This window comes from Rhodnius prolixus, unplaced genomic scaffold (assembly GCF_049639745.1).
Source record: "Rhodnius prolixus isolate KJV_2025 unplaced genomic scaffold, Rpr scaffold_13, whole genome shotgun sequence".
Lineage (NCBI taxonomy): Eukaryota > Metazoa > Arthropoda > Insecta > Hemiptera > Reduviidae > Rhodnius > Rhodnius prolixus.
The window spans coordinates 689,597-934,110 of record NW_027411583.1 but is presented as its reverse complement, the minus strand read 5'-3'; the positions used below and the strand labels follow the sequence as shown (position 1 = coordinate 934,110).

Sequence of the window (244,514 nt, the reverse complement as noted above, 5' to 3'; positions counted from 1 at the left end):
ACTCAATTTGGCAAGGTAACCATTTTGGTCTTACGTTCCGGCGGCTGCCTCTATTCAAAATACGAGGTAAAAACAATGACAGCAACACAAACTAAAATAACAGATTAGACATAATAATAACAGCAGTTTTCCAAACCCTGTAATTAATGTTTCTGAAAAATGCTTAAAATAAAAGCACTCGGCTGACCAATATGTTTCAATTTCGTTTTTGCAATTATCAGAGTTATCTGATAACAGTCCAATGTAAGGATGAAAATGCTTGTATAAACTCCAAATTTTTTAAAAACTATCCACATATTCACAAAAAGTTCTCTAAATGGCCACTGTGGTTAAATTATTGTCAAATTATTCAATTTAGTATCAACAAATGGGATCAGCAAAATATATAAATTCGATTTTATAAAAAGAAATATCCAATAAACCCCAAAACTTAAGCGCAATAGCCCATGAAGGACAGCAATGTTTTTTTTGGAGAACGTGTGGTTTGTTAATTCCCAGGGCAATTTAGAACTGGCCTTCGGAACCAGAAGCTGCCTCCAATATACATGAATATATTTATGTTTTGAAATTTTCAAGGTACATAGATTTTTCACTGTTAACGCCAAAAAGCTCATAAATAGAGCTCAAAACTTGGACAACCTTCCTTTATTTAATCACCTTCTATTTCTTTATTTTTTTAAATAGAGGTGAGTACAAAAATATCAGATTTACTTCTAAAAATGTATTTATTTACTTTTTTAAAGGTCTTTTCATTTGATGTCGCCTAACGGAGTAAAATACTTCAGGCATTTACCGCAAAATTCGTAATAAGTGTTATCACATAAAACCTCCAAGAGATGAAATTGTACAGGTATGCAGTATTGTTAAAAAAAAAAAATTCTAGAAGTTTTTGCGTTCGGATGACACTGAAAAAATCTGTCAAAGCGTTTTGGCCATATTAAAACTGTCCGGTAGGACAGTTGTATAAGGGTTGACCATCAAAAACTGCACGAAAAAGCGTAACGTTGAAAAATTATACTAACGAGTCAATTTTAATATAGGTACTAGGAGATTTTTTTTGAGAAAGTATTATGGCTTTAAGATAAAAGAATTGAAAAAAGAGTCTTGAAGGAGCAAAGTAGTAAAATTTTGATTGGCAATTAGCAATTAGTACTTGACAAGAAGTAAAGTGAAAGAACCACACAAAAAAAAGACACTGCTCATTGAGATGGAGATTATGGACACCCCAAGAACTATTTCAACTACTCTGCAAAATGCGTTAAGTGAGTAGGTCTGAATTGCATTGTGAAGTCTAGCTATTTGAGAGCTAGCACATTATTAAAGATAACTCAGCTAACTACAAAGGCTTAGATCAACATTCTCAACCACCGTCCTTATGAAACAGCAAGCCACTATTCCGCACTAGGTCTAGCATTGTTGAGTCTCGTTCGCACCAATTCTTCTTTTCTCAACCTACATATCCTCATCATACCTACATCCTCTCTCTACCATTATCCTCTGACATCACATCCCTTGTCACATCTTTTCTCATACTGCTTTAAAGCCCTATATTACCATTCTATCCAACTTAATTACTGCTGCTTCATAAAAAATTACAATGGACTTATCACAGTTCCCATCCAAATTTTCTTGTGAAATGCTAATGGTTAGTAAATAATATAGTAAAGTTCTGCACACTCCATTCCTAAAAATCTTTCCAGAAAACTGATTCGCCAATGGACGAGAAATCTATATCTACTTATGGAATTAAAGTGCAAACTGTGCCTCGTAAATTATGTACATATTCTGTCTTTCTTCACAAAGCAAATTCCCTATTTTAACTTTGAAATTATTTTCATTTCTTCAATCTCTTCTCGAAAATATCTCTAAATCTCTCATTCACAATCTAAAACGTGCAAACATCTCTATTTCATTTCTTAATAACTAGAAAATACCTTGGAAGGTCGTCAGTGCACAGCTGTTTAACTCTTATTCAATACAGGTTCAACAGATTAACTTGAGGTGCACATAATATAATATTAATACGTGTAATATCTGCGAAACACATATGTGTGGGACAAATATCACTATAATTTTTTTTAAAGCAAATTAGTACGTCTTTATTACAACTTGAAGTTTATCTCCCGTAAACCTACAAATAGAACAATTTGGACAAAATAATTATTTAAATATTTCTAAATGTAACCAGAAAAAATAGTTTTCAACTGTAATAATGGACTATTTTTTATTTTTCATCTAGAAAAAATGACTTCCGATGACTAATACCATCCTAAGTCATGACTCATACAAAAATAACTAGAGAAAAGACTACCTACTTATTCTAGTCACTAATATTTTACGTTTCAAACAAAAGATATTTATGTTGGCTTCTTTTCTGAATAATAGTATTCACTTTTGAAAGATTTTTAGCTCGTATGGACAGGAATTCGGTTTCAAAATAGGCCTGAGAAAAGGAAACCCTAAATCTCCTCTTTAATATGGCACTGGAATGGACCTTAAGAGCCAATAAACCAATCCTGAAGTCAGTATTTTCAATAGAATGACTCAGATCATTTGGTATGTGCTGAGGATATTTTTATTTCAGCTTAGGGTGAAGCAGCATTATCGGAGAGCAGACGTGATAGAGAAAAATGAAGATATTGCAGAGATTTCGACCGGCAATAGATACGCTTTCGCATTAGTTAAGAATGCTAGTGAAAGTGAAAAAGGACAATCCCGTAGAAAATGAGGATTTTTATACATCTAGCGGGAAAAAATTCTGATGGAGAGAAAGGAAAAATAAGTAGCTTGAAAGTTATTTGGTTCAGCGAGGTAAATTCGTCACGTTCATCAAGAAAGTACTGCTAAGGTTGATGTGGGCCAATAGAGAAAATGGTTAAAAAAAGGAAGAAGAAAGAGAGTTCTGGCAAGAAATCATTGACAAGGTCCACGACAAGTAAAGCATTATACTGCAGATTGATAGATTAAAAAGACGAAGTAAAAACTCTTTGATACAACGAGCAGTACAAATAAAACAACAGTTGACATCTTGGAATTATGGACTGTTTGCACCATCTAGCGGCAAAATTAAAAAACAAAAAGGGAACTATGAAGAGCATTTTTCTGTATTTTCTCCTGTTTTGACAATGAAGTATTATTTTTTAGGACATAAACACCATTACAGAGAACTTTTAACAAGTTGGTTAATTCAAGAAAAAAAAATCACACCCTTGGACTAAAATACTAAGGAAAGCCTACTACAAAAGTATTTCCCAGACTTTGTAATTTATGATAATTTGCATTAAACAAATAAATAAAATGCTTACTTTTGATCAGCCTTACCCCTATGCTCTTCTCAAATTACCACTGCTTGAAGCTGTGTTCACCATACCCAGTATTTTTTTTCATTTCATCCAACTGAAATTATCAAAAGAATGTTAACTGAGTTCAGTTCAACGAAAAATCAATGTTTCCCAAAAAATTATTTCAACACAAATCAACAGGTTCAACATAATATAGTTGTATCCACAATGCTTTGTACTATGAATGATTGATTCGTCAAAAAATTGCATTGGATCTGTCTCAGATTTTCATCCATCTTCAAGGATTGTTTTATCATTATAGCAAATTCTGCTACTTCATCAGATAAACCAATCTGAAGATGGAATATAATAAGAAACCGGCCACTCAGAAAGAAAACAAGAAGCTGTGACGGACTAAATCGTTAATGTAAGCATTAATCTTTGTAAATAGTTGGTCTTGTCAGGTGAAAGTGTATCCAAATTTATTAAAATTAATAAAGTGACATGTAAGGTTACAAAATTAATATTTCAATAACAATTACATTTATTGATTCTATTATAAATTTGTTATCTTTATCTAAAAATGAAAAATTACTATCTGATTTGAAAATATGTTCTTATTGAATTCTTTTTCTATTCTGTTTGCAAAAGAGATAAAGAATAAGTTAACATTATATATATTGCAGAATATACGCACCACCACATTTTGAAGTACATTTTTTACTTGTTAAAGCCCAATGTCCCAAATCCAGCATAACTTTAAGTTACATTTACTATACACCTAAACGGAATTAAGAAACACTGGAGAGGGTAATCTCTAGTGATTTGATTTGTCATATTATTTACTTTCATAACTACACACTTTTATTTTGGATACAAAACAATAACTGATCAAACCAATTCTAAGGCTGCATTCTCAAAGCACCATCTAACCTAATAACTTCTCCATTTAGCAAAGGATTTTCAATAATTGATTGAGCTAACATTGCAAACTCATCAGGATGACCTAAACGCTGAGGATGAGGAATTGATTTGCTCAGAAACTGCTTTACTTTTTCTGGTAGTGAAGAAAGAAGAGGAGTGTCAAAAAGTCCAGGTGCGATAGTGCAAACTCTTATTCCTTGAGATGCTAGATCTCTAGCAATGGGTAGTGTCATTCCTACGATGGCACCTTTGCTAGCAGAGTACGCAGCCTGTCCCATTTGACCATCATAAGCAGCAATACTAGCAGTATTAATGACAACACCTCTTGTCCCATTTTCATTAGGTTGATTCTGCCCAATTAATCCAACACTGAGTCTAATTACATTAAATGTTCCAACAGCGTTCACCATTACTACTTTCGTAAAATCTTCTAATTTATGAGGAACGTTCTTGTTAAAATTATACGTTTTATAAGCAACACCTACCCCAGCACAATTAACAACATGATCTAACTTTCCAAATTTATCTTTGGCTACAGAAATTGCACTTGCAACATCTTTTTCTGAAGTAACATCTGTAGCAGCAAATTCTACTGAACTGCCAATACTCTTGGCTACTTCTGCACCACTGGACGACGGTAAATCACAAAGAACTACCTTTCCTCCTTGCTGAATAAACCTTTCAACACAAGCTTTTCCTAATCCAGAAGCTCCTCCGGTCACTAAAGAAACAGTGTTTTTTAGCATATTGTTATTGCTACAAACAAAAATAATTGTAATCTTGAAATAATGTGAAAAATAAGCAGTTAACAGCTAAGTAACATAAGTTACTGCAAAATATGGTTCAGGGCAGCAAAGTATATATTACTAATCTTGATGTAACAAAATAATTTACTTCGGCTATTGAACACTTCCAATTGCCTTAAACTAAGTTTAACCTAAACACTAATAAACAGGCCTTAAAAACACCCACTAGATCTAATTTTTCAATTAACCTCGTGACAACCGTTCGCCCTTTACGCACGTTCCAACTTGGCAGTCAGTGATCACTTGTAAACAAATGGAAGCCTTCTTCTCATTACAAATACCATGCAATTATTGTTGAATTGAAAAAATTCTAATTTTACTAATACTAAATTTTAAGGTTTATTTCTGTAAAGACGAATTCAGCGTATAATAATTTCATTTATTTCTTTGACTTAATTATTTGGTACAAATCATTTTACCAAACAAGATTTCCTTTTTTAAATTTGCATTCTATTAAAAAAAGTTTTGATTTTCGATGATTTTAAAAATATACCTTCATTCACTTATTTTGAGAAGATAATTTAAAATAAAATTTTAAGTCAAAATTTTTCTGAAATGATTTTTTCTCAGAAATTTGTTATTAAAAAGTTGGAAAGTAGAAAAATAATTGTTCATAAAACCGAAAAATATAAACACATTTCCGTAACGCTAAAGGGAGCAGCCATTTTGAAAACTTGTGACCAAAGCTTGGTAGGTAGGCGTTAGTACACTTCGTACCTCATAACTTTGTAGCCGGCTGTTGGTGTGCTTAAGGAATTTTAATATAGTCACAGTAAAAAGTAAGTTTATTTTTGTATTTTTAAAGTTTTAATTCAAAATCATTCACGCATAAATTTTAAAGTAACGAGTTGACTTACATTTGTTAAATATGCGTTTGTTGCTTTTTAGAGGATTGCCAAATATAACCTTTGTGTTTGTTACTACGCCTTACATATTTGCATCCAGACCTATTACTTCAGTTTATTATTTATTGTTATTTTTGTGTAGTGGAAAGTAATATCAGATTTACGATGGAAAGAGGAGGCGGCGGATTTCGAGGAAGAGGTGGTCCTGGTAGAGGTGGCCCTCCAAGGGGTCGAGGTTTTGTCACAGATCGTGGAGGAAGGTATTTACAGAGAAATGAATACTTAATAAACTTAGCCTAAAATTATTTCACTAAGAGTTTCTTTGTTCCTTACTCGTTAATATTGCGTAAGGCTTCATGTGTTTTCTTCTATTTGACACTCAACATTTACGATTCTGTTATTTCGTGCAGAGAATTATTTTTCTGTAAACCGTCATATTATAAATAATCTTCACTAAGTTATCTGGTTATAGGATACGAAGCATTTAATGCTTGGAACTAATAAATATTTTTTTTAATTTTCAATGTGTGCAGTTTCAGTTGTTTTTATCAATCGTAATGTTTAAACATATAAGCAGTTCTAAATAACAACAAGCATTTTAATCCTTAACTTTTAGAAAGTCCAGTTACTTAATAGCACTCTGTACGTCATCTTGCATGCTAATTTGAGCGTGCTTGGGGGGTCATTGCTTTAGGGCAAGCGTCCTACGTTTTTACGACTTAATTTTTCAATTTTGTTTTCTTACATTTTTGTTAAACTGTTTGCTCATTAATACAAAGTAATTTTGCACTTTGAATCTTTTTTTCTACTGGCTTTTTTTACAATTTTAAGAAAACTATAATTTTATATTATGTTGTTTGAACATGTAAAAGAAGTTAAATAAGGTTTTGGGAAATTGATAGCGACTAATTTATTCTACTTTACTTTTAATTTTATAATTTTATTCGTTCCTGAAGATTAGTTTCAATGGTTTACATTTTTTTTCGACTAAAAGTCCCGAAACATTGGTTTTAAAATGATAGGTGAGATTTTAAGTAATATGGGCAATGTTAATAAAAAATTGGTTTAAACTCCTAGAATTTTTTTTAGTAGTTATTTTTAAGAGAATCACTTCTAGGCCCTATCCCTCCTTTGCAATTATAGAAAAATTTAGAATTTATATTAAATTCGATTCTTTTGGATGTGATTAGCGAAACTTACGCGGTGAGAAGAGGAGCACGTAGGGAGACGCGATTCATGCTGTGAATTACGTCTGTAGTTTTAAACTCTTGAAAATTTAGCAATCGGTGCGAAATCCGTACTAACATCAGAGATCTTTTTTATTTTCTTTTGACTAATTAGTTTGTGATTTTTGATGGGACTGCAAGAACTCAAATATTAACAAGGGTCATCTGGTTATTCTTAACGTATAACACTATTCTATATTACTGACGTGGCGTGACGGTTAATAATTTTATATTTGATATGATATAATTACCTTAACAAATTCTAAAAAGCTCTAAAGTAATTGTTTCTATTTTACCCGAAGCTAGTGTTTTTATTGGCTCACGCCGACCATTTGTAACCTCTTTTTTCGTTTATTATTTGTGGCTGTTATGACTTTTTTTTCTTACAATTTTCTTAATAATGACCTTATTGTGTTTCTTAAAGTCACAGAATGTTATTTTTGGAGTACTGTTATACAATTCTTTTCTGGAAATATACAAGAAAGGTACGCAGTGATGGAACGCATTTTTACTTAATATTCGTCAAGTAAAGTTTAACCAATTTATTAAAACAAAGTTTGGTTAAACACTTCGTGGTACATTAAAATGCTCCTGGGCGCTTATGATTTCAGATGTTAACGCATCATAAACTAAAAAAAAAAGTTATATTTAATTAGTAGGTTTTTAAAATTTAACAGTTTATTTCAAGGTTTAAAATGATTGTGCGAAATATTATTTTAAGGTCAAATTACGACATTTTCCCTCCGGATGTCCAATATTTATTATGATTTTTTTTTCTTGTGAAAATTAAGGGTACTCAAACGTTTATTGATAGTTCTACTCTTTGAAAATTTGACATTTAGAACTGTATGAATGTAGCTATAAGAGAAAATTGTGTAATGTTTATACCAGATTTTAAAAAATGTTTGAATTAGAAATTAGTAACTTTTTCTTAAACAATTACATTGTAATAAAGGTGAGAAGAGCACCTAAGAGTCTGCTATGATGAGAATTATTTTAGGGCTCCCTCTTTTGAAGTACCATGCAATGGTCGATATGAAATCACCGTCCTACGTCTGATGTGGACTCGAATTTTCTTAACATAATTAAATATGTACTCTCTGGAATCTGTAAGAAACAAAAGATGATATATCAGATATTAAATAAAATATTTTTTAAACGTTTAATGAAAACTGGTATTAACACTAATGCAAATGTTCTCTTACAGAAACATTACAATATTCTGAACAAATTTTGTTATAACATTAAATTTTACTGAAGTTTAGTTGTTCTTGTCTGATGAACTGGTATACTTGCCTCAATTATTCAGATTGAAAACGGAATGGTGCCTTGTACTTTCTGTCATAAGCGTGGCCATCGACAAAATCTGGAGTACTGGTTTAATTTTAAAATTACTCTCCCTGAACTATAAGCAGTAACTAATTTATTGGAAAAATAAGTAATTCGATTCTTTTTTAACAGATTTTTCTTCTGATTACATTGCGTTGATGTTACATGTTTTAGAGAATGATACTGAAAATGAGAAAAAAAATCATTTAAAATGAAAAGCCTGAATGCATAACCAAAAAATCCATAATAAATTTAAAAAAATGTTAGTCCTTTTTAAGAAAATAGCTACAATGTGTACGGTTGAACGACCTCGGCGAAAATTATATTTTTATCAGAAAGATAAAAAAAAAGCTTCTTGTAAATTTTCTACTCCTTTTCGCTTTTGAGTAATTCTATTCATGAGGCTTCCAAAATGAAAGGACTAAAAAGAGCCTGTTGTCCAAGAATCCTTAAAATTTGCCTACTTTAAGGAATGCGGTAGCAAAAAATAGTTTTTTAAGAGACTTCCCATCAAACATTTTGTTTGTTAAAGTCGGAATTTCATCTACGTATTAATTTTTTATTAGTATTAAAATGTAGTAATGCGTAAAATTCTCGGAAATAGCACTATAAAGAAAATTTTTACTACAGCAGAAGTTCAATTTGCTGCTTTGACTTAAAATTTTGGACTGGTTGATAAATTACTGTTTTTTTACTGGTTTTACTGATTATCATTTTTTGCATAAACTTGTGTCATTTTCGCCAATTGAAATCATTTTAATACTTAGGTTACAGTTAATGTTCCAAGTCTGTATAACTTATTCTTTTAGTGGTGGTGCATTTGATTTTTGAAACGTAGCTTATTGTGGTTAGAAAAAGGAATTTTTTTTTGAAGTGTAAAAAAACGCTTTGATCCTTGCAAAAGCGTTGTGAATTTTCATTTTCTGTGAAGTTTAAGTTAATTTATTAAATTTTAATTTCCGAATACAGAAGAAAGAGGTACATAATATTAGAATTTCATCTTCTGATGTTAACATCATGTCGTTGATGTGAGAGACCAGTAGAGGAGAGTCTACTGTTGATCCTTAACTGACTAAAACGAAAGATCAGAAAATAGCCAAATGTAGAAAATAATTCAGACCCACCTCGCACGACTAGGCAGCGGATAGTTATGGCAACGGTTATGACAAAAGAATCTGGTTATCTGAAAGATTTTTTTTTTTCAAAAGTACAAGGAAACGCCTTGAGAGTGTGAGAAAGAAAAGTATTGAGGAAGGTATATATGGTCCTGTTAACGAGGGAGGATCCGCACCAACTTAGTACTGCTTACCCTTTATGGAGAAGCCGACATCGTTCAATGTATCAAAAAAGAAAGATTGAGTTGGTTAGGACATGTGGAGAGGATGGTGGATAACCGCATCCCTAACGCCTTTTATATGGAAAGCCCGGAGGCGTCAGAATAATCATGTCGTTGATGTGAGAGACCAGTAGAGGAGAGTCTACTGTTGATCCTTAACTGACTAAAACGAAAGATCAGAAAATAGCCAAATGTAGAAAATAATTCAGACCCACCTCGCACGACTAGGCAGCGGATAGTTATGGCAACGGTTATGACAAAAGAATCTGGTTATCTAAAAGATTTTTTTTTTTCAAAAGTACAAGGAAACGCCTTGAGAGTGTGAGAAAGAAAAGTATTGAGGAAGGTATATATGGTCCTGTTAACGAGGGAGGATCCGCACCAACTTAGTACTGCTTACCCTTTATGGAGAAGCCGACATCGTTCAATGTATCAAAAAAGAAAGATTGAGTTGGTTAGGACATGTGGAGAGGATGGTGGATAACCGCATCCCTAACGCCTTTTATATGGAAGGCCCGGAGGCGTCAGAATAAGAGGTAGGCCAAGTAAGAGATGGCTTGATGACGTCGAAGGGGATTTGAGGAAAATGGGTGTGCGAAGGTGGCGACTGAAGGGCTCTTGATAGACCTCAGTGGAAAGCCTTGTTTGAGGAGGCCCTGATCCGTTTAGGACTGTAGCGCCGAAGTGGAAGGAAGGACAAGGAGAGGACAACCGTAAGAACTGAAATTCCTTTCAGGGTACTTTTTTTTTAAACATCTCTGGACTAAATAGCCTGTACAATTTAGATCCACAACAGCTACATTGCTTTCTATGGATAATCTGTTTTATAGAGACATGGTTTACAGGTTAAAAATCTGTTGCATGTTATTAACTACAAATTCGTAGGAATATTACGAACCTTCTTGACATTGGTTGGGAATAGAGCTAGTTGGTTCTGAAATTTGAAATTTGCTGTAGCTGTTGCAAACCGGTGGAATGGAAAAAATCGTGAAATGTTTTTCACCAGATTTTAAAAATATTTAAAGTAGAATTGTTTTCATATTACCCAAGCAATTATGTGGGTAATAAAGATATTAATTACCATGATGATTCATATCTTTTTTCTTTTTTTAATGAAATATAATGTTGCTGCGTATTTTATATATAAAGCCAATAGCTAAGATTCCGCAGTGATGAGAATTAATTTTGGGCTCCCTCTTTTGATGCACTATACAATGGTGTATCTGAAATCAACGTGTCCTTTGTCTGAAGTGGAATTTAAACTATTAGCCAAATTTATTATTTATTAGCAAAATTTATAAGTTTAAAAAAATAAATCTGGTGTGATTCTTTAGTCAGTAATATGCCGGAGGATTTTTGAGAGGATGCAACAGCAGTTAAAGGGTTTGGTTCCACATAGCTCAGCTCCAAAATTCTAGAACTTATAATGCTATATATTGCTTGTTTTTTAAAGATGATTGTTGATCTGCAAATATAGAAATAGGGTCAGACTGGATTAGAATCTTCAGGTAGAAGCTATAAAACAAATTCCATTGTTATTTGTAGTTGTCCTCTCAATTGTTAGCGCTTGTTTTTGACATTTATGTTTCGGAGATCGTAAAATGTAAGTGTGCGGGATGATGATCAACGGTTTACTAGTGGATAATTTATATCAAGCTAAGCTGTTCCTCACCAGCTATTTCCTTTCTGGTCCTGAGAGTAGATAATCGGTGTACTGGAGATATCATTGTTGATTGACTGGATTAAATGTAGGAATAAATCCATGGAAGAAATGGCTAGCCTATTTCACTCTCAAGTGATGGGGTTATCTTTTTTAAATTTAGTTTTTATATATATACTATGTGACCATTGATAGTGTTACAACTATGTATAGCCAATCAAAAAATGGTTATTTAACATTTACCTTCAGGTACACTCATTCTTGAAAACTTCATTAAGAAACATCTGTTGTTAAATCAATGTTAGTATTTTGTGAAGTGTTTAAGTTGATAAATATCATTCATAAAAATATCTAGTATTTGGTTGGCACTGGTTATGGCTACTCAAATACTATCCAACATTATTTTATGGTATCCAATCCCGTTGTACATCGTTATAGAGAACGCTGATCTTGTATCTGAACTCTGTTATTTCTGAACTCTTCCTGTAGTTTGAATTAAGGTTGAAATACTGCTTCAATTTTAATCAACTCCTTCGACGTACCTGGAGTTGATATTACTACCCGAATTGGTATTTGATGGTTCTGTGTGACACAAAATTATCCAAAAATATTTATAGCATAATTTTTTTTAACTTAATGTGCACTAATTTACATAATATTTGAGTAAAAAAAAATTGATATGTTCAGGAGATTTGAGTAAAAGTGAACCTTAAAATTATATATTTATTGATCTCATGCACTCAGAACTGATTTCATTATTTAATACATTCAATTTTAGTATTTTACTGTTTGCATAATTCAGCAAATTTTGTTTTCAGGGGTCGCGGTGCCGGCAGAGGTCGTGGAGCCGGTCGTGGTGGCGCTGAAGGAATAATAAGAGGAGGTTTTAGAGGTAACCACATTCTTTATCTAATAGATTCATTATTATCATTTGTAAACATTAATTTGCCAATAATTTGAAGGAGGAAGAGGTGGTGATAGAGGTGGCAGAGGAATGACTAGAGGCTTGGGGCGTGGAAGAGGTGTCGGTGTTGGAAGAGGCGGTATGCCAGGTGTACCAAATAAAAGACCTGGGCCACCACCACAAGTGATTAATAAAAGAACTAGATTCGATCAGGCCACGTATTCTGAAGCAAATGGATATTCGGCGTAAGTTATTTTAATTCTATGTAAAATATCTTACTTATTATTCTTATAACTAGTAACTTATAAAAGTGATATTCATTATTTCTAGACCTTACCCTTCATACGATAGCCACCCTCCAGAAGCTACTTACACCGATGTTGGAGGTGCTGCAACAGGAGCTTATGGGTGAGTATAAATTGTTTTATTTATGTTAAAATTAGCCTAGAATTTTTTTAAAAATAAAAAATAAGCTTTACTAAACTTAAATCTAAAATCAAGTATATCCAAGAAAAGACTGGTATCTGTGGAAATTAAGTTTCTTTATGAGAGTATAATTTAACAAACAAGTTTCAAAATGAAATATTTCTTATTGTGCAAAGTTCAGTACAGCATTGCGCTGAAAATGAATGAATATAAGAAAATATACTGCATTTTTGTAAAAAAAAAAAAACACATTTCAGGGGTTTTATGCCTAATAGTTAATACATTAGAAAGAAACATAAAAAGAAAGACAAGAATCAATTGCAAAACAAAGTACTTTCTGAACTGAACAAACTTAAAGCTCAAAAAAAAAAAATAAATAAATAAATAATGATAATAATAAAAATTAAAAAAATTATAAACGTTATAGAGTAGAACATAGTAAACTCACTATATAAATTATCTAAATTTTTGTCCAATGCTCTTTTACGATAGACAGGAATGTTTTGAGAAATGGATTTGCTTAAGTAATTATGAGACAAGGGATCAAAAATTGGATTTTAGATAATCGGCACTTTCGGAACAAGCAACAAGTGGATAATTTCAGGAAAAAGTCGATGAGCATTTTCTGAACTAGGCGTTATTTGTTATTCAATGGGCCTTCCACAAATCTCCCGACCTTTGCTACCCAAACCCTGTTAGAATGCTCAAAAGTTGGCCAGCATTTTTTCTAACAATCAGCAAGACCAGAAAAAGTAAAAGAGAATATTAAGGTTTAAAAACCAGAAGGCTCTGAACTTCTTTTACAATCATCCTATACGAGGGTTGTTTGAAAAGTCCGTGCAAAGTCAGAGAGATAGCACCACTGGCGCGTATCGAGGTTATGTTTAGTTAGTAGCATCTCTTGGAAGAACACACACCAAGTTTCAGCCAGATCGGTCTATTTCTTTGTGTTTGGCATTCGTTTGAATCGAGGAAGTCGAGTGACTTTCAAAAAATGGACGAAAAAGAATTTCGTGTGTTGATTAAACACTACTTTATGAAAGGCAAAACGCCTGAGGAGACTAAAGAGAAGCGTGATAAACATTATGGTGACTCTGCACCTTCGATTAGAACAGTTTATAAGTGGTTTCAAAATTTTCGGAGTGGCCATATGGGCACAAGTGACGCTGAACGTTCTGGACGCCCTGTTGAGGTTACTACTCCAGAAATCATTGATAAAATCCATGATATGGTGATGGATGACAGAAGAGTGAAGGTGCGTGGGATTGCTAGTGGGCATCTCGAATGAACGGGTAAATAATATTTTGCATCAACATTTGGACATGACAAAGCTATCCGGGTGCCGCGATTGCTCACGCTTGACCAAAAACGAAATAGTGTGAAGTGTTGCAAGGACGGTTTGCAGCTGTTCCAGAAGAATCCGCAGGACTTTAAGCGTCGTTTCGTCACTGTGGATGAAACATGGATACATCACTACACTCCTGAGACCAAAGAACAATCTAAACAATGGGTTACCAAGGGGGAATCTGCGCGAAAAAAGGCGAAGACCGTTCCTTCGGCCGGAAAGATTATGGCGACTGTCTTTTGGGATTCACAAGGAATAATCCTCATCGACTATCTGGAAAAGGGTAAAACCATTACAGGTGCATATTATTCAACGTTATTGGACCGTTTGAAAACCGAGCTGCAAGAAAAACGCCCACGATTGACCCACAAAAAAGTCCTTTTCCATCACGACAACGCACCAGCTCACACCTCAGCAGTTGTGGTCGCAAAATTAATGGAAATAGGGTTCCAACTCGTTTCACATCCCCCCTATTCTCCAGACTTGGCTCCCTCGGACTACTATTTGTTCCCCAATATGAAGAAATGGCTGGCGGGAAAAAGATTTTATTCAAACGAGGAGGTGATTGCAGAAACGAATGGCTATTTTTCAGACTTGGACAAATCCTATTATTCGGAAGGGATCAACAAACTAGAGCAGCGTTGGACGAAGTTTATAAGCCTAAAAGGAGACTATGTTGAAAAATAAAAAAGGTTTACCCCAAAAAATTAAGTAGTTTTTATTTTTGCACGGACTTTTCAAACGACCCTTGTAGTGTTGCTTCCACCGGCTATGGTTTTTTGGTCCATTCGTGAAGCGAATTGATTCATTAGCGAGAATAGAATTGATGACTTTCCTAAAGTTGCGACTTGTTGTAAATGATTTGATTCTAATCAAAGGTATAATATCATCGAGGAAATTACAAACTGACAGAAAGGTTGATTATTATTTGCACAATAATAATTTTTTAAAAAAGAGAGGTACGTATTGTTGCACTTTTTTGACAGTATCACAGTTTTGCCACAATTGCAGCTAACAGTGCTGTTGTATTGTCTTCCCAAACTGTGTATATAAAATTCTATTTTAATGTGTAACTGAAATTTGTAACAACATTACTATAGAGACATGCAAATTTATATTGGTAGAAAATTATTATTTTCATATCGGTTATAAAGGTAGTATAACACATTCACACAAAAAAATAAAAATAAATATACGCAAAAATATGTGTAAAATGTACATTCACTTACACACAATGCAAAAAGTAGTTTTCAATTTCTCATTTTTATGTTCATAATTTTTTAAAACTGAAGAAAATTTTATTTCACAAAATTTAAATGCTTTCTTTTTAAGAGGAATATAGTAAGAACTGATACTTAGATATGCCGGTGTGCAAAATGTTGGGAAAAGATCGTTGTTAGAGAAATTATTTGGAATTCATTTACTTCAATCAAATCAGCATTTTTCGACGTCGTTTCATAGAAGATTTGCAGGAAAGATATTAAAGAGATGGAATATTAAGGATAAAAATATAATCACAATCGCTTGGGATCGTTAGTTCTAGAATATTTTTTTGAAAGAAGTAATTTCATATTGATTTAAACAGTTTTTCTCAACTTTTAGAAGAAAGCGTGTATTCGATAAGATGTGCCAATGTTAATGAGATCAGAGAATTTCTTAAAAAAAGAAAAGAAAAATCTCAAAATTTTAGTGCTCTAAAAGTTATTAGCCTTTATCAGAAACTACCTGTAGAACAATGAATTTGTTATATAAAGTTACAGTGAAGGAGGAAATGGAACCTACGCAGACACTTACAGCACAGGAGCTTATGGAAGTCAATACAGTCAGGGAGGTGATAGTTATGGAAATACAGGATATGGTACTGCGCCGGCGACGGTTGAATATACTGCACAAGCCCCATATACACAAGATAGATACAGTACAACTTACCAAGAACAGTATTCAAAGCCAAGACATTATGAAACAGGTTAGAAAAAAGCTTTATTGAAGTTGAAAACTCAAATCCAAGTTTATGTTTAAGTGATCTAAACAATAAGTTCTCATTTATGAACTGCAAAAAATTTAAGTGTGCTGCATTTGAAAGATAAGTTAAAATTTAAAAATAATGTAAACTCATAATAGCTATTAATAATCCGTATATTGATTATCTGAGACGCCATCTTGTTCGTGCAGTGTTTATTTGTCGAACCTAGAATCGTTGACTTACAATGGGTTTTAAATAACAGAAAATGATTACCTGTCTTCATTTTAATAGGTTGAATAAATTAATAGGTTTTTGTTTTTTTAAAAGTACAGGTTTTAAATTCGCATATTTTAATTTTTATTTAATTTCAGCTGGATATGCTGGGGGATACAGCTCTTCTGGTGGCTATGGAACTGCAGGAGGTGGATACGGCGACAGAGGTTATTCAACAACGTCTGGTGGCTATGGTAAATAGTTTTTTTTACTTCACTATTTATTATAGACATCATAATCATAGTATCTGAAATTTTCGTAACATAATAAGTTAAATATATTTATTTATTTTTATGTTGTTCCTACATTTAGATTGGCTTTATTTGTTCTGTTAGTAAGATATTTATCTTATACTATATTAAAATGGGTGAACATTTGTGACGATGTTAAACTACACACCGATTTGTAGCTTTGTTCTTTTAAACGCGAATGATGTTAATGTTTGTTTCGTTTTGATACGCATTCCGTTACTTTTTACATTGATTAGCATTTTGTAGTAAGTGATAAAAAAAAAGAAAAAGAATTTTGCTTCGATTTTGGGATAAAACGGAGGACTGTAACAGAATTTTACCTTTATTTTTAAAAGAGAGGTAATGGTAATGTCAATGCAAAAATCATTAGGCGTTTGAATTGTAATAATTTCTCTGATAAAAATATTAAAATGAATAAAGTTCTGTATCTATCTAGTATAGGACAGATACATTTATTGAGGAATAAATTAAGTAATATACTCACAGCTAAGATCTATGCCTCCTGAAAGGGGAAAATGTAAGATTTCTAATTATATTTTGAATATTTAAAAAAAAAAAAGATGAAAGTGTAAGTATTGTAAAAACAACTTAATTGCATTTTCAAGTAACTTGGTCTAAGGTTTACCTTTTTTTATGTTTCCTAATAAAAGCTATTAAGTCTTACACTATATATACACATATAGTCAATTAATTTGGAAATATGTGAAACATTAAAAACCAATGAATGTTGGGGAATGGGAAATTCGATAAAAAACAATAAAAACTGATGTATATAATATATTTACTAAGCTTTCATCCCATCATCCGTACGATAATGCACTTCAATATCAAATGAAAAAATAAAAACAAAATCAATAAATACATAATAGAATACAAATGAGTCGCTTTTTTGTTAGTATAAAATGAGTATGTAAGAAATATCTGTGTAAAGATGAAATTATAGAATATAAATAAAAAAATATAAGTAAATTTTTTTACAATCGCGAATTTTGTAGCTAGAATCAAAACAGGAAACATCTATATTCCGATTATTATCAAAGAATGGATCCAAATAATGAAATAATAGATTTTTATGAATCAATCACTATTGTCTACAACAGGAACTTACTGAAGTTGTTTTACGTTAGTTAGAGTTAAAATATTTTAAATAGTTCGTGAAACAGTGGCGTGGCTGACGTTTTTATAAGGGAGGCATGACATAAACTCTCATATTTACTCTCGAATATCTGGGTATCTTATTGTCAGATATCTTCACAAACTTATCTACTATAACGAGAAGCATTTATAACAGTGGATGATTTGTCCAGATCAGTCCTCGGTTCATATTCATCTAGCCCCCATCATCAATTTTATGAAGTATCTGCTTAAAGTTCAATGAGAAAAATTAGATTTCTTATTTAATAAGTGTAATTTCTATTTTCGTTTTTCCTTTGTATTTTCCGTTAACTTGATACTTCACGAGCCTCAAAAGTTGAGATACAAAGTGCGACTTAAACAAGGATTTAGCAAAATCCTCAATGCCTAAGTGGGATTGTTGAGAAGGTTTATTCAAGACCAAAGATTTGTTTACAAAAAATTAATATCTTCGTTTGATTTAACACTTCCAAACGATGGGAATACAATCTCTACTCTCAGCCTTGAAACTTCCATTATGTAAGCATCTTTAAACTGGATCCAATCGCACCAGTTGAAAAGGATAAATAACCTGGTCCAGTGAAACAGACATGCCCGCAATACCACTGCAAGGCCTTTAGGCAAAAATCTAACTGCATCCTAAGAGATTTTGGTATGCTATTGTAGAATGTTGCAAAGTGAAGTTAAAATATTGCTTATTTTGAATTATTGTTCATTTAACAAAAATAAGATTTTGATAAGAACGTCACGCCTCTGTATTACATACTTTTTTCTATTAGATTTTATGTAGCCGTCTACTTTTGGTAGAACTAGTTAGTTGAGAAATTTTTTTTATCACGTTTAGAAATAAGTAAAGTAAATTAATTTTTGGATTCTGGAAACAACTAAATAATTTTGCAATAATCTTTTGATCGCAAAATGTTCTTCTTTTCCCATATCTCTTTTAAGCGAAGTTTCTCTGTTATGAAGTGAGAATATTATAATACAAGATTGTAAATTAACAATAATTAATAATAAATTGTAATTATTAGTTAAAATCATTATGTTTTAACTCTTCAAAAATATAAAAGTTCAGCTATCAATCGCGACTGCACAGTCCAAATAGAGATCTAAAGTTTTATCACTTTTCTGATATTGGTAACCGTCTGAGAAGTAATCTTGAAATAATATTTTTATTAAATTAAAGTTACTTAAAAAAGGCAGAAAGAAAAAAAACCAATCGTAAGAATAATGCAGCATTTCTTTACTACCAAAAACTATTTTAAATTATAAATTGTAAAGTTAACAATTCTACTAGTGCCACACTAGTTTGTAATAGCTCAATAGCTATCAGAATAACAAATTAGAAACTGATGAGCTTTTATGAGTTAAGAAAATAAGCCTATGGTTTTTTAGACATTTCTTTGAAGTTATTGATACTTTTATAAAGATTATTTAAGTGCTTTCAAGGTAACACATTTATGAATTTAATTTTTACGTTATGTTGTGCTTCTTTTTTATTTATATCCAAATTGTGCCTTTAAAGCCCGATCTGTATTATCAGGAGTTAACCCAAAGAAATATGGTCACAAAGCAAGCGATACTGCGTTTTTTTTTAAGAGAGAGAAATTATAGTTTTTAGGCCTATAGAAAGGTATTAGCTTGTTGGTAAAAATTCATTAATTTAGAAAGTTGAGATAAATAATTTTCTAATAACGAAAGGATGGGCTTCCTTTACCACTGCATTGAATAACCTAACTCAAAAAATAAATATGTTGAAGGTTAAAATTATTGAATTGTATTAATGTTTTACGTATTTTGTTTTGGATGGTGGCAGAAAAAGAGAAAAATAAACAGAATAATGTTCGAGGAAAGTTAATTTTTGATTTAACGGCCACAATGAACATCTTAGGGATAGTTAATTTTGGTTTTAATGGCCACTAAGATTTAACTTAATGTTTCCAAGTTTGTGCTATAAGTAAAGTCATATTGTTAACAAAAACAAAAGCGTGGAAAATTTATAAGAATAATGGAAGTATATTAATAAAATGAAATCGAAAATGAAGACCCTTACATATGAAAAAAATATGCCCTTAGAATGATGACTACTGTTGTTAAGTCGAAGAATTCATTAATCTTTCTTTCTTTAAACACATTTTCAAGGAATATATACAAAAAAACTTGGCATTACGAAAACAAAAATTCAGTTGAAAAACATTTTTAATAGAAATGACGAAAAATTAATTTGTAATTGTTATTGATGTTATAAGCAATTTTATTTACTATTTAACTACAATCTTACTACATAAAGAAATCAAAAACTATTTTTGTGCTATTTCAGCTCCATATTAAGAACAATTGGCACCTTGCTGTCTTATTTGGGGTAAGTTATGTTGTTTATAAACTTGTCGATTAACTTGTATTGATGAGTTGTAAGGATATACTTATAATATGAAAATGAAAACACGTAATAAAATAATTTATACATTTATGTATGAAAAAGCATTTGAAACAATGCAATGTATAACTTAATGCATTTATCTTCTAAAATTATGTATAATACAGCATATATTGATTTATTATACGAATCGTAAATCATTCAAAGTTAGATTTGTTTATTTGTTGGTGGAGAAAGCAAAGGAATAATGTTAGCAAGCATTAGCTGGAGTAAATACAGAAATTAGATTTGTAATATATCCATAATTGTAAATGAAAATTTAGGAAGATATTCAGCTTCTTTAGATTGTCCATATTTTTAGTATTTCATTCTCAAGGAACATAACTGGAGGCAAACTGTCCTTAAATATCTATATGAAATCACAAAAGTAATTGATATTGTGTTATTATTATATAAGAATTCTTTTTTATATTTCAACATCGAAATAATAGTTTAGATGTTATTGAATTTAGTTATAAAAGAAAAACAATTTTCCAAATTAACGATGTGCGAATAAAAATATTGAGAAAGTATCGAATTGCTCAAGTAGTGTAATAGAAAGTCAAAAGAATGTTCATTTACAAGGAACAGCTCATACAGATCATTATTAACGAGAAAAATTGTGAAAATACCTAATTCTTTTTTAATTTTGAACATTGCTGAAGCATAAAATGTCCATGTTGGATAGAAATAATTTTATTATAATGTTTATTATTCAAGATTTTGTCCCTAAAATGAAAATGGCATAGAGTTAGCCTCCTTATTTTATTAATGATATCCATTTTTACCATAATATTTGTGGTTGTTTTCAACTTAAATTACCTGTTTAGCTGACTTTTGGCATTTTTGATCTCATAATTTATGCTGGAAGTATAATTGATAATTTATTCGTTCTCTAGATTGAAATGGATTTGATGGAAGTTCAATATAAAAATAATATGTGAACTGTTTTTCAGATCATGGTATGCGATGTAAATAATTAATCTTCGGAAGCATGAAAGTAATTTGCATATAGTTAGCGTATTTAACAAACACTTTTCAGCTCCTACTTTGATGAATTGGTTATGTACGATCTATTTCCCTTCAAATCAAACGCTTCTGAGGGATTTTTTTATTTTAATCTGTCAGCAATCTTTTTTTAAAAAAAAGAAAAGAAAGTTGAGTTAAGGTAAAGATCGCAATTTTCCAAAATTAGGCCGTCCGGAAATGAGGTAATGAACGATTATTACCGAGAAGACATATTACAACTCGGCTCTCATTTTTCTGATAGACTTGGGATCCACTTACGAAGCAAAAATACCTACTACATATCTGTCAGCAATCGTGTAGTTGTAACAGACTAGCAACACTATTATTTACCCATCATAAAAGCTTAATAACCAACTCGTGCACAAAAGAAATACTCTAACAGATTTACCTATTTAAATTCACGTCTAATTGCACCAAATAATCAGCTAATCTTAGTGTTTTATTTTTGTTCTGGTGAGCCGAGTGCTTTCTTTGCGTTCTTCACCTTCGATAGTACATCAATTGATGACCTTTATCGTTTGATATGCTCACAATACATTAAGATCCCTAGTGCTAGTACATTTACTAGAAGTATGTCTAATGAATATACAAAACAACTGTTATAAAATGTAATTTTTCTGTTAGTTCGGTAGAGGCGTACTGCCTATGTGAATGTATCGCTATCATCACACGTAATGTGATCTATAAGGTCATTATTCTGTAGGCGAGGTGTTGCTTTAAACCATCTAAGTTTGGCGCTTTTTTTTACAATTTTTTAAATGAGTTATCTCAGAATTTCACGGTTACTAATGGTCGAATTGGCCTACGGCGAGTCATAATTGAATTCTGGCATAATTTTGCACTTAAGTACTTTCACACAATAAATTGCACTTCTTTTTTTGCAATTTTACAAACCCACTGTAGTTATTATTTACATGCAATAATTTTTTATTTAATAGTATACTTATATTTGTTCATATTTACCTCGTACTAATTGTATTTTTGTTTTTAATAATGTTTGCTAGAACCAACCTCGTCAGGATATGGTGTTCCACCTCCTTCTATACCTGCAGTTCGCCCACGAGGTAAGTGTTAATGATTTCTAGTTTCCCAATTTTTGTGAAATAATTTTTTTTTAAGTGCTAACACTTTTTGCCTTTCTTTAAAAAAAAATAGGTTTAAATTTTAAATCATAAGTTTGTGGGGAAGTAAATAAATATCCCTTTTTTATTAATGAACAAAGAAATAATGTACAAAAGTAATAACATTTTAGTAGAAAATCATTATATTTAGGGAGTAAGTAGAAGTGATGATTTTCTGTAATCGAGTAAATTAATAGAAGGATGGCAATCAAATGAAAAATACGAAAATAATATCAAGAATTAAAGAAGGATTTTGGTTTTAGGATAATGATAATATCGATTGCTATTGATTAAATTTAATAATAGAAGTAAACTATTTAGGTAAGAGTAGATTATAAACATACTATTATAAATTGGTAGAAACAGTATAATTATAGAAAAAGTAAAATATGCTCTCTTATTAAACATAAATACTAATACAGTTTTTAATAACAAAAAAAACTGATGAAAACCTGTTAATTATATCATCCACAAATAAAATGGCAGCAAACAATAAATGCAGAGGTTTTATTATAAAAAGAAACATTAAAAATTAATGAAACAAGACAGGAATCAATAGAAAAGATAAGTCAGTCATTAAAAGGGGCCAAATATATAAGTTCAGTAAAAAAGCAAAAATATCAAAAATAAAAATATTTATATACTATAAATCAAAAAATTTAAGAAATTAATCAATAACATTTTAAAATATACATATAATGTAATAAGGTGATTCGAGATTTTTTTTCAAAAGTTTTTATAATTAAAAGAAATTATACCATGAAGGCAAATAGATGTTAACCTGTTTGTGCAAAATATAAAATATAATAATAATAAAAACAAAAAACAGGTATTTTGGGTATATGAATGCCAATATAAAGTTATTGGCAGTATAATAAAATTAAAGTTTCATTAACCATATTGCAGGTTCTTCCACTGGTTATGGACATAGCAGGGAATATTCTAGCCAACCTCGATCAAGATATTAAAAAAAATATTAATACAGATTTAAAAAACTATATTATCAATTACAAGTCATAAAAACTATAGCCCATACGTTGGTGGGGTACACCTCTTCTTTTCCTTGACTTTTTCTTTTTTTTTAGATTAGGAATTTTTGATCTAATTTTAATTAATTTTTTTAATGTACCTTTATTTTTTTAAATTATTTCTTTTTTGTTTAATGCAATTAATTTATATTAAAAAAATAATGTACATTTAGGGGAATTTATAATTTTCTGAAAGGAATTCCTCGGTTTAAGTTGTGTTAACTTTTCTTTTTTATTTAATTAATTACCCAAACAATTAATGGGAAAACTTTGTGTAATTTTATCGTATTTAAAAAAAAAACGCACGTCAAAAATTATTTAAATGTATAAATAAAAGTTAATTAGTACAATTTTTGACTTGGATAGGTATGTGTTTATAGTAGATGTGTGTAATTCTGTGGTACAAATAATACTATAATTCTCTTACCACATTATAGAAGAATACTCAGATGCTTCTTCAATTTCTTGTTTTTTCCTTCTTGGGATTATAATAATAATTGTAAATGAACTTGCTTTTCTTTTATATAATTTAGACGAAACCCTCCTGTAATATGAGTTTTATTAATAAACAACAATTTTTGTATCCTGCAATATTGATGATGTTTTTTAAACAAAAATCCAAATTATCAAACAAATATCCCATTAAACATTTAATTTATTAAATATGCATTGTCGTTGGTTGTTGAAATATTGCAATTTATTATCTAAATTTTTCAAACTTTATAAAAAATAATAGGTTCTCTAAAACTACGCTGTTCAATACGTGTAAATATTAATAAGGTTAAGTTACTTACCGATATTATTCAAGATAGTAAAATTTTGTCTAAAGAGTCGAATTTTTCTAGTTAGATCATAATGTTTATTCGGGTCCGATCTTTCTTTAGAACTATTAGCCTGGAACCGAAGCTTTGTATTTTGAATTTACATTCTTATCTTGAGATTTGAGATTTCACATTTAAAATCAGCTATACAGTTTTTCGAGCTTGTAGTTAGCCTTGACTGGTGTTAAAAAGTTTTATTATTGAAAAGTGGATTGAGATGAGGTATTCCAAATTAGTCGAAATATATTTCGAAAAACAATTTTTGTTTTTTTTCAAATATATTTTTTATAGACTTTTAGGAACAGAACAAATGACAGGAAGGAAATAGAGAAGAAAATTTTAAACGATGGATTGTTATTTGAATTGCAAAGAAATTTCTTCTTGCTAGCATTTCAAGAGAATTTTTTAATAGAGGATACGTAGTTGGGAAAATTTCTTTTATCAAGAAGAAAAAAAACTTTTATTACATTGGGTAGGCCTGCGTAATAAAACTTGTTTCATAATATTTTAAAAGGGCTTGAAATTAATAATGGAATGTTACAGGCAAGTTAGCCAGAAGAACCGAAGTATCCAAAGTAAAGTGGAATTTTGATTAAAGAGTGGAGTCAGTTGTGTGCTAATTGTATACCATTGTTAGTTTATTTTACTAATGTAAAGTTTGTAAATTAAAAAAAAAAGTCACTAAAAAATACAAATTATGCTCATCCCTTTCCCTTCAACATATTTTAAAAATAATGTGTTACAGCTTATAATTTAATAAAAAATACAAAATTATTGTTTTAAAGCAGTCGATTTGCTACTTGATATATCCGATTTAAAAATGAGGCACTGACCTCAACAATTAGTTCTGCTTTATTTGAGGATAATTTTGAAAAATCAGATGCATTCTTGCTTTCGTATATGTTGCATCATCTATTTTTCATTAAATACATTGAGAGGCAATCTCATCACACGATGATCGTTCCATCGATAAACCTCGCAGACGCTGGCAACAGTCATGTATTTAAAATTTTTGTATTTTTATGTGAAGGGAAATTGTGACATAACCACGCGATATATTAAAAAACCAATTCATTTTCGATGAAATGTGGACGAAATAATAGTCTAAAGAATAAATTAAAATTAGATGTTATTGATTTCAACATGAGATTTGATTCAAAAAATTATTAAATAAATAAATATAATCAAGTAAGTTTTAAGAGAAAATTATCTAATTATAAAAGAAACAATATGTTACAAAAGGAAAAGTCAGTAAAATTACATTCTACAATTCTTTTCAATTATTCATGACTATTAAAAAAGGTAGCACTGGTCAATCTTTAGCTTACTTCGTTAACAAAGATTTGTAAATTGTTGGCCAGCTATGGATTTTGGTTTTAACATAACTTGTTCTAAAAATGAAAAAGTTGTGTGAACGCTACTTTTTGAAAAACAAAATCAGATCGCTTTGATCAAGGCATTTTTTCCTGTATAAAAGCTAAATAGATTGCTTAAACTTGTATTCAGTGATATTTTTAATTTTTTTTTAAGTAGTGGTATAATTTCTCCTGTTTTTAGCCATTTAGCGAAGATAACTCTTCAAAAGGTATCAATATAATTGCTTGGAGTTATCAACTTTTTTGACCAATTAATATTCAATTATTTAGGTAAGCAAAGAACTTTTTAAAAGTTTTTCACATAGTTAATTCGTACATCAAAATAATTACCTCTGCAAAAAAAAAGTGAGCTTATTCTAAGAGATATGTAACAATATTGCATTAAGGATGGTTAAAAACTTTTTTGTTATTGAAAGAACATTGTATACAGCCAATCATTGTATAACCGTTTAATATAATTTAGAGTGCTATCCCCTATACCTAATTGTTACAAATTATGTAGTCAATATAGTGGAAATAGCAAGTGTTCAAAAGCTCAAAAGGTTAAAAGTGTAAAGTAAAGCTGAAATTATTTAAAAAAATATGCTGCCATAGAAATTAGAAAGTAAGTGGGCGCATCTTATAAAAGAGAAAGTTTCCATTATTATGTTGCATAAATAACAAATGAACATTAAAAAGCACAAAAAAAATATGGGTAATTTAAGAAAAACAGAAAAAGAATGACAAAAAAGTCAAGATTTGCTCGAAATAACTATTTCATTGGTTGTTGGGCACTTTAGTTTCAGGCAATGTAATTAAATTATATAAATCGTTTTAATAATGGTAAGAGAGGGAAGGTGTTAGCACAGTGGCTTGTGTTCTAAATCCTCACTTGGAGAGCCAGGCTCGAATCAAGCTGCTTCTATCGATTATTGATTTTCTCTTTCTAGGAGCCTCTTACTGTCTGGTGATAGAAATAAGAGAAAAACTTTGCGCAGGCAGGCCGAGCGCAAAAAAAAAAAAATCCTAAGAAGCTCCTGCAGCACATATTGGTTCTCGAAACGCACAGAAATTTAGAAATAGGTTTCAAAAAGACTTTCTCTGGCCCATAAACCTTCATTAGTACTTAAAGCCTGACGATTTACCAACAATTTTAAATACATATATACTGTAACTTTGTAAAATTTCACAAAAAAGCCTTGTTTGAAAATATTTAATTATTACTTTAAATTTAAATTTAGTTTCAGTCAAAACAAAAGGGACTTTATAAAGCCTTAATTTCAAAATTGAAAATAAGTGGAAGTTTCATCTGTAGGAAAAACCAAGGGCGGAGGTTTTATAGCCTTATTCTAATCAAGAAACTTCCTAATCGTTCGGTGCGGAAAGAGCTTAAATTACAAAATTAATTTGAGAAAAGAAAAGTGAATAAAAGAGTACTTCGCATATTAGGCATAAGATTGGCACACGCCTGAAAAGCACCTTCTTTTTATTTGAAAAAATTATACTATGTACTAGGTATGTACTATGGTTTATTAAGTAACTATTTCGAAAGAAGTTCATCTCACTTTCAGATGTTGGGTTAGACTGTAAGCAAATCGATTGTCGAATTGCTGAAGCATAATACTAACTGATCAATCCCTATAAGACCTATATTTTTCAAAAAAAATCTTCTTCAAATGTGCTCCTAGAAATAATAAGAACCTAGAAAAGTTATCATAAAGACGAAAATATCAGCTCAAAATAATAAGGAAAATAATACAAAATTACTAGATTTAATTAGAGGCGTAATAATGACATTCAATTTTTGAATTTGTGTTTGAACTTAAAATTGGGAATTGAACGTTCAATTTTCTAGAGCCAATGATTCAGGGTAGCTTAGAAAATCATAAAAATGTGAGGCTCTTCACATCATTCAAAATTGGAACACGTGATACACTAAGGCAATTAGTAAAACCTGAGGAACAAACCCAAAAGTTGAGATATTGCTACATCCTATCTTATTTTTTATAATAAGAAACTACAGAAATTAATCCCAAAATTAATTATTTCTAAAATAAAGTGATATTGTCTCAATCCTTTTTGTGAATTGATTTAAAAATCTTAGGATTTTAAATGTTCTTATCTTAGCCAGCAGCATGTAATAATAACAATTAGGTTTGTTCAATCAACTACAAGTTTTTACAAATAATACGAAATATTGCCAAGTAATCTATGTAGTTTATATAGTTATTAGAAATGAGTAATTTAGTGAAGAAGTAATAAGCACAGACACAGCGCTAAGATGTTTATTAACAGTTCTGTGATCACTTCTTTGGGTTTCAGTTTTATTTAATTTGTTAAGGTATGGAACGTACAAGTATACTTCCCACTTCCGCAAGGATATCAATAATTCCAGTTGATTGCAATCTGCATTTAAAAAATAAAAATTTCTTTAGAATTTATAATCCGTGAGCGACTGTTTAGATAACTGTTTAAGGTTATGTTGCCGACAGTTTCAAATTAACATTTTCATTTGTTTTCCTGTTGCAGATGGGTCAATTGTATTTCAGTTGATTAAGGCATCTTAAAGCGTTCTTAAAATAACTTACGTAAGTGCCGTGAGTATCCATTTGTATTCCATTAAGTGAGTATCTAAGGTGTAATATAGATTTTAAAGTGATTTTTTGTTTAAGGCACATAATCATCTGAAATCACTGGCGCACAGAACTTTTTAGTGCACAGACGGCCACTGGACTGTGTTCTCTCCGTCACCGAACAGTGAACTGAAAGAAGCTCCTAGGAAGAGAAAATCTAAGGCAACTGGATTTGAACCCGAGATTCCCACACGGGATTATGTATTGGTTTATTCATTATAAATGATCATAACTCATATGTTCAGGATGTTACTTAAAGTAATGAAGTTGATATTGATATTTCAATGGTCTAAACTCTGCCATATTTTTTATTTATGCTCAAAATATTTAAGGTAAGCTACTTTTTGCTCATTAGCGTTTTATAAACCCATTTATTACATAGTTTTTTGGTCTGAAATTTATTTTTATTAATGAAATAATTTATTTATTTATCGTAGCATGTTATTTCTTATCTTTCTTGTAAATATATATATCTTTATGTTTATATACAATACATATATATATATATTGATATATAATTTTATATATATGTATATAATATTTATATTGATATATAATTATGTATATTTAATATAATTTTATTAATAATTCATGTAATTAATGTTATATAATATATTTTTTTAAATATAATATATAATACATACATGATTTGGTGAGGCAGAAGGCGGTACAGTACTGCCTGACTTCACGCTTCCCTTATTAGTGACGTAGTAAAATTTATGTCCTGGCAATTATACTCTAGAAAACTACTTGTGATTATTTTCAAACTTGGAACTGTAGAATAAGGCTAGTTTTTTTTTAGCCTTGGTCAGTTTTACTGAATTATGTTTTTTTCCATGATTTCGAAATGTTTGTAAGAGTCCAGTAAAATTAAAAGTAGTTAATATTCAGAAAACAATAGTTGAACTACCTTTCCGAGTATCAAGGCCTAATGAAAATGTAACTGACCATGTAACTTTTAAAAGTATAAACTTAAAGGAATCTGTAAAATAAATTCGCCGTTTCATGCACAGGTAGAAATGGGCCTCTCATTTTTTGTAACTTATTTCGGATTTATTAATGCTCTAATTTATAAAATTGTATTTTTTTGGCCTGAAGTGAGAAATACTTAGTTATTTTCATTGAAGTACCTAAAAGGCAGACAGATCACTTTGGTTAATAATAAGTCTCCGCCAAGAGGTCACCATGAATGCAATGCTAGATAATTTCAGGTAAGCTTGATTTCTGTGTATAATAATTTATTGTTGTATAAAGAACATTCCTAAATTTATGAGAAAAAATAAATGAATGATTCGTGTATTTATATTTCCTCCTTTATATAACCCTACTGCGTGTATACTATGTACTGATTTCTCCAAATCCTTTATCAATGCATATTTGGTACAGTAAAAGCTCTAATATCCGGCACCCTCAGGGTCGGCATGTTGCCGGATATCGAAAATCTCCGGATAATAGAACGATAATTTCGGCGCACGTAAATTAGATGTAAAATATGATTCTTTAACATTTCTCAGTGAAATACAGAACTGTACATGGCTTTTATTTTCTAATAAAGTAGGCCCTACCATATTGTTAGATACAGTACTACATTAAAATTGAGTGTACAAGAAATTAATATAAATTAATTAAATATAACAGTACATTAAGAGTTACGTTTTAATGATTTTTAAAATAATCGCGGATATCTGACTGTTTGATACGCGATGATCGTTTTTCAACAAATTTTGAATGAAGCATATGCAGTTGCAAAACTTCCTGAGCCGAGTAACATTTCTCACCTTCAACAAACGTTAGCAGCGTTGTAAAAGCATCTGCAGCACTACTCCATGAAACGTTTAATTTAAAAGCCATTTCAACACATTTTTTTTGTGAGTACGTAGCTAGTTGAAAATTTGCCGGTTAATAGAACGTTCCGGATGTTGGAATGCCGGATAAAAGAGCTTTTACTGTACAATTTATAGACATAAGTGGTGTTCAAAATTATTGATTTTACCCATCATATTGTCTTTATGTCTTTTACATTTTGTTTAATTAGATAAATTATTATTCATTCTAATCAAGGAGAGAAAATTTATTTTGTGGACTACTGAATTCTTTCCGGGAAGATTTAAATCTAAATCTTAATATTAAAATATTTTTTCATACATATCTCAAAATATGTAATCGATTCCAAAAAAAATTAACAGAACTCTTTCTTTTTAATTCTGACACCTTTTAGATTTTCATTTTTATTCGGATATTGGTTTAGCTGATTTCTCAGAACAGAATTAGACTTCCACTTAGAAGAAAGATTCTTTTAACGTTTACTATTAAGGATTGTATCTGCTTGAGTGTGTAGCAAAGTGGGCCTACATAGAGTGTAAAAGGAAGCTATTACAAGTGAAAGTGGTATTTCGCAGCACAAACCTGATGAACGTTGACATACGTCTCTGGAAATGAATGAAAATAAAAAAACAATCGCAAGGTGTATATCTATAAAATTTAATGTAGTGTAGGGTTTTTGCTCAATTATTTTTCTGTATACTCACTGTTCTCGTATATTTAAGGCGCATTTATCAATAAAAACAATAGAGCGTATTGAATATTGAAAATTTGCTTTCAATACAAAGTTAATACAATTAGCCATTCCAAACTATTCTAACCAAGGACTGAGGTGCAAAACTTACTAATGCAATATTTGGGACCAAAAATGAAGGAAAGAACCGAAGAAAGGAATAAAGGTATTCAAAATAGCTAGGAACAAATATAAAATTCCACTGTAATTTATTAAAATAGCTGGAAGAATGTGAAACGTGAATTTGTCAGAGGCTCAACGGAGGCAGCAAAGGAAAAACCATGGGTTGTAACTCTGTAGTTCATATGATTTGAGGATATTGTAGCTGAAACAGTAACCTGATGGAAGCTGGATGGTGAAAGATCTCCAGTTCAAATCTTTGGCTCTTTGACTTTTGTTTGTTAGGAAAAAAATGGTAATATTAAACTATAAGCTTCCTCTGACTCTTCCGCAAACAATTTGGAGGTGATCGTTAAGCCCCGCCTGAGAAAAGAAGGCTACTACCTACTTGATCAAATTGTAGAATAGTGGAAGTCAATTTTTCATTACATAAATTCCTTAAAACTCTAGCTAAAGAAATTTTTAGTTTTTTAAGTCTATAATAAAAGACAATTCCAAATCTTTTTGAACAAAAAGTTTTGGTAATTATCGTCGGTGTAAATTACGAATAGCACCCAGTACTTTTCCGTTTTTATGAATATTAATTTTTTTGTTACTTTTTTTTTTTAGTTTAGTTTTAGAGAAATGCAACCGTAGGCATCTTTCTAAAGTACCATCGCTGTGAAAAGTACAGAATTAACATTGTTTTTATCTAAATGATAGAAATTCGAGAATTCCCATTTTACGAAAACCAGTCATAGAAAGAGCGACTTCACAGATCTCTTAGTTTTTTAAATTTTATCGAACGATTTTTATTATACTTAATTATAAGTCACTGTGTTTGAAATATTTATTCAGGAAGCAATTACTTTGTTTTTTGAGGTGTGTACTCAGTCTGGTTTTTAACTTTAAAGTTGAAGAAAAGTACGCTAGATTAGAGCAATCTTATGCACTACTGAAAGCTGTTCGCTACACTTCAATGTTTGGCGGCGGCAAATAGTATTAGTAACATTAAGAGTCGCAATTAAACATAAAATGCGAACAATATTAGACCAGGAATTTTTAAAATTGGCAAAGATCGGACCACATATGGAGAAATAAAAGTAAAGTAATCGCCTATTGTCGGGGCTTAACGTCCAACTACCAATTAGGTGTCATGGACCGGGGGCGGAAGCACATACTTTACAATAAACAATTTTTTCTAACAAAAAGTAGTCATACGCAGCATTCGCACTATGGATTCTCCGACTTACAAAGCCACGCTGTTGACCACCATAAGTTCGATGTGGGATCCAATACGTTCGCGTACACCTTTATATTTAAGTCCTAATGGACGGAAACTGAAACTCTGGTATTCATTTGTACTTTTATTGAAGCAAAAACTACATAATATGGAGGACAACAACGGTCGGCTTCAATATATATTGCTAATTATTTTAAAAAAAATATCTCGTGTAGGGAGAATTCAGTACACAGTTTTGGACGGTTAGAATGCTTGCATGCTTAATGAGAAAAAATGCAAGATGATTGTAATGTTCTTCTGTTAAGGTTATACAGACATATTCGTAAGAAGTTAAGTAAGCTTGCCAGAAATGGGTATCTTTTATTTTTAGTCAGCAAACGAAAAAAAACACTGATGAAGCCTTTTTCAACAGATCAACGATTTTGATCTAAAAAAGTTGTTATTTTGGTGGAAATAAAATCCACTCTCTAATTCCTGGCTGGTAAAAAACTAAGGAGGATGTACCCTCCATAGTAACTTCCAAGATTCTGAGATTTTCAGACATCCTCTGATCTTGAATACTCATCTGGTACCTGTTGAGAGAATTATACACCTGTTTTGGTTTAAGTGAAGTGGACTCAAACTAAACATTTTATATATTTATCCAATGCCCTTCTTAAGCTAATGATCCATTCGTCTACACGCCAGCCAGTAGACTGAACACATAGCTCAGTCCCAAACAGACTTTCAAGTTTTCTACGAATATGTCAGCCTCTCACAAAAGGGGTAGATAGGGGAATGCAGATTCCTATGGGGAAGATGCTCTTTAGCAGGTAATCCTGGCCAGTTGCCATTCTTAAGAAAGCCACGGCCACCCTTCTTATCAGCTTTGGAGGGATTACCTTATCTGTCGTCTTAAGTAGTCACATTACCTATTTTTCCTAGAGCCACACATACTATCTAACATGTTCGTCGCTAAGTTTATGGCACTGCGTATCAAAGTGATTGCCAGCAACAGTTTTTTGCTTAAAGTTTTACCATTTATGGCTGCGTTTTACTTTTAAGGAGATGATTCTTTGTCGATGTTGGCTCGAACCATTTATCAAATTTTTGTTGACCATTTTTCCTTTTATTGCTTTTTTTTGTTTGAACGATTTAAAGAACTTTAATAAAATAATTTTTATAGGTGACCAGTTTGGAAAATGAAGGTAAAATAAAACACCTTAAGAAGTGTACGAAGGAATTTTTAACGAGAACTGGGGATGTTCAAGTAAGTTGTTTGTATTTACGCTATACACTTCATTAAGCTTGAATTTAGATGTTATTTGATGTGTCGTGAAGCATGGGTATCAGCGTAAGCAAAGCTTTGGTCATGCATACTCTAATGTAGCATGCCTCCGATATAAAGCTCTGTGATGTTCTTTTTTTAAATAATTTTTTTAAGTAATTTGTTTTTATAATAAAATAAGGATAACCAGCTTTTCCCTTATCATACACCTACACTTCTTATTCAGTGAAGCTGATTAAAAGATATTTAATTATTAGAAAAAGATGACCTTTTCTCAGCAGATTAAATAGAATTGTTAAAACGCCCAGCACGCGTCTATATTTACTTGCTTTTTTGTACTCCCTTTTCCTGCTTTGAGAAAAACTCCCATCACCGAAAATATATTTTGTGTGCTTCTGCGTTAGAAAAAATTTTAGTCTGAAACTTACAACATCCTATTACTACCGTTAATACAATTCTAAAGGACAAACATAACTTCAATTAGTTAATTTTTTTTCCGATTTAGCCAGAACTCCACAGTATTATAACCAGTTAACTCAGTATAATCTTAGTGTTTTTTTTGGATGATGCAATAAAAAGATTTTTTTTGTTTATAAAATCATTGAAGCTTATTCTATTCGTGAAAATATAATAAAATAGTGAAGAAACTGTGAAGTTCTGGGAGAATGTTACTGACAGTAAGTGTTTTCTGCGATTTAATTGTTCGTTTAAACTTTAGTGTTCACTTAATAGACAAGTACAAACTTACAGATACGAGTACGTACCTACAGATATCGCATTTCCCAAAATCTTTTTTTTTGATCTTAAATAAACTTCAGATGTTTTTCTTTTTCTTGTAAAACTCAAATAGGAATATTGTACTCAATTGCAATACTTCCTTCTGGAGTAATTAGAAGAAATAAAACAAATTAAGTAGTTTAATTCCAAGTAACCGATTTTGTAACTGTGATCTTTAAGGGTCGACATCCTAGAGGTGCTTAATAAAGTACACCATTCAAATTTGTTTGTGATTGAAGCTACAAAACTTTATGTTATTCATAGAGAATGAGAGCTTCAAAAAAATTAAAAGGGGTACTCAAATTATTTGCACTAAAAACTCAATTTTGAAAATACAATTAGTGTGCTTCAAGGAAACAGTTTCATTGACTATTTTATTTAAAGGTAAAAGATCGTTACCAAGTATTTATGAGATATTTCCATCAATGGGAATGCACAAAACAAATAATTGCAAAAAATATTATTTATTAAACGATAGTGAATTACTTTTGCTTCATTACATCTTTTGTTACTCCCGATCGCTGCAGCACTTTTGTCAGATTGAAATTAGCAGGTGCCTTCCTGAAGAATCTTAAGATAATCAAGTGTCTTTGAAAGAAATTTATTTTATTGTTTAAAAATCTGAAAAAAAAAATTGAGTTAGAAAACGAAATTGTGATGGCAGAATGGTTGATGTGTGCGCAGGCGTATTATTTTGCTCCAACAGAGGTCGTAGTTAGGATCAACGGCCACCCTGTCGCCTTTGTTGTGCCATCGCGAGTTCTGCATCTTTATTATCGTTAACTGATTGCAGGTAGCTATCCTGCATATTTGGTAATATTTGTAATAAAAAAGAATGAGTTTAATTTAATTAATAATAAAATTTAGAATAGTGTAATTTAACCTGTAGTGGTTTTTGTTTTTTTATTATAATTTAAAAATTGAAGAAATTTTTAAAACTGTATACTGGAAGAGACAGGTGTGTATGGCTGGTGCCTCATTGAGATAGAGCCTGGATCAATAAGAAGCTGGGTGACGTCAGCTGCTGCCGGCACCCTTATTGGGCGCCCACATTATTTCCCCTACACCCTGGGGTGAATGAGTAATTTTCGATGGGACGGTGTGGTGTTGTCGGCGGTATGTCGGGGTGGTGGACGAAGAAATGTTGTCCAATTGCTGCTGTATACCGCTGTCGTACTCCATCAACTAGTATACTCGGCGGTAGTCCTAAACAGTGAACTATTGTTGTCGCGATCATGTAACATTGGGCCGGCCCTAGAGCATGTGGTCATCGGCCCATACTATTATTGCCAGGCATGTTGCTAACACTTCGACAACAGCCACTCGACTCCTGTAAGAGTATGGCCGAGGGCCCGGATCTATCCCACCTCACCCCAGAGGAGAGGCATATCATTGAATCGGTCATAATGAGGCACCAGCAGGAAGAAATGAGAGAACATGAGATCATGAGGTAAGCTGAGATATCATAACTATTTTTCTTTTTTTTTTTCTTTTTTTTTATAAAATAGTTTTAAATAAGCTATTTCACCATGGATACGTACGCACATCTTTTTTTTTAACAACATACTTTTTTTACAGATATTGTAGGCCCAGGTATTTAGATATTTTTATTTTTTATTTTTAGTTGTTTTGGGGGTGGGGGAGGAAGGACAAATCAAATTTAATGCAGTTGAATTAATAATGTAGATGTGTCAGTTTTACATTCATCCATACACATGTACATCTACTCACACAAACACATCATATTATATATATATAATAATCTGCAACATTACGCATACACCCTAAATATTGTCGCTGTATACCACTCCCGTCAGTACAATCGTTACTGAAACCTGGTATCTATATTCTATTTATAGCTGACCTGAGCCCACAGTACGCTCGTTCGATAATAAAACTGATATTAAATGCACTAATTAATTATAATCTCTCTTTCATTGTTTATTAAATCAGATTTTATAAAAAAACATATATATATTTAACTAAAAAATTCACTTATTCCAGAGCTTTATTTTTTGCTTTGGGGAAACATTTAACTAGCACAGAGTTGAAGCATCCTTGTTTAATAATTCTTACCAGATTAATAGTTATTTACAATTTTTAATCCGATAAAAGTTTATAGAACTCTTATTAATGTAATTGACGTTCATTTATTTATTTTGTGTTTTAAATGAATATTATTTTTTAACGTAAACTAATTTCTTCATAGAAACTTGGAAATTTCGTTTAATAGATTAAAATCAAATAAATAGGTGACACAGTTGCTTACAATTAAATTTATTTATTTAATCAACCAATTTTTTTAGGTAAAATTTTAATTAAACTGCCTTCTGAATTTTTTTTTTTTTTCATTTTTATAGTAAACATAAGTAAAACACACTATGTTTTTCAAGGTCCTGTAATCGATTGCCCCTGTTTTTATCGAGCGTTTTTTCCTACTCTTTTTTGTTTTATTAAGTATAATTACTTACTCAATTTATTTTTCTATAAAATTTATTGACTAAAAATTTGCCCAAAATTTAAATAAAAAACATGTTTAATAAATATTAGTGGTGGTGGAAGTAATAATAACAGTATCCTAAGTTTTAAAGCTACAAAAAGATTTGACCTAATTCTAGTTGGATTTTGAAATGCTTTTAAGTGCGTGTACTAAATACAAAAATATGAGATCTGCATTCTGCAATATGTTCTTTGCTTGCAGTGATAATAAGGTTGCATTTTTTTTTTGTGTCTTAAAATTTAAATATTGAAATACTTTAATCGAAAAACTTTAAACGATTTCATAATTTGTGTCGAAAATAAGAAAAAAAAAGGCAGAAATTACTGAACAAAAAACTGATAAAAACGAATGTATCCCATTCATTACACATACAATATTAGGAAATATGCTTTATCCTTGCCTTTAGCTAGGTGAATATGTTGGTTGCCACAGAATTGTGCCAAATGTCTAGACAACTTTTCTTTTCTTTTTTCTGCTTTTATAGACAAATATTACAGAACAAGTTTTTGCTTTACATCAACTTACTTTTTCTCATTTACTAGTTATTATCAGTTAAAGTAGTCACATTTTAGCTTGAAGGTTATCTTGGGCTGAAGGGGTAGGGTGACTAAATTGTGTTAAAGCTTAAGTTCTGTATTTAGTATTCATTTGTTGAGCTGTAACTTAATTGCAAACTGTACAAATACTTAGTTAATTATTGTTTATTGCAACTTATGAGTTTAATTTTGCTCATTAATGTTTAAGTAAACCTTCAAAGTGATACTTATTTGACTCACTCTGCACACACCTCGTAATGTGAATTACGTTAATTATATTTGTATTAATATTGTGGTTCTCAGTTTGATTCCGGTCTAGGCCTTAGATTTTATTTAATGGTTAATTTAAGACATTTATAGTAAAGTATGTTTTTGCTTGTCGCTTGCGTCAACGACATTGGTTGTAATGCCTGTATGAAGAGAATAGGCATTTCTCTACTTCTTTTTTTTTATAGAATATTTCCATATGTTTGAATGTCCTGTGTCAAAAATATGTAGGTTAACGTATGCTTTAATACGTTAGTAAAAATTTCTCTTAAATAAATATTGTATGAACAGTATTGAATAATATATTTTACTTAACTCTGTTAATAATTTTTACGGTCTAGTGAGATTTGCGGTCATTCAGATTTATTTTTTTTTTTTTTTTCAAACCGTAAATATCCGTTTCGAGATCTTCTAAGTCGAAAAACATGGATTCTACAAATTAATTTCTCTTTCTCTCTGTAAATCAGACAGAAACGCTAAAAAATCGAATTTGATAGTTCGAATCATTAAATGAACTTTACTCAACGGAAGGAAATCTATATAAAAATTAAATCGTGCGGTAAATTTATAGTTTTGGTTTTGTAATTAGAAGTTCTATACACTACTATTAGATAGAAATTTCCAGCTATTGCAAAAATTTATTGAGGCTGGCAAGTTTCATATATGAGAAATCAATAATTATTTTACGTTTTAAAGTTTGTTTTTCTTCTCGCTTATATTCTGCCATCATGGGGTAACATGGCGGAAGGTTTATAAATTTATTCTGTCGCCCTTAAATACTTCAGTTCATTCTGTATTTTCATCTTTCATCTTCAGAAATTGGTTTCAAGATTGAAAGAAGAATTGAATTGAATGTTTTGATTGATTAAAGATTGAGAACTGTTTTGAACTCTGCCTTCACTTCATTTAAATGATCCCTTATCATGAATCTGCCTATTTAAAATCTTCTCACAAATATTTGTGTTTTGATCTACAAAGGTATAGTTCAAACCTCGGTGGTTTTCTAAGTATGAATATTGTACGTACGTTGGCCGTTTTGGCGCATGAGAAAAGTGATAGGTTGATGTCGATCACAATTGCAATATGAGCTGTACGCCATCTGAGTTACATACTTTACTCACTTACTCAAGGGCTATAACGGTCCACGAAGGACCCGAGCCTCAGCCACTACAGCTCTCCACCTCTCTCTATCTCTTGCCGACGTTCTCCATCTCTGCTGGACCAAGGGCTTCCAAATCTTCCTGCACGTTGGTCAACCATCCTAGTCGAGGCCTATCCTTCGGCCTTTTTCCACCAGGGTGTCCATATTGAGAGCTTTCCTGGGACCTCTCGTCTCCTCCATTCGGTGCAAATGTTCCAGCCATCATAGTTTACCAGACTTTATAGTGGCTACTATATCAGGCTCACCGAACAGTTCAACGACTTCTCGATTCGTCCTGATTCTATAGCCATCCTGCGTCCTTACAGGTCAGAAAATCCTTCTTAATACTTTTCTTTCCCAACTGCACAACCTTTGTTCGTCCGCTTTGGTTAATACCCATGCTTCCGAGCCGTAGGTAACGATTGGACGCAGGATAGTCTGGTATATTCTTAACTTTAAGGCTCAGGACAAGCATTTCCTTTTGAAAACTGGCTGCAGCGCCCAGAGACATCTGTTACCGGCTGCGATTCTCTCACAAATATCCTCCCTAACACTATTATTAGAGGTTAAAACTGCTCCCAAGTATTTAAATTCTTTAACCCCTTCAGAAGAGTATTGCCCCACCCGGAATATTCCGGAATATTCTTATTCTCCTCGTATTGACCATATACTTAGTTTTTTCGCTATTAACCTCTAAACCGAATTCCTTAGTAGCCACATCCAGCTGCAGAAAAGCTAATTTTAGCTCCTGCGGCGACCTTGCCAGTATTGTCACATCATCGGCATAAGCTACTATTTGCACCATTCTATTATAAAGATTGCCACTCAAATTGATTGACCACCTCCTCACAGTAGCTTCTAACACACATACTTTATTACTATTGCAAAGAATCAAAGCTGAAATTATTAAATAATGTTAAATCAGTCGCTAATTAATTATTAGAGAAAAGAGTATGATGAAGGGAATCTATTAATTTTTTAAATTACGACTCTTATTTTATTTCATCTAATACAGCAAGTGTCCATTTTAGAATCCATCTGCACACCAGTTTGAAAATTCTTTAAAAGAATGTTAGTCGATTTAAATCGTATCGATATCAATGAAAAGACTATCTTAGAGAATCTGATTTCACAGTTTTATGGAAATCGATGAAAATTATCGCTCACCATTTAATTGGTATTTCTATCTAAAAAAGAAAACAATTGTTAATAAAAGAAAATAGAGCTATTGGTGCTTTAAAAAAAAAAATCATGTCCTTATCAGTTGAAAAATGATGAATTTATTGTGAATTCGACCATCGATACTAATTTCCGTTTTATGTCACAGTTGAAATTTTGCTGGTAAACAATATCTCCGTTATTGTACCATCGAAAAAATTAATCTTGTCTCTCAAATTTGACTAGCTAGATTTTAAAATTGTTCTACGGGTAGGTTATTATAATGTGAAGAATTCCTGTTTGTCCGCAAGGAGTATTGTGAAATTGGTAGTCCTAATTACGACCTCTTTTTTATTTTATTATAAATAATTTTCTTTCTTTTAGTACGAGGGTCGTTTGAAAAGTCCGTGCAAAGTCAGAGAGATAGCACTACTGGCGCGTATCGAGGTTATGTTTAGTTAGTAGCATCTCTTGGAAGAACACACACCGAGTTTCAGCCAGATCGGTCTATTTCTTTGTGTTTGGCATTCGTTTGAATCGAGGAAGTCGAGTGATTTTCAAAAAATGGACGAAAAAGAATTTCGTGTGTTGATTAAACACTACTTTATGAAAGGCAAAACGCCTGAGGAGACTAAAGAGAAGCTTGATAAACATTATGGTGACTCTGCACCTTCGATTAGAACAGTTTATAAGTGGTTTCAAAATTTTCGGAGTGGCCATATGGGCACAAGTGACGCTGAACGTTCTGGACGCCCTGTTGAGGTTACTACTCCAGAAATCATTGATAAAATCCATGATATGGTGATGGATGACAGAAGAGTGAAGGTGCGTGGGATTGCTAGTGCTGTGGGCATCTCGAATGAACGGGTAAATAATATTTTGCATCAACATTTGGACATGACAAAGCTATCCGGGTGCCGCTATTGCTCACGCTTGACCAAAAACGAAATCGTGTGAAGTGTTGCAAGGACGGTTTGCAGCTGTTCCAGAAGAATCCGCAGGACTTTAAGCGTCGTTTCGTCACTGTGGATGAAACATGGATACACAGTGACACTCCTGAGACCAAAGAACAATCTAAACAATGGGTTACCAAGGGGGGAATCTGCGCCAAAAAAGGCGAAGACCGTTCCTTCGGCCGGAAAGATTATGGCGACTGTCTTTTGGGATTCGCAAGGAATAATCCTCATCGACTATCTGGAAAAGGGTAAAACTATTACAGGTGCATATTATTCATCGTTATTGGACCGTTTGAAAACCGAGCTGCAAAAAAAACGCCCACGATTGGCCCACAAAAAAGTCCTTTTCCATCACGACAACGCACCAGCTCACACCTCAGCAGTTGTGGTCGCAAAATTAATGGAAATAGGGTTCCAACTCGTTTCACATCCCCCCTATTCTCCAGACTTGGCTCCCTCGGACTACTATTTGTTCCCCAATATGAAGAAATGGCTGGCGGGAAAAAGATTTTATTCAAACGAGGAGGTGATTGCAGAAACGAATAGCTATTTTTCAGACTTGGACAAATCCTATTATTCGGAAGGGATCAACAAACTAGAGCAGCGTTGGACGAAGTGTATAAGCCTAAAAGGAGACTATGTTGAAAAATAAAAAAGGTTTACCCCCAAAAATTAAGTAGTTTTTATTTTTGCACGGACTTTTCAAACGACCCTCGTACATATCTAAGAATATCTAATCAGGTACTGTTTGTTCTTCAGGAAGAGCCTACTTTTTTACTTCTTATAATCAAATAAGAGATATATTTCATTTTTATTCTTACGCAAATGAAAATTAACGACAAAGTATGAGTTACTGAACGTATGCTTTTCTATTTTATTCAGATGTACCTTTCTCAAATAATGATTTTATAGATTAAATATTTTCATAATATTTATTTATTTATTTTTCAACTTACTAACTTCCTATCCTCTCACGTTAAAGATATCCTTCTAAGTATGTTTTATTTATTTGTGAGGCGTTATTAGCATTTCTGATTCAGTGAATATAATATTAAAGCCACTGGTAGACCTAACCTTATTTTGAAGAATTTTCTTTTTTCTTTTAGTTTGAACTTTGAGAAGCGCTACATTTGTAAGCCTTATGAATACTCACCCATATTATTAAAAATAATAGTAATATAAGAGGGAAGGGACTAGCTATGCGGTTAAGGTATTGGATTCTCACGCGGAGGTCACAGGTTCGAATCCAGCTGCTGACCCTTTTAAGTTTTCTCTTCCTAAGAGATTCTTACAGCTCACTGTCCGTTGGTGGACAGTGTTGTCTATAACGAGAGAACATTGTCTAGAGGCCGGTAGTGCTCTGAAAAAAAACTCTGGGCCCCCAATAACCTCAGATGTTGTTACGCGCCTTAAATCATTTCAAAAAAATAATAATAATAATAAGTTCCATTAATAAAAATAGTAATATTAAAAAAAAATTGATATTTTGTTATAAAATAACCGCATATATTGTTAATTACCTACCCTTTGCCCCTACTACGTATTTAATTGTCAACCCCCACCATAATTTTTTTCTTTCTTTTATGCATTTATAAGGATTCCTGTATAAATCTGCACTCAATGTTCAGCATAAATGATTTGTCATTTATTTCAACTGGACTTGTGGGGTTGTAAAGTTTAGTGGGACTAGCAGTAAAATATTTAATTTTTTAATTAATGTGTTACAGAATTTTAGACGAATAATACAATTTACTCAGTTGGAATTTCATTTTAGTTTTTGATGTTCTGTTACACAGCCGTAAGTAACGTTTCTTCCTCTTTTAATTAATTTTAATTTTTTTTTTTGTTTTGTCTTTACGTTTAATGAACCTATTTAAGAATTTAATTGAAATTTTCATGTTTTTTCTAAAAAGTAGAATTATCTATTTAAAATCACTCTAAATTTTTAACTATTTGAGTCATTCGCTTGTACCAATTCATTTTAAATTCATCTTTCAAATTTCTGTTATCTATTTTCATTAAATGCAGACATAATTCATTTGGAATTTTTCTGAATGCACTTAGTTTTATAGAAAGAAATACATTTTATCGATATTTTCTGACGTCATAATGGAAAAGTAAGATTCCATACTTTTGAAAGGTTTCTAATACAGGTAGAACTGGTTAGACTTGTTCATTATTGTTATTATTTGAAAGATTATTCTATGAAAATGTTTTTATTTTTGAACAATGAAGTTTTAATTTGGTTAACTAGCGTCAAAAAGTAAGGTTACTTATTCTATTAAATAAGATAATTATATCAACATTTTGCTTACTATATAAAAGGAATTATTGCGATCTCTCACAATTTTTATCTTACATACCCGTTTTTTGGATTTCCGAAATCCAGAAATGTGGTTTCTATAAATTGATCTTTCTCCGTGTATGTGCCGGTGTATATATGTGTTAAGCATAACTCAGAAATCGAAAAAATTGTTTGTAAGTTCTAATATGATATCTGGCTCATGTGCCTACCGTAGGACACAAACAAAAGGCTTTCAGACCAAATTAGTCTAAATAAATGCTGTTTAACTAACTGAATGGATTTTCCATTTTTCTTTTTGCTATTTTCTGGAAAAAGGCTTGAAAATTGGTATTAATTATTGTGCAATAATATAGTTTTTTGACTTTGTCTGAAACATTTTTCTTAAAAAAATCGATTTTGGGCTATTTTGGTTGTACAATTAAAGTTCCACTTCAGTTTAACATATGGATTTACAAATTATGAGTTAATTATATGAGTTAAGTCGGTAACAAAAGTTTAGAATTTGAATTTAAATTAGCTTAAGAATAGTTCCACGTAGCTGAACATATACAGGGTGTTCAGCATAAGACTACGGTAACTTCGGGAGGCGATTCTGGGCATCATTTGGAACAAAAAATTCCATATAAACTATGGCTCGATTCGGCTCCGTTTTGTAGATATTTTAATTTTATGTTTTTTCTAGGTGTTACTACTTTTTAGCAAAATGTGGTCTATATTTCTCAAACTATTAAAGCTACAGTTATTTTAATAAGCTCATTAGAAAGAAGGTTGAATTTCCTTTTAAATAAGCTAATTTGTATTACAAAAAAATAATATTAAGTTTTTTACTTTGTAGCCCAAACATAGGAAATAGCAAGTTTCTAATTTTTTCCAAAAACTTTGACTTCATTTTTCTCAAAAACTTTTTATATGAAAAAACCGAGCACTATTCAGGAAAAACATCTACATACGATCACCTTTCGAACGGTATACAGTAATTGGTGTTATGTTAAAAATTGATGCAGAACTCTGTGATTAATTGCAAAAAAGTAGGCCTCAAAACAACGTCGGCATCATGAAAGGAATTCACCTACCATAAGAATATAACTGATCAGAATCATCAAATCCAGTACGATTTTTTGCAAACGTGTAATTTAATAATTAATTTATTTAAGAACTATATTCAAATAAAACTTACATTAAAAATAATAAAATAAAATAAGAAGAAGAAAAATGAATATGATGTTAAATGAGTGTTAGGTACCAATTTCAAAAGAAAGGATTTTCGTTTAACGAGTTTAGATCTGTGTGTTATTCTTTAGTTAATTAAAGAAATATGCCTAATAATGTGAATAAATCATCATTTTGAACTATTCAATAAACTTTTGGAATTAACAGGTTGTGAAGAGCTAATGAATAAGCCGAACACAGGAGATTGTGGAGAGCTAATGAATACGAGTATTCATTCGTAAGCCAAGAACTTATTACTCGCTCTTATCCCCAAATTAAATAGTAGTGGATGGAATACTTCACGGGACCGCCAGTACACCTCCACGATCGTCTTAGCGTTCGGAACACGCTATCTGGAAAACATCTAGAATACGCCTGCCTAGCTTCTCCACTATTTCCATCTACGAAACCGTAGATGTATAACATATCGCGATATTCAATATTCGAATTCCTTGGCATAATGATAGCAAAATGACAACTAAATATCTAATGAAAATGTAGACTTTAAACTATCTTTTCTTCTTGTTGTATTTATTCGTTTTTATAAGCCGTATTAGGATAAAACATGTCAGTTTTTAACTTGGAGATTAGAGCGACAATTAAGTTCTCGGCTTATTCATTAGCTCTTCACAACCTGTTAATTCCAAAAGTTTATTGAGTAGTTCAAAATGATGATTTATTCACATTATTTGGCATATTTCTTTAATTAACTACAGAATAACACACAGATCTAAACTCGTTAAACGAAAATCCTTTTTTTCGAAATTGGTACCTAACACTCATTTAACATCATATTCATTTTTCTTCTTCTTATTTTATTTTATTATTTTTAATGTAAGTTTTATATATTTGAATATAGTTCTTAAATAAATTAATTATTAAATTACACGTTTGCAAAAAATCGTACTGGATTTGATGATTCTGATCAGTTATATTCTTATGGTAGGTGAATTCCTTTCATAATGCCGACGTTGTTTTGAGGCCTACTTTTTTGCAATTAATCACAGATTTCTGCATCAATTTTTAACATAACACCAATTACTGTATACCGTTCGAAAGGTGATCGTATGTAGATGTTTTTCCTGAATAGTGCTCGGTTTTTTCATATAAAAAGTTTTTGAGAAAAATGAAGTCTAAAGTTTTTGGAAAAAATTAGAAACTAGCTATTTCTTATGTTTGGGCCACAAAGTAAAATACTTAATATTATTATTTTGGAATACAAATTAGCTTATTTAAAAGGAAATTTAACCTTCTTTCTAATGAGCTTATTAAAATAGCTGTAGCTTTAATAGTTTGAGAAATATAGGCAACTTTTTGCTAAAAAGTAGTAACACCTTGAAAAAACATATAATTAAAAATATCTACAAAACGAAAGCCGAATCGAGCCATAGTTTATATGGAATTTTTTGTTGCAAATGATGCCCAGAATCGCCTCCCGAAGTTACCGTAGTCTTATGCTGAACACCCTGCATATTTTAAGCAATTTTTTCCAAATTTTTAAGTACGAATTATAAGGTTACAAAAAATTTATTAGTTAACTGGAGTAAGATATGAGTGGTTATAACAGATTTTATATTTTATTTTTTTAATGATTTAAGGCGCGCCAACATCTGAGGTTATTGGCGCCCGGAGCTTTTTTTTTTCAGTACGCTGCCGGCGTTCAAGTGTTCTCTCTCGTTACAGACAACACTGTAAGATTAAGATTTTATTAAAATTATTTATAGCTCAATGTCCGTGTACACGAACATCTAAGACTGTGATAAATTAAAGTTGAAAAATACATACATATATGAATTTTTTATGGATATTTTTATTTATTTTCTTTTTATTTTAGATTTTCACAAAAAATAACTTCAACGATTTCCTTTAAAATTTTATGATATCTGAGTAATTGGTTAATGTGCAGACAAGACCATAAAGACGATAAATAAATAAGTAAGTGAATAATATATGAGTACACAATGTACTCATGTTGGTCTACAAAATGTATTCCAAACATATTTCCAGAACACTTCAATTAAGGGCACTTCTGGTGGGAATGAGTGACTAGGCCTTCTAAATAACCATTTCTCTTTAAATTGTACGGCCCTTTATCTCGTATATATGTATTATAAAAGAAGGATAAATTTGTTGCTAAATTCCGAGTTTTTTTGTTGTTTTTTTTAAAAACATACCACTCACAACAGGATGTACAACTTTATTGAAACGATTTTTCACTTTTTAGTTGTTTGTTTGTTACCTCTTTCGATTAACGTCAAAACTTTATTTTATTTATTTGTTTGTACAAAGAAAGGATAAAAAAAAAGGCTCGTCAATAATATTACTTTATGTAATTGCATCAGTAATTTTTATTTAAATAACGTTTCTGGCAAAGTCTGTGGAAGGTTTTAGGGTGCTAGGTTATCATTTCGATCTATTATAAGTTTTATCATGGTGGCGAAATGGTGGTTATAATCTCTTTCTTTTTTGTTTTTAGTTTCACGAAAACTCCTTTGACAATAAGGTTAAAATCCGTGGACTGCCTTCTCTCAATAATCAATTGAAAAACATTATCTAAAATTATCTTATGTTTTTCCAAGTTTTATCGAAATGAATTAGCGAAGAAATCCTTATCTTCAGATGCATTTTCATTGTGGGCGACCATGAGTTGTTCTTTTGGTTTTGTTGGCTTCAATCTTCCGTTCATGTGAACAAAAAAAAAAAAAAAAAAGAGCGTCGCAGTTTTTGGGCCCAAATTCGTTCATTAATGTAAGTGAAACATTAAAATAAAAATAAATTTAAGATTTGATTTTTACTTTAGATGTCATTCGTGCTACGCAAGTAAATTTATTAGTGCTATACATTTTTATGCATAATTATGGATTATTTCAATTTTGAATAACTTATTTATGATGCATACTATCTTTTTAGCTCACTTTTTGCAAACCATCTCGTAATATAAAAAACTTTTAATTATATTTATCGTCAAATAACTTCTACACACGTCCTCCCTTTACAGAATGTTGTACTTACCACGGACACCTTGGAAATCGGTGCACAGACCTTCCAAGGGGTTCGTGAAAGGTTAAGAACCCTATGATCTAGATAATGTTAGTGATAAATATTTTTTTTGAAAATTCAAAGTCGTAAGTTAGTTACTCGAGAATTGAAGTAAGAAAAAAAGACATTGGAATATTCTCACCAAATTATTTTAACCACCAATTTAAATGCTGTTTGAGAAAGCAAAATATCAGATTTTCGATTTATTGAAATGAACTTGTTTGGTGTTATTTTAATTTTTTTTTTTAATGATTGTTTTTATAAATGATCAGGAAAGTTGAATCAGGTTTTTTTTTTATTTCCATCATTTTAAAATTTGCATGTCAGTTTCGTTTGAGCTAACATGTAATATTTGAGGCAGGTTTTCTTTATGTATTGATATTTTTTGTTTTTGTTTTGTTCTCTTGACATCTATATAGTTTGCATGTTCTCTATATAATATATATTTATATACAAAAAAATTAACATCACGCTCTTATTTTATAAAATTTATTTTTGATACTAATAATGTTATATTATTATTTATTAAAACATTATAATACTCATTATTTTTCTGTTATTTTAGTAGAAGTGTTGCAGTTTCCAAATCTATATAAATACATTTCCGTTTAATAGGAAGGGGTGGGCCCTTCTTCAGGGTTATACAAGGAAGGGCAAAAGAAGAAAAAGAGGATACTTTAGAAGTTTGTGAGAATTAGGGTATAAAACAGGGTTTGTATGCTCTTTAGTTAGGAGTTAGATGTTGTTTTCCTCTCCCTTTTTGCCTCTTTCTCTCTTTTGCTTCCACTACAGCAATCCCGGATGCCGGCCTCGATCGAACGTTTGTTGTACGACCAGAAAGGCTTGGTAAAGGGGTGGGTACTACTGCTTCCGGAGTTAGAAAGAGATGGCGTCTAGCACGCGATCGTTTTTAGAATAGTTGTTATAAAGTGTTATATATATATATATTGGGAGAGAAAAGGCTGAATTGAAATGGATTATATATACTTTACTGCAGGTTAGTCTTTAAAGATTGCGGTTTAATTAGAAATTACTCAGATTTTTTTTTCCGGTTTTGAGTATTTAATGAAATAAATTGACATTTTTTTCCTTATGTATTGTAATTTTACAACTGCCACTTAGCAAAAAGTAAGTGTGATTGCGTCATCCCAATACTTGACCCTAGCATGGAGTCGGCTAAATCAAGATACCTTATTCTATCTTGCGATCCGGTGATCGCTTAGGCCCATTGATGCTTCATCCTACGGGGAGGCAAAAATAGTTTGGAACAGGTAGTTTCTGTGTGGGTTAAATTGTTGGGAAAGTTTGAAATGAAATTTTGGTGTATGTAGCATAATTTGATGATTCTTATGTTACTTAAACTGTTTTCCCATAATGCATTGCTGCTACAACAAAACGTTTGTATGCAGAACAGGAGTTTTAGTATATAGCTCGTTGATTACTACCTCTAGCCGACCGACTTCATTAGAGAAAGGAGATTGGATAGGTTAAAATGAAATATTAGCTGGACTCGTTTTATAAATAATAAATAATTTATCTTTGGTGTAAAGCTATTTCCCAAATTTATTTCACAAAAAATGTATTAATTAAAGTAAAGAGACGTATTGTACAATTAAAATAACAGTTAATCATATAAATAATTAAACAAAGACCCTCATTAGTGATTATTAACGATTCTTTCTGTCTTTAGAGATTAGACATGTACTGTTAGTTTTGACTTTAAACTGAACAAATGAAAGACCTTTTCTAAATTATTGTAATGAAGAAATAAATTATTTGAGTAAAATAACTTGCTGCTTTATGACGACTATTCCAAACGGGCAATTCTTTTACTTCCACTTCTTATTGTCCAATTTTGATACCTTTCTGTGGGGTAACACCGAAGGTTTTGTAAAGCTATGGGAAACTGAAATTCTGCCCATTTTGTATTGGCTACGTTTTTTTTTAGCTATAATTTTTATCTTATTAAATCCCTTAAACAAAGAAGACAGATCTGTTTAAAAATACTTGGATAAAATGTTACAATGAAATTTTATGCTGCTAAACTTCTTTTCTTTTTTTTTTTACTCCGGTTAGTATGCGTATGTAATAATTATATTTCATTTAGACAACACTGCTGCCAACTGCATGTAACATAATTTGCAATGTTGGCTCCATTTATGTAGTACATGAAACCTTGATAGTTGTTCTTGGGCTAGTAATAAATAATATGTTAAAATTATGTGGACAAGAATCTTGAACGTTTTTACTGAACTGCTAATACATTTTGCAAACTTTTTTTTCTATTTTGCCAAATACGATTCTGGTGACCTAGTTGGCAGCATTTTTTCGCCAAAATAAAAAAAAAAATCGCTCATTCTTCACCATTCACAGTATGCGATATAGTAAATGTTGATTTTTTTAGTGTAGTGATTCCTAGTTTGAATCGTAAGAGATATTGTGCTTATTGGTGCCTTATTAAATTGAATTAGAGGAAATAGTGCAATCCTTGAAATTGATTTTTCATTAGAATTTAATGTTTTAAATAATAAAATTCAAGATTTTACTCGTCACACGTTTGTCCATTATGCAGCACTTCGTACAGTCCATCTACACAATCCTGTGTACTGTGATTTGCTTCTTATACCACAGAAGATTTATTTGAACCTTGGTAGGCTGGTTTAAAATTGCTCATTTTAAATTTCGTTGATTTACAATACCCGCATTATATCTGTTGAGTTATTTATAATGTCACTTAACATTTACAGTTTCGTCCTTAATTATTTCGACAACATTATTTTCGTTGATAGCGTCTAAACCTTCTCCGAAGATGGTAAGTGCAAGTGCAACGATTTCTGATGATAACGTGGATGAGTTTTCGGTTACATTCCTATTGATAATACATTTAAGCTTTCCAGCATGAATTCAAAGTGTGTTGTTTTATTTGAGCAACTGCTGCAGTAGCGTGGTGAGCATGAAATTGTCTGATGCAATATTTATAATCTAACCGGTCTCGGCAATGCACAAACAAGGCTTCAAGTTAATGGCTTTATTAACTGAGACTCGTTGTGCCAACGGGAGTCACGACTTTGTCCCCTTTTGTCTCAGTGCACTTTCGACTTCTAAGTAGTGTTCTTTCTTTAAAGAGTACACTGGTCATCACCTGTTGAGTAGGGTTGTAAGAGGATCGTAGCCAGAGACGATCTAAGACCCAGCAGCTGGACTTTCTAGTAATCTAGTATTTTCCGTGTCCTTAACCATTTTCTTAGTTAACTTATTGAGACGATTTCCTCTAGGTTGAAATCCAGCCGTTGGTTGGCCCTTGTATTTTTTTCTTCTTAGGAGCTTCTTCTTTGTCCGATGGTGGAGCTTAGATATTGTCGCACCATCTTAGCTTATTCATGAATAAATAAATAATTATTTCTTTATTATAACGGATATCGTCCTGTGAGCTGGACTTTGAGATAGTTGTTCGCTATTTCCTGTTTTTTTTTCTCCATATCTATGTGAATGTTGATTGTTGGGTTGTTCCTGTAATGAAATTAAACTTATTTTTAATCAAACTCTATTTTTACTTTTTAACATAAAATTTGCCATATTTGTATTAGTTTGCCCCTTTTAAAAAATGAAAAGGTTTTCTCCTAGCTAAAAACTATTTTTAACTTGCTCCCATCAACTCATTATGAGACAAAGTACTGCAATGGAGCAGATTTCCAATTTGGTCTCTTCATCTGAAGTTTCTGTTTCGTACTGTCCTGGTTACTAAAAAGTGGTATAGATGTTTGCTAGTAAAGTAGGCTAGATTTGCAAGGTAAGATTTCACACGAGTTCAGTTAAGTTGATAATAGCTACAATACCGAGAACGTGGTCATGGAAGAAGGAAGGGCGCTGGCGTGACGGAAGTGGTCTTTAGAAGAAGAAGAAAGAGGGTTGACGATCTTACTGCCAACGTGCCATGTTGGTTGGTAACTGCAATTACAAAATCTAAGATGGTGCGGAGGCGGTCGCCAACTCTACCCCCTCCCCTGGGGCTGCCTTTAGAAAGACTGTGGATGATGTTGAAGACAAGGGTCGCCGCCTCCAATACACACTCCTGCCATACAATCTACTCTAACTATGCTATTTATATTCATATCAACCTTCGTCTTCGCATCCTCCACAGTGTGGTCTTCTTTTTTTTTTTTGTAGTTTTGGAGGCGGTTGTCTCATAAAAATGCTTTCCATCTTTCCTGTACTCATTTTGTCTCTCTTGCTCTCTCCAGTACAGTCCATTCTCTTCTACCTCCATAACTGTCCCATCTTTTCCTTTCGAGTAATTTAGCCTAATTAAAATTCTAAAAAACTTTCTGTTATTGACCATAACTGTACATTTCTCCTGTGACAGGGCAATTTAATTCATCTTAGATTTGATTTTGATTGTCTTGCGTTCCATTCTGGTGTAGGCAGGAAGGTTACGTCCACACTTCTCACCAAGAGTAATTTACTTTTTCCTATTGGTTGTGTCTTTTCCTAGATGTTAAAGGTCATAAGAAATTTTGGTTAGACAGTTTATTTTTTACTTTTTCAGATTTATCCTCCCTTGAGAAGAAAGATTGTTGCTCGGGTGTCTTTCTCGATGTGAAGCAAGCCTTCGATCGGGTGTGGCTCCTGGGCTTGCTCTGGAAACTCAAAGGCATTCTTCCGTTCACTCACTTCCTCATCTTGAAGTCCTATTTGTGTGATCGTTATTTTCAAATTCAAATCGGTACATCGTATTCAGCTAAACATTGTATTGAAGCGGGTGTTCCTCAAGGAAGCATCTTAGGACCTATCCTAATATACACTACAGACGTACCGATCCATCCTGAAACTGTCCTCCTAATTATGCAGATGATACCGCTATACTTTCTCCCCACATTGATCCGGTAACTTCACACAGAAACCTTAAAACTCATCTCTTTTCTCTTGAGGAATGGTTTAAAAAATGGAAAATCAAGTTAAATAAAACAAAATCTCAAAATATTACTTTTACTCTCCGCCGCATCACTCTTCCTCCGATCTTCTATTACTCAATTCCAATTCCTCCTGCCAATGTTGTCCGTTATCTTGGGCTGTATTTAGACAAAAGACTGACTTGGAACCCGCACACATGACTTAAACGAACTGAAGTTAACAGGCGTTATCGACTGCTTAAAAGACTCAAGACCAACGTTCAAAACTTTCACTTAATAACAAACGACTGATTTACAATTCTGTACAGAAACCCTCCTGGACGTACTGTATTGAACTATGGGGTTTAACGCTCCAATCTTCAACGAATTCAAACTCTTCAATCTAAAATTCTCCGCACTATCGTTAACGCTCCATTTTACGTTTCAAAACTAACCATCCTCACAGATTTGGAAATTCCGTTTGTAGGTCAGGTTGCACGAACTCTATAGAACTTGCACTCTCATTCCAATCCTCTTGTCCACCATTTATCATCTCATCACCATCCAGATCATCCTCCCAGACGATTAAAACGCAAGTGGCCTCGCGATTTTCTCTCTTCTGAAGAGAGTAGCTAATCCTGGAGACGTCTTAGGGAGTGTTATCACTGGATAACTTCCCTAGATATTTAATGATTTTGATATTGGTTATACAATAAACCAGAAGTCTTTAACCCTAGGGTTTCCTGGAAAGTTGACAGAGGTTCCGCAAGTGATCACTATTTGCTAAGCCAAAACGCACGTAAAATGAAAATCATCTATACAAGGAACTTTTCATGTAGGAACGGGGTAGTGGACTGTCTCATTAAAATATTAGATTAATTCAATATTTAATTGTAAAAATTACAATATTAATATAATAAATTGGATATAACAAGGCAGTTGAGTGTGAAAAATAAATATAAAAAAGCTTTGATAAACTAACGATAATAATTGCGTTTATTTAAGTAGTAATCAATAAATATTTACAAATACATCTGTTATTACTAGGGAACGGATTCGTATGTATTTACATATTTTTTTCTAGGCAATTTACAGACGTTTTTCAACTAGAAGTATTCATACTGCACTTTTTAAGCCGTTTGAGTCTATTTTTATTTCACATATTTCCACATATTTGGATGTTATCGCATATTTATACATATTTGATTAAAATAAATAAATATTTCTACATATTTAATCAAAATATGTACATATTTTTTCATATTTTTCATTTTGGGCATATTTTCATAATTGGGAGGTGGTTGACAGGAACTGTGAACCACAGACTGTAGGGCTGTGAATCACAGTGGGTACAATGGTTATTGTAATTTACACAGAATGCTGCTAAACAGTGGCGGGCACTTGTTAGTTCTTTGAAGTTGTCTGACGTTGTCTGTTCTTTCAGCTCGTTCGTTGAAGTGTCCAATTCATTTCGTTCGGTCACTTAGTGTATTCTTTTTTGGGTGAAATGCCACGAACATCGGCCTCAAACAAACAACTGGTTGCTAAATATCTTCGCGAGTTTCCAGCAGAACTTTTTCGAAGTGATGGAGACATTTTGTACTGCACAGCTTGTGACAAGCGCGTTTCTTGCTCTCAACGTTTCCAAGTCACCCAACATATTGCCACCGGATCGCACATAGAGAATAAAAACAGAAAGAAAGAGAGGACGTCCTATCAAGCCTTCCTTACATCTCCATCATCAAATAAGTCTACTCTGAGTACAGATCTGTGTCGGGCTTTGGTTAGAGCAGATATCCCTTTCCACAAACTTATTTATAATTGTAAAAATGTTCTTTTCTTGTATAAATAATTATAACTTGCCCCACCCAAAAAAAATCCATTTTCATAAAAAAAAATGTCCATTTTACTTAAATATTCCAGAAAATATTTTAAGAAAATCACATATTTTCCACATAATTGACGAAAATAAATGTATATTTTAATTAAATATTTGGCATTTTTAAATACATAAAAATCCGTTCCTTACTTATAACCCTGGGGTGATGGCTATGGAAATACTATAAATATTAACAATGGCCACGCATGGACTTTGGCCAAAACTCCAGCCAATGACATTCCTTCTGTGCTGTAGACAGTTATAAATTATTACTGGATCCTTCTTAGACTCCGTAGATGGCCTATTTGTAACCAGTCATCATTACTTTTTATCACCGCGTCAAACGAACTTTTAATAAGGTGGTCGTTGGTGGGAAGTGAAACATATAATCCGTTCCCTAAAATCAATGTCCGCGGTCGCTATGTTGAGTGACCCGTTAGACGGAGGTTCTTTTATATAGAAAGTGAATAGGAGTAAAACGGGGAAATCCAAAAACTGTCCGTAAATGGAGGTGGTCGCTAGTGAGAGTGTCCTTTATGGTAGGTTCGACTGTATATGTTTATATTTGGCATAAAACATTATTCTGTAATTATTGAAATCAATTTCGTTCGTTCCAAGTTTATTTAATTTTTCCTTTCTTGGACTAATTTTAGGAAGATTTTTTGGTCCAAAGTTTGAGGAACCTTGTTTTAGGCACACGCTCGCTCGGAGCAGAGCACTTAGGGTGGTGTCTTTTCCTTAATCAAACGAAACCTGCAGTGACCATCTTGGATCAGTTAGACACAGGCAGGCTCGTAAGATTTCTGAGTTTTCTGCAAGAAGACCCATCTATAACTGTTAAGTGCCACCTGTCTCTTGATTAAGCAAATCTTTGTCCTCAATTTTGGCGAGAGTTCTTGAATGAACTATTTCGCTTGTCTTTCGCCAATAGTTAATCGCCGTCACTCCGTTATACGCTTTACTGTAACTTAACACGGAATTCCTTAAAAACGGAAGTACTATTTTATTCAAGCAGGTGTAGTAACTTTTTTTTTGAAACATTTTTTCCCAGGAAAATTTAATTAAGGGCACTTCTGGGAGTTGGGAATGGGTACACTTCTCTCTAAAGTGCTATTTCAGTAAAGTGCCCTGATTCTTATAGCTTATTCAGGTAGATTAAATGGATCGCTTAAAACTGTGGGTTGGATGGAAAATTCCGAAACATAAGTTTTTTTTTAAATAAGTAGGTTTATCAACTTTTGAGATTTTTTTTTTTGAAAAATGCTTCCTACCATTTTAAGTTTGTAATTAAATTTATATTTAAGGAGTAAAGAAGAATCTACTATTCCTAAGTAATTATTGTAAAATATCTAATTGTTGCTACCTTTTTAGAAATACTTAACTGGAAACCCCACACATAATTTAAAAAAAAACTGAAATCAACAGGGGGTTGACCGGTTGAGGAAATACTGCTAGAAAAATGATTCAGTCACTTGCCGAACGGCTAACTACTTGTATACAATACCATCTGAAACCCTATCTGGATGGACGGATTGAAATTAAACTATGAGGTTGATCCGAACGTTCCAATCTCCAGAGATTACAATCCCTACAATCAAAAATCCACCTCAATCAATCCTTAATGCTCTCCTCTATATATCTGAATTTAAAAATCCACATAGACCCCTGAAATTATTTTCATCAATCGTGTTGCTCTAGATTCTGCTTTAAATTCTATCATTCCCCATTAATTCCATTCTCATCGTTTAGAACGCCATCTCTCATCTCGTATCATTCCACATATCATTTCCCAAGCATTTTAAATGCCAATTTGGCTAGGCTATTTCCACACAACAATTGGAAGTCTTACCAATTTGGGTAGCCATTCGTTGTGTGCATGCGAACGAGTGTCTGCATGTTTTAAGTATTACGGGTGATTAGTGTTAATAACAGAATAGAAAAACAAAGGGGACAAAAAAGTGTCTGTGAGGTCAGACCAGCAATCATTACTTTAATTTTTTGAATTCCACTTAGAAACTCTCTGTCACCTTTACCTCTATCTGAGATCCACTTCAAAATCCCACTCTCAGGTTTAGTAAGTGAAGGCACAGAAAAGAAAGAAGAAGCCTTCATTAGGCGCTCACCATTAAATTGAGCAGCTTCAAATGGATGGAGCTCTTGGCGTGAGAGGGAGAGAAGATACAAGCTGACAAGATTCTCTCCAAACGTCTGCGCAAGACCCTGGCTGAGAAAAACGCGTAGAACTGGAAGGCCGGCCTGGGATAGCAACTGCAGGCTGGAGTTAGACCTAAATCTTGAGAACATCCTCAGAATTCTTAGCGCCTGATCTAAACATCTCATCACACCTCAAATAATCGTGAGAGTGTTTCGTTCTACGATGGGATGGAAGCTAACATCACTACTGCCATTGTACATTACCTTCCTAAATAATTATATTTCTAATTATTTTAATAAAACGGGTAACTTAAAAACAAAACTCAATTAACAAACCAAAAAGTAAAGATAAGCAGCCAAGATGTGCCTAATAATATTTAGTGAGACATTAGCGGGCGATGCAGGGCATTGGAGTGGCGATCGATACTGGCAGACCATCCTGATTCTGTGACAACAGTTTACCAACCAGATATACTCTGGGTCTATGTTCATACCGCCTCTCGTGGAACTCTAATCGGCTGTCTACTTGGCGGCCACCCACCCAATAAAACACCCACAGAGGTTTTTTTAAAAAAAAATTATTACATAATTTTTGTAGCCTTGTGGTTGGTTATTAAAATAGCAGACAATGCCCACACATTGATACTTTTATAAGCGAGTATAGATTCAAAAGCGAACACCACGTTTGGTTTCTATATTCTGTACTCACACATGGATGTCAACCTTGCGTTTACATTTGTTACCGTCAGTAATAACAAGTTTGGCATTTTGTCTAATGCCTAGTTATTTTTATTTTTTAAAGTCAACAACTTCTTAATTACTAGTTGATGATTGCTTAAAAGGACGTCATCCATTAGGAAGGCAGGCAAATGGTGTCCATTGGCCCTCGTTCGTCTCTTATCGCGTAAAACGGGGCGGGGTATCGGCCAGATGAAACAAATTATCTAGAAGGAGAATGCTACATAATTACGGAGTTATCGCATACTAGTTGAATACCAGTAGGAGGAACTTGGAAGGAATCAAGTCAGTCGATCTAGGCTCTCAGAACTTTGTATGAACCTGGTGGGTTCATTTACCACCAGTTCGGACTGGTAACCTCAGGAATGGAACCCAGATATCCATAATAAGCGCAACAGTCTTCTACAAAGTAACGAGTAATTTCCATTGGGCACAGATTGGTGACTTAAGATAAGACCGCAGTCGAATCGTTGATACGCCATAGCAGCTAAGTCTTTACTTAAAACCTGGACTAGACTGGCACAGATTCTAGACTTGCTAATATAAAGCAGAACCATCTCAGTCAGGCCTGCCTTCAGTCGATATAAGATCTCGCTATCTCTTCTGGTGAAGTAAAATCCACTGAACAACACAATTTCCGTTCTATAATTTCGGGAGAATAAAACTATTAACGGGTTGAGGAGTTACTCAAGGTAATAGGATACTTCCGAAGTATTTATCGCTTCTAAGGATATGAGAGCAGTTTGTCAAGTAATAATTGGGAATTGGCTGGGTCTAAAAAGACCTCTGAGCGTTGAAAGGCATCACGGCAAAAATGCTGGTTACTTCGTACATTATTTGGTTCAAAATTAAACAAAATGTAGGCAATATTTAGGCTATTTTCATAATGCCTAGATTGCTTTCAGAATGTCAGGAAGAGAAAAGCTACTTTGTAAAACATTTTAGCCTGCAGTGTTTAAATTCTAAATTATTTCTTTTAAGCATTCAACTGTAAGTACCAATTAAATTTAATGTTGCTTGGATAGAGCTTACTCATTACAATCAGTCTCTTTATGCAGATCTTTACGTAGTTATCATTTAAGTTCTGTCACATGATAATTCTATTAAATTGACCTTATCTTTTATTGATAATGATGTAGCTTTCCCTACATTTTCTTTATAGAAGGGGTTCGAAATCCAATCATTATTTGTGTTTTCGGGTTTTGGAAAATACTCCATGAAAGACAATTTTAATCCTGATAAATGAGCTATTATATTTTCTCGTATAACTTGAGACAGACTAACCTTATTACTGTACATATTAACAACTCTACTGTATAATATTAATTAAAATAATTTTATGAATATTTCATTTTTAGGAATTATAGGAAAAAACGTTTCTATGATTAAAACTGTCCGGTAGGACAGTTGTATAAGGGTTGATCGTCAAGAAGTGTCCGAAAAAGCGTAACGTTGAAAAACATATTTTTATGATTTTATTTTATTTTTTTATTTATTTTGTATTCCGCCATTATTGATTATATTTTGGGTACTACCAACCAGCAACTCGCGTACCACAGTTCGGGAAACGCTGTTATAATCTCTTCTATTCGGGACATTTGTCAAGGCTTCTTCTAGTGAGTCCGGAATACTGTTACGCTGTCTACATTGATCATATTCTGAACACTCCACAAGTACATATTGTTCAGTCAAGGGTTCATTACATGAACTGTATGTAGGAGGGTTCTTCTAACTCTTGAGGTAACCGAGGTTTAATCGGATGTGGCCGATTCTCAGGCAGGTAACTAATACCTCTTCCCTGCGGTTATCCCGCGATGAAGGGTCCCAAGCTTTGAAAACTGTTTTAATCTTCCTAAGCTTATTGTACGTCACTAAGGACCACTCATTCTGCCAGGATTCATAATTGTATCTTTTAATTTGTTTTACCACGTCTGTTGGCAAGGTCTTTTCCATGGTTACCGTCATATGAGCGACCTCTATGGCTGCTAGGACAGCATTGGAAATACTTTACTATCTGTATAAAATTATCTAAAATAAGAATGTGTTTTCATTTTTTGTACCACTTTCAATTGTATTGTATTTTATGCTGTCACCAATGTTTTCGCATTATTCTATTTTCAAATTCTTCATTTATCAAATAAATTATAGATTGTTATAATATTTGTTTGTCGACACATATGTTAAGTATGTTGAACAGAAGGAGAGAAACTACTATGGATGGGATGTTAATCTCGTGATCATTGTGTCGATTCAGTCGGCGATTTGCCAGTAGAAACGAGAGTCTGTATAAATGAAAGATCAAGTAAAGAATGGAAATTGAGATGAATGGAAATCAGGGTTTTATCGGCATTATTTAGTGTGTTTTTGTTTCCACAAAATGGGAAATCTAGGTCATTTTGATGATTTACGGAATTACAAAAATCTGTTAACTATTGAAGAAGCAATTTGTGGCAATATTATCGCTGAATAGCATTATTTTATTGTATATATGTATATATTTTAAATATTAGAAATATTGTCTTCACTCACGACACAATGATCATTTTTATAAATAATTTTTCCGAAGTAAACTGAATTCAACACGTGTAATTCAAGAAAATTCAATACTGGATGAGCACACCGAATCCAACAGATACCTAGTATTGAAAGCAATAAACGCATTTCAAGTTTATTGATATAATAAACGAAGTCAATTCCAAGTAATGAATACATCTTATATTATATTCTGGGTGGCAGCGTACTGTAGTAAATATATTTACTTTAACTAAGGAAATAAGAGTAAATATCAATATTGTATCAATGAAGTTATCTACCTTATTTTCGATAATAAAGTTGTCGATGGAGTAAAAAAAAAAAGCTTTCTTCCTGAACTCCATATTTACGGGAGAGCAAAGTAAGGGTATCCCTCACTCAGGCTCCCTGGGACAACCAAATGCTGAAGTGGTACGCTCTGTAAAATAAGATTACTTAGCCTATACAGGTTCCATTGCCAATCATATTGGATATGTAATATAATTTGACCGCACTCTCTATTAGTGGACACCATCTCGCCTTTTCTATTGCCATCATACTCAATTATCATTTAATAACGTAATATAAAGTGGGATAATTTAGTTATCAAGAACTTTATTGGTGAAGGCAAATAATTCTGTAGAGTATCTAATAGCAACAACAAATATGGACACTGGTAGCCGTATCATTTCTAAAAATGGACTAAACTTTTATGTTATTTTAATTACTGTCATGAAATTCCGAATTACAAGGAATTAAAGAGGTGGTTATAGTTTTTTTTCAGTGCTCTATCGGCCTCTGGACAGTGTTCTCTCGTTAAAGACAACACTGTCCATTTCCGGATAGTGAACTGTAAGAAGCTCTCGTAGGAAGAGAAAATCTCAAGGGCCAACAGCTGGATTCGAACCTGGCGATCTTAGCTTTCGAAACCAGTATGCATTGTCCACTGAGAAAATCCTTTCCCCAGCATAATATTATTAATAATTTTTTCACAAAATTCGGGGTAGGGAGAATCAGTTGTTTTTTTTTTTTTTTTTTTTTAGAACTAATTCCCCGGTTTAACACTAAACCTACCGACATTTTTTACATTTTAAACAGCATTTTTTTAGTCCTCTTGCGTTTGCAGTATCTTAGTATTTGACTATTTTCCGACCACTTGTTCGTGTAGTTATATTTTTCATGCTTTTGCAATGGTAATATATTACCAATTTTGCCTTGAAATTTCACTTTCGGTAGTTTTTTTAATGCAAAATCCATGCATTTACTCCTGCTAAGTCTAGGATATTGAACACTATTTGTTGAGGCCATCTCCAAGATTTTCCACGGTTATATTTCTTCCAAAAACTGGATACATTTCTGCTAATTTCAGAACGACCAACTCCCCAAGCTGAACTGAAGGTTCTCTGCTTTCAAGTTTTCCCAAATATGGAAAGCCGTGTACTATATAGAACACTAGCGAGACTTGATACCAAATTTGTCCTGTTTATTTGGCATCTACTGAGTTTGAATCTACATCTTGACTTTGTTGGGAAAAAATGTCCTTGGAAGAGATATATTCTCTTGGTTATAACAGTTTTGACTGTTTTCTAAGAATTTGTTCCAAAATTTGGAATTCTAAGCAAATTTATCGGTTTGTAAGCGAGGATTTCTTTATATAGGACATTCTCGAATCGAATAAACCTCATAAATTTCCGTCTATACATTTCTGCTCATAGTGTTTGAGAAGAATGCTGGTTCCTATTTTTTGTTCCATAGAATAGGGCAATATCGTACATTTTTTGCTTCATATGCACCACATGCAAACAATAATCCGATAAATGCATTATCAAATTGAGTTTTCGAGAGAATTCTGTTACAAAAATAAATAAATAAAATGAAAATATTCAGCCGGTCAAATGACCGGTCGCGGTAGTTAAGGCGGACTACATATTTTTCTCAAAAATCAAATATTAGGAAAAGAAGTGAATATTAAAAAAACAATTGTATACACATTTTAGGAAAAGTCGTGAAGTTTAATGGCGGTATGATAACGTTGTAATTAGAAAATTTAAACCAAATTTAAAAAACGGTCAATTGACCGGTCGTGGTAGGTTTAGTGTTAAGAAAATATAATCATGTAAAATTTTGTTGTAAGTAAATGTTCTGTAGATTACGCCTAGACTTTCTCAATCATTGACATATTATGTTTTAGCACATTCAAATAACATTTAATTGAAATACAATTTGTGCGTAGTACAATAATTTAATACAAAAATTATTTTTACAGGAGAAAACAAGACGAGGTGGAGGTCCTAGAAGAAACAATCAGACAAAGGAATGAACAACATAAGAAAGCCGGCGTAGAACTGGAAGCCACTTGTCATATTTGCCTCAAGACCAAGTTTGCTGACGGGGTGGGACACGTTTGTAACTATTGTAGCATAAGATGTTGTGCTCGATGTGGTGGCAAGGTCACACTCAGATCCAATAAGGTAAATCTAAAGTTTTTCATTCAAAATTTTGAATGAAAATAAATTTGTTGGAATTGAACAGATTTTTCCTAATCTTGGTTATCTGTTTTTTATCTTGTATTCTTTTTTTCGGCAACGCACTGATGCTGTAATTCGTAATTCCATAAAAGAAAGTTTATTAAGTGTGAACGATTCATCAGCGTAATTGCAATTTTTTTGTATTGTTCATTGATTTTGGTGACTGATTCATTTAACCAGAAGTAAGTAAAGAATAATGCCAATTACAGTCATTGCTTTTTTATTTTTGCCGTTCTTCGACCTAGGGGTTAGGTCATCTTCAGGTCTCATTGGCAATATAATATTTTTACATCGTTTTTTTGCCTTGTAAAGTTAGTGTATCTTCTGATCTGTCTGCTTATAGAAAAATATTTGTACGGAGCGAATCATCAACATTATTTTTGTCGGTCGTAAACCATCTAAAAGAAGATCTATCACTTTTAGGATGTCATGCTATCCTTCAAGGTCTTGTAAAACATTGAAGCTTACAATCTTTTAGTAAACGTCCCAAATTTGTAGAAAACTTTGATAATTTTTAAGTGAATTTCATGCAATGTTCACGCCCGATTATACAGGGTGAACCAGTAAGTATTGTCCATAGGCCTACTGTGTGTAGTACATCTAAAGTGGAGTTCAATGACGTATTGGCCAACTTCATATTTTTCACTTGAGTGACGCCACTTTAAATTTTTTTCTAAAATCATTACTTTTTTCCAATAAAAATGTCATTACTCAGAAAGTTTTAGTCCGAATTCGATTCTGATGGCACGGATAGAAAGACAGATAAATTTTCTAAAAATTGATACCATTTCGAAGCATAAGTTATTCTCCAAACAGCCTCAATCTTCCTCCGAATGCTGGAAAAATAAAAGTAATCGAAATTTTTAAGAAAACTCATTAGGCCCTTATGTGATCATTATCAGACCTAGGTACTGGCACTTTTTATAAAAGTTTCCTTGTTTAATGGGCTTTCAAACGGTATATCATTTTCCAGGATGCCTTGTATCTTCGTATGAGAAATTACGTTTGTTTTGCAAGAAAACGTGTTCACGAGCACTCAACAGAGTTAGTTATCAAGTTGTTTAATTCATTAAAAACTCTTTTAGATGGACCAGTAGCCAATTTTTAAATTAGATTGTCTTAAAATAAGGAAGTCAAAGGTTACAAATTGCACTTAACAAAAAATATTTTTTATAGACATTAATTTACTTTGAAAAAAGGATGTTAATTTTCGATATGGTTTTCACTTTTTAAAAAAATCCGTTTTGAGGTCTAGGGTGTCCGTAAACTAATGGCTACACTTTTTACGATGAAGTAATGAGTTATTAAGAAATAATATTCTTGTGAATATTCAGTGTTCCTTCAATGGTAGAAAATATTGTCCACGCTTTACTAAAGGTCGATGACAAGAGTAAGTCTATCCGAACAACTAATCGTATTGTAATTGAAAATCTATACGATTCAATTACATCTCCTATTAAGACTAATTACCATGTTATATTACCATTTACGCAGTAATTTCTCAACCAATAAGATTGGTTGCTTTGTTAATTATTAAAAATGATGGAAAACAAATTTAGCTCTCAATCCATCCCTGTTTTGATAATCAATTTTCTCTATACTTCGCAATTTTCATTCTCTAAACGCCCCCTACTTCTGAGTAGATTCCGACGCTGCGTAATAGCCTGTACGCTGTACTATCACAAGATAAGTAGTCTAAAACGTCATTAGTTAAGTTTTTAATTTTATTTATTTAAAATTGTATATTGATACATTTTTGAACGATATTTAATTTAATAATGAAAATAAAATAAGATGTCTGACGTGAAACACTTTACATAATGTAAGTCCTGCAATTTTGTGAGGAAAATCACAAAAATTTATTCTGTAAACTGGCATTTCTGTTCAACCAATTTCCTTTGTTCGAATTTGTAATTTTTACAAATACAGTCGAACCTGTATGACGGACACTGGCGGAGGAAAGCAAAGTGGCCGCTATTTGGAGGTGGTTGTTAGTAGGAGGTTGGCGAGGTTACATAATGAAAAAATATGTTTTTTTTTCCAAACATCTATTTAAAAATTGTTTATTAATAAAAAAATTAAAACGTACATAAATGCATAATTATTTAGCTATATGATATGCATCAAATTTTTCTTAATTATCCAAAAAAATTGTCAAAGAATTACATATTATTGACTTAATTAATCATTTTTATAATAATCATCACATTTATTCATAACAATAATAATTTATGGTAAAATTATCATCATACTATCATCTATTATTAGAAAAATAGAACAAACCTTTCGGCAAGTTGACGATGGCTCGATTTGGTTTTTGCAAAATCTTCTAACACATTTATTTTCTCTTCTAGAGTTAACCACTTTCGTTTGAGAGACATATCGGTAAAAAATATTGTTCGTCCAAAGTAATATTGAAAAATGATTAAAATGGTACAAGATGTATGGAGCTTATATAGGAAACTTTAGGAAAAACTATGAAAAAAAAGAAAAACTCGAGAGGGGATAATTATTTTGATCACCGCGCGTCAAACGAACTTTTAAGAATAAAGTGGTCGTTGGTGGGAGGTGAAACATTTAATCTGTTCCCCAAAATCAATGTCCGCGGTCGCTATGTAGATTGTCCGTTAGATGGAGGTTCTTTTATATAGAAAGTGTATAGTGGTAAAACGGGGAAATCCAAAAACTGTCCGTAAATGGAGGTGGTCGCTAGTGAGAGTGTCCTTTATGGGAGGCTAGACTGTATATTAATTCCTATTAATTGTATCACAGGTGATGAGGAGGCTTCTTATCGTTACACTTAAGTTAGCACTATAGAGCTTAACCAACCTCTTTCTCACAGAATGACATTGATAAAGAGTTGCTGATTCCCCTTCTCGCCCTAGTGGTGTGTACTCATAATAGTCCATTTCTTAATAACTACATTTTCTTATTTTGAGAACCTCAAAATGGAAATCCCTGGGCTAAATCCAAAGATTCGTTAGATAAAAACTATTTTTTTTTTTTTATGATTTAAGGCGCGTCAACATCTAAGGTTATTGGCGCCCGGAGCTTTTTTCAGTGCACTGCCGGCCTCCGGGCAGTGTTCTCTCGTTACAGGCAACACTGTCCATCACCGGACAGTGAGCTGTAAGAAGCTCCTAGGAAGAGAAAATCTAAGGGTCAGCAGCAGGATTCGAACACGGGACCTCCGCGTGGGAGTCCAGTATGCAACCTCATAGCTAATCCTTTCCCTCTATAAAAACTATTATTTTCATTTTTCTTCACGATAAGTAAACATTTTTTTTTTTTTGCCATTCCATCGATTTTGTTTTATTGATCTACCAGCTGATGATAGTATGGGCTTTTTCGTGACACGGAAAAATCGTGATAATGTAATATTTTATTATATATTAGGGTATGGTAAAAGTTACTGGTTTTAGTGAATCCGAGATATTGAAAGTTTACGTGCAACAACACGCACTTTGATGACAAATAAAAGTCATTTCAGTTTCATCAATTTCGTGCATCATTCAACACTTTATTAGTACAATGTTTTGTAAAGCTAAATGGAATTCTTTGTAAGAAAGTGATGCATATTTTGCATATTTAAGTGGACAGTTAACCCCGTGACAAGTTTAATCGAAATCATTGGTATGATTATAGTTAGAAGAAATTGAAAGTAAAGTGCAATTCCTTGTCAGTAAAGTGCACTGAAAGTAAAGTGCAATTCCTTGTCAGTAAAGTGCACTTGATTGAGAGATGTTGCTAACTTTCAGGTGTTTTGAAATGGAGATTATAGCTAAACTTTACATTGATTGATTACAGCGGTATTGTGCTTTCCTGAGATGTGATAATTTGGCTCATGTTTAAGTAGTCATAAAGTTAAGACCTTAAGTAGAGTTTAAAAATAGATACATAAGGCGGTGGAAAATGACTTTTTTCAAATAAAGGTTTAAGCAGATTTATAACCTTCTTCTGGGACGCTACGAATGAGAGAACATCTACAAGATGAAGAACTGGCAAATTAAAATTTTCAATCTTTACAGCAGAATTGCATCCGAACACTAAATGTATGCGGCAATCAATAAATTGCATTTATTTTTCTTTTTTATCGAGTCTACTGGAATCCATAAAAAAATAGAAGAAATAAAAGATTAAAATCCTGCTAAGAAAATAAGCTCAGTGTGAACAGACAGACTTAGTGGAAACATTTTTAAAATTTCTCATTACTTATAACCATGATGGCTATGGAAATACTATAAATATTAACAATGGCCACGCATGGACTTTGGCCAAAACTCCAGCCAATGACATTCCTTCTGTGCTGCAGACAGTTATAAATTATTACTGGATCCTTCTTAGACTCCGTAGATGGCCTATTTGTAACCAGTCATACATTTTTATAAACATATCTACGCAATATTATCTAATGGTTGGATTGTCTTGCGACTACTTTGTTAAACTGTTAAAAATCAAATATGGGGACATCATTACCATTAATTTTCTACCAATTTTTCCTATATTTTTTTCTCTTTCTCTGATCAACTTTTCAACGCTAGATGACGCATCAAGACATTAAAATGATTTTAATATCATGCTAATGGAGTGTTAGGCGCCACGTTAGCCATACGGTTAGAATGAGTATTTTAGTTCAAGTTTTAATCTAGATCTTGTATTTTATAGTGTTCGCTAGTTGCCTCCGTCCACGTCATCAAATCTGCAGCTCACCTAAAAGTATAGACACTACTTTTCTTTCCTTTAATCGGCACTTAACAAGATATCCTGTCGAAGGATCTGATTTCTTTACATGCGCAAATACTACAGAAAAATTTAAGCTTTAAAGTAAACCGAGAGTTCTAATTTGATTGCACTCTACAAGCTTTTGTAAATTAAATGCCAAAATAATAACTGAAAATATATAAAAGAAAATAAAAAATATATAACTGATGTAAAATTGGGAGATAAAATAATAGCAATAACTTTAACTTCTATAAAACAGGATCTACCAAGAATATCATGACTTAAAGGCACCTCTAAACAAAAGCTTCGTAAAGACTAGTATGTTGAGAGATAATCAGATAGTTTGTGGATTATATTTACCGTAGTGTCGGTATGGGATCGTCTTCAGTTAATGCAGACTGTAATGAAGAGGAATATTTCAGGCATATAGTTGAGGATTCGTCCAGAGTTCTGGAAAAGGACAGAGAGGAAATATTTGGCGATTTGTACACAGTACTTGCAAGTTCCCTTTCGGAAAGAGGATATAGTAGTCTCCTCGAATATTTGAGATCTCAGAACTTAAGTAGCACTAATCAATTTAAAAGCTAAGTTTTATGCTCATAAAAAAAACGTATTCATTGTAGTCGTAAAAGTTAATGACAAATATTAATTGGCTGTACAGTGAAATCACATACCAAAATTAAATAAATTAAAATTGTATTATTTTGTTTAATAGGGAGAAAAAAACAAGCCGTACTAAAATCTTCTAGGCCTAGAGAGACATTCAATATGCCAGTGGGATAGTCTACCAAAAGTAGCTGCTACCTTGATCTACCAGTATATAGGCAGACCTTAGGCTGCTGGTTATTGGTTAGAAGAAATTTGGTGCGGATAGCCTACGGGCATCCCAATAGCAAAGCTGGGCTTCAATGATCTAAGCAGTTGATGGGACAAAGTAATAATATTAATAATAATAGTACGGTAATTACTAGGCTCCATAATTCTCTAAAGCATGCTTAAACTTCTAGCATATAAGGCAGCCATGATCATGAAATATGCTAATCATGTTATGCTAATCCTAATTGGGAAATGACCAGAGTGCGGAAAATATTGAAAGAAAATTCAGGTCTTTGTCATGTGTGGAAATTATTTTAAGAATCTGTGCGAACTCGGAACTACTGCTGCCTCTATTAAAGAAAAAGAAAGACTTAAGTAGCTTAAGGCATGTATTTAAAATGGAGAAGGAAATACTGCTGAAGTAATTATTGGAAGGCACTTCTGGAGGGTCACCGGCTGAGAAGAGTTAAGGAAAATGAAAGTGCGGAGATGGGCAGTTTATAAAGAATGGAGAAATCTGCCAGTCGAGCCTCAACTCCTTTTAGCAACACTCAGTAAGGGAGAGAGAATACTTCGTTTTGGTTTTGTCTAAGGAGAACTTAAACCCGACTGTAAGTGAAGTAAGTAAAGTAATCGCCTATTTTTTCAGGCGGGGCTTAACGTCCAACTACCAATTAGGTGTCGTGGACGGAGGCGACTAGCAAACATATTTTACTGTAAATTTCTTTTATTAACCATTAAATAAAATCCAAGGCCTAAGACCGGGAATCGAATCCAGTACCACAATACATATTAGCGTCGCAGGTCTCGAATCTAACCCGCTCGGCTACCGTGGCGCCAAGTGGAAAAGTGTAAAACCTTGGCAAGAACGTAGGGGTTAGAAATTGTCAAATAAATAATAAAGTAGAAAAAAAAAAAAGAAAAATTTAATGACGAAGAATTTGTATTCAAGATGTTGTTTATTGCCTCCTATACTGAGGAACTTTTGACATTACGTCAGCCACGTGATGGCCATATGTTCAACATGATTATACTCATTTACTTTCTCTGTGGTGCCCGAGTTTTCCTTCTTTTTTTTATTTCTATATCAGGACGACCTATTTTAGAAGTTTTCTTTGTAAAGCTGGCAAAAAAAGGGCATCATATATCTTCAGGTTTGCCTACTTCCTACTAGATCTTCTGTCCACCTACTGTACCACTTCTTTTGACCAATACTTAAGATTGCATATAAACTTCTGGTGTAAACCGACGCACAACTTTTTCTTACTTAACTATTAAAATTATCTGCTAATATTGTATTTTTTTTAGGCGCCACGGTAGCCGAGCGGTTTAGAGGCGAGACCTGCAAAGCTATTTGTGTATTGTGGTAATGGGTTCGATTCCCGGTCTTAGGCCTTGGATTTTATTTAAAGGTTAAGAAAAGAAATTTACAGTATAGTGTGTTTGCTAGTCGCCTCTGTTCACACGACACCTAATTGGTAGTTGGACGTTAAGCTCCTCCTGAAAAAATAGGCAATTACTTTACTTTATGGTATTTTACGGGAATTTTTAGTGCAGTTATTATGTATTGACAAGTATTAAGTGGCAGTTAAGTTGCTCAAACCAACTTTACTGCGTGGCCGTCGTATGCAGTTATGTATGTTTCAAGTTCAATTGAACGTATCGGCAATTGTTAATATCGGAAAACTGCGATTGTACAGTTGCATTTCTAGTAGACAGATATTTCTTCCCATTAGGTTAGAACGTGTGCACCTAAATTTATTGCGGAGTGTGAAATCCCGTATAATATGCTCAAATGAACTTTAGAGGAGAACTTTTGACTTTTCCAAATACTCTAAAAAAAACCCATATATATTTTGTATACAAAGATTATATTGGGGTCAATGGATTCATGAAACGCAAGTTGGATAAAATTATTTAACACTAAATGACCTGGTCAGTGAAGTTGGCTGATTTTTCCAGAAGCTTATTGTCAGGTTCAGTGACTAAACTTTTAAACAAACATAGAATTTGGTGAAGATACTGCCTTTTTTGTCTTTGTTTTTAAGTTATGCTGATCTCATAAATCTGAATGGCTTACGCATATACGAGGTGTGGCTATTAAATAACGAGACTGATGCTGCTACAGAAGAACTATGCATGCGCCAAATCCTAACGACCGACAGTTGTGTTGCGTAAAGCCTTCTCTTTCGATTGCAGCATCTCACGTGTTTGTAGAGAAATCTGTCTGACCGGAACTGTCGTTTGGGTAAGAGGTGTTAGTTTCGTTTTGCCGAAAACATGATACTATACTTGTATAGTAGAGCAACGAATTGTCGTGAAATTTCACAGGAAACTTGGTAAAAACGGCTACTGAAACTTATCTTTTATTAAAAGAAGTTTATGGCGATGAATGTTAATCATGTGCGCGAGTTTTTGATTGGTTCAAACCGTTTCCAAGATGGCCGAGAAGATGTCGGAGATGATGACCGCCCGGGTCGTCCTTTCCCATCCAAAACGGATGAAAATATCGATTATAATTAATCAACATTACTACCGTGAGGTGCTTGCTCAACTCCGTGAAAGAGTAAGGAAAAAACGACCCGATTTGTGGAAGAACAAGTCATGGGTTCTCCATCAAGACAACGCGCCGGCTCACATTGCATTGTCTGTCAAGACGTTTCTAGCCAAGTACAACATCCCAGTTTTAGGCCATCCGCCTTATTCGCCTGACCTGGCCCCATATGACTTATCTGTTCCCTAAAGTCAAATCTACATTAAAAGGAACACAATTTCAGTCGGTTGAAGCTGTGTAAGAAAAAGCGGCACGCGTTATGCAGGAGCTCACAGAAAAAGACTTCCAGCACTGTTTCTGAACAATGGTAAATTCGCATGGAGCGTTATAGGGATAGGGGAAGGGGTGTATATTGAAGGTGTTAATAACTAAATATGTATAAATTTAAAATAAAATTTTTTACAGCAATAGTCTCGTTATTTAATTGCCACACCTCGTATTGTTCTAATGATGTCAACAATTAAAAGATCCGTAAAAAAATACTATTTTTACGGATCTTCTCCGATACTTTAATATTAATAGTAATTGAATAACATGTTTAACCTTGGGATTGATTCATTTTGAGAAAATTTGGGCACATTCAAGTGCACTTACAGAGCAGAACCTTCACTCTGTGTTTCTTCCCCTTAAGAAAGTTTGGCTACTTCCACCAGACCAAAACTTCTGGCGAACTTCTACACATATCTTTCGACGCATCTGCGCTAATTAACAACATGGCAATCAAGGAACTGTAATGTGAATTAATAAACAGTTTATTAACAAGCTTTGTCAATTGACATAGGAGTGTGTTGGTCATGAAGCAAGAGCACTACAACCACTTTTAAGAGCTAGTTGAGGAGACAAATTTTTGTGTGAATGGGACAAGTAGTTATTTATTGTTTCTTTGTTCCTTGAGCCAGTACAAGAACATTTTTAGAAATTTGAGTGAACAAAATATCTCAGAAAGTAATGAATAAGCCAAGCAAACTCGATTAAAATTTTAAACTTCCACTATTTTTGGATACCACCATCGAAGTACTCGACCTTGTCGAATAAAACGCATCATTTAGAAGTGTTCATTTTACTTAATGATTTCTAATGAATTTTCTATTCCATTTCCTTAAACTTCTAATTGTAATATAGAAAATTCTATTTCAGGGTACTTCTGGGAGCCTTGGTAGAGGTTATTACAAAAACAAAAATCGAAATCAACTTAGAATTCGACAAACTTTACATGTCTGCGTTTTGCTTATTATTTTTAGCATCTTGGAACTCTTTTTGTTCCGGTGATAATTCTTATCTAAACTTTCCAAAATCATATATTACTTACTTACTAGGAACATTTGTCTTTTAAAACTTCTCTTAAAGTAAATAAAGTGAGTACATAAAATAGATTGAACGTAATATTTTACGCACACGGTAACTCGCCTATTTTTTTTACTGCAATATTGTGATAAAGTAAGGTCTTTGACCTGTACACAGTGAAACGTCAATAGAACTTACGCCGTCAATGTATTGAGAACTTGACAACCTTCGTTCGTCATTGTAGCTTTATTTAGTGCCAATATATATATATTCGTAATAGGAGATATTGTTTTTGACGGTTAATTATTATTTTTTTTATTTATTGGCTTTAGTTATTGATTATCTCCTGGTAACGAACTATTCTCTTAAAAACTATTCTTAAAACTTTAAGTTCATTTATTAAGACCATTGCTCCCCCCCTAAATTACAAAATATTTCATTCATTTTTTCCCCCTCACATTCTACAATGCTTCGGGAATTATTGGAAGAGATGTAGGGCTTGCCTTAGTGGATGTAGAATAATAGAGAAGTTTAATTAGCTGCTAGTTTTTTTTGCAAGTAAACCTAGTTATCGATTCAGGAGGCATCTGAAGAAGCTCAGAAAAGATTATTATGTCTTGGTAGTTGCTAGGTGTTGGATGTATCCTCTTCTAGAACGCTTATAAATTCTCAGTCTTCTCAGATATCTGTAATTAAAGTGGGGAGGTTATAGTAGGGTTTTACCTATCCAAGTTATTTATTCATTTTTATTGGCCAATGCATATTTGGGGGAGGAGGAAATTTAACTTTTTTCTTTAAAATTGCTGAAAATTCTTACCTCATTTTTTTCAAACTTGAAATCTGTAACATTGCATTTGATGATTATAAAGTAACGCCTATTTTTTTTTTCAGGCGGTCCTTAACGTCTAACTACCGATTAGGTGTCGTGGACGTAAACTTAACGCGAAAATTTCCTTATAGCAAGATGTGCTTCAGTCCGTTGTGTTTATATCTTTGCTTCAGCTTTATGTCCTTGTTATATTCCACGATTTTGGCAATCTGACTGAGTACACTGCTCGAACAAGACTTGAATAAACCTTTTAGTTCAGTGATACAATTGTGGTAGACACCGTACTAGCAACATCAAGCACAGCGTGCATTTGGGCAATCCAGTGTCCAGCTGGGAAAAGGACACGGTTAACCGCAAACATTTACCCTTTGCAATTTTTGGTAATTGGTAGTGCAAGTGTTGAGACTATACAGGAGCTGCATATAATAGTATGTACCGGCGTACATATTGCGTATTATATTAGTTATAATTATTGAGACTGTAAACTGAGTATTATTATAACCTTGACATAACTTAGATTAGGCCTATCAATTTTTAGTTGACACTAAGTATACATTATGGACTGTGGTGCAGTGGACGCGTCATTTCATTGTATCATTGTATTGTCATGAACATGCATAAATTGAAATCTACTCTCTTTTTACTTACAAATTTTAAGTGTCAAAGAATTTATGGTAATTGCGGTTGTGTAAGGGTTCGCACTAGATTTTTAAGTAAAATTTTACATATTTTCCAAAATACTGATTCTCTTTTCTTTTAATCTTACATGAATGAACAAATCCTAAATTAGCGATTCATTTTAATCGCTAAAAACATAGAAATATTTGTAAAACAGATGAACAATAGGGAGGAATACATTTATATATGTATGTATATATATAAGTAGAACTTATGGAGCAATTGGAATCATTAACTAACCCCACCCAAGGAATAGGGAGTGTATCGATCAATAAAGGTGGACGTCATATCGAAGTGACGTCATACAGACCCTGTCCCTTCACTACTTCTTCCATATCAAGCCTTATTCACAATTCTATCTTTCCCTTTTGCACTTGTTACACCTAATCATTATACTGAATTTACAACTTTCATTATTATTTTTATTATTACAAGCTTCCTAAATTAGTAGTAATCACAATTTTACCAAAAATGCTATGTTGCTACTATAGTATATATATAGATGTTTATATTTTGAGTTTTTTTATGAATCATTATTACGTCAGTTGTTCATTCATTCATAAAATTTTTGTTTTGTTTTGTTTTTTGAAAAGGTTATAATAATGTGTATTTATTTTGAACTGGTCAACAGTGAAATCATTCTGAATTACTTCTCAATTCTCAGAAATACATAGGTGGTGCATTGCTGGTTGCATAATATTACATTCAAACGTTTGACTTGCTATGCCCTAAAGATAGCTCAACAAATTGTGTAATCAATGTTCATAAGTAATAATTAATTTAAGGGACTTAAAAGCAGTACTTCATTAAAATCACTGGTTATAATCTTTGTTTTCAACCTCGGCCAGCAGCTGTATTTTATAGAACCGGGTCCTTCATAATTTACGTCAGCGATAACATATTGTTGAACATATAATAATGGGCATAACAACCTAATGCAACCTAATTTCTATAAATAAGCCTCTGACGTCATTACTCTAAAAGGGACAAAGCCTGCCAGATTTGGGATTATTTATTAGGCGATGTATGTATGCACTTGGGTATGGTGCTTATTCCTATTAGAGTTTACAATTCCTAGAGATTGCATGGAATGGGCTATGGCGTCACTGTTTGAACATTTATGACGCGACAAACGGATAGAGAAGCTGAATCTGAAATTAAGGAATTTCATGAACAGATGAAAAGTTCTGTTACTAAATTGTTTTCTTGTTAGCCGTCTCAAAGTACTGTCTCCATTTTTTGAATTATCCGCTGAAACAAAACAAAAAAACTGTTGAGGCTTTTAAACGATGTCAGTATCCAACAATATATATAATTGAATCATAGTTCGAAGGAGCGACGCCAGATTGCAGGCTAGAAGGGCTCCTAAAAATTTATATAGAGTCCAAAGTAAAATAACACTTGTCAGTTTGTGAGGAAATGGTTGATAATTATTGAGAAGGTCTTGGGAGATCATAGAATATTATCGAGCTTGTTTGAATAAAGTGATTATAGTTTTCAAAACAACATTTCTTTGTTTACTATTATCAGCCATTGTGTGTAACCAGTTATCTACCACAGTTTTTCGTAAAATGTAATCCTTCAGTTAGATTAAAAGAACTATTCGACAAAATAGTTACGAAGCCTCGTTTTAGACCCATTGGGTTCTCTACAATCACATTTCAATTCAATCACTCAACCGTAGTTGGGTGTAACAATCTTCTGAGATTTGATATTTTAACTGTTCTAAATTGTTTACATACACTTGAAGATTGAATAAGCGGGCCAAGTTTTGCATAAAGCTTGAAGAATAGGATCTCGCAACTAGAGAAGCGGTGTAATGATTTTACTATGGCCTTCTGCAATGAAGATTTAATGTAACTTGGTTCCTTTAGCAACTCAACGAAGCACCGTTTCACACTTGTAGCCCAATCAGTAGTCATAACTTCTTGCCTGAATGGGAACGTGTTTTACTCCCGAAAATGAATGTATGGTTTGGTATACAAAAACAGAAGTTTATCAATAATTTTAATATGTTGCAATTCCTCTCTATTTCTATGCTAATTGTTGACTGTAAATTTTTGTTTTTTTAAATTTATTAGTAATTTACAATCTGTATACATGTATAGAATGAGTAAATGTGATAAGTATGATGAACTGGTGAGGGAGGAGAGCAGGAGGAGAGAAACTACCCAGGGGTAGCAATCTCTATAGGAGAATAATGACGTTTAGGTCTTCAGATTGCAAGGAAGTCGCAGGGCCACTGGCGATTCAGTCGGCGAGGAGTATTAGGGATGTCAGAGGAAGCGAGAGACAGTACAAGAGGATTAGAACTAGTCGAGAGAGTAGTATGGAACTTTTGGTATTTCGTCTTGGCGAGTCTGAAGGGAATGTTGAGGTCGCTGTGAAGAGTGAGGTTAGTCACCGTAGAAAACTGTGGCCACTCAGTGATGTAACATTTATGACGGTAAATAACTTAATAAAAACAAAAAGTTGAGTTGACCTTACAGAGCTTTAAGCTCAGTCTCTACTGAAAGGTTTTTATTGAGATCCATTAATGCTGCCAGGTATCCAGGTAAAAATAAACCATTCGGAACGTTAGAAACCACGAATCTATGCGATTGCTGAAATAATAAGCCTAGCTACCTTTAAAAGAACGAATCGAGCTAAAAATGGCTCAGAACCTTCATGGTTCAAGCTTCATCCAGCTTTCACTCACATAAGAATTGTACATACCCTAACAACAAAGTGTGTTTAAATTGAAAATTAAGTGAATTACCCACCCTGTAAAGTAGCATGTACAATATTGCCAAAACCACATGTGCGTAAAAGTACTTTAGCACTATTCATGCAGCTGTGCTAATTGTACCACTTTTTTTTTCTCCCTCTTTTGGGAGAAAAATGTGTATTTCCTTCGTATTAAATTTCGTCAAATTCGAAATTGTAAGATTACACTTAATTCTAGTTTATATTGTTTATGTGGTAACAAATAGATCAAAACATTTGATACTCCTAAGTATTTTAATGACTAAAATGGCATATTTATAAGTGGATATAAAACTATTAAATAGAGTAATAATTCAATTTAAACAAAACAAAATATTCACAATTTATGGTGCATTAAAGCATAATGCAGACTTTACCAGTTTGAGACATCCCTCCAAGTCACTCTGGACTTATGCCAGCCAGCTCTTGCTCTCCACACTTACATTTTTTTAATGTTTATTTTTTTTTCAATTTTTAGTTTTTAAGGCGCTTCAACATCTGAGGTTATTTGGGCGCCCGGGGCTTTTTTTTTTTTTTTTTTTTTTAGTGCACTGCGGATTTCGGACAATGATCTCTCATTACAGACAACAGTGTCCATCACAGAACAGTGAGCTCCCTTGGAAGGAAAAAAAATAATTATGGGCTAACAGCTGGATTTCAACCCATGATCTCCACGTTGGAACGCAATATTCGCTAACCAATCCAGCTAATTCCTTCCTTTTTAGTGTCTATTTTATTTTATAAATTGTTATGATGCACCAAAAGAGTTAGTATTAGAAACTCAAGGTTTGCCTTTTTTGCTTTCGCCATACAGCCAGCATCGTCTAGGTGCTTATCACTAGAATATCACTCACTCTCCATTCTTACCTATAAATACATTCGCTTCACACATTCATCCCTCTACTATATACAACTATTTACATAAACTACAGCTAATGGATGGATCAGTACTCAATATTCCTGCCATCCTTATAGCTTAACCTAAATTAAAATCACGTAATCCTTCTCTAATCATTTTCTTCCATTCAGTCTAATCGGCTATAACTTTTAAATAAACTCATATTTTTTTGCTAGCTCTGCTATAGATTTAAGCACATAGATGTTGGCGGAGAATATTATGTCTTCGTAGCGAAGGGGTACCCCACTTTGCTCTTCACCTTACCTCTTCTTGATCTCCAACTACTATCAAGTTCGTACTGGAAGAACTTGAAGTCTCTTTAAACAGACTTCCGAACTTTAAGTTCTGAGAAATCTCAAACCTTAAAAAACAAAAAATTCTTGCTTTAAATAAAAGTGTATAGCATTTATTTGGGGAGAAATAGTGTGCGAAGATTAATGAAGTCTTGGATCCGTTTTGAGTAAATCTTGAATAATTAAAAAAAATATGGTTAGTACAGTTAGCACTTCCATTGTCTGATACCTCACCAGGAGAAGCAATAGTAGAATCTATAGAAAAACAGAATTGTTAAACAAATGAGGTCATCAGCTAGCGCTCTCAATTTCCACGCGGTCATCACGGGCTCGAATCCAGCTGCCAGCCCTTAGTATTCGCTTTCTAGAAGCTTCTTACCGCTTACTGTCCAGTGGTGGACATTGTTTTCTGTAAAGAGAGATTATTGAAGGAGGCCAGCAGTGCACTCGAAGAATCTTCGGGAAACAATGACTTCAGATGTTGATGTGCCTTAAATTTAAAAGAAAACGTAAGCACCACTTTATAAAATCGAATTTTCAGTTCTTTTTTTTTGTACTTTTCTCAAAAAAAGGCTTCAACAATTTTTTTTTAAAAACTTATTCATTGTTTTATAATGTAAGATACTTTTAATATTTATAGGTCACATACGTTTATTAACACTAAGTAATTACGTTTGAATCGCGGCCTGAAGCGATGCATAATATAGCGATTCATTCCGCTCCTTCAAATCTATTTCAGTACCTCACACTCTCGGTTATTGTTTCAGTATGAAACTGGTAAAGTATGACAAACCCTCTCCCCCAAAAAAAACCATTACATAACAAAACTCTAGAGGTTGCATTCAATTCAAATCTGATAAGAACTTCAAATAGTAAAAGATTCATTTGACAGTTGCAATTCAGTTTGAACAATAGCTTAGAAAACCATTCATATCTGCTCCAGAGCACACAGCTAGCATTCATTAGCTTCCGCGCCTTGCTAGTGTATGGATGGAAACTGCTCTCCGAGTTTATTTATTTTATTTTGTTCTGCACATCCTGTATTTCTGTGCAAATATGGAGGTGATTACTGTTATTAAAGGTAGATATTTTCATTGTGTTTTGATAAAAATAATAATAATAATAATCAAACTTTGTATGTGTCTACATATTTTCACCATTTCCCTCTAATTGCATAAAAACGTATTTACTTTTCTAACTTATGGTTGCATTGTTTTTTAATTATTATATATTGTTATAATAACAATATATAATAATGGATAGCCTGCACGATAAGTTGCAACAAATTGAAATAAACATGACTATGAACATGTCCTTCCTTTCTGAAAGTTTCTGAGTGTGGAAGTCATTTTTTGGATTGTAATACTAATTGAGAGATAGGTTATTATTTTTTTAGCATTTGAATGGATTTTTTTTTTTTGTTTTTAAGCGTTCTCAAAATTTTTCTAAGAAATTTTACGTGGAGGAATTTTAGGAGTATTCTTCCCTTTACTAATGTGTCATTCCAGTATACACCTATCCTCCGATTTACATGGAAGATAGGTTCCAGAGAAAACCGTGTAAATCGAAATCGATGTTTTTTAAACGTAAAACCGTGTAAATCGAAAATAAATTAAATGTGCATAATTCAGTTATTTATTTCAAAGTAAAATAAAACTAAATACATCTTGAAAAACATAAAAATAATAATAGTGTATATAATTCATTTTACGTGTAGAAACAAGAAATATATGTAAATTAAAAAATTGAACTGCTATCACTTTCATAGACTCTTCGTTTTTTCTTTCTGTTTACTATGACGTCACTTTCATCACTCGATAGTATTTGGTGCAATTCACTTTCGTTGTTAGATGAATAAGAAGCAATTTCAGATCGCTGAATCTTCGTAATGAAATCCGTAATTAACAATTGTGTTGGGTTTTTGATCAAATCCTTATAGACCTCCTCATATTGAGTTAAGCATTTATTAATATTTCGCTGAAATAGGAGAGCTCGTTCAACATTATTACTACCAATGTAAACAAATCGAACGGAATTAAAAAATGTGTGGAATTTTTTTTTTTTAATTTCATATTTTAAAAAACGTGTAAAAGTGAAATCGTGTAAATCGAGTACCGTGTAAGTCGGGGGATAGGCGATCTATCTGTTTTTAACAATCTGAACCTTTCAAGTTTCTGAAAACAACGTATTTAGGATGTCCTAGCCAAATCTGAGATATGCCTTACTGTTTAAAATACAGGGGGAAAAAGGCCCTCACGAACTATATTTAATTGGAGGATAAAAAAAATTTGTTCATAATAAGGCGTGAGTGTAAAATTTTACGAAGTAATAAACATGCGTATATGGAATGGAACAAAAAAATAACTTACATTACAGATAAAAAAAGACTGAACGTCCGATAAAGCTCCCAGTGTAATGGTGACCAAAATATTTAAAAAAATTCCAGGACCATTGAAAAATTTATAAAAAAATATGTATTTTAAGAATCTCTTAAAAACCTTTTTATTAAAAAATATTTTATAAAATAGTAGATAAATGGTGTGTCATCAATCTATTTCAACCCCTGACTGGATTTGTTGTTTATTGTACTAGTAATGTTTTAATAGTTTATAACAACATATTATTGCCATTTTCAGTATAATTTTTTATTATTTTTTACCCAGCTTTCGACCTAGGGACTAGTTCATTTTCGGGGCTTATGATTAATAATAATATTATTATTACTTTACATCTTTAGCATCAAAGATTGGGGCGTCTTGTTCAGACTGTTTAGGTACCACGAAACTAATAACTTAAATAGTCAGGACAGAAGACAAGATAGTTGACTGTAGAGGTTACAGACCTTTCTTTCTGGGAAGGGGAATTAGAATATAAGGTCTAAAAATAAAAATTATTATGTCGATAAATTAATAGAATATTTTTTTTTTTTTTTGCACAGGTAATCTGGGTATGCATTTTGTGCCGTAAAAAGCAAGAACTTTTGAGCAAGACTGGTCAATGGATCAACAAAGGAATGAATCATGGCGGCGATGCAGTTATGAGGCGGATAGAAGCGGACATGCAGTCGGGCACGCTTATGGATAAAAGGCCGAAACTAGAGCGTGCACATAGTGCTGCCGAAAAGGAGAACCAGCCGTTGGTGAGATCTGGTAGTGTCCTGAGGCGGCAGTATTCCCAACAAGAACAGGCGGCCCGTGAAGAAGAGATGCGTTATTATAGAAGCGAACTAGAAGGTTTAATGCGGTCCCAGCCACAATATCCGCCCTCAGTTGTACAACCGTCAGACTATAGGAACGATTCGTTCAGTTCTGAGCAGTCGTCTTCCATGGACTGTGGAGGTGGTCCGCCAGCGCCGTCTCAACCTAGAGGAGCGCTGGTCCCGGCCACCGCTACTAAGAAACACAAACGTAGTGGTTCTACTAAGAAATTTAGCGATCCAATACCTAGGCATCAACAACAAATACAGCAGCAGAGATCATTTTCAAGTTCTGAGGAAGAATTAAGATCTACGCCAGAGTGTACAAGTTGTGAAGAACATGAAAATGAAAAAGGTGAGTGGTTCTTTTCCAATTTTATTTTTCTTAATTTATTTTCTTCCTAATTGCACTTGTTCTTCTTTTGATCTTTTAATTAAAAGAAAATAAAATAAAAAAGTTTAATGAACCTCAAAAAAAAAATATATGTGTAAAGGTTACTTATGAAGTATTTGAATGCTCTGTTGGTATCTGGGGAAATGATTAAAGAGAGAAAGAAGTTTTGTTTTATAATGCATTCTCTCCACGTACAGGTGACAGGTCTACTGGTTACCAGAGACTCGATAAGCAGGCCATCTTAGATGAAAAAATTAAAAAGTTTCTGGCGGTGAGCCCTAAAAATACCAAATTCCAAAATATGTTCTCTCTTCTTATTTATTTTTTATTTTTCAGTGTTACTTCGGGTGTTGCAGCTTGGTTTTGTGTGCATGACCTTTCCAGATGCGTCATTTAATCATTTTAATTAATTCAAAATCTTTTTATATGTGTTGTTAACATGATTCATATTTATTATTATTGTTTTTTATTGGTTTTGTTTCTGATTTCTTTGTATATAGTGAACTTTTGTTTTTTGTTTTTAACATCTTCTTTAATAATGGATCTATCCAGATTTTTTGTGATGTGATTGAAAGTATTATCTATTTCTTATAATCCTCTGTAGTTGGAAAAACTATTCCTTTTAAGTAAGTTAGAATTTACAAATTATTTAGAAGGTAGTGGAATTAAATTTAAGCAACTTTTTTTCTTTAAGAAAATACTTTGTTTTGCTCCAATTTTGTTAATTTATTTCTTAAATTAAACTAGATGAAATATAAATTCTGCTGAGCGGAATAATAGTATCCTTCAAACATTTTTATAAATTTATTTTATTTAATTGCAAGTTTAGATTCTTTATTTAATTTCAAAGTAGAAATAATATTAGTCCTCAATTCTAAAACAAAAAATAAATTTAAGTAACACAAAATTTGTTCCTATGGTCTTATGATCATGCAGAAAAATATTCTTTATCACATGGTATTTTGGTTTGGAAGGTTATTTTCATCAGTCATGAACCAATTAGTAATTATTCGCTAGCTTTACGTTTAACATAAATAACATAAAATAAAATTAATAACATTAAAAAAGAAAAAACAAAAACAGTGCGCGGATATCTCGATTCAGATCCTGCTAGAATTTTCTTTTTATAATAATCTACTTTTCCCGTGTTGACGGCATCGAAAGAACACTGTTCTGAGCTTTCTCAACACTTAGCCGTTCTCTGAAAAGTGAGTAGCATAGATAATACGAAGTCAGCTCTGTTTGAATTCTAATCCGGAGTCTGGAGGCAGACAGTGTACTTAGGGATGCTGTTAGTACAGAGAAACTGATAATATCCCATCAATTTCATGATTATATTTAGTCCGACAAAGATCAAATGCTTGATTTCTATCGTTCTGACTGGAAATTTGATTCTCTACTAATGAATCACTCACTAATAAGAGTGTGAAGCACGAATCTCATTCACTTTTCTCACTTTTAGTGTAATTTAGTCTCTGTTTTGTAGAAATATTTTGTTATTTTATTAAATATTTAAAATAAAACTTGAAAATAAAATAAAATTCAATAAAAAGTAAAATAAATTTATGGAAAATCTTTGAATGCTGCGATAACGTTAGCTGAACATTTCATAATTAATAGGTTCAAACATACTGAGTTCTTTTCTTAACAAGACCAGCAAATATTTTTGTTATCAAGATTGGCAATGAAAAATTATGGGTCAATTATTCATTATTATTATTTTTTTTTGTTTGTTTGTGAGTATTGTTTGCTTAAGTGACTGCTAGAAACAGAAAAAATACTTTTTTCATGGATGGTCTAGGAAGCGACTGAATATGATTGGGCATGATGTGGAAAAAATTTTTGAGAAATTCAGATGTGGAAAACAACAGCACAGAATCTGCTCAAACCTTATTATGATTTCGTTTTTCATTTATTTTATTTTTTTTTAACTGTTTTCACTTTTAAATTTTTTTTTGTTTTTTTTAATTTCAAATTTTGTCCTCTTTGAATCTCTTTCTCTTTCCATATCTTCACACTGGAATCTATTTTGATTTCTCTGTATGTTGTGTGTTGTGTTGTTGTAATGTAGTGTGTTGTATAGTTGTTGTTGGTTGTTGTTGTTACAACTTGGCAGTGGTGCCCGAGAGGCGAGAGGGTCCAGTTGTCTCACTTATCGACCGGCGACGCAAGAAGACAGTCAGATTTGATGGACACGGCACTAAGGACTCTGGCATTGATACATCCAGTACATTCACTTCATCTGAAGACTCTAATTCCGCTCCAAAGGTAAACAACAATATTCATCAACGCCATAAAAGAACAAAAAAAAAAACGAAACAAAACAAGCACTAAAAGCTAGCGGCTAGAATTTAGTTAGCAATTATTGAATAATCATTATTTTTCTTTTTTTTGAAAATTAAACAAAAATCAGAAGAGAAAGAAAAAAATAAGAAAGTTGTAAAATAGAGCTGAAAAAGTGAGAACAGAACTTGGATTTAGCCTAGGGACAACACCATTTAGATTCACACGTAGTTTGCACACATCTCGATTTACACTGTTCTGATAGAATATAAAGGGTGGCCGGTTTTTACTTAGCTGATTTGGATTTGGAAATTCAAATTTGATTTCCCTTTAATCCAAAAAAAAAAAAAAAAGAGGTCAATTTACTTCTTGGTACTGTGGGGGAATAGCGCTGTTTCGATCATAAACTGTCCCGAGAGATTTTTGATCGTTGCATTAAAAAATGTTTTTCCGTAAAACTGCATTTAAGCTCAGATACCACCGTATCCTTGGAGCGCTCCCAGTAATAATGATAATAATACAGTAGTCGATTCTGGCCCTGTCGACTGGATGAGAGGCTCTTTTAGGCATAGAATCGAAATGACAGGATGCTGGTATAGTAGAGCGGTATAGAATTAACGCTGCTCTTTATTCTTTAAACCTCTTTATTCTGCTTAATGTTTATTTGGTAAAGATTTCAGCAGCCACAAGAGGCTTATTGTGCCGTTTTTGGTTCTAGTAGACGAAATCTCCCCTACTAAAGAGGTTGAGGACTTTCCCTACCAGTACCTTTTGCGCTACTATCTCCTTTGGTCTCAAGGTACCAAAGATATCATAGCGCAGTCTCTCGATTGCAACGCCGTTAAAAGAGGTCGAGAGGTCGTTTCTTCCTCTTCCTGGCACAATCTGCACAACGGTTCCGAGTTCCTATCTTGTGCAGGTGCTTTCTGAACCTTTCGTGCCCTGTGAATAGGCCTGCAATCAGAGAGATCTGATTTCTGCCCAAGCTCAGAGTCGCATTGGTTCTTTGTTTGCCCAACAAGAGCATAACCCTTTTGCTGTGTTTGACCCCAGGAAGTATCACCCAGTACTTTTCATGTTCTCTCTAGATCCAATCTCTGAGAGCCTCACGAACTGCACCCCCTAGTGATCCCCAGGACTTGTACTGGGCCAATGAAAGGAGTAGTGGCTCCATTCCTGGCCAACTGATCAGCTATTTCATTCCCCTTAATCCCCACATGGCCCGGCACCCACTCCAATCGGACTTTATTGTGCCGAGGCAGTTGATCTAGGGCCTTTTTACATTCCCAGACCAGGGAAGAGGTAGTTCTGAAGGAAGAGAGGGCCTTCAGTGCCGCTTGACTGTCTTAGTAAGATTAAGGCGCCACGGTAGCCGAGCGGTTAGAGGCGAGACCTGCGAAGCTAATATGTATTGTGGTACTGGGTTCGATTCCCGGTCTTTAGGCCTTGGATTTTATTTAATGGTTAATAAAAAGAAATTTACAGTAAAGTATGTTTGCTAGTCGCCTCCGTCCACGACACCTAATTGGTAGTTGGACGTTAAGCCCCGCCTGAAAAAATAGGCGATTACTTTTTTAGTAAGATTAATACATCAGCAGTCTGCTACCTGGTAGTTGGAAGTTTCTGAAGTGATCTCTGTGAAGGACTGCAATCAGGTCTTAAACGAATTGTAATCAGTCATCGCAGACAAATAGCTAAATATGATGGTTATCCTTTATTTAATTGTTTTGAACAGTTTACAATCTTGAATCGAGATTTTGTGGCTATAGAATTTGTTTTAAGTATTCAACCTTTTTTCTTTTTTCAAATCCCAAGGTGTTTTTTTATTTTTATTAATTTTATTAGGATAATTATTTTGAATTCCAGTTGAACACAATTCCCTCCACTGTCTGTAGTTCAATGGCTTTTTATGGCTTCTACCCACTAACTTCATCTTATTGAGTGTAAAAATACAAACAGAAAAAAAATAAATCACTAAACATAGACCGTAGATATTTATGAATAAATTTTGTTAATAAGGCTGTTGTGACGTATAATTTATTTTGGCTATATAATCATCTAATAATTGATTTTATCTGTTTATTTATTTATTTTTTATTTTTGCCGTTACATACAAATTCAATGAGAAATAAGCCTAAATTACTTTATTTTTTTGTAATAAAAATAAATTACGTGCCCTCCAAAAAAATTACACGGGTTAAAGTTTCAGGTTTCACACTTTATTTACATTAACCAAAATGCTGAATGATTTCAATTGGAGTAAAGATCTTATCAGTTAAAGTTCATGTTAAAGAACCCAGTGATTAGCGTAAGTATTATTGGATTCCCAGGTAGAGATCCCCAGTTCGAATCTTGTTGCAGGAGCTAGCAGTTTCTCTTCTTGTGAGCTTCTTACAGCTTACTTACTGTATAGTGATGAACTGTGTTTGTAAAAGAATGAATAAAAAAGTTCCGGTTGTCAATGACAAGATGTTGATGCGTCTTAAATTAAACAAAAAAAATTTCAGTTATGATATATTTTTATTATGCCGAGCTTTCAACCTAGGGACTAGGTCATCTTCAGGGCTAATTTACAATAATTATCTTTATTATTAATTAATTTAGTAATTATATTTTACATATTAAAGGGTTGGTATGTCTTCTATCTTGTCTGCTCTTGAGCTATTACATGGAATATTACATTGTCAATTAGCCCTGAAGATGACCTAGTCCCTAGGTCAAAAGCTCGTCATAATAAAAATATATCAACTGAAACTGACAGTTATTTCATCCTATGAATCAGTCACCAAAAAATAATGTAATGAACAGTGATACACAATTTAAGTTTTTGTGAAGGTAAAATAGTTATTTGTTTAGAAATTTATGAGAAAGTAGGGCATAAAACTTCAAAATGTGACAGCGTTACCCAAAATTAAATAACTTTAAAAGGGGTAGAAGCTGAGTATCTTCTTTCTAGGAATCGTATCTCGTTTAGATAGAGTTCCGTAATTGAAGAACGACATCCAGCATCATTGCATCCAGTCAAGACAAGTCAAAAGTATCCATGCGAACAGTTTACCATCGTATAATATCTGGTGATATCAATGACACGACTTCATAGGACAGCCAGGCTGCAGTAGTGGAAAGAAAGAAATGTTCTGGGATCACCAATGGCACCATCTTAAAATGTTATATGTAGGAAGGTATAATTTTGAATGTGCTGCCAGAGATCATTTTAAGTTATCCACTTGTAACGGTTGGAAATGCCATAATTGTTGGGTTGAGGTCACCTATATTCTTTATCCAAGGCAGATCAATCCTCATCGGTACAAAAAAACAAAGATTATTGAATGATAATCTAGTGTCATCCATCTCCCAACGTGACAAGATTTTGTAATTTCTTGGTACAACAAGGGTATTTCGAAATTTTGTTTTACCCTGCTTGTTTGCCCTATTTAATTAATTTAAATTTCAAGCTTCGTTTTCATCTTCAGATTAGTAGAGATACCGCCAGAGGTTATAACCCGTTTTCCGTCATGTTTAGAGAATGAATGTATTGTTAACCAAGTTGATGTGATACGGTATTAATCTTTTTTAATTGTAGCCATCACTCCTCGTTGAAATTATTTACTACTTTGGTTAATGTAAGAAAATGGTAAAAAGTTTTAAGCCTGCGCCTCCTTTTGAGGAATGCATTTTTTTTATTTTGTGTACGTAAGTTTATATATTATTGCGAATCTCATTTATAGCCAATTGAAGAGGTAATTTTCCTCAATGGAATTGATTTAATATGTAAGTACGTATGGTGCTTTCTAACTGGGAAATCCTAATTAAATTAAAAAAAAAAATCATTTATTTATGATGATTTTAGTTCATTTTCTTTATGGAATAAAAAGAAAATATAAATTTTATACTTATTTTTACTATTTCTGTGTTGTGCATTTTCAATGTGAATGCTTTAATACAAAAACAAAATATGTATAAGTATACTAAATAATTTTGGCATGTGCATGAGCAAAATTTTTGTTTATTAAATTGTGTAAATGTAGTTTTTTAATGTTCTGTTTTGTTTTTTGTTTTTTTTAATTTGCCATAAATATGCACTTTATTGCTAGCATATTTTTTTTATTGTTATTGTTCTTTAAATTTAGTTTTAGATAGTTTAAGAGTTTAATATGATTCAATTTTAAGATGATTACAGGATTAATTCATTATTTGAAGAATCTATTTTTAAATGTTACTTTTCCACACTACTCTACAACGTGTATTAATTAATTTTTTTTTTACTTCTAAAGTTTCTTAGTGAAAAAAAGAAATATTTTTTTTTCAGCCCATAAAGATAATACAATCTTTTGGATTGGTGAGTTATTTTGGATTGTGTTTTTCTTTAATTTTGTGTAATTCCCTTTAATTTTGAGACTACAGTAATTCCATATTACGGAAATCATTTTTTTAATCTGTAACTAATTTCTTCAATTAATTTTACCCATTGTTTGTTTCAAGTTTTGCTATCATTGAGGTGTAGATGACAATTGGAGAGGTAGCATATCGTGAAACAGTTATTTCAACAGTGCATATTGTGGAAACATAATGTTTATCTTCGATTCAAATACTTACTTGGAGTAAAAATTGTATAGGGCTTTATTTGACTTGCTTATGAAAATTCATTCATAAATTTATTAATGAATCCTAGGCAGTTAAATTGATAAAACATAAAATATTCTTTTGGTAACCAAAAGTTGAGTTTTTATAGTCAAAGTAGAGACTTAAATAATTCTTTAAATAAATAGCTCAGAATGTAAAAAATCTGTTACTTTATTTAACTAGAGGATTCCGGCCCCTTTATTTAAAGATATTTACAAGGAGAGTGGCGAAACAAAGTGACGAAAGTTGTTATTTTTTTTAATTTTAACCAAAATAATTACTGATTTCTATCCCAACTAATCGTGGAGCAATATTATTTATTTTATAATAAAACGCTACCATTCATGTGTCACGTGATCCCAATCTTATTTTCATATAGTTATGATATGGGACAAATGTCAGGTGGAATAATTGATTATTAAATTTGAAGGCTTCCTATACTATTGCTCTGTATAATTTTCTACCGAATTTCGAACACGTGTTTTTTAGCGCAGAAGTAAAACTATTGTAAAAATGGTAACAGAAAAAAAAATAACCTCAAAAGAAAAAGGAAATGAATAACATTTCGATGGAAGCAATTTTTCAACAAGAAAAAGCCCTATGCGGTTAGCGTATTGGATTCCCTCGGGTTAGAAACCGGTTGCTAACCCTTATATTTTCTAGGAGCTTCTTGCAGCTCACTGTCCGGTGTTGGACAGTGTTGTCTGTAACGAGAACAATGTCCGGAGGCCGGCAGTTCTCTGAAAAACAACCTCAGATGTTGATGCGCCTTAAATAATAAATAAATAATAAAAAGCCTGTTAACCTAGTTAAAACAACCTCGCTATACTGTTGGTAATTGTTACAAGTTATAAGCCGCAATATAAATTTTTAAAAGGTAACAAATAAATAAATAAATAAAAATATTGAGCGTAAAAGTTAAGTCATTAATGAAAGATATGTTCCAATTCAATAAGTGGAATCTTTTTGTTTTTATTAATTTTCTTTATTTCATTTGACGTCTAAAAAAAAAAGGAAGAAGTTTATTTGCACGAAGTTTCGCAAAAGCAGTTCTTTTTTTTAAAGTTTTGCTCACATCAATTGGCTGAAAGGAACTTTTTTATTATTTTCTGCAATTTTCTCTAAATCGTATGCAATTTTTTTTCATTAAATTTTGAAATCTATTGCACTTGCAAATCTTTCTTTATGTAGGCAAGAGTATACTTCCTCTTTGCAGAAATAAAGGTTCTATCGATTTAGAGTAACCAACGATAGTGACCCCAGTAACGTGAACACAATTGGGGAAACTACAATTATTATTATTGGACCTGCTTGCGTGTGGCACAAAAAAAGGCGTCAGTAACCCGCAGAAAAGAAACCTCGCCTTTAGGCCATATTGTTTAGTGCATGAGCGCTGTTTTTTTTAAAATTCCTCTTCAAGAACTTGCCTTATTCGAAAATTTCCTTGACCTACTTCACACATTTCCTGCATTGATTTAAAGTTCAGGTTTACAAATTTTTGATACTTCATTTTCCTGATTAAATGTAATATTGATTCTATCGCCCAGACAACATTAAACGAAAAACTACCAAAATATAAGTAAGTTATTGTAATTATTCAAAATAGATTTAGTCTGAAAGTGGATTAAAATACGGTTTGTTTTTTTTTTATCTAGACGCTTACATCTGAATAATTAATTTGCCAAGAGCCTGCATAGAAAAAATTAAAAAAATAATGTGTGAATACTATACCCTGTTCTTGTGGTTCTAACTTACAAAATTGCTTTGAACCCAGATCAACTATTTTGTTGATCAGACCAAACTCGAATGTCCGAGGATTTGGCGTGATTGTTCATTCCTCGTATCACCTAGTACTATAAGAAAAAGTAATAATCTGGTATAACTCTTCAAAATTGCTTCGGTGTCACTGAATTATGGTAAAATCTACTATCATAGCTTTGGTTTGCAATTCTTTTCACGGACATTATTTTTAAGGATGTCCTGGAAAGCCTAAACTTCCTTCCTTCAAAACTTCTTTGGTTATAATGAATCTATGATGATGTACTTGTTATTACCAACAAACACAGTATACTTAAACCTAACTCGTTCACTTATTTTTCTTACAATTGCAATTTAAACCCAAGTTGAAATCATCACCTAAGTATATTGACCAGGAATTAGATTCTAAAACAGTTGCGCTAGGTTGTCATCTATGCCTCAATGTCGGCTGAACTTTCAAAATCTTTTTTTTGGGATATACATATATCCAATATTATAACCTGAATTGACCATTGATTAAAATAGCAATTGCCTTAATAAATTTACACACACACTAGTCATAAACATTAACAAATTTGCCAAAATAAAAGTCCTTAATTTTTGATATCCCTCCCCTATTAAAGCACCTAAGAGTTGTAGAGTAGTTTTACTAAATGTAGTTGTATTAAAATCAGATAATTTTTATATTTAAACCTTAAAACCCATTATCAGCGATATTGATCTTCTGGTTAAAATATGACAGTTAACCTTTTAAATGTGTTTGAAGTATTTAATTCAAAGGTTGTTTCATTTAACTGTATATTCTTTAATATAATAATAATAATTTTAAAAAATCAACCGTTCTTATTTATTAATTTCTGGAAAATAAGATATTCGTAAGTATACGCAGTGGCGGCTTGCTAGGAGGAGAAGTGCATTTGTGCCTTTTCATTTATATTTTCTTAACTTAAATATTAGTCCGAATCAATTAATCGGTCTGTAATGGATTACCAAAATATAATGGGATACTATTATGCAGTACTTCGCGGAAATATAATGAATACAATTATCCTGTTACTGATTCATTGCATTTCTGTAGAAAATGAAACAAGGAAACCCAAGTGAAGAGTACGGAATGGATTCAGTTAGCTCTGCCTTCCTTTAGCATCGTTGCCCTACTGACCTTGTCATCATTCGCCTGGCTTAACATTTGTTTGACCCCTGGAGTTTGTGATCTGAGTAAAGTGGTTTAGACGTTGTCGTCTTGCTTCATTTGAATTCCCTCGTTCCTATTTTCACAGATTTCATAATTGAGTTTATTTTAAACAGCTTGTTAACTATTTTATTTTATTTTTAACAAATCCTTCAACAAGGGCTTCGATTGAAAGATGATTTACACTTTCTAAGCGGATATATTTAAGAAATTCTATATTCCTAGACAGATTGCCATCTTTAGCCAATATTTCTATTAAAAAAGAAATAGTTTTAACCTTTTTTTGGAAATTTTCTCAATAAATTTGCAGGTTTCAAACAAATTTATTTGGTGTACAAGAAATAAATAAATGTTTTGGAAATGTTCGAAAATTGTTTTATGTAATTTTTTACTTTTCTTAAAAATTATCTTCACATCTCTGTTCATCTTTTCCTATTTTTAACGAGTCGCCCCTCCATATATACCGTTAAGTCCAGAGGTATAACATATATAAATAAAACTTTAAAAAATATTTTTTTAATAAGGTGATAATGGGTTTTAACTGTTTTATAAATTAATAAATCAGGTTAATATTTTTTATTATTGGTGAATGAAATGTTTAAAGGACCTTCTCTCTCCTGAAAGGAAAATAATAAAATAAAAGTAACATTTAAAGCGGCAGAGAATAAAAAAATTTGAATTTTTACTCTCTACATTCTGGACAAATAATCAAAATCAAAATAATAATGATATTAATATTATTTGAAGAGAAAAAATTGTATTTCTACTTATTCACAGAGAGACTTCTAAATGAAATTTGTACTTAGATTACCGTGCGACCTACATTGATTTTAATTACTCAAAAAGATTAAAATAAAATTAGAAAAGAACTCAAAGAATCAAAAACCCAGCAAAAAAAACAACACATTTTTCATTACTGTGGTTATCAAGGCTCTGATAATTCGTTTTAAAAAGGAGACGTGCAACTAGAAGTCAAGTTTACAAAGCTAAGTTATACTCTTGTTTTGACACATGAACTTATTCATTCACCAGAGAACAATAAAATATTGCGACTGTAGCTTAAGGAATTGGGCAAAGCTTATCTTCATTATCAATAAAAGAAAGAGTTTCATCAATTGATATTTCCGGCAACATACAAGTATCCATCACTGCCCGTGATCGACCTCCATTTTGCGAGTACTTGCAGAAGATTACGTTATATTTTCACCTCAGACTGTTTAGAAATATGCGAGTATTTTGACAAAAGGAAGAGAAATTCGCTGTTATCAAAAGTATAATTATGCCGTTAATAGAAGCCAGTATTAAGAAAGAAGTTAGGGAAGGGATTAGCTATGAGGTTAGCATACTGGACTCCCACGCGGAGGTCCCGGGTTCGAATCCAGCAGCTGACCCTTAGATTTTCTCTTCCTAGGAGCTTCTTACAGCTCACTGTCCGGTGATGGACAGTGTTGTCTGTAACGAGAGAACACTGTCCGGAGGCCGGCAGTGCACTGGAAAAAGCTCCGGGCGCTAATGACCTCAGCTGTTGATGCGCCAAAAAAAAAAAAAAGAAAAAAAAAGAAAGAAGTTTTAGAATTATTAACAACTTCGGACAAATTTACTGTTATTTTTCTAAAAAAATATTAATTAATAAAGAGAATTTCAATAGAAAAAGAAATCAAATCTAGCATAAATGATCAAAAGTAACTATGAATTAATAGTATAATGTCAATAATGGGGCTAAGGAGGACCTGCTCGACGGATTTTCTCCGTAGATACTTGCTATATAGAACCCAATAAACAAACTCGCATTCCTTTTAACTAATAGCAAGTTAAATATCGTTATGAAATGAAAATAAATAAGTAAAAAGTTGTCATAAAAAAATTAAAATGAGAATATTGCTGAAAGTAAATAAGCGACGTCAATTAAATTTAGCTTTGATTGTAATATTATGAGCTTCATTTATGGGAGAATTGAAAACAAGAATCACCTTGAATAGATTTTTTTTTTATTTTAGTTGACTTTGTCTAACGTATCTAAAGTTCACTTAGTTGGCTAATTTTTCTCACTAATTAAATGTATATTTAGTTTTTAAATTAATGTTTTTTTTTATGAGAAAAAGTTTATTAACATAGTTTTTTTTTATTTTTCAGCATCCACTATCCTGGCAAGTTAGCAAAGATGGTACAAATATGATTGGCCATATGATATTGAAGAAAACAATAAGAGAAGGTGTAGGACCAACTTCAAGCGCGGCCATTCTAGGATTAAAAGTAGTAGGTGGAAAACTATTGGAAACTGGCGGAAGAGGAGCTTTAATTGAGAAAGTAAAAAAAGGAAGTACAGCAGATATCGAAGGCCAACTTAGGCCTGGTATGGTCCTTTAGTTTTTTATTTTTTAATAGACTTATCCTTTATACTTCCCTTCAATCCTGGAAACCTTTGGGGATCTATGTTAAATACCAAAGAAGATAGGGTTACCAATCTCTGGTACCAAAATTCATCTACCTCCATGCTCCTCTGGGAGAATGTAAATATTTACATGGTGATTAATGTAAAAATAAGGAGAGGTTTTTTTTTTTTATAGTGTTCATTAGCGCAGTCTGGTGGGTGTGTGGCAACATTAATGTTTTTGGGAAAATGTTAATATTAAAGTTCATTATTTTGAGTGGCTGATGCATTAATCTAGAAGGAAGAAAGAATAATGCCAATTTCATTCATTATTTTTTTTATTCATGGTGGGAGAATTAATGCCAAGCTTTCGACCTAGGGACCAGGTTATCTTCAGGTATGTGGAACATATTTAACAGTAGAGTTATAATAATCGTGTTATAAAGAAATTGTATTAAGTTATGTAGTTTACAAAAATTATTTACTTTATTACAATATATTTTATACTTAAATAATATTTATGATATACAAATGTAAAAACAATAATAGTTTTCCTAATCTTATAAGTAACAAGTATAAAAACATTAAACATAACTGCTACTAATAGAATAAATTACTACTACACTATCAAAAACATACAATCAGTTACTGAAAATTCACATTAACTTCAAACACCAGAATCAAAATTCATCAACTCACTGAATAGATGTTCAACTCCGTCCCATCCTATCCTGCTTAAATTCTCCCACTATCAATCTATCCAAATTCCTTATGCAGCTACCTAACACCATTACGGAACCATCAATATAACATCAGGAACTCATTGGACTTTAAAGATTTGAAAGATCAAGCTACTGAACCTTCTGGCCTACAAACTGATTTCACTTGACATAATCTCCCTTTTTACGAACAAACCAACTTCTAAAGCAATAGAAATTATCCTCAATAAATGTGACTCTCACGTCATATAAACCACAAAAATGGATAAACAAACTTTTAAGACATCCTACAATTTTGCATTAACACATCGTATTTCTCTTACAGAACAAATTGTATAAATATGTAGATAAAAAGGACTGGCGATGGAAAACCCTTGTTGGGAAATGCCGTTCATTGCCGACATCGTCTTAGACGATCTTTTTAACGAACTTACAACCAATCCACACATTTCTTCCCCAAAAAATACGTAGATGACATAATATTATGCAGCAATACCACAAAAACACAAGAAATACATCTTTAATACAGAAAAAAAACTGTGTAAACATTTCATTTCACTAAATCTAAAACTCACATCCACCCACTTACATAGCACAGAAAATAATCACACTTTAGATTTCCCATATACAAAGATACTAAAATCAGAGACAAACACACATAAAAAATAAAGTACTAGAAATTATTTACTTATCAAAGACTAAAAATAGGCTAAATTTCAAAACTGACAGTTGGCAACATTGGTCACTTCTTCACAAACCTTATATATAAAACCGATCATTTCATTTGATGAGCAGACATGGTAGAAGTTGCACTAAGTACATAACAATGTAAAAATATTATATGGTCAATAAGGTAAATAATTTTTTTTAAGCTACATAACTTTATACAAATTAATTATAACACAATCACCATAACTCTACTGTAAAATATGTTCCACAGCCCTGAAGGTGAGTTAGTCTCTAGATCGAAAGCTCGGCAAAATAAATAAAAAATAATGACTGAAATTGCCAGTATTCTTTCTTCCTTCTGGGTTAATAGCAAAGTAAAAGCCTCTTGTTTGGTACCTAGACATTAAATCCACCTCCAAAAAATAGGCGTTAAGTTTTATTCATTGATAAAGAAATCGTTAGGTATATATGTATGTATTATTAGGATATATACATATATATATGTTGCATACAGTATTAAGAAAATTGGTTATATTGGAAAACTAAATTAATTAAGTTTCTCGTTAGTTTAATAGTCAATAATTTTTTTTTAGATCCCATCGGGTTCATTCTATTTCTACTATTTTTCTCTAGGAAAGAGAAATAAGTGATTACTATTAGTATTATATTATTCAAGTTAAACAACAATTATCTCCTGATTAGATCCTTGTCGGTCAAAAGGTCGATAAACTTACAGAGATTGCCTGAAAACCATCTAAAAAAGAACTCGTTAAAATTTTTAAAAAGTATTTGCCAAGATTTTTGTTTTCATTTTACATAACTGGGAAGGTTGTTAGATATTCTTTGATTTGAAATTCTTTCTCCCTTTATTATCGGATGCACCTTTTTGGTTTAGTTAACGCATTCACCATAATAATAGGTCAAATTCCATAAACGTCTTCCTAGCCCAGCAAGTCTTATTTATCAACCTATAAATACATTTATATAAACTGTAATATGTATATATGTATCAACTTGTTCAGGAAAGAATTACTATTAACAGTCACTTTACTGAAACATATTGAGTAATTCAGTAAGTGGTAATGTATAGCTGGTTTGTTTATCTAGCGTCTCTTCACAAAAACATCAATTTTAATATTAAAAAATGTAACTAGTGCCTCTGCTTACATAAGAAGTGTTTTCCAGAATTGAAGCAATATGTGTATTAATAATTCCCATTAACTTTAACTCAGATTCAGATTCTCATTCACTTGAATTTTAGAATAGAACTGTTTCAAAAAATGGCCCTTTTATTGACGTATTCTTCGCAAATTCGTTTTTTGGATTTTGTAATTATGGTTCATAAAAATGTAGATTAAATACATTTTCTTGAATTTTAAAACATTTTCCTATAAAAAAAACTTAACTCGACTATATTTTTATCTTAAAGGAAATTCAAGTTCAGTGAAATGTGATTCAAGAACGAGTTCGTCTTGATATTTCCGTCATACGTATTTTGAGAATTTACATGAAAATAATGGTAGTATATGTTTTATTAAATTGAAAATTTCTTTTTTAATACAATTTTAGGTGATGAAGTCCTAGAATGGAATGGAAGGTCATTAAAAGGGAAGAGTTTCCAAGAAGTATACGATATAATTGCCGAAAGTAAACAAGAACCTCAGGTGGAACTGATAGTATCTCGGGCGCTTGGACTGAGACATACTCGGCTTCCTTACACTCCTTCCACTCAGCCTCATAAAGGTAAGTTTCCCTTTTCCCATAGGACTGTCTCTCTCACTCACTCACACGCCATTCTCTCTTTGCTCTCGATATGGTTTCCAATTTGATCCTTTCTTAAACTCTGTGAACAGTAAAAATAAAACTACATCTTTGAAAATTCCTTGAAAGAATCTACTGTTCACAAGTACATTTATGTTACATCATTCTTCTTTTTAAGTGTGGTATTTTCTTTCTTTGTTTTTTACTCAGTAGATAGTGAAATTTTGTACTTGTTTTGGAATAAATAAACATATGAATATTTGGCTGTAAATTATTGTATTTTTGATTGCAGCATAATTCTTGTTAAGGTTTTTTGTAATGAAACAGTCGATTGTATTACCATTTCATTTTGTTCACATATTTATTTCGCGTAGTTACAACTATTCTAAATTGCTGATTCTCCTTTATTATTTCACATACATCTCTGAACAGTGTCATTGCTGCCATAATTGAAATTATTCACTTTGTTATCATTCATCCCCTTTATATTTCTTTACTTCTATTTCACATTTAATAGCTTGAAACATTCTTGAAATGAAAATGTTTTGTTTCTGGAACTTTAGAAAAGTTATGTCTTTTTTTTTATAGTTTCCCATATTTCCATTTTTGCTCAGTGTTAAGATACTCTTAAGTTACGTTACTGTTAAGATATTGTTAACACTGTTAAGATTAGAAATATTCATCTTTTAAATGCAACCCGAAATATGCAGTTTAGGAAACACATGTTACTCGTCTTAGTGAACATGGGACTTTAATAGCCTTTTGAAACAATTGGATAAAAATGATCAGAAAAAAATTAAAACCAAGTGAAATTCTTGCGTTTAAGTAAGTGATAACCACTATGTTAGAACTTAAGCGTCAAACAGCAATATAGTGAGCACAAGTTAAATACAAAATATTTTATAATATTAACAAGAGAAAAATACTCAATTAAAGAAGAGGAAGTTTTCTTTTGGACTGCTGAACATACCTAATAGCTTTCCTTACATGTCTCGAAGACAGTTTCATTAAATTAGATGAAAACAAAACATGGTAACGTTAACAATTTAATTATTGAAAACATTTCCTATTTTCTTTAACAAATCCCAAAATTGGTGACCTCACTGCATTACGTATGGCGAATAACTCGTTAATGAACTGCTCCCATAATCTTAGATTGGTTTATGTCTTTGCCGACCTCGACAGTTGTTGAGATCATCTCCAACCCCCAGATTATGTAACGCAAAATCTCAACAGCCAAACTCTTCTCTGAATATCTTGGAGAGGCAGTTAAAAATTTGAGCAATAAATGCCGAGCGTTTTTCTTTCTATTATCACCCATTGTTTTGTACTTTAGTTAAAAACCGCACTGTGGAATCAATGATGGTTGCCTAGTGTCGTTTATAAATGCTACTATATCCAGAATCAACATCGTTTACTGTTTACACTTTTCCTCGAGCACTAACTGATGAGGACCTCGAGGGATTTTGTGATAATATGCTTTATTCTATACAATGCTTTCTAGTTGCAAGGAGCACATTAGTTTGACATTTCTCGAACACTTTCGCTGGCCTTTAGTTCTCTCGGCCGAGGCTTCCAGTATTTCTTCAAGAATTATTGCCTAATCCGGGACACTCATCAGTAGAGCATAGTTAGTTAATTAATTTTAAAGCCCTCTCAGCTTCTGAAAGCATTGGCTTGTCACATTTATAGTGTGATTAAAATGTAATAATAATATTTAAGAATAATTTTATATCAATCAAGTGTTGATCGTGTAATTTATTGTAAAAGAGAAGATTTAATTTTTTAAAAAAGATGTATTATGTATAATTCATTGCAATTTTTATTATTAGGAAGTATTGCAATCGTATCAAATGGACAAAAATTAAATTTTCACCAGAACACATGTTTTGAGCAGAAAACTGTTTGTGCTTGTAAACATGCGTGTTAGTTTGAACCAAATACTTCAAAACTTGGTTTTATGGAAGCTCAAAAACTCTGTTTTGGTAATAATGACGCATCTATTACAATGGTTTTGGCTGAAACCAGATGATCAGTAAACTTCATTTTTACTAGAACTGTGGAATTCAAAGTGTGAGGAAAATCTGTTTACATAAAGTGCTATCTTAAGAATATAATTGCTTCGAAAACGTACTACCACTTAGATAACCCCCTCCTTGAACGTAATTTTTTACAATTTCTATTTCTGGAAGTAGATGATAAGAACATAGAATATGTTGTAGCTTTTATGACTCTTCTCGATATGAGTCAAAATTACGAAATTTGTATACTATAGTAAAATTAAATTTAATTCATGCTGTTGAGAATTAAATTTTCTACAGTAAACTTCCTATGGATATGAATCTTATTGACTTGTACTTTACAAAATAATTTAGAAAGTAATTATTAAAAATATATTTTTGACTGCTTTTATAATATCATTTATACATATTCCATTATTACAATTTTATACTGTTGCAGGTATTGCTAACTGTAAAGGATCGAAAATAAGTCACATTTCCTTGTTCTTCGAATTCCAAAGACCCTATTTCATTGATTTTTTATTTTAAATATATAAGTAATCCCTTTATTTCATTTACTGTCTACTTAAATTGGTAAATTATTGTACCAAAAATAGAGAATTGTTAGCAGAGTTGTTTTAGTTGCTTACTAGTTGCAAATTAGTGGAATATTTTAATAAATATTTGAAAAAGGCCTTTAATGTTTAGGTGTGATTCGTTGCTTTAGTCATATCAACAGAGCATATTTATTACTTCATATGTTTCCATAATTAACCATAATATGGTTTTGGCTTTCTATTAACATCTAATTGTGGTATTTATTGTTTTTCTTTCCAGTACTGGAAAAAAATATGTGTTACATAAATAATATATATGATCATTTCATTAAATCAGTTATTACTAAAGAGTTATTGGGAAAAAATAGAGATGTCATTAAGCAAAGCATTATATAGTAAGTGTATGTGACATACCATTCCGAAAAATCCATTTTTGTGTTAATGGACATCTCTTTTCATTCAAAACTATTTCATTTAAAGTTGCATGTTACAGGAAAGAATTTTTTTTTTTTAATTTTGTGCAGATATATATGAGATGAGAAAGGAAAAACCAAGTGTGCTGGTAACTTCACCCGGGTCACCCGATCTCCATGGACCTCACAATCCTAGAATAAGAGGCCATCGTGTAGCCTCTTTAGCGAATGCCAATGTTGGAGGCCGTATTCAGGTGAACTATTACTCTTTTTTCTTTTCGAATATTTAATGAGATCAATGGCAGCCCAACAATGTTATTCAATACTCATGATTGGAGAGGGTCCTATATGTTCCCGTACCCCCTTATGTGCTTCAATACGTCTTTCAATGGACGATAGTTATGAGAAATAAGTGTTCAAATGATGCAGACCGTTATATAATACTCAGGATTGGTTAATGAATTGTCCATAGCGGTGATGGGATTCTTCCTCGGTTTATGAATTAGTTATTTAAAGCATCCAAGATGTTAGGCTTAAAGGTTAGGAAATCCTCTTTTTCTCCTTTTATTAAATATTGCTCTGAAAAAAGGACTATTTCAGAGGGGGTCATTTTGACCGAGTCGTTTTAGCATTTGACTTGCGCAAACGATATTATTGTATCAGAGCGGACGAAGAAATTGCCAAAATACTAGCAAACATGGATTTAATGTCCGTGAATCTCGGAATAAATATGTATTATAATACATATAGTATATACATATACATATAATACTATAGTAAAAAAAAGTATAGCAAGCTTTACTGCTGTTATACAAAATGTAATGTTGAAACTAGCTGTGAGGATGTAGATCAGTGGTTCTTAACCTTTTAATAGACGCAGAACACAATTATATGTATATATTTTTCTCGCGGAACACTAACATTAAATAATTTGAAATTCGGTATTTAGCAAGAACATAAAATTAAATTCAAATTAAAAAAAAAATACAATTTTTTGTTTTCGTATCTTTCCTAAGTTTCTAAATTTCAATACATTTAAAATTGAAATTTCGCGGAACACTTGGACTATATTCGCGGAACACCGGTTAAGAACCACTGCTTTATATCTTCTAAAATTATAGATCTGTGCACAAAATAACTATAGTTTATAATTGAGAAAAACAAAGTGTACAAGAGAACAGAATTTCATACGAATACATGGTTCACAGTGGGAGATATAGAACGGCCATAATTTTACAGAATTTCATGACCCAAAACATTTTCAACCCTTTATATCTTCTACATTTATAGATCTGTGCACAAAATAACTATAGTTTATAATTGAGAAAAACAAAGTGTACAAGAGAACAAAATTTCATACGAATACGTGGTCCACAGTGGGTGATATAGAACGGCCATAATTTTACAGAATTTCATGACCCAAAAAATTTTCAACCCTTTATATCTTCTACATTTATAGATCTTTGCACAAAATAACTATAGCTTATTATTGAGAAAAACAAAGTGTGTAAGAGAACAAAATTCCATACCAATACGTGGTCCACAGTGGGTGATATAGAACGGCCATAATTTTACAGAATTTCATGACCCAAAAAATTTTCAACCCTTTATATCTTCTACATTTATAGATCTGAGCACAAAATAATTATAGCTTATAATTGAGAAAAACAAAGTGTACAAGAAAACCAAATTTCATACGAATACGTGGTTCACAGTGGGAGATATAGAACGTCCATAATTTTACAGAATTTCATGACCCAAAAAATTTTCAACCCTTTATATCTTCTACATTTATAGATCTGGGCACAAAATAACGATAGCTTATAATTGAGAAAAACAAAGTGTATAAGAGAACAAAATTCCATACCAATACGTGGTTCACAGTGGGAGATATAGAACAGCCATAATTTTACAGAATTTCATGACCCAAAACATTTTCAACCCTTTATATCTTCTACATTTATAGATCTGTGCACAAAATAACTATAGCTTATAATTGAGAAAAACAAAGTGTACAAGAAAACAAAATTTCATACGAATACGTGGTTCACAATGGGAGATATAGAACGGCCATAATTTTACAGAATTTCATGACCCAAAAAATTTTCAATCCTTTATATCTTCTACATTTATAGATCTGTGCACAAAATAACTATAGCTTATAATTGAGAAAAACAAAGTGTACAAGAGAACAAAATTTCATACGAATACATGGTTCACAGTGGGAGATATAGAACGGCCATAATTTTACAGAATTTCATGACCCAAAACATTTTCAACCCTTTATATCTTCTACATTTATAGATCTGTGCACAAAATAACTATAGTTTATAATTGAGAAAAACAAAGTGTACAAGAGAACAAAATTTCATACGAATACGTGGTCCACAGTGGGTGATATAGAACGGCCATAATTTTACAGAATTTCATGACCCAAAAAATTTTCAACCCTTTATATCTTCTACATTTATAGATCTTTGCACAAAATAACTATAGCTTATAATTGAGAAAAACAAAGTGTATAAGAGAACAAAATTCCATACCAATACGTGGTCCACAGTGGGTGATATAGAACGGCCATAATTTTACAGAATTTCATGACCCAAAATTTTTTCAACCCTTTATATCTTCTACATTTATAGATCTGAGCACAAAATAATTATAGCTTATAATTGAGAAAAACAAAGTGTACAAGAAAACCAAATTTCATACGAATACGTGGTTCACAGTGGGAGATATAGAACGTCCATAATTTTACAGAATTTCATGACCCAAAAAATTTTCAACTTTTTATATCTTCTACATTTATAGATCTGGGCACAAAATAACGATAGCTTATAATTGAGAAAAACAAAGTGTACAAGAGAACAAAATTTTATACGAATACGTGGTTCAAAGTGGGAGATATAGAACGGCCATAATTTTACAGAATTTCATGACCCAAAAAATTTTCAACCCTTTATATCTTCTACATTTATAGATCTGTGCACAAAATAACTATAGTTTATAATTGAGAAAAACAAAGTGTATAAGAGAACAAAATTCCATACCAATACGTGGTTCACAGTGGGAGATACAGAACGGCCATAATTTTACAGAATTTCATGACCCAAAACATTTTCAACCCTTTATATCTTCTACATTTATAGATCTGTGCACAAAATAACTATAGCTTATAATTGAGAAAAACAAAGTGTACAAGAGAACAAAATTTTATACGAATACGTGGTTCAAAGTGGGAGATATAGAACGGCCATAATTTTACAGAATTTCATGACCCAAAAAATTTTCAACCCTTTATATCTTCTACATTTATAGATCTGTGCACAAAATAACTATAGTTTATAATTGAGAAAAACAAAGTGTATAAGAGAACAAAATTCCATACCAATACGTGGTTCACAGTGGGAGATATAGAACGGCCATAATTTTACAGAATTTCATGACCCAAAAAATTTTCAACCCTTTATATCTTCTACATTTATAGATCTTTGCACAAAATAACTATAGCTTATAATTGAGAAAAACAAAGTGTATAAGAGAACAAAATTCCATACCAATACGTGGTCCACAGTGGGTGATATAGAACGGCCATAATTTTACAGAATTTCATGACCCAAAATTTTTTCAACCCTTTATATCTTCTACATTTATAGATCTGAGCACAAAATAATTATAGCTTATAATTGAGAAAAACAAAGTGTACAAGAAAACCAAATTTCATACGAATACGTGGTTCACAGTGGGAGATATAGAACGTCCATAATTTTACAGAATTTCATGACCCAAAAAATTTTCAACCCTTTATATCTTCTACATTTATAGATCTGAGCACAAAATAATTATAGCTTATAATTGAGAAAAACAAAGTGTACAAGAAAACCAAATTTCATACGAATACGTGGTTCACAGTGGGAGATATAGAACGTCCATAATTTTACAGAATTTCATGACCCAAAACATTTTCAACCCTTTATATCTTCTACATTTATAGATCTGTGCACAAAATAACTATAGTTTATAATTGAGAAAAACAAAGTGTATAAGAGAACAAAATTCCATACCAATACGTGGTTCACAGTGGTAGATATAGAACGGCCATAATTTTACAGAATTTCATGACCCAAAAAATTTTCAACCCTTTATATCTTCTACATTTATAGATCTGTGCACAAAATAACTATAGTTTATAATTGAGAAAAACAAAGTGTATAAGAGAACAAAATTCCATACCAATACGTGGTTCACAGTGGTAGATATAGAACGGCCATAATTTTACAGAATTTCATGACCCAAAAAATTTTCAACCCTTTATATCTTCTACATTTATAGATCTGTGCACAAAATAACTATAGCTTATAATTGAGAAAAACAAAGTGTACAAGAGAACAAAATTTTATACGAATACGTGGTTCAAAGTGGGAGATATAAAACGGCCATAATTTTACAGAATTTCATGACCCAAAAAATTTTCAACCCTTTATATCTTCTACATTTATAGATCTGTGCACAAAATAACTATAGTTTATAATTGAGAAAAACAAAGTGTATAAGAGAACAAAATTCCATACCAATACGTGGTTCACAGTGGGAGATATAGAACGGCCATAATTTTACAGAATTTCATGACCCAAAAAATTTTCAACCCTTTATATCTTCTACATTTATAGATCTGTGCACAAAATAACTATAGCTTATAATTGAGAAAAACAAAGTGTACAAGAGAACAAAATTTTATACGAATACGTGGTTCAAAGTGGGAGATATAGAACGGCCATAATTTTACAGAATTTCATGACCCAAAAAATTTTCAACCCTTTATATCTTCTACATTTATAGATCTGTGCACAAAATAACTATAGCTTATAATTGAGAAAAACAAAGTGTACAAGAAAACAAAATTTTATACGAATACGTGGTTCAAAGTGGGAGATGTAGAACGGCCATAATTTTACAGAATTTCATGACCCAAAAAATTTTCAACTCTTTATATCTTCTACATTTATAGATCTGTGCACAAAATAACTATAGCTTATAATTGAGAAAAACAAAGTGTATAAGAGAACAAAATTCCATACCAATACGTGGTTCACAGTGGGAGATACAGAACGGCCATAATTTTACAGAATTTCATGACCCACAAAATTTTCAACCCTTTATATCTTCTACATTTATAGATCTGTGCACAAAATAACTATAGCTTATAATTGAGAAAAACAAAGTGTATAAGAGAACAAAATTCCATACCAATACGAGGTCCACAGTGGGTGATATAGAACGGCCATAATTTTACAGAATTTCATGACCCAAAAAATTTGCAACCCTTTATATCTTCTACATTTATAGATCTGTGCACAAAATAACTATAGCTTATAATTGAGAAAAACAAAGTGTACAAGAGAACAAAATTTTATACGAATACGTGGTTCAAAGTGGGAGATATAGAACGGCCATAATTTTACAGAATTTCATGACCCAAAAAATTTTCAACCCTTTATATCTTCTACATTTATAGATCTGTGCACAAAATAACTATAGTTTATAATTGAGAAAAACAAAGTGTATAAGAGAACAAAATTCCATACCAATACGTGGTTCACAGTGGGAGATACAGAACGGCCATAATTTTACAGAATTTCATGACCCAAAACATTTTCAACCCTTTATATCTTCTACATTTATAGATCTGTGCACAAAATAACTATAGCTTATAATTGAGAAAAACAAAGTGTACAAGAGAACAAAATTTTATACGAATACGTGGTTCAAAGTGGGAGATATAGAACGGCCATAATTTTACAGAATTTCATGACCCAAAAAATTTTCAACCCTTTATATCTTCTACATTTATAGATCTGTGCACAAAATAACTATAGTTTATAATTGAGAAAAACAAAGTGTATAAGAGAACAAAATTCCATACCAATACGTGGTTCACAGTGGGAGATATAGAACGGCCATAATTTTACAGAATTTCATGACCCAAAAAATTTTCAACCCTTTATATCTTCTACATTTATAGATCTGTGCACAAAATAACTATAGCTTATAATTGAGAAAAACAAAGTGTACAAGAGAACAAAATTTTATACGAATACGTGGTTCAAAGTGGGAGATATAGAACGGCCATAATTTTACAGAATTTCATGACCCAAAAAATTTTCAACCCTTTATATCTTCTACATTTATAGATCTGTGCACAAAATAACTATAGCTTATAATTGAGAAAAACAAAGTGTATAAGAGAACAAAATTCCATACCAATACGTGGTTCACAGTGGGAGATACAGAACGGCCATAATTTTACAGAATTTCATGACCCAAAACATTTTCAACCCTTTATATCTTCTACATTTATAGATCTGTGCACAAAATAACTATAGCTTATAATTGAGAAAAACAAAGTGTACAACAGAACAAAATTTCATATTAATACGTGGTTAACAGTGGGAACGATTGAAAAATGAAATCCATTTAGAAGTTGAACGAATTTTGTCGAGAGTAGGCCTGATAAGAAATGTTAAACTTGGGAAATTAAGATGGCTGTTTACCTAGTTTGCCGACGGAAAGAATTCCATTTTGTCAAAAAAAAAAAAAAAAATAATAATAATGTTGTTTAATAATAAAAAAAGTTCCATTTTGTTTATAATTTTTATTCTACTTGTTTCTTTTTTTTGCAGGTTAAACTTTGGTTTGATTCTGGAGCACTTCAACTAGTTGTTACCCTAGTATGTGCGGCTGGCCTGATGCCTCGTAGCAATGGACAACCAAGAAATCCTTACGCGAAACTTTTTCTGTTACCCGATCGAAGGTTAGTACAATTTTTGATATAATTTAAGAGTTAATCCAATATAATTCATTGTATTAAATAAATATCAGTTTAAAAATATGGAATTATGGTTTTTGAACAAAATGGAGAGAGAATGCTATTGTAAAGTTAAAATTAAACGATTTCTCATATACAATTTTATTTTATTGTAAAATAAATAGCTATTTTTTTGTTTATTTATCTTTTAGTGAAAAGTCGAAAAGGCGCACTAAAACTTTAGGTAACACAAATGATCCTAAATGGAACCAAAGTTTTGTATATACTTCAGTACGAAGAGCTGATTTAAAATTAAGAGTAGTCGAAATTACTGTTTGGGATTATGTGAGATATGGTGCTAATGATTTTTTAGGCGAGGTAATAAAAAGTTATTTTTTTTTAAATGTATATTTATTAATTGTATCCATCTGTAGAAGTATTATTGTTTTGCTTGTATTGTATTTTAGGTACTTATAGAATTAAGTGTAGCGCTGTTAGATAATGAACCAGAATGGTTTCACCTCAGCGCTCATGATGAGGTGTTAGTACCGCATGTAAGTGTTTTTATTTTCTTTCTTTTATTTTTTTTTAATAACTATCATTATTACTATTATTTGACGTGTTTTTCCTTAACTATTTTGACATTTATTAAATATATTAAAAATATTTTGCAGAGTATGGAGATAGAACGAGATTTGGATCTAGCGTTGACACCAACAGATCATTTATCTCCAAGTACAACTTCACGTCTTTCAGATTCTGATCCAAGCGATCTCGATGATTCTAGAGAACGTAGGGTGGCAGATGGTGCTTCCATATCTTCTGTGGGGAGCTCGAATAGGTATTGTATATTTTAGTTTTTTTTTTTTATACGTTTCATTTTAAAACTCAGGAAGATAATGTTGAGTATTACTTCGCTATTAAAACTTATTATAACCGAAAGTTACATTTTTAGCCCTCCCCCAGATATAGAAATGAGTGAGAAAAGGAAATCAAGAAGAGATATGTCACCCCAAGGAAGGAAAGGCATGGTGATGTCGTTTAGAGATCCAATTACTGATACTCATAGAAAGGTTTGTGCAATGTTGATACAATTCTTATTTATTCATTAATATTAATCTTCAAAGGGGATGCACATTTCTAATGTTACACAAGTCCCCAAAGCGTCTACAAGAATGGAGTACTGTGCATGCGTTGCTAAGATGGGATCCTAAAGCAATACGAAGACCTAATCCGCGTTCCTCTCAACTTCTTTCTATGCGCTTCAACCCAGTGATTTGGGACGTGGCCTTCTTAAGAAGTTCCGCTAGTCTTGCCTGCCTATCTAGTTGTGGACTCGATGGTTAACATCCTAGTTGAGCTACATCTTCTCACCTTCACAACCTAGGTCTCTAGAATCACGTCCATTTTTAGATCATTCTCATTCTACTTAAATTAATCCGTGTTTACTATTAGAGGTTTTGTCTGTGCATATAACTCCCTTTTGTTTCTACGCCGCCAGGTCTTGCTTTCAATTACTGGGTCGTACATATTACATGGCTGCATTCTTTCGATCACCAGCAGTACCAATTGGCAATGACTATACCATCCGCGTTTCCCAAAAGCGGCACGGATTTTATGGTAGATAGTTCTTCAGTTCTGAAATTGTTACTCTGACTATTTGTTCGTGTTCAAGATTAAAAACATCACCACCATTTCCCCACAAAAGGAATAAATTCACTTTTAATAGGCATTAGTATTATAAATAAACAATCTTTAATGTCTAATTTCAGGCTGGAATAAATCAAAGATCTCATTCTGCAGCGCCAACTGATTCGCCTAGTATACACTGCAGGTCAAGATCAAAAAGTCCTCATAGAAGCCTTTCACCTCCTGAATACAGGTAAAACTTGAGAACAGTTTTAGCTAACAATAATAACGTAAAAATTGTGAGGAATCATTATCCTAAGCTAGAATTCTGTAAGGGAGATTTATAATTTCCTTTATATTTTGTTTCTTGTACTGTTATAATGTTAATGAAATCTTATTATTAGATATACATAAAGCATTTGAACTAATCCCAAAATCAATTAATCGATCAAAGAAGGGCATTGCTGATGGTTTTTAGGATTTTTGTTTTTGTTTTTTGAAGTGAATTGGTTACTTTATTTTCACTCCCCAGGACGGGAAATAGTACAATCAAGCAGGGCTTCAGTATTGTCCGGAAATACCTGTTTTATGACCTCGTAGTATCAAAATGTGTGTTAGAAGTATTCGCTATCTTGTATGTTGACGCTTCATAGTTCAGACCGAAGGCGAAACTTATCTAATAATATCCGCTTAACTCCTGCGTGCTGTATCTCTTTCGACAACAGTATCCCGAATTACATGTTGCTGTTGGACGGTGCTATTCCTCGTTGCCGTCGTCTAACTCAGTAGGAGTGGGTAATATCTTTCCCAATATAATCGTTTGAATAGGCTAAATTCACACATGGCTATAACGCATCAGAACAAATTGGAGATTGATAAAAGCCCTTCCTGCTAGCACATAGTTTGAGGTCATCCATTTTGAGGAAATGCGATAGTCTGTTCCTATAAACCTCTTGTAGCTCCTCCATAAGTAGCCGTAGAAGGAGTATTTCAGCAATAGGAAGAAGAGATTAATCGCCAAAGAAATCAGGCTTAGAGAATCTCTCTATGAGGGATCTCATATAATGTGGATGACCACTATTCGAATGACCGTTCTTTCCTACTTTACAAATACGTAGGTCTTCCATCCACACATAATTCGTAATATTCGCCGAGTGACACCAATATTCTCAGCATCTCTGTAAGCTACGAATTTGTAATCGAATCAGAAGCCTTTTTAAAATGGATGTACGCTAAGTATAATTGCTCTTCTTCTTCTTCTTATTTACTGTTCCATTTGACGGAATCGACTTGTAGTTCCTTGCAGCCATACGATCTTCTGGTGCTTCTTTATTACTATTATTATTATTTTATTATTAATGTCATTAATTAATGCCCTTTCAATTTTAATTTTGTTTCTTATTGTTTTAAAGGATTCCAAGCGGGATCGTATTGCCGTCTCATGCTTACGTGCCAAGGTTCGCCTCTCGATCGGCGACCGCAACGCCCATTACTTCACCAAAAAAGAGACAATTACCTCAAATTCCTCATAGTTTCCATCATGTGTTTCGAGAAAGAATGGCACATGTAAGTAATAGCAAAATTGAAATTATATATTAGTATTGATTTTTTTGGGGGGTAATTTCAAGTTGAGAAGCATCAAATGTATTCCCTTCCCTCTCTGACATCCTTTAGGAAAACTTCTAATAATTTTTAAAGTTAATCAAATTCTCATTAATGATCCAATCCATTCCGAAGATTATGAAACATTTTCTAGCTTTCATTCAATTAATAAATTGTTTGATCTTCCTTCACAATTAATAGTTTTAAAAAATTCCTTTAAATCTGTATCTACTTTGATTCAGAAAAGATATTTGAAGAACTTAAGTTCAAGTATGAAAAATATTAAACCAAAATATTTAAAACAAATCCAAAATATACAAAAATTTAATTCCAATTTTATCAATTTGTACAATTTGGATGGGAATTGTGATAATTCACAAAATATTAGTAAGGCAATACGTTTAATAAATTGCTTAGACATGGATCCATTCTACGGTCTAATTTTCTTCTTTTTTTTTAATTTAAGGTGGTGATCGAATAAGAGACAGTACTAAAAAATTATTATGTTTTAATGACATTTATTCGAAAAAATTCTACAGTTCTTAAAGTAATCCATCATTTAAATAATCATCACATTCCTACATTTTTCTTCTTTACAGGAATTCGATGAACGAACACAGCATATAAAAAGTAGAATGCGGCATCCTCAGCAAAGAGGTTAGTAAATTATTTATTATATTCTTTTAATATTTTCTTTTATTAATGTTATGTCGGAACTAATAATCATGGCATATTTGCTCATTATTGTGTTCATGTTATATTATTTTCATGTACATTTCAAACTACTTCTGAACTATTCATTTCTCTCTCTCTCTCATTAAAATAACCATTGCCTTTCTTATATATATATATATATATATATATATTAGAATATATATATATATATATATATATATATATATATATATATATATATATATATATATATAATGAAATTATTTCCCCTTTTATGGTTTTTACGAATTTGTTTAAATGTAACTATAAATGTTTTATTAGGTTGGAACCGTCATCATATAACTGGTCTATCAGATAGTGATTTAACTCAAAATGAACGACGTCATATGTCACCGCCTGATAAAGAACCAGGGGATCCTTGTGACAGCGATATGGAAAGTGTGGCCAGCGTAACAAGTAGCGCATTTTCCACACAAAGTGAAAGACCTAGAGGATCTAAAGGTTTCAGGTATTGCTCATTATTTTTTATTAATGTTTTATCGTCAAATCTATGGTTATACTGTCCAAATAAACAAACTTGAATTCTTCTGCTAGTAGATTTATTCGAGATAATAAGGGGAATTCACAGATTACTAGAAGCTCTGGTTTGTTAGTTGTTGTTTTTTTTGTCGTATGTTTTTGAAAAAGCTAACAAGTGGTTCAGAAAACGGGATATATTGCCATTAGTGATCCAGAAATTTTGCAGTGGTATCGAAAAATCTGAATTTGATAGAAGGCACTTTGAATTTCATTGCAAGGCAAGCATTTCAGTATTCTAGGCTGTAAAATCCTTTAAAGACACCGAAATTTAAAATAAAAATAAGCGGGATTACTTTCTTGTGCTGGTGTTTTGGAAGTTTCAATAATAAATTGTATTTTAATAAGGTTTTTTTTTCCACAAAATTAGTAAAAACTGTTTCTAAAATCTAAATCTCCTATCTAATTATTTTTCTCGAACTTCTGTGTTGAAAAACAAAAGGAAAATTAAGTACTCCACCTCACTTTTGGTCCTCATTTGATATGCAAAGTAAATAGTTTTTATTTATTTTATTGAGCTGCATTCTCCATTTCTAATCTAGGGTTAACTCGTGAGTTTCTTTTTCAACGGAGTTGCACCTATCGTCGATTATTGCTGAATAAAGGTTCAAATTAAAATATTTTTAGTGATTTAAACTTTTTGCCCATATTGTAATTAGTGAATTTAGTTATCAAATGATTTTTTTAATTTTTTTTTTTATCAGTTTAATCGTCTTCTTGTTTTGTTCTTCTTTTTTTTCACGATGCTCTATTTTTGTTCAGCGAGTACGGAGCCCAAGCAGTACCTCTAGATGTAGGAGAACCAGAACCGCAAAGAGCTCCATTTTCTAGAAGTTTGTCCAATGCTGATGTTCCTGCCGAAGAACGCGCTGGTGAGCATGATTACAAACTTTACTATGAATCTTGAATTGATCACGTCTTGTTTGCTTTTTATTCTATTAAAATATTTCATCTGTTACAAAAATATATATCTGGTAATTACAAACTAAGTTACTTCAAAATTTTTTTTTTTTCTCTCTTTGTTTTACTTTAAAGCGAGATTACTGTACTATTTACATTTGAAAATTACTTGATTTACTTCATGTAACTTTTGTAATATTGTTAAAGATGGAAGCCTCAGCGATACAGCTCTAGGACGACAACTAGTAAGTGGTTCTAGAAGAAAAAACCCATCGGGTAGTGGTGTTTCACCTTCTTCTAAGTCTTCTGCAGGACTTGGTAAGAAGAGTAGTTCTACCTCACAACTTTCAGCTACTGGTATGTGAAAAATTTTCTGCCTGTCCTTCCATAAATATTTTTAAAATGCCAAGTGGTTTTCAAAATTTAAAAAGAAAATATAAAATAAAATATAAAAATTAATAAAAATAAATTACGTAAATTTTTATCAAAATTTTAATCTTTAATGCGGTGCATATTGTTTCTTCTGAGAGATTAATATTTTTCAATACACATTAAATGAAAGTTTTTCATAACGCAACTGTAGTACAGTAATTTACAAATTGTTTTAGTGGTCAGTAGTTATTGATACTTACTTTCTTTTTTTTTTATTATATTAGTAATTTCTTTTTTTTTTCAAGATTTAACTAAATTAAACAAAATAAAATAATAGGCACTTTATTAAAGAACCTTGCCGCAGGTCGGAAACGTAGGTTAGGTTTCGGAACTAAGGGTAAATCATCATTCACTGTCCACCGAAGTGAAGAAGTGCTTCCAGATGACATCAGACATCTTGTGAAACAAGGCTCTTCAGTTTCAAGTGACGGGGAGGGTTCTCAGGATGGAGACAGGTGGATTATCATAAAACATCTGCAGCCTTAGCGCCTCTTTCCATATTTAAAATTCTTTCCTTTAGCCTTTTATTTCCTAGAAGCAAATTAATTAAAAATCCATATTTGGATCCATCAAATTTTCTCTCAATTAGTTGCATTAATTTTTTAAAATAAGTTTCAAATTCATTTTTAACTTTTCCATATTATGCTACTATAAAAAATGAAAATAAAAAGTATATCATTCAATAATGGATAATATTAAATAATCCCGGTAGGTGTTTGTACTTTTTAACAAAGCTAAAAATCATTAGTTTTCTAAATATTAATTAGTAATCAACTTAAAATTTAAGCATTAGTCTTTGAATCTTGAACTTGTTTAAAGATGCGTTATTGACATGATAATTGGATGTAACTTTCATAAAGGGATAGCTCTTTCACTAAATGCCTTCATTTAGCTTTCTCAAATAATAATAATAATATCCAGAATTCATTTTACGTGAGTTTAAATTAAAATTAATAACCAGAATCGTTTGAACAATTTTACACGTTATTAAGCATCATTAAACAAAATTTTATTGAAAACTTAAACATCTTCCGAAAACATACCATTATTGGTCAGAATTTTTAAATTCGATGGATCCCATAAGTTAATCCTTAATCCTATTCTTTTCATCACATTATTATCTCCTTGCTTTTATAGGATGAGAGAGTGAACACCAATTCTAGAATGGACAGATAGATTTTTAATATGATTATTTATTTATTTGTTACCACTTTAAAAACATATTTCCCCTCTTAGCCAGTTGAATAGTTATTTAAATTTTTCGTTAAATATTTTTAATAAATAAATAAAATAAAAGCAAAAAGTAAATAGTCTGGTGTAAGCAAATAAAATAATTGCAATCTAGTTTGAAGTAGTTTTGGCTTATTGCTTTATAATATGAATTTCGCTTAGTTTTAATGAACCGCTGCTATTGCATATAACGTTCTTGTAGTATTAATATATAAATAATATATAAAAAACATTAGGATTTCTATATATAGTAAAACTCTAGCCTGATGTGAAGGTAAAATGTAAAGGTGAAATCCAAAAATTTATACCTTGAATATGAACTTCTTTTAAAGATGCGTAATAATATTTGTTGACATTACAAAACATTATTTTTGTCTGATTAATTTTTTTTTAACAACTTTTAATATTGACGAAGTTAACCGGATAATGTATCTCTCAGAAGAATTATTTCCTATATATGAAATCTCCGAAACAGCACAAAATTTCCTCTCAAATGTTAAGAAAATATTTACATAATTGAAACATCTTTTTTCATTTACTTCACCCATTTCATCTTATTTTCTAATCAATTAATATTTTTATTTCTTTTCAACGATTTTCAGTAGAAGATTGTATGACTTAGTGGGAATAAATCAATACTGCAGCAAGTGTCTACAAAATTGAAATAATAGGGGTCATTTATTAAATTTCTATATTATTTTTTTCTGAATATCATTTTATCTTTTATCGCGTGTATTTTGGTACTTTTCGCCCTTCAGGCACTTTAGGCTGTTACATCCTAAGTTTTTAATAGATCTGAATTAAAAATGAAAAAGCATAGGAAACGAAGTTTTATTTATGAAGAACAGATATTTACTAAAATATCTGGTGGAAGCATATGGTTACTCCAAACATCATGAGTACCGATTTGATCGTTACATCATTTGGTATTCTGAAATTTTCATAGTATTCATATTTAAGAAACAAATTGTATGAATAAGTTAGGAACCTAATTACGGGTATTTTGTGCTCGAAGTTATACAAAACTAGCGTCGTTGCGTGTAGCATAAGAGCCAACAGCTTTTCCATCTTGATAGTGCAACATCTTATAATCGATGGCCTAGCTCGTGAGCAAAGTTGCGATATGCAAAGCAAACCTTAGCTTCCACAATTGTTTTTAAAAACAACAGTGACAGGTGTCACTATTTAAGGTCGAGTATTTGATTTTATTGGATTTCTAAATGTTAAAAATAAGTAATCTCAAGTCAAATCAACAATGGCTATACATTATAAACATAACGCACACACATACAAAAAAAAAATATTTAAATATTAATCTATATCAAAATTCTGATATATCTATAAAAATGTTGTTAAAAGATTATTTATTGTTGGACCACTTGGTTGTGCTGAATGTTGCAATTGCTCTCTACATATTTGTGTTTTATAAAAATTGTTTCGATGTTGTTTTTGTCTCTTATATAATTTTTTTTTTTTAATTTTATTGCAATTGTACAGAAAAACAATTAAATAATGAAAGGAAAAAATCAATTATTTCATAATGGAAAGAGAATAATATTTAGTGTGAATGTATTCATAGTTGTTATGCAATTACGTTTGTCACTTTAGTTAATCTCACTATGAATACAATGCTTGTGGCATGCTTGTTTAATTTATCATCATCATTATTATTATTCTTAACTAGAATTTTAAATAGCGCTTTTTTATTATAGTTTTACAATTGTTTTCCATTAGAATTAAAATAAGGTGTTACATTAGATTTATGAATTAAGAAAACAGTTTATTACTAAAAGAAAAATTGTATTAAATAGATGGTTCTAATTAATTGTATTATGCATAATATTATTTATTTTTGCACTGTTGAAAGCTTTATAGTTTTCACGAACGTTTATCCAAAATTATTTATCCAAATTGCATTTATTTATTTAAATCAAATACTTTAAATATAGGTGCATTGCGTTATAATAATACAAATAGGATTAGATATCTCTTAATACAAACTTTCACTTTTTTTTTTGTGAGGTCTGTTTTGTTGAAATATTTGGAAATAAGGGAACATCGTGGCGCTTTGCAAAAGATAAGGATGAATATATTACAGAAGATTGTACTGCAAAAAGGGTACTTTAATTGGCATGGGTTAAATTTAAATAGTCTTTTTGCGTTTTCACTCTAGTATAATTTTAAACATTCTCGGTCTTGATACATACATTCCTTGGTACTTCAGTGATTTACTTGCTTTTCGAATACTTTTCTTTATACTGGTTTTATATCGTTGAAGTGTATAAGCTTGAAAATAGCACCTTTCTCAAATGCTTCGTTTTTTTTGTTTTGGATCGCCAACGGAAATTCATGGTTAGGTTCATGAAGGTTATACCCTTTCATTAACAACAATGAAGAAATAGGTGGCTGAATTTAAATGTGATACATTTGTGTCCTTTCTTAAAGGACATCATATAAAGGGCGGCCCATAATTTCACGGATAAAAGCATGGAGAAATAGTACAATGTGGTATTGGGCAATCGACTATTGAAGTTGTATGAGATAGGTGTCACCGCATGTGAGGATGAGAAAGAGAATTATGCATTTTAAATCAAAAATTAAATAGGAGAAATCATTTTGCTAGATGTTAAATGCTTCGAAAACGAATTTATCATCAATGTATGGACCGTTTTTAATAAAATTGTGATAATTTTTTTCCGTTGATATCCGGGACTATTTTCTGTAAGGAACCGGTTCTTTATTATGAATACTTTTAATTGTTGGACCTGAATCCTGAAGTGGGTTGAATTGGCATTGGTTGTGATTTCTCTTTCATACTATAAAGAAGTAAAGATTCTCTATCTTTATCTATCAAGTTCGTGTAATGATTTTTTACCAATTTTTTTTTTTTTTCATTTACATTGTTTTGGATAAACTATACAATTGCACTTTTTTAGTTCTTTTTTCTTTTATTTATTTTTTAAACAATTTTTACGAGGGAAATTACACTTTTTAAGGGAATAAAAAAATTACATTACATGAATAATAAATCACTTAGGCAGTAATGGCATGAAAAATGCTTTGATGTTATCTCTAATTTGTTTTATTTAATGAAATAGTTTTTTTAAATATTCAGCTATGTTTATCTATCGAATTTTGTGTTTAAATTGTTGATCCTTTAAAAAGAAAAAAAACAAAGAATAAGTTTTTTAGTTTTACTTGCATATTTTGATTTATAAGGCACAGAGTCATTTCGATGATAGATGTTATACAGTGATTAAAAAAAAAAAATTAATCAGAAAAAATTTTAAAAAATATATCAAATAATAATTTGACAATAATGTAGATTTATAAAAAAACGGGTAAAATACTTTTGGTAGTTTTTTTGGGGGTTAGAGTAGTAGTGGTAGTTAGTAGTGTCTGTTGGTGCAGAGGTACACGGGAGACGAGCAGGCTCAGGCATTATTGGTTTCCAGCGCTCACAAGAAGTGCCCAGCCCTAGACATGGCAGTGTACACAGCATTTCTAGTTCAGAAGCTTCTTCGTAAGTAGTTTGCTTCCGGCTTTTTTGTTTTATATATATATATATTTAAATTTTGTGTTTTTAAAATTATTTTATGAAGTTATAAGATTGTCCTCGACTGTTATTGTCTTAATGGCTACAGTATTTTTTTTTTTTTAAAGTTTTTGTAACTAATTACAACTTGTCGGACAATTTTACTTGCATGTTATTTAAATGTTTGCATGTAATTTTTACTTGTTCAACAAAATTCACAACATAAACGCTTTATTAGTTTTTTTTTTTTTTGCTCTTTCCAATACTATATGGCAAAATTAACATATCAGTTTTTATTTCTTAAATTTTCATTAATGACTGCCCCAAACTATTTTTAAAAAAATCCTTTTTTGTAGATGTATTTCATATTAATGTAGTCTAAGAAGCGGTAAAATACGGACCTAAAGCCTTATGTCTGTTTATCTTATAAATCCGTGTACTGTGAATAGTTTCTGCTTAATAAACAATATCTTAATGAACTGTTTCAAATTTAAAAAAAAAAACTGCTCACAATGTCCTTAGAATCGACCCTTGAAAGTTCTAAAATAAATCGAATCCAGGACCTTTCTTGTTAGTGCTCGGCTGTCGTGGCGCTTTCGTCGTAATGTTTTACTAGTTATATTTAACTAAATAAATTTCAATGATATTGGTTTGAAAATTTTTCACAAAGATTAGTTAGCCCCCTATTGAAAGTCAACTATCGTTGATTAAAGCTCCTTAAGTCGTCGTTTCTCTTGCATGAAAACGTGTTGAAACAAATTGGCCAAATGTTATGATAATTTTGACCATTATCTAAGATAAAGTGCTTTTATCTACTTTATTATAATTTTATTTTTCTTTAAGTACATACAAATGCTTATCTATCTTCAAAGCTTTTTATACTAGTAATGCCTGCTTTAAATGCCAGCACTTTCTATCTGCTTTCTTAGCTTTATTTAAAAAATAAATGTTAATTAAATCAATCTTTTAATAACATTTCGTATACAATTATTTAAATTATTTCTATAGTTTTAAATGAATAATAACATTACTAAATTTTGATATAAAAGCGCTTTTATTGTTTTTATTTCTATCGTTGGAATTAGGATTATTTTTATTTATGATTGTGTGTTTTTTGATATTCTAAAAATAAATAAATGAATCCAAAAAAAAAAAAAAGAATTGGAAGTTTTTTCCTAAATAACATTTTTAAGTTATTATCGAAGTATAATCTTGTGTTATCTAATTCTTGTAAACATTAACGTCTAGGGTAAACGTTTTTTAATTATTTTAGAATTTGGACAGGCATTTCTCTTGTAACGAACAACAGACTACCTAATCCTGCTGTTTACATTAATTAACATACCATTTATAATTATTTACACTCATATTATTTTCAATTATCACTCACAGAAAACTTTTAATTTTATTATCAAATTATATTCACTATTTTTTTTGCACATTTAAATTCTATTATTTTGTATGTCTACTTGATAAAAAATATGTACAATGGCATTCTAATTGGTTTTCACTCTTCTCCTTTTCCTCTAATTATAAGCATTTATATTTTAAATTAATTTAAATGCATAATTTTAGCACATATAAGTTTCTCTATCATAAGTTTATATTATACAAATATCTCTTATCGATTCTTTATGAATTGAAAAATGTAATATTGTTTTTTTAGTAATTGAATCTATTTCTTCGTAATATAGATTTCAAAAAAATATCCATTATTTCTATCAATTTCTTTTCTAGATAATCTGATGTTATTATGCTATTCAATTATGCATTTAGAATAGTGATTAGTCATATAGAATTACGTAATATAATTATATTTTAATTTCCTATCTCGTCACATTAATATTTTATATCAGGCAATGTGTTCGCGTTTTCGTTATTTACAGCAGATTGGGTGACTTAATCCGCTGCTATCTCTTATAAAAATCGCCATTAAATTTGGTTTGATACTGAGGAATGGGGCTTATTACTTTTTACTTATTTTTTTAACCTTACCTTTTAACCTTAGTTTTATAATTCGGAAATTGATTTATAAGTAAGAATTTGTAGTAACAAATTTTGATTAATGTTAAAAACAATTTTTCTCGTTGATGAAATAATGAAACTTTGTTTTATTATGATTCAGTTTTATTTTGTCTAAGAAAAACCTAACCATCATCTTTAGATCCAGATAAGTTGCTTGTTTTTTTTCAATTAAGTGGTTTTTGTCAGGCTCTGATGTTCTCACCATAGTGTGACGAAAGTTATTAGTGCTAGGATATTCGTTCTATAGCCTTATATTCTAATTATTGGGTTTCATTAAATCGTAGGGTTTATGAAATAATGAAATTACTCCTTTCTTGTTATGATAAATTTTATTTATATTTGATTTATAATTATTAAAAGACATTGTCTAATGTTTTTATTGTAATTATTCCAATCAATAACACGATTTTGTTTTTATTTTCTCTTCCTCCTTCGTAACAAAAGTACTGCGTCTCGGTTTTTACAACTTAATTTGTTTGGGTATGTTGTCACTATAGTTCAAAATCGGGAAATCTTGGAACTTTTAAATTTGATGTCTGCTATAGGTGTACAAGGTGGTTTAGGAACAATAAGTTTCGGATAAAACGGAGATGCCACTTAAATAATTAGATCTTGAGCAACATCTCTTTACTGAAAAAGGATTAGTTTTTTATTTCACAAATTTTAAGGTTAAAAAAGAGTTAATTACATATAAAGTGCAGTAAGTAAAGTAAGAGAAAGTTGGAAGAGAATTCGCTCCAAATTTTATGTTTAAATCACAAAAACATGCTGCCTGACATAAAAAGTAGCTATGATTAGCAATGACTTCTTTAATATAAGTTGGACATTTTTAATCAATTTTAATTATTCTTTTTTCCCAGTAAAAAAAGCATCGAATAATATTTTTCTAAAACTTTTGAAAAAAAAAATGTTATTCGAATAAAACATAGTAAAAAGCTTGCATCATTTTTAATTTTTGTACCTTTTATATGTAAATGAGAATTAGCAAATGAAAAAAAAATCCTTTAAAGTAATATTTGTGTTTACCAGTTAAATATTTCAAAAGTATTTAGTCAAAAACCCCAAATTGGACTCGTCATCATTAACCCAACTTTCCCTGTAGTGTTTATTCTGTTAACAATTTTCTTTTCTTGTTTTGTTTTTTCTTCAAAAACGTTTTTATTCAAATGAGAGAATATAAATTTTTAGTGTCTTTTATTTTATCCGTATTACTATGTACGTTTATTGTATCCCCGAACGGTTTCAGACTTCTATCATTAGTGGTAATCAGTTTGCTGACGGTCTTGTTAATGAAACCTAGTAATTGATTAAGGGTCCTTTACTTTTAGTGTACGATAATGTTTAGAATTGTGCATATACTAAATTTATAATTAAACTTAAATAATTATTTAGTGTCATTAATTTTTATTTAATAATATTTACAAAATGTTATACGATTAATTAACATTTGGAATAACCCACATACACATCATGTAACCTCCCTCGCACAGTCAGCCGGTGTAGTGCGAGATGGTAACGTAAGGTCGTACTATCTACACAGCAAACAGATTAATCCATCTCTGAATAATGGAGGAAAGTCTGAACCTGTTTAGGATACATTAAAATGCGTGCTACGACAGATAAATTCAAAGATACTATCTATCACTGCGGGCCTAACCACATTTTCAAAAAATTAAAGTATTTCTACTTTTTTTCATTATGAGTATTTAAAAAAAATATATATTTTTTTTTAATGTTTGAAAATGAAACTTTGTAGTCTTCCTTGACGGAGTTTCTTTAGTATATGCCCGTCCGAATAACCTAAGACAATTTTTTATTCATAACTAGCTTATGATTATTTAAGTGGAACTTTAATTAGGTAATAACGTATAAGAGTTAAATTCGAAATTAGCTGAGCTGGGAAAATTGAAGTAGCACTGAAGTTATAACAACTGTGTTAAATGGTTTTATGTGAATTAGGTAATTACCATTTATGTAAAATCAATCAATCTCTATTTTCAGAACCTAATTTTTATTGGCATTCAAAGCTAAAGGACGTAACATTTTTGCAAATAATGAATTTCTCAGCGAAATAAACTGAGTCAAAGGCTTTTGCGAAACCTGTGGACTTCTATTTCTGGTCGCTACTTTAAGTTAACTGCTGAGCCAATGCCTCTTTCATTTTTGAATCACTTAAAGCAAATCTTGTTTGAAATGCGCTTGACGAGACTTTGTGACAACATATTCGTAGCCTTCTCTTTGTTTATATAACAAGGTTTGGATCCTTGTTTACCATCTTTCTGAAACTTCCTACTGATATTGTCCAGGTGTACCTAGCTTAGGTACATCATTAACACAGGTTTTGATATTGCGTCTATAATACTAGTACAATGCCTGCCGTTAGCTCATAATGACGTCGGCTGAGTTAAAAGTGCTAAAAAAAAGTTCTTATAAACAATGATATAGTTGGTATTGGTACTTCATTTTTATCGGAAAATTACTATGTGCGCTTTTCCCATACTGCTTTTACCAATCCCCTATGCAGGAACTTGAAAGGACTAAGGGGATAATTCACTCGTGCAGGCGAGTGTCCTCTTCTTTTTTTCATCACTTTCAGTGATATTTTAAATAATTGTTATTTATTTTTTCTTATTATTATTACTTTTATTTAAGGTAATTATTAACCTTCAGTTGGTAATCACGATATTTATTAGCATACGTTTGAAATTACATCTTATTTTCTTTCTTCATCTCTTATTAATGTGTTCTTAGTTGGGCACCTTCGTTGAAAGGTTCGGATGGGGGCCAATTGAGTGATTTCATAGATGGACTAGGTCCTGGCCAGTTAGTGGGAAGGCAAGTTTTAGGAGCTCCTTCTTTAGGTGATATTCAACTTTCAATGTGCTACCAAAAAGGCTACCTGGAAGTAGAAGTCATTAGAGCCAGGGGACTGCAAGCTAAACCAAATTGTAAAGTACTACCAGGTAAGCGTATTATTATTATTATTGCATTTCCTTATTTTTTTTTTCAAAACAAATTCGCAAAATCTTTTTAGTTTATGATATCGGCTAAAATTTTCTATTTGTTAACAGTTCACTTTTATCTTAAAATTTATCAGTGAGACTGAAACAGAAATGTAGCAGATTCCTTAAAAAATATTTTTTACCCCATTTGCAACGAGCCTAAATTAGAGTATAATTCCCTATATTTGATGATTAATTATATTATATGCGTAAACAAAACATTGTTTTATACATTTCATTTACATATTTTACTATTAAGTGTCATCAATGTTGTTTTCAGCTCCCTATGTAAAAGTTTACCTAGTAAATGGTAAGAAGTGCCTTGCCAAAGCAAAGACATCAACTGCCCGACGTACCTTGGATCCACTATATCAACAACAATTAACATTTAGAGGCCCCTTCAATAATTGCATACTGCAAGTGAGTATTTTTTATTTTTTTTATGTATGGATTTACAATATTCTGGTAATATTTTATCCCTTAATACATCTCCGAATTTAGGTTAGTGTTATTATTATGTGTATATTAAGTGGCATATGTTGCCCAGGTCTGATAATCGATCTTCTTTCGATTATCATTTAAAGAGCTTTGCTTCCTTAGGCCCTACTCTTGTGTGGACCTAATGTTCATAAACAATATTATCTTATCAATATTGAAACTACTCTTCGCAAGAAATGAAGTACTAAATACATTTAAATTACTGATAATATTTATTAAATCATTCTTCCTGATACAAGCTTTATGGTCAGAAATAATGTTGATTTAAACAAGACTTTATTAGCTCCTGAAACACAGTTTTGTGAGATGTGCTATTTCGTACAAAGAAACGTTTAAAGAAGCATTTAAGTAGAAATTTGTATGAAGAAATTTCTAAAAGTCAAGTTACGCAGTTCAGGTACTTCTCGTAATAAGGATAAGAATAAGGAAAGATGTAATTTTTAAGGTGACTAAAGTTTAAAGGAATCGAGCCCTTGCATATCTTGGGAAGAAGAGAATTTTAGGAAAGTTAGAAGACATTAAGACAGTTAGTTAGATCGGGTTATCCGTGATAGTGTTTGTCAATCACAAGATTTTGAATCACTGCCTCAAACCATAGTATAACATATATACTGTTTGGGTTGAGTAAAAAAATTATTATCAATCCATATGTATACTTTTTTAAACGAAATGCTTCTGGCTTTCTCCTGCCTATCAGCAGTCTAAAAATAGAAATTTAATTTGTATTCATTTTTGTAATTATTATGCTGGAGGTTATAGTATTCGTACTGGCACTCCATTGTACATATGTATGTATTTATTTTCTTCTAATAAATAAAAATCTTTCATTCAATTCAATTCAATTATTTGTATTATCATACATAATTGGTTATCCCCCTTATTATACATATGTATTATGTGACTGATGTTGAAAAAGGAGACATACATAACACAATGTTTACTTAAAATTTAGAAAGAATTAGATAAGCATTTTGCCTCTTTGCCCAAGAATTGTAATTTTCAAAATACATTTTTTCTAAATCTTCTTTTTATTATTATTATTGTTATTTAAGAATTTAAGATTGGAAGTTTCGTCCCAAAAAAGTGTATGATTGAGACTGAGTAAGCTTTCTATTCAACCTTAGTTTTGGAGTCAGTCTGTTGAACCTAAACTGGAAGAGAACAAAACTTATAATTGATTAACATTAAAATTACCTAATAGTTTATTCTTAATGTTTTAAAGTTTTTTTTTTTTTAATTTAAATAAGAAATTAAATTTAAATATAATGAATGTTTTAGGTAACTGTTTGGGGTGATTATGGAAGGATAGAAGGGAAAAAAGTATTTATGGGTGTTGCTCAGATAATGTTAGACGATTTGAATTTACAAGACATTGCTATTGGTTGGTACAAACTATTTGGTACATCGTCATTGGTATGTATATTTTTAAAATATTTTTATTTTTATTTTAGAAATTTATATTTATTTTAATTGACAGAGGCAGGTGGGCAGAAAATACTCATAAATTAAAAAATAAATAGATAAATGGCAAATTAACTGATAAAAATCTAGTGTGAAACATTCACTTTCTATTATAAAATTGAATGGAATATAGAATGAATTAAAATTGATTAATTTTTGTAAGAGAGTAAACAAGACATTTCCAATTATTTTTCACATAGTTGTTTCAATTTTATTAGCTCAGAAATAACAAAACAGTGACAAAAAGGGTGAGTGAGTGTTCTGTTTTTATTATTATAAGAAAATATGTATTTTGCCTTCGTTTCGACGGTAAACTAACAAACACTTAAAATAATATTCAAATGAGAGAAAATATGTAAACATTTTTCAACTTATAACTTAGATGGATTTTTAGAACTTCATAATAATTTTATTTTAAATTCGACATAAATATATTTAAAATTTATTCTTCGAGAAATATTTTACTTTTCACGTAAATTTTTTGTTAACTTTAAAAACGTTTTCTGACCCTGTAAACTTGCTGCGAATGGCTCACTAGTACCAAATTTTAGCCTCCTTCTTTATTTTTGCTTTTTATAATTATGTAATGTTTGTTTTATTGTATTAATGTTTTATATAAGCTATATTTTTTCAAAATGTACTTAATTGATTTTGATTTACAGTGAGTTGAACTAAGGAGAAGCTACAACTTCATTGGAATGTTTTATATATATATATATTAATTATATATATACAATGAACTAATAAAAATAATTGACGGGAGAATGAAAACAAAGAAATAGTGCTGTGCTACATAAAAAAAAATATATATATTATACACATATAAACTATATTTAATAAGTGGGTACATTAAAATGAATTTTTGATGCTTAAAGAGCATCCCCATAAATAAATGAACTTTTATTTAAAAAAAAAAAAATTGTACCGCTTCTTCATGATAAAAATAGTTTTTAAAAATAATAAAATACTTAATCAACACTTGATACAAAATGCGTCCACCCTTTTCATTAAAAATAAAACGAAAGTAATTACAAAATATAGTTCCAATTTGTTTTTGTTATTGGTGAATGTAATTGTAATTAAAACTTATTATCAATATGCTTAATTTCGATTTTATTACATTATTTTTTGTAATAAATGAAAACATTCACCAGACGAGTGGCAGTTTGAGATTGAAAAAAAAAAAGGAATAGAAACGTGATTTAATATTTTTATTAATACGTGACTCTGATGTATGTGATTTACTTCATAACTTTAATAAAAACAATAATATTACGCTGAATGTTAAAAGTATAAAAAAAGTTCTACTTTAAAAAAAAATGTAAATATTAAAATAATGTGATATATAATAACAAGTTCTTAATATATTTTTTATTAATATTTAATTTTTGTATTGCTAAAAGTAATACAAGAATGTTAAAGTCCTACTTTTTACTTTGCAATGTTCAAATAAGTTCAGAATTTTTAAACTAAATATAATTGATTAGATTTTTCGATCAGAGAATTCCTTTCTAATTAGATATAACAAAACGAATAAATTAAGTAATCACATGCAATAAGAGTTACTGAAAGTTCAATGATGCAAGTTTTTGATTCTAGTTCAATTTTAGATCAATCTGGGGGGGGGGGTTACCTAATTTTTGGAAGTTGGAACTGAAGCCCCGCCTGAAAGAATAGGCTATATTCCTTTATTAATCTGAGGGGAGTTTGATTAAAAAAGGGGGGGGATTGTACCATTGAACATCAGTTGTTATTTAAAAATAATTGTTAGTTAAGGTTAGAGAATTTTCCAAATTTTTTTAAACATTAATCTTACGCATTAGTTGTAAACGTTTTAAAAATTTTCATTATCATTTCATTAAAATCATGACTAATTATCAACTGTTTCTTATTTTAAGATTCTCTTTAATCTTTCTAATAATTTAAGTCGGTGATGGATAAAAAAAAAAACAAAAAACAGCCTACTGGAGTCCGACTTTTGACTCCTTCAAAAATCTTTCACTGCATTGAATCACTCATACAGTAAGTAGCGATTAAAAATTGAAAATAATTTTACAAATTTTAGGCACTTTATAATAATTGTTTTATTATGAACCATAATATTTTAAATCAATTCATACATTTTAATTATTTTATTATGACGTCTTTAGGTTAAATAGTTTGAATTTTAGATGTCGTATTATTTTTATTTTTTTTAAAATAATCGTTTATTTATAAATATTTAAAATATTTCTTTGGTAAGGCAATGATTGCTATTCTTATAAGAAGAACCTTTGTTCAGCCTTTGCTATACGTTAAAATTGTAAACGGTCACCACAGAATAAATCGTGTTTACTAATTCGGATTGAGATAAGCAAATAAAGGTTTTTTGGGGTCTAAAATATTTGGAACATATTTGCGTTGTTAAGTTTTAATTATTTGTATTTTCGTTTATTAAGTTTATGATTTATATTTTTCTATTTACTATAAAATAACTGATATCGTTCACTTTTACGCCGTCCGGTGTTAATCATATTATATATTTTATTAAAACAGAAATAAAAAACAATGAATACAAATAATATATCTGTGTTTTAAAAAATCTTTTTTAAAATAAACTTCCCTCAGATAGAAGTTTATATTTGTAGTATTGTTTTTTGTGTAACATATTTATTTTCTTGAGACAATTAATTTAAAAAAAAAAAAAAAAAAAATGGTTTAAAGTGTTAAATCGTGGATGCGCGCAGTTTTTATGTTAACTTTTTACGTTATTATTATTTAATTACTTATTGTTCTATATATAGCGTGGATTGCCGGCAATTTGCGCGCAGCATGTTATTGTGTGTTTGTAAATATTATACATATATATACAGATATAAATATTATTGTACAGATTATTGTCTTTTTTTCATATAAAATCTATGTATATTTCCCAGAGTACCTCTTGTTTGCTCTATGTGACATGGACATGACCAAATATTAAAATTGGGAAATTTGAAAATAAATAAACAGCCTTTTATATCAAATAACATTAAATATACAAAAAAAAAGTTTAGCTTAAACAAATAAGATTTTATGGAATAAATATTTATATATATATATATATATATCTCAATGATATATATGATATCCAGATAAAAAGGAAAGAGATAGTTTTTAAGATAAGTAGATTTTTTAAACTTTTTTATATTTCCCAAACTAAAAAATAAAAATAAATTAAAAAAGCTTCTTCCCTCCCCATCCCAAAATTAATAAATTTTAATTATAAAGGTATGCGTGCCCATATTTTAAAAGCTTAGGTGCTTCGAGAAAAACAAAAAAAAAAAACCTACAGTTAATTATTTCAAATATTTTGATTTTTAAATATTTCTAGCTCATAAAAATTGAAAATATATATATATATATATAGTAACATCTGAAATAAATGTATTAAAAAAACTAATAAATTATTTCTTGAGATGACAATATAAGAATTTTTGGCAAAAATTATAAATAGATTTAATTGAATGAAAAAATTGAAACGTATTTGTTTTATTTTTTTGAGCGTTTAGTAATAACCATAGCAAATTTATTACCAAATAATAAAGAGATTTTTAAATCTAAAAAAACAATAATAATTATACTTTAAGACAACTTATTACTTATAAAAGAAAATGAAAGGAATGGAACTGAATTTATTGCTTTTATAATTTTGTATGAACAAATATTGCATTGGACATTAGCAAGTCGTCAGATACGAAACGTATATTAAAAAATTAATAATAATAAAGTACTATGTGGACATATTAATATAATACATTTCTCTGCGATTGATTCAATGCTGCCTCTATAAAAAAGTTATAAACGGAAATGTTTGAAAAATAATATTAAAAAAGAACACAAATATTGAACGAAATTTTAATGCTGGTTATTTGATTAAGAATTTAACAAAGTTTATTATTATTATATTTTTGAAAAATATGTTTTTTAAAATTTGTTGATCTTGCTTTATGTTTTATAACATCGTTTATAAAAACATCATTCATATTAGTTTTAGGCAATTATATTTGTAGAACTGTAATTCATATAAATCCTGAATATTACTTTCTTCGAAAACAATAATAATAATAATGATGGGCATTGTTATAGTTCGCGTGTTTATTGAATCCACTTTTTGTAAATATACGAATAGCACCATCCACTAGTTTTGAAACACTATTTGATTTTTAAGCGTCGCTTAATACCAAACAACAAAGCCTAGTAGACATTTGGTGGTTTTCTTCTTGCTTGAAGCAGGTGATATGATAGACAATACTTGTGAGGTGGACGGGCTTCTGAATTCTCGCATGCCGTTTCGCTACATCTCTCTGTCCTTATCTCTGCGCTACATTTAGTTTTTAGTTTTCAATTTTGTGTTAATATATTTTTTCGTTTCGTTCAAATTTGTTCTCTTAAAGACATTAGTGCAATATGGAAGGAAATCTATATAAATTAATCGGTCTTATAGAAATTTATGAACAATATGAAAAAGTGGAATCCAAAATTCCTGAACATGAAATAATTAAAATTCAAATTCCCAGAAGTTCTTCCTTGTTAAACTTTTATGTACACTAACAGATTGAAAGTTTCTTTGCTAATAGGTTCGTTACACTTAGCTCTTCTCTACTAGTGTAACACCATTGAGGTAATTTTTATTATTATTATTATTTTCAAGAAATAATTATGAATCAACAAATAAGTCCCTAAGGTATGATTAAATGAAATTGTCTGTCACGCCCAATCCAACACAGTATCGTATAATCTATTCGAACATGCAATGCATTTCGATATAAGTCAAATTTGAAAATCAAACTGCAAGTTATTGCTTCATACCGTATCAGTGAATGAGAAACAACAGTGATACATGCCCATCAGGTTTGTAGATCACAAAGAAGAATATTAGGGAATGACGGATAAAAACCGTGCGGGAAATATTTTAAAACTGGTCCTTATTGTTTGTGCAATGTTCTTTGCAAAGTAGGTTTAGAATTATGAAGTAGTCAGAAATTATGTAATCATTTTTCTTAAAATGGAAACAAACAAGCAGTATAGTAAATTTGGTGAGAATTGATTTAAAAAAAAAAATTGCGATTTAAGATTTAAACGTTTTTAGTTGAAATGACTGAGAATAATGCATTGTTAAGGAATTCTAGTCTTAAAGTTCACATCCTAAATTGCAATTTATGCCTCCGAAACTTTAAAGATCTACTTTAAACCATTCCATAATAGTTTGCGTTCCCCTTTTCCAAAAAATATAGATTACGATTCTACAAATTTAATTTCTATCAATATTTTTTAAATAATTTCATTAATAAAAAATTTTAAAATAAGTATTCAAATTATTTTTTACCAATGAAAAAAAAGAAAATCTAATCAGAAGCTAAGTTCAATACACATATCTTTCCATTGTGATAAGTTACTGTGTGTATAACAATTAGAAGTACTATATTTTGAGTTTAGCGTTCTTTTAAATAACTAAAAATACTTCATTTAAAATAAGAGTTTGAATTGGTTATTTTAATTCAAAATTTGTATATAATAAACCAGATTACAAGCACCAAAATAAAGTATGTATATCTGTTTTAAAATTATTTTTCAACCCAGAAAATTGTGTAATTTATTGTTAGCAATTAATTTTTGTCACTGATTTTTTAATGTATATAATTTCAGATCGTAATTTGATGACTAAAGTATTTGACACAGGATTTGGTTGAATTTTAATAATTTATTTTGAATTAATGCTCGTATTCTTAAAGTGAATTTTAAAGTTTAAAGGAAATAGAATGATTTTCATTTATTTTAGTATTGATGTTATTCCAATCTGTAAAGTAAATGTACCTATATTTTCTGGTTTCAAGTACTTATCATGGGCAACGCTATTTGAGCGATTTGTTCTACTTCATGTTAAAGATGATCGCTAATATTATTAATGCAAAATAAATGCACAAGAAATTAAAGCAAGGATAAAATGGACTAACTTGTTTATTAAATAAAATAAAAATTTACAGGTATACATCTGGGTAACGACAGGCTAGTTTAAAGTGGTTTGAGTGAGGGGTTCTGGAGTCATAGTTGGTTTGATGCGTCTTTAGAATCTAGCCAACAGTAACCATTGTAGGCTTTCTGAAGAAGAAATGCCACTTCATTTCCTTGAGAATGCTTAGCAAGATTCTTCTAACTGAGCGAGCGCTTTAAGAGGGCCCCTCTGAGATTACGGTGACTGCACTGGACTCATTTGCTTACCTTGAGCCGTTGAGTATTGATGGTTAATCGGATATTCATAACTATGTAGTGGTCGCAAATATTCTAATCTATTACTTAACATTTGAGCTTAATAACAGATTTGAAGGTGGCCACTACTTTTAAAGTTTCTTCAAGTTCTGCGAAAACTAAATTCCTCATAGTACACCGTTCCTACTTTGATTCTTGATAAAAATAAAGGGCTGTCATTGAACTGCTCCTTGAATAGAAGCGGAGGTTTTCTCCCGTGTCTAGCATTTAGAGATGCCCAGAATATTTTATATATTCAGCACTTTCTCCACAATACTGACCCTCATATTTTCTATTCCTATATTTATCTTGTCGCCGAACTTCTCAATACAAGTAGAGAAGTATCGAGGGGTATAAATAAAGTAACCTTGCAGTTTTACTATTATTATTACCATTTTATTTATTTCAGCTCTAAAATGTACAAACTTTACAGAAACATCTTGAAGCATTAATTGTTTAATTAATGATAATAATAAATTAAATTTTTTAAATTATTGGAATGATTTCAACCAGTGGACAAATACTAAGAGAGAAGTCATCTTAATTTTTATGTATTTTACGAGTACACTCACTGAATAAGTACTACCTTCTAAAATAACACGACAAAAATGCTGTTATGATTATTAATTTCAATTTTAAAAAATAATTGAAAAAGAAAAATTAGCTTTTCATTTACATTAGAAGTAATATTAGAAAAATGAGCAAAGTCCACATATCTTCAGGATTATGCCACTTAAAATTGAAAAAAAAATAAATAAATAAAAAACTATCGTATGAATGCAAATTTTCAACTTAATTAAGTTGAATAAAATAAATCATTTCACTGTATGAAGTGAATGTACAAAAATTATGATGTTTCAGATTGTGATATTATAGGTAAAATTTCTTGATTTTTTTTTTTTAATTGAAGTTTTTATTTATAATGTATTATCTATAATGAGTATTTTTGTTTGGACTTTTTCAATTCAAGACTAAATGTTAAAAATAAAAAATAAAAAAATTTAAAGGTGTTTTGTATTGAATGTATTTCTATTGAATGTTATTATTATGCTCAAAATGTGTCTAAGCAAAAGTACTCAACATTTATGTATTTTTTAAATTTTTTTTCTACTTGTATTATTTTATTTATGGGATGATCAAAATAAATGACCGTTCTGCAAGCAATTTACTCTTTATTTAATTAATATTTTAAACATAAAGTTAATAAAAGAAAATCTTTTTTGTAGCCACTCTCATTACAAATCTCCTTCCTGCAATTAAAAGTCGAAGTAATATACTATGTCCAATGAACTACATTGTTCTTAAATAATTTCCTAACCATATCGTTTTTTAATGTGGAAAATTATAATTTAATTCTTAAAGGTTTTTTCGGGAATTATCTTTGTTACTAGATTAACGAAATATGGCAAAAGTAAATAAAAGTAATGAAACAATAAGTAAAAGACATTGTATAAGACGAAGTAGGTAGTCGAAGAGCAATAAGAATTCTAAATTTCAGCCGGATGAGGGAGAAGCGCAAAAGCATAAGGAACTGTTAATTGTCTGATCAGCCGCTATATTTATAATTGGACACTTTCCTTTTCAGTCTGTCAAACCTCGTTAGAGTCATCACTTTCGGGTTATACAAAGATTTAATATTTCCTGAGCGACCTGACGATGGTGGGATGGATTTTATCGTTGGATTTACAAGACTGCAATATTATTAGGAACCGTCTCTTTATACGGGTATAACATCTAGGAAACAATCTTGGAAGTAGTGTGTTCCAGAAATAAAGCTATTCTCTTAATGTATCACTGCACAGCGCCTCCAACAAATGATAGAGATGCTATTGAAAGTAAACCTAAGATTAGGGGCATACAGGTTAGCAGCGCTTATAACTAGATAGAGACTTTTTCCATGTTCATATCTCTTAAAAATCAGGACTCAAGAGAGTTCTTAGTGTGCTACATACAATTCACCAGTTAGGCTTGCGGAAATGAAATCTTGTTTATTGATGTATTTTCTTACTAAACAACACTCGACTCAAGCGTTTCAGTTTCATTATCAGAACAGAAGTTACATCAAGCCGCATCTTGGACTTTTGAGGTTGTTTGGCCAGTGCTAGTCTAACGGATAGATCGTTAAGCGTTCCTATGATTTCTCCGCAACTAGTTGTAGTTATCGCTAGAACCTACCAAATCGAGAATTTCCAAACCAACATCGTGATAACCCTAGATTCCAGTAGTTCATAAAAAAGATTTCAATAAAAGATTTTTCAATTTCTCTCCTTAAAGAAACCAATTCTTCTATTTTCATTAATTAAAATATATCATACATCAGAAATGATCAGGTAGAAAAGCTAGTTAGTAATAAATTATAAAAAATACTCTTCCTCATTCCAATAAGAGGAAATTAAAAATGACATTCAATTACTGAAAAAAGAGTGTGGCAAAAGGAGAGAACGGTCATTTTGCTTGTTTAGTTTTTTATTTTCTTTCTTTAAGACACCTCATTGTGAGAATTCAGAAAATAATAACTTATTTAACCATTACAGCAGTTATTTTACTAATAAATAAGTTAAAAAAATTAATAAATAAAAATTATATCATTCAACATAAGAGCTTTAATATTTGCTAATAATATAAATAAGAAAAATAAATGTATATACATATAAAGAAAAATTAAAAAAAAATCTTTTCCTTGTAGGATTATTGGCCTTTTATTTAAAAATAAAATAACATCATAAAGAAAGAAAAAAAAACATGGTTTGTATATGTTAAATCATATCTGCTTCGCATAAGAAATAGCTGTAAATATTAAAAAATAAAATTAAATAACATTTGTACGAGTTACTATCTAGTAGTTTATATGTAAATATAACAGTTATTTGAAAAATTATTTACTAAGTGTTAATGTTATGACCTTATATTTAATAATAACATTAAATAGATTGCTAATTGAATAAAACTAATAATAAACATTAACAAGAAAGAAAAATCTAACAATAGGACCAATGCAAATTGCCTAATAGGAGCTCATCAAAAAACAAAACAAAAAATCATTATGAGTCCATTTATTTATACAAATAAATAAATAAAATAATAATAATAATAATAATGATTTTACAATATTTTTATGTAGATAAATTTATTTATTGTTGGAAAATTCTTTGCAGAAGCCTAAATAAAACTTAATACCTAAAATTCAAATTCATTATATCTAGTTTTTGTTTTATTTCTAATTTATTTATTTTTTCAGTGATGCACAACCAATGCAATTTTCAATGTCTTTTTTTATTTTGGGGCATAGAAATGAATGAATATAAGTTGTATCTTGTAAATTTTGTGAAGACATATTTATTTAAAGTATATTTATAACACGTCTAAAAAACTGTGTGGTTTAGCTATTTTGACTTTTTCGTATGCATACATGGTAGAGACATACTTCCTGATATGAAAGGTAGACTACATTCCAATGGAGTTATCCATACTCCAGGGGCATTTAAGGATATACTGCAAAAAGTATGAAGGCGTGAGTTTCTCTAGTCCAAAATACCGAAATCTGAGCCGTTCAAGTTCTTCGCACTGACAATACAGTATCAATTACTTTTCTTTCTGGCAAACCTGTACATGCTATCCATTTTCAATCTTTGCTATGCATGTGTGTTTTTTAATCTACAATGTCCGGCTTTGTTGAAGTAATATAGTTGTAAATCTATATGAGAAGTTAATAATAAACTTTTCCAACCGCCTCTTTCCTAGAGTTTCCACCATCACAAAAAGGGTACAGGTTCTGTGAAAGATCTACATGAGCTTTCTTAGGACAAGTGATCTGCCGTCTCAGAACTTCTACACGCCGAATGTGAAAAATATCTTATTTCGGCTTCCAATCATTTCGGGATCTCCAACTAGTTTGAAGCTAGCCTTGGCCAGACTTCATAGTAGATGCCTGGAAGCGTGCCTGATTTTTCGAGATCATTACAACTCTGGAATCAACTATCTCTAATGTTATGATCAAGCCGCGTAAATTCATCAATTGTTCCGCTAGGAAGAGTATGGTTAGTCTATCTAGGTTAAATATTGGTAAGAGATACAAACCCTCACTCATCCTTCTTTTCTCACAAAAGGGATGAAACAAAAAAAAATCTTGTGGAAAGTTATTTACGACTTTTTCATGAAGTAGTTCCTGAATTTCTATCGTAATTGAACCCTCCGTTTAAATTTGCAATGTATTAATAATTGATAATGCCCGCATCTGTCAGAATATTGAATAAAGTAAAAAGAAAAAATTATATAACTATAGATTTACGTATAAAGAAAAATCATTGGAACTGTTTTCAATAAAATGGCGAACTGAGCAATCAAAATTTTCCTCTGTCTGATTTCTAGTTGTGCAATGATTCCGCAATCGTTTTGAAAGTAAATTTGACCGCATGGTCTCGGTGTTACGATTGTTTAACCTTGAATTATGACATACACCCCAGAAAAATTTTAAAAAAATGTTTATCTGAGAGGTCAAGAAAATTAATTCCGAGTTGGAGCACTTAATTCCAAATAATTCTTTGGTCTTAATTTTGAACACGTTTAAGGTAATCCACTAAATTCAATTCTTAGTTTCATATTTTGAGACTTTTATTGATCAGTTTTTTCCCCCACTACATATTAGCTGAAAATTTTTATCAGAGTAATTATTTAAGTCAAATCATTTATTGACTTTATTAGGCATACAAAATTTCATAACTTAATTGATTCAGACAAAATCACATCTGCTAATCTGCATTAAACTTGTTTAAACATTTTATGGAAATTCTGATGTACTTTTATTTTTTGATGCTAAGCTTTAAATTAAAAATTTTTTGAATGCAATCAACGGCGTTATTAACGTCTAAAGCACGAAATTATACATGAATTAGAGTTCGTTTTGTTTTTAAACATGCTCAATATGAGGCTATGAAAATTTAAAAACGTTCTTCACGTTGTGCATCACTGCAATCGGACAAAAGAAATGATATTACAGGTTTTCTGTCTAATCATTTATTTTATTTTTGTCTATACTTACTTCAATTCTTCATTTGATTAATTTAAATTCTCTGTCGATAGTATCAATTGCCCTCAGTTTAATCAAATGTTCAATATGCTTATATATATTTCAGAAGAAAAGATATCAATCAATTGTACAAAAAACATTTCGGGTAAATCACCAGCGCTCAAATTACTAGTTTCAAACTATTCTGAATATCGGTAACATACAATGTGAATCAAATTACATATTCGTAAAATGTGTCCTGACTCTGACAGTCCGCTCTTGAAGATCTATTTTTTTGTGGAACTTAGAGGGAATAAAGTAAAAAAAGAAGTTAAGACGGTCTTTAATAAAGTTGTTAATATTTAATTAAATATTACTCTTTCAAGATTTTACAGCTCTGAAATAAAGTGCATTTAAAGTCTGGCTTTCCATCTACTTTGTTTTTCATTATTTTAGCCACAAAATGAACTTTATATTTGTCATTAACACAACTTGACTCTTAATATAATACATATTAAACTTAAATATATATATTGTATATATATTTTTGGTAATGAGGACTGAACAGATATTAGATTTAATTATAAGGGTTGAAGGGCTAAATATAATAAAATAAAAATTTACTGGCGAAGAGTTTAATGTCTAGAATTAACACTAACTTCTTAGGAACGAGCGTAAATTACAATAACTAAATATTAACTATTTCTAATTGAATAGGTTAAACTGAGTGAAGAGTAGAGTAACGTCTTGAAGATAGAGGGAGAATTAATCCTCAGCATATGAAAGCAAGAACTGAGTGCGCTGGCTCTATGCTGTAGATATCTAAATACGTTTGAGTGTTTCAATGCGACTGAGTGTTGAATGCGATTTGACGTCGAGCGGTTGTCGGGCGACATTATATAATATATACTCTGTTTGGGCTGCTTCTATTGTTCTGGCTTTGAACTAGTAACTTCAAGTCACAAAAAATTAAGTATGAAACTTTATAATCATATCTGTAACAATTCAAACTCAATAAGTATTTATTTTATCAATTTCTTGGTTTTTGTATATAATGATTTAATATTTCAACTGGCTTCAATTTTTGTATTAAAACTCGTTAAATTTCATGTAATCTATTTAAAGTCTTCTTTTTAAGATTTTATTTATTTACGCAATAGCTAAATTATCAGAATAACATATTCATAAATCTTTATTGAACAATAGTTTTCTCAGTACAAATGAAACAGTATATTTCTACGTTTTCTGTTTAAATTTGCGCGCCCCCTTATAAAATATAACTTTAAACTTTACAATTAAAACATTACAGCTATAATAAACATACAGAACCCTTAAAAATGTACTAGGTTTCATTAATTTTATTTAATTATCTTTAAAAATATTTTAAGATTTATTAACATTTTGAATAACAAACACTATGTAACCTCCATCACTCAGTCCAGTTCAGACCCCCAGTACATACTAAACTGCAATCGCAGAACTTACCATTCGTGCATTGCATAATCCATGTAGGTAATACAAATTAGAACAATTCTTATATAATTAAGCACCAAAGTGTTAGTAAATGATTACCTTTTAGATTACATTTCAACAAATTTAAAGTGATAATTTCATCATGTACTAAGAAAAATGAACTTAGAATTGTTAAACACGGTTAGTATATTAGCTTATAATTTGATTATGAAGCAGTTCTTGATTGTGAACGTTGGTGCACGTTCGAATTCGCATAAAGAAGAAATCAATTATTTTTAAAACCTAAAAAAATTCAATATCCAATTAAGATTTTGTATATAATTAATGACCAAGTTAATTTTATTATTCTAAACTCAATCCCAACCTTCAAGGGATTGCCTTTTTGACTAACTTACAAAATTATATTGTACTACTGAAGGAAACTTTTTACTTTTTCGTACAATTTCCACTCGCTATGCACTTATGGGAATAATGTAGGCACTGAATGAAAAACATTCATTTTATTATTAAAATATGAATTAGTCACCAAAAATTCATTTTATTAGTTTCCGCCACAGTTACTTCAATTATTTTCATTTTTGTTCCTGCAAACATTTTGAGTTGACAAGTTTAAAAATTTGAAAGTATTCATACACGATAAATAAGTTATTTCTTTCTTAAAATTAATTTAGACAGTTTTCCATAGATCCAAACAGTTAAAACTCCTTTACAAGTTTAAAATCTGGTGGGACATTACATTCGTCAGTCTTCTTTTGCTGCATTATAATTACATAAAATATTCAACCATCTTAAAACTTAGAACTTTTACTAAACTTAAGTTGGCGTTTAAAATAATTATAAATATAGGCATTAGAATATTACAAGGTTGGTTTATTAATATAAATTATATATTTAGTCAATCATAAACATAAACAGGTGATTTTAGGTTGCCTGATTTTCTTAAGGCTTCCAAATTTATTTCTGGAAGGTTTGGTTGTATACAGAATCTAAAAACCTAGTTCTGTAAGGTATATCGTGAAAACCGAAGTAAACCTTGTCCTATGTTATTATGTTTTAGACAACCACTTTTCAATAATTGTTTTATAGGTTTCAGCATTATATGAATGATAAAACAGGTCACAAATTCGATTTAAAAGTTATTATGTGATCTAAAATGAAATTGATTGAAGGAATTTACTTCGTAAATGATTTACGATATGTTTCTGGAAGAATTGACAATCTCTATTTAAACAAGAACTACCTTGAAAATGATATATTCTTCGTTTCATTGGTATATATCCTTTAAATTCATACAAAAAGTTTGATTATGATGAACAGAATCTATTAATACATCAAAAGAAATTAAATGAAGGTATGTACCGGACATTGATTTTTTGAAGGTGAACTGGTTGATTGAAGATTTCTATAATTTTTTTTTTTTAATTCTAACTTAATTGTGTAAATTTGCTATCTAACGTACGTTTTAACGATGCACCATTAAATCCTACTAAAATTGCAACCCAAATCACTTTTGGTTTGATGGATACGAAGGTTGTTTGGTTTGTTTTATGATTCTCGAAAACGACTTCACCAATTTGATTGAATCTTTGTACAATTACTGAACATACAATAGGCAAAAAAAGTATTTGCACACCCTGTTATTTTAAGGTTTCATATAAAAAAAATTCACTTTTTTACCCAAATTACGTTTATTTAACTTCTTAAATCAAACACTATAAGATGATAAATATAAATATGCAAAAGAGTCAAATAAATTAAGTATAAACCACATAATGTTATTTTATACTGCAAAAAAAGTATTTGCACAGCTGTAATTTGGGATCTCTTGACATGTAAATAAAACAAATGCCCTAACAAAAGAGGATTAACGTCACCTTTGGTACTGTATAGACAGTATAGACTCTCTTTACTAGATTCATTAGTTTTTATTGTGTTTTCAACTAGTGCATTGAGATGGCTCCAAAATCTAGAAAAATTCCTGTGAGTGTGAGACAGGAAGTGCTTATATTACATCGTGCTGGAAACAGTAATAGAGAAATCGGAAATAAAGTAAATTTATCGTTTTCAACAGTGAGGTATATCATTGAAAGAGGAACAACAGAAAATAAGCAGCGAACAGGTCGACCAAGAGCCTTAAATGAACGGGAGAGGAGGAAGGTCGTCAAAGACGCGCTGAGGAAACCAACTCACAGCGCTCAAAAACTTGCGCATGACCTGGCGTCTTGTACAGGAAAGACGGTTACACCTCAAACAATAAGAAACTTCGTTCACAATAAAGGTATACGAGGCAGGCGACCCTTAAAAAAGCCATATATTAGTGAGGTTAATAGGAAAAAACATCTTGAGTTCGCCAAAGAATTTGTTAAAAAACCTATAGAATCTTAAAACCAATAGAATTTTTTTCTGATGGAAGCAAGATTGAGGTTTTTAAACCACAAAATATAATAACAATCTGGAGAAGAAATAATACTGGTTTGAATACAAAAAATATATTAAAAACTGTTAAGCATGGAGGAGGAAATATCTTGGTTTGGGGCAGTATGGCTTACTCTGGGGTGGGTAATTTAGAAGTTATTGAGGGCATAATGACAGCTCGGTCTTAGGTGGAGGTGTTGCGAGGCAACTTGAAGGCAAGTGCTGTAAAATTAGGTTTGGAGAACGATTTTCATTTCCAGCAGGATAACCATCCAGAACATACGGCCAACATTACAAAAGAATGGCTCCTTTATAATGCCCCAAGAAGATTACTGAACCCACCTCAATCACCAGACCTGAACCCAATTGAAAATCTGTGGCATATTCTGGACAGGAAAGTCCGCCAGACCTCTATTACAAGTAAGGAGCACTTAAGACAGGTGTTAGTTGATTCCTGGAACAATTTATCAGATGAGGTGACAAGAAATTTAGTTGAATCAATGCCAAGGCGTTACAAGCCGTAATTGAAGCTAAAGGGATGCACACTAAATATTAAGGACAAAGTTATGGTTGGTTATGGGTCAACCAAATTAGTTTTTGCAATGTTTAACTAGGTGTGCAAATACTTTTTTTGCAGTATAAAATAACATTATGTTCTTTATACTTAATTTATTTGACTCTTTTGCATATTTATATTTATCATCTTATAGTGCTTGATTTAAGAAGTTAAATAAACGTAATTTGGGTAAAAAAGCGAATTTTTTTTTATATGAAAACTTAAAATAACAGGGTGTGCAAATACTTTTTTTGCCTATTGTATATTCTATTATTTTTATTAAAAACCATTTTCTGAGATATGATTTTAAAGAGGTTTTTGGAGTGGATGTTCAACTTCAGGACCTTCACTCTTATCTGACTCATAGAACTGCTAGTTAAAGATTTTCTAAATATTTTTTTTGAAACGTCTTGTCTTAATTGCGTAAATTTGCTATCTAACGTACGTTTTAACAATGCGCCATTAAGTACCTACTAAAATTTCAACCCTGATCTCTTTTGGTTGATGGATGCCAAAGTTATTTGGTTTGTCTAATGGTTTCAAAGAAAACGACTACAGCAATTTACTTTAAACTTTGTGCATTACTGAAGATATCATATTCAATTTTTTTATAGAAAACTATTATCTGGGATTCGGTTTCAAAGAGGTTTTTTGAGAGGAAGTCCAACTCAGCACCTTCACCCTTAGCTACTTATCCTATTCTCTTTAACTTATATTGCGGTTCAACCACGGAGTAAATATTAAAGATAGTTTATTACTCAACCCAAATTTCAATTTCAAATGAAATCTATCAAGTCAATTTTCAAGAATCTTCAAAATGAAGTCGAACGTAATAGCTTTTTATTTTCGTCTTTAAAATTTAAATTACTTTTAAAAACTCAATTCCAAAAATTAATTAGACGAAAACCAGTCTAATTAAAGTATAAAATAACAAAAAAATTGATAATTAGTTGGAACTATTTTATGGTTCCATCCGCATTTGACGTCACAAAGTAGTTCCCAATAAATTAATTAAATAAATTAAAAAATATTCTAAGTTTAAACGTTTTTTTTGCCATAATTTCATGAAATTCAATATAAGTTGATAGCAAAATTTTTAATATAGCAGCACATATGTAGCACCTCATATACGTAACGGTCATTTTTTCAAGTTTTACTCGTGAACTCAGCCAGGTAACATCGTAGCTGCAAAGTAAGTTCATTTTCTTAATTAAAACTGAAAATATTCCATCAAATTTTTATTACTATTGATATAATAATACTAAAGCAATAAGGTTACATAAAAATTTGTTATTTTACAATTTTTTTTTATTAAAATAAAAAAAAAAAGCTGACTGCTTAACAACCAACTTGGTCCAACAGGCATGCATTTTAATTTTTTGGAATTCATTAGTTTTTTGCAATCTTTTAACTTCTTTTAAATTGTTTTCATTAATATTTTTAGGATAATTTGGTTTTTATAATAAAAATTAGATAGATTTATGTTTTTTTTAACCTACATATAAAATAATATTTTGCTCACTTATTTAATACAATGTATAATAAAAAATCTAATGTAACTTAAATTGAACCAAATTTAACTAAAGTTGACCCAAATTTATAACTGAAATCGACGCAAATTTCAGCCATCAATTAATTTTTAGTCACGGTTTTTTTAAACTTTCAATCTTTTAAACTGCTACTTTATTGATATTTTAGTACAATTTGTATTTTTATAAATTATAAACAAAAAATTGATACAGATTAAGAAATTTTGAAAATAATAGCATTTTCAATAATTTTATTCTTTAGAATTCATTAAAGTGGCCTTAAATTGAACACGGGAGATTTATTTAAGTTAAAGGTGGCCCTAAAATTTAATTTAATTGAAAACATTTTGGAAGTAGATTATCTGAATACTCTGAGTAAATTTATAGATAATTTTTTTTTTTAATAATTTAAATGATTAAAATGAGCTTTAGCATATTAGGTATTTACTAAATTTGAGGTAGGTATTAATATGATTTTAGAATGAGTTCGTGATAAATTAGACTACTTTTCGTTTGCTAATTAGAAAATACTTTAACTTTATGTATAGTTGTTAAGTATCCTCAATCCTTCAAACTAATTTTTACTAATATTTGAGTTTTCTGATTGTTACAGGTACCAAGTTCGGAAGTGCTAAAATCCCTAGGAGTGATTGTTCACTATTTTTTCAACCCTTTAGACCAACCAAAGTTCAGAGCTTCCTTTTTAGTTTAGCTTTTGTTGTTAATAACAAAAACAACACTCTTACTCTGACACCATATCAGATAACAACATTCACACTATGTTACAACATGTCTCATAACTACATTCTAGGATAAAATCACTTTACACCTAAACATTTGATTTTTTAGCATTTGAATAATCAAAAAGTGTTGTATAATGATTGTAGAATAATACCATTTTTTATTACTAAACTGTGGTACAGTTGGTTTGAAACAGATATATTTTTGTTGGTATCAAGAGGAAGAATTCGTCAGATACAATGACGTATTTGATGAGGTAATATAGTGCCCAAGCAAGACATTATTCCGATAATAAAGCAACAACAGCACCAAAGAAAATGACAATTTAGATCTAATTACAAATGTTAAAAATTGCTTTAAATATTCACAAAAAAAGGAAAAATAGAAAATTATTAACGTAATTTTACATAATGATATCGCTTTTTAAATTGCGCATCAACTACTTTAGCAAATTTAGTGCTCAAATCGATATAAGTAGAGTTTAGGTGTTAGTTATTCAATTTTCAGCTTGAAATTAGAATCGAGCTGCTGGCTTTGGTATTACTGAAACATTTTATCACAAAGTTGCGATAAAATAATACTTTAAAAGTTTTTCTCTTTATTCTGTTATGGAGAAGGTATGGTTTAATTATTTACCCAACTCAGTTTCAAAAGTTTGGGTTCAACAGAAGGTAAGCTGACTTGAATTCTACGGGTGGATTTAGGCTTTTTGTAATATTTAATGAGGCTTACAACTTAGTTACGGCTCTTTAAAGGCGTCATCCTCAAGGAGACAGATGCATCTGAGGTGTCATAACTAAGTTGTCGGACTAAACATATGTTATACTAATTATGTTAATCTGAGATATCTGAGCGAATTATGAAAATATTAAACGATCAATAAAAAAAACATTTGGAAACTCTTCCAAAAGCAATTTGGTGGATATTGGAATTCATTTTGAAGGCCCCACTTCTTCCGAAGCCACTCAAGAGGAAGTCAACAGATAGTAGACTACTCAACTAGACCTAACGATTCAACGATTTCCTGTTCTCCAAAGACGGAAACCAAAAACGAATTGTAAACCATCAGAGCTAGTTCTTATTTTGCTTCTACATACCGACACTAGGCTTTACAGTCATCAATCACCCCTTCATCAAGACTCTTGGCTGAAATTTTCCTGGTTTAGTGCGGGCTACCAACTCTACCTCTACAACTCTTTTCCACGAAAGAAATATTTTTTTACCTCCAGTTGCGACTATACTTCGCACCCACTCAATCCATTCATAACTACCTACACCAACCACTTCACTGTCAAGCATTTCTGCGTTGGATCTGAGGGCTCTTATTTATTTCTAAAGAAAGAACAGTTCTACAATTAGCCTCTACTCATAAACAGCATCCGCAACATGATATAAACCAATCTGAAGTCTACTTCTACCATCAGATCAGAGATAATTTTGACATCGCTATCTCAGCTACCAATTTCCTCCTCTACCACTCCAAGGAACCATGGAATCAAAGGAATCATGGTACCTACTTTCTCCTTGTCTGGAGACTCTCATCACTGGTCAGGGATAATTTAAATTTGATGTTTTACATCAATCTCCATTACTAGTAAAATTTCGATTTTTCTTCAATAATTTGGGATCGTTTAACATGTTCTATGTTTCCGGACCTCACCTTCAAAACAATGCTTTTATTGTGTTATGTGATTTGTTTCAAAATTAATGCTTTACTTAAGGATCTGAAATTCAGTGTTTTTTTTTTTTAAATCAAAATTATCTAGGGCAACACTCGATTACCCTGAACATTAGTCGGCTTGAACTGCAGATAAGGTGCTCTTCCCCCATTAACCCCAATCATAGTGCAGTTTGTTATAAGTGGTAAATTGTGAAAATGTAAATGATTATTCCAATACTCACGCTCATGCGGGGGACAGTTTTTAGCTTAAAAGGAATGCAATGTAGATACTAGAATTTGAGCATTTTCAAATTTTCCTTTGAGCAGAACATAAAATGAACTTCAACAAGAAATATAATGGTTGTATAGGAATCAAAATGGTTAAGCTTATATAAAACTAAATCTCCAAACCTTGTACTCATAGACTTATTATGTACACAATATGTAAAAAACCAATAACGTTCAACTTGTTAGTTAACGCTAACTTGTCAGTTGGGATCATTGTTAGTATCTGGATCAGGTAGCTTGTTTTGAATGGCTTGTTCTAAGTGAATCTGTTAAAATTTCTAAGTCCTGAGTAGGCCTTACCATACATAAAATGTAGGATGTGATCTTTTTCAGCATTAAGCCAAACTTATGATTGCTTTCAGAGTAAAAGACAACTTTAAAACTTCTATTTTAAATACAAAACTCTACAGCATATTTTATTTCTATTTGTTATCTTAAATTGGAGAAAGAAGTCTTTAATTTCATTTTTCATTTACCAATCTAATAAAGGTTCATTGACTTATGGGAACTAATAGAACGGTATTTTAGCCGTTTCTTATCCCACATTCTTGAGCAGGAACCAAGGTATGTAAAAGATTAGCTTAATTTCAAACCCAGTTCTATGATATTGACCCAGCTAGAGGTCCGACTTCTTTTAAGCAGCTCAATTGAGCAAGTTTGATTCCATCTCGCATCATTTGACTTTAGAGCTTTGTATCCATTGCTTTCTAAACGTAACAAATACAATACGAGTAAATTACAATCTATTTCTATAATATCGAAGTAAATTATTGCCTGTAATTTAATCTGATAAATATAAGAAAATAATTTTAAGATGATAAGAAGTGTAGTTCCTTATAGAAGTAATATACAATATTCCAGAATTGTTAGATAAAACAAAATATGATAACACCCCTTGTAGCACACCAGTTGAAACGAATATCTAGATCGTTTTTGGTGATCACTGCGGCAGAAAGGTGCTCAGATAATTTCAGAAATTTTATGTTTTACACTCTCCATCAAACAAACATAGTCAGGCTGAGGATACCAAATCTCTTCCATAAATTCGAAAACATGATTTCATTTTTTACTTTTCGGTGAAAATTGAATTGAATAAGCAAAATTGTGGCGACCACATAGATATTACTTTTAATATGTATTATGTGTTGCTAACATATTGCCTAAAAAGGTTGTAAATACATTTTTCTTAAACTACTCCAAAACAACAATCGTCTTCATTTCATAGTCCATGCTAAGAAATTCCAATATCATTTTTTAAAGCTGCTAACAAAACAACAGACCTGTATTGAGGTAACTGCAGAAGTTGGACTGCAGCCAGCCTGAGTCACTCCATTACAGAGTCTTCAAGTTTGTTAGAAGTAAAATAAATGGAAGTTGGATTATTAGCTAAAAGGCAGAAATAGAAATTGTTTGTTGTTAGGACTTTAGAAAAAGATATGTACTACCTTTGATTCGATTCGATGTCTAAGAAATAATATTTGTAATCGTATTTGTTGATTTAGTGGAAGATTGTGAATCCGAAGTCCAGAACAAATTGATCCAGTTTGGTGGTGAGGGTAAAATATAATTGAAAATATCAATGCTTTTGTTTTTTGCTGTCAGTGTTCTCCGAAAACTATGTGATCGTCGGAAAACTTGATTTTGACTTAAAGCTTCTTTTATCTATCCGGGAATTTAACAGAATCAATTGAACTTCCCCAAAATAGATGAGTATTTATTCGTTTGATTTTGTTACTATGGTAGTGGGGTACTAATTAAGCTTTATTGAGAAATATGATGAGAGATGAATCATCTTGCTCCAATGCTGTCTAACAATGAGAAATTGGACCTATGCAGACTCTATTTAAGAAATGAAGTAAACTGAGTTTCTTAATTGAGAAATCTTTTGTTTAACTTAGGTTTCTCTCAAAGGTGGGCTAATAATGAAGAATTAACGGTAATGATGAGTTTACAAAGGAAGTCTTTTAAACTTATCATGATCTGATTTACTGCTTTATAAGTTTTTATAAGACTCTGAGAACCCTGTTTCAGATTGAAAATAAAAGATAATGAAAATAAGAAGTCTCTCTAAAACCGGGTCTTCAGGGAAAACGGCGGTTTCCTGACGAATAGTTTATATCGGTTTCGATATCGCCGCGTCGCTTCAAATAATTTCGAACACGATTACCGTCGGTTTTTATTGTATATCAAACTCAAACGCGACGATCGTATATTGCGAGAAAAAGTAAAGGCTGCCTGCAACAAAACCGTTTTTCGCCGTTCTGCGATCTTCCGTTCTGTATTCCTCATAAGTTCGTGATATAGACCCGGCGTGAGAAGGCATATAGGGAAAAATGCTGTCAAGTTTTTATTTTAGAGAATTGGTACTGCTTCAGTCGGATTGTGATTATCGATTTTAGTTTTAATCAGTAAAAAAAAGATCACTCCTAATATTTTTATGTTAGATGGATCCCGTTTATTCAGTCTGTAGAGATTTCTACAGATTCAATTTGAAAGCCTTCATGAGCATACTCGCAAGACTAGCTGCTCCAGAAATTTGCAATACTTAATTTTTGTTTTTTCCTGAAGTGTACATAATCTAATAATATGTTCTTTGGTTTGGAATTTGAGTTTATATAGTCTTTTTACCCTTATAGTTTCTGTATTGCGTGTATTTATTGTGAAAGTTCTATGCAAAGAAAGCTTTGTTTTTACCTGAGCTTTGAACAATAATAGAACATGTTAATCAGCTCCGGATTATTGAATAAAAATACTTAACAGAGATTTATGCATAATAATGGGAGAGATATGCATACTTCATTAATGGATAGCTAAATTCAGATGAAGTTTAAAACAGAATAAAGATTAACTAGAATACTTGGATAGGCATAGCGAAAGTGTGAGGAACTAGATTAGAGGTATAGATGATGGATAGATGATCTGGATTATAGGGATTGATGTCCTGGGTTTGGGGAATAAATGATGAATAGATGTACTGGATTAGAAGGATAAATGATGGGCAGATGAAGTGGATTGATAAGGGATTGGCGATGGATAGATGACTTGGATTAGTTGAATACATTAGATGACTAGTTTCTTTATAGTGTAGATTAACAGTTCGCTCTTATATCTAGTTTAATGAATGTCATGTGTATATTGTATGTTTACAATCAGCCTATTTCCATTCCTTTATGAATTGAAATCAATTTGTCTGATCTTGAGCTAAACTCTAGAAGAATTTGAATTCTAAATAGCTCATCCATACTTTCTGCACTAGAATACTGAGCAACTTCTTTTTATTGTTCTATTTTACTTCATTTTGTGATAGCCTTGGTGATTTATTATCAAATTGCTTTTAGTAGCTCTTCTTATTTCAAACTAAGACTGAATAGGTGTAAATTAAACCAATTTATGTTCGAACTGATCCCTAAATTTTTCTACTACTTATGTGGAGTCGACCTGTCACTGGCCTGAAGTCTTGTGACCTGGAATATTACCAGGGCTGCCAATGAGTGCTACTTAAAACTTTTTAGAGGTTCACAGGCTCTTTCACTTAAATAAACTATAATTGTAAGAATTGTAAATAAAAAATAATTATTCTTCATTTATCTGAGTAGCGACCCCACGACTTCCTTAGCTCAGAAGAACGTGCACACTGCTGCATAACAGTAGAGCTTCACACATACAGACATAACACAAACCACTTCCTCACAGCATTGGGGAGCATTTCATTAACCTTTTGTGTTTCCAGGTCGTGAGCGTTAAAGTTCCGGGAGTGATTGTTCGGAAATGTTTTAAATATTTTTTCCCCAATTGGTAAGTTTTCTAAATTCCATCATTCCCTAAATGTTTTGCGACGTAGTTAACGCTTACCTCCACTCATATGTGGAGCAGAAGCAGAAGCACCTATCCACCCTGATATTGCAAGATATTGGTTGTTGTTTCCCCTTTGTATAAAATTCCCAAACGCGACTTATCTCTTATTCCGCCATTCATGCCAAAAATACCCCTCAATAATTTTGCGTTTAACCTCGGTTAATCGTATTCCTTAATCGCTAGTTTTCACCCTGACCTTTCGCAAGTAATGCATGTCACAATGTTGACATCTGCTACCCTGCAATATACAGGGTCAAAACTGGCTGGAATACGGTTAGGCAAGAATGGTATATTTTTTGTGGGGGGCAGAAACCTGAGCTCTACCTCCTCGTGGTGCCTCCCGGTAAACTGCGCTTATGAGCAGGCTAACAGAGCCAGTACCCAATACAACCATTGCAGCCATTGGATCTAGAAACAGTCCAATGGTTTGTGATGCACTGATTGGTTGATACCTATAACTTTTTACGATCCCCTCAATCTGCAATGGTTTAGCTACGTTTAGACATATTACCAAAATAATCCCCTAAAATGTTTATGAAGTCCATTAAACCATTTTTGTCTGTCTTTAATAGTTTAAATTCTTTTCTTTTTGTTTTTTATCGTCCTGACAAAGATAGAATACTGTTCTCGAAAAGTAATTGTTAATGATTTAATTGAGACATAGTTTTTAACCTGAGAATTTTGGAGATCCCCATTTGTGAACACCACATTTAAAGCTATATTAGTTTAAAGTTAATAAATATAAGTAACTTATTATCCTAAATTAATAATAAGTGAGAGAAAAAAACTAACTTTTTCTCTGTCAGATATCAGCCACTTCCACTTAATTCCTGTAATGTTAGTAAAGATTTCCTATTTTTTCCATTCATTCTTCACTTCTGTATTCAAAACGAGGCGACCAACAGTGTACAATCTAGCCTCGTCTTGAAAATTGAATGTACGGTGATGAAAATAAGGAAATTCCTGTAATATAAATGGAGATCTAGTATTTTTCCATTCATTCTTACCTAATTTTTCCAAATCCAGTTGACCAAGAACGTACAATCCAGTCTCGTCTTTAAAATAGATTGTAAGATAATGAAATTAAGGAAATTTCTTTAGAGTAAGTGAAGATTTTCTATTTTTTCCATTCATACTTCACTTCTATTTCCTAAACGAGGCTACCAACCGTGTACAATCTAGCCTCGTCTTTAAAATAGATTGTAAGAGGATGAAAATAAGGAAATTCCTTTAATGTAAGTGAAGATTTTCTATTTTTTCCATTCATTCTTCAATTCTGTTCTCAAACCGAGGCGACCAACATTGTACAATCTAGCCTCGTCTTGAAAAAAGAATCTAGGGTGATGAAAATAAGGAAATTCCTTAAAAGTAAGTGGAGATCTAGTAATTTTCCATTTATCCTAATTTTCTTTTTCCAAAACCAGGCGCCCAAGAACGTACAATGTAGCCTCCTCATAACAAAGAGTTTAAGATGAAGAAAATAAGAAAATTCCTTTCCTGTAAGTAAAGATTTTCTATTTTTTCCATTCAATTTTCACAAATATTTCTAAAACTAGGCGACCAACAGTGTACAATTTTGTCTCGTCTTGAAAATAGAATGTAAGGTGATGATAATAAGGAAATTCCTGTAATGTAAGTGAAGATTTTCTATTTTTTTTTAATCATTCTTCTCTTCTGTTTTCAAAACGAGGCTACGAACAGTGTACAATCTAGCCTCATGTTGAAAATAGAATGTAAGGTGATGAAAATAAGGAAATTCCTGTAATGTAAGTGAAGATTTCCTATTTTTTCTACTCATTCTTCACTTCTGTTTCAAAAACGAGGCGACCAACCGTGTACAATCTAGACACGTCTTTAAAATAGATTCTAAGAGGATGAAAATAAGGAAGTTCCTTTAATATAAGTGAAGATTTTCTATTTTTGCCATTCATTCTTCACTTCTGTTTCAAAAACGAGGCGACCAACCGTGTACAATCAAGCCTCGTCTGGAAAATAGATTGTATGGTGATGAAAATAAGGAAATTCCTTTAATGTAAGTTAAGACTTTCTATTATTGCCATTCATTATTCACATCTGTTTCCTATACGAGGCGACCAACAGTGTGCAATCTAGCCTCGTCTTTAAAATAGTTTGTAATATGATGAAAATAAGGAAATTCCTTTAATGTAAATGGAGATCTAGTATTTTTCCATTTATTCTTCTTTTTCCAAAACAAGGTGACCAAGAACGTACAATCTAGCCTCGTTTTTAAAATAGAATGTAAGATGATGAATATAAGGAAATTCCTGAAATGTAAGTGAAGATTTTCTATTTTTTCCATTCATTCTTCAATTCTGTTCTCAAACCTAGGCGACCAAGATTGTATAATCTAGGCTCGTCTTGAAAATAGAATCTAGGGTGATGAAAATAAGGAAATTCCTTTAATGTAAGTGAAGATTTTCTATTTTTTCCATTCATTCTTCACTTTTGTTTCAAAAACGAGGCGACCAAGAACGTACAATCTAGCCTCGTTTATAAAATAGAATGTAAGATGATGAAAATAAGGAAATTCCTGTAATGTAAGTGAAAATTTTCTATTTTTTCTATTCATTCTTCACTTCTCTTTTCAAAACGAGGCGACGAACAGTGTACAATCTAGCCTCGGCTTCAAAATAGAATGTAAGGTGATGAAAATAAGGAACTTCCTGTAATATAAATGGAGATCTAGTATTTTTCCATTTATTCTTACTTTCTTTTTCCAGAACAAGGTGTCCAAGAACGTACAATCTAGCGTCGTTTTTAAAATAGAATGTAAGATGATGAAAATAAGGAAATTCCTTTAATCTAAGTGGAGAATTAGTATTTTTCAATTTATTCTTCACTTCTGTTTTCAAAACGAGGCGACCAACAGTGTACAATGTAGCCTCGGCTTGAAATTAGAATGTGAGATTATGAAAATAAAGAAATTCCTTAAATGTAAGTGGTGATCTAGTATTTTTCTATTTATTCTTATTTTCTTTTTCCAAAACCAGGCGACCAGGACGTACAATGTAGCCTCCTCCTGAACAAATGGTTTAAGATGTAGAAAATAAGAAATTCCTGTAATGTAAGTGAACATTTTCTATTTTTTTTCCATTAATTTTTCACATCTGTTTCCAATACGAGGCGACCAACAGTGTATAATCTTGCCGCGTCTTTAAAATAGAATTTAAGCTGATAAAAATAAGGAATTTCCCTAAATGTAAGTGAAGATTTACTATTTTTCCATTCTTTCATAACTTCTTTTTCATAAATATGTGACCAAGAGTTAGGTATCTGTTATTTCACCCTTAAAATAGAATATATGATGAAGAAAATAATGAATTTGCTTTAATCTAAGTGGAGATCTAGTATTTTTCAATTTATTCTTCACTTCTGTTTTCAAAACGTGGCGACCAACAGTGTACAATCTAGCCATGTCTTCAAAATAAAATCTGTGATGAAGAAATAAGGAATTTCCCGAAATGTAAGTGAAGATTTACTATTTTTTCATTCTTTCATAACTTCTTTTTCATAAATATGTGACCAAGAGTTAGGTATCTGTTAATTCACCCTTAAAATAGAATATATGATGAAGAAAATAATGAATTTGCTTTAATCTAAGTGGAGATTTAGTATTTTTCTATTTATTTTCACATCCGTTTCCAAAACGAGGCGAACAACAGTGTACAATCTAGCTTCGTCTTGAAAATAGAATGTAAGGTGATGAAGATAAGGAAATTCCTGTAATGTAAGTGAAGATTTTCTATTTTTCCATTTATTTTTCACATCGGTTTCCAAAACGGGGCGATCAACAGTGTACAATCTAGCGTCGTCTTTAACATAGAATCTGAGATAAAGAAAATAAGTTATTTCCAGAAATGTAATTGAAGATTCACTATTTTTCCATTCATCTGAAAATCTACTTCCAAACCTAGGCGACCAAGAACGTTCTATGTAGCCTCGTACTTAAAATTGAATTTAAGATAAGGAAATAAGGAATTTCTTGAAATATAAGTGAAGATTTAGTATTTCTCCATTCTTTCTAAACTTCATTTTCGAAAACAAGACGACCAAGAACGTACTTTGTAGCCTCTTCCTTAATATAGAATGTAAGATGAAGAAAATGAGGAATTTCCTGTAATATTAGTGGAGATTTTCTATTTTTTCGATAATTTCTTAATTGGTTTTCACAATGTGGCGAACAACGGTGTTGTTACTTGCCTCGTTATTATAATAGAATTTAAGTTGAAGAAAATAATGATTTTCCTGTAACGTAAGTGAAGATTTTTTATTATTTCTATTCTTAAAGAACTTCTGCATCCAAAACGAACCGTCCAAGGGTGTATTATCTTGCCGTTGCTTTAAAATGGAACATATGATAAAGAAAATAAGGAAATTCCACTGTTGTTAGTGAAGATTTTCTATTTTTTCTATTCTTAAGGAACTTCCGTTTCCAAACCGAGCCGACCAAGAGGGTGGTTTCTACCCTCGTCCTTAAAATTGAATGCCAATGAAGAAAAGAAGGAATTTTCTGAAATGTAAGTGAAGATTTTTTAATTTTTCCATTCTTTCTGAAGTTTTGTTTGCTAAATATGTGACCAAGAGTTAAGTCTCTAATTTCGCCCTCAAAATAGAATGTGATATTCAGAAAGAAAGGAATTATTGTAAAATTAGCATCATTAGTTTTTTTTTTTTTTTTTTTTTTTTCAGTAGTTTTTACTTTTAATGTTGGGATAATTTGGTTTGCTTTTTTTTCGGAACCTTAAATTCAATTCTTGTAGACGAATGGTGTTTTTTCTATATTGGCCTTGAAATTAGAAAGTTTTATCTTTGTATATTTTTGATGGTTTTTTTGCTTTTTTGATAAAAGTTTTATGGTTTTACCATTTTATAGTTTTTGTTATAAATTTAAATTAAAAAAAAGTGAAGTTGGAGTCAATAAATTGTTGGGCAAAAAGTGTAACAGTATAGGAGGTTTATCAGTGTTTGAAATATTTTTTTGTTAAGTCTTGAATAATTTTGCTGTGTCACTGGAAATGATGCTTGATGATGATCTAAAGATATGTTTGAATGAGATAGCTGATTGGAGAAAAGTAAGTTTATCTCAATTTCAGTGTATGAAAAAAGTCAATGTTCATGTCAAAATTATATTTTTTTTTTCAGTCTTATACTCGAAAATGGAATGAAATTAAAGAATTAACAGCGGTTATAGGAATGCTAAAAAATGAACTTAGGATTTCTCAAGAGAACGAGAAAAGAATTCAATCTCTCTTAAATAGCAAACAAGAACATATAATTCATTTAGAAAAAATATTGTCTAGATTTTCCGAGGAACGAGGTAGGACGTTAAATTTAATTTTAAATTTATTTTAAAGTAATGATAAAAAAAAAGCAATGCTGTGTGTTTCCATTACATTGCATGACTAACTGTGAATTGAATTGTGACTGTGATTAACGTACTAACTTCATTCGTTTAAGGAAGCGCCGGAATTGGAAAACGGAGATAGGCTCTATTTCTGATAGAATCTCTCTGCTCGTTTATTACCCTAAGAATATTTTGTTTACTAATTACTTCTTGTTTTATTCTCTCTGAGAGCATAATACATTACGCCTGTTCGGGTTTCCCAGTTGTTCAAATATTTATTATCCTCTCTTTGTTGCACTTCTAATATCTGTTTAGTTTTAATGCCTTCAACTATTTCCTACTGATGATAATGTTGAGTTCTTATGCTATCCTAATATTTGGTTCTCACCAATAGCCAGCGTTAAAAAAATAGCTCACAGTGCAAAGTTCAATGGTCCTAATTGAGCTTAAAGCCGCTTGCAGGCTTTCCTTCGCACTCTCGCAATAGTAAAATGGTGGCTCTTTCTCATTAAAAACTTGCGAAGACCACAACAAACCAGATCTAGCAGAATTCTTGGTTAAAGCCCAGTATGGGCTTTTGATGCATTTGTGCTGTTGTCAAAGTTTTTATTCGAATTCAATGTTAGACTCCTATTAGAAATCTATTTTCTGTTATTATTATTTAAGTGTTTAGTAATTATATTTTTTCAGAGAAGAATATGAAACTAAATCAAGAAAATGTGACGTTAAAAGAAGAAGTTGAAAGAAACGTAAAAGTAATGACCTTTATCTTAAATAATAAAAATAAAAAATCTCGTTTAATTTTAAGTAATAATGAAAAGTTATAACTCTCTCCATGTTTAAATTCGGTCCTAATTACTGTAATTTGGTGTCACCAAAAAGTAGCTGAAACTAGTTATTAGAATTATGTTTTTGTGATGCCTAAGTTTGGGCCGATCTGGGGAAAGAACTTGGGCGGCTATTGAGCATCCCGCTCAGCTCAGCCTTGAGCAATCTCTGACCGACTTAACGGCTATTTGGGAAATAATTTCTTATTTCTAACGGCCCTAGAAACTTTTGAACTGGAGAGATAGTTACTAATGGCCAGCATGCCTCAAGCAAATTCTACAAGTCTTTGCTGTACAATGGATATGTCTTATACAAGAACTCGCCGGCAAGTGGCCTGTACTGAGCCGAAAGTCCATGCCTTTGGTAGCGGAAAGTGGTGGGGACCTTTTATTGCACATTATTCTAGTACTGGATGGGTAGGGATAGGGAGTGACTCTTAGATCTGTCTGATTACACATGCAAAGAGACTATACCAGAACTTTGCCAGCCACCTTAAGACCAAGACTTTAATATAAAAAATAAAGACTGGTGGGGAAAATGATAGATCTTATAAAAAAGCAGCTGATCTTCTACTAGACCTTGATGGAGTCATCCCAAAAACTGCATTTAGCTTAGCTACCTGAGAACAGATCCGAATGTGATGGTCAGAAATAATTTCTAATTATTTAGAAATTTAATCTTATTTTTTTCAGAAATATAATGAAGAACAAGAGAAGTGGGATCGTATAAAACGGGATTTAATGGAAAATTATGAAAATGAATTAAAATCTACTAAGGAAGCAGCTAAAGAAGAAGGTTTGAAAAATTGTTTAATCGTAGAATTGTACATTCATTTTTCCCCCTCTACTCAGTTGCAAAAAAAAAAAACTCGCTTTTTAGTCGTTGATTTTGTCCGCCTTAGTCACATGTTAGTATCCCTGACTAGTTTCAGATTCTCAAATTCTTTACATCAAAATGATTAATCTATTCTAATAATGGATAAAAGTCCGAACCCGGTCTGGGGTACATTTAACATACGTCCAGTAAACGACGGACAAAATCAAATATATTATCAAGCGGATCAAATCTTATTTTGTTTAGTAATCTTAAGAAAGTTTTTTATTTCCATTTCTACTGTAAATAACAAAGAATCATTTGAAAAATAGAACGAAGTAAAGAAAATTCTAATTTATTTCCAAGTTAGAATTTTAAAATGATCAGAAGAAGGATCGATATCATTTAAGAACACAAAGAAAAAATTCAGAAATGGAAAGGATAAATAAAGAACATCTTATAAAAACTAAAATGACATAAAAAATAAAATAATATTTTAAAAATTGAGAAAACCATTTTTGAAACGTTTGTATTTTGTGTATGCTTGATATTATTTTGAATTCCCAGTATTTCTTATACATTTCTTTTTATTTTTTAGTATTCTACCTCAGAACAGACATTGCTAAATTGAACGAAACAAATGCAAATACTATAGAATGCTTAAAAAATGAACTTCAAAAGAAGGAAGAAGATTGTAAACATACTATTTCACAAACAATATCAACTGTAAGTCACTAAATGGTTAATTTTTTTTACTTTTAACTGTAAGTCTGAGTCCTGCTAAGAATTTTCTTAAAAGTAAAAACATTGTAAATAATTTTTTACACATGTTTCACCATGAATAAAACTTTTATCTCTAGTTCCAGGGAGCGCTGCATTCGTTTTCCAGATTTTTTTTTTTTTAAACTCCAAATCCACTTTTATATATGATATTTTGGCACCAGGTAGTTCAAACTATACAACTCATCTCTTGCGTTGAATATCGCTCTAATTTCATCCGCACTAAACTTATTATTTACATAAGACTGACTGTATCTGATGGTCTAGCGGTTTATGTATGGTATGGAACACCATATTTAGAGGCTAATTTTGCAAACGCACTATACTCAACCTTTTTTTCATATTCTAAGACCTGAAGCATCTGCCGTTTTAGTGCATCCTAGTCTAGAGAATTAAGTATAACACCATTTTTCTCCGTAAGTTGAGTCCAAGTCCTAAACCAACCTACTGAAGCCTTACTCATCGATCGTAAAACTTTATTTGTTATTGTTCCTGTAAAGAGTTTTAAATATATACTGAAAGTATAATCCTATGCGTGCAATCGTAGAGTATATAAGTAAATTGGCCGTGTACCTGTTCCCAAATGAAGCATATAATTGAGAGTATGTTTTGGAAAACCGATTAATCTTTTAATGGCATAACAAAATAGGATTTCAACTTCTTTGAATTCTTGATTGCCACATATTTGCGCACCATAACTCAGTATGGATTTCGGGACAGCTTCAAAAATCACACCAAACTTTCCTTCACAAATTATACCTTACTCCATGTCCCAGAAGAATCTTTTATTGAGATCCACAAAATGAGAGTGCTTAATGTAGACCTTAGATTAATTATGTAATTCCAATATCCTTCCTATTGTTTTCCATAAACATCTTTTGGAAAAGAATTTAACTTCCACATAAAAAGATTTCATCTATTTATTTATAGTTCGTATTATTATTAAAGTTTTTTAATATCTTTACCATTTTGTTCGTTTTTGTTTTTGACATTAATTATGTAACTGTGTAGTATGAAGAAAAACTGAGTAAAATGAATGGAGATTTGGCCAGTGCTCAAACAGAAATAAAGTTACTAAGAGAAAGATGCGCAGCAAATATGAATCTTTTTAATAATGTGAGTTTTTTAAAATAATTTGTTTTGATATTGTTTTTTGTATGAAGCGCTCAAAATCTTTTAAAAACCATTTTTGTATAGATGGAAATCGGAAAATTTGTCGTGGAACCACATGAAGGCCGTAATATTTGTAGTAAACCAAGATTTGAGCCATTACCTATAGTAACCAGACATTCTCATATTGTAAGAGATCGTTCTTATTCACCGATCAAAACACATTCAAGTGTACAGCAAGAACAGCAAGTGAATAATAAAACAAAACTTACCACTGTCAAAAAAAGAAAACTATATAATCATAATGATGTGTTATTATAGTCTTTATTTCTTTATAATTTTATATTTTATTATAAAGATACATTTTCTATATAAACATAACTAAATTGTTAATACTGATCTTACATTTATCACTTTGAAAACTTTACTTACTCACTGGATTTTATGAAGTAACAATTGGTATTATGAAGATCTTTTAGCAGGAAGTATTATGTTATATTTACTCTAATTGAAAGTAATAAAATGAACTCATTATTATGAGAATAAACTTGTCTAAATGTGGGCAAATGTGCTCATCATTGGAAAGTATTTTGTGTTTTCTTACAATTAGGTACAGACTCCTTCTATTTTTGTCTTTTTATCGAAAGCTATTATTTCTTCATTGCACTCTAATTCTTGTATCGATGAAATTAATCAAGGCTTTACGGATTGAACCATCAGATTTTTATTTTAGAGATTGTTCGATTGGTAAAAATAATAAACTCTGTTTTAAGCCAACTCATCGTACCTTTCACTTCCAGCGAATTCTATTGTGAGTTGGAATTGATTTTTAAAATACAAATCACTTCCTCTAAAACCATTCGCAGCGTTTCCACTTCTGTTTTTACGTTCTAGGTTTTACATTTATTTTTTTCGATCAAATGTCTATGCTCCAGCCGCATTCTGAAATCATTTAAACATACTAATTGCTAAATAGTCACGTTGGTTTGATATAAATAGCTTAAAGCGGAATGAAACAGATCGCACATTTGGAAGAACATTTTTTATTTTAGGGTGCTACTTACTCTTCACCTGATTAATAGACTTTTTTGGCAAGCTCTTGTTATATTAAGGGACTACGATTCTTTATTCATAACATATTTTGACCGTTTTTACTACAATTTTAATGAAATGTAATTTAATTTCAGAAAATAAACACCGTAAGTTAAGTAATGCCTGTTCTTTCTAGCGGTCCCCACCCCAACCAGCTACCATCACGTCTCATTGTTTGATGATTGAAAGTCCTAGAAAAGGTTTAAAGGAAAAAATAAACCTTTTTTTCTGGCAACATTCGTATATAGTTAGTTTTTAGGAAGTATTGATCCATTCTGTGCAATCTAATCATAGTTCTAATAGCTACGAGTTTTGGGAACAAGGAACAGAAAGGTCTTCAGAATGTTTTGAAGGAGTGGCTTTAGTTTATTCTGTCGATTAGTTGGAAAATATAATTATTGGATTTAGATTGTTCAAATTCAAGCAAAAGTTAGCGATGTCGAGGAAGAATTGGAATGAGCGTTCATTGTATGTATTACCTTTACTAGCCTTTAAATTAAATTATTTCCTAACGGTAGAGATATGAAAGTAATTTACTTTCATTATATTTTAATTAATTTTACAGTAAAAAGCAATTTTTGCTAACTTCTTTTGAGGAAACCGTCGATATGAGGTTAATTTAATATCGATACGAATATGTAGAAGGTTATAGTGGTTAAAGGCGGTAACAGTATTTCGTTTAGATTAAGTAATTTTAGCTACTTGTTGCTGTGTTATAGTGAATTCTATTGAAAATCAAATTCAATATGGAACAAAGTGCATTTAGAATACTGGTGAATGGAGCACTTTTGCCTCAGTTTCAGGGTAAAACTGTTACTATTTATGGTGAAGTAAAAAGTGTAAGTAACGACTTTTTATTTAAGTGGAAACTGTCAAATCTTTTCAGAAATTTAATTTAATTACTATAAATGAATCTACCGACAGTGCTATGACTTAACTGTATCAATTAAGTTTGTATTGCTTCTTAGTCTAACAATTTATAAATTAGATTTAGTAATTGAGCAAAATCGGGTGATTTCCATCGCAGAAGTAGGTTGTAATAACTAAAACAGTTTTGGCTTTTTTCACGAAATGAGTTATCGTTGAATATTATAATTTCTTTTATTCTTGGTTGAAATTATCGCGCTTAAAAGTAGGTATTAACTCCATTCCCTTGCTGAAAGCCCAGCATAGAACACTGCTGACGCACTATATGCCCATAATGGGAGACAGCTCTTCCGATAATTCAGGTATATAGAAGATTTACTGGTGATGTTTTCTGTACTTATGGTAGACTTCGAAAGTGTCAAGACTTACATTGACTAAAATCGAGTTTAAATTTTTAATTTATTTATTGAATTTAATTGAAAGTATTTCTTAGCTAAAGTGGCATGATTCTCTGACATCACAAGGCTATCCTTGTCCAATTAGAGTAGCAACCTAGGAATCATGCTTTATCTTTATTTAAAGAGGTAAATTCGATTTTCGGTAGCTTGTTTTATGGTCCACATTAAAATTATTTCTTTTTGTAGAAGCCTTGCATTAATCTTTGTAGACACTCTCGTAGGTACAACCTGCTAATGTTCTCTTACTTTATTTTTATTTATTTTTTAAAATGAGTTTATATTTTCCAGACAAACCCAAAAGGTGATTCATTCGAAATAAAATCAACAGATAATCAGGTGATTACAATTTCAATGAGGAGCCCACTCACAGTTCCAGTTGCCGGCCTTGTTGAAGTGCATGGTATTGTAAAAGATAGAAGTACCTTAATATGTGATTATTATATGGAATTTCCAAAAGAGATAGCAGAAACTTATGGTAAATTTTGATGTATTTATTTATTCAAGTTATTAGTTTATAAAAAAAGTCTTAAACGTTTGCATTTTTATGTTATATATTTTCAGAAGCAGATTTAACAAATGAAGTTGTAAAAGTAATACATTCCGTTCCAAATGTATGGGCAAATTCTTTATAATTGTACTTTTTAGAAATTTTATTTTTACAAAGAATTTTGTCATTCATTCATTTATCTTATATTAAGTGCTAATTGTGTCCTAAATTTTTACTTGACATTTAATTATAGTGCTTGCTTTAGATTAGTTCAACCGATTGATTATCTTCATTCCTTAACATCTTCTTTAGTTATATATCACTATAATTTTTGTACGTAAAATACATTATTGAAGCGAATGTGATATATCAAATTTTACCTTACCTTCATTATTAATGATTTAATTACTAACTTTTTAATAGTTTCAATAGGTCAGTACTTTAACGTGGAGAAAGTGCAGCAGAAGTTATAAGGCCCTATTTAATAAGAAAGTGGCAGCAGAGTTATAAGGCCCTGTGTAGATAGCTGTTAACATTGTGACTCGTTACAGCAATCATAACAGGTCACAGCTGACAAATATGTGTGTATTTAGGAATTCCTTAAAGAGGAAAATTAATGTTTTTTTCTTAAACAGGTCAGAACCTGAAGAAATATCTAGTATTTTCCTGATAAGCCTTGCTTTTATCCTAACTCACTAGAAAAGTGTAAAATTATGATTTTTTTTATTCCACTTTTCCATTTATTTTACATTGATCTGTAAAACACTTTGAAATAATGAATATTCTAGGATCGCTGTAACAGTAATGAGCAGTAGTGCCAGTGTGGAAATTTAATGTCGTAATCCTATTTAAAATTTTACTATTTAATCATCTTGATCTTACATTAATTCAACTTCATCCAAGGACTTTTGTTGGTATCTTTATCTTATTCTCAGATACCTTAGAATCCACAATGCAGTAATGCCCTGCAATAAATACGTCTGTATTATGCAGTAAACCTTTGTTCCTAAAAAGTGGACTGTCTACTATTAAATTAAGAGATCGTTTCTCTTCATATTTGCAGTTATTCGTTTCATAATCTGTTAGATTTCTTCATGTTTTTCGTGTAAATAAAAATAGCCTTTATTAATTCCATAAATAAATAAATTTTTCGTGAAATTTCATTGTTAATAAATAATGAATAATAATATTAAAATAGAGAAAAAAAAGATTTACAATTCACATTGTTAAATTAATAATAAATGCTAATAAAACAAATTTATAAATGATAAATGCTTGATTTTGGAATTAGGCCCATTTCTGGACAAAGGCCTCTCTTAATGTCACGCATTATTCTCTATGCTTTGATTTTCTACTAAAGTTAATGCCCGCTATTCCATTCAGTTCATCGCACCTCCTACGAAACTGTCTCCTTCTTCTTTTTTTCCTGACGAAAGGGCACCATTCCACGCAGGTTCGTGTCCACCTTTCATCTTCAAATCCCTCAGATGACCAGCCACTAATTCCATTTCATTTTTTAGCTTACATCACCACATCTTGAGACAAATCTTCCTTCTAATCACCTTAGCTCGGACTCCTAACTCTCTTTTTCATTATAAGGATGCTCCTCTCCATAGCACGTTGTGTACAACGTAAACACCATGTCTGAGCGCCATATAGGAGACGATCTTCTGCAAGCAAATAAAACTCTAGATCCCCATCAATAATTCCGCGGTTGTCACGATAGTGTCGCCATCTACATTCATGAAAATAGGAGTAGTTAGTAACAGCTGTGAGAACTAGTCAGTTCATGGTTGGCGCCTATCAAAACAACTCGTGGTTCAAGTTATTATAATTAATACAGTTAATAAAAGTTAATTAAACTAAAATAAAAAGTCTTAAAAGTTATTTAATAAAACTCAACAGCGGTCTAATCAATAACAGTCCAATGGTTTATGATGCACTGTGCGGAGTTGATACCTACAACTAGGTAGGATACCCTCAATCTGCAGGGGGTTTAGCTGCGTTTAGGCAGTTTGTCAAAATCATCCCTGAAAATTTGTATAACATCTGTAAAAACATTTTTTGTCTCTCCTTGATAGCAATTAGGATAAAGATATATGTATTCTTTTATTCTATATTAATATCTTTTATTTTCTCTTACATAATAAGAAAGGTGTTTAGATCATGCAAAAATTAAAGATTAGCATAGCTGAGGAACAACATTAGATTTGTTGACAACCTTGTACTCCACATCTTCAACTTCTTATAAAAATACAAGTTTTTAGTGATTTACTTATGGAAATTTTAGTTACGTTACCTGTAAATAGTGAAATATCAATACATCTTATGGAGATTTATTAAGAATTTTCCTCGTTTGTTGGACCAATATTGTTGTCCCATAATGATTAAAGTACTTTCATAAGACTGGTTGGTTCTATTAAACATAGCTTGTGAAGAGAGTGGAATTTATAAGTATATTATTTTGATATTTGCTCTAATTAAATCAAAGAATAAATCAGAAATTGAAGTCCTTATATTTAAATTAAAGAAATTGGGCAACCTTATTAGAAATTCTATACTACATTCTGTTAAAATTAGGAATAGCCAATTCTATCTAGCGGCAGTAGCTTGAACTAGAAAGATTACATAGGAACTAGTTCCAGTGATTACAGCTAGGTAGCATAAACATGTACTTTGACACTATTAAAATAAACATTCAATAACCTCCTAACCAAACAACTGTCCGGTAAGGCATTGGGGTAGAAAGGTTATACGGTTTTGTCCAAATATTCTCTTTATTATGTAGCAACAGTAATAATTTGCTTTATTTATTAAATGTACTTCACCTACGTTGATAAACATTTTGTGATAGTATTAACTTGATGCTGCTGTAACTAAGTGAGTGAGAACTTTACATAGCTTAGAAAACTGGATTGCATTATCTATTATGTGAAAACTTCCTAGGAAATTGAAGAACTTGTTTTTGCATCATTACTACGCTAAGGACTTCTTGCAGGTAAGCAACATTTTTTGTGTATACTTTGATTTTTAATTACGAGTTGATATGATCAGAAATGTTTATGAAATTGACATGTTTCCAAGACAGTTGATACTAGATGCATTCTAAGTGTACGCATGTAATTTTAAAAAGTTGATTTTAGTCTTCATTCTTTTGTTTCTTAAAAATGTTTCCACGGTCATGAGTAGGTAGATTTAGTTCGTAATATGTTAATAATTTTTGGTCGTATTTATTACTGTAAAAGTAAATTGCTAATTAAGATTACGTATTTGGGAATTATGAACTTCCACTTAAATATTCACATTTCTCTCATTTAAAGGGGAGAATAATCTCCATGAAATTTAAATTAATAATTTAAAGCTTAATAAAGTCCTAGAATTATGGACCTTGGATTTTGCAAGGTTCGCACCAGTAGTTTTAATTCTAATTTATTGAAAATTGATTTTTATCTAAATATTTGTAATTACAATGAAAACAATTGTGTAAATAATAGTTTATACAATTTTCATTTTTGTTCTCAGAGTTCTTTCGACATTCTAATGGTAATTCTGAACTAGTTCAATCCAAAAAAATGACTGGGTTAATGACATTGTTGACATTTTTTGCTGTGTACCTAACACATTTTAACTCCTACAGCAACAGTAAGTACTTGTTTTCAGCTTACAGCATGTTGTTTCTCAGTTAAGATATTATGTCGTATTATCTAAAGATGAAAAAGTATACAGTCATAGATAAGATACCTAGTAAGTGCAATGATTTGCCAAAATTCAAACTATCCAGAAGGTACATGAACTTAGATTTACGTTTTTTTAAAAAAAATTGCTTGTGCTTACACTTTTAATGATTCTCTATCATTTTAAAACTTTTTAGTGATTAAATTGGTTTGAAGTGAATTATTAAGTCATAAGCTTTAGTGCTGTACAGATTGCAGATTCAAATTATTTAATTACATAATTTGATTGGTCTTTTTACTTCTTCAAAACTGAACTTTTTGCAACAATTAAGTTAAGTATCTCAAATAGGCAGCTGGGGCGTGTTGTCTTCCGCTATTATAATAATAAATCTTTATTTATAATTACATAAATTTGACAAAAATTTAAGTGTGTATAATTTGATAAATAAGTTGGTATAATGAATGTACACAAAGTCACTATGTTGGTTTTGCAACTGTTAGAGACTAGGTAAATGAACTCATGCTTATATTCAAAATAAATAAAAATAAAACCAACAGATAAAATAAGTAAATTGCACCAATAAAAAATGAAAACAAAAATAAACCAACTTATGGGGATAAAAACTAAATTTATACACACTTTAATAAAAAAAAAGAAGAGATAAAATCAAAATTTCTTCTACTTAGTTTTATTCAATAGGTGTAAACTGGTGTCTCAAAATTAAATATGGCATCTATATAATACTCATATTTCTGCGTAAATATGCAGATTTACAATAATGAACAAGTGCCATCAGCAAACGACCATCTCTACGGTGGAGAGATAAGTTCTTTTAAAGCATTTATATCTTAGATCACCATACGCTGACCATTCAATAAAAAAGTGATGCAAATCTTCCACAACCTCCATATTACACATAAGACACACATCTAGTTAATCTTTAAATGGACAGTTGCTTAATTTTAATGCACCATTTTTTACTTTAATAATCCATCTTAGATGGTCTAAGGACATATTACTGGTCAGGTAATGAACATCATCCAAATTGAATTCAAGCACTCTATAATGACTGTAATATTCACTATTAATTACATCGTCAACGAACTTGTTTTTGAACCATGTCTCTAAACATATTCGAATATTCTGGAATGTACCATCCCACTCAACAACATTACTAAGTGACAGAACAGTTTCCATATTTAGATTGTTCATTACTTTTTCAATATGGTTAAATCCGCTATTATAACCTATTTCATTATTTTTAAGGATCCTTCTATACTTCCAGCAAGTACGACCTTATTTACGAGATAATTCGCATCCATTCTGTTTTGATAATAAACTAAACTACGTTCTCTAACTTTCGAACTGTTCATCAAGTATTCTTATCTATTATTTACAACGTTCAGAGTGTAGTATTACTCTCATTCATATAAATTTTCATCTTTGTAGCTGAAAAAAAGTTTTAATTTTTTTGAAAGAAGGTTTTAATTTGATTAAATTCTGTTATATTTTCCAATCACAGAACTATTTCTATTCTGTATAAAAAAATTAGAACATTAGTATGCATGTTTGTTGTTGTTCAATCAGAGTAATCTTTTTGATAAATAATAAGTAGGTTTTTTGAAAATATATTTCATTTTCTTTGAAAGAAAGGGTTAGGTTGTTTAAAAAATGATTTAAACTTTCATATCAATGCTTTAGTTTTATTGCAGTCACATTTATTTAATTTTGTGAATACATAATCAATTATTATAAATGTTTTTTTATTCCTAGGTTCTTAATTCAAGCTAAACTCAGTAAAAACTGATTACTTTAAGTACATAAATATTGTTGATAGTGCATAATGTTGATTTTCTGATTAAATACCTCTGATGCTGGAGTACTGCCTGCAAAACTGTCCACCAATAGAAGCCCTAGTGAATTAGACGTAAATCATCTATCCAAGGAAATTTTTGTGAAGAATCAATTAATAAAACAAGTATTATGTTAACTACATATATGTAATATGCACTTTAATTTCACAATGTAATGTTAGAATTTTTACTTCAAAGAACAATTGCATGTTTTAATTAAAATGTTTAATTTGTTTGCTGTATAAAAAAAATTATAAATTTAGAAAAAGAATCATTATTTATTCTCCTTTTCATCTCAGAAAAAAAAGGAAAAGTTCAAAAAACTTCGATAGCGAACAGACAACAGGATGAAAGAAATAATTTCCATAAATCAAAATAAACGGTTAAAGATGTTTTATTAACATGTTTGTACAGATTTATTGTTAAAAAGGTTTTAATTAAAAAACAAAACAAAAACAAAAAGGAAAACCTGAAAAAAGATAAGAAACATCTGCGAGATTGGAAGGAATAAAAAAGAAAACCTTAAAAAGGTTAAAAAACCATTGGAAAAAGTGGAAATAGTCTCTTAATTTCACTGTAATGCTGCTGTTTCTGAATTTGATAGTTAATATTGAAGGCAATCCTAGATTGTATATGTTGGGTCGAACTTGGTTCTTTTCAAAAATCAAGAAGTAAAAACCATTTGAAAAGTTAGTGCCACCAGGTAGCTGTGAAACAAGATTTCTCTTCAGTACGACTTGAGTGTTTTAGGGGAGAAGATTGCACTGTCGCTCGTCACTTGAAACATCTACGCAAGTCTCACTTCATCTAATATGAAAGAGGTATGATAACAAATGTCTGTCTAGTCAAAAGTCACTGTCATAAAGAAACATGAAAGTTCTTCTATTAGAATTATAAAAAACATATACGAAACATCAAATACTAAATACTATGACGTATGTCTGTCTACTCAAAAGTAAGAGACTTTAGGATTATTCTAAAACCAATCCAAACATCAAATATAGGTATCATGACATATATGCCTGTCGAATTATAAAGCCCCAACATCCTACCCTGCGAAAATCATCTACCTATATATTCTGGCAGTACTACTGCACACTCGACAAGCAGGATGCAATTTATGCATTTTTCTCAGCATAAAACAATTTATTTTAGCTTACTTCCGGTATCATTAATTAACTCATACTTTATACCATTTAACTGTAATATTTTCCTAATTAAAGAAAGCTCGAGCTACATAATAATTAATAAAAACAATAGAATTAAAAACGAATGAACTGCAGTTTGTACTGTCCTCCTAGGTAGCATAAGAATCACTATTTTAACGATTAAAGATTCTCTTTCAAGACTGGAGGCCTTTTTTAACTATTTTTTTTTGTTTCCATTTTTCGTGTTTTTTTTTATTATTTTTAATTTCTTATTATTTAAGAGATTAAAGGGAAAAATAAATACAATACTATTAATTAACTACTTTTTTTTATTATTTAAAAATAATCTATAAACTTTTTTACAATAAGTTTAATAAATTCTTTACAGAGTTTGGGAAAACTTCAATCGACTGGTACTCTCCAAGTTTATTTACATGAAGAAAAGTGATAAGAAAATGTAATTACACTAGAAAATTAATAATGAAAGATTTATTAAATCTAATGTTTAGAATCTATGCTAAGAATTTCTAAAGTAAGTACATAAACATCACAAATATTAACTAAGATTTTCATTATTAATATTTCTACATGAATGTCACAATAAAATTGTTTTAAAATAAATCCAGTGCCGTCTCTCTGATGCCTCCATTCGTAATTTTATTATAAAGTCATTACTTCCTGTAGAGGTTTTCTCTATTGTAGACTGTAGAGGTGAATAATCGTAGGTTTGGTAGCTTGTTCAAGGTCTTACACTTGTAACGTTAAAACTGACTCACTCGTATCTGAAAATGATAGAAATAATTCATTTTAACTTGCTTTATAAATATTAATAAACATCTTGATTATATTATTACTTATCCAATCAACAGATGGTTGTTTTTAGCCAAATTAAAAAACATAAAACTTTACTTAATGCTTTAAAAAATATGCTTTCATTTCTCAAGTATCTATTGAAAATTAGGAACCATCCGAATTCATTTTTCAAATCTAACAATTTCATTTAGGGCCTATGACTCTATACTGTAGTAGTAAATGCATGTATTTTATCTAATAAAACATTCATTTTTATTGGAAACGTTTAGAGAGTTGATTTTTTAGGTATAACTCATACATAGAATTAAATAAATCTATATTTCTTCAAAATTCGTGGTTAGTTTTTAAATTTTGCTACCTTCTAGAACTTACTATAAGAAGAATTTTGGTAAACCATACAATTTGTTAATATTTTTGAATTTTTATTTAGAAATGCCTGTAATTCAATGTTTCAAGAATATTAGCTTTTTTGCTATTATTACAAATATAATTCACAAATTTATCTTTGCTTTTAAGCTTAGTTTGATCTTATTTGTTGGTAAACTTTATTTGTTGGCTAATCTGGGTAAGAAGATTGTACAGAAATTGAACGGTAATAATAAACTATCATCTTTATTACAACAACGTTTTACAAGTATGATAAAATTTAACAAATTTACAAAGATTTCTATAGAAATTACATAGAATAACTTTTTTTGATAATAAACTGCTGTACGTTCACATAGATGATGGCAAATCACATAAATGATGGCATTTTGAACGGAATGCGATCCCAGATTCAAATAATTTTTACGAATTTTAATCTTCAGGATTCTAAGTGGTATATTATTGTTAAAATACATTAATTTGATCTGAAATTGCTATTTTGATAAATATTGATCAACCAGACAAGTAAATATTGCATGTACATATATGTGGTTGAGTATTGATTAGTTTTGGAGCTGTCTTGGTGAACTGAGCATCACATAAACAGAAACTAAATTTTATTTTTTAGACCAACAGAAAGAAATTGATTGAGAACACTTACGGGAAAAAGGAAGATTGGGTAAAGGCTGATTTAAGTTCTTTAAAAAGCGGCTCACAGGTAAAAGTTTCCGCCTATACTTAACTATTATTCTTAAATATGATGTAAAATTCAATTATAATGCGTAAATGAACAGTTAATGCAAGCTCAAATTTCAATATGAATGAATATTGACTTATCTAGGGTTTCCACTCTAAGGGTTACATATGAAACAATTTCAACACAAGATTAAGCTCTTACCACTAATGAAGAATTACAGGCAATGAAGTTTTTGCAAAAATATTAACTTAAAAAAGAAAATTATCGCTTAGGTTCGTGGAAATTTGCCACGTACAAGAATAGGTAATAGGTTAAGTACTTTTTACGGATTTTCTTAAAAACAGTTTCAAAGATTTTGTTTAAACTTTGTGTACTTTTTATTTAAGCCGTATTACATAAATTTTACTGAAAACCGTTCTCTGAAAACTTATTTTGAGACCACTTTCTCAGTACAACTTCAGCCCTAGGTCACACTCGTAAACTAGCATTTAAATAAAATTTTTAGTTTTGCCCTTAACTTATTATTAAACTATACCTATTATTTAATAAAAGTTCTAAATTTGAAGAAAATCTATCGAGCAGTTTTCAAAAATTAGCCAAAGAAGGTCAGAAGTATAGGTGCTCATTTTTGCTTTAAAAAACTATTTCTAATGGAAAATAAAGTTTTAACTACTTAATTCAACTTGATAATTTAATATTCTTTCATTTTTTAAAAGAAAAAAATTAGTATTATTAATTTTTAAATGGAACTACTTTTTGAATTCTTCCGCAAAACCATGTGCTTTTGAGTGACGTCATAAAGTAGTCCCAAATTATTTATTTAAAAAAAACCTTTAAAACTATTAATAGTGTGGGAAAATCATTTTTTTTATCTAAATTAACTTGTTATTAATCCATTTTAAACAGATTTATGCTTAAATTTGATTTTATAAAAAATCAAAGTTCAAATATGGCGACTAACGGATTTTTGCAGTCAGTTGCCATTGGGCTCCCGACCAGTCAACATCTATGCCGTTCACGTAAGTAAGATTTTATTATTTATTTAATTAAATTCAATCAAATTTTTATTAAAATTAATAAAGTGCTACAACTATCTTAAATTTACAGAGTATTAGATATTTTTTTACTAAAAAATTAAAAGAATTGAATTAGCACGTGGTCGACCAATGAATCTTACATGCCTGGACAAGCAATAATTCTTATTTCTTTAATTATTTTCCTATTTCACTTAATTAATTTTTACATTTTAACATGAAATTAATTTTTATTATTATTTTAAATATTATTTTTACTAAGAAATTGAAAAAATTGAATTAGCATGCATGTGGTCGACCAACGAATCTTGCATGCCTGGACAAGCAATGATTCTTATTGCTTTAATTATTTTTCTATTTCACTTTATTAATTTTTACATTTTGACTTGTAATTAATATTTATTCTAATTTTAAATTTTGTTATTTATTTTTTTGTTGTAACTTAACTCTTGAAATAGCTTTAGACCTTGGGTCGTTTCTTAAAAACTTCACTAAAACATACAATGCACCGAATTGTGAAGCAAGTCACCCTGAACGTGCGACTGTCTTTACCCACCTTGAACTGAATACGCAGTGGTTAACTAAATTTTGGAAAAAAACAAGTAAATAATAATATTTATTGTTTTATTCAATAAGAACTGCAAATTAAATTTTTTTAATAGAAATTCAAATAGTTTAAAATAAAATTGAAATAAATTAAGGATTCAAATGAAACATGCTACAATCTACAATTGATTGGATTTTGGAATTATATTAAAGCGCAAAATAAGAAAGGCAACCTTCACTTTGGAGTTAAGCACTGAATAAAAAGAAAGATAAATAGAAAGAAAGAAAACACTAAGCGAATTTATAAGATTCTTATGGCTAGTCAATTACATCATAAAAAAACAATTGTAAGCTATGGAAAGATCCATCAATTTCTATTTAAAACAATTGGAGGACTTTCGTTTCCCTAAAAAGATTTCTTATATTCTTAAATATAATATACTAGACTGAAGGAAATTAAAATATTATTCAAGGTTTATGAGAAATTTTATTATAATAATTCTTCCATTACACTTCGATTCAGAAAATCATAAAACGTTCTCAATTATTTAAAACAATATCTAGATTTTAAGTTTGTACAATGCATTAATAAGGAAAGATAATCATTAACCTTATAGTTATAGTTAATCGGTAGGTAATTTTTGGGGAGCGAAATCTGATCTCTACCTCCTCGAGGTGCTCCCTGGGCAACTACTCCCGGGAGTAGGCTAACAGAGACAGTACACTTTTTAAAGCTCAAATGTAGCTTCAATTACCATTTACTTTTACAAATTATCTAGTATAATCTTTCGCTTCAATGTTAATTATAATTCCACTTATTTTACATGTTCATATTTAATTAATATGGTGTAACTAATAGCATGATAATAGGGCATGAAAAAAGATAATCATTTCTCTAATTGCATGTTCACTACTCACCTAAATGAATACTTGGAATTATAATTATTTAAAACATTTTAGTGGCCACTAACAATGTTTTTACTCGGTTTTTTAAGACTAAATGTGAATCAAATATACCGACCAATTAATTATTGAGTTAGATTTATCTCAGATACACATCCTGCACAACACTTCGTGACAAAAAACACTGGCTCCGATTTTATACATTACACGTTTCATGTATTAAAATCTTTTGTTTCTTGGTTGATTTGTTTCATTTCAGACTGGGGTTTCAGTTCCTAATCGTCTTCTTGTTCTTTCTTAAATTTCGTTTCATTGTTGGTTTTGCAGACTCTGTTTTCTTCAAGTCTGTATCTTTTTGTAAGCCCAATTACCCACCAGTCCAAATCAGAAGAAACTATATCTTAGGAATTTCAATGAATAACTAAAATATCTAGTTTGTAAGTTAGGTTAGGCTTAGTTGTAATTTGGGCAAGTGTGCCTCTGCCTTATATGAAGAAACCATATCTAAGGAATTTCAAAGCATGGCTAAAGTATCTAGTATGTAAGTTAGGTTAAGCTTCGTTTTAAGTTTGGCAAGTAGTCCCCTGCCATATAAGAAGAAACCATATATAAGGAATTTCAAAGGATGGCTAAAATATCTAGTTTGTAAGTTAGGTTAAGCTTAGTTGTAAGATAGGCAAGTGTGCCCCTGCCATATAAGAAGAAACCATAACTTAGGAATTTCAATGGATGGCTAAAATATCTAGTTTGTAAGTTAGGTTAAGCTTAGTTGTAAGTTGGGCATGTGTGCCCCTGCCATATAAGATGAAACTATATCTCAGGAATTTCAATGGATGGCTAAAATATCTAGGTTGTAAGTTAGGTTAAGCTTAGTTGTAAGTTGGGCATGTGTGCCCCTGCCATATAAGATGAAACTATATCTTAGGAATTTTAATGGATGGCTAAAATATCTAGGTTGTAAGTTAGGTTAAGCATAGTTGCAAGTTGGGCAAGTGTGCCCCTGCCATATAAGAAGAAACCATGTCTAAGAAATTTCAAAGGATGGCTAAAGTATCTAGTATGTAAGTTAGGTTAAGCTTAGTTGTAAGTTTGGCAAGTGGGCCCCTGCCATATAAGAAGAAACCATATATAAGGAATTCCAAAGGATGGCTAAAGTATCTAGTATGTAAGTTAGGTTAAGCTTAGTTGTAAGTTGGGCGTGTGTGCTCCCGCCATATAAGTAAAAATCATATATAAGGAATTTCAAAGGATGGCTAAAATATCTAGTTTGTAAGTTAGGTTAAGCTTAGTTGTAAGATGGGCATGTGTGCCCCTGCCATATAAGATGAAACTATATCTTAGGAATTTTAATGGATGGCTAAAATATCTAGGTTGTAAGTTAGGTTAAGCATAGTTGCAAGTTGGGCAAGTGTGCCCTTGCCATATAAGAAGAAACCATGTCTAAGAAATTTCAAAGGATGGCTAAAGTATCTAGTATGTAAGTTAGGTTAAGCTTAGTTGTAAGTTTGGCAAGTGGGCCCCTGCCATATAAGAAGAAACCATATATAAGGAATTCCAAAGGATAGCTAAAGTATCTAGTTTGAAAGTTAGGTTAAGCTTAGTTGTAAGTTGGGCGTGTGTGCTCCCGCCATATAAAAAAAAAACATATCTTAGGAATTTCAATGGATGGCTAAAATATCTAGTTTGTAAATTAGGTTAAGCTTAGTTGTAAGTTGGGCATGTGTGCCCCTGCCATATATGAAGAAACCATATCTTAGGAATTTCAATGGATGGCTAAAATATCTAGGTTGTAAGTTAGGTTAACCGTAGTTGTAAGTTGGGCAAGTGTGCCCCTGCCATATAAGAAGAAACCATATCAAAGGAATTTCAAAGGATGGCTAAAGTATCTATTTTGTAAGTTAGGTTAAGCTTAGTTGTAAGTTGGGCAAGTGTGCCCCTGCCATATAAGAAGAAACCATGTCTTAGGAATATCAATGGATGGCTAAAATATCTAGTTTGTAAGTTAGGTTAAGCTTAGTTGTAATTTGGGCAAGGGTGCCTCTACCTTATATGAAGAAACTATATCATAGGAATTTCAATGGATGGCTAAAATATCTAGGTTGTAAGTTAGGTTAAGCATAGTTGTAAGTTGGGCAAGTGTGCCCCTGCCATATAAGAAGAAACCATGTCTAACAAATTTCAAATGATGGCTACAGTATCTAGTATGTAAGTAAGGTTAAGCTTAGTTGTAAGTTGGGCAAGTGTGCCTCTGCCATATATGAAGAAACCATATCTAAGGAATTTCAAAGGATGGCTAAAGTATCTAGTATGTAAGTTAGGTTAAGCTTAGTTGTAAGTTGGGCAAGTGGGCCCCTGCCATATAAGTAAAAATCATATATAAGGAATTTCAAAGGATGGCTAAAATATCTAGTTTGTAAGTTAGGTTAAGCTTAGTTGTAAGATGGGCAAGTGTGCCTCTGCCATATAAGAAGAAACCATATCTTAGGAATCTCACTGGATGGCTTAAATATCTAGTTTGTAAGTTTGGTCAACCTTAGTTGTAAGTTGGGCATGTGTGCCCCTGCCATTTAAGAACAAACCATATCTTAGGAATTTCAATGGATGGCTGAAATATCTAATTTGTAAGTTTGGTTAAGCTTAGTTGTAAGTTGGGCTAGGGTGCCCCTGCCATATAGCAAGAAACCATATCTTAGGAATTTCAAAGGGTGGCTAAAGTGTCTAGTTTTTAAGTTAGGTTAAGCTTGGTTGTAAGTTGGGCAAGTGGGCCCCTCCCATATAAGAAGAAACCATATATAAGGAATTTCAAAGGATGGCTAAAGTATCTAGTATGTAAGTTAGGTTAAGCTTAGTTGTAAGTTGGGCAAGTGGGCCCCTGCCATATAAGAAGAAACCATATATAAGGAATTTCAAAAAATGGCTAAAGTATCTAGTTTGTAAGTTAGGTTAAGCTTAGTTGTAAGTTGGTAAGTGAGCCTCTGCCATATAAGATGAAACTATCTTAGAAATTTCAATGGATGGCTAAAATATCTAGTTTGTAAGTTAGGTTAAGCTTAGTTGTAAGTTCGGCAAGTGTGCCCCTGCCATATAAGAAGAAACAATATCTTAGGAATTTCAATGGATGGCTAAAATATCTAGTTTGTAAGTTAGGTTAAGCTTAGTTGTAAGTTGGGCAAGTGTGCCCCTGCCATATGAGAAGAAACCATATCTTAGGAATTTCAATGGATGGCTAAAATATCTAGTTTGTAAGTTAGGTTAAGCTTAGTTGTAATTTGGGCAAGGGTGCCTCTACCTTATTTGAAGAAACTATATCATAGGAATTTCAATGGATGGCTAAAATATCTAGTTTGTAAGTTAGGTTAAGCTTAGTTGTAATTTGGGCAAGGGTGCCTCTACCTTATATGAAGAAACTATATCATAGGAATTTCAATGGATGGCTAAAATATCTAGGTTGTAAGTTAGTTTAAACATAGTTGTAAGTTGGGCAAGTGTGCCCCTGCCATATAAGAAGAAACCATGTCTAACAAATTTCAAATGATGGCTACAGTATCTAGTTTGTAAGTTAAGTTAAGCTTAGTTGTAAGTTGGGCAAGTGTGCCTCTGCCATATATGAAGAAACCATATCTAAGAAATTTCAAAGGATGGCTTAGTTGTAAGTTGGGCGTGTGTGCCCCTGCCATATAAGAAGAAACCATATCTTAGGAATTTCAATGGATGGCTAAAATATCTAGTTTGAAAGTTAGGTTAAGCTTAGTTGTAAGTTGGTAAGTGTGCCTCTGCCATATATGATGAAACTATCTTAGAAATTTCAATGGATGGCTAAAATATCTAGTATGTAAGTTAGGTTAATCTTAGTTGTAAGTTGGGCTAGGGTGCCCCTGCCATATAGCAAGAAACCATATCTTAGGAATTTTAAAGGGTGGCTAATGTATCTAGTTTTTAAGTTAGGTTAAGCTTGGTTGTAAGTTGGGCAAGTGGGCCCCTCCCATATAAGAAGAAACCATATATAAGGAATTTCAAAGAATGGCTAAAGTATCTAGTATGTAAGTTAGGTTAAGCTTAGTTGTAAGTTGGTAAGTGTGCCTCTGCCATATATGATGAAACTATCCTAGAAATTTCAATGGATGGCTAAAATATCTAGTTTGTAAGTTAGGTTAAGCTTAGTTGTAAGTTGGGCAAGTGTGCCCCTGCCATATGAGAAGAAACCATATCTTAGGAATTTCAATGGATGGCTAAAATATCTAGTTTGTAAGTTAGGTCAACCTTAGTTGTAAGTTGGGCGTGTGTGCCTCTGCCTTATATGAAGAAACCATATCTAAGGAATTTCAAAGGATGGCTAAAATATCTAGTTTGTAAGTTAGGTTAAGCTTAGTTGTAAGTTGGGCGTGTGTGCCCCTGCCATATAAGAAGAAACCATATCTTAGGAATTTCAATGGATGGCTAAAATATCTAGTTTGAAAGTTAGGTTAAGCTTAGTTGTAAGTTGGTAAGTGTGCCTCTGCCATATATGATGAAACTATCTTAGAAATTTCAATGGATGGCTAAAATATCTAGTTTGTAAGTTAGGTTAAGCTTAGTTGTAAGTTGGGCAAGTGTGCCCCTGCCATATAAGAAGAAACCATTATAGGAATTTCAATGGATGGCTAAAATATCTAGTTTGTAAGTTAGGTCAACCTTAGTTGTAAGTTGGGCAAGTGTGCCCCTGCGATATAAGAAGAAACCATATCTAAGGAATTTCAAAGGATGACTAAAATATCTAGTTTGTAAGTTAGGTTAAGCTTAGTTGTAAGTTGGGCAAGTGTGCCCCTGCCATATAAGAAGAAACCATATCTAAGGAATTTCAAAGGATGGCTAAAGTATCTAGTATGTAAGTTAGGTTAAGCTTAGTTGTAAGTTGGGCAAGTGGGCCCTTGCCATATAGCAAGAAACCATATCTTAGGAATTTCAAAGGGTGGCTAAAGTATCTAGTTTTTAAGTTAGGTTAAGCTTGGTTGTAAGTTTGGCAAGTGGGCCCCTCCCATATAAGAAGAAACCATATATAAGGAATTTCAAAGGATGGCTAAAGTATCTAGTATGTAAGTTAGGTTAAGCTTAGTTGTAAGTTGGGCAAGTGGGCCCCTGCCATATAAGAAGAAACCATATATAAGGAATTTCAAAAGATGGCTAAAGTATCTAGTTTGTAAGTTAGGTTAAGCTTAGTTGTAAGTTGGTAAGTGTGCCTCTGCCATATATGATGAATCTATCTTAGAAATTTCAATGGATGGCTAAAATATCTAGTTTGTAAGTTAGGTTAAGCTTAGTTGTAAGTTCGGCAAGTGTGCCCCTGCCATATAAGAAGAAACCATATCTTAGGAATTTCAATGGATGGCTAAAATATCTAGTTTGTAAGTTAGGTTAAGCTTAGTTGTAAGTTGGGTATGTGTGCCCATTCCATATAAGAAGAAACCATATCTTAGGAATTTCAATGGATGGCTAAAGTAACTAGTTTGTAAGTTAGGTTAAGCTTAGTTGTAAGTTGGGCAAGTGTGCCCCTGCCATATAAGAAGAAACCATATCTAAGGAATTTCAAAGGATGACTAAAATATCTAGTTTGTAAGTTAGGTTAAGCTTAGATGTAAGTTGGGCAAGTGTGCCCCTGCCATATAAGAAGAAACCATATCTAAGGAATTTCAAAGGATGGCTAAAGTATCTAGTATGTAAGTTAGGTTAAGCTTAGTTGTAAGTTGGGCAAGTGTGCCCCTGCCATATAAGAAGAAACCATGTCTTAGGAATTTCAATTGATGGCTGAAATATCTAGATTGTAAGTTAGGTTAAGCTTAGTTTTAATTTGGGCAAGTGTGCCTCTGCCTTATATGAAGAAACCATATCTAAAGAATTTCAAAGGATGGCTAATGTATATAGTATGTAAGTTAGGTTAAGCTTAGTTTTAAGTTTGGCAAGTGGGCCCCTGCCATATCAGAAGAAACCATATATAAGCAATTTGAAGGATGGCTAAAATATCTAGTTTGTAAGTTAGGTTAAGCTTAGTTGTAAGATGGGTAAGTGTGCCCCTGCCATATAAGAAGAAACCATATCTTAGGAATTTCAATGGATGGCTAAAGTATCTAGTTTGTAAGTTAGGTTAAGCTTAGTTGTAAGTTTGGCAAGTGTGCCTCTGCCAAGTATGAAGAAACTATCTTAGGAATTTCAATGGATGGCTAAAATATCTAGTTTGTAAGTTAGGTTAAGCTTAGTTGTAAAATGGACAAGTGGGCCCCTGCCATATAAGAAGAAACCATATATAAGGAATTTCAAAGGATGGCTAAAATATCTAATATGTAAGTTAGGTTAAGCTTAGTTGTATGTTGGGCTAGGGTGCCCCTGCCATATAGCAAAAAACCATATCTTAGGAATTTCAAAGGGTGGCTAAAGTATCTAGTATGTAAGTTAGGTTAAGCTTAGTAGTAAGTTGGGCAAGTGTGCCTCTGCCATATAAGAAGAAACCATATCTTAAGAATTTCAATGGATGGCTAAAATATCTAGTTTGTAAGTTAGGTTAAGCTTAGTTGTAAGTTGGGCATGTGTGCCCCTGCCATATAAGAAGAAACCTTATCTTAGGAATTTCAATGGATGGCTAAAATATCTAGTTTCTAAGTTAGGTTAAGCTTAGTTGTAAGTTGGGTATGTGTGCCCTTTCCATATAAAAAGAACCCATATCTTAGGAATTTCAATGGATGGCTAATGTATCTAGTTTGTAAGTTAGGTTATGCTTAGTTGTAAGTGGGGAAGTGTGCCCCTGCCATATAAGAAGAAACCATATCAAAGGAATTTCAATGGATGCCGGATGGAATTAGTTTAGAAGGTAGCTTAAAAGAAGGTTGTATTTAGGTAAAAGAGTGACATTGATTATAAGAAGAAAACGGTTGAACAGGTTGAAAGCGTACGCTGGTTTTTGAGAAACTTTTCGGGATCGTTTCATTTCAAATTCGTCTAAGGGTAGGAGATCTTTTTTAATTATTATTGATAGCATTCTCAAAGCAGTCTTATTGTTTCTACATTATTTGCTTTGCAGTCAGTCGGAAATTTTTAGGACTTTTATTTTTAATAATTGATTCACTTACTTTTACAAATTTTGATTGTAATTTTAATAATAATTATAATTCCACTTATTTTACATTTCCATATTTAATTTATATGGTGTAACTAATAGCATGATAATAGTGCATGAAAAAACTAAATCATTTCACTAATTGCATGTTCACTACTCACCTATACGAATACTTGGAATTATAATTATTTAAAACATTTTAGTGGCCACTAACAGTGTTTTTACTCGGTTTTTTAAGAGCAACTGTGAATCAATTTACACAGACTAATTAATTATTTTAGTAGATTTATTTTAGATACACATTCTGCACAACACTTCGTGCCAAAAAAAAACACTAGCTCCGATTTTACCCATCACACGTTTCAGTTTTTTTTTAATTTGTTATTTCTTGGTAGATTTGTTTAGTTTCAGGCTGGGGCTTTTGTTGTTAATAATTGTCTTCTTCTTGTTTGTTGAATTTCGTTTTCTTTGTTGGTTTTGCAGTCTTAGTTTTCTTTAAGTCTGTATCTTTTTATGATGCCAATTACCCACCAGTCCAAAAACCCCTTTCTTTCCGAACGCATTTCTAATTATCCCCTTATTTCCCTAATTTCCCCATCCAATATATAACCTAGAAATCTAGGTTTACGCCATTCTAGTCACTGGTCTATGCAGACAGATCTCCCTGTATATCCCTCAATCACTAATCGATTTATTTACCCTATTCCCTTTTCCTCCAATCTTTTCCCAAACCATTTTTAGAAGCTCCATAGTATGGAGTTCTCCTTGATCCCATGCCGGTTTTAAAGACCAACTAGAATGCGGATGTGGGTAGAAAGGCGTTCTTTGGGGAGCGAAAACTGATCTCTACCTCCTCGAGGTGCTCCCTGGGCAACTACTCCCGGGAGTAGGCTAACAGAGACAGTACATTTTTTAAAGCTCAATATGTAGCTTCAATTTAAATTTTTTCCAAATTTAATTAAACTTTAAATTAAATTAAATTAAACTTGTAGACAATTTTTTACTCCACTTCTTTAACTTCTTATAAAAATAGTAAGTTTTTATTGATTTACTTATGTAAATTTTAGTTACGTCAATTGAAAATAGTGAAATATCAATAAATCTTAAGGAGATTTATTAAGAATTTTCGTCGTTTATTGTACCAAAATTATCGTTCCATAATTATTAAAATACTTTCATAAGATTGGTTGGTTCTATTATACTTGTGAAGGGAGCGAAATTTATAAATATATTACTTTGGTATTAGCTCTATTTAAATCAAAGACTAAATCAGAAATTGAAGTCCTTATTTTCGAATAAAAGAAATTGGGCAACCTTATTAGAAATTCTATACATTCTGTTCTTAAGTTAAAATTAGGAATGGAAAGAAAATTGACGTATTAAGATCATTTCAGTGCTTTCTAGCGACAATTGATTGAACTAATAAGATGTAATCCCATATTAATTAGTTTCAAGTATCATCGTTAGGTAGCATGAACATGGACTTTTACACTATTAAAATAAACATTAAATAACCTCCTGACCAAACAACTGTCCGGAAAGACAGTAGTGTAAAAAGGTAATACGATTTTGTCCAAATATTCTCTTTATTATGTAGCAACAGTAATAATTTGCTTTATTTATTAAATGTTCTTCATCCATGATGATAAGTTAGTATTTTAAAAAGAAGTTTTCCTCTAACATTTCCTGTATACCTCATAATTTGATGTTGTTTTACTTAGGATTGATAGTTTTAAGTTGATGCTGCTGTAACTAAGTGAGTGAGAACTTTACATACCTTAGAAAACTGATTGTATTATCTATTTGCATTAAGCGATAACTTCCTAGGAAATTAAAAAACTTTTTTTTTTGCTTCATTACTGCGTTAATGACTTCTTGCAGGTAAGCAATATTTTTTGTGTATACTTTTATTTTGAATTACGAGTTGATGTGATTAGAAGTGTTTATGAAATTTACATGTTTCCAAGACCGTTGATAGTAGATGCATTTTAAGTGTAAGCGTGTAATTTTAAAAAGTTGATTTTACTCTTCATTTTTTTGTTTCATAAAAATGTTTTAACGGTCATAAGTAGGTAGATTTAGTTCGCAACATGGTAATACTTTATTACTGTAAAAATAAATTGCAAATTACGATTATTTATTTGGGAATTATGAACTTCCACGTAAATATTCACATTTCTCTCATTTAAAGGGGAGAGTAATCTCCACGAAATTTAAATTAATAATGTAAAGTTAAATAACGTCCTATAATTATGGACCTTGGATTTTGCAATTCAAAAGTAAAAATCATTGGAAAAAGTAGAACTCGTCTTCTAATTTCACACGAAAACTCCTGTTTCGTATTAGATATTTATTTAGGCTGATGTTACAATGTACACTTAGGTACGATCTTTTTAAAAGTAAAAAGTAAAAGCCTAATTTCGCCTGAATACTGCTGTTTCTGTATTTAATTGTTAATAATAAGGTCAATGCTAGATATGTTGAGTCGATCTATTTTGAAAAGTAAGAAGTAAAATCCATTAGAAAACGTTGAATTTATTTATTTATTTCACATGAATTTTGAATTTATTTCACTGTTTCTGCATTAGATAATTAATATTAAAGACTATGCTGGATTGTACAAGTTGGACGTTCTATTTTGAAATTCAAGTAAAAACCATTGGAAAAGGAAATCGTCTTCTAATTTCACTCGAAAACTCCTGTTTCGTATTTGATAGTTAATATTAAAGCAGATGTATGAATGTAAATGTAGGTTCGATCTTTTTTTAACAAGAAAGCGTAAAAACCATTGGAAAAAGTTGATGTTCTTGCCTAATTTCCCTGAATACTGCTGTTTCTGTATTTGATTGTTAATAATAAAGTCATTTCAAGTTGGTAAATTTTGGATTGTTGTGTTTTGAAAAACAAGAGATAAAAACCATTGGAAAAAGTGGAAATAGTCTCTTAATTTCGTTGTAATGCTGCTGTTTCTGCATTTGATAGTTAATTGTACTTGATTGTATTGGATATAGAAGAAACTTTCTCCAGGAAGACTGCTGATCCACTTTTTTCAATGGTTTTTCTTTCTTGTTTCCCAAAATTGATTGATCTAGCTTACATAATCTACCCTTGGTATTAAAATTAACTTTTAAATACGGAAACATAAGTATTCTAGTGAAATTATGAGTAATGAGTAATGTACCTTTTCTAATCATTTTTACTTAAGGTTTTTACAATAGATCGACCTAGCTTACACAATTTAGCCCTGGTCTTAATAATTACTATCAAATACAGAAACCGGTGAAAAATACAGTTCCTGAGTAATTAGGAGAAAAATTAATCATATTACTCATTTCACATTTTTTGACATATTCATCCATATTTTATTTAACAATAATTATTTCGCAGTGAGAATGTCATATTTTAAATTTCGTTCCCCCTCCTCCGCATAAAATACATTTCTAACTTTTCAGTACTAAAATATTACTTGTCCAGAACTGAAACACAAAAAAACATTTAACGAGTACTAAATTTCAATTATTTTAATTAATAAATTTTACAAATGTTTGACAATTCGTTAATATTTTGGATAACACCACGTAACCTCTCTTACAATGTCTGAGCAGTAAGTGTAGTGCGGCATGAGAGCATAATTGGAGTGGAATTGCTTACCCTAAGCTGGTTATTCTACTTCTGAGATGGTTGAAAATTACAAATAGTATTGTATACTGCGGACGTAACCTGATCCTCATCAGATTAGTAAATTCTTAAGCCTTTACAAAGACCTGTAAATGGTAAAGTTCGAGAAGTGTTAGTTCTATATCGAAGTGAACTAACCAAAGTCACAAGACAAGATTCCAAGACGAGGAAGGTGAGTACGATAAGCTTAATTTGCTTGTAGAACGAGTTAGACCTGAACATAATTAACAAAAACTTACAGTTTAAAATGTTAAGTATAAGGGTTGATTAAACGCCAAAAGGTACACAAATCAGCTAGTACCCAATATTTCATTCATGCTTAGTTGATATAATTTAAGTAATTTTGCTGCATTAACTTTTCCTTCACATTTTTTAGAATTATTAGATGTCACAGACCCTTATGCTGGCCATTTTCATCTATAAAATATTTGTTTTTATACCATATGAGGTGGTGTGGAAGGATTCTCGCCTTAATTAACCGGAAAGATTAAGATTTCAGTTCCAGTGAAGTAATGACTATGCCAGACATTGAATGTATACTCAGGGTAGCCCAAAGTTTGAAGTTACATCTGAAAAATGGAGGGATAAATAAGAAATTCTCTTCTAGTCTTGAACAATAGAATGAGAAAGGTAGCAAAATAATAAAGAAAAACATTTTTCCATAATTTATGCAATCGTAACTTCCTTAGTTATCAATAGTATGAAGCAGAAACCTTAATCATTCCAGTCAAACTAGGCCAGAATTACCTATTTTTCCATTAATTTTACAATCGTAACTTCGAATTTGGGCTACCCTGTATTTACATTCCACCTCTGTCGTTCTAGATCAATCGAATAAATGAAATGTAGTATATAAAGTTTCTGTTTTATAAAAACTGAATTGTTTCTTTTACAGACAGAAATGTATTAGAAATATGCAAACAGAAAGCCATTCACAAAGCTTGAATATATCAGCATATTGCATGTTCTATGCTGATTAAAAGTTTTCCTTTAAAGATTTTACTAATTTTCGCATTTTTTTAATGATTAGAATCGCATATTCATTCATATTTTGCTTAACAATAATTATTTCGCAGTGAAAATGCAACAATGCCCGTGTTTTAAACTTAAATTCTCGCGCCTCCCTCGTATAAAATACACTTCCAACTTTTCAGTTATAAAATATTACTCGCACAGAATTTAAAAAGAAAAACATTTTCATTTAACATGTACTAGATTTAAATTATTTTAATTCATAATTTTTACAAATGTTTGATAATTCGTTAATATTTTGGATAACACCACGTAACCTCCCTTACTTAGTCTGCTCAGTTAGTAAGTGCAGTGCGGTATGAATACACAAATCTGGTTATTCTACCTTTGAGATGGTTGAAAGACCGAAACTGGTAAGGGGTTTAATAAAAATACGTCCTACTACGGACGAAATTACAAATATTACGCACTGCGGACGTAACCTCATTTTCATAAGACTAATAAATTCTTGAGCCATTACGAAGACCCATAAAAAGTAAGGTTCGAGAAGTGTTAGTTCAATTTCTAAGTGAAGTGACGAAAACCGCAAGTCAAGATTCTAAGTACGATAAGCTTAATTTAATAAGAGTTAGATCTGTACATGAAATAGACTACTACCTTAACAGTATAACTGAGGTATAGATATAGATTTAATAAAAAGGGGGAACCTTTGATATTAAGTAACCTTACTTTCGTGGGTGATGAAAATCAATAATGGAAAATTCAAATTTTGATATTTAGTTTAATGGCTCCTTTTGGCGAAAATCTGTCAATCTAACTACAAATTTACTGAATCTGATTTTTCGTATTTTCTCTTGATCTACCTACTTGGTAATGGTTTTTGACTATTTCGTAACAAGAATGAAGAGGGTAGTAGTGCCTACAAGCAGGAGTAGAATGAGAAGTACTTGCTGGAGCAAGTGTTGTGTGAACCAAGACCTTTCCTTTTGTATCGTCTTCATAAGGTACATATTTTGCTTATCTTTGTCACTTGACCCTTTAAATTTTCACTTTTACTTTAATATCCACCAAGCTCTCGTTACAATTCAATTACTTTTTCTTGCCTATAATAATTACAAGGTGTTTCGATCAAGTAGAATGTTATTCAGTTTTCAACGGATATATTTGTTTTCGATAAATGTTTTTACGAATCGTCAAGTTTCGTGGGTGATGAAAATCAATAATGGAAAATTCAAATTTTGATATTTAGTTTAATGGCTCCTTTTGGCGAAAATCTGTCAATCTTACTACAAATTTTCTGAATCTGATTTTTCGTATTTTCTCTTGAATAGCATTTACGATTTCCTATAAACAACATACTTTCATTGTTATCATGATCAGAGCGTGTATTGAAACATTTCCAATCGTCAGTGAATCCAGACTCCCTAATCTAATACCTTTAGGATAATAGTAAATGCTCTTCCCATTGATCTTGCCAATCTTAATGACCTCAAAATCTTTTATCATCTATCTAGCGAAATCCTTTCATTGCAAGATTATTATGTGCATATCATTGTTTTAGTTTAATTACAGTCACATTTATTTAATTTTATGAATATTCATTTTGCTTGAAAAACTTAATAAACTAATGATTTAAATTTATAGCAGACTGTAACTTGATTTAAACAAGTTTAGCACAACAGTTAAATTGCAAAGTAGGAGTAATTCATGTTAAAATACTTATAATACTTAACATGTATAATATTGAAGAATTACCTTATTGTTATGTTTAAGGAAACGTTTTGTATTTAAAAAATATTTCAATAGTGCATGGACTAAACTAAGTTATGAAAGTTACGAGTATTTTTGATGTTTGATTAAGTTTTTAGATTGTGTAGGCTTTTAATCGATCTTGTAGGTTACACTAAATTCTTTTTAGTTTTATTTCCGCTTAAAGTTCAATGAACATTATTTACATATGTGAGATACCTTAGTTAATGGGGCAACTTATTCGGTGTAGCGGTACCCTTAGTGTCAAATTTCTACCTATTTTCATCATTTCATTTCTACCTATCTATTCTCAGACAGCAATGTTTTTTAATATTTTAAGCGGTTATTTGCAAATTTTATTTCTATAATAAGAAAATTGTCAGTGTTGTAGTCAAGTTTAGAGTTTGGTAAAACGTAATCGCGATTCACCACTAACTTAGTGAAAAACAGATAAAAGATTTAGGTTTTTTAAATTATTTGAATTACACTAAATTTTGTGTTCAAATTCGTATTACTCCTACTTATGTTTAATGTAATATTTTTTTCAGTTCAGCCAGTGCTAAGATCAATGGGCTTTCTGTCAACTTGCAGCCCCGTTAAGCTCACCTTTTACCTGAGATGAACTTCTGTACTTCCAGCAGCACGACCATTATTAATATGAAGTTATTCGCATCCAGGTAAGCCTTATCTTAGGGCGATGCAACAAGAACTAAAACTTTTTTTCATACAAATTATTCTTTTTTTTTGTATCTGAAAGAAGTTTTAATTTTTGTTGATTGTAGGTAGCAGTAATTTAATTGAAAAATTGAACATCAAACTTGCATGTGAATTCTGCATCATTTTCCTGTCACATAGAACTATTTTTAGTCGAGCTTATAATTCAACACATTTTCATAAAAATAATTTCATAATAATAATGCTAGTAGATTATGTGTGTTATTATACTTTTCCTAGCAAATTAATTTTTTGGTAAGGAATAAGTGAGTTTTTTAGAAATATTTTTCATTATCATTGAATGAAAAGGTTTAGGTTTAAAAAAAAAAATTCTATGGTTCAATTACAGTCTTATTTATTTAATCTTTATAATATACATAAATTATTGTTATAGATGTTTTTCTTAATGCTAGGTAAAACTCACTAAACATTTTAATTATTTAATTTACAATAATGATTTTCAGAATCAATACTGGTGATACCCAGAGTACTGCCTGCAAAACTGTCATCCATGGAAGCCCAAGTGAAAAAGACGTAAAAGATCAATCCAATGTGAATATATCAACAATCATTGGATAGGAATCTATAAATAAATGTAAGTAGTAATTATGAGTAATAATATGCATGATTTGATCAAAATTAAAAATTGCATGTTAAAATTTTTTTTTATAAAAAGTCTTTAAAAAAATGATTTTATTTATTGTTCCATTTAATGTGTTAATTAATATGTAAAAGTAAAAATAAAACGAAAATAATTTATTAAAATATCAGAATGATGTAGAAAATACGAAAAAATAAAAAGGATAACCTAAAAAGAAGGTTACAGAGTCTAGAGAGTGGTAGAAGTAAAAAAAGAAAACCTTGAGGGAAGGTTAAAAGTGGCCGGCAGAGTCGTGAGAGTGTGCAAGAGCAACAGACCAGCTGGAGCGATCTAGGAGGCTACCGATCAGGTGAGTTGAATTGCCGCCATCTTGCTCTAGGGGCCTTTATAACTAAGTTCGCTGGAAGGGCGGGGCAGGGTGGGGAGAACCGTCGAAGCGACAACATCTCCCCACCATGATTCTTTAGAGAGAGAGGTGACAAATGTTAGGCTAGACTAGACTAGATAAGGTATGTTTGGAGCGACAGAGCGATCTACCCCCCTGCATTACTCAAGTCGTACTGACGAGAATTTGTGCTGTTGCCGTATATATAGGGAAGGTTACAGCACTGCTACCTGGTGGCTATTTCTGGAACTATTTTCTCACCTACCTGATAAGTGGCGCCCACTGACGGATTTTTTTGGAACTAAATTTTTTTACCTTAATTTCTTTACTACTTTAAGTTTCTCTGTTACTATTAAACGTTTTTTAGCAATTTTTTTTGTACTTTATTGATTTATATGTATATCTTTCGTATAATACAATGTAAAATATGAAATCTAACATATGTAAAAACAAAATATCTTATGAAAATAAATAATTTTATTTTTTTCAAATTAAAGGTTTTTATTTATTCTCCTACTAAATACTTTTTATTTTCACTTTAGGTCAAAAAATCATTTATTAAATAAGATAGTGATAGAAACATGCAATTTTTTAAGTAATTGATTCAGAAGAAAAGTTGATTGTACTTACTCATTTGATCGATGTTTCCTCAACGTCTTTTTCATTTCCCTCTTTGCCTATATAATAGAGGGATATGTAAGGGTGGGGAGAAGCTTTGTCGGGAACACATCGCTCTATCAACCCCTAGGTCATATTTAGAGGAAGGTTACAGCACTGCTACCTGGTGGCAAACATTACTTTTCTATTACATTCCTTTGTGATTTTCTTAAATTTTATACATTTTTTTCCATGCTAGACTTTTGTACTATATTTTTAAATATATAAGGAAATAAATAAAGAATTGTTTTATCTGGAATTTCCCCCCCCCCCTGTTTACATGCTTAAGCAATAATAAATAATGGTTAAGAACCTTTGTCGGGAACACATCGCTCTACCCCCCCCCCCCCAGGTCATTTATAGTGGAAGGTTACCCTAGGTCACTTTTAAATAAAATTTTAATAGCATAATCTGATAATTTATCAAATACCTATGGGGAAAAAATTGTATTAAACATTTTATTTTTCTGTGAAATAATAAATAATTAGACTGCAAAGGAAGGGGAGCAAGATGAAGAGTAAAAAGTAGGAGCTAAAAGGGATTTATCATTTATACTTTATATTGCATTGGAAATATTGAGTAGAGAAAACCAGTAACTTGGAGATGTTCGAGCCATGCACATGCAATTTTATGTAATATTAAGAACTTACTTGTTTTTTCGACCAATTTTGCACTTGAAGTTTCCTTATTTTTGTGGAATATTAGCTTCATTATTCTCTCTCAGATAGTGTCTTTGGAAGTTACAACTGCGTACTATTTAACCTGATGTTGGTTACTACTTATTTTACTGTGACTCCAGTTTACCTCTCTAACCTACAGAAAAGTTTTCTAAAAGCAATAACATCTCCCTAACCATTCTTTGGAAGAGTGGTGATGAGTGTTAGACTAGAATAGATAACACATTCGTTACCTTAATATCTTTTCTATTTTAAGTTTCTCTGTTAGGTTTAAACGTTTTTTAGCAATTCTTTCTATATTTTTTTTTATTTTTTATATTTTTTTAATAATGTAATATATGAAGTCTAAGTAAAAACAAAATAGGTAAGCAAATAAACTTTTCTTTTCAAATTAAAGGTTTTTATTTATTCTCCTACCAAACATTACTTTTTATTTTCACTTTAAGTCAAAAAAACATTTAATAAGATTGTGATACAAACATGCAATATACCTAAATAATACATTTATTAAGTAATTGATTCATAAGAAAAAATACATACATACTCATTTGATCAATGTTTTCTCAACGTCTTTTTTATTTCCACTTCAGTTGATGGACGGTTTTGCAGGCACTACTCCCAGTATTGGCTGCTTTCAATCTGAAAATCATTATTCAATGAAATTAACAGTTTATAGAGTTACTCTTGAATTAAAAAACATTTTATTCAATAACACTAAAAATTAATATGAAATCATTAGTTTGAGATAAACATGTATCTTTCAAAAGAGAAATAAATAAAATATGAATGCTGAAATTATAGTTTAAATCTTTTAAACGGATCAATAATTTAGAACGTATTATCGTATCGTATCGTACTAACGTATCATTGTAAAACATTAAACTATTTTAACATGAATTAATCCTACGTTGCAATTTAACTGTTGTGCTAAACTTGTTTTAGTCAAGTTACAGTCTGCTATAAATTTAAATAATTAGTTTATTAAGTTTGTCAAGCAAAATGAAATATTCATAGAATTCAATAAATGTGACTGTAATTAAACTAAAACAATGATATGCATTAAATAATTTTACAATGAAAGGATTTCACTAGATAAGATGATAAAAGATTTTGAGGCCATTATGAATGGTAAGATCAATGTGAACCGAAGAGCATTTACTATTTTAAGATTTTTGATTGGGGAGACTGAATTCGTTGACAATTGGAAAGGTAGTAAGTACCCCACGATTTCAGTCAAAGTACTGATTGCTCCATACCAGCTGCTATAGCTGTCTTTTATTAATTGCAGAGAGTTTTTGGTTTTTATCAATTTTTCGAGATAAATACTTCAATACATGCTCAAAAATAACATTCATAACTTACTTTAGTCTATGCACTAATGAGCTACACTAACGAATTCTGTTGAGAGCATTCACGAATTCCCGTCACAACATACGTATTAAAATTTTCATTATAAGTAGTCAATTTCATGTACAGATCTAACTCCTTATTAAATTAAGCTTATCGTACTCATCTTCCTCGACTAAGCATCTTGACTTGTGGTTTTCGTCACTTCACTTAGATATTGAACTAACACTTCTCGAACCTTACTTTTTATGGGTCTTCGTAATGGCTCAAGAATTTATTAGTCTTATGAAAATGAGGTTACGTCCGCAGAGCGTAATATTAGTAATTTCGTCCGTAGCAGGACGTATTTTTATTAAACCCCTTACCAGTTTCGGTCTTTCAACCATCTCAAAGGTAGAATAACCAGATTTGGGTAGCGATTTCGACTCCAATAACGCTCTCATCCACTGCACTTACTAAATACTAATACTAACTGAGCAGGCTAAGTAAGGGAGGTTACGTGGTGTTATCCAAAATATTAACGAATTATCAAACATTTGTAAAAATTATGAATTAAAATAATTTAAATCTAGTACATGTTAAATGGAAATGTTTTTCTTTTTAAATTCTGTGCGAGTAAAATTTTAGAACTTAGAAGTTGAAAATGTATTTTATACGGGGGAGGCGCGAGAATTTAAGTTTAAAACACGGACATTTTTTGCATTTTCACTGCGAAATAATTATTGTTAAGTAAAAAATGAACGAATATGCGATTCTAATCATTTAAAAAATGTGTAAATTAGTAAAATCTTTGAAGGGAAACTTTTAATCGAACATGCAATATGCTGATATATTTAAGCTTTGTGAATGGCTTTCTGTTTGCATATTTCTAATACATTTCTATATGCAACAGAAACACTTCAGTTTTTACAAAACAGAAACATTATATAATTGAATTAATTGAGAATGAACTATTCTACATTAAAATAATCAATTCAATTCAATTTATTATTTGTTATAGGGGTAGACCCCATACACAGGAGCATGGTTGTGATGGTGTTACAGATTAATAACATAGAAACATAAACAAACCAAAAATTAATAATTACAAATACAGATTAAATGAAAATTAAAATAATCAATGCATTACAGGACATACAACTGGCCCAGATTGTATTTCTCCAAAGGAGCTTTCTTAGTCTTATACATACTACATTTTATTTATTCGGTTGATCTAGAAATTTTTTTGATAAGTAATCTGCAATATGTCTGCAATGTTCTCCTTCATACTTTTAATAACTAAGAAAGAGGAGTATTGTTCATTCACGCCGCAAAGGAGCGTAAGGTGCAGATAGTTTTAGAGGAATAAGAGAGTAAAATTGCATGTCTGGAATTTAGCTTCAAATTCACTTATCTTTTATACGAAGTTGGAGTAAGAGCTAGTTTTATACAGGTTAGTAACATAATGTAAGAGGAGTAAGAATTTTAAACAAATTAGGTTAGTTATCTATTAAAACTGCATTTCACAACACCTGAACTTTTTCGATGGATGTAAACTGATATGATGGCCTTTAAATGTGCTTAAAACTATACCTACTTCTATAGCTAATTCGTTAAAACTATACCTACTTCTATAACTAATTCTTAAAACTATACCTATTTCTATAACTAGTTCTTAAAAATATGCCTACTACTATAAATAATTCCTAAAACTATACCTACTTCTATAACTAATTCTTAAAACTATATCTAATTTTATAGCTAATACTTAATTCTATCGCTACTCTAAAACTAATGCTAGACTACAACTAAAAATGTAACTAAAACTAGTGCCATCTATCAGTTTTTATTGTCACTTATATTATAGTCAGTTTCAATTCTTACTTCCTAATACAAAAGGGAAAGATTCACTAAGAAAAGTAAAATCAAGTATTAACTTGTAACTTTACGAAATTCCAACGTGTGTCAATAATGATGAGTTTCAGGAGGAATAAATGCCTAAATAATTAACAGTCTGTGCCATGAGACAAATAATAAAATACATAAATTCTAATGATAAATATAGAGAGTCAATACTAATAAGAACAGAGTTTACAAATCTGCTTCCCAAAATATTTAATGATGAGCAGCAGTGATTATAATTCAATTGCGATTAATAATCGACTGGGTATGGAACACTAGGAAAGAATTGTTTTTATAAAGTCCATGTGAATCATTTTTTGGAGTATCAATTCAACTTATAGCACTCAAAGCAAATGAGAGATTATACAAACTACAATAGATCCAATAAACATTTTCGTAAAAAAAAAAATAAAATAAGATTTTACAACAACGAAAGGACCAATTTCAACAAATGCCAAATTGATTAGAACAAATTCTTTTCTCCATTGTACGTTAAGCCATCTACCATTACATCCAAAATATTTCTAGGACTTCCAATCCATTCCTTCATCCATATCCACTTTGCTCGACCATAACGTCATCCCAGACTCATTAAAACTAATTCTTAAAACTAAGTTCTTTTTTACCTGGATGAGAATGTTAAAAACATATGTTCCATATGTAAAAATATTGTAGAGTTAGATTCCTTTTTCTATTTATCCATCTCATGTGTGACATCAAAGTTGATACATGTGCGAATCATATAACTTCGTATTATATTACACCGTTTTCACATCACAGCTTCTGGTTTATACTTACTTAAGAGTTAGTAAACTAACTAAACTACGTTTGAAAGATTTTTTGGTGTTCACATCGTCTCACGAAGATTATAACTATCTTATAAAACTAAGTAACTAAATTACGTTTGAAAACATATTGGTTTCCACATCACTGCATCAGAATTATAACTATTATTTAAATCTAACGAACTTAATTACTGAACGATGTTTGGTTTCCTCATCACAGCATTAGCGCTTGCGTTTTCTTAAAACTAGCTTATAACTAACTAGCGATTAAATTATGGGTTTTTTCCACATCTCAGCTTAAGTCTAGCGTTTCTTATAACTAACTTATTAATAATAAGCATTGAAGTGGTATTTGGTTTCCTTATCGCAGCATGGAATTAGCGTTTCTTTAACTTATCTTATAACTAATTAACAACTAAACAATAATATGTCCCCAGAATAATTTAAGCTTTTTTCTAAAATTAACTTATGTCAACAAAATTTTTTTGTTTTCACATCACTTCATCACACTTACAGCTACAAATTTACAAAATTAATTAATTTAAAACTATGACTTCCACATCACTGTGTGTCAGGATTTGGCTCACTTCTATAGCTTCTTATTTATTTATTTCGTATTAACCATTTTTGGCTTCCATATCACAGCTGCTTTGCCCTTCGTCATAGAACTTGTCATATGTCATACTGGTGCTTAATATCAAGAGGATTAGAGAGAAAAATAGAAAGAGATATCTTTTTTTTTAATACAATGTACAAACTTAAAGTCTCTTAAAACAAACTTAACTAAACGAAGTTCGTTTTCCTCAACACAGCTTGGGAATTGCGTTACTTAAAACTAACTTATAACTAAGTAGCATTTAAATTTTTTGGTTTCCACATCAAAGCTTGATTCTAAATCTTCATTATCATTGACATTCTTCATTATCCTTGATCTTATTAATTATCTTAACTATACTTAAAACTAATTGTTTGGAACATGAATAGTTTAATTTGTTAGTAAGCTATAATGTTGTTTCAGTGTAACGTCACTAAATAAACTACACTTTAACTAACAAAAGGCCTTCTTTAATTGCATTCAGGTCAGAATGTTTATTCTTTCATGAAGTATCGCTATGTATACATTTTTCTGTTTATCACTTTTACTTGTTTTTGTAAATAAACCATTATTGATTTAAAAAGGACCCTGATTCCTAGATTAGTACAGAAATTGTATATTTAGCTGGCAATGAATTTTTCGATAGTTAATTAAAGTTTTGATCATAAAAGGAAAAAGGCAAATTTAAGCGAAAAGAAGATATCAATACAGAAAAAAATTAAACACGCTTGCTGTAGAAATAACTTCACGAAATATAATTAGTTTTATTTCAAGTTCGAACTGGAGCATTTCAGGTATATTTTTTTTAGCTATTTTTCATATATATCTCGAAACTTTCGCGAAACTGCACCAGATAACACTGTCATATTCTACAACTCTTTTAAAACTGTCTCAATTTTTAATTTGTAATCATTTCGCTTATCGTTTATGAATATATTTCTGTTTTTAAAGTTTAATTAAATTTGGAAAAAATGTAAATTGAAGCTTCATTTGAGCTTTAAAAAATGTACTGTCTCTGTTAGCCTACTCCCGGGAGTAGTTGCCCGGGGAGCACCTCGAGGAGGTAGAGATCAGTTTTCGCTCCCCAAAGAACGCCTTTCTACCCACATCCGCATTCTAGTTGGTCTTTAAAACCGGCATGGGATCAAGGAGAACTCCATACTATGGAGCTTCTAAAAATGGTTTGGGAAAAGATTGGAGGAAAAGGGAATAGGGTAAATAAATCGATTAGTGATTGAGGGATATACAGGGAGATCTGTCTGCATAGACCAGTGACTAGAATGGCGTAAACCTAGATTTCTAGGTTATATATTGGATGGGGAAATTAGGGAAATAAGGGGATAATTAGAAATGCGTTCGGAAAGAAAGGGGTTTTTGGACTGGTGGGTAATTGGCATCATAAAAAGATACAGACTTGAAGAAAACCAAGACTGCAAAACCAACAAAGAAAACGAAATTCAACAAACAAGAAGAAGACAATTATTAACAACAAAAGCCCCAGCCTGAAACTAAACAAATCTACCAAGAAATAACAAATTAAAAAAAACTGAAACGTGTGATGGGTAAAATCGGAGCTAGTGTTTTTTTTTGGCACGAAGTGTTGTGCAGAATGTGTATCTAAAATAAATCTACTAAAATAATTAATTAGTCTGTGTAAATTGATTCACAGTTGCTCTTAAAAAACCGAGTAAAAACACTGTTAGTGGCCACTAAAATGTTTTAAATAATTATAATTCCAAGTATTCGTATAGGTGAGTAGTGAACATGCAATTAGTGAAATGATTTAGTTTTTTCATGCACTATTATCATGCTATTAGTTACACCATATAAATTAAATATGAAAATGTAAAATAAGTGGAATTATAATTATTATTAAAATTACAATCGAAATTTGTAAGAGTAAGTGAATCAATTATTAAAAATAAAAGTCCTAAAAATTTCCGACTGACTGCAAAGCAAATAATGTAGAAACAATAAGACTGCTTTGAGAAAGCTATCAATAATAATTAAAAAAGATCTCCTACCCTTAGACGAATTTGAAATGAAACGATCCCGAAAATTTTCTCAAAAACCAGCGTACGCTTTCAACCTGTTCAACCGTTTTCTTCTTATAATCAATGTCACTCTTTTACCTAAATACAACCTTCTTTTCAGCTACCTTCTAAACTAATTCCATCCGGCATCCATTAAAATTCCTAAGATATGGTTTCTTCTTATATGGCAGGGGCACACATGCCCAACTTACAACTAAGGTAGACCTAACTTACAAAATAGATACTTTAGCCATCCTTTGAAATTCCTAAAATATGGTTTCTTCTTATATGGCAGGGGCACACTTGCCCAACTTACAACTAAGGTAGACCTAACTTACAAAATAGATACTTTAGCCATCCTTTGAAATTCCTAAAATATGGTTTCTTCTTATATGGCAGGGGCCCACTTGCCAAACTTAAAACTAAGCTTAACCTAACTTACATAATAGATACTTTAGCCATCCTTTGAAATTCCTCAGATATGGTTTCTTCATATAAGGCAGAGGCACACCTGCCCAACTTACAACTAAGCTTAACCTAACTTACAAACTAGATATTTTAGCCATTCTTTGAAATTCCTTAGATATGGTTTCTTCTTATATGGAATGGGCACACATACCCAACTTACAACTAAGCTTAACCTAACTTACAAACTAGATATTTTAGCCATCAATTGAAATTCCTAAGATATGGTTTCTTCTTATATGGCAGGGGCACACTTGCCAAACTTACAACTAAGCTTAACCTAACTTACAAACTAGATACTTTAGCCATCCATTGAAATTCCTAAGATATGGTTTCTTCTTATATGGCAGGGGCACACTTGCCCATCTTACAACTAAGCTTAACCTACCTTACAAACTAGATATTTTAGCCATCCTTTCAAATTCCTTATATATGGTTTCTTCTTATATGGCAGGGGCACACTTGCCCAACTTACAACTAAGCTTAACCTAACTTACAAAATAGATATTTTAGCCATCCTTTCAAATTCCTAAGATATGGTTTCTTCTTATATGGCAGGGGCCCACTTGCCAAACTTAAAACTAAGCTTAACCTAACTTACATAATAGATACTTTAGCAATCCTTTGAAATTCCTTAGATATGGTTTCTTCATATAAGGCAGAAGCACACTTGCCCAAATTACAACTATGCTTAACCTAATTTACAACCTAGATATTTTAGCCATCCATTGAAATTCCTAAGATATGGTTTCTTCTTATATGGCAGGGGCACACTTGCCCTACTTACAACTACGCTTAACCTAACTTACAAAATAGATACATTAGCCATCCTTTGAAATTCCTTAGATATGGTTTCTTCTTATATGGCAGGGGCACACTTGCCCAACTTACAACTAAGCTTAACCTAACTTACAAAATAGATATTTTAGTCATCCTTTGAAATTCCTTAGATATGGTTTCTTCTTATAAGGCAGGGGCACACATACCCAACTTACAACTAAGCTTAACCTAACTTACAAACTAGATATTTTAGCCATCCATTGAAATTCCTAAGATATGGTTTCTTCCTATATGGCAAGGGAACACATCCCAACTTACAACTAAGGTAGACCTAACTTACAAACTAGATATTTTAGCCATCCATTGAAATTCCTAAGATATGGTTTCTTCTTATATGGCAGGGGCACACTTGCCCAACTTACAACTAAGCTTAACCTAACTTACAAACTAGATATTTTAGCCATCCTTTGAAATTCCTTATATATGGTTTCTTCTTATATGGCAGGGGCACACTTGCCCAACTTACAACTAAGCTTAACCTAACTTACAAACTAGACACTTTAGCCATCCTTTGAAATTCCTTATATATGGTTTCTTCTTATATAGCATGGCCCACTTTCCCAACTTACAATTAAGCTTAACCTAACTTACAAACTAGATATTTTAGTCATCCTTGGAAATTCCTAAGATATGGTTTTTTGCTATATGGCAGGGGCACCCTAGCCCAACTTACATTTAAGCTTAACCTAACTTACAAACTAGATATTTTAGCCATCCTTTGAAATTCCTTATATATGGTTTCTTCTTATATGGCAGGGGCACACTTGCCCAACTTACAACTAAGCTTAACCTAACTTACAAAATAGATATTTTAGTCATCCTTTGAAATTCCTTAGATATGGTTTCTTCTAAGGCAGGGGCACACATACCCAACTTACAACTAAGCTTAACCTAACTTACAAACTAGATATTTTAGCCATCCATTGAAATTCCTAAGATATAGTTTCTTCTTATATGGCAGGGGCACACATGCCCAACTTACAAGTAAGGTAGACCTAACTTACAAACTAGATATTTTAGCCATCCATTGAAATTCCTAAGATATGGTTTCTTCTTATATGGCAGGGGCACACTTGCCCATCTTACAACTAAGCTTAACCTAACTTACAAACTAGATATTTTAGCCATCCATTGAAATTCCTAAGATATGGTTTCTTCTTATATGGCAGAGGCACACTTGCCCAACTTACAACTAAGCTTAACCTAACTTACAAACTAGATATTTTAGCAATCCATTGAAATTTTTAAGATAGTTTCATCATATATGGCAGGGGCCCACTTGCCCAACATACAACTAAGCTTAACCTAACTTACATACTAGATACTTTAGCCATCCTTTGAAATTCCTTAGATATGGTTTCTTCATATATGGCAGAGGCACTCTTGCCCTACATACAAACTATGCTTAACCAAATTTTGAAACTAGATACTTCAGCCATCCTTTGAAATTCCTAAGATATGGTTTCTTCTTATATGGCAAAGGCACACTTGCCCAACTTACATGTAAGCTTAACCTAACTTACAAACTAGATATTTTAGCCATCGGTTGAAATTCCTGAGATATGGTTTCTTCTTATATGGCAAAGGCACACTTGCCCAACTTACATGTAAGCTTAACCTAACTTACAAACTAGATATTTTAGCCATCGATTGAAATTCCTGAGATATGGTTTCTTCTTATATGGCAGGGGCCCACTTGTCCAACTTACAACTAAGCTTAACCTAACTTACATACTAGATACCTTAGCCATTCTTTGAAATTCCTTAGATATGGTTTCTTCATATATGGCAGAGGCACTCTTGCCCTACATACAAACTATGCTTAACCAAATTTTCAAACTAGATACTTCAGCCATCCTTTGAAATTCCTGAGATATGGTTTCTTCTTATATGGCAGGGGCACACATGCCCAACTTACAACTAAGGTAGACCTAACTTACAAACTAGATATTTTAGCCATCCATTAAAATTCCTAAGATATGGTTTCTTCTTATATGGCAGGGGCACACTTGCCCATATTACAACTAAGCTTAACCTAACTTACAAACTAGATATTTTAGCCATCCATTGAAATTCCTAAGACATGGTTTCTTCTTATATGGCAGGGGCACACTTGCCTAACTTACAACTAAGCTTAACCTAACTTACAAAATAGATACTTTAGCCATCCTTTGAAATTCCTTAGATATGGTTTCTTCTTATATGGCAGGGGCACACTTGCCCAACTTACAACTAAGTTTAACCTAACTTACAAACTAGATATTTTAGTCATCCTTTGAAAATCCTTAGATATGGTTTCTTCTTATATGGCAGGGGCACACTTGCCCAACTTACAATTAAGCTTAACCTAACTTGCCAACTAGATACTTTAGCCATCCATTGAAATTCCTGAGATATGGTTTCTTCTTATATGGCAGGGGCACACATGCCCAACTTACAACTAAGGTAGACCTAACTTACAAACTAGATATTTTAGCCATCCATTAAAATTCCTAAGATATGGTTTCTTCTTATATGGCAGGGGCACACTTGCCCATCTTACAACTAAGCTTAACCTAACTTACAAACTAGATATTTTAGCCATCCATTGAAATTCCTAAGATATGGTTTCTTCTTATATGGCAGAGGCACACTTGCCCAACTTACAACTAAGCTTAACCTAACTTACAAACTAGATATTTTAGCAATCCATTGAAATTTTTAAGATAGTTTCATCATATATGGCAGGGGCCCACTTGCCCAACATACAACTAAGCTTAACCTAACTTACATACTAGATACTTTAGCCATCCTTTGAAATTCCTTAGATATGGTTTCTTCATATATGGCAGAGGCACTCTTGCCCTACATACAAACTATGCTTAACCAAATTTTGAAACTAGATACTTCAGCCATCCTTTGAAATTCCTAAGATATGGTTTCTTCTTATATGGCAAAGGCACACTTGCCCAACTTACATGTAAGCTTAACCTAACTTACAAACTAGATATTTTAGCCATCGGTTGAAATTCCTGAGATATGGTTTCTTCTTATATGGCAAAGGCACACTTGCCCAACTTACATGTAAGCTTAACCTAACTTACAAACTAGATATTTTAGCCATCGATTGAAATTCCTGAGATATGGTTTCTTCTTATATGGCAGGGGCCCACTTGTCCAACTTACAACTAAGCTTAACCTAACTTACATACTAGATACCTTAGCCATTCTTTGAAATTCCTTAGATATGGTTTCTTCATATATGGCAGAGGCACTCTTGCCCTACATACAAACTATGCTTAACCAAATTTTCAAACTAGATACTTCAGCCATCCTTTGAAATTCCTGAGATATGGTTTCTTCTTATATGGCAGGGGCACACATGCCCAACTTACAACTAAGGTAAACCTAACTTACAAACTAGATATTTTAGCCATCCATTAAAATTCCTAAGATATGGTTTCTTCTTATATGGCAGGGGCACACTTGCCCATATTACAACTAAGCTTAACCTAACTTACAAACTAGATATTTTAGCCATCCATTGAAATTCCTAAGACATGGTTTCTTCTTATATGGCAGGGGCACACTTGCCTAACTTACAACTAAGCTTAACCTAACTTACAAATAGATACTTTAGCCATCCTTTGAAATTCCTTAGATATGGTTTCTTCTTATATGGCAGGGGCACACTTGCCCAACTTACAACTAAGTTTAACCTAACTTACAAACTAGATATTTTAGTCATCCTTTGAAAATCCTTAGATATGGTTTCTTCTTATATGGCAGGGGCACACTTGCCCAACTTACAATTAAGCTTAACCTAACTTGCCAACTAGATACTTTAGCCATCCATTGAAATTCCTGAGATATGGTTTCTTCTTATATGGCAGGGGCACACATGCCCAACTTACAACTAAGGTAGACCTAACTTACAAACTAGATATTTTAGCCATCCATTAAAATTCCTAAGATATGGTTTCTTCTTATATGGCAGGGGCACACTTGCCCATCTTACAACTAAGCTTAACCTAACTTACAAACTAGATATTTTAGCCATCCATTGAAATTCCTAAGACATGGTTTCTTCTTATATGGCAGGGGCACACTTGCCTAACTTACAACTAAGCTTAACCTAACTTACAAAATAGATACTTTAGCCATCCTTTGAAATTCCTTAGATATGGTTTCTTCTTATATGGCAGGGGCACACTTGCCCAACTTACAACTAAGTTTAACCTAACTTACAAACTAGATATTTTAGTCATCCTTTGAAAATCCTTAGATATGGTTTCTTCTTATATGGCAGGGGCACACTTGCCCAACTTACAATTAAGCTTAACCTAACTTGCAAACTAGATACTTTAGCCATCCATTGAAATTCCTAAGACATGGTATCTTCTTATATGGCAGGGTCACACTTGCCCAACTTACAACTAAGCTTAACCTAACTTACAAACTAGATATTTTAGCCATCCATTGAAATTCCTAAGATATGGTTTCTTCTTATATGGCGGGGGCATACTTGCCCAACTTACAACTAAGCTTAACCTAACTTACAAACTAGATATTTTAGCCATCCTTTCAAATTCCTTATATATGGTTTCTTCTTATATGGCAGGGGACCGCTTGCCAAACTTAAAACGAAGCTTAACCTAACTTACATACTAGATACTTTAGCCATGCTTTGAAATTCCTTAGATATGGTTTCTTCATATAAGGCAGAGGCACACTTGCCCAAATTACAACTAAGCCTAACCTAACTTACAAACTAGATATTTTAGTCATTCATTGAAATTCCTAAGATATAGTTTCTTCTGATCGGACTGGTGGGTAATTGGGCTTACAAAAAGATACAGACTTGAAGAAAACAGAGGCTGCAAAACCAACAAAGAAACGAAATTTAAGAAAGAACAAGAAGACGATTAGGAACTGAAACTTCAGTCTGAAATGAAACAAATCAACCAAGAAACAAAAGATTTTAAAACATGAAACGTGTAATGTATAAAATCGGAGCCAGTGTTTTTTGTCACGAAGTGTTGTGCAGGATGTGTATCTGAGATAAATCTAACTCAATAATTAATTGGTCGGTATATTTGATTCACATTTAGTCTTAAAAAACCGAGTAAAAACATTGTTAGTGGCCACTAAAATGTTTTAAATAATTATAATTCCAAGTATTCATTTAGGTGAGTAGTGAACATGCAATTAGAGAAATGATTATCTTTTTTCATGCCCTATTATCATGCTATTAGTTACACCATATTAATTAAATATGAACATGGAAAATAAGTGGAATTATAATTAACATTGAAGCGAAAGATTATACTAGATAATTTGTAAAAGTAAATGGTAATTGAAGCTACATTTGAGCTTTAAAAAGTGTACTGTCTCTGTTAGCCTACTCCCGGGAGTAGTTGCCCAGGGAGCACCTCGAGGAGGTAGAGATCAGATTTCGCTCCCCAAAAATTACCTACCGATTAACTATAACTATAAGGTTAATGATTATCTGTTTTTATTATTGCATTGTACAAACTTAAAATCTAGATATTGTTTTAAATAATTGAGAACGTTTTATGATTTTCTGTATCGAAGTGTAATGGAAGAATTATTATAATAAAATTTCTCATAAACCTTGAATAATATTTTAATTTCCTTCAGTCTAGTATATTATATTTAAAAATATAAGAAATCTTTTTAGGGAAACGAAAGTCCTCCAATTGTTTTAAATAGAAATTGATGGATCTTTCCATAGCTTACAATTGTTTTTTTATGATGTAATTGGCTAGCCATAAGAATCTTATAAATTCGCTTAGTGTTTTCTTTCTTTCTATTTATCTTTCTTTTTATTCAGTGCTTAACTCCAAAGTGAAGGTTGCCTTTCTTATTTTGCGCTTTAATATTATTCCAAAATCCAATCAATTGTAGATTGTAGCATGTTTCATTTGAATCCTTAATTTATTTCAATTTTATTTTAAACTATTTAAATTTCTATTAAAAAAATTTAATTTGCAGTTCTTATTGAATAAAATAATAAATATTATTACTTACTTGTTTTTTTCCAAAATTTAGTTACCCACTGCGTATTCAGTTCAAGGTGGGTAAAGACAGTCGCACGTTCAGGGTGACTTGCTCAACAATTCGGAGTATTGTATGTTTTAGTGAAGTTGTTAAGAAACGTCCCAAGGTCTAAAGCTATTTCAAGAGTGAAGTTACAACAAAAAAATAAATAACTAAATTTAAAATTAGAATAAATATTAATTACAAGTCAAAATGTAAAAATTAATAAAGTGAAATAGAAAAATAATTAAAGCAATAAGAATCATTGCTTGTCCAGGCATGCAAGATTCGTTGGTCGACCACATGCATGCTAATTCAATTTTTTCAATTTCTTAGTAAAAATAATATTTAAAATAATAATAAAAATTAATTTCATGTTAAAATGTAAAAATTAATTAAGTGAAATAGGAAAATAATTAAAGAAATAAGAATTATTGCTTGTCCAGGCATGTAAGATTCATTGGTCGACCACGTGCTAATTCAATTGTTTTAATTTTTTAGTAAAAAAATATCTAATACTCCGTAAATTTAAGATAGTTGTAGCACTTTATTAATTTTAATAAAAATTTGATTGAATTTAATTAAATAAATAATAAAATCTTACTTACGTGAACGGCATAGATGTTGACTGGTCGGGAGCCCAATGGCAACTGACTGCAAAAATCCGTTAGTCGCCATATTTGAACTTTGATTTTTTATAAAATCAAATTTAAGCATAAATCTGTTTAAAATGGATTAATAACAAGTTAATTTAGATAAAAAAAATGATTTTCCCACACTATTAATAGTTTTAAAGGTTTTTTTTAAATAAATAATTTGGGACTACTTTATGACGTCACTCAAAAGCACATGGTTTTGCGGAAGAATTCAAAAAGTAGTTCCATTTAAAAATTAATAATACTAATTTTTTTCTTTTAAAAAATGAAAGAATATTAAATTATCAAGTTGAATTAAATAGTTAAAACTTTATTTTCCATTAGAAATAGTTTTTTAAAGCAAAAATGAGCACCTGTACTTCTGACCTTCTTTGGCTAATTCTTGAAAATCTGCTCGATAGATTTTCTTCAAATTTGGAACTTTTATTAAAAAATAGGTGAAGTTTAATAATAAGTTAAGGGTAAAACTCAAAATTTTATTTAAATGCTAGTTTACGAGTGTGACCTAGGGCTGAAGTTGTACTGAGAAAGTGGTCTCAAAATAAGTTTTCAGAGAACGGTTTTCAGTAAAATTTATGTAATACGGCTTAAATAAAAAGTACACAAAGTTTAAACAAAATCTTTGAAACTGTTTTTAAGAAAATCCGTAAAAAGTACTTAACCTATTACCTATTCTTGTACGAGGCAAATTTCCACGAACCTACGCGATAATTTTCTTTTTTAAGTTAATATTTTTGCAAAAACTTCATTGCCTGTAATTCTTCATTAGTGGTAAGAGCTTAATCTTGTGTTGAAATTGTTTCATATGTAACCCTTAGAGTGGAAACCCTAGATAAGTCAATATTCATTCATATTGAAATTTGAGCTTGCATTAACTGTTCATTTACGCATTATAATTGAATTTTACATCATATTTAAGAATAATAGTTAAGTATAGGCGGAAACTTTTACTTGTGAGCCGCTTTTTAAAGAACTTAAATCAGCCTTTACCCAATCTTCCTTTTTCCCGTAAGTGTTCTCAATCAATTTCTTTCTGTTGGTCTAAAAAATAAAATTTAGTTTCTGTTTATGTGATGTGGCTGCTTTAAACAAGTAATATTATACTTAAGGGCAGTTTAGACTCCAGATGTGATGCTCAGTTCACCAAGACAGCTCCAAAACTAATCAATACTCAACCACATATATGTACATGCAATATTTACTTGTCTGGATGATCAATATTTATCAAAATAGCAATTTCAGATTAAATTAATGTATTTTAACAATAATATACCATTTAGAATCCTGAAGATTAAAATTCGTAAAAATTATTTGAATCTGGGATCGCATTCCGTTCAAAATGCCATCATTTATGTGATTTGCCATCATCTATGTGAACGTACAGCAGTTTATTATCAAAAAAAGTTATTCTATGTAATTTCTATAGAAATTTTTGTAAATTTGTTAAATTTTATCATACTTGTAAAACGTTGTAAAAAAGATGATAGTTTATTGTTACCGTTCAATTTCTGTATAATCTTACCCAGATTAGCCAACAAATAAAGTTTACCAACAAATAAGATCAAACTAAGCTTAAAAGCAAGGATAAATTTGTGAATTATATTTGTAATAATAGCAAAAAAGCTAATATTCTTGAAACATTGAATTACAGGCATTTCTAAATAAAAATTCAAAAATATTAACAAATTGTATGGTTTACCAAAATTCTTCTTATAGTAAGTTCTAGAAGGTAGCAAAATTTAAAAACTAACCACGAATTTTGAAGAAATATAGATTTATTTAATTCTATGTATGAGTTTTACCTAAAAAATCAACTCTCTAAACGTTTCCAATAAAAATGAATGTTTTATTAGATAAAATACATGCATTTACTACTACAGTATAGAGTCATAGGCCCTAAATGAAATTGTTAGATTTGAAAAATGAATTCGGATGGTTCCTAATTTTCAATAGATACTTGAGAAATGAAAGCATATTTTTTAAAGCATTAAGTAAAGTTTTATGTTTTTTAATTTGGCTAAAAACAACCATCTGTTGACTGGATAAGTAATAATATAATCAAAATGTTTATTAATATTTATAAAGCAAGTTAAAATGAATTATTTCTATCATTTTCAGATACGAGTGAGTCAGTTTTAACGTTACAAGTGTAAGACCTTGAACAAGCAACCAAACCTAAATAAAAGTGTTATTCTACGATTATTCACCTCTACAGTCTACAATAGAGAAAACCTCTACAGGAAGTAATGACTTTATAATAAAATTACGAATTGAGGCATCAGAGAGACGGCACTGGATTTATTTTAAAACAATTTTATTATGACATTCATGTAGAAATATTAATAATGAAAATCTTAGTTAAGATTTGTGATGTTTATGTACTTACTTTAGAAATTCTTAGCATAGATTCTAAACATTAGATTTAATAAATCTTTCATTAATTTTCTAGTGTAATTACATTTTCTTATCACTTTTCTTCATGTAAATAAACGCGGAGAGTACCAGTCGATTGAAGTTTTCCCAAACTCTGTAAAGAATTTATTAAACTTATTGTAAAAAAGTTTATAGATTATTTTTTAATAATAAAAAAAAATAGTTAATTAATAGTATTGTATTTATTTTTCCTTTTAATCTCTTAAATAATAAGAAATTAAAAATAATAAAAAAAAACTCGAAAAATGGAAACATAAAAAAAAATAGTTAAAAAAGGCCTCCAGTCTTGAAAGAGAATCTTTAATCGTTAAAATAGTGATTCTTATGCTACGTAGGAGGACAGTACAAACTGCAGTTCATTCGTTTTTAATTCTATTGTTTTTATTAATTATTATGTAGCTCGAGCTTTCTTTAATTAGGAAAATATTACAGTTAAATGGTATAAAGTATGTATTAATTAATGATACCGGAAGTAAGCTAAAATAAATTGCTTTATGCTGAGAAAAATGCATAAATTGCATCCTGCTTGTCAAGTGTGCAGTAGTACTGCCAGAGTATATAGGTAGGTGATTTATAATTATAGGTGGGGCTTTATAATTCCATTTTTAATTCCTATTTATCAATAGACAGGTTGACATATGTCATGATACCTATATTTGATGTTTGGATTGGTTTTAGAATAATCTTAAAGACTCTTATTTTTGAGTAGACAGATACACGTCATTGTATTTCGTATATGATGTTAAGTATATTTTTTTTATAATTCTAATAGAAGAACTTTCATGTTTCTTTATGACAGTGATTTTTTGACTAGACAGACATTTGTTATCATACCTCTTTCATATTAGATGAAGTGAGACTTGCGTAGATGTTTCAAGTGACGAGCGACAGAGCGTTCTACTCCCACAAAACACTCATGTCGTACTAAAGAGAAATCTTGTTTCACAGCTGTATATAGTGTTAGTGCTACCTGGTGGGAAATATGTAAACTAAAATGTGTATACAAAGTTGACAAGTCCAGTAAGTGCTGCTACCTTGTGGCCATTTTTTAAACTAATTTTCTTTATTACTTTTTCAAATGGTTTTTACTTCTTGATTTTTGAAAAGAACCAAGTTTGACCCAACATATACAATCTAGGATTGCCTTCAATATTAACTATCAAATTCAGAAACAGCAGCATTACAGTGAAATTAAGAGACTATTTCCACTTTTTCCAATGGTTTTTTAACCTTTTTAAGGTTTTCTTTTTTATTCCTTCCAATCTCGCAGATGTTTCTTATCTTTTTTCAGGTTTTCCTTTTTATTTATTTTTATTTTTTTAATTAAAACCTTTTTAACAATAAATCTGTACAAACATGTTAATAAAACATCTTTAACCGTTTATTTTTATTTATGGAAATTATTTCTTTCATCCTGTTGTCTGTTCGCTATCGAAGTTTTTTGAACTTTTCCTTTTTTTTCTGAAATGAAAAGGAGAATAAATAAAGATTTTTTTTCTAAATTTATAATTTTTTTTATACAGCAAACAAATTAAACATTTTAATTAAAACATGCAATTGTTCTTTGAAGTAAAAATTCTAACATTACATTGTGAAATTAAATTGCATATTACATATATGTAGTTAACATAATACTTGTTTTATTAATTGATTCTTCACAAAAATTTCCTTGGATAGATTATTTACGTCTAATTCACTTGGGCTTCTATTGGTGGACAGTTTTGCAGGCAGTACTCCAGCATCAGAGGTATTTAATCAGAAAATCAACATTATGCACTATCAACAATATTTATGTACTTAAAGTAATCAGTTTTTACTGAGTTTAGCTTGAATTAAGAACCTAGGAATAAAAAAACATTTATAATAATTGATTATGTATTCATAAAATTAAATAAATGTGACTGCAATAAAACTAAAGCATTGATATGAAAGTTTAAATCATTTTTTAAAAAACCTAATCCTTTCTTTCAAAAAAAATGAAATATATTTTCAAAAAACCTACTTATTATTTATCAAAAAGATTACTCTGATTGAACAACAACAAACATGCATACTAATGTTCTAATTTTTTTATACAGAATAGAAATAGTTCTGTGATTGGAAAATATAACAGAATTTAATCAAATTAAAACCTTCTTTCAAAAAAATTAAAACTTTTTTTCAGCTACAAAGATGAAAATTTATATGAATGAGAGTAATACTACACTCTGAACGTTGTAAATAATAGATAAGAATACTTGATGAACAGTTCGAAAGTTAGAGAACGTAGTTTAGTTTATTATCAAAACAGAATGGATGCGAATTATCTCGTAAATAAGGTCGTACTTGCTGGAAGTATAGAAGGATCCTTAAAAATAATGAAATAGGTTATAATAGCGGATTTAACCATATTGAAAAAGTAATGAACAATCTAAATATGGAAACTGTTCTGTCACTTAGTAATGTTGTTGAGTGGGATGGTACATTCCAGAATATTCGAATATGTTTAGAGACATGGTTCAAAAACAAGTTCGTTGACGATGTAATTAATAGTGAATATTACAGTCATTATAGAGTGCTTGAATTCAATTTGGATGATGTTCATTACCTGACCAGTAATATGTCCTTAGACCATCTAAGATGGATTATTAAAGTAAAAAATGGTGCATTAAAATTAAGCAACTGTCCATTTAAAGATTAACTAGATGTGTGTCTTATGTGTAATATGGAGGTTGTGGAAGATTTGCATCACTTTTTTATTGAATGGTCAGCGTATGGTGATCTAAGATATAAATGCTTTAAAAGAACTTATCTCTCCACCGTAGAGATGGTCGTTTGCTGATGGCACTTGTTCATTATTGTAAATCTGCATATTTACGCAGAAATATGAGTATTATATAGATGCCATATTTAATTGAGAAACAACATGCTGTAAGCTGAAAACATGTACTTACTGTTGCTGTAGGAGTTAAAATGTGTTAGGTACACAGCAAAAAATGTCATCAATGTCATTAACCCAGTCATTTTTTTGGATTGAACTAGTTCAGAATTACCATTAGAATGTCGAAAGAACTCTGAGAACAAAAATAAAAATTGTATAAACTATTATTTACACCATTGTTTTAATTGTAATTTACAAATATTTAGATAAAAATCAATTTTCAATAAATTAGAATTAAAACTACTGGTGCGAAACTTGCAAAATCCAAGGTCCATAATTCTAAGACTTTATTAAGCTTTAAATTATTAATTTAAATTCCATGGAGATTATTCTCCCCTTTAAACGAGAGAAATGTGAATATTTAAGTGGAAGTTCATAATTCCCAAATACGTAATCTTAATTAGCAATTTACTTTTATAGTAATAAATACGACCAAAAATTATTAACATATTACGAACTAAATCTACCTACTCATGACCGTGGAAACATTTTTAAGAAACAAAAGAATGAAGACTAAAATCAACTTTTTAAATTACATGCGTACACTAGAATGCATCTAGTATCAACTGTCTTGGAAACATGTCAATTTCATAAACATTTCTGATCATATCAACTCGTAATTAAAAATCAAAGTATACACAAAAAATGTTGCTTACCTGCAAGAAGTCCTTAGCGTAGTAATGATTCAAAAACAAGTTCTTCAATTTCCTAGGAAGTTTTCACATAATAGATAATGCAATCCAGTTTTCTAAGCTATGTAATGTTCTCACTCACTTAGTTATAGCAGCATCAAGTTAATACTATCACAAAATGTTTATCAACGTAGGTGAAGTACATTTAATAAATAAAGCAAATTATTACTGTTGCTACATAATTAAGAGAATATTTGGACGAAACCATATAACCTTTCTACCCCAATGCCTTACCGGACAGTTGTTTGGTTAGGAGGTTATTGAATGTTTATTTTAATAGTGTCAAAGTACATGTTTATGCTACCTAGCGGTAATCACTAAAACTAGTTATTATGTAATTACATTTTTCTAGTTTAAGCTACTGCCGCTAGATAGAATTGGCGTGCCCTTAGTATGTATTTTTTTTTCTATTCCTAATTTTAAGGTAAGAACAGAATGTAGTATAGAATTTCTAATAAGGTTGCCCAATTTCCTTAATTTAAATATAAGGACTTCAATTTCTGATTTATTCTTTGATTTAATTAGAGCAAATATCAAAATAATATACCTATAAATTCCACTCTCTTCACAAGCTATGTTTAATAGAACCAATCAATCTTATGAAAGTCCTTTAATCATTATGGGACAATAATATTGGTACAACAAACGAGGAAAATTCTTAATAAATCTCCATAAGATGTATTGATATTTCACTATTTACAAGTAACGTAACTAAGATTTCCATAAGTAAATCACTAAAAACTTATATTTTTATAAGAAGTTGAAGATGTGTAGTACAAGGTTGTCAACAAATCTAATGTTGTTCCTCAGCTATGCTAATCTTTAATTTTTGCATGATCTAAACACCTTCCTTATTATGTAAGAGAAAATAAAAGATATTAATAGAGAATAAAAGAATAAATATATCTTTATCCTAATTGCTATCAAGGAGAGACAAAAAATGTTTTTACAGATGTTATACAAATTTTCAGGGATGATTTTGACAAACTGCCTAAACGCAGCTAAACCCCCTGCAGATTGAGGGTATCCTACCCAGTTGTAGGTATCAACTCCTCACAGTGCATCATAAACCATTGGACTGTTATTGATTAGACCGCGAAATTATTGATGGGGATCTAGAGTTTTATTTGCTTGCAGAGGATCGTCTCCTATATGGCGCTCAGACATGGTGTTTACGTTGTACACAACGTGCTATGGAGAGGAGCATCCTTATAATGAAAAAGAGAGTTAGGAGTCCGAGCTAAGGTGATTAGAAGGAAGATTTGTCTCAAGATGTGGTGATGTAAGCTAAAAAATGAAATGGAATTAGTGGCTGTATAAAATAAGAACTAGCTCTGATGGTTTACAATTCGTTTTTGGTTTCGGTCTTTGGAGAACAGGAAATCGTTGAATCGTTAGGTCTAGTTGAGTAGTCTACTATCTGTTGACTTCCTCTTGAGTGGGTTCGGAAGGAGAAGTGGGGCCTTCAAAATGAATTCCAATATCCACCAAATTGCTTTTGGAAGAGTTTCCAAATGTTTTTTTTATTGATCGTTTAATATTTTCATAATTCGCTCAGATATCTCAGATTAACATAATTAGTATAACATATGTTTAGTCCGACAACTTAGTTATGACACCTCAGATGCATCTGTCTCCTTGAGGATGACGCCTTTAAAGAGCCGTAACTAAGTTGTAAGCCTCATTAAATATTACAAAAAGCCTAAATCCACCCGTAGAATTCAAGTCAGCTTACCTTCTGTTGAACCCAAACTTTTGAAACTGAGTTGGGTAAATAATTAAACCATACCTTCTCCATAACAGAATAAAGAGAAAAACTTTTAAAGTATTATTTTATCGCAACTTTGTGATAAAATGTTTCAGTAATACCAAAGCCAGCAGCTCGATTCTAATTTCAAGCTGAAAATTGAATAACTAACACCTAAACTCTACTTATATCGATTTGAGCACTAAATTTGCTAAAGTAGTTGATGCGCAATTTAAAAAGCGATATCATTATGTAAAATTACGTTAATAATTTTCTATTTTTCCTTTTTTTGTGAATATTTAAAGCAATTTTTAACATTTGTAATTAGATCTAAATTGTCATTTTCTTTGGTGCTGTTGTTGCTTTATTATCGGAATAATGTCTTGCTTGGGCACTATATTACCTCATCAAATACGTCATTGTATCTGACGAATTCTTCCTCTTGATACCAACAAAAATATATCTGTTTCAAACCAACTGTTTAGGTGTAAAGTGATTTTATCCTAGAATGTAGTTATGAGACATGTTGTAACATAGTGTGAATGTTGTTATCTGATATGGTGTCAGAGTAAGAGTGTTGTTTTTGTTATTAACAACAAAAGCTAAACTAAAAAGGAAGCTCTGAACTTTGGTTGGTCTAAAGGGTTGAAAAAATAGTGAACAATCACTCCTAGGGATTTTAGCACTTCCGAACTTGGTATCTGTAACAATCAGAAAACTCAAATATTAGTAAAAATTAGTTTAAGGATTGAGGATACTTAACAACTATACATAAAGTTAAAGTATTTTCCAATTAGCAAACGAAAAGTAGTCTAATTTATCACGAACTCATTCTAAAATCACATTAATACCTATCTCAAATTTAGTAAATACCTAATATGCTAAAGCTCATTTTAATCATTTAAATTATTAAAAAAAAAAAAAAAGTATATAAATTTACTCAGAGTATTCAGATAATCTACTTCCAAACTGTGTTCAATTAAATTAAATTTTAGGGCCACCTTTAACTTAAATAAATCTCCCGTGTTTTATTATAAAAACCAAACTATCCTAAAAATATTAATGAAAACAATTTAAAAGAAGTTAAAAGATTGATAATTAACAAAAAACTAATGAATTCCAAAAAATTAAATTGCATGCCGGTTGGAACAAGTTGGTTAAGCAGTCAGCTTTTTTTTTTATTTTAATAAAAAAAAAATTGTAAAATAATAAATTTTTATGTAACCTTATTGCTTTAGTATTATTATATCAATAGTAATAAAAATTTGATGGAATATTTTCAGTTTTAATTAAGAAAATGAACTTACTTTGCAGCTACGATGTTACCTGGCTGAGTAAAACTGGAAAAAATGACCGTTACGTACATGAGGTGCTTCATATGTGCTGCTACATTAAAAATTTTGCAATCAACTTATATTGAATTTCATGAACTTATGGCAAAAAAAAAAAACGTTTTTGTAAACTTAGAATATTTTTTAATTTATTGGGAACTACTTTGTGACGTCACATGCGGACGGTGACCATACGATACTTTTGATAATAAATTACTAATTATCAATTTTGTTTGTTATATTTTACTTTAATTAGACTAGTTTTAGTCTAATTAATTTTTGGAATCAAGTTTTTAAAAGTAATTCAAATTTTAAAGACGAAAATAAAAAGCTACATATTACGTACGACTTCATTTTGGTGATTCTTGAAAATTGACTCGATAGATTTCATTTGAAATTGAAATTTTGGTTGAGTAATAAACTATCTTTAATATTTACTCCGTGGTTGAATCGCAATATAAGTTAATGAGAATAGGATAAGTAGCTAAGGGTGAAGGTGCTGAGTTGGACTTCCTCTCAAAAAACCTCTTTGGAACCGTATCCCAGATAATAGTTTTCAATAAAAAATAATAGAATGTGAAATATTCAGTAATTGTACAAAGTTTAACGTAAATTGCTGTAGTCGCTTTCTTTGAAACCATAAAACAAACCAGACTATTTTGGCATCCATCAACCAAAAGAGATCAGGGTTGAAATTTTAGTAGGTATTGAATGGTGCATTGTTAAAACGTACGTTAGATAACAAAACGCAATTAAGACAAGGCGTTTAAAAAAAAAATGTTTAGAAAATCTTTAACCAGCAGTTCTATAAATTTAATTCAATTTTATTGTTAAAGATTTTTTTTTAAGATTTAAAAAGCGGGAAAAGTGGTTTCTCTGACGAATAAAACTGGAACTAATTTTTTATTTCATGCTTTCTAATTTCTTCGGTTTTTTGTTATAAACTTTTTTTGAATTTTTATAATCAATAAATGTATAAAAGTAAAGTAATCGCCTATTTTTTCAGGCGGGGCTTAACGTCCAACTACCATTTACTAGGTGTCGTGGACGGAGGCGAATAGCAAACGTACTTTACTATTTCTCATTTAACCATTAAATAAAATCCAAGGCCTAAAGTCCGGGAATCGAACCCAGTACCACAATGCATATTAGCTTTGCAGGTCTCGCCTCTTAACCCGCTCGGCTACCGTGGCGCCTTCAATAAATGTATACAATAGTAGAATATGATTTATGTAAAAAAATAGGTGTGCCAATAGTGTTTTTTTCTACTTCTAAATAGAACATTTTTTTTTATACAATAGTAAAAAATTCGCATAATTATTTAGTGATATTTGTGATATAAATATGCATATTACAACTAAGTAATACACTTTTTAGTAATTGATTTATGACAGAAGTTATTTGTACATTTTCACTGGATGTTTTCTCAACGTCTTTTTCATTTTATCTTCATTTGATGGACAGTATTGCAGGTAGTGCTCCCAGTATTGGCTGTTTTCAATCTGGAAATCATCATAATTCAGTTAATCAAGTTAAGAATAAATAAACGTTCCATTCAAGATACTACCAATAAAAATCAAGTGTTTTGATTAGATGTAACAAATAATTGATTAGGCTACCTGATGGACAGCTCCACTAGTTAGCATGGTAGGTACATAGATTTCCTTATTTGTTTATTGAATAGAATGTAGAAATAGATTCGAATCACCTCAACTTTTGTATGACGTACAGATGGCCATGATTGGTACTGCGAGCTAGAGCATGGCGACACGACCCTAAGGACAAAGGCACTGGATAAAGAAAACAAAATATACATTAATAACACTTGGAGCTTACAACTTAATATTAGTTTTTACTAATATTTTAATACTTTTAATGAAATTTTGATATTAAAAACGATGCGGCTTGCCTCTTAACAGTCCAATTTAACAGAACACATTTCAATATATATTTCAATTCAATGTTTAAAAATTGTTAAATAACAGCCCTGTTTATAAGAACATACTAAAAGAACCGAATCGAGTGACACCTTCTCATTCATGAATATCGGTTTACGCGTTTACAAAAAAGTTAACTAGAAGAATCATTTTGCAACTACTTTTCTGAAAACCTATGTAGTTGTACAAGTTTAGACTTGCAAACGAGGATATGCCCTGTATTTTACAGAAAGTTTGCGAATTTTATCTTTTATAGAATAAAAATGGCCAAAGTTGGGTATTTTTAAACAATATGCTACGCTTTTTCTTGCACTTTCTGGTGATCAACCCTTTCACTATTGTCTTTCCAATGTCTTAATATAACGCACATCAACCCAGAATAAAGTAATAAATGTACTTTCGTTAGTAATAAATGAACTTACTTTAATTTCTATAAGACAGTTCCTTCAATTGTTCAGAATAAATTAAATCTTTTTCTTCTGAACTAAAAGAAAAAATAAATACAATAGAAAATTAATTTTTAAGTGTAAGTTAAGTGACTTAATTTTTGGACTAATTACTCTTGTTTACTTAATAACAAAAATATCATTTTAAATCTGTTTTGTTTTAGCATTCACATTATCTTATTTAGCCAAAATACCTCTTTAAATTGGATGGATAATTTAACATTTTTTATTCCATCGTATTGTGTAATTAATCTATTAAAAGTGTACTTACTGATTAAATTAACTTTCAGTTTGAAGCAATATCATTTTTCTCCCATTTTCCTTTGTTCGCAGTTTGAAAACTATGTATATGTTACGTATGGAATACCACATGTCCAATTACAAGACGTCTACATCTGAACAAGTAAAACCTAAACTTTAAATGTACAAATTAAACTGATAATTTTCTTCCCAAATTCAAACTCAACCTCCGATCTATTTGCATTAACTGTTCACTAATATCAGGTCTTTATTACAACGATAATATACATCAGCCAGTAATCGCACTTTTAGGGTATTTAATTGAATTGCTTAATTCAAAACTGTAAAAAAAAACACAAGTACACTTACTACGAGCTAAACGTTCGCATGCCCAAGATTTTTAACTAGTAGGTTTCATAGAACGATAGAACTACTAACTCAGCTCCTTCCATCTGTTTACATTTACATTATTGCCAACACAAACAAAAGAAAAAGTTTATCAACAAAATCTAATTCTCCAATATTATTATTATTTTATATCATTTACATTTTCTTTCATTATTATAGTTATATTTATTATTATATGTTTATCCACTCTGGCACCGACCCTCTTATCACCAGGGGTTATAATGAATACACCAAAAAAATAACTCCCAACTTTCAATCACATTAACAAAATATAATGTTCGAAATCAGTAGGCTTAAGTGTACAATAAAAAGAACATAACTCTAAACTATTGAGTGCTAAACCGAACAGTTAATATCGTAAACGCGTGCGAGCTCGCACATGATACAACAACCAAGAAAGTTAGAATTCAAGTCTTTTTCTAGTCATCTTCTTGTCAATCTTTTTGTTGCCGGGGTAGGCAACTTGAAATATCTGCAGTGGGCACCCCACACACCCCGTTCCTCTTGAAGAGGTCAATCCCCGAAAAGCATTGGAAATTGGAGTCTGTTTTATCGTGGGAGGATCGTTGGTGGAACAATAGGCATTGCTGGTTCTGGTTCTAGAACTTCCGTACATGCAGGTTTTGATCGTTCGATGGCGATTCATTTGATCGAACCTCTAAACCTTAACATCCATGAACTTCTGAAACCTTTTGACCAGGAGAAAACGTCCTTCATAAGGTGGGTGCAAGGGCGATTGCACCTGAAAAAGTAGTAAATGATATAGGTACTCTTCTAAAAATCTGGTTAGCCGAAAAATTTGGAAAAACTGTGATACTTTAGTGCTGAAAGCTTGAGTTGTCTCACATGTTCTTGTAGGTTCTGAAAGAATTCGTTGGTTGATTGCGGTAGTACTTGAAAAGCATGGATGTCCTCCTTATAGGCTGATCGTAAACGTAACCAAACTAAAGGCAGAGAGTCAATCCAGAATCATCGAGGAAGTTACAGGTGAGTTTCTATTTCAAAACGCAATGCATTCGCTGTACAATCCCATTGTTTTGTTATGGTAGTTTTGTAGTGGTCTTGATACAAAGGCACCGCTAAAAGCTGAAAAAAGTTCGCTTTCGAATTGTCGGCCTCAATCAGTAGTAATGGTTACTGTCACACCGTAACGAGCTATCCGCTTAGATAAGAGTAACAGGCGGCAGACTCTGCTGTCTGGTTCATTGTGGGGTAAGCCTCTGGCCATCTGGAAAAGCAGCCTACAACAGTTGACAATACGTTAAGATCGGCAAAGTGGCGAAGGATCTACGAAATGTGGATATGACCAAAACGGTCATTTGGTGCTGCAAATGGCGTTTACGGGGCTACAGTGTGTCATAACTTTAGGGCGTTGACAAGCAATTCAGCAGCATTGCCATTCCCAATCGCTGACGTCTCGTCTTTAGACCAAAAATACCTACTAGCCTAGAAAGTACTTTTTGTGAAGTCGGTATTCCAGAACGTGACAAATTGTGAAGTCAGAAAAACTTGTTCGCGCAGCGATTTCTAAATATGAGGACAAACAATTGATGGTGAGGTTTTAATATAGAGCAGAGTTCAGGTCAGGAAGGCAAGGTAACCTCTATATGGGATTCTTCATACACTCCTGCAATTCAGCAGTCTTGCTGTTAGGCGATTTGATCGGTCTATTGCCGAAGGGAAAACTACTTCATCCACTCGAGAAAAAGTTTCAGCAACGTTTTCGCGTCCTGGAACATGACGGATGTCTGTAGTGAATTCGGAGAAGTAGGTGAGGTAACGCGTTTAACGCGGGGTTGTTTTCTTCCATCCGTTTGAGGAATATGAACTAAGTCGACTGTGGTCAATCAAAACTTCAAACTCACGACCTTCCAGCTGGGGTTTCCGTGGTATAGCGGATACCATATTTGTCCAACACGCAGAAGGTCCCGAGTTCAGTCCTGGTTAGAAACCTTAACGGGGGGGGGGTTGGGGTTATATAGGTAACGAATAACTCCCTGCTTTGAATCACATAAACAAAATATAATGTTCGAAATCAGTAGGCTTAAGCGTACAATAAATAGAATATAACTCTAAGCGGATCAGTTAATATCGTAAACGTGGGCGAGCTCGCACACGTTACATCAACCGAGAATATTCGAATTCCAGTCAATTTTCTAGTCATGTAAAATCTCGCCAGATCGGGCGACTTAAAATATCTGCGGAGTGGGGCGCCATCAAACCATCTTTCCTTGTAAAAGCCATATTTTAGTTAAAAGTGTTACGGAATTAAGAAATAAATAAATAAATTGATATCTAGTTAAAAAAACTTTTTTAAATACTCTAAATACGTCGAAAGAATAAAACAATTATTTTAAAAAATCTTCTGATATATAAAACACTGAAAATTCACTCAACTTCTATTTCATACACCTACATCGTCACATCTAACTCCACCATCAGTTAGAGTTAGGTCGAGGTTTGAGGAGCACAGTGTACCGTGTTATAATAGTTAACGGGAATGGATTGCAATCTTAGTCTTCAAAAAATTAGAGTTGTTAATGTTTTATGTGACATTCATATGGTTATAAACATCACGCTTGATTGCTTTATTGTTACTGTTTATCTGTGATAAATTAGTTGACAACTAGATGTATAATTTATTAAATAATTTCTTACTATATTTACAGTAATATTAAATCTTTTGCCAATATGGATTTAAAAAAATGGAATATATTCGCACTTCTAAATGATGACTTCATTATGGAAGTTAAAATAGCCTGTGTCTTTGGTGAGTCTGTTAAGAATTCATTTTTGCAACACATTTTGTATTTAGTTGATTAGCGAAGGTCTTTTTTGGCCTGCAAAACAAATTCTTAACTCATGATTAATTTCTAATATAATATAAATAATATATTATATAGTAATATAATTTCTGCCCGTCGGGAAGTTGAAGTACTCTTATTTCTAAAAATTAATTTTATTCTCAGTTCGCAGTGAATTCATTAAACCTTACATCCATCCAGCCAGTTCATATTATTTAAATATTTCTGTTAATTAATTCCTTTATATGTCAATAAGGTTCTGTTCAGAATAAAGTTTAACTAGAAAAATACAAGTTTTTTGTTTAATTGCAACTTGGTTTTGTATTATATGTATTTAGATATTTGTTGAGTAGTTCATATAATTCCTAAAATTAATTTATTCTTATTTATTAGAGCCTCCTTCCTAAAAATCTTCTAGTCGTATGATATCTGATTTAATTTCTAGGAAATTATGGAAATGAAGCGCTGATGGTCATGAAAAACGATGATGTGTATGGCCTGGGTACCAATGTATCTGGATGCTTAGGACTCGGTCATCTTAACAGTACTTTAACTCCCCAAAAGGTTCCTGCTCTTTGCAAAAAAGAAGTGATTGGTTTGTTTTCTCTCGTTTTTTTTTTGTTTTTTTTTAACATAAAAGTTAGCATTGAAGTTTGATGATATGCGATTTTTAATTTATGATAATTTCTGTATTTTTTTTTTAAATTTCTGGTTTAAGACTTGCAGAAGTAAATAGGAACCACAAATAAAAAAATTCTTCCATTTAAGAATTTAAGTAAATAATTTAAACAGTTTCGTACGGTTAGTAGTTAACTTTATATTTTCATTATAAGGAATGTTCTGTGCGCCTTAACATTTTGGCGCAGGCAGTTTGTTCACGTTAGAGAGTAATTTTCAGGGATTCATTTCCTTGCATTTCGATCAATTTCTTTAATAAGGAATGTTACCAATGGCATATTTACTGAAAGGAAGGAGGAAGAACTAGTAATTATTGGTACAACCGTTGTTATTGAAAGGGAGTTTCCCATTGTTACTTAGTGACTCTTTGACTTTCAGTCACACTTTTATTGTTTAAATTATCAATTGAGGGTTTTGCTCAAGTTCTATTGCTTGTTAACGATTGGGTGCCAAAAACAAAGTATATTTTAAAATAAAAAAACAGAATGGGGTTTAGAGGAGAGAAATGAAGCTCGTAAAGGAACTGTGCGTTCATGTCTATGCCTTGATCACGAATAGCTTCTGACACCTCCGAGCAGATAGCTCGTTATGGTGTCAAAGTAACCATTACTACTGATTGTAGTCGACAATTCGAAAAAGAACTTTTTTCAGCTTTTAGCGGTACCTTGGTTATCCATAACCCCCACAGTTCAAACCTCATAAAATATATGTTAAAAATTGGCTGAGCTTGGAGGTTTATTTCTCTTGATGAGTTAGTTTCATCATTCACTTTTTGTTCTAAAAAAATGAATCCACTTGATTTTTAATGTTTTCAGACTTTCCTTAGATGTTATCTAGGTCAAAGTTTAACTTTTCTAAGACTATTTTTATCATTTTTAAGGAATGGCCAAGCTTGATTATTAGGTATGCTTGGTTTTTTGACAGGAAAAAATTTGGTTCTAATCCATCTCCATCTCCCAGCCCCATGAAGAGCATTGAGTTTCGGCATTAGAAAGAAGTGTTTTAACGGAGAAAATCTTTTTGGCGTAAGGGCCTTGAAAATAGCGTTTCAGGTAGCAACTTTTCTGGAAATAAGTTTAGCCGACATCTTTTCGACTTTAAAGTCCATTTTTTTTTTCCATAATTACCAGTTTAATTTTTGTTGTTTTTTGCTATTGTACTTTTTGCATGCATTTTTTGAAAGGTTCTGTCGGCTGGTTCTTACACATTCTGCAGTATATTTCTGACCCTGTTATTGCTGATCTTTTGTAATCTCGATTTTTTTTGCGCAGAACTTCTCCAATTATCTATTTCTGGGTCTTGAAGCATGAACGCTTGTTTCTAAGAAGCAGGTTTCATCCCATGGAGTGGTTTTGTATGGACTTGGTCAATCTATATTAGTGGTATTAGCATTCTGATGGCCTTTCGCCCTTTTTGGACCCAGAAGCTGATCTCTTAATCGCAGTGGCCACTGCAATGAAACATTGTGCCAAGATTTGGATTGGATTCATCTGCTAATATTCGATTGACGAAGGAAGATTCTCTTCATTCTTTGCATCCCCTAACTAATGGAAATTCCGTTTTGCTATAATTGTCTTCCACTCCTAAAGTGGGTTTTAATTTCTTGAAAATTGAAAAATGGATCATCCACATGCAATGTTATGACTTAACGATAACGAACTGATCGTCACAAATTGAAGAGCGTACTAATTTTCTCTAGCTGAAGGTCTCCCATTGCTTATCTTGATGTTTCAAATTTTTCCCATTAAGTTGCTGCAGCTATTAAAGCAATAGAAATAAAGGAGAAACCAAATTCCATTCTGTACGTTAATTTAACTAAGAACTCTTTTCATGTAATTGTAACTCACTATTAATGCCTTAATCAGTAACTAATGAGCATGAAGAGTGCCTATTTACTTCTGCAGACCGTCATTTTATTTTTTAAATAATTTGTATTAAGTTAAAATAACCTTTTAGTTTCTTTTAGAACGAGATTAATTTGAAATATAAACGACATTTTTGCCATTACATTTGCCATAATGAACTTATCCTCGCGAACAACCCTTAACGGATAGAAACACGCCTCGGGGCAAACCCTAAGAAGAAATTACTTCCAAAAATTTCATAGATAAACGTAAACACAGAAACTAAAGTATAAAGATTAAATTACTTTCGAATCTGAGGGAAAAGTAGATATTTTAATTTTAATGTTCATTAGCACTAATAGAGAATTTTTTTTGTTTAATGAAATTAAAAAAATAACCACTCTTTTACCATGGAGGTAAATTTTCATAAAACTTAATAAATAACCTTGCCAAAGGTTAGAAAAATGCACCCTTTAAAAGATATAAAACACGGTTTAAGCGCGTAAATTCAGGAGAAGAGTAGACTTAAAAAATTTGAAAATTTAATTGTAGCATACATATGTCATTTTTTAATGTTGAAAATATTGCAATAAAAACTAGAAGATTTTATAAGCGATTAATAAATCATTTGAAACATATAACATCATCAATATTAATCACTGAACGACGTTAACAGAAAAACTAATTACAAGTATTTATTTTCTAGATGCGATTTTTGGACTAAGGTAGTAGTTGTACGTGTAACTCAACTCGACCAAGTAATATTACTCGTATATTTTTGGACAGTTAATTTCAGACATTTTTTACGCTTCGGAACAAGACATTAACATTTATTTCACGTTGTTTACCTTAGAATTAACTAAATTAAATGTAATTCAAGAAAAAAAAAACTGACTATCCTAACAAGAAATAATTTAGAAAAAAAGGCTCGTTTATATTTGAAATAAAATTAACTACTAATTTCGATGAGTAATGTAATTTTAGCTGCAGTTTAATGTAAATATATTTTTCTTTATATATATATATATATAAAGAAAAATATAATAACAATTTATTGGGTTGGAAGGAAAGTTTGACGGTTTTGACAAGCGCATTGAAGCATTTATCCGAATGAAATATTTACAAAATACCGTTCATAACTGTTGTATTTTATTTTATCTTTATTGCTTTTCCAATTTTTCAGAGCCATTAAGTCATTCAAGCAATCGAGAGTGCAATTTCAGACGATTTTTTAAATGTTTTAATGTGTTCAAATTAGAGCAAAGAGAAGGTTCGAAAAAATTAATGCTGCTTGAGGCACCATTATTTTTAGTGAAATCACTAATAAAATTTAGTTATCTCTTTGGAATGTTTGACCTTGAAGATTACTTACAGTTCGACATGTAGTAATCGAAGTAATGCTTTAAAGATGTTTGTAGAAACTTGCCAATCTTAAAACGGTTCGGAGCAACTTATTTTAGCCACACTGCCGTTGTGAATTGAAAAAATGAACAACTCAAAAAGTGGATTTTTCATTATTTAACGATTATTATTACACTTAAAGCAACCAAATTTTGAATCGAATCGTTACTTGTAATGAAACTTTGATCTTGTTCGACAGGGAGGAAACTTTTCGTACTTGTTAGAAATGGCATCTAATTAGTTACTTTCTTTAGCGGGTTGAACCTTCACCACTGAGGATTAGTTATTAACGGTATGCGTAGAATTTCTAGTAAGCCAAGATGTTTTTTTTTTAAATATATGGTACTTATTACTATATTAAATTGAATTGTATTCCTAAGTTTTACAATTTTAAATTATACGTTCTCAAACCCATCAAATTTCCTTCCAACCCAACAAAAAATATTAATTTCAATTAAAGAAATAATTTTTAAAGTGCTAATTTTTATTTGTTTTCACTAAAATAATAAATAATGTATTTACAACAGTTTTAACTTTTAATTGAGTTACATTTTATGATATGAAATGGAATTGTTGCATGTGAAATTAATAAATAAACATTTTTGCTGATTTCTTATAAAGAAAAAAAGAATATGTTGATATTAATTGAAAAATGCATCAATTTTTCATCATTTCTAGTTCATGAAATTTCTTCATTAAGTTTTGGGTATAAGTTAGATTTTTGTTTATAGATTTATATAAATTAAAAATTAAAACCTGGGTTTTTAAACATTTGAGATGGTTTAAAACATCTAATATGGAATGATACAGGTTTTGCTTATGGTAACGGTCCTCATGTGCTTGCTTACTCTTCAAAAGGGGAAGTGTTCGCTTGGGGACATAATGGTTACTGCGAACTAGCTACTGGCACAACCACACAATCACAAATTCCTTTACGTATAGAGGGTTTTTTATCGGACAAAGTCATTGTTGAAGTTGCCTGCGGAAGCCATCATTCGGTCGTACTCACAAATGAAGGAGAGGTGAAATTTTTAATTTAATAGTTAGTTACCTTGTTTATTTTGTTTTTTGTTTAATTTGTCAGTTTGATTTATTCTGAAGAAATTTATTCGTAGTTTTGTAATAGATCATAAAATTTTATTATGTACGTTGCTTTGTTCAATGTCGTAACTACTATAGCAGTCGCTCCTAAAATTAGCGTGTCATGGTCATAATCTCCGAGAGATGTATAACAGATTAGTTAGTCCGTTTTCAATTTTAAAGTTGAACTGTTTGTTGTTGAAATTGTTAACCATAGTTACAAAGTAAACTTTTTTTTATTTTATTTCATTTCTGGTAATGTTTGTTTTTCAAATAATTATATTTATAATATATTTACATGATGAAAGAGTACAACCCCTTGTTAGAAGCCGTTGGATATTCAGTTTCACCATACAAACATACTAAGAGTATTTAATTCCATCTTATGTAGAAGTCTTTAAATTTTCGACAAACATGTTTAACTCTCTAAAAATATTAAAAATAAAATTAATTTAAAAAGAAAAAATTATCTTTAGATGCACTTAAGTATATTTTATTTACAATTAGGTTTATGCGTGGGGTCAAAATAAATGTGGCCAAACAGGATCAGGGATGAATCCTAACCAGTCATCTCCAAGAAAAGTAAATTCATTAATTGGTGGAAAATTTATTATTGGAATAGCTTGTGGCCAGACTTCAACTGTTGCTGTGACGAATAATGGCGAGGTATGAGAACGAAAAGAAATAATGTAAAAATATTAAGTCTTTGTTTTAAAGTCCTTTTGTCAGTTTGGGTTAAAAGATGGTAAATTTGAAGAAGTAATACGAGGAATGTTTGTTGATAACAAATTAATATATATGAATGAATTACAAAAATGAAAATAGACTTTCTATTATCACCTTTACAAATTATAATTACTTCTTATATATATTTTCTAATGTAATGCTCATGAATTAAGAAGTACCTATAATTTGTAAAGGTGATAATAGAAAGTCTATTTTCATTTTTGTAATTCATTCTTCTCGAATCATCAGGTTTATAATGGATGCATTGTTTTTGAATCCGATTTTAAATTTCTTACAGTGAAAGAAAGTGTCGCAGTGCTCTTATGTAATTATGTATGTAATTATGTGCTCTTATATAATACATTGTATTATCAATATTATTATAGAGTTAATATTTTTTTATCATTATTTTGTATGCTATTTAATATATTTTTATGTAAGTTGTTTTTAATCTTTATGATTTGAATTTATTATTTTCAGGTATATGGATGGGGATACAATGGAAGTGGACAGTTAGGTGTAGGTAATAATGTAAATCAGGTGAATCCATGCAGAGTGATGGCTTTAAGTAATACGGTTATCGTCAAGGTAAAATACTGAATAATTACAAATTACTTATTTCCTAGCAGCTTTCTAGAACATTGTATAGGTTTTTGTATAGTCAAAACCCAGATTTATAAAGAGCGAGATTTATAATTAGTAACACTTGTGGGAAATTATCTTTGTATTGATATATTTTTCAAGTAGCATTGGTACACATCTTCAGGAGTTTATGTAGGACAAGAGGATAGTGCAGTTAGACTTGTTTCAGTACTATTTAATGTATCTAGCAATATTAAATATAAATCTGTTTTATGCAAAGTACGATGTAACCAAAATGTAGAGTAACAATTACAATTTTTTAAAGTCCTTTATCTAGCCATTGTCGAAAAAAATAGCGTAATCATATCTTTTTAAGTCTAATATCTTTCATTTTATACATATTGCTCACTGGATAATTTTTTTAAATTTAGGTGGCTTGTGGAAATTCCCATACACTGGCTCTTTCAGATGAGGGTAAAGTTTACGCATGGGGTGCAAATACAAGTGGACAGCTAGCAACCGCAACCAAGAGTAATGTATTTGCACCTGAACAAATTCTTCAAAATATTGGCAGGTATTATAGACCGGTATATCTGCAATATTTGAAGATTGTATTCATAGTAGAAGGTTTTTTTTTTTCACTATTATGATAGTTTAACAGATTTGCTAAAATTTTAAGTAGCGAAAGTAGTGGTTCCTCATAACCAAAAAATTGATTTTTATAAAAAAAATAAACTTTCTAAAAATGGACTGAGCCATGAAAAGTAAGCCTTTAATGAGGATACAATCAATGTTATTAAAAACACTTATTTATATACATATCTTTCAAGTAATCTAGTTTATTATGTCTTTTTTATTTATTATTTATACTTGCAGGGTTGTAGATATTGCAGCAAGCCACTACTCAAATATATCCGCCGCTATGACGCAGAATTCTAGAGTATATATGTGGGGTCATTGTAGAGGTAGTTCGATCTTTTCATTTTAACTGTAGCCAACATTTAAAGAATTTACATATTATTCTTTATTAAAGTTTAAATAAAATACTACTTTCAGGTCAAGTTGTATCAGATCCAATATTTACACCATTTACAAGTTTGCATGAAGTATTTGCTTGTTTTGGTTCACCGCCTATAACTTATAAACCAGTTACTGTTGCTTTAGACGTTGGTGTTAAAGTTGAAGATAGTATCAAAGCAGCTTTCGACGATCAGGTATTAGATTTAGATTAGAACATGGAATAGGGCTTGTTCCCTAAACATTATTATTAATGTTGCTCCTTTTAGTTCTGTAACACCCTGAGGTTTTGAGAAACCTTATTTTTTTTCTATATAATAAGCTATTTCCTCTTTTTCTGTCACATTCTGAACCCTTCCCGCAGAAAATCCTGCGGAGATGTTTTTTGAGCGTATCAAGAAGGTATTTGGTCAGATTAAACTGGCATCGACATACGACTTCTTTTCTGGTTCAAGCCCTGAGGCCAATTTTTGGATTGTCTGCTTAGAAATCTGACATTTGGCGACATTTGTCATTTCTATGACGCATGCTGGCCCTAAGAATTCACCTCATCCCCAAAGCTTTTAAGACATAAGTGGAGAGGCTTGTTATGAGGATAACAAGCTTCAGGTCTTTTCCATTGGAGAAGTTTGGAATTGTCCCGTGTGGGATCCCCACGCCTGCCAAGAGCTCTCTTTTTGACCCAAATTTAGGTAGAGACATCCCAGATTCAGTTCTTTATACTTCGTCGGAATACGATTACATTCGCGGAAATAGCAAGAGTTGCTCACGATTAGGAGTTAAAAAACTACCACTTTTTTAAAAAAGATTAAATTAATTTTACAAATATTATTCGTAAACTATCATTGTTTCATTGTGAGGAAGATTATTTAAAACTGACGGGCACATTATTATTTCTAAATTATTGCAGAATAAAGATTTGTACATCTTTAATGTATTAATTTTTTGCTTTTAGACATCAAGTGATTTAACAGTTAGAGTTGATGGTAAAGATATTTATGTCCATAAAGCTATATTAAAAATACGTTGCGAACATTTTCGATCGATGTTCCAATATCATTGGGAAGAAGATAGTAAAAAGTAAGTTTATTTGTTGTGAGATAAATTATAAATTAATTTTAGAAAAAAATAAATATTCTGATTGTTATTTATTTTGTAATTTTCTTTGTTTGTTTTTCAGTGTGCTTGAAATTGACCAGTTTTCCTACGCGGTGTACAGAGCCTTTCTTCGCTATCTTTATACGGACCAAATAGATTTACCTCCAGAACAAGCGTTAGGTAAAAAATATTAAATTGTATGGTTTCTTACAAAAAAATCTTAAAGGGTTAATTTAAGATTACGTTAATAAAATTAAAGTGCTGCCTATTTTTCCAGGAGGGCTTTACGTCCAACATTTGTAACAGGTGTCGTGGACGGATACGGATAACAAATACACAATATTACTATTAACTTCTTTTATCCAAAATCCAAGACCTAAACCAGTAATCGAATCCATTACACAATAAATTCTAGCTTTGCGGGCTCGCATCTAACTAACTGCGCGGCTGTTTTCGCGCCTGGTAAATAATATTAAAGAGCAATTTGAACATCATGTTTCGGAGAGAACATAAAACAAGTGGATAATTTTTACGAAATAGCCGCCCTAGAATTTGTTTCCTCACTCTACCTTTAATCTGCATTTTCTATTAAAAGTTCATTAGCTTCAATGTTATCATAAGAGAAATTCATTATTTATTAAGTTGCTCATTAAAGACAGGATAATTAATTTTATCCCTTAAAAGGTTTTAGAGATTTTAATTGAACAATCACAAAAATTAAAATTTGACCAATCTTAATATTACTTTTCAGAACTCTTGGTCTTAGCAAATGCTTATTGTGAAGATACTTTAAAAAAACTTTGTGAAAAATTGATGCGAGATGGAATAGACGTAGACAATGCAGCAGTTCTTTACTTTAATGCCATCACATTCCATGCTAAGGTAAGCATTACACTATTACCTAGTACTTTATTTCATATATTCTCCAAGGTTATTTCTTTATCTTCTTCTTCTATATATTTTCTTTGGACTTGGACCATTCGCTCTTGTCCTGCCCATTAACTCTTTTCGAGTTATGCCCATTACTTTGACAGTATAAAATCGTGCCATCTATTTTTGAATTTAACAAAAACATTTTAGTGTATCAGTGTATTGTTAAAGTTTAGTGGAACTGAATGAACAGTTTTCTGCAAGTAATTAAAGAATAAGCAGATTGTAAACAGTAGTTTTGTGATTTAGTGCAGCAGCATTCTGTAGGCCGAAGGATGGATACAGAAGAAATGCAACAGTAAGAAGCTGGAAAATTGTTTAAGAGATATGTCCTCTCAGCTGGTAATCAGAATAAATCACGTACCCATCATCGTTCCATCATCCCATCGTTCAATTTTATTATAATTATGAGCTCTTTCATACTATACGAATTCTTTACTTGATGAACGAGCTGGTATGTGGTGGAAGGCCTCTATAATTCCACCTAGTGCAGATCAAGATACTACTACGTCTTTATTGTTAGCTTGACTATAAATGGCATATGCATTTTGTGACCCCAATGGAAACAAAGCTGAACTGACATCGTAAGTTCTGAATCTCTGAATACTATTTATTCATTAAACTCTTTCAAGAATCAGATTAAAACATCACTTGATTCACCTAAAACGAGTCCTTTAAATGCATGGAGAAAAATATCAATAATTCAAAAAGAATTACAAATATATTGATCGAGCAAATAAATCTTCAAGCAGAATATAATCACAATTAGCAGTTATTTTATTAGATGACTTGAGGATTCTAAATTTGGTCAAAATAATCTTAAATTAGTCACAATGTCTTTTGTAAATATTAAAATACCTTAACTATAAAGTTGAGAATGTTTTTTTTTTTGTCAAAAGCATCCTTGTTACCTTGTAGGGAGAGAGGTATTTACTTTTGTTTAAAAAAAAGAAAGAAAATTGTCGATAACATATTTCAATTACATTATAAACAATATTTCTTTGTAAGAATTAGTAGCAAACTTATTCTGTTATTATTAGCAATATACCGTTTGATAAAAATTAATACAAGTTTTAAAACAATTATCTAAAAGTATCTGTTGATAGCATTTATTGTAAGAGATGATTTGCAACATCTTGTTCTATATTTATAGGAGGTATTTAGGTAAAGAGTTGGACCTTATTTTGTTAATATTTTTAAAAGATCATGCGCATGTGTTTCGTGATGCAATATTGTTTGATAAAATTTTGGGATTAAACGTTTATTTCCGAATAGTCGTTGAAAGGGTAACATAAAACTTACCAGGAAAGTGTGTAATTAGTTTAGGTATTGAGTGTTTATAAGTTTCCTTGAAGTTAAATGGACGATGAAATGAAAAAGTGATTAGAAGTTAAAGTGTATATTTTATTTCAACTGAAAATATTATTTGTTTTGAAAAACATCCACCAGCTACTGCAAGAGGGGATGAATATTTGCGTGAATGATTAGAAGATGGAACTAGTATTTACAGGAAAGAAATAACAATCCAAGATAACTCTAAAAGAAGATATAATTGAAGGATTTAATAAAATATGTCACGCCACTTCAAATTAAACTTATGACTTTTCTCAACCGGTTCCGGCTATATTATGCCATAGTTAGGTCATAATTTCTACAATAAATTAATTAATATTTGTTTAAAACATTTTATTAAAGTAGAGTATTAGTAACAATACTGCTTTATCTGTTTTAATCTCGTAAAGAATTTTATTTAAGGAAAGAAAGGAATAATTATTTTAATATAAATTTGATTAATGGAAATTTTAGTCAGTGACGAACATTAAGACAGTGTGTTTAATCAAATGTGTTCACCAGCACCTAAAATCAATTATTATGATTTAACTACTACCTTAATTCATACTCCTTTTTAAAGTCTGATACCTGTACGTGTGACGCTTAGAATTATCGTGAAAAATTTATATCATCAACCCTACTTAGTAACTCGAGTTTCTAAAATTTGGTACCTCTGGGGTTAGAAATGTAAGGCTATTTGAAAATAACTGTATGACAAAGCCATACGTTGGCCTCAGTAATTTAGGCCTGTCAGACTGATCATTGGCTCAATTAGACCAAAAACGTACCTCGTTTAAGCAAATAAAGGTTTAAGACTGAATATGCTTTTAATAAATACTTCCCTCGTAGAATTAAATTTGTAGCTCTCTTTGACCTATAATTGTTGCTAGTTAATCAATGATAGGTTTTAAATGAACAGCTTAAAAATAGCCCTAATAAATATTTTTAATTACGGATTACAATTATAAATCCATAAAAACAAAACTTTTTTCTTAATATTATCCTAATATAAATCCCTTTATTGCTAATATATGTGCAGGGGCAGAATGGAAACAGAAACTTAGAGAGTATTTCCAACGGGTCGGGCAATGCTCCAACACAAAAGTGAATGACTACATTATCTAAATAATTGTCTTCTACTTAAAACAAAAATGTCATTTATCAACTAAATCATTAAACAATTGTTTTTCTCCCTCAATAGTCAGTTGTGCAAAAATAAAATTACTGTACTTAAATGCTTAGTTATTGTAAAAAAATTTAGAAATATTGAGAATGAGAACTAGTTAAGGAATATGATAAGAATGTATATACGCTTATATGTAAGTTTTGGATCTGTAAGGTCCTTTAATAATTGTGATTTAATTTTTAATTACAGTATTTAGAATTTTAATTTATTTGTGAAATATATTTTGTATTCGTATTTTTAGCAAATTGGTCTATAAATTTAAAAAAAATACTATTAGATGTTCTTAGGTTATATTATTTATTTATTTATTTTAACCTTATGTGATAAACAATAAAAAGACTGATTTCTAAACATTTGTTTTTATTTAAAAGCGTATCTAAATAGTTATTTTATAAATGTTGAGATTGGCCAATTAGTTGTTTTTAGTCAGAAGTAACATTTTGGTTAACTTCTTTGCTTTTTAATGACATCCAAAATTTCTTTTACTTTACCCGACACAAACGAAAATTGGAACTTTTTCGGCCTCAAAAATAAATACTATTTCATGTTTAACCACCGAGTCTTCGAGTCAGCTTTAACGCAAGCCGACTAGGTAATAAGCCAATTCTAGGTTTATTCACATTCACAACTTAGTTTCACTAAGTTGTTTCTTGAGTAATTATATCCGCCTCCACCGTAATGAAATATTTGTTTTTATGAGAAGTCGAACTTAACGGAAGTTTAATTTTAAGCTTGTCTTAAAAGTGTTTTTTTTTATCCACTTAGAAAACTTTCTTATTATGTACATTGTTTTTGTCCCCTATACATTTAAGCCTTGTAGCATTACACTCTTTGAAAGATATATTCTGAGTATACAAAAATAAAATCTACATCAGACTATTTTTAAGACGATTGCCTTTTGTTCGCTTCAATTAACTTCACTAAGTTGCACTATCAGGTATCTCTGAAGATGCAAGAGTATATGTTAAGGGTTAATAAGTGTTTAGTTAGAGAGTGATACCTGCAGGAACCCGAAGAAGTGATTAGTCCACTCTCTCCATCAAAATTTAGAATTCAGACATATTATAAAATATTATATCTACTTATAAATAGTGAATAGAAAACAAGTATTGAAAGTGCGCATTAGACTGAAATCAAATTTTAGTAGAGGAAGGGTAAACCCCACCTTAACACTATCTTTTCCCTAAAACTTCTTTAAAATGAATTTTATAATGATATGAATGAGGAAAGTTGTTTAAATGTGATCTGCTAGTATAAAATGAGCAAAAGAAGTTCAAAGTATTAAAAAAAGTGAGCAATCTCTTAGGTGCTACTTAAACCTTATGTTAACAGAATACTTTGCTATTATTGACCCACGTATAATATAAAATATGAAACACACACTTTTATTTAAAGTGTAAAGTATAAAAACTCAAAATCGAAAATTACTTCCAAAAAAGTGTAGATACATTTAATTTTAAGGAAACTTAAAGGTTCAGTCTGAAAACTTCTTTGTTGCGATTTTTTTAAAGAAGGTTTTAACAAGGACCTCATTTGTATACATCCAGAAGATCGACAGGTTATCGAGATACTCATCCCAAAAGAGATAGTAATTCGGTGATGATGCTGCTTTTTTAATATGATACTTTTTTCACTTTGTTTAACTTATTTAACATTTTGTTTTTTCTTGAAAAATAAACTGTGAATAATTCGTTTTTTTTGTCTTTTTAATAGGAACTGGAAGAATTTTGTTTTCGTTTTGCGTTGAACCATATGACAACCGTCGTACAATCAAAAGGCTTTGCATCATTGGACGAAACTACTGTCAAGAATTTCATCACAAAGGCTGCCAAAGCAGGAGCATTTAAAACTTGAGTCATCTATATTTTATTTTTTTTTGCAATTTTTATATTTGTATAATTTCAATTATTGAAAATTTAATTTTATATAATTATTCCTCTTTTTAATTTTAGTTTTTGAAAATAATTTTTCTATTTAACAAAAATTTTCACAAGAAACTTCGTAAAGGATATTCGATTATCCTTGCATGTTCTTCTCTTTTTGTTTTTAAAGTAAACCAAATTAATATTTATTATGTAATAAATTTTTAAAATAATGAATTTGAAATAGATTGATATTTATGCTACAGAAGTTTTATAAATTATATCTTAGAAAGATAGCTTAAACATTATCAGCTCTTATATTGATTCCAATTTTCATTTTTTTTTTAAATATTAGGTAAGAGCTATTGATGATTAATCAAAAGTGATTCAAAGAAATAAATAATACTTTAAAAATAAATTTGTTAGTCTGTTAAGTTGGAAAGTAAGTTGGTCCGACTAGATTAGGTGCTGAAAATTAAGTGGTATATTAAAAAGGTTTTTACAACCATGTAGCTGGCTGGATTCCATTTAATTATTGGGTCCATTTCATTTTTTTAAGGTTTTCTATTTTATTTTATTTTTTTACCTTGTTTATTAATCGTCTACAAGGTGCTTTTTTCATTTAATGACTGTTTATACATTCCAAAAGTTTGGAACAAGATTTTCCTTACTTAATTCGAAGTTCTTTTGAATAATATTTCCTTTGAGAAATTTTCCTTTCGTTATTAACGAGAAAAAAAAGGATCGGCAGAAGTCTGATGATTAAGAATATAAAGAAGTAGAAAGACAGCTGTACCAAAAAAACATTTTGGCCTTATCCCAATGTACTGCCGGCTGTGTCTTACATCAGAAAACTGATGCTGTAAGTTTACTCGTACAAATTAAAGTTGCTATTTATTATAAAAATTTCTTTTTCCTTAACAACCGCGGAGACAGGCCGAATAACTGGCTTGAGAAGGAAGAATTGGCATTAATTACCAGTATTTATTAATTAGAGTACTTACTGTGATTGACTTTCCGATCTAGTTAATAATAGGAACTCCTAAATAATTCTATTCAAGCTCATGATTGTTGAAACTGAATTATATAAACTCGGCAGATACATTTGTCCTACCAAAAGGTTTTGTTAAAATTATTTCACCAAAGTATAGATATTTAGAAATAACACAATAATACATTACATAAATTCCACCATATCTAAGTGCAAACTTTCCAATTTACCAGACTAAATTGAGATATGTGGGCAAACTGTGATAACTAAAACAAAACAAAAAATTGTCCAAAGTAAAAAAAAAAAAATCTGGGATGAAATGAATTTGTTTAATTACTTTTTCAAAATGACAGTGATGCTTTAATTAATTCCTAAATTCTTTTTAATTATAATCATTTAACAGTAGAAGATTAAATTGTAATAAATATTTTTTTTCTATATTTAATTCTAAGTTTATTTGTTTATTTTAAAGACAATTATTTTTTATTTCTTTATTGAATCTAAATAAATATTCTCTGCTAAAATTATTGAAAACAAGATGTGATATTGATTTATTGTGATTGATTATTCTATTTTGAAAGAATTATTTAAGCTTTTATTTTTGTAAAACCAAAAATGGACTTTTTTAAAAAACGTTCTGCGATGTTAAGTATAGGGAACTATGTATTGTTGTACATCGTAATAGAAATATTTGCCAGAATACAACAATTTTTTTGAATGGTTCTTTATGAATTTCTAGGGAATAGGCCAAGGTTATGAAAGCACAGATTAATCTTCTTGGTTTTTCTTAGAAAATGATGTTTTTTCACTTATCTTTTTCTTTTTTGCCCAATATTTTTATCTCTATCAGAGTAGCATTATCAAACTTTTGCTTAATGGTTTTCCACTCCAGCAAAAGATTTCTAAGTGCCAGTTAGGATGACTGAAAAACTGTCTTTGGATTATGATCCTAACCATAAGGGATGTCCAGTACGCGTCTCAACATTCCTCCTCTAGTTATGTAAGGATTTCCATGGAAGCATTCTTGGAGGATGCATCCAGACTTGGATTTTACTCTTAGTAGCGTTATTGGGCTGTAACTTATGCTACTATTAACTTCTTGTTTTCAGTGGAAATAGTTTCTTCACAATTTTAAAAATCATTTTTCAAAAAACCTATTCCCCTTCCCATTGGTTGTTTTTAATGTTTTGAGCAAAAAAGAACCCATTTTCGGTTGTACGACCTGATCTTTTTTTTTAAACCTAAGGGAAACATTTCATTAAAGCTTAGCCATTTAGAATCTTTGAATAGATCTAACGTATTTTTGTTTTATTTACAATCATCCGATGGTTACATTAAACTAATTTATCATCTGATTAGTTCTTTCGTACACAACTACCTTCGTCAACTCCTCTAAGGAGATATAAACCTGTTTTGAACCCCAAACCCCAGATTTAGAGCCGTATTGGGAGGTTATTAAGCAAAAAACAGCAGTCAATAATTATAATTCCAGGATGTAATGTTTTTTAAAATACATATTAACTTTTTTACTGCACATTAGAGAAAAGAATAACAGAATTTTATTACTTAGTAAAGTATGTATAGTAACCTATGCCGAATTATCATATCCCATATATGCATTTTCATAATCAAAATAAATCAAATGTTCAACTGAGTAGTAATCAGAAAATAAAATACAATACGAAAAAGTATACGATCTCAACCATAAAACTAAGAAACTCTTACTAATCAGCATCAGCTGTAATATAAGAAATTATTTAAACAATACCAAAAAGTATCTTCGCCACCAAAGGGTTTATTTCATTATTAATTTAAATTATACGTCTTTGTTTTTTATTTTATTTTTAATATTGTTTAAATTATGGGCATTCCCATTCCCCGATATATTTATTCAATGATATATATTTATTAGTGAGTTCTTGCCATTATACATAATAGTTATGTAGATATCTTTCTATCTCCAAAAATAAATTATTGTGGAGAATAATTTTGAATAATTAAGTTCAATCAATATTTTCTTTTTGTACTTGAATATAATCTACAAAATAAAGTTTTTATCAAAAAATTTGCAGTATTCAATGTTCTCAGAGTTATTTTTACGGTTTACTTATACATGTACATATATATAAATATATATATATATTTCTGTTATATTGGTGGAGGAACTGTCGGAAATGTATGTTTTGAGGCACAAACGTATATTCATTCAGTGCTAGACAGTTATAATATTTTTGAGAAAATGCTCTCTCAGGATGTGTGTTTTTGTTTGTTTTTCAAAAAGAAAAATTACAAATATTCATCGAACATCAAGACATTCGATTGGAAGATTTCGCAAATAATAACCAACATCAGTATATGAAGGAAATTATGGGCACCATTAGCTCCTAGAAGTAGCCTAGAAGTGATTATTAATTACATAGATCATAGATTAATAATTAAATTTATCATTTAATACGCAGCTCATTATATTAAACGTTTTTAGTTAAAGTCTCAAATATTTCAATAATTGCACAGGACAAACTTTTTTATCATATTTTTAAAAGTAGACCCTCGAAAGCCTTGGAAAACTTAGCTTAAAAAAAACCCTACTTGGTCATTTTCAGGTACAAATCATGCTAAGCAAATACTCTGTCCATGACATGTTAAGAATATTTATGTGGCACCGATATTTATTAAGTTGAAATGCTATAACGAAAATCGCTAACATTTGTTCTTTAAATCATTTTGAACTTGAATGCGATTAATAAGTTAATAAGTAAGTTAAATGTATTTTTGGATCATTTTTTGTGACTTCTTTTATCCAAAAAGAGAACGTAATCATTGTAATTAACTTGTCCAATTAAATTAAGTAGTATATGAAAAACTTATTGAAAGAAATAAAATGAATCATGAATCCGCAAGCTGGATAATGTCACTGATTTTATGCATCGAAGCACGTATGTTTATTTTATTCCTGACTAGTTTCAGAATTTTATCCAACAACAGAGGTTAATAAATCAGTAAGTTTAAGTAATTATGTATCTCTGACGATGGATGAAAATTGCAAACCATCAAAGATACAAAAAAACCATGCGTGCTGCAGCAGATAAGTGCAAAATAAAATTAATTTTGTGATTCGAATTTGTGAATATCTTCTTCTTGCGCCTAATTGGAACCTAGTAGGTACTGATATCTAGCGGCAGTTTGGAAAACTAATTTGACACTAATGTAACCGGGTTGACTGGCTCTCAATTACAACTATACGTGGGTAATATCCATTTTAAGAGTACGAGAAAATAGCTTTTATAAATTGGAGTGTTTATTTATCTTATCTTGACAACGAAAAATGGCTTGAAAGTTTGAATTTGAAATTTTATGTGGCAGCAGGGGTAAAGGTTTGAGCAAAATCAACTTGACCACTTTAATGAATCTACATATGTACCCTCAGAAAATGTTTGTTTTAAACCTGTTTTTGGCCTTTATTACAAATGACTCTTATGTATTTCTTTAAACTTCGTATTTTTAGCGTGCAAAAAAAGGTTGTTCTACAATAACTGAAAAATCTTTACAAGAAAATTCGAACGAGACTGGATGAAGTATGTTCTTGGATTTTTCTCTAAAACTGCTATTTCAGCCATTGTAAGGACATAATACTAATTAATAAAGATGTAATCTAAAACCAAATTAGGAAGATATCGGCTGCAAAGTTTGACGTAGAGAATTTGACTTAGACTTTGCTGACTCAGCAAGTGAAATATGAGATGGAAATTTAAATTCTCTAAACAAAAAGACATCAGTCCTTTGATTACTACAAAATCTATAATTTTTGTTTATATAATGTTATGAGAAGATTTCTACTGCTCTTCTTCAATTAACTTTTCAATTGTGGGTTCTAAATTAGTAATCTAAGTAGGAGCGGTGAAAAAACTGAAAGCAGAGTTCTAAATTAATTTTTTTATTACAGTCACGGATGAAAATCCCCATTAACATAAATAATTTGTTGCGAAGTAACTGATTCTAGATCCTAAAATTATGGCATTAATGTAAGTAAAATTGAACAAAATTTTATTGAATAAAAAAAAATTGGTTTTAACGCGCACAAATTAAAAAATCTCTTGAGAAGTGGTCAAATTTTTCCGCAGTTCGGACTAGCGGTTGTTAGTGTTCTTTAGATGGAACCCCATTCACCTCTTTCTCTCTCGCGCTATGTTCTTAACCAAAAAAAATGTTGCAGATAATAATTTCAAGGCACGATGAGTACAAATCAAAATGTAAATGTCCATAATCATGAGATTTTTTGTAAACATTCAGATACAGTGAGAAAGCGAGTTCATTCTCTAAAAACCAGTTTGCCGGACTAAGATAACTTCAAAATGGATAATGGTGGAAACTAAATTTCGAAAAATTGACATAGTTTCCTTAACTAGTAAAAAAAAAAAGGGAAAGAGTTTTACGGGTAACTATCCCTGAAAACTAGTGACCAACAAATTCGGCAACTGGCATTATTTTATGGACTCAAATGTGAGTAATGAGAGATGATTCACCGTCCTACTATATCAAGCAGGTATTCTGTTTTAGAACCCATCTTGCATTCATATTACTGATTACGTGATAATCAAGACTTAACAATAGATTCATTATGAATTCATCTTCACAATCAGCCAAGTCTATATACGCTGATTTCTGTGATTAAATAAAATGGAGGATAATCATTTGATGTAGAAAAGAGACACACTATAAGGATGGTAAAAATTAGCCTCACTTGTCTATACAGATCAACAAAATTGCACTTAATCATATAGTTAGGTTACCTTTTATTTTTTTGGTAACCTTCCTTACATTTTTTTTTGTTGCTGTTTACATTAAATCGTAGACAAAAATATGATAGTTTATAACCCAGTGCCTCCTATTGTCCTATATTAATAAACCTCTAGAGGGTAGTTTCTGGATAATCCCTTTCACTGTCAACAGATTTGTCATTAGGATAATCCTCTTATTGTGCTTCAACAACGATGAAACTATTTCCAAACACACATCACTTCATCCAGCCATTTTTATTTCTTTTAAAGTCCCTAGTAGAATACAAATACATTATAGTACTAGGAAAAAAAAAACTTAGCCATCCGAATTAATCCTTAAAACTGGTATAACAAAGTTATAACGCCTGTTTTTTTACGCTTACGCTATTGGTATTTAAGGTTTAAACTCAGTCCTAGTAGATACGTATTAGCACTTGAATGGAATTAAAACCCAGATGCGAAGCGTAGTTATTTTATCTGCTAGGATTAATGGGGTGAATTCAATTTTATATCAATAACACGACATTAGATGAACTCCTCCGAAAACCGCGACTCAATATTTGTCGCAGTCTTGAAATAGTGATCATTAGAACACTTCGGGAGATGCCTCACTGTGGTGGAACTCCGTTCTAAAATTAAAAATTTTAATTCAGCTCAGAAATTTACATAAAATTTTTCATTTTCTTGACAGAAATACTGGAAAATGTTTAAATATGGTCACTATTTATCGAGCCTCCTTAAAGAGAGATTACTAAAAGATTTTTAGATAGCTTTAATTTTATACGTCGCAATACTTACAGTGTTCCAAAAAGTATAGGCAATTGTTTGATTTTGTGTAAGGATCTCTGAGGAAGACAAAAAAATAACTAAAATTAATTTATAAAACAAAACCTACTTTAATTGAAATATTTTTACTATGCTTAATTTCATAAATAAATAACTACAATTTTTAAGTTCCTCGACTATAGTTCAGAATTCGCTTTCCTCTGTACGTATCGGTTACCATCTGACCCAAAAATATTAAATTTGGACTCATCAGAAAAAATAACCTTCCAAAATTCATCTGATTTATTTCAAGAGATCTTTAGCAAACTTGAGACGTTTTTCCCTATATTTATCTGTGATATGAAAGGTTTTCTTCGGGCTACTCTTCCAAAATATCGTTGTTCATTTAAAACATTTCTCACTGTTTGAACACTGAATGACTTGCCTGTAAAATTTGCAACCTCAGAAGCTACAGTTGGTGCACTTGTAAATGTTTTTTATTTCTTTTAAAATTTGACTTTTCTCTCTATTTGAAAAAATTCTTGGGCGTCCTTTCCTTGGCTTATTTTCTACTGAACCCTGTTTTCAATTTTTTTTTTTTACAACTTACACTAAATTAATTTAATTTTAGCTTTTCTCCAATTACCCGATACGAATTTCCTTCATTTCTTAGTGAAATTATTTGGTTTTCTAAATTCAAAGTAAATTCTTTTGGTTTTTCGGTTCATTTTCAATTGGTGTAATCACAATTCACTAGTTAATCACAAGAAATCCTCTAACACACTGATACAATTTAATACCAACCATCATAAATAGCAATAGGTCCGAAGGTGAACCGATAAAAAACTGAACGAATGTATGTACACTGGGCCAAAAAAGTCTGTGAACACTAACCTAAATTTTATTACTTTTATTATTATCTTAATAGTAACTTCTTTTATTTTCAAATGAAATATACTATTCGATAGAGGGAAACCAGAGTTTTTCATTTTATATTCAATCTTTTATTTTTGTTCAACAGGAATATCACAATTAAATGTTTAACAAAACAACACCCCAAACGAATGCAAAAAAAGTCTGTGAACACTTTGCAGAAATAAATCATTCTTACACATTGTACGTGAATTATAAATTTTAAAAACTTGTAGGACCTCCTATGTTCCTAATCACTTCCAACAATCGAGCTTTCATCGATCCTACTAATTTTGTGGTCGTCAATGATGGAATTTTATCCCATTCTTCTAAAATAGCGTTTTTTAATTGTTCCCGGTTTATTATTTCTCTTTTATTTATTTGGCGGCTGATTTCATCCCACAAATGTTCAATTGGGTTAAGGTCTGGCAATTGTGGAGGGGTGTTTAGGCGCCAGAGTGTATTATTTAAAAGCCATTCCCGAGTTTTTAGCGCGGTATGTTTCGGGTCATTGTCTTGTTGGAAGACAAACGTTCCCTCCAACCCTAATTTTTTTGAATTTTCTTTTAAATTGCGTCTTAATATATCCACATACACATATTGGTCCATCATACCATTAATTAGATCTAACTTGCCCACTCCTTTAGCACTCATGCACCCCACACCAGAATGTTGCCTCCCCCATGCTTAAAAGTAGGCTTTATATTTTTCATTTTCATAGCTTCATTTCTTTTTCGCCACACTTTTTGTCGTCAATCAGACCCACATACATTGAATTTCGACTCATCTGAAAAGATTACGGTTTCCCAGAAACTAGAAAGCTTAGAAACATATTCTTTCGCGAAATCCAATCGGCGGTTACTATTTATTTTATTGATTAAAGGTTTTTTCCTCGGGACTCGACCGCAATAATCGTATTCATGTAATTTATTTCTAATTGTCTGTGGTGTTACGCTTACACATAACCACTTGATAATTCTTGACTGATTTTTTGAGCGCTTGTCCTGGGTTCTTCTCGAACAGACTTCAGAATTTGCCGTTTATGAAAGGAATTAAGTTTTGGTGGCCGTCCACTGCGTGGCCTACTAATCACATTTCCGTACTTTTTAATTATATTATGCACCGTTGAAGGGTTTTTTTGAACTATCTTCCCTATTTCTCGAATACTTTTTCTTTCATTTCGCAACGTCACAATAAGTTCTCGAATTGGTCTGGGAACTTCCATATTAGTGGTTAAATATGTACTAATTAGATTATTTATTCACAAAACTGACTGTAGTGGTTTCTACAATACAATAGAGAACTTTGAAACTTTATTCAATCGTTTTTCTGTTTGTTATCTTAATGTTTTTACATATTTATACAGCTGTTCACAGACTTTTTTTGCATTCGTTTGGGGTGTTGTTTTGTTAAACATTTAATTGTGATATTCCTGCTGAACAAAAATAAAAGATTGAATATAAAATGAAAAACTCTGGTTTCTGTCTATCGAATAGTATATTTCATTTGAAAATAAAAGAAGTTTTTAATAAGATAATAATAAAAGTAATAAAATTTAGGTTGGTGTTCACAGACTTTTTTGGCCCAGTGTATGTAATCCCCCATCATTGGGATCAAAACCTAAACTTTTTTGAACTTTGAATCCATAACATTACATATTAATCCTAAATTTCATGATTTTGTCTCTGATTATTTGGTTCATATATTTAAGCTATTGGCATACTTTCACAGAAATATATTTTTCATTTCTTTTATAATGTCTCGATTTATAATATATTAATAAAAAGGGAATTGCCTATACTTTTTTGAAACACTTTATATGTAAGATTATTCAATCCATGACCGGTTTTTCACTTTATCCATTATCAGAGGTAGTAGATTAATCACTCTAGTGTAGAGATTACGACGATACGTAGCTCTCCATCACGCATTACACTCGCCTACTGACTGAGTAAGGGAGGTTATACATATGGTGAACGAGTGTGCTATTCAAAATGTTAATAAATCAAAACCATTTTGTAAAAATAATGAAATGAAAATTAATGAAACCTAGTACTTTTTTAAGGGTTCTATACGTTTGTGATGGTTTTAATTTTTAGATTGTAAAGTTGGAGTTGTATTTTATATTGAGAGGGGGCGCTTGATTTCAAATAGAAAACACGGAATTATACTTATTTCATTTGTACTGGAAAATTATTAGTGTTAATTGAAATATTGATAAATGAGTGATCCTACTAATTCAAACATTGAGTAAATAAGTAAAACTTTAAAGCAGTAAAAACATGTACATTGCAAAGTACATTCATGAAACCGGTCAGGGACGTAATAACTTATTAAGACGGATGAAATCAAAGATACTGAGGACCTAATTACAATTTCAACAGATCTCTTAGTATTTCTTTTTTTTTATGAGCAAAGAAAAACAGGTCTAGTTAAAGTGTTCATTGAATTTTTATTATTAATAAACCAAGATTTCGTCATATTCAGTGAGAAATATTTTCTATTTTCCGTCTGGACCATACTTCAAACGTAATAAAGAAAAAACAAAGGGTAAAACAGTGATACGCATGCTCGGAATTAATGAACTAATTTACTGTCTAGACACTGAGTAACAGAGTATTTAAATTAAAGAAAGTTTTCAGTTTAAAACGACAGAATGATTGAAAAGCCTTTCACCACTCGAAGGTAGCCTTTGGTATACATTTTTTTGAACTTTCAAGCTTCGTTTATCTTCAGAGCGAAAAATTTAAAATTGTTTTCCTTTTTGAATAATTGTACATCTGTATTTTTTACTGAAATAATTGTAAAAATCTAATAAAAGCCATGGTACTTTTCCGTTAGCCGGGCGCAAGCGAAAAACAGTTTTGGGTAAAACTGTTTTCTTTACAATTCATTAATATTTGTTTATAGTTGAACTTGTTTTGCTTAATATTAATTAATATTTGTTTATAGTTGAACGTTTTCGACTTTTTTCCGTTGACTTGGCTCGCGTTTGGTTCACAATTGGCGACATTTGCGTCCGGCTAACGGAAAAGTACCAAAGCAATTTTTAACTTTTAAAAATATATATATTATTATAATAATTTACAAATAATGAACATTTTTAATAAATACATAACTTAAATTTCAAATTTCAAAAAATAATTTAGTGAATTAAATAAACAAAACATCTTTAATTTTATCGATGAAAAGAAATAATTTGCTGTTTTCTTAAAGTAGTAGTTGTGATTTCAATAACGATTTAGCTGGTCGAGAACTAGCAATTAAATTTCAGCTTCTGAAGTAGAAAACTCAATAATTTCATTGAAAAAAATAAAATTTATTTTAAACAATTAAAACAAACTAGAAAAGAAATAATACCGCTCGATATTAATGCGGTTTAATGCTGTAAGTTCGATTGGCGTATAAATTAAAGAATCTAACGAGGCGTGGAAGTCGGCGTCAAACATGAGTGGTAGTGTATATGCGAACTACAATAAGCAGTAGTTATAGATAGTTAAAAAGCAAAAAAAAGGGAGCAAACAGTAAGATCATAATAGGACAGAGATCAGAGGGCGGTCCATTGAGAGTTTTAAGAACAGTAGAGTATGACAGGAGGTCAGATGTGGACCCCCATAGAGGCGCAGCCCCGCGGGGCACTAGATATCCCGCGGTCTTTACTACAGCCGATTATCACGTTTGTTTGGTAACGGAGATCGTTTTGTTGAGAGGCCATCTGCTGTTAAGTATGAACCGCCAATCAACCAGAGTTATCATCAACTAATTCTAATTAAATCAAACGGATTCTTTTCTAGTTTATTTCTTGTGTTTTCAAATCCTTAAAACCAAGAAATGGAAGAAATTAATTGTTTATGCCTTTATTTATATTCTATTTCTTGATTTGTCAATGTAAAATCATTCTCGAAATATTTAAAAAACAAAATGTCGTCAAACGCTCGAATTATCTTAACCTATTCCCAAGCTGGTTGTGGGCAATAATGACGCTGAGCAATGTTCTTACAATATACCAAACATTTAGGTAGAAATGATCGTACCGTAAAGGGAAAACAGGCGGATGTACAGAGGTTGCGCCACCGCATCGCACAGATGGTTTTCATTTTCAAATAAACTCAAACCCAATGGAGAACAAGATAAAACCAATTCGTTTATGTTTTCATAACGAATAATCTGTTCAAAGCTTGTGAACACAAATCATCTCAGAGCGTCATTTCATTACCTCTGTGTAATTTCTCTCTTTTACAAAGTTTTCTTTAGTTTTATTTTGCTATCAGTTATTTTGTAAAGACTGTTTTAATTTTTTTTTACAACATTAAATGTCTCGTCAAAGAAATTACTCTGAAGAAATAACGGTTTGTGTGGGAAGAATGCGCAAAGATGGGATTCAGCAGTCAATTATTGCTCAGAGACTCGGCATGAACGAATCCACTGTTTTAAAAATTTTAATGTACTACAGGGAGACTGGGAGATACTTCCGAAGACCTGCCACGGGCCGTCCCATGAGTACAACTCGGACAGATGAGAGATTTATCTAAATGTGTTAAGGAACAGGTCCGTCACTAGCAATCAATTACGTCACTTGATCGTTGATGTCCGTAATGCCCATATTTCAATTAGGACAGTTAGAGGAAGGGTAAATGAAGCAAACTTGGCTTCCAGGATACCCGCTACTGGCCCTCTTCTCACCAGAGCACTTAGGAGTGGCCAGGATGCATTATTTACGAGAACATTGGACAATAGAGAGGATTGAAGACGTGTTTTATTCACAAATGAGTCGAGATTCACCCAACATTCTCCAGATGGAAGGATGAGAGTTTGGAGGCGTCAAGGCCTCCAAATGCAGAGGCTAACATTTCTCCAAGAGTGGCTTTTGGTGGAGGAGGTGTTAAGGTTTGGGAAGGTTTTGACGGTCGTACAGACTTATACATCGTGGAAAATGGAAGCCTAAATGCCCGGAGATACCGTGAAGAGGTTCTTCAGCGAGCCAATCTTTAAAAGAGTCGGTGATGATTTTTTTATTAATGCAGTTCAATGCCAGATGTCACACTGCTCGAGTTATCTATGAGTACCTACAGGATGTTGGGATTCGTCTTTTGGTTTCTCCACCGAGAAGTCCAGACCTAAGTCCAATTGAGCATCTTTCGGATACAATTGGAAGACGTCTCGGACTTCGCCCCTAGCGCTCTCAGTGAGCTAATACAGCAATTATTGAAGAATGGAATGAGATTTCTCAAGAGATTATCCAAAATCTAATAGCTACAATGCCAAGGAGGCTTGCTGCGGTTATCAGAGCAAGAGGAGGTATCTCTAAATATTTTTGAAATAAATAAAAATTAAGAAAGTGATAATAAATAAGAACCATTTTAATTTTGAATTTTACAGAATTTTTTATTTAGTGCAATAAAGCCAGGTTTTTCTTGAATTTTTGGTAGTAGTTCTTTTCTTTCCCTTGGATTAGAGTTCAACAACATGAATCCATAAAAATAAAAATACAAAAATACATTCTAACTTCGAATTCCTCACACCTCTACCAGTAGTGAACGTTGCCTGCTACCTTGGGCTTTACTTAGACCGAAGACTTTCTTGGAACCGCCACACTAGACTAAAAAGAACAGAACTAAACAGACACTATCGACTAGTTAAAAGATTCTTAGACGACAGATCAAAACTCTCTCTGGACAACAAAAGACTAATTTATACTTCTATTTTGAAACCCAACTGGGCGTATAGAATAGAGTTGTGGGTTTCAACCAAACGCACCAATCTCCTAAGGATTCAATCTCTTCAATCTAAAATACTTCGAACTATTGTACACGCTCCATTTTATGTCTCCAATCTGACTATACACACTGACCTTAACATTCCTTTTGTCACCCAAGTTGCTAAAACAAGATACAGAAAATTCCACTTCAACCTGCAATTTCATATAAATCCTCTAGCTCAAAATCTTTTTTCTAGAACTCTTCCTGACAATCCGGACAAGACGTCTTAAAAGACAGTGGCTCCTCTCCAGTGAAGAGAGTGGCTAACCATCTAATATTTGGGAGTGTTACCACTGGGTAACTTCTCCACTCGTTACCTTATCATTTATTACTCTATTATCATTGTTACTTATGGTGCTAACGCGCTGATTGTAGCATAAATAAACGCAAAAAAAACTTCGAATTATAATATTTTGAAATTTTATGCAATACTTTGTCCAGCAGTTTAAGTTTGATTTTCCCCGCACCGTTAGCGTGTGGACGGTTACAATATGGAAGAACAGAAGTTTTTTTAAAGGATAAAACAAATAATTAAGATAAGGAAGTGTTGAGGATGCTATAAAGATAAGGAAATGGATTATGTAGATTTTTAAATCAATATTTAGCTATGTTTACAAAAAAATTGGTAATTAATTAAATACTACCACTAATAGTAGTGGTAATAGGGAAGGGATTAGCTGATTGGTTACTAAATACTGAATTCCAACATGGAGATTACGGGTTCGAATCCAGCTGCTGGCCAATTTTCATAGAAACTGACCTAATCAGGTCACAGACAGTTTAATGAGTTTGGACTGAAGACCAGCATTGCACTGAAAAGCATCAGTCCACTTTAGAAATTGCAGTTAAATTAAATTAAAAACAGACAAACTAAATTCACCACACAGCATTTCTGCAAACTTTCCAGATAATATCTTTTTTTTATATATTTTCGTTCCAATAATAAACCCATACTATAAACAAAATAGTAAACACTTAAATGAAATAATATCATTTGAAAGGTTAGCCTTATAATACTTATTGGTATTGGTAAATGTTACAGTAAACTGTAAAAGGAGTGTATATGTGTGTGTATGTAAGTGGTAGAAAAGTGGATTGTACAAGGTAAGTGCATTAGTGTGTAGCGCTATCCAGCGGCACTTCGCAGCCCTACATGGGGTAAATTCTTATCCTTAATGCTCTTACCTACAAAACTTTGTTTTCGCATTATTTACAAACTTCTAGTATTAAACATTATCGCATACTCATAGATACTATATAAATATAAATTATTAATATTGCATTGTGCCAAAAAAGATTATCTTTTTCAAATAAAAATATTTCTTATACAAGTAAAAAGAAGTTTGTGGTTTTCACGCACGAGTTCAGAAGTTGCCCAATTGAATGCAACTAGTTCAAATCTCAAAAGATAAAATAAGTATAAAAGGAAGAAAGCGCCTTGTTAATCATTGTAGAGGCAGATGGAGCTAGTTAGAAGTAATCACAAATATTGCAAAATTCGGTTGTTTGAATTAAACTTAAAAAATACTAACTAATGTTAGAAAAGTCTGCTGAATTCAACGGAAATCACCAACTCTTTTTTTTTGGATCTTAAGGCTGCTTAAGGAGCGTGCTTTGGGCGGTAATTTATTATTATTGTTTGATATATCTAAGGCAGGCATTTTGCATGAAGTTAATGATGAAGAAAAGATGATTAGTACCTTGAATTCTACTCTCTAGAGTAAAGAAATAAGATTGTCAATTAAGAAGAAGATCTACCACGCTTTAGTAGAAAATGTAAGTGACATATGCGACGGAAAACTGGACAATAGGCAAAAATTTGGAAAGCAGATTACTAAGCTCTGGAGATGGA

The 244,514-nt window shown here is 31.2% G+C and overlaps 6 protein-coding genes and 6 long non-coding RNA genes across 47 annotated transcripts; 7 read left to right on the top strand and 5 right to left on the bottom strand.

The window, feature by feature from the left end:
- Positions 1-1,933: 1,933 nt before the first annotated feature.
- Positions 1,934-6,525, bottom strand: LOC141447864 (uncharacterized). Its single transcript, XR_012454633.1, has 3 exons — positions 6,190-6,525; positions 3,306-3,396; positions 1,934-2,131 (listed from the first exon to the last, which is right to left on the bottom strand). It is a non-coding gene; the product is annotated as an uncharacterized lncRNA (long non-coding RNA).
- Positions 3,808-5,272, bottom strand: scu (hydroxysteroid 17-beta dehydrogenase 10). Its single transcript, XM_074115763.1, has one exon. It carries the CDS (start codon positions 4,949-4,951, stop codon positions 4,184-4,186), a length of 768 nt encoding a protein of 255 aa, XP_073971864.1. The 5' UTR covers positions 4,952-5,272; the 3' UTR covers positions 3,808-4,183.
- Positions 5,633-29,405, top strand: LOC141447859 (uncharacterized). Of its 4 annotated transcripts, XR_012454631.1 has the most exons (11): positions 5,633-5,790; positions 5,999-6,116; positions 12,226-12,299; positions 12,370-12,556; positions 12,642-12,719; positions 15,837-16,048; positions 16,417-16,512; positions 20,024-20,065; positions 22,153-22,212; positions 28,003-28,070; positions 28,146-29,405. XR_012454631.1 is itself a non-coding variant. In XM_074115762.1 (10 exons), coding segments are annotated over exons 1-9 (864 nt in total). In that variant the 5' UTR covers positions 5,633-5,789; the 3' UTR covers positions 28,041-28,070; positions 28,146-29,405. The 4 variants fall into 4 exon arrangements, 2 of the variants coding, with proteins under 2 accessions (XP_073971863.1, XP_073971862.1); XR_012454630.1 differs by lacking the exons at positions 28,003-28,070; positions 28,146-29,405 and adding an exon at positions 23,176-23,888; XM_074115762.1 differs by lacking the exon at positions 20,024-20,065.
- On the top strand, positions 29,202-132,437 carry Rim (Rab3 interacting molecule). Of its 19 annotated transcripts, XM_074115742.1 has the most exons (25): positions 29,202-29,317; positions 33,168-33,251; positions 46,738-46,866; positions 61,595-61,799; positions 79,614-80,226; positions 82,349-82,533; positions 92,255-92,474; positions 95,450-95,623; positions 98,723-98,865; positions 105,292-105,422; positions 105,629-105,794; positions 105,884-105,970; positions 106,091-106,257; positions 106,372-106,489; positions 107,189-107,298; positions 108,458-108,611; positions 109,247-109,304; positions 109,644-109,830; positions 110,661-110,770; positions 111,006-111,155; positions 111,535-111,685; positions 120,772-120,983; positions 121,303-121,442; positions 122,799-122,933; positions 122,998-123,738. In XM_074115742.1, the coding sequence occupies exons 2-25, from the start codon at positions 33,244-33,246 to the stop codon at positions 123,022-123,024; spliced, it is 3,780 nt and encodes a 1,259-aa protein (XP_073971843.1). In that variant the 5' UTR covers positions 29,202-29,317; positions 33,168-33,243; the 3' UTR covers positions 123,025-123,738. The 19 variants fall into 19 exon arrangements, 18 of the variants coding, with proteins under 18 accessions (XP_073971843.1, XP_073971847.1, XP_073971850.1 ...); XM_074115746.1 differs by lacking the exon at positions 46,738-46,866 and having other exon boundaries at positions 29,206-29,317; XM_074115748.1 differs by lacking the exons at positions 29,202-29,317; positions 33,168-33,251; positions 46,738-46,866 and adding exons at positions 42,326-42,402; positions 67,294-67,512.
- Positions 132,438-135,404: 2,967 nt separating this feature from the next.
- LOC141447863 (uncharacterized) lies at positions 135,405-141,138 on the top strand. Its single transcript, XR_012454632.1, has 3 exons — positions 135,405-135,906; positions 136,813-137,077; positions 140,840-141,138. It is a non-coding gene; the product is annotated as an uncharacterized lncRNA (long non-coding RNA).
- Positions 141,139-147,076: 5,938 nt separating this feature from the next.
- LOC141447850 (uncharacterized) lies at positions 147,077-157,597 on the top strand. 6 transcript variants are annotated; one of them, XM_074115732.1, is made up of 10 exons: positions 147,077-149,855; positions 150,191-150,254; positions 151,080-151,308; positions 151,778-151,863; positions 151,934-152,108; positions 152,826-152,890; positions 153,656-153,758; positions 154,375-154,502; positions 155,568-155,672; positions 155,754-157,597. In XM_074115732.1, exons 3-10 carry the CDS (start codon positions 151,275-151,277, stop codon positions 155,985-155,987), a joined length of 930 nt encoding a protein of 309 aa, XP_073971833.1. In that variant the 5' UTR covers positions 147,077-149,855; positions 150,191-150,254; positions 151,080-151,274; the 3' UTR covers positions 155,988-157,597. The 6 variants fall into 6 exon arrangements, with proteins under 6 accessions (XP_073971833.1, XP_073971830.1, XP_073971832.1 ...); XM_074115729.1 differs by having other exon boundaries at positions 147,077-149,692; positions 149,782-151,308; XM_074115731.1 differs by having other exon boundaries at positions 147,077-150,254.
- Positions 157,456-158,930, top strand: LOC141447851 (replication protein A 14 kDa subunit-like). Its single transcript, XM_074115734.1, has 3 exons — positions 157,456-157,597; positions 158,372-158,558; positions 158,645-158,930. Exons 1-3 carry the CDS (start codon positions 157,505-157,507, stop codon positions 158,713-158,715), a joined length of 351 nt encoding a protein of 116 aa, XP_073971835.1. The 5' UTR covers positions 157,456-157,504; the 3' UTR covers positions 158,716-158,930.
- Positions 158,931-177,939: 19,009 nt separating this feature from the next.
- Positions 177,940-203,287, top strand: LOC141447847 (uncharacterized). Of its 5 annotated transcripts, XR_012454625.1 has the most exons (6): positions 177,940-178,338; positions 178,411-178,570; positions 180,295-180,539; positions 182,239-182,343; positions 183,637-183,765; positions 184,267-184,461. It is a non-coding gene; the product is annotated as an uncharacterized lncRNA (long non-coding RNA). The 5 variants fall into 5 exon arrangements; XR_012454624.1 differs by having other exon boundaries at positions 178,191-178,570; XR_012454627.1 differs by lacking the exons at positions 177,940-178,338; positions 178,411-178,570; positions 180,295-180,539 and adding an exon at positions 184,622-185,269 and having other exon boundaries at positions 180,547-182,343; positions 184,267-184,397.
- Positions 184,245-187,985, bottom strand: LOC141447846 (uncharacterized). Of its 2 annotated transcripts, none has more exons than XR_012454621.1 (4): positions 187,835-187,985; positions 186,096-186,761; positions 185,419-185,569; positions 184,245-184,385 (listed from the first exon to the last, which is right to left on the bottom strand). It is a non-coding gene; the product is annotated as an uncharacterized lncRNA (long non-coding RNA). The 2 variants fall into 2 exon arrangements; XR_012454622.1 differs by having other exon boundaries at positions 187,485-187,968.
- Positions 199,503-207,050, bottom strand: LOC141447848 (uncharacterized). The gene is made up of 5 exons (XR_012454628.1): positions 206,773-207,050; positions 204,031-206,249; positions 203,150-203,290; positions 200,716-200,828; positions 199,503-200,242 (listed from the first exon to the last, which is right to left on the bottom strand). It is a non-coding gene; the product is annotated as an uncharacterized lncRNA (long non-coding RNA).
- Positions 207,051-211,095: 4,045 nt separating this feature from the next.
- LOC141447845 (uncharacterized) lies at positions 211,096-212,986 on the bottom strand. 4 transcript variants are annotated; one of them, XR_012454620.1, is made up of 5 exons: positions 212,879-212,986; positions 212,541-212,664; positions 212,246-212,307; positions 211,506-211,661; positions 211,250-211,388 (listed from the first exon to the last, which is right to left on the bottom strand). It is a non-coding gene; the product is annotated as an uncharacterized lncRNA (long non-coding RNA). The 4 variants fall into 4 exon arrangements; XR_012454619.1 differs by having other exon boundaries at positions 211,506-211,676; positions 212,541-212,684; positions 212,879-212,966; XR_012454618.1 differs by lacking the exon at positions 212,879-212,986 and having other exon boundaries at positions 211,096-211,388; positions 211,506-211,676; positions 212,541-212,728.
- A 2,383-nt stretch (positions 212,987-215,369) lies between these two features.
- Positions 215,370-229,593, top strand: LOC141447844 (RCC1 and BTB domain-containing protein 1-like). 2 transcript variants are annotated; one of them, XM_074115724.1, is made up of 12 exons: positions 215,370-215,687; positions 216,167-216,316; positions 220,455-220,666; positions 221,232-221,390; positions 221,931-222,038; positions 222,464-222,606; positions 222,909-222,997; positions 223,089-223,246; positions 224,005-224,129; positions 224,230-224,327; positions 224,899-225,029; positions 229,309-229,593. In XM_074115724.1, exons 1-12 carry the CDS (start codon positions 215,609-215,611, stop codon positions 229,447-229,449), a joined length of 1,593 nt encoding a protein of 530 aa, XP_073971825.1. In that variant the 5' UTR covers positions 215,370-215,608; the 3' UTR covers positions 229,450-229,593. The 2 variants fall into 2 exon arrangements, with proteins under 2 accessions (XP_073971825.1, XP_073971826.1); XM_074115725.1 differs by lacking the exon at positions 229,309-229,593 and adding an exon at positions 227,449-227,652.
- The last annotated feature ends 14,921 nt before the right edge of the window (positions 229,594-244,514 follow it).

Bases quoted from the DNA above. Each gene is read 5' to 3' on its own strand.
- scu (XM_074115763.1), bottom strand. From the start codon at position 4,951: ATGCTAAAAAACACTGTTTCTTTAGTGACCGGAGGAGCTTCTGGATTA.
- LOC141447859 (XM_074115761.1), top strand. The intron at 12,557-12,641 runs GTAAGTTATTTT...CATTATTTCTAG, and splicing joins GAAGCAAATGGATATTCGGC to ACCTTACCCTTCATACGATA. The intron at 22,213-23,175 runs GTAAGTGTTAAT...ACCATATTGCAG, and splicing joins ACCTGCAGTTCGCCCACGAG to GTTCTTCCACTGGTTATGGA.
- Rim (XM_074115735.1), top strand. From the start codon at position 46,560: ATGGTGGTTATAATCTCTTTCTTTTTTGTTTTTAGTTTCACGAAAACT. The intron at 46,867-61,594 runs GTAAGTGAAACA...TTATTTTTACAG, and splicing joins GCCCAAATTCGTTCATTAAT to GAGAAAACAAGACGAGGTGG. The intron at 105,423-105,628 runs GTTAGTACAATT...TTTATCTTTTAG, and splicing joins TTTCTGTTACCCGATCGAAG to TGAAAAGTCGAAAAGGCGCA.
- LOC141447850 (XM_074115729.1), top strand. From the start codon at position 151,275: ATGCCAATGAAGAAAAGAAGGAATTTTCTGAAAT. The intron at 153,759-154,374 runs GTTTGAAAAATT...TTTATTTTTTAG, and splicing joins GGAAGCAGCTAAAGAAGAAG to TATTCTACCTCAGAACAGAC. The intron at 155,673-155,753 runs GTGAGTTTTTTA...ATTTTTGTATAG, and splicing joins ATATGAATCTTTTTAATAAT to ATGGAAATCGGAAAATTTGT.
- LOC141447851 (XM_074115734.1), top strand. From the start codon at position 157,505: ATGGAACAAAGTGCATTTAGAATACTGGTGAATGGAGCACTTTTGCCT. The intron at 157,598-158,371 runs GTAAGTAACGAC...TATATTTTCCAG, and splicing joins TTTATGGTGAAGTAAAAAGT to ACAAACCCAAAAGGTGATTC. The intron at 158,559-158,644 runs GTAAATTTTGAT...ATATATTTTCAG, and splicing joins AGAGATAGCAGAAACTTATG to AAGCAGATTTAACAAATGAA.
- LOC141447844 (XM_074115724.1), top strand. From the start codon at position 215,609: ATGGATTTAAAAAAATGGAATATATTCGCACTTCTAAATGATGACTTC. The intron at 221,391-221,930 runs GTATGAGAACGA...TATTATTTTCAG, and splicing joins CTGTGACGAATAATGGCGAG to GTATATGGATGGGGATACAA. The intron at 222,998-223,088 runs GTAGTTCGATCT...TACTACTTTCAG, and splicing joins TATGTGGGGTCATTGTAGAG to GTCAAGTTGTATCAGATCCA.